This window comes from Mobula birostris, chromosome 8 (genome assembly GCF_030028105.1).
Source record: "Mobula birostris isolate sMobBir1 chromosome 8, sMobBir1.hap1, whole genome shotgun sequence".
Lineage (NCBI taxonomy): Eukaryota > Metazoa > Chordata > Chondrichthyes > Myliobatiformes > Myliobatidae > Mobula > Mobula birostris.
The window spans coordinates 7656207-7944564 of record NC_092377.1 but is presented as its reverse complement, the minus strand read 5'-3'; the positions used below and the strand labels follow the sequence as shown (position 1 = coordinate 7944564).

Below are 288358 nucleotides of genomic sequence, written 5' to 3'. Positions count from 1 at the left end.
GTTGCTAGTTAATTGGCACAGGTTTTCAGAGCCCTACCACGTACGGCATCGGGCCGGTCGCTTTGCAAGGTTTCTCCCTCTTGAAAGACGTTTTGATGTCAGCCAACAAGACTGAGGTCACAGGGTCACTGGACGCTTCAGGTACCCTCATTGCGGTAGTTTGGTTCTCCTTTTCAAAGTGTGCATGAAAGTAGTTGCCATTCACGATGTCAGGTTTCACTTCATATTTAGTGACCTGCAAAACCCGCCAGAGTTGACCTGCCTCTAGCCTCAAGTGGAGGTTACTAGGTTCTTGGTCAGTAAGGGTGCAGGAGAATGGAGTTGAGAGGGATAGTAAATCAGCCATGATTGAATGATGGAGCAGAGACAATGGGCTGAATGGGCTAATTCTGCTCCTATGTCTTAAGGGTTTATGATCTAATTCTTCCTTCAATTTACATCAATGGTATCTTCTGTGCCATTCTGCAAACTTACTCAGAGTTAGGCCCCTTTGTGATTTTGAATTGCTGGCTTTGTATATGGAATGATTGTTCTTTCATTAAGCACAGATCTGGCAAATGCCTCTAAATATTTTAACAGGGTCGGACAACAGTAAAAACGCCTCAGAGGGGAATGCATCACCTGTAATGATGCAAGACAGCACTAGCCACTCACTGCACTGTCAGGTTGCCGAGGGTGACGGATCAGTGGGAAGTGGAGGAACACTCACGGCAAGATTCCAATTAAAGTGATTTAACATTGCCTAGTAGACAGCTTTCATGCTTTCAGTTTTGTGGCTGTGGCATCTCCTGTTGTTTGACCAGCAGGATGAGAGATTAGTTATTACTGGTAGTTGTTTGGACTTTGCTGAGAAACACCAGCAAATTACTAGCTTCGAGCACCTTTTATTCTGTCTGCCTCTACAGGCACGATTTTGTTTTTAGTTCTACTTCCCACTCCCATTCCAAAACAGAGTCAGAAGGCACTGCAGCACATCTAGTCCATGTTGGTCCACGCCTCCCCTACTGTCACCATGAGGCCAGTCCTAGGTTGGAGGAGCAACACCTCAAGTTCCGTCTGGGTAGCCTCCATCCTGATAGCACGAACATCGAGTTCTCGAATTTCTGTTGATTTCTCCTTCCTGCCTCTCTTTTTCCACTCCCTATTCTAACACCCCTTTTACCCCTTCTCTTCTCCTTACCTGCGCATCACCTCCCTCTGGTGCCTCTGCTTCTTCCCCTTCTCCTAAGGCCCCCTCTCCTCTCCTATCAGATTCCTTCTTCTTCAGGCTTTTAACCTTTCCATTTATCACCTCCCAGCTTCTCACTTCATCCCCACTCTCCCCCACCCACCCACCTTCTCCTTCACTTCATCTCATTTCTCATCTTCTAGCTTGTACTCCTACCCCTGCCCCCTACTTCTTATTCAGCTTCTTCTCCTTTCCAATCCTGAAAGAAGTTCCCTTCAGCCCAAAACGTTGGCTGTTCATTCCTCTCCATAGATTCTGCCCGACCTCCTGAGTTTATTCAGCTCTGTGAGTATGTTGCAAGGGACTTACACCACTGTACTGCGTCCTCTCTGGTTTGAGAACATCCAAAGCTAAACTGGAAAACTGCAGGCCTATATCCAGGTGTAGCCCTCCTGGCCAGCCTCAGGGTCGCTCGGCTCTCTGTCGTCTAGGGAAACAGCCCTCGGTCCCGTAATTAGTTTGTGCGGATGCTGTGTGATGTACCCCACCCCACCCAAATAACAGACAATACACCAGATACGATTAAATGATTTACAGTTTATAGATATTACTGGAACTATATAATTAAGAGAGAATAAAATATAAAAAGAAAATAAAAGGCGCCACACTTATCAAAGTTCAATCTCTTCGTGCACAAACAGTTGGAGCTCAAGACCCTTCTTCTTCACCCTGGACCACCTCGACCAGCCGCCTGGGACCAACAACGGTGGTCGACCAGACGCTCCACACGAGTCCGTCTCCGTCTCCTCACCAAACGTCCTCCTCGGGGTCCGACCCCGTTAGCAGACATCACAGCACCTGGTCCATCCTCTGTCTCTCGCTCTCCCGCCTTCTCTCCCAAAACCCCACGCATACAATATCTTCAAATACACCAAAAACATAACAACTATCCCAATTGGTTTGTAACATATTCTTATCACACTCTAACCCAAAACAAGCTACTAGCGCAAAAACTTTTTCAGCGCTTAACATAACAAAGAAGCATTCCCAAGTATAACATAACAAAGAAGCCATTTTAATTAGCCTACACGGTAACGTAAGAGATGAAACCCCCTTACACAGGCAAAGGAAGGAGAGATCCTCCTGTCTGAGAAAGTATGCGCTCATTCAGTAGAAGGGGTGGTACTCATACAGTTAGCAAGAATTGGGTTTTCATCCAATCAAAGCCCAAAGTTCATCCAACCAAAGGAAGTCAATGTACATCCAATCAAATGGAACTTAATGCAGAAAAATGTGAGGTGTTGCAGTTTGGCAGGACAAACCAGTGTAGGACTTATACAATGAGCAGTAGGACACTGAGGATGTGGTAGAATAGGAGAAACTGGGTTCTGATGAAGGGTCTCAACCCCGAAATCCTGGCCATTTATTCCCTTCCGTGGATGCTGTCTGCCCTGTTGAGTTCCTCCAGCATTTTGTGTATGTGTTACTCTGGGAATACAGATCCATAATTCCTTGAAAGTAGTGTCACAGGTAGATAGGAGAGATTTTTGGCACATTAGCCTTCATAAATCCGAGTACAGAATGCAGGAGTTTGGATATTATGAGGGTGTTAATGAGGCCTAATTTGCAGCATTGTGTACAGTCACCTGCCTACAAGAATGATATTAATAAGGTTGAATTAAAGGAGGAAATTGAAAGACTTCGGAATATGAACAGGGTATACATTATCCCGATAGTAGTATCTATAACTGCTATCATCCCAAAGTCACTACACAATAGAATTAAACAATTAAGGCAACATAGCAATATCAATGTCAATCTTCAGAAAGCCACAATACTAAACACCACCTGAATAGTCCACAAGTTCCTGACAATTGAGAAATGAGTGTGCTTGGCTGTGCCCATACCGTAGGTTTTACTAGCTTGAGCTGAGAAAAAAATGTTTTTAACAATAATAAAAAACATAATAAATAACTACATAATATTCTGCCCTCCCTCGAGAGTTTACCCATTCTGCTAAGCTAGGCAGATAGATAAACAATAGTCCCTGTGTAGTTGTAGATTGAAAGTGGCTTTATTGTTCATTAAGACAGTATCTCTCGGCATCCTCACAAAAGGTAGATTCAAATATTGATTTAAATTTCTCCAATTTCTAGCAATGTGCTTCTAACTAAACGAAATGTACAAACGATATAAAATGGCCGACCTGACGACAAAAGCTAATCGCTTAACCACACGATAACAAGTGTAATGGCCTGGCTAAGAAGATGTTTTATTGAATTACAACCGTGATGCTGTTAGGTAGTTTGTTTTCTGCAGCTTTTCTGTAAAGTGCAGTGTGTCCTGTTCTTTAAGCTTCACAGACCAGTATTTTGGTTTCTGCTAAGATAGGGAGTCATCTGATCAACCTAGGAATGTCGTCTCAGCCAACTGGTCGATAACATTCTGTCCAGTGGGCTGCCACAGAACATTAAAGAGAAATTGGCGACATCCAGTTTCTAGGAGAACGTGGTTTTGGGAGAGGGCCTTTTGGCAGGTGTTAGAAGAAGTTGGAGATGTGAGGGGGAACACAAAGAGAGACACTCGCGGAACCCTGCCTGAAGGAGAGACCCCATTGCAAGTGCTTTGTGCAGACAAATAGTCCCAAGGAGGAAGTGCCAATCTCCTGAGTTTGCCATTTCATTCGTTATGGACTTTGAGGGAAGTTTGTACCGTGGCTGGTGTCTTTCACGTGGAACGTGGATCCAGCACTGTGAGTAATTAAAGCAGAGCACCCGACTACTCGGCGATGAGCCCCAACGCTCATGTGCACATTACAGATGGGTTTAACTGTAATAGGCTCTTTTTTCCTGTTAACTGTTAAAAGTTGAAATATCTGTAAATATACTTCACTTAAGTTTATGCCGATGTAAGGTTTGTTAGTTCCTGGTGAATGAAAACTTTGCATGGGGCAATATTTATACAGCATTCACCATAGTTTCTGTTCCCTTGACAGAACATTCCAACTCTCTTGTTTGGTTGTGGCCGAATCATATCGAACCTAGACGGGTGTTGCTTATTGAAGATGGCCGTCTCACCGTTACCCATGCAATGTTGAGTCATATGGCTGTCAGTCAGAGATAACTAACAAGCCTGGTTTAATACGAGCCATGGTTAGAGGGTTACATCAGTAATCAACAGCTGTGAACCGACAAGTAAGCAGTGAGATCTAGTAATTAGAAATAAAATAACAAACCAAATCAGGAGGGGCATAACACTCCCCGCCTGATAACTGTAAAAGATGTCACCAACTGAACTCATGGCTTTCATAAAAAACATTAAACATATTAGAGTCAATTCTCCTGATCAATTGAATAGCACAGCCAAATATTAAAAAATAATAAGACCGTCAACTGGATTCGAAATACAGGAGTAAAATTTTGTCCTTTAAGAGGGATCACTACCCACTATTTATAACAGCTGTTGAAAATCCATGCAAAAAAATAGCTGTAATATAATGGTTTGGACAGGTTTTCCACTGAGCTGAGGATTGTGTACCACAGGCATTATACAGTTGACAACATTTCAGAAAATCACGTTTACAATAAACTGACAGAAAGCAACTCAACATACTGGTCCCAAAAAAAGGCAAGTCACACCCCTAACATCAAAACCATTTTATCAAAAGTGTAGAGAACACACCTCCTCTACTTGCCTATCTTTTTGGTTTAGGTTACACAGGTAGCAAAATGTGGCTGGGAAAGACTTGTATAATACACAAGCTAAAATTATTTCCAAATTTCTGCAAAGGCAGTAAATAGGGGAAGAGATTATCCCAGCCCACACTTCGAAATAAACCAATTAGATCATAACAAATACACAACAGAGAATTCAAAACCAATCTAGAATCTGTACAAACTTAAAATATTGTCTTAATTTTTACAGATTTGTAACCAGAGTTCACATTTCAATCATTTTTTGACAGTTCATCTTTTTCTGAAGATACCATGTTGCAGACTGCCAGTGATGATGGTCTCAGTTTAACCCTACATCATCCAGGGAGCAGGAACCATAGCAGATAGGCCAACCACTACAGTTGCTCTTCTGTGCAAATGATTTAGCAATATGTATCAGCCTTGCACGTGACCACAATTTCCAACTTGAGAACCTCTCAAAGCGCTTAGGGTCTAACCAGTTGCTGAAGATGCGAGTAGCATGATAAGTGACCTATGGGTGGATCTCAGCATCAGATTCTGGGTTAATCAGATCGAGTTGTAGCACAGTGGCTTCTGTCTCTATTGACCTGAACAAGAAGGCTAGTTTCGTTAACCATGTGTTATGAGTTAGATTGCTGGCTGGCATTGATCTCATGGCATGATGAGCAGGTTTTTCCTTGGTAGGGACAAATTTCCACTGCGCTGGACCGGTTGATCTCCTTATACACTGCACACAAAGAATCACCGCCCCTGAATGATTACTGAATAGTGAATCCAAGTGGATGAAAGAGGCTGTTCGCTGTAGACAAAACCCCACGTCTGGTGTAATGACACCTGGAAAGTGGAAGTGCCTTTGGTAATGTGCCAACTTACACCTAGACTTGTCTGAACAGAAGGGAAGTCAACATCTAAGTGCAGGTCTTCCAACCCTTTCGCAAGACCGTCTGGAGGAATTGCACTCATGGCTTCCACCTTGTTAGAGGCAATCGTGCATGATCGCAAGTTGGAAAAAGGCTAGCGTGTCTTGGCTGTTTCAGAAGAGAAGAGAAGATTCCTTCTGTGGCCGATTCCTGAACATGCGTGCAAGTGAAGCAGGGCGGCTGCTTGGATGTTTGGAAGATGTCGTCAGGTGCTGTGGAAGGGGAGCAGTACCACCCAGTTATTTGAGCTGTCTTGGTGGAATCCGTTATCCGTCACCCTCAGGAGAGTAAGGTCATCCATTGAAGGACCTGGTTTGTAGTCATCGTTGTTTGGACAGAGACAGATTCTAACATGCTTGCTGTGCTGCACACCACACTTGTTTGTTGTGAGGTGAAGGCGGGAGGGACAGGCGGCTGGCAGGACTGGCCGAAGCTCTCCTTGACTCGGGTTCTGCAAAGCCAGGAGGTCATGAGACTGGAGCACCCATTTCCTAGAGCGCTAATTCTGAAGATGTTCACAGGTGAAGGCTTGTGGGCACTCCCTGGGCAGACATCTCCTACTATGACCCACTCCGGTGCTGACCTCTGTGCAAGGGGAGTACCTTGTGCACCTGTATGATGTCCCTTCCTAGCAGGAGCAGGATCTCAGCCTTTGGGTCGAGTGAAGGCATCTTGCTGGCTGGGGACTTGAAGTGAGAGTGGTGAGTTGCAGCTTCTGGAGTGGGGATTTCCTTCCTGTTGTCCGGAAATTTGTCACACTCAGTGAGCTTGGGGAGAGCTAAACAAGTCTTTTTGCCAACAGATTTGACAGCAAAGTCTCTTGCTCTTTGCACATGTCTTAAGTGTGTAAAGGAAGGCACCATTGGTCATGTTAAATATGTTGGAAAAAAGTTGATTTAGCTCACGAGTTGCTCTGATCATCCAAGACAATATAAATCCTCATCCTCTTCTCATGATGGCCTTTGGGGTAAACATTGATGAGGCAGATCTCTGAACATGACTTACTGGCAGAGTTTTCCCCACAGACCAAAGTACAGGAAGAGGCGGCAACTAGAGAGAAAGGGAATTCCTCTCCCGCCACACCATGTTGTATGGAGCTTCTTGTGTTGTTCTTCACAAACTAGGGAGGTGGGACAACATGAAGAGCTGCAATGTGTTTGTGGCTGTCACATTCGGAGCACTGGATGGCAGCGCGGCATTCCCTCTCCCAGTGGCTGGTTGTAGAACAGCAGCAGAAACATGTGGAATGCCCTTTAAGGAAGGCCCTTCAATCCTCTACAGGTTTCGCCCTGAAGCCTCTACACTTCCAGGGAGGGTGTGGTTTCCGATGTAGGGAACAGTGTTTGTTAGGATCTTCTGACATTTTAGAATCATCCTTTTGGACAGCATTGTCCATCTCAGTTTTGTGCACCATTACAGAACCTCTGAGTTAGGGGTGTTCATGATGTAACAGGGCTCATTTGTCATTTTGGTTTCGGCCCGGATGAGACTGGAAAAGAAGAAGAAGGGTGGGAAGCTGACTCCCTTTTCCAGTTTGTGTCTGGTTCCCTTTGACATCCCCTTCTCCCGCAGACTAAAGGGGAGCTTCTCCGAGATGGGACTAATGATGTTGGGGCTCCTTGCTAGAAATCTTGAGGAAGTATTCGAGTTTGTTGAAGTGAGCGGTCTCCATTGCCTTCACAGTCCTGTAGCACTCTTCCAGTCTTTGCCAGAGGAAAGTAAGAGCAGCACTGGGATGTTTGATGTGAACTGACCTTAACCTCCTTGCATGCTCAGCAGATCTGGGTCCGGGCCTCTTCTCCAGCAGGATCATTTCTTCAATCAGCTTAAATTTGAGGTCTCCAGTGACACTGGAGAAAGTGGACTTCCAAGCCCAGCAATTTTCTGGCTGATCACCAAATTTGGTGAGTCTAGCCATCGGCAGGTCACGATGGGCAAGGAATCTTGCAAGATCTGACACCTGGTGATTAGGTTGGGGTTGTGGTGCACCTTACTAGGAGGCTGAGTAGCCTCACAACCTGTGTTATGCCACCGTACATATGAGCTGTGGAGTCCACCACAATATGGCTATATGTCTCTTTTCATATCTCTGGACGAGTGAGTGGATGTGTTGAGGTATCTGCCCATTCAGTGTGAGTATGAGCATGTGAGGGAGGCGGTCTCTGTACTGAAGTCTGATCCATCCCGTTTCAGTAAAAGGTGTCGAGTTGTGGGGTGTTATCATAAGGAAGAAGCATCCCCTTTCAGTCTTGAATGGCTGGCCTGAGTCTTCAGTGTCTGCTGGTGGGTGGATATAAGCACAAGCAGACTGGCCTTGAACATGCTTTGTCATTCTCTCAGCTGAATGACGTTGAGTTTGATCTAACACGGTCATAATCTGCTAGCTGCTCCATGCCCACTTCAATGACTTTGGCCTCTTCTGAAGCCACCTCCGACTCCTTTTCATGCTGCAGAGCATCTAATGTGGCTTCCAGTGAGTCTTCCCTACCTTTACATCAATTTCTCTTTTTCCAAGGGACGGCCTGGCAAGCGCTGCTTCAGCCCTTGCATGGGCTCCCAGCGCCACAACCGCCATCCTTGCTGCGTATCCGCTCGACGGTCTTGATAGTCTAGATGGACATTGTGAACACACTGACTGGGTTTCAAGACTTCTCTTCTCCATTGCTGACATTTTAACTTCATGTCAAGGTGGGGGCTGCAGAATCAATATCAAATCCACCGCGGATGGATTCACCGTTAAGAGTGTCTTTTTACTATCCTGCCCTCGCTTGAGTGTTTCTCCATTTTCTTAAGCTCCAATCCTGGCATAGCTGTTGTTGAAGGCAGTCTTATTATTCACCAACGCATTACAGAACACAAGGAGCTAGCGTTAAAAGACAGTATTTCTCAGCATTCTAATAAAATACAGGTACAAATATTCTTTCAACTTCTAACAAGTGCTTCTAACCACTAAGTGAAATGTACAGACAATTATGTAAGGGTCAACCTCATGTCAAAGGCTAATCATTTAACAGCACAATAATGAGTGATCAACATCAGCTGTGAACTTTCAAGGAAACAGTGAGATCCAGTAATTAGAAATAAAATAACAAACCAGATCAGGAAGGACATAACACATAAAATAGCTTCAATACATAGATTGACTGTACGTCCATAAAGTTTTGCTTGGTCATAAGGTGACTGAGGGGAAATAATAAAGTAGTGGTGGAGTTAGTGGGTGGAGGTGTTGATCAGCCTTACTGCTCAGGGAAAGTAACAGTTTTTGAGTCTGGTAGTCCTAGCGTGGGTACTATGTAGCCTCCTACCTGATGGGAGAGGGGCAAACAGTCCATGAGCAGGGTGGGTGGGATCCTTCATGATGTTACCGGCCCTTTTCCAGCACCTTTCTGTATTGATGTCCTTGACGGCGGGTAGGCTGGTGCCAGTGATGCGTGGGCAGTTTCAACTTCCCATTGTTTAATGAATACCCATGAGTACCAATACCGCAGGGAGAACTCTGAACCCTGACGCCCCAAGCTGTAATAGCGTCACACTAACTGCTACTCTACCACTGCTGCATTCTTGGGATTTGAAGTTGTACAGTCACATAGCACAGAAAGAGGCCCTTCAGCCCAACATGTCCATTCAAGCAAGACGTGCATCTAAGCTGGTCCCATTTGCCTGTGTTCGGCCCGTATTCCTCTACCTTTCCTATCCACGTAGTCGTCCTAATGCTTTTCCAATGCTGTTTGTGTACCTGACTCAACCACTTGCTCTGGCAGCTCATTCCATATACGGGACACCCTCTGGGTGAAAATGGTGCCCATTAGGTTGCTATTAAATGTCTCCCCCCTCACCACTGCTACCAGGAAGTACAGGAGCCTAAGGTCCCACACCCCAGGTTCAGGAAGAATTGTTACCCTACAACCATCAGGCTCCTGAACCAGCAAGGATAGCTTCATTCACCTCAACACTGAACTGATTCACAACTTACAGACTCAATTCCAAGGACTACAAATTATGTATTTAAATTAAATGCAGAACAAATTAAATCACTATCAATAATACTATAGTACTATAAAATTGTTCCTAATAGTTATCGACAGAGGAATTCAGCTTAGGCAGTCATGTTCTTTTGATTGCCTGTAAATGAACAAAATCAGCGCAGACACTGAGTGCAGATTACAGACTGCAGTCATATAATGCGTTTGACGTTTCCATCCTTGACATTTTCATTTTCAATGTAACATTCAAGATGATGTTTAATATTCTGTGTGTTTTGCTCATTTTTTGCCATTTGCATGATTTGTTCTTTTTTTGTGCATTGGGGGTTTGACATTTTCATTGAACGGGTTCCAGGGTGTTTCTATGTTTCGTAGCTGTCTGTGGAAAGATGAATCTTATATATACTCCGTATATACTTTAACAATAAATGTATTTTGAATCTTTGATCGTCAATACCTTCATACTCATCGTAGTTCCTGACTTATTGAAATAGTGAAAGTTTCATTTTCACTCCCAGCTGTTTCTGGCATCTCCAAGCTTGAATGCTTGAAACTGCAGTGAGCAAGAAGGTTCTGAATCATCTTACTGCTTATATTTCACCAACTATCAGTGACAAAAATCACTGCTTTTTGAACACAAGTGCAGACAACTGATGTGATTTAAAAACTTTTTGCTCTAAGCAGGGTGTAGCGTCTGAAGGCCACACAATTGCTCACGCCTGATGCTGGTTATAAGCTGTTCAACAGCAGTCTTCTGTCCCAATTAAGAGGCAGAGTGTCCCAAATAAAAGAAGGAAATCCCAGCTAATTTCTCCATTAGTTTTTCTTTTTTCAGGGTTGGCCCAAATAAGTAGCTGCCCCAATGAACCTGGGTGTCTAGTGATTAAAGATCTGGAACACCTGAAGACCCGAGGTTACATACAGGTCCCACACGCGGTTAATCAAGCCAAGTGATGTCGGACCAGGTTAATAAAAGGCATGGGCCAGATTAAAGTGACTCCATGACCCTATCTTCCACAACCCCACATACCTCACGACACTAAACTCCACATCCCTATCACTCCTTGCCCCACATGTACATCTCCCAATGCTACCCTTAACCCTAATCCTAATATCCAAGGGCCCACACATGCCAACTATCCCTGGCCGCACCCCCATGAACCAACTGACTGTGTAAGGAGGAGGAAGATCCAATAAAGGCAAGAGTTGGACCTGGTTAATAAAGGTGTGGGCCAGATCAAAGTGGCAGGGTTGTGTGACACTGAATCTCGAGTGACAAGATCAAGAGGGATTATTTTCCCACTGCCTGCATAATCATATCCTAACCTCCACACCCGCACAAACCCTGGTGCATACCCCCACACTCCCAAAACCTTGGCCCACATCCCCACAAACCAGAACACTCATTTCACCCCCCTCACGTTAGTCCAACCACAAGCAATAACCCCACCATCCTCAGCCATCAGCTCCACAAACCCTTCACATATTCATAACCATAAACCTCAATAAGATAATACAAGAAGGAGAAAGATTGCAATGAAGGCAAGTAGTGTTGGACCAGAGTAGTGAAGGCACGGCCCTTCAAAATGACTGGGTCGAGTCACACTGAATCTCCAGAAATGAGATCTAGAAACAGAAGAGGTATAATTTTCCCACTACCCACATAATTACGTGTGACCAACCAACAGGAATTCTGCAGATGCTGGAAATTCAAGCAACACACATCAAAGTTGCTGGTGAACGCAGCAGGCCAGGCAGCATCTCTAGGAAGAGGTGCAGTCGACGTTTCAGGCTGAGACCCTTCGTCAGGACTAACTGAAGGAAGAGTGAGTAAGGGATTTGAAAGTTGGAGGGGGAGGGAGAGATCCAAAATGATAGGAGAAGACAGGAGGGGGGAGGGATAGAGCCAAGAGCTGGACAGGTGATTGGCAAAAGGGGATACGAGAGGATCATGGGACAGGAGGTCCGGGAAGAAAGACAAGGGGGGGGGGGACCCAGAGGATGGGCAAGAGGTATATTCAGAGGGACAGAGGGAGAAAAAGGAGAGTGAGAGAAAGAATGTGTGTATAAAAATAAGTAACAGATATGGGTGAGAGAAAGAATGTGTGTATAATCTGTTACTTATTTTTATACACACATTCTTTCTCTCACTCTCCTTTTTCTCTCTCTGTCCCTCTGAATATACCTCTTGCCCATCCTCTGGGTCCCCCCCCCCTTGTCTTTCTTCCCGGACCTCCTGTCCCATGATCCTCTCGTATCCCCTTTTGCCTATCACCTGTCCAGCTCTTGGCTCTATCCCTCCCCCTCCTGTCTTCTCCTATCATTTTGGATCTCCCCCTCCCCCTCCAACTTTCAAATCCCTTACTCACTCTTCTTTCAGTTAGTCCTGACGAAGGGTCTTGGCTGAAATGTCAACTGTACCTCTTCCTAGAGATGCTGCCTGGCCTAATTACGTGTGATTGTTGGATTAGACAGTAAAGTTGTTATTTTCTTTCCAGTTTAACAATTTATGCCTGTTTGTATTTTATATAACTGCCCATATACATGTAACTGTTAGTATGTTTCCTAGTGGTCACAGTATGTATACACAATTGTTCAATGTGTCCCTAGTGCATACAGTTCTTTGCAAGTTCTGAACATTTCTCCAGTATCAGGTTATTTGCATAGGGACGATCTGATTGGTTATCTCTTAGAGTAATAGAGTCATAGAAAAGTGCAGCATAGAAACAGGTTCTTTGGCCCATCTAGTCCATGCCACAACCACTTAAACTACCTAGTCCCTTTGATCTACAACAGCCCTCCATATCCCCACTAACCACATCCACTGCCTTGCCTTCATCCACTTTCCTGGTAACCGCCTTGCAAACACTATAAGATTGGTCAGACATGACCTACCATGCACAAAGCCATGCTGACTATTCTTAATCTATCCTGCCACCTTTAGTCTTTAGCTGGCATGGAGGGCTATGAACGACATGAAGGAAATCTGGAAGTTGAACATGACCAGAGGGCTTAAAAAGAGGATTTTCATAGCAGTCATAGAGTCCATTCTCACGTACGGATGCGAGATGTGGGCACTCGCCAAGACTATGCAAAAGTCTCTAGATGGTTGCTGTACACGAATGCTCTGGATGGCTCTTGATGTGAGTTGGCAACAGCACATGACAAACAAGCTCTATAACGACCTACCGATGCTCACCACTAAATTCGAGGCGAGAAGACTGCAACTAGCGGGGCACTGTCTACGCCACCCCAAGCTACCTGCCAGCCTAGTCATTATATGGGAGCCCAAGCACGGGAGGATGAACCCTGGGCGCCCTCCCAAGACTATGGTCAACACGCTCCTAGAAGACAGCGGCGCGGATAATGTAGATGAACTGAACACACTGATGAGGGAGAGGGAGAAGTGAAGAGTCCGTCATCGTGCCCGACGCCAACCCCCTAGGCCTGAGTCGACGTAGTAGTAGTTTAGTCTTTATTCTCTTTATGTATTTCCCTCCCCTACTAAAAAAAACTTAATAAAATGATCACAAAGCAACAAGTTTTGTGCCTCTTTCTTGACTTCTAAAAGCACTTTGGATCAAAACATCAGAATCCAACACGACCCAGATCTCATGACATTATTAAATTCAAAAGACCACCACGCACATTTACTTAGCTCCTGAAAACAGCAGGACCAGTTTCCTTTCTCTCTCCCTCTCTCTCTATCTCCACTTTTAGTCATTGTTCTTTCTTGTCACTTTAAGTGTTTTTTGCTGTCACTCTTCGCAACGCTGTGGACGTGAGGATTTTTTTGTGGGAAATGCACAGGATCAGCTGGTTGATCAACAACCACCTCGCACTCAATGTCAGTAAGAGCAAGGAACTGATTGTGGACTTCAGGAAGAGGAATTTAGAGGAACGTACACCAATCCTTATCAAGGGGTCAGTGGTTGAAAGGTTGAGGAGTTTCAAGTCCCTGCCTGTCAACATCTCAGAAGATCTGTCCTGGCCCCAACACATTGATGCGATCATGCATAAGGCATTGCAATGGCTATATTTCAGTGGAAGTTTGAGCTTTGGTATGTACAGATGTATAGTGGAGAGTGTTCTCTCTGTTTGCACCACGCTCTGGTATGGAGGCTCCATTGCACAAGCTTGCAAGAGGCAGCAGAGAGTTGTATTCTCAGCCAGCTCCATCATGGGTACCAGCTTCCCCACCTTCGAAGGCTTCTCCAAAAGGCAGTGCCTCAAGAAGGTGACATTCCGTAGTAAGTACCCTCCTCATCTGGGACACACCCTCTTTATCCTATCACTATCAGGGAGCGGTACAGGAGCCTGAAGACCCACATTCAGCTTTTTAAAAAAAGCTTCTTCCTCTCCAGCATCAAATGGTCGTTGAGCCCATGATCACTACCTCATTACTTGTATTTTGCATTATTTATTGATTTTTGTAAATTATGGTCATTTTTATGTTTTGAACTGTCCTGTTGCTGCAAAACAACAAATTTCGCAACATACGTCGGTGAGAATAAATATGATTTTGTTCCTTTCCAACTTACGGGCAGAATTGACTTAAGGACATGGGTAAAAATGGAACTCGTTCATTATCTGCCCTTGGAAGAAATATCACTGTTTCACTCTATCAAGGGAATAGACCCTCTGTATACGACATAAAGGCTGCTTGAGCTGAAGTCTCTTCTGTCCGTCTACTCCAGTATTCAAGCAGCAAATGCTGGAAGTACCCCACCTTCACCCCGTGACTGTGTGGGATAACCCCAGGGCTCCAGTTTCTGCCTATGTCCCAAGGGTGTGCAGGTTGGTTTGTAGGTTTCTCTGGTGCAGGTGGGTGGTGGGACAATGAGACCATAAGGCCATAAGACATAGGAGGAGAATTAGGCTATTTGGCCCATCGAGTCTGTTCCACCATTCCATCAAGGCTGATTTATTATCCCTCTCAGCCCCATTCTCCTGCCTTCTGTGTAACCTATGATACCCTGACTAATCAGGAACCTATCAATCTCCGCTTTAAATATACCCAGTGACTTGGTCTCCACAGCCATCTGAATTCCACAGATTCATCACCTGAAGAAATTCCTCCTTCTCTCTGTTCTAAAGGGATGTCCCTCTATTCTGAGGCTGTGCCCTCTAGTCCTACACTCCCCCACCATAGGAAACATCCTCTCCACATCCACTCTATCTAGGCCTTTCAAAGGGTTTGAGGGGCAGCTGAGAGGAAAGATTGGGGTTAGTGTACCCATAGGGTGACCACATTTATGGTCTTATGGCCTGCTGGACATTATTTCAGCTGATAGCGCTGCTGTCTCAGGGCCCCAACAACCTGGGTTCTATTTATATGGAGAACTGTCTCAAGAAAGAAGCTCCATTATGATCCCCCACCATCCAGGCCATCGGGCAGCGGGTACAGAAGCCTCAGGTCCCACACTGCCAAGGTCATGGACAATTATTACACTTCACCACCAAGCTCCTGGAGCAGAGTGGATAACTTCAAAATTCAAAGTAAATTCATCAAAGTACATATATGTCATCATATACAGCCCTGGGGTTCATTTTCTTGCAGGCATTCACAGTAAATGAAAGAAACACAATAGAATCAATGAAAAACCACACCCAACAGGGCGGACAATCAATGTGCAAAAAACAACTGTGCAAATACAAAAAGGAAGAGAAAAATAAGGAACAATCATAATAATAGATAAATAAACAGTAAATATTGAGAACATGAGAATCAGAATCAGGTTTACTGTCACTGGTATACAGTACTGTGTGCATAAAAGCAACTTGGGTGCCTAGGTCTCGATGGGCCAAATGGCCTGATTTTGCACAGTACTGTATTTGTCAATGTGGAGCAGAGAGCAAGTTTGTAAACCTGGCGGGAGCAAAGGTTGTTGGGAATGGCGAGGGTGGAGCACCGTGGGAGGGGTGTGGGACAGGTGGCAGAGAAGGAGCGCCAGGGTGGGTGGGGTGGGTGGTGGTGGTGTGGATGTGGACACACTCATCCCGGAGACACCAGGCAAGGTCATTTGATTCCAAACAATTGGTTTATGGACCATTACAGAATGTCTCTCTGGTGCTTCCCACTCTCCCCCCTCTCCCTTCCCCTTTCCCCAACCTCTACCTGCCTCCTTCCCACTCTCAGTCCACATAGACCTATAGAATTAGATTTATTGTCACTCACATATGTCATGATTTTTTTTGCAATAATTTTTTATAGGCATCCGTTAGTCTCATGAGACCATGGATTTGCGCCTTGGAAGGTTTCCAGGGCACAGGCCTGGGCAAGGTTGTATGGAAGACCAGCAGTTGCCCATGCTGCAAGTCTCCCCTCTCCACGCCACCGATGTTGTCCAAGGGAAGGGCATTAGGACCCATACAGCTTGGCACCGGTGTCGTCGCAGAGCAATGTGTGGTTAAGTGCTTTGCTCAAGGACACAACACGCTACCTCAGCTAAGGCTCGAACTAGCAACGTTCAGATCACTAGACCAACACCTTAACCACTTGGCCACGCGCCAACACAATATAGTGCGATATATAAAATTACTACAGTACTGAGCAAAAGCCTTAGGCACCCTAGCTGTATATTTACGCCTAAGACTTTTGCACAGTACTGTATGTCTTGAATCTTGTTACTTTGTGGCAGCAGTACATTGCAATACAGAATGGGCAGCGCTTTACAGTACCAGCGACCCCGGTTCAATTCCCATCACTGTCTGTAAGTTTCTACGTTCTCCCCGTGAACCACGTATATTTCCTCTGGGTGTTCCGGTTTCTTCCCACGGTCCAAAGACATACCAGTTAGTTGTAAGTTGTCCCGTGATCAGGCCAGGGTTAACTCAGAGGTTGCTGGGTGGTGTGGCCCAAAGAGCCAGAAGGGCCGATTCCATGCTGTATCTGAATGAATGAATGAATAGATAGATAGATAACTAAATAAATAAAACTATCATCCCAGTGTTCCAGCCCTCCCTCTTTCAGCAAAAAGTGAGCATAGCACTTTGTCATGAAGATAATGGTTACCTGCGTCAGTTTTCCCCAGTTAACCAAACAAATGTCTCAGATCTGTGACATGCACAAGGCTCTCAGGGAAGATCAAGAGTCTGGTCAGCATGCTATAAACTGACAGCCAGCTGAACGGTGACATTCAGCTGTTGTGAAGCCTGGCACTGAATCAGATAACATTACAGCAGAATGGCTCTCACTCGACGAACCTAAAATAGGAACATTCATTCATTCGACCGATAGGACACAAGGACTGAGGCAGGAGCTGATAAGCCGTGAAAAGGGTTACCAGTGTGAGAAATGAAGAAGTCAATCAACACTGGCGCACCTCAAGGATGTTTAATTTGAATTTTCTTTGCGGCTTTGCAGATGACGACAAGGCGTCATACAGGGCTGAGATGCATCATATGGCTGAGTGGCGTCACAACAACAACCTTGCACTCAGTGTCAGTAGATCCGCAGAACTGATTGCGGACTTCAGGAAGGGCAAGTCTGGGGGACTCACACCAGTCCTCATCGAAGGGTCGGCAGTGGAAAGGGTGAGCAGGTCATCAGCATCTCAGAGGATCTATCCTGTGCCCAACGTATCGATGCAACCGCAAAGAAGGCATGCCAGCAGCTATTGAGACCACACCTGGAGTATTGTGGGCAGTTTTGGTCCCCTAATCTGAGAAAAGACATTCTTGCCATAGAGGGAGTGCAAAGAAGGTTCGCCAGATTGATTCCTGGGATGGCAGGACTTTCATATGATGAAAGACTGGACTGACTAGGCTTATACTCTCTGAAATTTAGAAGATTGAGGGGGGATCTTATTGAAACGTATAAAATCCTAAAGGGATTGGACAGGCTTGATGCAGGAAGATTGTTCCCGATGTTGGGGAAGTCCAGAACGAGGGGTCACAGTTTGAGGATAAAGGGGAAGCCTTTTAGGACCAAGATTAGGAAAAACTTCTTCACACAGAGAGTGGTGAATCTGTGGAATTCTCTGCCACAGGAAACAGTTGAGGCCAGTTCATTGGCTATATTTAAGAGGGAGTTAGATATGGTCCTTGTGGCTAAAGGGATCAGGGGGTATGGAGGGAAGGCTGGTACAGGGTTCTGAGTTGGATGATCAGCCATGATCATACTGAATGGCGGTGCAGGCTCGAAGGGCCGAATGGCCTACTCCTGCACCTATTTTCTATGTTTCTATGTTTCTATACTTCATTACAAGTTTGAGGAGATTTGGTCTGTCACCAAAAGACCCCAGCAAATTTCTACCGATGTACCGTGGAGAGCATTCCAACCGAACGCACCACTGTGTGGTATAGAGGGGCCAATGCGCTGGATTGGAAAAATCTGCAGGAAGTTGTAAACTCAGCCAGCTACATCGTCGGCACAACCCTCCACACCTTAAAAAGTCAGTGCATCCAGAAGGTGGCACCTAACACTGAGGAACCTCGCCACCCAGGACTCACCCTCTACTCACTGCGGCCATCAAACAGGAGCTATAGGAGTCTGAGGACCCACACTCCATGTTTTAGAAGCAGCTGCTTCCCACGTGTGTTGGGCACGTGGCAAAGCGGTTAAGGCGTTAAGGTGATCTGAAGGCCGCTAGTTCGAGCCTCAGCTGTGGCAGCGTGTTTGTGTCCTTGAGCAAAGGTACTTGACCATTGCTCTAGTGTCTGTGCGAGGAGTGGCGCCCCACACAGGCTTCCAATCTGCACCTCGTAAGGCACGAAAATGCCCGACGCAGGCCTCTCATGGTCTGAGTCGACGCTCCCTCCCCTCCCTCCCCTTCTTCCCTCTGCCATTAAATTTCTGAATGGTCCATGAACCCATTAACATTATTTCGCTATTACTCTTGTGCATCAGATATTTATTTTATTTCTTACTCACTCCAACTTATAGAAATTTCTTACATCTTGCACTGTACAGTTGTCACAAAACAACAAATTTCCTGTCACATGTCAATGATAGTAACTTGATTCCCATTTTTTCCTGTTGAGTACTGGGGTCAGCTCATTATAAGAAAGTTGTGGAGACATTGGAGAGGGAGCAGAGGAGATTTACCAGCATGCAGTCTGAACTAAAAGAAAACATCTTATGGTGAAAGGTTGAGCAAGCTGGGGCTTTTCTCTTTAGAGCGAGACCTGACTTGATTATAAGATCATGACAAGCATAAAGGGATCTCGGGGTACATGTCCACAGATCCCTGAAAGTTGCCTCACAGGTGGATAGGGTAGTTAAGAAAGCTTATGGGGTGTTAGCTTTCATAAGTCGAGGGATAGAGTTTAAGAGTCGCGATGTAATGATGCAGTTCTGTAAAACTCTGGTTAGGCCACACTTGGAGTACTGTGTCCAGCTCTGGTCGCCTCACTATAGGAAGGATGTGGAAGCATTGGAAAGGGTACAAAGGAGGTTTACCAGGATGCTGCCTGGTTTAGAAAGTCTGCATTATGATCAGAGATTAAGGGAGCTAGGGCTTTACTCTTTGGAGAGAAGGAGGATGAGAGGAGAGATGATAGAGGTGTACAAGATAATAAGAGGAATAGATAGAGTGGATAGCCAGCGCTTCTTCCCCAGGGCACCACTGCTCAATACAAGAGGACATGGCTTTAAGGTAAGGGGTGGGAAGTTCAAGGGGGATATTAGAGGAAGGTTTTTTACTCAGAGAGTCGTTGGTGCGTGGAATGTACTGCCTGAGTCAGTGGTGGAGGAAGGTACACTAGTGAAGTTTAAGGGACTACTAGACAGGTATATGGAGGAATTTAAGGTGGGGGCTTATATTGGAGGCAGGGTTTGAGGGTCGGCATAACATTGTGGGCCGAAGGGCCTGTACGGTGCTGTACTGTTCTATGTTGTATGTTTAGAACATTTGTCTTAGACGGGCACAGGGATGTAAGAAAAATAAGACCATAAGACATGGGAGCAGAGTTAGTCTATTCAGCCCATCAACCTTGGCTGAAATGGGGGGCCATGTAGGAGGGAAAAATTATATGGGAGTATGTTGAAAGTTTGGCACTATAGGCAGGGCCGAAGAGCCTGAACTATTCTAGTTCTTCTCTGGCCATTCAAGAGCTCTTCATCATTTACCAAGGCAAAGGCTGATCCTCAAATACTTTTCCCAAGTCCTTCCCTACACCTCGTCATATCCTTTAATATTGATTTCTGTGTTAGATGAACTCAGAGGCTAAGGCTCCACAGCTCCCTAGGGTCGAGAGTTCCGAAAGTTAATGCAGAGAGGACTGAGGCACAAGCGATACTGAAAATCTTCAGCAACATACACAGAATGCTGGAGGAACCATCAACATTTCATGCTGAAACCCTTTATCAGTCTTGATGCTGCCTTACCTGCTGAGCTCCTCCAGCATTTGGTATGCGTTGCCGAAGAGGACTGACTAGGGCAGAACGATAGATGTTACCTACATGGGCTTTGTCAGGACAAGGTCCTGCATGATAAGTTAGTCCAGAAGCTCACATGAGACGGTGAGCTGGCCAATTGGATACAATTGCCTTTGCGGAAGGAGGCAAAGATTGGTAATGGAGGGTTGCTTTTCACACTGGATGCCTGTGACAAGTAGTGTGCTGCAAGGATCACTGCTGGGTCCACTGCTTTCACCTATATTAAGGATTTGGATGAGAACATAGTTGGCATGGTTAATAAATTCATGGATGTCAGATTCAGATTTATTTATCACATACAGGGAAATGCATCTTTTGCGTTAACAACCAGCCCAACGTAAGGACCTGCTGGGGGCAACCTGCATGTGTCTCCACACATTCTAGCGCCATCGTAGCTATTATAGATCAGAGCGAATGAAGAGCCTCCATCTACACCATTCCAACTAACCATTTGCCTGTCCCACTTAATCCTCACCCCTGCCCACTTCTCTCCCTGTCTGTGCCAAGATTGCTTTGATCTTCAGTACAAGATATAATGTAAAGAGTGGCACAGTTAACACCATTGCTTTACAGAGCCAGTAATCAGTGATCAGGGTTCAATTCCCACCGCTGTCTGTAAGGAGGTAGTACGTTCTCCCCACGACTCTGTAGGTTTCCTCATTACCTCTTCTTCAATTCCACCCCTCTGGCCTCTCACTTCTTCTCCTCATCTACCTATCTCCTACCCCTGGTGCCCCCCCCCGCCTTCCCTTTCTACATTGGTCGACTCTCCTCTCCTATCAGTTACCTTCTTCTCCAGCCCTTCCCAATTTTCACCAACCACCTCCCAGCTTCTGACTTCATCTCTCCCTCACCCCACCCACCTGGCTTCACCTATCTCCTTCTGGCTCGTTCTCCTTCCCTTCCACCCGCCTTCTTATTCTGGCACCTTCCCCCTTCCATTCCGGTCCTGACGACGGGTCTCGGCCCAAAACATCAACTGTTTATTCATTTCCAAAGGAGCTACCTGGCCTGCTGAGTTACTCCAGCATCTTGCATGCGTTTTCCTCTGGTGAGGCGAGGGTTCGTGAGTTGTGGGCACGCTATGCAGGCACTGGAAGAGTTGCACAATCCTCGCTGATTGGATTTGATCCAAACGACGCATTTCACTCTATGTTTCAATGTGTTGATGTACATGTAACAAATAAAGCTAAGCCTCATCTTTACAACAAAGAAGAAATCTTGCATCCCTCAGTTTAACAATCACACCAAGTCTGGGAGGTCTAATATTTTAGTTAAGCACAGTTCATCGACTAATCCAGTTTGTGACTTTTTTTTAATTATTTTTCCTTTCATAAACTTTAATGTGCTGGTAAATCTCTCGCATCACCTGGGTTTATTATACACTGTTGCCACATGGGCTGTTTTAATTGCAACTCTGGTGAAGGATGAGACATAAGACCATAAATAATAAAAGACCAGAGACATTGGAGCAGAATTAGGCCATTCAGCCCATCCAGCCAGCTCTGCTTTTCCATCATGGCTCAACTCGATTCTCCTGCCTTCTCCCCATAACCTTTGACACCCTGACGAATCAAGAAACTATCAACCTCCACTTTAAATATACCCAATGACTTGGCCTCCACAGCCATCTGTGGCAATGAATTCCACAGATTCACCACCCTCTGGCTAAAGAAATTCCTCCTCATCTCTGTTTTAAATGGATGTCTCCCCATTCTGAGGCTGTGCCTTCTGGCCCTAGACTCCCCCACTGTTGGAAACATCCTCTCCTCGTTCCGAGCCTTTGTCTGACACGTATTTTGTCTGAGCCTTTCAATATTCAATAAGTTTCAATGAGATCTCCCCTTATTCTTCTAAACTCCAATGAATACAGGCCCTCAAATGTCCACATGCATTAACATAGTCACGGGGTGTAACATGTTGGTGTTCAGGGGTTCCCAACATGTTTCATGGCACGGACTCCCACCATTAACCAAGAGGTACTTAGACCGCTGGTTGGGAACTCCTGATTGAGGTGGAATTATTGATGGTGAGCCTTACAGTCGACAATGAAATTTAAAGACTCTGGGAATCGTGGAAGAAATATGATCAGTAATTTGCAGTTGGCATGAAAATTGGCAGAGCGAACAGTGAGAAGAGTCCTAGAGAATATTGGTCAAGTTCAAGTTCAAGCCCTGTCCTCCCTCCCAGCCACACACGTACACAACCCCAGGGTGCTCCCCGGATCCTATGCTCTTCTGTACTCTATGTCCTGTCCTGGTCATTCCTGGAACTCCCTCAGTATGCCCACTGCAGTTCACAAAGGCAGCTCACCAGCACCTTCTCAAGAGTGACTAGTCAAGGGCAATTGAATGTTGGCATGTCCTGTGTGGGCCACATCATTTGAATGAGTATAAATATGCAGACACAAACTATCTCGCCTCTCTTGGTAGGACGAGATCATAACTGCATCCAGAGACCCCTCAATGTTGCTGCACTAGTTCATAGGACTGTTAGAGCTTATGGTATGATGGTCTTCATTAGTCGGGGGATTGAGTTCAGGAGCCACAAGTTAATGACAAAAATCTATAAAACTGGTCAGAACACACTTAGAGTATCGTGTTTGGTTCTGGCCACCTCATTATAGGAAGGATGTGGAAGCTTTAGAGAGGGCGCAGAGCAGATTTGAGAGTCTAGACAGCATGTCCTATGAAGATAGGCTGAGCAAGTTAGAGCTTTTCTCTTTGGAGCGAAAGAGGGTGAGAGGTGACTTGATAGAGGCGTACAAGACAAGAGGCATAGATGGAGTGGGCAGCAGGAGACATTTTCCAGGGTGAAAATGGCTAATAAGAGCCGGTATAGTTTCAAAGTGATTGGAGGAAAGAAAAGAGGGGATGTCAGAGGTACTTAAGTTTTTTACACAGAGAGCGGTGGGTGCGTGGAGAACACTGCCAGACGTGGTGGTACAGGCAGATATATTTGGGATATTTAAGAGACACTTAGGATGACAGAAAAGTGGAGGGTCACGTGGGAGGGAAGGGTTAGATTGATCTTGGACTAGGTTAAAAGGCCAGCACAACATCACGTGTTGAAATGTGCTGTAATGTTCTGTGTTCTATGATATGTGACTATCACTAAGCCTTTGTTATTTATATAAACTTGGGCAAGAGATCCCAGGGGCCACACTTTGAACAGAATCTCATCAATGCTGACATTTATTCTTTCCTTGAAGTCGTGCTGAAACATACAGTGAACTCAGTCTCTCTTGCTGACACAGAACAGGAGCGTCTTAATTCCCAGTTACAATTCAATTAACGACAATTGTCCAGCTTGTGTTCCGAAATAATTCAGCCAAACCGAATTCCACGTAATCTTCATTAATGTCTCCAAACATCTGTCACTCCTTTTAATGTATTGTGTACCGGCATGTGGAGCAACCCATCAGCAATCATGGTCATAGAGTGCTGTGGTACAGAGAAAGGCCCTTTGGCCCACCTCGTCTGTGCCAAACTGTTATTCTACCCAGTCCCGTCAACCCACACCCGAACCATAGACCTCCATCCCCTCCCATCCATATACTTAACCAAACCTCTCTTGTCATCGGACTCCCATCCACCGCTTGTGCTGGCAGCTCATTCCACACTCGCACCAACCTCGCAGTGAAGCGGTTTACCGTCATGTACCCCTTAAACCTTTCACTTTTCACCCTTAACCCATGACCTCTAGTTCAAGTCTCACCCACTCTCAATGGGAAAAAAGCCTGTTTGCATTTACCATATCTATACAGTATTTTCTATTCCCTTTTTATGCCTTGTGGCACATGGGGATTAGCATTTGACTGTTTTTCACAACAGGGGACCCCAACCTTTTTTGCACCGCGGACTGGTTTAATATTGACAATATTCTTGAGGACCGGCCAACAGGGGGGTTGGTGGGGTGTTAATCACGACTGGAATATAGGTGATAAGTCAACTATAAGTCACTTATAAGTGGCTAATACACTCAATTTCATTTCTAAAAGGGTTTATCTAACGAATTTAATATTAAACACAAAGCGCATGTTTTCCTTGTATGAATATAGTGATGTCATAAGGGGGTTCCTTATGTCCAGTCTATTCCGCAATTTAGTTTTCGCTGCATTCATTGTAGAAAACTCCGCTTCACAGAGATATGATGTTGGAAATGGAAGCAACGTTTTCAGTGCTTTCATGGCTCTCTCAGGATATTCAGCCTTGACTTTGATCCAGAATGCCGGCAGAGATGTTATATCAAACATACTTTTCAGCCCACCGTCATTTGCAAGCTCGAGGAGTTGACCTTCTTCCCGCGCTGACATGGATGATTCACCAGGGACATTCACAAATGGGTCACAGACCTATTCCTTTGCACGTCTTGGGTCATTTGCAGTTCGGAAGTAACGCTCGAGTTCTGTCGACAGCGAAGACAGGTGACCGCGCACCAGCTGTGAGCCTCAGTCTCTCCCAAAATCCCAGCTAATGTTAGGAGCATGTCAGATATGCCCCTGTCCACTTGCCATCCCCACAGTTCCAGTTTGGCTGTGAAAGCAGACACTTTATCTGCCAACTTGAAGACAGTTGTCATTCTCCCCTGAAGTGACAAATGGAGTTCATTGACAACAGGAATTCTGCAGATGCTGGAAATTCAAGCAACACACATCAAAGTTGCTGGTGAACGCAGCAGGCCAGGCAGCATCTGTAGGAAGAGGTGCAGTCGACGTTTCAGGCCGAGACCCTTCGTCAGGACTAGAATGGAGTTCATTGAGCAGGTTGAAAATGTCACACAGATAAGCGAGTTTTGCTATCCACTCCTCGTCACTGAAGTGTGCTGCCGGTGGTGACTTTCTTCCTGAAAGAAATCTCTGTAGCTGCTCTCTTAACTCAAAAACCCTGGCCAGGACTCTCCCCCTTGATAGCCACCTGACTTCAGTGTGCAAGAAAAGGCGTTTGTGCTCTGTATCCATTTCCTCGCAAAGCTGCTCAAACAGATGTGAGTTAAGGGCTTTTGCTTTGATGTGATTGTTAACTTCAACAACGTCACTCAATACGCTGTTAAGATCAGGTGACATTTTTCGGCTAGCCAGCATTTCCCTGTGTGTGACACAGTGTGTAGACTGGCATTCAGGAGCAACCTCTTTGACTCGGGTAGTGAAACCAGACTCGTTAAGCCGTTCCAACAGCTGTGCTTCGATGTCCTCCGCTCAGTCATCGATTCTCCTTGAAACTGCGGTAGCTGAAAGAGAAGCCTGTGCCATCTTGTTACCTGCAGCTTCTCCCAACAGTTCACGGCACATGTCCTTGGCAGCAGGCAGAATCAATTCTTCACCAACAGTGAAAGGCTTCTTAGCCTTAGCAATACGGCTAGCCACTAAGTACGACGCTCTCGGAGCAGCAGCATTTGTGGAGGTGGTGGCTCTCAGCACTTGCTTCTGTCCCACTTGCTCACATTTTTTCCGCTCAAAAAACTCAGTTGGGTTTGTCTTTAAATGCAGGGTGCTTGGACTCAAGGTGCCGAAGCAGTTTTGAGGGCTTCATTGCCTCATTAGACAGCTTGTCTCCACATATCACACACAGGGGGCTTGGAGGGTGCGAGTCACAGGTCGCAATAAAGCCATATTTTACGTACGACTCGTCGTATTTTCTTGTTGACGGAAGCTTTCTTTGTTTTTGCAGTCTCGGCCTCAGCTGTCTCTGCATTATCATCATCGTTAGGCCTTTTATGTCCCCACCACCTCTTCCAAAGAAACTCTCAAGCGACGTTTGTTTTTTACTCATCGAGTAGTTGTAGGTTAATGACCGACTGATGACCTCGTGTGCGTTCAAGTTCAACAGTGGGCGTGACAGGGAATGAGGAAAGGTGCAGTTGACTCATATCGTTTCCTCGCAGCCCGGTAGCACATGCTTTGCAGCCCAGTATCGGTCCGCGGCCCGGTGGTTGGGGACCACTGTTTTACAAGACCGAGTTGCTAGCTCAATGCTCAACCCAGCACAGATGGAAAGTGGGCAAGGAGCTGGCCAGATCTGAACCTGCGACCATTCACCACAAAGTCTGGTTTTGATGCCATTATGCCACCAGCCAGCTTACCCTATCTAAACCCCTCATAATTTTGTATACACCTATCAAATCTCCCCTCAGTCTGCGTTCCAGGGAATAAAGTCCGAACCTATTCGACCTTCTAAGGCTGACAAATGCTGGTCTCATCAGCGATGTCTGCGTCCCAAAAAGAGAATGAAGCCAAAATGAGGTGTGCAGAATGAGCAGTAGATACGGGCATGGTCCTAAATAACCTTAGGATCAGGGTCAGTCAGGTAATGCAGAGGCTGGTGCAGCCTCACTTGGAATACTGTGAGCAGTTTTCTGCCCCTTATGATGTGGAAAGGATGTGCTGACACTGGAGCGGGTTCAAAGGAGGTTCAAGAAAATGATTCCAGGATTGAAAGGCTTGTCATATGAAGAGCATTTGATGGATCTGGGCCTGTATTCACTAGAATTCAGAAGAATGAGGGGTGACCTCATTGAAACCTCTCAGAAGTTGAAAGGCCTCAACAGAGTGGATGTGAAGAGGATGTTTCCTATGGTAGGAGAGTCTATAGGACACAGTCTCAGAATGGAGGGACGTCCATTTAGAATGGAGATGAGGAGGAATTTCTTTAGCCAGAGTGTAATGAATCTGGTCAGGTCACTTGTCTGAGTGCTACTGGTACCATGTAACCCAGTACTACCTGTCGCATGGTCGGATGGTCGGTGACTAAACCGGCTCCCCCACCAGGCTTGCCCAGCTAGACACCCTGCAGGAAGATGAACAAGACCTGTCAAAGGGTGGATGAACCCTCCCGTAGGGTCAACGGCCATCTAGCAAACACATGCCGTGAAGCACAGAAAGGGCACCCCTTGCATCGAAGCTTGGTCTGGCCATTCACTGCAACAGAACTTCCCCTAGCCGTCTTGGACCCCACCATGCCGCTGGATCCAGGAGGGGATGTCGAGAGGGTGGGTCTGGACCTGTGCAACCCCCTACTCACCTAAAATCCACTCATGCACACGCTGTTCCTTTCTGAGGAGTGGGGAACCACCCCGCTAACTGACTGAAAGGAACCATTATCATCCTATGGGATGGATAGCCAGAGAGAGATGAATCTGTGGAATTCGATGCCACAGGCAGCTATGGAGGCCAAGTAATTGAGTATATTTAGGGCATGAAGGGATGTAGGAGAAGGCAGGACATTGGGGCTGAGAGGAAAATTAGATCATCCATGATGAAATGGTAGAGCAGACTTCATGGGCCAAATGACCTAATTCTGCTCCTATGTCTTATGGTCATATGCAAATATAAATAAATAACAATAAATAACGAGAACATGAGATAATGAGATAAAGAATCCTTAAAGTGAAATTATTGGTGTAGGAAAATCTCAATGGATGGGAAGAGAATGTGGCTATCCCCTTTTATTCGAGAGCTTGATGGTTGAGTGGTAGTAACTGTTCTTGAAGCTGGTGGTGCGAGTCCTGAGGCTCTTGTACCTTCTACCTAACGGCAGCAATGAGAAAAGTCTGGGTGTAGTAGTCTTTGATGACGGATGCTGCTTTCCTATGACAACACTTCATGTCGATATGCTCAGTGGTAGGGAGGGCTTCACCCATGATGCGCTGGACCAAATCTACTACTTTTTGTCAGGTTTTCCATTCAAAGGCATTGGTATTTCCGTACCAGGCTGTAACGCAGCCAATCAATACACTCTCCACTCTCTTGAAGCATCAGAACAGTGCAAAGACATAAAATTACTATTGGCATAGGGCATTACAGAAACAGACCTTTTGGCCCATCTAGTCCATACTGAACGATTATTCTGCCTCATCCCATTGACCCATATCTGGACCCTAGACCTCCACACCCCTCCCATCCCTGCACCTTATCCAAGTTCTCTGAAATGTTACAACTGAGTTTGCAACTCCCACATCTGCTGGCAGCTCGTTCCACACTTGCACCACCCTCTGCATGAAGCAGTTTCCTTTTGGGTCCCCCTTAAACATTTCACCTTTCACCCTAAATATGAAATAGATAAACAGTGCAGAAAAATGGGAATAGTTCAGGATCGGAATCAAAACCAGTTTAATGTCACTGGCCTGTTGTGAACTTTGTTGTTTTGCGGCAGCAGTAGATTGTAATACATAATAGTAAAGAAACTACCTCATCAGTAATATATATATACAGTGCAAAACGAGAGCCAAACAAGAACAAAAGTACTGAGGAAGTGTTCATGGGTTCATTGTCCATTCAGGAATCTGATGGTGGAGGAGAAGGAACTGTTCCTGAAACATTGAACGTACGTCTTCAGGCTCCTGTACCTCCTCCCTGATAGTGCCAATGAGAACTCAACACATAGAGTCACAGAGAAGTACAGCACAGAAACAAGCCATTTGGCCCCTCTAGTCCATGCCGCACCATTTAAGCTGCCTACTCTCGCCAACCTGCACTGGGTCTTTAGTGATGGGTGCTGTCTTCTTTTGAAGATGTCCTCAGTGGCTGTGATGGTTGTGCACCTGATGGAGCCAGCTGAGTCCTTAACCCTGTGCAGCCTCTCGCAGTACTGGGCATTGTAAGCTCCATACAGACTGTGGTGCACTGTACATGTAGCGAGGGTGCCAAAAACCTCTGCACAACAGTGTATCTAGTAATGGGGTTCACTCCTTGATGTGCTCGATACCTTTTATGCTCACTGTTCGGGAGTATTCTGGAGTGTACCTGAATATAGCAGATCTGCATTCGAGCAAAAACCAGTCTTCAGTTCTAAATGTAAATTGTAAATTGCAAACAGTAAATTGAAGATACAATACTGTAGAAGAGTCTTAGGCACCCTAGCTGTATATATGTGCCTAGGACTTCTGCACGGTAGTGTAGGTCATCACAAGAATGTGGCCTAAAGTGCCCGAAATGCATTGTACTGTTCTTCATTCTATGAGTCTTTGGTGACTTACCAAGTCTCTTCCGGCTCCCAATGACTTACAGCCACTGGTCTGTCTTCCTTATCAGTACTATGGTGGGTTGTGTCCAGGATGGTTAAATAGTGCGAAAAGAGAACAACCCAATGAAGCTGTGTTCATCGACCGCTCAGGGGAAAGGGCAGTGGATTCGGCCCAGCACATCACGGGTAAATCCCTCCCCAACCATTGAGCACATCTACATGAAAAACTGTCATAGGAGAGCAGCGTCCTCCATCAAAGACCCTCCCCACCCGGGCCACACTGTTTTCTCACTGTTGCCATCAGGTAGAGGATACAGGTGCCTCAGGACCTGAACCACCCCTCAGCCACCAGGCTCTTGAACAAAAGGGGATAACTACGCTCATTTAAGAACTCTTTTATCTTGTTATTTATTGCCATTTACTTATACCTGCTTTTGCACGGTTTGTTTACGGTTCTTAATGTTTCCTGTTACTGTTCTACAGATTTGCTCAGTATGCCCACAGAAGAAGCTCAGGGTTGTATACAATGACATGAATGTACTCGGATAATAAACTTTACTTTGAACTTCGAAGAAGCCATTCCTAAAACATTGAATGTGGAACTTCAGGCTCCTGTATCTCCTGGATGAGAAGAGAACGCGTCCTGGATGGTGAGGATCCTTAATGATGGCTGCTGCCTTACTGAGGCAAAGTCTCGTGAAGACGTCCTTGATGGTGGGGGGGGGAGCTTTCTGAATGTACCCTTGAGTATAGTAATAATCCTCAAAGACTGCTTTTTGTCACATGCACGTTCTGTCATTAAGACTAATTATAGTTCATCTCATTCTGATTTGTGGCAGGGGTTTTGCCATCCATTTACAGCAATGGTGCAGCTTCAAGTTCCTGGGTGTCAACATCTGAGGATCTTCCCCGGGCCCAACACATCGACGCAGTCACAATGAAGGTACATCGGTGGCTACATTTCATTAGGAGTTTGAGAACATTTGTTATGTCACCAAAGACATTTCTACAGATATAACATATAACCATATAACAATTACAGCATGGAAACAGGCCATCTCAGCCCTTCTAGTCCGTGCCGAACACTTACTCTCACCTAGTCCCACCGACCTGCCCCCAGCCCATAACCCTCCATTCCTTTCCTGTCCATATAGCTATCCAATTTACTTTAAATGACAACATCGAACCTGCCTCAACTACTTCTGCTGGAAGCTCGTTCCACACAGCTACCACTTTCTGAGCAAGCAAGTTCCCCCTCATGTTACCCCTAAACTTTTGCCCTTTAACTCTCAACATCTCCTCTTGTTTGAATCTCCCCCACTCTCAATGGAAAAAGCCTATCCACGTCAACTCTATCTATCCCCCTCATAATTTTAAATACCTCTATCAAGTCCCCGCTCAACCTTCTACGCTCCAAAGAATAAAGACCTAACTTGCTCAACCTTTCTCTGTAACTTAGAAGGTGAAACCCAGGCAACATTTTAGTAAATCTCCTCTGTACTCTCTCAATTTTATTGACATCTTTCCTATAATTCGGTGACCAGAAATGTACACAATACTCCAAATTTGGCCTCACCAATGCCTTATACAAATTCAACATTACATCCCAACTCCTATACTCAATGCTCTGATTAATAAAGGCCAGTATATGTATGTACCATGGAGAGAGATCTGACTGGTTGCATCACAGCCTGGTGTAGAGGCTCCAATGCAGAGGATCGCAAGAGGCTGCAGAGGGCTGTAGACACAGCCAGTTTAACTAAGGGCACCACCCGCCCACCATCAAGGAAATCTTTAAGAAGTAGTGCCTCAGGAACGTGACATCCATCATTAAGGACGCACATCATCTGGGACATGCCCCACAGGTCTAACCAGTATCAGGCAGGAGTCAGAGAAGCCCAAAAACACACAGTCAATTTTTCCCCTCTTCCAACGGAGTTCTGAACAGTACCTGAAGCCATGAACACCCTCAGAATCAGGTTTTATATCATGGGCATATGTTGTGTAACTTGTTCTGCGACAGCAGTACATTACAAAACATAATTTCAAAACTATAAATCTGAATATGTACATATTTTCAAAACTTAAATCAGTGCAAAAAAAGAGAAAAATATTGAGGTAGCATTCATAGTTCAAAGTCCATTCAGAAATCGGATAGCAGAGGGGAGGAAGCTGCTCCTGAATCATTGAGTGTGTGCTTTCAGCCTCCTGCACCTCTTCCCAATGGTAGCAGTGAGAACAGCGCATGTCCTGGCTAATGGGGTCCTTAATGTCCTTACACCACAATTGTAGGCCGTATCTCGGGTAATGATGAGTTTGAGTACAGAGAGGAAATTAAGAACCTGGTGGCATGGTGCGAAGACAATAACCTATCCCTCAATGTCAGCAAGACGAAGGAAGGAGTAGAAGACCGCACGACCCAATTTACATTGGTGGTGCACAAGTGGAAAAGGCCAAAAGCTTTAAGTTCCTCGGGGTCAATATCACAAATGACATGACTTGGTCCAACCAAGCAGAGTTCACTGACAAGAAGGCCCGCCAGCACCTTTACTTACTGAGAAAACTAAAGAAATTTGGCCTGTCCCCTAAAACCCTCACTAATTTTTATAGATGCACCGTAGAAAGCATTCTTCTAGGGTGCATCCCAACCTGGTATGGAAGTTGTCCTGTCCAAGACCGGAAGAAGCTGCAGAAGATCGTGAACACGGTGCAGCACATCACACAAACCAATCTTCCGTCCTTGGACTCACTTTACACCGCACGCTGTCGCAGCAGTGCTGCCAGGATAATCAAGGACATGACCCACCCAGCCAACACACTTTTTGTCCCTCTTCCCTCTGGGAGAAAGCTCAGGAGCTTGAAGACTCGTACGGCCAGATTTGGGAACAGATTCTTTCCAACTGTGATAAGACTGCTGAACGGATCCTGACCTGGATCTGGGCCGTACCCTCCAAATATCCGGACCAGCCTCTCGGTTTTTTTTTGCACTACCTTACTTTCCATTTCCTATTTTCTACTTATGATTTATAATTTAATTTTTTTATTATATTTACTATCGATTTGTACTCCAGGGAGCGCGAAGCGCAGAATCAAATATCGCTGTGATGATTGTACGCTCTAGTATCAATTGTTTGGCGACAATAAAGTAATAATAATAATAATAATGATAGCTACCACTTTTCTGTGGCATCGCCTTTCCAAGGTGTCCAGGATGCTGGAGAGGCCAAGCCCATGATGGAACTGACAGAGTTCACAACTTTCTGCAGCCGTTTCTGATCCTGTGCAGTGGCCCCTACTTCACTATTAGTCTTTTGTTCTATTTATTTATTTATTTGGAAACCTAAAATAATTCTTATTTCTTTTCACTGCACTGCTGTGGCAAAACAACAAACTTCGCCACATTGGTGAATGATGATAAATCTGATTTGAATTCTGCCATTGTAAACGCAGATAGGAACAGGGAGTTATCGTGGCTCAGAGCTGTCACCTGCTGGCTGGTAATAGACATTGCAGCTCAAGCTTAATATACACAAAGTGCTAGAGGAACTCGGCAAGGTTCTGGCTTCTGCACACTGCTATTCCAGAAGTCTGAGTCCCTCCAGTATTCTGTGTGTGTTTGTTGCTCAAGGTTTACAGCATCTGAAAAATCTCTTGTGTAAAACCCCTTTTTTACCGGGTGTCTCTAGAGATGCCCCTTGCTAACAGCTACCGGTCTCTGTGGTTAGAAAACCACCTTTCTCAAGCCCTGTACTTCTAGGGAGGATATGACTTGAGCCCTGCCAAACCCGTGAGGTTGGGATGTCTCGCTCCCATGCAATCGCCCGCTGGCAAGAAATAACAGACCGCACACTGCATAAAAATTATAAAGAAAGTATATTTACAAATGTCAGCTTTATTGAACAGTTAGTAGGAAAAAGAAAAGGAAAACAAATAAAAAGAGCCCATTACAGTTAACCCAGTCCAAATGTGCACATAAGTTGGAACTCATCTTGAAGTTGTCTTTAACTCAGGCACTGGACCCACAGTCTGCGTGAAAACACACACCACCTTCTGAATGTCGCTCGAAATCCATCTCGAACACATGGGCTCTCCCACGGGAGTATTGGTCCTTCCTCCTTGAAGCCACTCATCTGCACAAAGCACCTTGTGCATCAGGGACGGCATCCTTAGCCATCTTCCCTCCTATCTTCTCCCAGCCCCCGCCAAAAAAGACTTTGACCCACACCAGTGTTTGTCACAAAAACCACTCCGCCCAGGGTTCCCTAGAACCTTCTCCCAATTCCACCATCCTGACTGGCTGACACAATGTTCCTAAGCTCCTTATCTTTAGCTCAAACCAAGCAGGCTAAAAGCAGAACAGACTGCTCTTACAGGACTGCTAAAATGAAGTACCTATAGCATAGCAGTAAGAATCTTAACCAGGGCATTACATGCGCTAATAAGATGCCTGGCACACACCAGTCCTCATGGAGAGAATAGAAGTGGAGAGAGTGAGCAATCTCAAGTTCCTGGGCGCCAATATCTCTGAGGATCTAACCTGGTCCCCCCATATCAACACAGCTATATTTCATTCAAAGTTTGAGGAGATTTGGTATGTCACGTAGACCACTTCTACAGATGAATTGTGGAGAGCATTCTGACAGGCCGCATCACTGTCTAATTGGGGGTGGGTGGCTCCTGCACAGGATCGAAGTAAGCTGCAGAGATTTGGAAAATTAATCAACTCCATCAAGGGCACAGTACTCCCTTGTATCCAGGACATCTTCAAGGAGCAGAGCCTCAGAAAGATGGAATCCATCACAAAGAACCCCCATCACCCAGGTCATGCCTCCTTTTCATTGTTACCATCAGGAAGGAGATACAGAAACCCGAAGACACATTCTCAGTGACTCAGGAACAGTTTTTTCCCCTCTGCCATCCAATTTCTGAATGGACATTGAATCCATGAACACTACCTCATTACTTTTTTATTTCTATTTTTACACTACTATTTAATTTAGTTATATATATATACTTACTGTAATTCAATTTATTTTGCTCTGCTATTATGTATTGCATTGCACCACTACTACTACTACTACGTCGACTCAGGCCTAGGGGGCTGGCGTCGGGCACGATGACGGACTCTCCACTTCTCCCTCTCCCTCATCAGTGTGTTCAGTTCATCTACATTAGCCGCGCCGCTGTCTTCTAGGAGCGTGTTGACCATAGTCTTGGGACGGCACCCAGGGTTCATCCTCCTGTGCTTGGGCTCCCATATGATGACTAGGCTGGCAGGTAGCTCGGGGTGGCGTAGACAGTGCCCCGCTAAAATCTCGCCTCGATTTTAGTGGTGAGCTTCTGTAGGTCGTTATAGAGCTCAATGTCCGTCATGTGCTGTCGCCAACACACGTCAAGAGCCATCTGGAGCATTCGGGTATAGCAACCATCTAGAGACTTTCACATGGTCTTGGTGAGTGTCCACATCTCGCATCCGTATGTGAGAATGGACTCTATGACTGCTATGAAAATCCTCTTTTTAAGCCCGCTGGTCAAGTTCAACTTTCAGATTTCCTTCCACGCCAGTGCCTTCCGTATCTTTATGTCCTTCTCTGAACTCATCACTCTTGACCCAAGGTACTTGTAGTCAAAGACTTTCTTAATGGTATCATTCTCTACGGTCTTGAGAGTACCATCATCGCAGTTAAACGCCATGTACTCTGTCTTTTTAGCGTTTAGGTGAAGTCCAAATTTATTGCATTCTATTTCCACTTTTGTCAGTAGCCGCTGTGCTTCTTCCATCTGGTCAGAGAGCAGGACTATGTCATCTGCAAGATCGAGATCTGTGAGCGTAACTGGTCTGACCCTTTTGGTTCGCCCTGGTTTTATGGTAAAACCAAGCTTGTCGTGATCTTTGGTAGCTTGACGCAGAGCATAATCAAGGACGATTATAAAGATGTAGGGTGCCAGAGTGTCTCCTTGCAGCACTCCAGCTAGGAGCTCGAACACTGCTGTTTCTCCATCTGGTGATATAACTTTCGCCATGGTTTTGGTATAGCTGGACTCTATTGCTCTTAGTAGGTGGTCTGACACTTCGGAAGCTTTCAGGAGCTTCAGCATTTTACCTCGGTGAATGGAGTCAAAAATTTTGCGAAAATCAATGAAAGTAAGCACAGCTGGTAGGTTGTTCTTCTTGACTTCCTCAATGATCCTTCTGAGAGCAAGTATTCGCATTGCTGTTGTATGCTTCTGCTGAAAGCCATTCCGATGGAATCTTAGCTTGGGGTCAATGGCAGTGCGAATCCTGTTCAAGATCATCCAATTGTATAACTTTGCTAAGATGCAGGTCAAGCTGATACTGCGGTAGTTATCTGTCTTCATGAGGGATCCAGACTTGGAGACTGGGATAATGTTTGAGAGTGACCACTGTTCTGGTTTGCCGCCTTTCATCAATGCCGTATTACATATGTCCAGTAATATTGCACCACTACTGCAAAGTTAACAAATTTCACGACATGTGCCGGTGATATTAAGCTGGATTCTAACTTGGAACTGCAGCTGCAGAATTATGTTAATCTCAGAGTTAACAATGAAAAGTTAAATTCACGTAACTCATGCACTAACTTTTCAGATTTAAAGCAGCCTCTCCTTTTATTCTTTTTGATTGCAACATTGAATTGAATGCACCACAATGCCGTAGCGATGAGTGCAACACTGTTACAACTTTTGGGATCCTACTTTATATCACTGGCTAGTTTGCCCTCATATTTCATCTTTTCCCTTTGTATAGCTTTTTAGTTGCCTTTAGCTTCCCAACCATCCAACTTCCCACTCACTTTTGCTACCTTATACTATATACTCTTCCCTTCAGTTGCCTAGCCCTGCCATTTGAGAACTTCTTCCTCTGTGGGACTATCTTGTGAACTATTCCCTGAAACTTAAGCCACCTCTGATCTGCCATCACTCCTACTAGTATCCTCCTCCAATCCACCTGGGTTAGTTCCTCTCTCATGCCTCTGTAATTCCCTTTATTCCATTGTGATATTGATACATGTGACTTATGCTTCTCCCTCTGAAACTGCAGTATGGATTTAATCGTATTATGATCACTGTCTCCTAAGGGTTCCTTTACATTAAGCTCCCTAATAAGATCTCGCCTCATTCTCCGATGCTTCAAGGAATAAAGTCCCAACCAATTCAAACCTTTCCCTATAACTCAGATCAAATCCTGGCAACATCCTTGCAAATTTTCTCTGGACTCTTTCAATGTCAATGACGCCTTTCCAGTAGGTGACCAGACCAGCATTAGCTTTGTCACACGTCCTGGTCATCCACTGCGCCTAGTCCCATCTCTGGTCGTCTCAGATGGGAATTGGGAAGAGAGAGTGAGGCTGACGCTGCGCAACTCTCCCTCACTTAAATCCAAGTCACGCGCTAATCTCAACACCATCAATCGAGGTCTTCATCGACGTACGATGGACGAACAACAACAGCTTTGTCACATGTACATCGAAACATACAGTGAAATGTGTCCCTTGCATCAAATCAGACCTGCGAGGAATTGTAACACACATGAGATGCTGGAGGAACTCAGCAGGCCTGGCAGCATCGATGGAAAAGAGTAAACGGTCGACAGTTCAAGCTGAGACTCTTCAGCAGGATTGGAAAGGAAGGGGGAAGGTGCCTGGATAAAATGGTGGTGGGGGGGAGGAAAGAAACGAGCTGGAAGGTGATAAGTGAAGCCAGGTGGGAGGGAAAGATCAAGGGCTGGAGAAGAAAGTGGACCATTGGAGAAGGGAAAAGGAATTTTGTTCATCAGAAGGAGAAATCGATATTCATACTATCAGACTCAAGCGTACCCAGACGGAATAGTGTTGCTCTTCCACCGAGGGTGGCCTCACCTTCGAACAAGAAGGGATAGATTGGCGAGTTGTATTGAGATGTGTGAGGACTGTGCTGGTCAGCCCACTAGTGTTTATACATGCCTGTGTTTGGCCAATATCCTGCAGGACCTTTCCTATCTATATGTATCCAAGTGTCTTTTAATTGTGCCTTTCTCTGGCAGGGCCTTCCGTATACCTACCTCCCTATGAAGATTGCCCCTCAGGTCCCACTTAAATCTTTCCCCTCTCACATTAAGCCATAGGCTTCTTGCTTTTTGCATTCCTTTTCCTGGGTAAAACACTGCACATTCAGCCTATCTATGCCCTTCGTGATTTTAAACACCTCTCCAAGGGTCACCCTCAGTATCCAAAGCTCCAAGAATAAAGTTCCAATCTTAAACTCTCCCCATACAGTACGTGAGAAACACTCAGACACACACAGTGACCAAATCCCACTGGGGAATGGACACACGCGTATACACACACACTGAGATTAAATCTCACTGGGACTGGGACACACACACACATCTGCATTCTCTCAATCAAATTTTAACACCAACAATTTCAAAGTAAATATGCAAAAAGCAAGGTTTGGTCCGCAGGTTGAGATTCTAAATTGGAGAAAGGTCCGTTTTGATGATATCATAAATGATCTGTCAAGTGTGGAGTGGGACAGGCTGTTCTCTGACAAAGGTGTATGAGGAAAATGGGAGGCCTTCAAAAACAACGTTCTGAGAGTACAAAGCTTGTATGCATCTGTCAGAATAAAAGGTAACGATAACAAGTGTAGGGAACCTTGGTTTTCAAGAGATATTGAGGCCCTGGTTTAGAGAGAGAAAAGAAGAGGTGCATAACAGGTATAGGCAAGTAGGAACAAATGAGATGCTTACAGAGTACCGGAAATACAAGAGAACACTGAAGAAAGAAATGAGGAATGCTAAAAGACATGATGTCACTCCAGTAGACAAGATGAAGGAGTATCCGAAAGGATTCTAGGGATGTTAACAGCAAAAGGATTGCAAGGGTCAAAATTGGTCATCTGGAAGACCAGGATGGTAATCCAAGTGTGGAGCCAAAACAGATTGGGAGATCTTAAATGCATCCTTTGCATCTGTACTCACTCGGGAGATGGATAGAGTGTCTATAAAAGTGAGGCAAAGCAGCATCAACCCTGCACAGATTACAGAGGAGATGTTTGCTACCCTGAGGCAGATAAGTTTGCATAAATCCCCAGGGCCTGACAAGGTGGTCTCTCAGACTCCAGGGGAGGCAAGTGCAGAAATTGCAGACACCTTGCAGAGATATTTAAAATATCCTTAACAAAACAAATGGTACCAGAGGTTTAGAGGATAATAGATGTTTTTCCACTGTTTAAATAAGGCTCTCAACATAAACCAGGACATTATAGGCCAGTGAGTCTGACATCAGTTGTGGGAAAGTTATTGGAAGGTATGCTAAGAGACCGTATATTTAAGTATTTGGATAGACATGGACTGGTTGAGGACAGTCAGGATGACTTTGTGCTTGGCAGGCCAAGTCGAACCAATCTTCAAGGAAGTTACTAGGAAAGAGGATAAAAGCAAGGCAGTGGATGTTGTCGACGCAAGGCATTTGACAAAGTCCTTCATGGGAGGCTGGTCAAGGTTCAGTCACTCGACAGTCAGGATGAAGTAGTAAATTGGATTAAACATTTGCTTCGTGGGAGAAGTCAGAGTTGTCGTAGAGGGCTGCCTCTCTGGCTGGAAACCTGCGACTTATCATGTGCCACAAGGATTGGTGTTAGGTCCTTTGTTGTCTGTCATCTACAACAAGTTTATAACCGAGTTTGGACAGGTACATGGATGACAGGGGTATGGAGGGCGAAGGTCCCACCCAGAGCAGATCAATGATTTAATTACAGACTAGATGGGCCAAAGGGCCTGTTTCTGTGCTGTAATTCTCAATGACTATAACTTGATGCAACCTCATTGCGGCATTGCCATAATCTCCCACTATTTCCCACGTCTGCTCAGCTCAGGCAACCCGTGACTCAGGATAAAAGTGAGAAGGCACACTGCTAAAGTGGATTATGCATTTATTGAACAATATACAAAAACAAAACGACTAAGAAATAACTTACATTTAAGGACAATGAGAAAACAATAAAAGGACACTAAATATATATATCCTGGTGCCGCGTAAAATGAACACCTATTATAAATAAATGCACCATATCTCAATAGTAAAATATATTGCAGCTTCAACTATGGACACAAGAATGCCTAAGACCATTTCTTTCTGCATTCAGAACCTTTTTGTAATTCATATATTAATTTTTAAACATTGTGCACAGACTTCTTAAAACTTCACATTTCCCATAAAATTTGTTTAATTTTTTTTGCATTATCCTTCCGGATTCTACGAAACAAAAATATACATTTATATGCAAGTAATTATATTGAGATCCGTTGAGTGACCAACACGCTACCACGTCTCGCACACGGCGGTGGTCAGAGTCTCCGCAGGTTTTGCTTGCTCCGCCTGCTTCCCGCAGCTGCCTGTGCCCGCAAGCCGCTGTGGAAACTGTGCCGGATGCAGGACTTGGAGCCGTGGAAGGAACTCAGGCACAGGGAACAGTAGTCATAGGCACAGAAAACACTGGTGCACACTGCCCGCTCCTGGTAGTGCAGGAACCTGGCGGGAGACGAGCAGAGTGGGCACATCTTCAGCACCTCATCCTGCCTCAAGGTCTTCACCACCTGGAGTGGGAAAGGAGAGGGAGAACCAGTCAGTCAGCCGGGCAAAGTACGAGACAAAGATGGCGCCAAAATTAAGGAGACTTTAAAATTTGCTTTATTTAATCACACGTACATTGACAGGTACGGTGAAATGCATTCTCGGGCCAACACAGTCCGAGGACGTGCTGAGTGAGGGCAGCCTGAAAGTGTTGCCATCTTACCAGCACCAACATAGCATGCCCATAACTCTAACTTCACCTCTTCGAAATGTGGGAGGAAACCAGAGCACGCAGAGGATACCCACGCCTTGCAATAACCACTCAGCTACTGAGCCACCATACACAGTGGCTGTCCCAGCATCGAGGACACTTTCAAAAAGTGATACCTCAAAAATGCAACATTAAGGACTGGCATCACACACGACACGCACTTTTCTTCATTGCTACCATCAGGGAGGGGGTACAGGAGCCTGAAGTCACACATTCAACATTTTAGGAACGGCTTCTTCCCCACCACCATCAGATTTCTGAACAGACAATGAATCCTTGTACACTACCTCAGTATTTTTTGTTCCCTTTTTTGCACTACTTATCTAATTTCATTTTTAATATACATCTCTTGCAGTAATTCAGTTTCTTTAATTATATGTTGCAATATACTGCTCCCGCAGACATGTTTGCCTGCATATACCACCGATACTAAACCCGGTTCTGATTCTGAGACAGGACACCCGCCACAACAAACTTTTCACTCGATGACAGTAGCATTAAGAGCTCCTCGCCTGAAACGTTGACCATTTAATCCCCTCCGTAGATGCAGTCTGACCTGTTGAGTTCTTCCAGCATTTTGTGTGCGTTTCTCTGAGTTTCCAGGATCTGCAGAACCTCGTGTTTAACACTAAGAGCTGATTATTGACTTCAGGAAGGGGGAAGGAGGACAAATATGCACCAGACTAAATTGCTGGGGGGTGGGGGTGGGATGGTGGTGGAGAGGGCCAACGGGTTTAAATTCCTAACCCATAACCATCTCGGGTGACCTTTCCTGAGCACAGCACAGACACGAACACAAGGAAGGCAGGTCAGCACCTTTACTTTCTTAGGAGATTCAACTTGTCACTGAACACGAACAAACTTCTACAGAAATATTGGTTAAAGATTAACCTCGTCACACTTACATGGAAACAGTCAGTGAAATATGTTGTTTGTGTTAATGACTAGCAATGTGAAGACTATAAACTTGATGTCCAGTTAAGCAGATGGCACACAATTGTACCCCATGATTGAGCCTGATGATGTCTTCCCTGACCCCTTCAATAAACAAATGGATGAGCAATAATTTCCTTAACCTAAATGAAAAGAAAACCGAAATACATTTGGTTGGTCCCAAAACCAAAGGAGATAAACTTTTTCATAAGCTTGAGAACCTGGCTCCCCTCGTAAAATCAGTAGTAACTAGCCTAGCTGATAACCATGACTCAGATTTGAATTTTAAATCCCACATAAAGAAAGTGACGAGAGCAGCGTTTCTACACCCAAGGAATATTGCAAAGGTATGTCCGTTTCTGTCATGCAATGATGCTGAACAACTGATTCACACCTCTATGTTGAATGGACTAGATTACTGCAATGCACTTTCTACTGGCCTTCCAAAGCAATCTATTGACAAACTTCAGTTTATTCACAACGTCACTGAATGGCTTTAACTAAAACTTCTGTTCTGGCTACTCTGCATTCGTTTTCTGTATCTTTTAGAATTGATTATAAAGTTCTCTTTCTTGTTTAGGTCAGGAACCAGAATATATCACAGTGGCGTCTGTACACGTACCGTGTGCAAGGTCAGGATCAAGCAGTGAAGTCTGACAGCTCAACTGGCTTGGCCTGAGCCACATAAAAGCGGACTATCGTGACCTCATGCCTGGATACTAGCCTAGCAACGGCTTCATAAAATTCCAGGGTGGAGGCTAGCCCTTGTACGTATAAATCAAAGAAAATTTATTATTAAATATACAAGAGAAAAATCTGCAGATGCTGGAAATCCAGCACAACACGCACAAAATGCTGGAGGAACTCAGCAGGCCAGGCAGTACCTGTGGAAAAGAGTAGAGTCGACATTTTGGGCTGTGACCCCTCAGCAGGACTCCAGGAAACGTGTCAGTTGCATCGAGGAGGTGCTGGGGCTCAGCCCGCAAGCATTGCCATGCAAACAGAATACGCCCACAACTTTCTAACCCTAAAGCCTGATTTATACTGCTGCATCAGCATGACGCCGTAAGTACTGTGTTGCCACAAACCCTACGCAGAGCCGACGCGGATCCCTACACCAGAGCCTGACGCGCACCTCTCCCAAAATGTAACTATGCGTCGCGGCAACGCAGAACGCAACAGCTGTGATTGGTCCGTTTGGTAGCATCGCATTTCCTCCTACGCTGCAATAGCTTCCCATTGGGTGACTGAAGGGCAGGGAAGGAACTCTGGCTGCAATGTTTTCCATAAAGCTTTACAGACCTCCGAAATTATGGAGGACACTTTTCGCTTTTACGAAAAAAGACGCTCGCTTCTTGTTTACCCCGAGAAAGACCACCATGACCATGAAGCCTTGCACGGGCAGGTGTGTGCGCATGCGTGACGTGCCCGAATTGCAGAGCAATGCAGACGCACCAACGCACAAGTATAAATGCTGACAACGCGCATAAGTCACTTGCGTAGGTTACGGCGTGCAGTTAGCGCAGAAGTATAAATCAGGCTTTACCCATACGTCTGGGAGGAAACCAGAGCACCCGTGCGGTCATTCAAGGCGGCAATGTGGCGTGAAAGCAGGACAGGCTGGGATTCCGGAGGACAGAACAATCCTTACCTGCTGGTGCCGGATACTTTTCTGGGAGTCACCGCCAACCTTGGGCTGACGAGTGGGCCGCAACTTAGTCACAACCCTATCCCCGCTCTGGTGCTGGATGGACACGAGAGTGCCGCGTGACGCTACGTTCTCGCGTTTGGAGGCTTCCATCTAGGAGGAACAACACCAGATCTCAAGAAGGTGAAGCAACAGGACATTTGGCCTTTTCCTACCCATCACCCCTGCCAGAAAACTTTCCAAAGTTAACCCACGGTGACCAATCCGTCTACACCCTCAGCCCATCCCACATAGTTGCTTGTCACCCGTGGAACCCTGGCATGGGGTGAGGACTCCAAGTTCCTCTGTGTGAACATCTGTCCTGGTTCGAGCAAGCCGCTGTCCTGGACAAGAAAGCTTAGCAAGTTTCCACTTTCCCAGGAGGCTGAGCACACGTCTCTATTCACTTTTACCAATTGTTGCCGATGCCCCATCGAAAGCATTCTGTATGGGGGCTAGAAAGAGAGGATGTTTCCAAGAGTGGGGGAGTTTATCACCAGAGGGCACAGCCTCAGAACAGAGGGACATCCATTTAGAGTGGAGATGAGGGTGAATTTCTTTAGCCAGAGGGTGGTGAATCTGTGGAATGCTTTGTCGCAGGCAGCTGTGGAGGCCATGTTATCGGGTGTGATTAAAGTGGAGGTTGACGGGGTCTTGATTAATCAGGGCATCAAGGGTCACAGGGAGAAGGAAGGGGAACGGGTTTAAAAGGGGTAATAGATCAGCCATGGCGGGGTGGCAAAGCCGACTCGATGGGCTGAATGGTCTCATTCTGCCCCCATGTAGAATGGTCTCCCGGAGCTCGGTGTGCTAACTGCTCTGCATGTGACTGCAGGAAAACTCACAGATGCGGACACAGCTCAGCACTTCACAGAAGCCAGCCTCCCCTCCACGGACTCTGTCTATACTTCTCACTGCCCCAGTAAAACAGCCAGTGTCATCAAAGACCCCACACCCCAGACGTTCTCCCCTCTCCCGTCGGGCAGAAGATACAAAAGCCTGAAAGCACTCACCACCAGGCTCAGGGACAGCTCGTACCCCACTGTTTTGAACAGACATTTTGTATGATCCCGATCTGTCCGTCTACCTCGGTGTGCCCCTTGCACTGGAATTGGTTTACTATTGTCATCTGTACCAAGATACAGTGAAACACTTGTGCTGCATAACGCTCCTCAGATCCAATCATTACACTGTGTATTGAGGCAGAACAAGGTGAAACAATGCAGAATAAAACATAGAACAGTACAGCACAGAACTGTATTCTTTGCCAGACTTCCTCACTGCCCACAACTCCACAATGTTGTGCTGAACCAATTAGCAATCAAATGGCCAACTAAACTAATCCCTTCTGCCTACAGTGCCCAATTCTTCCATTTTCCTCACATTCATGTGCCAGTGTCAACACCTCTTTAAAGTCCCTAATGTTTCTGTCTCTACCACCACCCCAGGCAGCATATTCAAGGCACCCACCACTGTCTGTAAAAATATCTTGCATCTTTTTTTAAAATTACCCCCTCTCTCTTTATATGCATGCCCTCTAATCCAGACAGCATTCTTGTAAACCTCTTCTGCACCCCTCTCCAAAGCCTCAGCATCCTTCCTGTAGTGGGGGTGACCAGAAATGTATGCAGATGCGGCCTCAGTAGAGTTCTATAAAGCTGCAACAGAACTTCCTAACCTTTGAACTCAGTGCCTCAACTAATAAAAGGAGGCAATGTCGTATGCCTTCTGAACCACCCTATCAACCTGTGTAACCACTTTCAGGAAGTCATGAACTTGGACCCCAAGATCCCTCTGCTCATCAACACTTTAAAGATCTTGCCCCTAACAGTGTAGTCTTTTCACTTCACCTACCAAAGGGCAGCCCTTCACATTTAGCCGGCTTAAGCTCCATCTGCCATTTCTCTGCCCGTATCTGCAAATGCTCTATACCCCACTGTGTTTTTTGCCAGTCTTCTACACTATCCACAACTCCACCATTCTTTGTATCACATGCAAACTTACTAACCGCCCCATCTACATTTTCATCCAGATAATTTATGCGCATCACAAACAGCGGAGGACCCAACAGATTCATGCAGAACACCACTAATTACAGACTTCCAGCTCAACTAATTCCCTTCCCGACCACTACTTTCTGCCTTCTGTGGGCAATTCAGTTCTGAATCCAAACAGCAGTTCACCACAGATCCTACACATCTGAATCTTCTCAATGAGCCTCCCAAGTGGGACCTTGTTAAATGCCTTACTAAAATCCATGCGGACAACATCCACAGATCTACCTTCAATCACCCTCATCACCCTGTTGTAATAGTAGCAACAGAGTATTAAAGTTACAGAGAAAACGCGGTGCAGCCAGACAATAATGTACAGGATCATAACGAGGCAGATTGCGAGGTCGAGAGTCCATTTCATTATGCGAGGGAACCGTTCAAGAATCTTATACCAGTGGGGTAGAAGCCTTCCTTAAGCCTGGTGGTACGTGCTTTCGGGCTTTTATACCTTCTGTCCCACGGGAGAGGGGATAAGCAATGATGTCTAAGGTGGGTGGGGTCTTTGATTATGATGGCTGTTTTATGGAGATAGTGAGAAGTGTAGACAGAATCCCAGGGAGGCCAATTTCTGAGACGTGCTGAGCTGTGTCCACAACTCCCTGCAGTTTCTTGCTGTCACGTGCAGAGCAGTTGCATGGTGACAACTCGCAGGCTGCTCCCTGCACAATCCACAGACTCTATCGGTCACTGATGCAAACAACGCATTTCACTGCATGTCTGGATGCTGTCGTTTCCGCTGTCTTCTTCTGTTCTGCAGTTGCTACCGCTCGTGGTATTCTGCGGAACACCGTAGACTTGGTATGTCGCAAGTACATTTCACTGTGTGCTTCCATGTACGTCTGATAATAAATTGGAATCTGAAGTTGTGTCCCTCCTTGTGCATCTCCCAAGCACAAGCCACACTCCACCACTGTTGTAGCGTGTGACCTGGCTAATGTTCTGCTGACGTTGATTATGCAACATGTTGCAAAAGATATACCTCACTGTAAATAAATAAATCTGAATCACACGTGATAAATAAAGCTAATCTTTTAAAAAAAGCTTCCTCAAACCCCATTTTGATGTGCATTTCATAACTAATATTTGAGTAATCTTGATTAATATTGTTTATATATCAAGAAATATATACCATTGAAAATGGACCAATGGTATGGAAACACCAATATCCTTGAACGGAAAATCCTATAAAAATTAGTGGATATGGCCCAGTTCATATATATTATATAGGTTGCTTAAGCATCCTTGTTCCTATAAATCATTCATCATGGTTATATGTGGAAATACATGAAGTCCATACGTCATTACACTACCAGCTGGTACATGTGAGGTGCTACATTTTGGTAGGACTAATCAAAATAGGACATACATGGTAAATGGTAGGGTATTGAAGAATGCAGTAGAACAGAGTGATCTCGGAATAACAGTGCATAGTTCCCTGAAGGTGGAATCTCATGGGGATAGGGTGAAGAAAGCTTTTGGTATGCTGGCCTTTATTAATCAGAGCATTGAGTATAGGTGTTGGGATGTAATGTTGAAATTGCATAGGGCATTGGTAAGGCCAATTTTGGAGTATTGTGTACAGTTCTGGTCACCAAATTATAGGAAAGATGTCAATAAAATTGAGAGAGTACAGAGGAGGTTTACTAAAATGTTGCCTGGGTTTCATCTCCTAAGTTACAGAGAAAGGTTGAACAAATTAGGTCTTTATTCTTTGGAGCATAGGGGCAACTTGATAGAGATATTTAAAATTATGAGGGGGATAGATAGAGTTGACGTGCGTAGGCTTTTTCCGTTGAGAGTGGGGGAGATTCAAGCAAGAGGACATGAGTTGAGAGTTAAAGGGCAAAAGTTTAGGGGTAACATGAGGGGGAACTTCTTTACTCAGAAAGTGGTAGCTGTGTGGAATGAGCTTCCAGCAGAAGTGGTTGAGGCAGGTTTGATGTCGTCATTTCAAGTTAAATTGGATAGATATATGGACAGGAAGGAAATGGAGGGCTATGGGCTGAGTGCAGGTCGGTGGGACTAGGTGAGAGTAAGAGTTCGGCAAGGACGAGAAGGGCCAAGATGGCCTGTTTCCGTGCTGCAATTGTTATATGGTTATATGGTACGGGGGTGCATTGCTCAGAGGAAACAACGCTATCTGCATTTCAGACTCCCGAGTTATCTTTGAATTAGTTCAGTGTTTTGAAGTTACAAAGCATAACACATTTCACCCCTCATTCTTCTAAGCTCCGGCGATCATAGTCCCAACTACTCAAGCTCATCATTTTGGACCACTCCTCCATCCCCCCGGGCAAGAGTCGGAGAAGGTCTGGCAGGTAGACACACGGTGCCTCCTTCAGAGCGAGGGGCCAAGACAGGTACATACTTTTTGTAAACGAGAAGCCTTCTTGAGGGTCTGGTTTGCTCTTCTGTCGCTACAGATGATTCTCTTCCACATCTTGCACACCTTGAAGCAGCTGTTAGGAACAAGACAGTCTCAGTCACTCTGTACCCGCTGGCTCAGTACATGGACCCAGAGCCCAGGGACCGAAAAGGGAGCAAGAATTTTTTAAACAAAAATAAGGGTAGCAGTTATTGCGGCACTATTTTAGCTTGGGGTATCGGAATTCAATTCCTGCCAGTAAGGAGTTTGTATATTCCCCCTGTAAACAGTGTGGGTTTCCTCCAGGTGCTCCAGTTTCCTCCCACAGTCTGAAGAAGTACAGGTTAGTAGGTTAATTGGTCGTGGTAAGTTGTGCTGTGGTTGGGCTACGGCTGAATCGGTGGGTTGCTGGATGGTGCAGGTTGCTGCGCCAGAAGGGCCTGTTGCAAGCTGTATTTCCAAATAAATGGTTTTAAAAATTCCTGGACGGAAGCAAGGGGATTAAGTTAGGACGAAAAACAAGGAAGCACCACCCTCTGCCTTTGGATCTGTCAGTCTTTCATAAGGAGCTGTAACTTCTCAGGGACAGTTCTATGAGGTGTGTCGACACCGTACTTGGAGCATCGTGGCGTGCTTCTGGTCTCCCAGTTAAAGCAAGAATGACAGGGGCAACCTAGCATAGTGAATAGCATAACACCATCACAGCAACCCTGACCTGCGTTCAATGCCCACCGCTGTCTGAAGTGAGGTTATGCAGTTCTGAGAGCTCTTATCTGAGAAAGGATGTGCTGGCATTGGAGAGACCCGAGGAGGTTGACGAGAGTGATCCTGAGAATGAAAGGGTTAACGTATGGGGAGCGGTGGATGGCTCTGGGCCCATACCAACTGGGGATTAGAAGAATTACGGGGAATCTCATTGAAATCTATCGAATGTTGAAAGGCCTTGATAGAGTGGATGTGGAGAGGATGTTTGCTATGGTGGAGGAGTTTAAGACTGAGGACACAGTCTCAGAATTGAGGGACATCCATTTAGAACAGAGAGGAGGAGGAATTTCTTTAGCCAGAGGGTGGTGAATCTACAGAATTCATTGGCACATGTGGGGGTGGAGGCCAAGTCATTGGGTGTACTCAAAGCAGAGGTTGATACGTTGTCGATTAGCAAGGGTTTCAAAGGTTATGGGGGGGGGGGGGGAAAGAGGCAGGAGAATAGGGTTGAGAGGGATAATTCATCAGCCATGATGGAATGGCAGACCAGACAATGGGCCCAATGGCCTCATTCTGCTCCTGTCTCTCATGGTCATTAAGCCAGAGAGTTTGCAGGAAAGATTCACAAGGATGTTGCCAGGACTGGAAGGCATAAGTTAGGAGGAGAGACTGGACTAGCTGTCCCCTCCAGTCCCCTGCTCAGAGTTCGGAGGCTGAGAACTTAGAAACATAGAAAACTTACAGCACAACACAGGCCCTTCGGCCCACAAAGCTGTGCCGAACATGTCCTTACCTTAGAAGTTACCTAGGGTTACCCATAGCTCTCTACTTTTCTAAGCTCCATATACCTGTCCAGGAATCTCTTAAGAGACCCTATCGTATCTGCCTCCACCACCATCGCCAGCAGCCCATTCCACACACTCGCCACTCTCTGCATAAAAAACTCACCCCTGACATCTCCTCTGTACCTACTCCCAAGCACTTTAAAATCTCAGGCCAGCCATTTCAGCCCTGGGAAAAAGCCTCTGATTATCCACACGGTCAATGCCTCTCATCATCTTATACACCTCTATCAGGTCACCTCTCATCCTCCGTCGCTCCAAGGAGAAAAGGCCGAGTTCACTCAACCTATTCTCATAAGCCATGCTCCCCAATCCAGGCAACATCCTTGTAAATCTCCTCTGCACCCTTATGGTGGTGTATAAAATTATGAGTGCTATAAATAAAGTGGATGGTCACAGTCTTTTCCTCAGGGTGAGGGAGTCTAATTCATCCTGCAGAGAAGAAAATTAAAAGCAATACATTTGTACTGATATTGGGACATATATTGTCTCACAGATGTTGTCTACTGCAAATCCCCATTTGAGCAGTAAACATTCAAATATATAAAATAACAACTTTCTAGTGCTGTGATGATTAATAGCAGGGCTGTTACGCTGGAATGGAGGCAGAGAATTATGAGGATGTTGCCAGGATCCAAGGGACGGAGTTCTGGAGAGGGGTTGAGAAGTTTTGAACTTTACTCACGGAGCATAGAACAATGAAGGGTAATCTTTAGCATTATATAAAGTCACAAGGGGCATAGAGAGGGTAAATGAATTCTGTCTTTTCACTCAGGGTCAGAGAATCTGGAACAAGAGGGAGCACTGTAGTGTGGCAGTCGGCGTAATGCTATTGCAGTGGTAGTTCTAAGGTCAGGGTTCAATTCCCACCACTGCCAGTAAGGAGTTCGTATGTTCTCCCCGTGACCAATATAAGACCATAAATAAGATATACAAGTAGAATTAGACCATTTGACCCAGAGTCCACTCTACCATTCCATCATGGCCTCTCAGTTCCAGTCTCTTGCCTTCTCCCCATATCCTTTCATGCCCTGACCAAACAAGAATCTATCAATCTCTGCCTTAAATATACCTAATGACTTGGTCTCCACGGCTGCCTGTGGCAACAAATTCCAGATTTACCATAGACATAGACATACTTTATTGATCCTGAGGGAAACTGGGTTTTGTTACAGCTGCACCAACCAAGAATAGAGCATAAATATAGCAATACAAAACCGCAAAAAATCAAACAACAAAATGCAAACTATGCCAGATGGAAATAAGTCCAGGACCAGCCCATTGTCTCAGGGTGTCTGACCCTCCACGGGAGGAGCTGCAAAGTTTGATGGCCACAGGCAGGAACAACCTCCATGACGCCCAGTGTTGCATCTCGGTGGAATATGGCCGAAGTCCAACAGCAAAAAGTTCAATATCCGGTCTACAAACACGTTCCTGGATTGTAATATGACCAGGATTGCACCATCCGTTGTTAACCAGAACAGCAAGCCCCTCTCCTTTACGCTTACTGCTCTCTGGCTAAGTAATTTCCTCATTTCCATTCTAAAAGGATGCCCACTCCACATCCACTCTATCAATGCCTTTTGCCATTCGATAGGTTTCAATAATGTTTACTCCGGGTGCTCCAGTTTCCTCCCATATTCCAAAGAATAGTGTTTGGGATAGTTGGTTTTGGGCTATGTAGGTGCCGGAAGTGTGGCTACACTTGTGGCCGCTCAGCACATCCCTCGCTGATTTGAGTTGATGCAAACAGCTACCTGTATTTCATTGTATGTTTCAAAGCTCATTCACTCATTATGCGCTGTGTCCTATGACGTTGGCGATCATCGTCCCATGACCCTGATTGTTCTTAGAAAAAGCTTTTCTATAAAAGTGATTTGCCATTGCCTTCTTCTGGGCAGTGCCTTTACAAGACGGGTGACTCCAGCCATTACCAATACTCTTCAGATTGTCGGCCTGACATCAGTGGTCACATAACCAAGACCTGTGATGTGTACCGGCTGCTCAGACGACCATCCACCACCTGCTCCCATGACCCTGATCAAGGGGCTAAGCAGGTGCTACACTTGGCCCAGAGGGAGTGTTTTGCACCTGTCTTGGCAGGGATGTACGCCACCACCCAATGTTTCGATGTACATGTGACAAATAAAGCTAATCCTTAATGTCTTCTTAGGTTTAAGTTGTGAGGAAAGAGACTGAATAGGAACGTGAGGGGCAACCTTTTCCACATAGAGGGTGGTCTATATGAGGAATAGATGCCGGAGGAATGGTTGAGGCAGGTACAGTTAAGGCACTTAAGACGTACTTGCACAGGTATAGGGATAGGAAAGATATAGAGGGAAACGGGCCAAAGGTATGGAAACACCAAAGCCCTTGAACAGAAAATCCTACAGAAAGTAGTGGATACGGCCCAGTCCAGCACAGGTACAGACTTCCTCCACCATCTACATGAAACACTGTTGCAGGAAAGCAGCATCCACCATCAGACACCCCCACCACCCAGGGCACGCTGTCTTGTTGCTGCTGCCATCAGGAGGTTCAGGACTCTCACATCCGGGTTCAGGAATAGTCACTACTCAACCTTCAAGCTTTTGAACCAGAGGGTTAACTTCACTCACCCGAAAACAGAACTGCTCCCACAACCCAAGGACTCACATTCCAGGACTTTTTAATCTCATATTCTAGTTTTTATTTACTTATTTATTATTGTTTTTTGTTTGCTGTTTCTTTGTATTTACTATGAATGTCCGCAAGTAAATGAATCTCAGGTTTGTACATAGTTTGATAATAGAATTACTCTGAACTTTGAAATGCAGGCACATGGGACTGGGTCAGGTAGACTTCCACAGCACAGAAACAGACCCTAAAACTCAATCTATTCAAGCTGAACAAGTTGCCTTCCTTATCCAATCCCGCTTGCCTGGCCCTGTCCAAATGCCTTCTAAACTGTGCAATTTGATAGGGGAGTTAGGAAGACACATGGTGTAAGACCATAATTCATAGGAGCAGAATTAGGTTATTCGGCCCATCGAGCCTACTCTGCCATACCATCACAGCTGATTTATTATCCCTCTCAACCCCATTCTCCTGCCTTCTCTGCGTAACCTTTGAAGCCTTAAACAAGAACCTATCAACTCCCACTCTAGATGTGTTCGGCTTCATTAGTCAAGGGATTGAATTCAAGAGCCACAAGGTAATGCTGCAGCGCAAGAAAACCCTGGGTTAAAACACAGTTGGGCACCTCATTCCAGGAAGGATGTGGAAGCTTTAGAGAGGGTGTGTAGAGGAGATTTACCAAGATGCTGCCTGGATTAGGGAGACGTCTTCTAAGGATAGGCTGAGCAAGCCAAGGCTTTTCTCTTTGGATTGAAAGATGAGAGGTGACTTGATAGAGGTGTATAAGATTAAGAGGCAGAGCAGAAATAGCTAATACAAGGGGGCAATTTAGGAGTATTGGAGGAAAGTAAAGGAAGAATGCTAGATATCGGAAACCACAGATTAATGAACAAAGGGAACAAGCAGTCTAAATGGTAGTTGAGGTAGTAACACCACTTAAAAGGCATGTGGACAGGTAGACGGATAGGAGAAGTTTACATTAGGGATTCCCAAACATTTTTTTTTTTGTGCCATGGACCAATACCATTTAAGCAAGACTTATTTCATAATTTACTGGCATAATTTACATATTACTATTTAACTATTTATGGTTTTATTACTATTTATTATTTATGGTGCAACTCTAACGAAAACCAGTTTCCCCCGGGATCAATAAAGTATGACTATGACTATGACGAAGAGAGTACAGGACGAAGGACCAGTTTCCCAGCCATAAGGCCTTGTGACTCTCAGTCACAGTTGTCCTTGGATAAGAGCTTCTGCGCTTCCTCAGTCCCGACCAGGTGCGCTCCTCACTGCCCAACGTGTGGAGGTGAAGGAGGAAGGGTCGGGGGATTGTCAGGCGGCTAACTTACCAGAGTAGGTCAGCAGGGGACAGAAAACGCAGGATTCGTCTCAGGATGTCTGGGACGCCCCTCTCCCACAGCTCGGCCCAGATGTCCACGTGCTGTAGGCCCATCTTCCGGCCGATGAGGCGGTCAATAGGGAAGACCTGGCCGCGAGCAGGGGAGCAGCCGCCAGGATGAAGACCCTTGGCCTGCCTCACGTTTTGGCACGCTGCCCTCCCCACCTGCAGGGCGGGCAGCAGGTGCCACTGGCAAGGTGTCGGCACCTCCCCACTGGGCTCCTGAGCACCACTCCGGGGCGCGGCCTCCTCCTCGGCCCCCGGACTCCGGTCCTGGTGTCGCTCTGCTCCCAGACCACCCTTGGGTGTCAGGCTGCCGTCCTCCTCGCCGGCCAGAGAGGAGACGCTCAGCAGGGAGGAGTAGCCACTGTCCCCGGACAAGGAGTCTCTTCCCTGGGCTGGGCTCAGCGGTGTCTGGGCTACACACCCCGGAGAGCATGTCCCACTGCCACGCTGCAGACGGGCGGAGTGGCATGGGGGGCTGACGTCCTTTTGGCACGCAGCTACCGCGGTATCGCTTCTGTTCTGCAGACTGCTGTCTCCTCCGCTGCTGGGGCAAACCTGGTGGGCGATGAGCCACTTGCACTTCATGTCTGAGGATCTGGCCACCAGAGCGGACACAGTCTCCTCCAGCACTGAAAACAAAAGGAAACATCATCAGATTGGAAACCCAAGACATTCTGCAGATGCTGGAAACCCAGAGTAACAGATACACAATGCTGGCGGAACTCAGCAGGCCCTGACGAATGGTCTCGGCCCAACTGTTTATTCCTCTCCATATATTTGACTTGCTAACTTCCTCCAACATTTTGTGTGTGTTATTCGGATTGGAATTGGAATATTATTGTCACATGTACCGAGATACAGTGAAAAGCTTACCTCTTCTCAGCTGCCCATCACCTTCCTCGCTCATCAGATCCTCCTGTGATGGGCAGAAGAGCCCTTTACCTTTCCCACCCACCTGGCTTCACCTATCCCCCAACCGACCCCAAACTTTTTATTCTGGCATCTCCCCCTTCATGCCCAGCCCTGAAGCAGGCCTCAGCTTGAAACGTTGACTGTTTATTCACTTCCGTAGATGCTGCCGGACCAGATCACCCACCATTTTGTGTGTGGTACAGTGAAAGGCTTATCTTGCATAATATTTATACTGATCAAATCATTATAAAGTGCATTGAGGTAGAACATGGTAAAACAATAACAACGTAGAATAAAGTGTCACACATCAAAGTTGCTGGTGAACGCAGCAGGCCAGGCAGCATCTGTAGGAAGAGGTACAGTCGACGTTTCAGGCCGAGACCCTTCGTCAGGACTAACTGAAGGAAGAGTGAGTAAGAGATTTGAAAGTTGGAAGGGGAGGGAGAGATCCAAAATGATAGGAGAAGACAGGAGGGGGAGGGATGGAGCCAAGAGCTGGACAGGTGATTGGCAAAAAGGGATATGAGAGGATCATGGGACAGGAGGCCTAGGGAGAAAGAAAAGGGGGAGAGGGGAAAAGCCCAGAGGATGGGCAAGGGGTATAGTGAGAGGGACAGAGGGAGAAAAAGGAGAGAGAGAGAAAGAATGTGTGTATATAAATAAATAACGGATGGGGTACAACCTGATGGCATGAACATTGACTTCTCAAACTTCCGCTAATGCCCCACTTCCCCCTTGTACTCCATCCGTTATTTATTTTTATACACACATTCTTTCCCTCTCTCTCCTTTTTCTCCCTCTGTCCCTCTCACTATACCCCTTGCCCATCCTCTGGTTCCCTCCCCCGCCTTATCTTTCTCCCCGGACCTCCCGTCCCATGATCCTCTCGTATCCCCTTTGCCAATCACCTGTCCAGCTCTTGGCTCCATCCCTCCCCTTCCTGTCTTCTATCATTTTGGATCTCCCCCTCCCCCTCCCACTATCAAATCTCTTACTAGCTCTTCCTTCAGTTAGTCCTGACGAAGGGTCTCGGCCCGAAACGTCGACTGTACCTCTTCCTAGAGATGCTGCCTGGCCTGCTGCGTTCACCAACAACTTTTATGTGTGTTGCTTGAATTTCCAGCATCTGCAGATTTCCTCCTGTTTGCGTAGAATAAAGTGTAACAGCTACAGAGAAAGTGCAGTCAAGGTAGACAATAAGGTGCAAGCTAGTAACAAGATAGATTACGAAGGATAAACAGGATAGATTCTTTAGTGCCATGCTATTACAAAGGAAAAAGTGCGAGGCAAGCTCAAAGGTCTTCAGGTGAGTAAGTCACCTCCACCAGATGGACTACATCCCCGAGTCCTGAGAGAGGTTGCTGAAGAGATAACGGATGCATTGGTCATAATCTTTCACCAATCACTTGATTCTGTCATGGTCCCAGAGACTGGACGATGGCAAATGTCACCCCACTGTTTTAGGCCAGTTAGCCTAACCTCAGTAGCTGGGAAAGTCTTGAAGTCTATTACTTAAGGACGAGGTTTTGAGGTATTTGGAGATTAATGATAAAAAAAAATCAAAGTCAGCATGGTTTATGTCAAGAGAAATCTTGCCTGACAAATCTTCGAGGAAGTTACAAGCAGAGTGGACAAGGAGAGGCAGTGGATGTCATTTACTTGGATTTTCAGAAGGCAATTGATAAGGTGCCACATGTGAGGCTGCTTAACAAGATAAAATCCTATGGTATTACAGAAAGGATACTGGCATGGATAATGGAATGGCTGACAGGCAGGAGGCAGCGAGTGGGAATAAAAGGGGCTTTTTCTGCTTGGTTGCCAGTAATTAGTGGGGTTCCTCAAGGATCTGTATTGGGACCACTGCCTTTCACACTGTCAATGATTTAGATAATGGAATTAGTGGCTTTGTGCCAAAGTTTGTGGGTGATATGAAGATGGGTGGAGGGTAGGTAGTTCTGAGGAAGTAATGTGATTGCAGCAGGAGTTAGACTTGGAAGAACGGGCAAAAATGTGGCAGATGGAATACAGTGCTGGGAAATGTATGATAATGCTTCGGGTCTGGTGGGGGTATCCAGAACTAGAGGGCACAGCGTCAAAACTGAGGGGCAACCCTTTAGAACAGAAGTAAGGAGGATTTTTTTTTTTAGCCAAAGAGTAGTAAATCTGTGGAATGCTCTGCCACAGATTGCAGTGGAAGCCAAGTCCATGGGTATATTTAAGACAAGTGTTGTGTGTTTCCTGATTGGTCAGGCCATCAAAGGTTATGGCGGGAAGGTAGGTGTATGGGGTTGAGTGGGATCTAGGATCAGCCATGATGGAATGGTGGAGTAGATTCAATGGGCTGAATAGCCCAATTCTGTTCCTATCTGCTTTGGTCTTATTATGAGGCCAAGAGATTATTTTATTGTCGAAGGGATCTGTTCAAGAGTCTGAGAACATTGGGTTAGAAGCTGTCCTTGAGCCTGATGGTACATGCTTTCAGGCTTTTGCGTCTTCTGCCTGTTGGGAGAGGAATGTCCGGGGTGGATGGGGTCTCTGTTGATGCTGGCTGCTGTACTGAGGCAGTGAGAAGTGTAGACAGAGTCCATGGTTGGTTTCCGTGATGTCCTGAGCTGTGTCCACAACTCTGCGGTTTCGAGGTTGTGGGCGGAGCAGTTGCCATACCTTGCTGTTATGCATCCAGATAGGATGCTTTCTATGGTGCTTTGATTATAATTGGCAATAGGAGAAAGCAGAAAATGAAACATCAAAATGTGAAGCGTGGGTGGTGATGTAGGTACAAGCACAATGTTTTAAATACTTTCATCTAGGTCCACAGAAAGATGTTGAACAGGGTTCCCGACCTTTTTGATGCAATGGACCAGATTCGGACAAATGGAGACTAGCCTGGATGGGCATCTGGGAAGGCATGGACAAAATGGGCAGAAAGGCCTGTTTCTGTTCTGTGTGACTCACAGGCAAGGGTACAAAAGGTGCAGAACGCAAGGTCAGAGGGCAGCCTCCCTGGAGTCTCCAGGACTGACCCCAAACCAAAACTGGCCATCAAACTTTACAACTCTTCCCTTGGAGGGTCAGACACCCTGAGCCAATAGGCTGGTCCTGGACTTATTTCCTGGCATAATTTACATATTACTATTTAACTATTTATGGTTTTATTACTATTTAATTATTTATGGTGCAACTGTAACGAAAACCAATTTCCCCCAGGATCAATAAAGTATGACTATAATTCCGCAGAGGTTACTAAAATAAGTGGCGTCATTGACAGCAGCCATCAGAATTTGGGCGCCATGGTAGCGTAGTGATTAGCGCGACGCTATTATAGCTCAGGACGCTGGAATTCAAAATTCAGATCCATCACCCTCTGTAAGGAGTCTTCCCCAATGGAATGTGATGGTTTTCTCCGGGTTATCCAGTTTCCTTCCACCGTCCCAAGTCGTACCAGGTAGTTAATGGATCATTGTAAGTTGTCCCCTGATTGGGTGAGGGTCAAATCAGGGTCATCAGGGGTTGCTAGGCAGCACAGTTCAAAGGTCCAAAAGACAGCATTCCACACTACATCTCTAAAATTTAAAAAAAATTAGAGGCACCTTGATCAGCTGGGAAAGTGGGCCCAGGAATGGCAGTTGAATTCAGATTAGTGCGGGGTGTTGGAAGTTGGGAAAACGAGGGTAGGACATTCGCAGATTCCCATCCCAGAGGAGGAGGAGAAGATGGCGGCGCAACGGCAGTGCGCGCGGCCTCTCCGGTGAATGATATCTGTAATCTGTCAAGTAGGATGCCGTGCACAATTCTGATTTGATGGAGACAGACGTGACAGTACGGAGGAACACCTGGAAAACTTCTGAAATGCCCGCTTCGCTGCCACTGCTACTGTGTGGTAACCGGAATCGCTGGAGCTGAAGGCCCCGAATCCTCAGCTTTGCTTGTTTCAGCAGCCGGGGCAAGGTCGAAGGCGCTCGGGAGGCTGTATCGGAGAGGCTGGCCGGAGGCTCTAAGTTTTCAGACGGATGCACTCAGTGTCGGTTGTGGTCGGCTGCTTCCAAGGCATCGGCAAGTTGACGGTGTCTGGAGGTTTATGACAGGGAGTTTCTCCCTTTTGCCGCCTGCTATCGGGGACTCGGGAGTCGATCGACTCGGGGACTTTGAGACTATTTTTACCGTGCGCATGGTTTGTTCTTCATCAAATGATGGTATTGCTTTGCACTGCTGTAACTGTATGTTATAATTATGTGGTTCTACTAGTGTTAGTCTTTGGTTTGTCTTGTTTTCTGTGATATCACTCCGGAGAAACATTGTATCATTTCTTAATGCATGTATGCATTTCTAAGTGACAATAAAAGAGGACTGAGTGTTCTCATAATCTAGTCCAAGATAATCCTATCTGCCTAGGATTGTCCCATATACATAAAGTACTGTGCACATGTTAAAAAACTCCCAAAGAGCGAAGATGCTTTCTAAACTAATGAAATGAAAAGATACTAATTATCAAAGAAAAATTACTAGAAAGAGCAGTAAACAGTTAAAAAAAAACTAAAACTAATCAATATTTGGTGTGACCATCCTTTCCCTTTAAACCTGCATCAATTCTCTTAGGTACACTGTTGTGCAGTTTTCTAAGAAAATCAGCTGGTAGGTTGTTCCAAGAAAGTTGGAGAACTTGCTGCAGTTCTGCAGACTTTGACTGTCTCATTTGCTTCTGTCTCTCCAGGTAATCCCAAAGGGCCTCAGTGATTTGATATACTTCACTTTGGGGGGGGGGGGGGGAACCGAAGTGAAGAGGCAGAGGAGGGGGTGGTTGGCGCACAAGTAGAAGCAGCTTGTAGGAGTTTGTGAGGAAGGATAGGCAGATGATAGAGCAAAGGTGCACTCAGCCTAATGGTTTGAGATGTGTCTATTTTAATGCAAGGAGTAATATAAACAAGACGGATGAACTTGGAGCGTGGATCAATATCTGGAACTATGATGTTCTGGCCATTACGGAGACTTGGATATCTCGGTCAGGAATGGCTTGCTGAGTGTGCCGGGCTTTAGATGTTTCAAAAAGGACGGGGAGGGAGGCAAAACTGTGGGGGAGAGGCATTGCTAATCAGGGATAGTATCATGGCTGCAGAAAAGGAGGAAGTCATGGAGGGATTGTCGACTGAGTCATTGCAGTTGGAAGTCAGAAATGGGAATGGGGCAATAACACTAATGCGTGTTTTTTTATAGACACCCAATAGTAACAGGGACATTAAGGAGCAGATAGAAAGGCAGATTCTGGAACGGAGCAGTAATAGGGTTGTTGTGATGGGTGATTTTAACTCTCCTAATATTGACTAGCATCTCCTTAGGGGTTTAGACGGGGTGGAGTTTGTTAGGTGTGTTCAGGAAGGTTTTCTAACACAACATGTAGGTAAGCCAACTGGATGCAAGTCTAAGCTTGATCTGGTATTGGGAAATGAACCTGGTCAGGTGTCAGATCTCTCAGTGGGAGAGCAATTTGGAAATAGTGATCACAACTCTATCTCCTTTACTATAGCGCTGGAGAGGGATAGGAGCAGACAATTTGGGAAAACATCTAATTGGGGTAAGGGGAAATATACTATTAGGTAGGAACTTGGGGAACATAAATTGGGAGCAGGTGTTCTCAGGAAAATGCATGGCAGAAATGTGGCAAATGGTCAGGGAACATTTGCATGGTGTTCTGCATAGGTATGTTCCATTGAGACAGGGAAAGGATTGTAGGGTAACAGACCCGTGGTGTATAAAGGATACAGAATATCTAGTTAAGAAGAAAAGAGAAGTTTACAAAAGGTTCAAGAAACTAGGTACTATTAGAGCTCTAGAAAATTACAAGGGTGCCAGGAAGGAGCTCAAGAATGAAATTAGGAAAGCTGGAAGAGGCCATGAGAAGGCCTTGGTGAGCAGGATTAAGGAAAACCCCAAGGCATTCTACAAATATGTGAAGGGCAAGAGGATAAACCATGTGAGATTAGGACCAATCAGGAGCAATAATGGAAACATGTGCATGGAGTTGGAGGAGGTAGCAGAGGTACTTAACGAATGCTTTGCTTCAGTATTCACCAGGGAAGACGACCTTGACAATTGTAGAGATGACTTATAGTGGACTGAAACACTTGAGTATGTAGTCATTAAGAAAGAGGATGTTCTGGAGCTTTTGAAGAGCTTTAAGTTACATAAGTCACCGGGACCAGAGGAGATACACCTCAAACTCCTGTGGGAAGTGAGGGAGAGATTGTTGAGCCTCTTGCGATGAGCTTTGTGTCATCAATAGGGACAGGAGAAGTACTGAAAAGTTCAAGAAAGGGAGTAGAGATAACCCAGGAAAATATAGACCAGTGAGTCTTACTTCAGTAGTGGGCAAGTTGTTGGAAGATCCTGAGAGGCAGAATCTATCAGCATTTGGAGAGAGATAATCTGATTAGGGATAGCTTTGTCAAGTGCAAGTCAGGCCTTGAGATCCTGACTGAATTTTTTTTGAGGATGTAACAAAACACACAGATGAAGGTAGATCAGCTGATGTAGTGTATATGGATTTCAGTAAGGCATTTGACAAGGTTTCTTATGCGAGACTCATTCAGAAAGTAATGAGGCTTGGGATCCAAGGAGAGACTTTGCTTTGTGGATCCAGAATTCGCTTGCCAACAGAAGGCAAAGGGTAGTTGTAGATGGTTTGTATACTACATGGTGACCATTGGTGTTCCACAGAGGTCTGCTCCGGGACCCCTCTTTGCGATTTTTAAAAATGTCTTAGATGAGGAAGCAGAAAGGTGGGTTAGTAAGTTTGCAGATGACACAAAAGATGGGGTGTTGCAGATAGTCTGAGGGTTGTCATCGATTACAGCGCGACACTGATAGGATACAGAACTCCACTGAGAAGTGGCAGATGGAGTTCAACCCAGATAAGTGTGAGGCGGTTCATTTCGGTAGGCCAAATCTGATGGCAGAAGGTAGTATTAATGGTAAGACTCTTGGCAGTGTGGAGGATCAGCGAGATCTTGGGGTCCGTGTCCATAGGACACTCAAAGCTGCTGCGTGGGTTAACAGTGTTGTTAAGGTGTATGATGTGTTGGCATTCATCAACCATGGGATTGAGTTCAAGAGCCGTGAGGTAATGTTACAGCTATATAAGACCTTAATTAGACCCCACTTGGAGCTCTGTGTTCAGTTCTGGTCACCTCACTACAGGAAGGATGTGGATACTATAGAAAGAGTGCAGAGGAGATTTACAAGGATGTTGCCTGGATTGGAGAGCGTGCCTTATGAGAATAGGTTGAGTGAACTTGGCCCGAGCGACGGAGGATGAGAGGTGACCTGATAGAGGTGGGTAAGATGACGAGAAGCGTTGATTGTGTGGATAGTCAGAGGCTTTTTCCCCAGGGCTGAAATGTTTAAGGTTTTAAGGTGCTGGGAAGTAGGTACAAGGGGGATGTCAGGCCAAGTTTTTCCACATGGAGAATGGTGGGTGCATGGAATGCACTGCCAGTGACAGTGGTAGAGGCAGATACAATCGGGTCTTTTAAGAGACCCTTAGATAGGCACATGGAGCTTAGAAAAATAGAGGGCTATGCGGTAGGGAAATTCTAGGCAGTTTCTAGAGTAGGTTACATGATCGACACAACTTTGTGGGCCAAAGGGCCTGTACTGTGCTGCAGATTTCATGTTCTTTGTATACAATTAAATAAGTAGTGCCAAAAGAGAGCAGAAGAGAAGTGGTGAGGCATGTGTTCATGGATTCATTGTCCATTCGGCACTCTGATGGCGGATGGGAAGAAGCTGTTCCTGAAACATCCTTTACCACCTCCTTTTGATGGTAGCAATGGGTGATGATGCCGCCTTTTTCTGAGCCATCACTTTTTATTTTTCATTTAGCAATCCCTGACAACCCCAATTAACTCTAACCTAATCACAGGGCAATTTGCAATGACTAAGTAACCCGCCCGGCGTGTCCTTGGACTGTGGGAGGAAATCAGGGAAACCCCATACATCCCATGGGGAGGAGCACAGAGAAGCACTGGAATTGAACTCCAAGCTCCAGAACACCCTGAGCTATAAGTGTGTGATGCAAACTGCTATGCTCGCATCCCTTGAAGATGCACAGTCCTTTTCCGAGGGAATCGGAGAGCATAAGTTTAAGATGAGAGGGGAAGATTTCGAGTGGCAGAGCAGTACCATGTGGAAACGGGTCCTTTGGCCCATGCTGACATTAGCCCTGCTATACCCAACTGACTGTGTTTAGCCCGTGACTCTCCAAACCTCGTCCCTCCATTTGCCTCTTAAATGTTGCAATTGTACCTGCCTCAACCATTTGGTCCGGCAGCTCACCCTGGCCAAGTAGACAGGGTGGTTGTGACGGAGAATGCTTGTTAACGCGCTCTGTACGTGTGCATTTATTTGCGTGTGCCATTCTACTCTCGCTGTGCTTATGGAAGTGGGACAAACAGTTTCATTTTCTTGCAGGCATTTGCAATAAATATATACAATAAATTTATGAAAAAGACCCAAACAATGACAGACCCATCGTGCAAAACAAGACAAATTGGGTAATTAATAAAAAAGTAAATAACACTGAGAACCTGAGTTGTAGAGCCCTTGAAAACAGTTGGTAGGTTGTGGAGTCAGTTCAGAGTAAAGGTGAGTGAAGTTATACTTGTTGGTTCAGGAGCCTGTTGGTTGTAGGATAAGTAAGATCATAGTCTCCCTAGGGCAAGGGTTCCCAACCTTTTTTTTAATGCCACTAACTGAGGGGTCTGGGGACCCCTGCCCTATGGTTATGTGGTCCAAAACTATAGGGCACTGAATCAAGATAAGAGGGGGGAGATTCAAGAGAAATGAGACACCTTCTTTATGCAGAGCGTGGTTGATATGAAACCACCTGGCAGAGGAACTGGTGTGGCAGATACATCTTCTCAAGCAACTTGGACAGTTACGTGGATAAAAAAAAGTTTAGAGGTACAATATTATGCAAAAGTGGGGAACCTAGATTTTTCTTAATATATGGTTTCAGATTTCTATGCACACTATTCTTCTTTGACACTATTTATTTTTGTAACATACGATAATTTCTGGGCTGCAGCCACAAAACAACCAATTTCACAACCTATGCCAGTGTTAATAAGCCTGATTCTGACTTGGTACTTTCAAGATTGTCCTGTACACTAGCGTAGAGGAGAACAAAATAATTGTTACTCTGGAATCAATGCAGCACAAAACAAAACAATTTTAAAAAGAATGCAGTAATTTAAAAAACACAAGAAATATAAATACAGAAGATTCCTTAAAAACATAATGTTTGGATGTCCAGCAGGTCAAGCAAGATGTAGCATGGAGCTGGTGGGGGAAGATTTTGATCACAGTGGCACAGAAAGAGCCCTGTGGTTATTGGGGAGGGGGGGTGGCAGGGGCGGATTACGTAGAGAGTCTGGCACTGGAGGATGGGGGGGGTGTAATTCTTCAGGATGAGCCAGTATGCTGAGGAAGGACGGATTGCACAGGAATAAACCAGTGCTTGTGGCGGGGCGGGGGGCCACAGAAAGAGCCCCGTAATGCGGGGAGAGGGGATTGCACAGAAAGAGCCTGGTCCCGTGGAGAGAGGGGATTGCACAGAAAGAGCTCGGCCCTGGGGCAGAGGGGATTGAGTAGAAAAGGGCCTGCACTGTGGGGAGGGGAGACCACACGGAAACGGACCGGTACTGTGGAGAGTGGGGATTGTACGTGAACAGCCCGGCGATTGGGGAGAGGGGATTGTTCAAAAAGAGTTTGGCATCTGTGGGGCGGGGGGGGGGGGCGAATTGAACAGAAAAGGACCGGTGCTGTGGGGAGCTGGAACTGCACAGGAAGAGCCCAGGCCCAGAAAAGCGCCAACGCTTTCGCGCTTCCCGCCTGCACCCGGCCCCGGTCCTGGTCCGAGCCGTCCTAAACCCGGACCCCACACCGGGAGCAGGTCCGGAGGCAGTTTACCCCCTCTCACATCCCCATCCCTTCCCCTCCAGACTCCGGCTGCTACCCACCTCCGGCACCCGGGTCCCGATCCCGACTCCAGGGGCTAAGGGGCGTCAGCAGCCGCACTCACCCGCTTGCCTTGTGCCGGGGCTCTAGATATTGGTGGTCGGCCTCTCCTCTCCGGCGATCTGGGTCCCGGGTCCCTACCGGGGTTTCGGATCCCGGCTTATCACTTCCCGGGACCTCTCTGTCTCCGTGCCTTCAGCCCCGCTGTCTGTGATCAGTCCGGGTTCACTGACCCCTGGATTACTCCGTGCTCCTGTCCCCGGGATCTCCCTCACGTTCAGTACCCCCAACCCCTGGCTCTAAGGAACTAACCCCGGCCCTCCCGCCCTGCTGTGAAAGGCGCTGAAACTTGGCCGCGCTGTCCTGTTTGAATTTGGTCACCAAACTTAGGATTGGTCGCCGGACGGTCCAATCAGACTCCTCCTTTGCCCCGGCCTTCGCCAATCAGAATGAAGGTCTCTTAAAGGGGCGGCTTCCTGCTTCAAACTCCAAACTCGCGGCAAAGTACGAATGATGGAAAAACTCGCGGAGAACGCAGCGCCCACGCAAGGTCAATAACAATGGGGAGAGATGTTTAAAAGGGGCATACTGCAAATCTATTCCTTTCAGATTTATTTCAAAATTCCAGATAGTTTAATGTCATTTCCTATACACCAGTATAAGGAGAATGAAATCATTGTTACTCCGGATCTGATGCAACACAATAAATATTAAAGATAAGATAGTTTATGTACAGATTATCCATAAAGTGGCACTAGGCTATACATAAGGTGACTGACGGGAAATAATGAAGTAGTGGTGGAGTTAGTGGGTGGAGGTGTTCCCTTACTGCTCGGGGAAAGTAAATGTTTTTCGTTCTGGTGGTTCTCTCGATTACCATGTGCAGCTGCCGCAAAGTTAGCAAATTTCACGACATATGCCGGTGATATTAAACCTGATTCTAGTACCTCCCAAAGGGAGTGGGACAAACAGTCTATGAGCAGGGTGTGTGGGATCCTTCATGATGTTAACTGGCCCTTTCCCACATTTCTATATCTATGGAGAGGAATAAAACAGTGAACATTTTCAGTCAAGTTCAATTTCAATTATACGGGAATACAGCGTTCCTCTGAGACCCAACATGTGGTAAAATGCAAGGATGCGCTGGGGGCTGCCCGCGAGTGTTGCCATACATTCTGGCGCCAATATAGCACGTCGACAATGTTCAGCAGATCAACGAGAGAGAACAAAATCAAGCCCGTGGATACCACGGTAACGTGGCCGTTAGCTCAGTACTATTGCAGCTCGGGGTGTTCCCGAGTCTGCAGTTCCAGTGTCGTTCTGTACCTCTTCTCCGTGAATGTGTGGGTTTTTTTCCCGGGTTCTCCGGTTACCTCCCACAATCCAAAAGCATACAGGTAGGTTAATTGGTTATTGTAAATTGTTCCATAATTGGGGAAGGGGTGTGGTGTTGATGGGGCAGTGTGGCTATCGGGCTGGTAGGGTGGATCATTAAATAAAACATATTTCCCACCCATAAGATCACTCACTCACCTCCAAATCCAGGATAGGCCATTTCCAAACCCAGCAGAGGCTGCCTCCAGGCCTCCTGTCTTTAGAGATAGATTTTACGCTAATTTGATGCATCTCTCTGCCTCACCCCCCCACCCCTAAATGTGCTGCTCAGCCCGTTGAGTTCCTCCAGCAGCCTGCTTCCTTTGTTCCAGACCTCAGAATCTGCAGTCACTTCAGTAAGATTACATTTTTATTTTTTTATTTGTAGAGATTTGCAACAGAACTTTCCCACAAAGCCACACTGCCCCACAACCCCCAATTTAACCGTAGGCTAATCACAGGTCAATTTAACATTGACCCACTAATCTGTATGTCCATGGACTAGGGGAGAAAACCCACGTAAACACAGGGAGGAACATACAAACTTACTTACAGAGGATGCTAGAACTGAACTCTGAACCCCAACGCCCCAACCGACCTACAACAGCATTGCGCTAACCATAACGGTTGATTAGGGATGTGATGCCATTAGAAAGCTTGATTAAAATCAAGATTGTGAAGAAAAAGCATTTCAGGATGTATATTAAATGCACCTTTGAAACCTTAAAATCTGACTTTAGGCTTGGAATCATCTTCCACCCCCCCACCCCCCGCCTTTCCTTTCCAGTCCAGAAGAAGGGTCTTGGCCCAAAACATCGACTGCTTATTCGTTTAATACATTCTGCCTGGCCTGCTGAGTTCCTCTGGCACTCTGTGTGTGGTGCTCTGGATTAAACAATTCAGCCTACTTCATTCACTGAAAAAAATATATTCAGGCAATGTATTATAATCATTCCTTAATTAAGGATGTTTAAAGTTAATTGGTTAAAATTCTTTTTCACAGGGTGTGGAATGCGCTGCCAGGGTATTGGTAGATTCAGATATAATGGTGGTGCTATTGAGGCTGATAGACTCATGAATATGCAGGCAGATTTAGAGGGATATGGATAGCGAGGCAGAAGAGATATACAACAACACACATACAAAATGTTGGAGGAACTCAGCAGGTCAAGTCAACTCAGCATGTAGGGAAATGAATAATCAGTCATAAGAACATAAGGAATAGGAGCAGGAGTCGGCCATCTGGCCCGTCGAGCCTGCCCCACCATCCAATAAGATCATGGCTGATCTGACCATGGACTCATCTCCACCTACCTGCCTTTTCCTCATAACCCTTAGTTCCCTTACTATGCAAAAATCTAACCAAGTTTGTCTTAAATATATCTAGTGAAGAAGCCTCCACTGCTTCATTGGTCAGAGAATTCCACAGATTCACCACTCTCTGGGAAAAGCACTTCCTCCTCATCTCGGTCCTAAGTCTACTCCCCGAATCTTGAGGCTACGCCTCCTAGTTCTAATCTCACCTACTAGTGGAAACAACTTTCCTGCCTCCATCTTATCTATCCCTTTCATACTTTTATATGTTTCAATAACATCTCCTCTCATTCTTCTGAATTCCAGCGAGTACAGTCCCAGGCAACTCAATCTCTCCTCATAGTCTAACCCCCTCATCTCGGGAATCAACCTGGTGAACCTCCTCTGCACACCTCCAAAGCCAGTATATCCTTCCTCAAGAAAGGAGACCAGAACTGCACATAGTGCTCCAGGTTCAGCCTCACTCGTACCCTGTACAGTTGCAGCATAACCTCCCTGCTCTGAAATTCAATCCCTCTGGCAATGAAGGCCAACATTCCATTTGCCTTCTTGATAGCCTGCTGCACCTGCAAACCAACCTTTTGTGATTCATGCACAAGCACTCCCAAGTCCCTCTGCACAGCAGCATGCTGCAATTTTTCATCATTTAAATGATAATCTGCTCTTTCAGTTTTCCTTTCAAAAATGGTCAGCATCAAGAGCACACACAAACTGCTGGAGGAACTGCTGAAGAAGGGTTCAAAAATCTGAGGTGCAGAGGGACTTTGGAGTCCTCGTGCAGGATTCATTAAAGATTAGTTTGCAGGTTGAATTCATGGTGAGGAAGGCAAATGTGATGTTGGCATAGGCTGTCTCCTGTGGCGGACACAGCCTCAGAGTAGAAGGATGTTTTAGAACAGAAATAGGAGAAATTTCTTTAGCCAGAGATTGGTGAATCTGCAGAATTCTTTACAGACGGTTGTGGAGGCCAAGACTTTATACTTTATTGTCGCCAAACAATTGATACTAGAACGTACAATCATCACAGTGATATTTGATTCTGCGCTTCCTGCTCCCTGGAGTACAAATTGATAGTAACTATTAAAAATTTAAATTATAAATCATAAATAGAAAATAGGAAATGGAAAGTAAGGTAGTGCAAAAAAAACCAAGAGGCAGGTCCGGATATTTGGAGGGTACGGCCCAGATCCAGGTCAGGATCCGTTCAGCAGTCTTATCACAGTTGGAAAGAAGCTGTTCCCAAATCTGGCTGTACGAGTCTTCAAGCTCCTGAGCCTTCTCCCGGAGGGAAGAGGGACAAAAAGTGTGTTGGCTGGGTGGGTCGTGTCCTTGATTATCCTGGCAGCACTGCTCCGATAGCGTGCGGTGTAAAGTGAGTCCAAGGACGGAAGATTGGTTTGTGTGATGTGCTGCGCCGTGTTCACGATCTTCTGCAGCTTCTTTCGGTCTTGGGCAGGGCAACTTCCATACCAGGTTGTGATGCACCCCAGAAGAATGCTTTCTACGATGCATCTATAAAAATTAGTGAGAGTTTTGGGGGATAGGCCAAATTTCTTTAGCTTCCTCTGGAAGTAAAGGCGCTGGTGGACCTTCTTGGCAGTGGACTCTGCTTGGTTGGTCCAAGTCAGGTCATTTGTGATATTGACCCCGAGGAACTTAAAGCTTTTGACCTGTTCCACTTTCGCACCACCAATTTAAATTGGGTCGTGCAGTCGGCTACTCCTTCTGATGTCAACAACCAATTCTTTTGCCTTGCTGACGTTGAGGGATAGGTTATTGTCCTTTATGTATATTTAAGGCAGAGGCTGATAGATCCTTCTTTGGTCAGGACGAACGAATAAAGGGAGTAGGCATTGATGCTGCCTGGCCTGGTGAGTTCCTCCAGCTTTTTGTGTGTGTGTTGCTTGGATTTCCAGCATCTGCTTTTTCTTTTGTTTGTGTTCAGAATCAAGGGATTTAGATTTAGAAATAAGGCACAATAATAGGTAAACTCTTCCACTTCCCACCTCTGAGCTTCTCACTTCAACTCCCTCCCCCAGCTACCCATCTTCCCCCTCATCTGGTTTCAGGATATCCCAGTGGCCACGCATTTTAATTCCACATCCCATTCCCATTCTGGTATATCTGTCCATGGCCTCCTCTACTGTAAAGATGAAGCCACACTCAGGTTGGAGGAACAACACCTTATATTCCGTCTGGGTAGCCTCCAACCTGATGGCATGAACATTGACTTCTCTAACTTCCGCTAATGCCTCACCTCCCCCTCGTACCCCATCCGTTATTTATTTTATATACACACATTCTTTCTCTCTCTCTCCTTTTTCTCCCTCTGTCCCTCTGACTATACCCCTCTACTTCTCCCTGGGCCTCCTGTCCCATGATCCTCTCATATCCCTTTTGACAATCACCTGTCCAGCTCTTGGCTCCATCCCTCCCCCTCCTGTCTTCTCCTATCATTTTGGATCTCCCCCTCCCCCGCCCACTTTCAAATCTCTTACTACCTCTTCTTTCAGTTAGTCCTGACGAAGGGTCTCGGCCTGAAACGTCGACTGTACCTCTTCCTAGAGATGCTGCTTGGTCTGCTGCGTTCACCAGCTACTTTGATGTGTGTTGCTGGTTTTACCTCTCAGCTTTTCAATTCATCTCCCTTCTCCTCCACCCACCCACCTTCCCCCTCACCAAGCCTCACCCACCACCTCTCAGCTTCTCACTTCACCTCACCACTCCCACTCAACTTTTCAATTAATCACCCCTCCCTGCCTTCACCTATCAGCTGCCAGCTTTTGCTCCTTCCCTTTCCCCCCACCCACCTTCTTATTCTGGCTTCTTCCCCCTTCATTTCCAGTCCTGGGAAGGGGTCTCGGCCCAAAACATTGACGGTTTATTCATTTCCATAGATGCTGCCTGACCTGCTGAGTTCCTCCAGCATTTTGCGTGAGTTACTCTGGACTTCAGCATCTCTGTGCGTCTTTGGAATATTGCAGGAAACAGGAATGCTCACACAGTCACTGGGAGAACGTAAAAACTCCTTACAGACTCCTTACAGCATGATTAAACCAGGTTACTGGCGCTGTAAGTGTTTTGCTGGCTGCCTAAGAGATTTTGTTAAAAGCTCAAAGTAAATTTATCATCAAAGTACATTACTGTACATGTCACCATAATACAACCCTAAGTTTCGTTTTCTTGCAGGTATACATGGGTTAAGGGTGAGGGGGGAAAAGTTTAAAGGGAACATTGGGGGGGCTTCTTCACACAGAGAGTGGTGGGAGTGTGGAATGAGCTGCCAGACGAGGTGGTAAATGCGGGTTCTTTTTTAACATTTAAGAATAAATTGGACAGATACATGGGTGGGAGGTGTATGGAGGGATATGGTCCGTGTGCAGGTCAGTGGGACTAGGCAGAAAATGGTTCAGCACAGCCAAGAAGGGCCAAAAGGCCTGTTTCTGTGCTGTAGTTTTTCTATGGTTTCTATGGTTACTCAATAAATTCAATTACCATGATAGAATCATTGAAAGAGCACACTCAACAGTGTGCAAAAGACATCAAAGTGTGCAGATACAAAAGAGCGAAAAAAGAAATAATAGTAAAAGAAATGAATAAGCGATAAATATTGAAAACATGAGGTGAAGAGTCCTTGAAAGTGAGTCTGCAAGTTGTGTAAACAGTTCAGTCAACACACAGAAAAAATGCTGGTGAACGCAGCAGGCCAGGCAACATCTATTGGAAGAGGTACAATCAACGTTTCGGGCTGAGACCCATTTTTTGCGTGTGTTGCTTGAAATTCCAGCATCTGCAGGTTTCCTCGTGTTTGCGTTTTTAAACAGTTCAGTGGTGGGTTGAGCGAATTTATCCCCGCTGGTTCAAGAGCCTGATGGTTGAGGGGTAGTAACTTTGTCAACCTGCTGGTGTGAGTCCTGAGGCTCCTGTAATTGCTCCTGATGGCAGCTTTGTTTTCTTTGTTTTGCATGTCACCTGTACAGATCATTTCATTCAGGTAGTACAATAGGTGTCAGGGTGGAGAGACATCTCCTTCCTTCCATGGTTCAGCCTTGGGCCAGCTGTAGCACCAGTTTAGCGCCTGATCAGGGTCACGCGAAGCCAAGGTCTCTTCATCGCACGTATTTTTACCATTTTGTTTAATTTTTTTGGTTTCTTATATTTACTGTGATTACCCTCAAGAAAATGAACCTCAGGGTTGTATGTGGTGACATCCATATAATTTGATAATAAATTTACATTGAACTTTGAAGTACATGGAGGGTGCTACAGCATAGAAACTGGCTGTTGAACCCATCTAGTTCATGCTAATTGTTATTCTGTTCATTCCCATCGTTCCTCACCCGGGACCATACCCCTGGTGTCCATGTACCCATCCAAACCTCTCTTAAATGTTGTAATCAAACCCCAATCCACCACTTCTGTTGACAGCTTGTTCCACACTTGCACCAACCTTTGAGAGAAGATGGTTCCCCTTCAGGTCACCCTTAAACATTTCACCTTTCACCCTTAGTAGGATCGGATGAGGAAAACCCTCAGACCATAAAAGCAGTATCTCATAGTCATAGTCATAGTCATACCTTATTGATCCCGGGGGAAATTAGTTTTCATTATAGTTGTACCATAAATAATAATTAGTAATAGAACCATAAATAGTTAAATAGTTATATGTAAGTTATGCCAGGAAATAAGTCCAGGACCAGCCTATTGGCTCAGGGTGTCTGACCCTCCAAGGGAGGAGTTGTAAAGTTTGATGGCCACGGGCAGGAATGACTTCCTATGACGCTCTGTGTTGCATCTCAGTGGAATGAGTCTCTGGCTGAATGTACTCCTGTGCCCGAATGGTAACGGTGTGGGATAGGTGGCAGGGAAGGAGTGACAGGGGTGGTGAGGGGTGGTGGTGCAGGTGCAGACACACACAGGTCCTGAGACACCAAGCAAGGTCATTTGACTCCAAACAGTTGGTTTATTGATCAGTACAGAATGTCTCTCTGGTACTTCCCTTTCCCTCCCCTCTCCCTTCCCCTTTTCCCAATCACGATTCCCTCTCCCTGCCCCCTTCCCACTCTCAGTCCACAACAGAGACCCATATTTCCTCCAGCATTTTGTGTGTGATGTATGGGGACAGCATAGGAAGGTGAGGCAGTAACTCCGGAATGTTCTGATGCAGGAATTCAACCTGCAGGGTTCACAGTTCCTTCCCCCTTCTCCTACCCCCCCAGATGCTGCCTGGCCTGCTGAGTTCCTCCAGCATTTTGTGTGTGATGTATGGGGATGGCATAGGAGGGTGAAGCAGTAACTCCGGAATGTTCTGATGCAGTTATTCAACCTGCAGGGTTCACAGTTCCTTCCCCCTTCTCCCCCTCCCAGATGCTGCCTGGCCTGCTGAGTTCCTCCAGCATTTTGTGTGTGTAGCTCTGGATTTCCAGCATCTGCAGAATCTCTGGGGCTTGCAATCCGAATGCTGCTTCCTTTACACTTTATTCAGCCTTGATATTATAGTTTACCTTATTCTAGCTCAGTGCAGTGTGTATTGAATAGTTCTCAAGTCAAGTCACTCCTATTTTGCCATTTCAACCATAACTGCTGGTACAGAACACAGTAAAAACGAGACAACGTTTTCCAGGACCATGGTGCTACATGAAACAATACAAAAACTACACTGAACTACGTAAGAAAAAAACACAAAAACTACACTGAACTACAGACCTACCCAGGACTGCATAAAGTGCACAAAACAGTGCAGGCATTACAATAAATAATAAACAAGACAATAGGCACAGTAGAGGGCAGCAGGTTGGTGTCAGTCCAGGTTCTGGGTATTGAGGAGTCTGATGACTTGGGGGAAGAAACTGTTACATAGTCTGGTCGTGAGAGCCCGAATACTTCGGTGCCTTTTGCCAGATGGCAGGAGAGAGAAGAGTTTGTATGAGGCGTGCGTGGGGTCCTTCATAATGCTCTTTGCTTTATGGGTGCAGCGTGTGGTGTAAATGTCTGTAATGGCGGGAAGAGAGACCCTGATGATCTTCTCAGCTGACCTCACTATCCACTGCAGGGTCTTGCGATCCGAGATGGTACAATTTCCCAACCAGGCCATGATGCAGCTGCTCAGGATGCTCTCAATACAACCTCTGGAGAATGTGGTGAGGATGGGGGGGTGGGAGATGGACTTTTCTCAGCCTTTGCAGAAAGTAGAGACGCTGCTGGGCTTTCTTTGCTGTGGAGCTGGTGTTGAGGGACCAGGTGAGATTCTCCGCCAGGCGAACGCCAAGAAATTTGGTGCTCTTAACGATCTCTACGGAGGAGTCGTCGATGTTCAGCGGAGAGTGGTCGTTACGTGTCCTCCTGAAGTTAATAACCATCTCTTTTGTTCTGTATACATTCAGAGACAGGTTGTTGGCTCTGCACCAGTCCATTAGTTCTATACTGCATTGCACTTACGTACCTTGACAGCACCTCCCAAACCTCTGCCACCAAGGATGAGTGCAGTAGGTGTATGGGAACACCATCATCTACAGGTTCCCCCGCAAGATGCACACTTCTCACCGCCTCAGTAAAATGCTAACATCATCAGAGACCCCATCCAACCCAGGCATTCTTGCTTCCCCTCCCTCCTATCGGGCAGAAGATACAAAAGCCCAAAAGCACATACCATCAGGCTGAAGGACAGTTTCTATCTCTCTGTTCTAAGACAATTGAACACTCCTCAGAACAATACGATGGACTCCGGTCAAGATGGCGAAGGGAACATGGGCGACATCTTTCAGATAGTCTGCAAAACTGTTTATTTCACTTCTTCTACGTCTTTTTTTAAAATCTTAAATGTGTTTCTGGAACTGTAAGAGCCTGGGATCTACTATCTGGAGATCAACTGAGTGATCTAGTGCTCTGCTGTCTCCGAGAAAGTTCCAGGAGACGTGCGCTGGCGGCCTCCAGGCAAAGCTTGGAGATAGGGCGCGAGCCCGCGATCGACTCCATTTTGCCGATTAAAACACCCATTAGTTGCCGGCTAAAGTGTCAAAGAAGATAGAAACGTTGAGGAGAATGCAGAAGGCGAGTGAGTGTTCAGCACCGCCTACCTGCCGCTCGGTCGCTGCTGGCGTCTCATCTCTCACTGCCGCAGAGGGAAGCCTATCTCTCTCACCACTCAGCCTCTGCCTTCAGGTAGTCTCTCTCTCCCTCGAGGCTGTCGGAAGATGTTACCAAAGGTCAACAACAGGAATTCTGCAGGTGCTGGAAATTCAAGCAACACACATCAAAGTTGCTGGTGAACGCAGCAGGCCAGGCAGCATCTGTAGGAAGAGGTGCAGTTGACGTTTCAGGCTGAGACCCTTCGTCAGGACTAACTGAAGGAAGAGTGAGTAAGGGATTTGAAAGTTGGAAGGGGAGGGGGAGATCCAAAATGATAGGAGAAGACAGGAGGGGGAGGGATGGAGCCAAGAGCTGGACAGGTGATTGGCAAAAGGAATATGAGAGGATCATGGGACAGGAGGCCCAGGGAGAAGGAAAAGGTGGAGGGTGGGGAAAAGCCCAGAGGATGGACAAGGGGTATAGTGAGAGGAACAGAGGGAGAAAAAGGAGAGTGAGAGAAAGAATGTGTGTATATAAAATAAATAACGGATGGGGTACGAGGGGGAGGTGGGGCATTAGCGGAAGTTAGAGAAGTCAATGTTCATGCCATCAGGTTGGCGGCTACCCAGACGGAATATAAGGTGTTGTTCCTCCAACCTGAGTGCGGCTTCATCTTTACAGTAGAGGAGGCCATGGACAAATATATCAGAATGGGAATGGGTTATGGAATTAAAATGTGTGGCCACTGGGAAATCCTGCTTTACCGTGGATAGGCATATCAGAATGGGAATGAGGCCTCCTGTCCCATGATCCTCTCGTATCCCTTTTGCCAATCACCTGTCCAGCTCTTGGCTCCATCCCTCCCCCCTCCTGTCTTCTCCTATCATTTTGGATCTCCCCCTCCCCCTCCCACTTTTAAATCTCTTACTAATTCTTCCTTCAGTTAGTCCTGACGAAGGGTCTCGGCCTGAAACGTCGACTGTACCTCTTCCTACAGATGCTGCTTGGCCTGCTGCGTTCACCAGCAACTTTGATGTGTGTTACCAAAGGTCTGTGATTTATGCATCGGACTGGACCCTTTTCAGTTTTATACCTTTAATATCCTGTGCTTTCGCCCGTTCTTTCTTGTTGCCGATTGGCGTGATTTGTTAGTATTTTTTTGTGCAGGAGGGCGTTTCGATATTTTTCTTTGAACAATCTCCATGGTTTTCCTTTGCTTCCTGGCCATCTGCATGCATACTTTGATAATAAATTTGAACAATCTACTTTGTTGTGGCTTTGCACGTTATTGCCTGCCTGCACTGTACTATCTCTGTAACCGTCACACAATATTCTGCATTCTATTACTGTTTTCCCTTGTCCTACCTCAGTGCACTGTGCAATGACCTGATCTGTACCGACAAGCTTTACACTGTTCTTCTCGGCAAAGGTAACCTATTCCAATTCCAAAGCAAGTATGCAAAGTGCAAAGTGCGTATCGTCAGGATGTGCATTGGCAATATCGGAACCCAAGTGCGGAGGAGAGACAAACTCCCATGTAGAGACAGCGAACAGAGATTATTGATAATAATTCGAAAAGGACATCAGTGGCTTGACCGAGCGACACCGCAAGAAGTAACATTCTGAAAACTAGGACCTTGTGATCAGCGCTAAACTGACGTCCACTTAAATAACACTATGACAGAGCAGGTCTGTCACAAGTAATACACGGAATCCCCTTGCCTATCAAACAGAATTTAACCAGCTTTAAACAAGAAGGGGAGGGGGATGGGGAGGGGAGAGGGAGAGAGATAAATATGTATATAAATGCAAGGAACTCTAAATGATTAATGACTCTCATTACCCAACAATGAACCAGTTCAGGTGTTCTATAAACCTCGGAGCCTCGCACAGGCCCGAAGAGCTTATCATCATAACTGCAACTATATATTCTGCATTCTGGTATTGTTTTCTCTTATACTAGCTCAGCGCACTGACGTGAGGAAATCACATCTATGAACATAGAACAGTACACAGAGAACAGGCCTTTCGGCCCACAATGTTGTGCTGACCTACTCCAAGATCAATCTAACCGTGCTCTCCCACGGAGCCCTCCATTTTTCTATCATCCATGTGCCTATCTAGGAGTCTTTTAAATGTCCCTAATGTGTCTGCCTCCACCTCCACTCCTGGCAGGGCATTCCAGACGCCCACCAATCTGTGTAACACACACACACTCTGACATATCTCCTAAACGTTGCTCCAACCATCAGTATTAGCCACTGCCACACTAGGAAAAAGATGCTGTCTACTCCATCAATGCCTCTTATCATATTGAACACTGTTTAATCAAGTATGGATCACATGCCAGACAAAGTTTTTCCACTCTACCCCAGTAGGTGTGATGTGAATAAAACAACTACCATCAGTGTTCCTCTTCCGCCCATCAGGTATATTTATCAGGAGCTCAGCATACGCAGGGCACTAAGCATCATCAATGATCTCTCCCATCTATCGAACAATCTCCTCGATCTTCTACTATCCGGCAGGAGGTACCATAGGATTAGGATAAAGACTGGCAGGATGTAGAAACATAGAAAATAGGTGCAGGAGTAGGCCATTCGGCCCTTTGAGCCTGCACCGCCATTTATTATGATCATGGCTGATCATCCAACTCAGAACCCCGCCCCAGCCTTCCCTCCATACCCCCTGATCCCCATAGCCACAAGGGCCATATCTAACTCCCTCTTAAATATAGCCAATGAACTGGCCTCAATTGTTTCCTGTGGCAGGGAATTCCACAGATTCACCACTCTCTGTGTGAAGAAGTTTTTCCTAATCTCGGTCCTAAAAGGCTTCCCCTCTATCCTCAAGCCGTGGCCCCTCGTTCTGGACTTCCCCAACATCGGGAACCATCTTCCTGCATCTAGCCTGTCCAATCCCTTTAGGATTTTATACGTTTCAATCAGATCCCCCCTCAATCTTCTAAATTCCAAAGAGTACAAGCCCAGTTCATCCAGTCTTTCTTCATATGAAAGTCCTGCCATCCCAGGAATCAATCTGGTGAACCTTCTTTGTACTCCCTCTATGGCAAGGATGTCTTTCCTCAGATTAGGGGACCAAAACAGCACACAATACTCCAGGTGTGGTCTCACCAAGGCCTTGTACAACTGCAGTAGAACCTCCCTGCTCCTGTACTCGAATCCTCTCGCTATAAATGCCAGCATACCATTCGCCTTTTTCACCACCTGCTGTACCTGCATGCTCACTTTCAATAACTGGTGTATAATGACACCCAGGTCTCGTTGCACCTCCCCTTTTCCTAATCGGCCACCATTCAGATAATAATCTGTTTTCCTATTTTTGCCACCAAGGTGGATAACTTCACATTTATCCACATTAAATTGCATCTGCCATGAATTTGCCCACTCACCCAACCTATCCAAGTCACTCTGCATCCTCTTAGCATCCTCCTCACAGCTAACACTGCCACCCAGCTTCGTGTCATCCGCAAACTTGGAGCTGCTGCATTTAATTCCCTCATCCAAGTCATTAATATATATTGTAAACAACTGGGGTCCCAGCACTGAGCCTTGCGGTACCCCACTAGTCACCGCCTGCCATTCTGAAAAGGTCCCGTTTATTCCCACTCTTTGCTTCCTGTCTGCTAACCAATTCTCTATCCACATCAATACCTTACCCCCAATACCATGTGCTTTAAGTTTGCACACTAATCTCCTGTGTGGGACCTTGTCAAAAGCCTTTTGAAAATCCAAATATACCACATCCACTGGTTCTCCCCTATCCACTCTACTAGTTACATCCTCAAAAAATTTTATGAGATTCGTCAGACATGATTTTCCTTTCACAAATCCACGCTGACTTTGTCCGATGATTTCACCGCTTTCCAAATGTGCTGTTATCACATCTTTGATAACTGACTCCAGCAGTTTCCCCACCATCGACGTTAGGCTAACCGTTCTATTATTCCCCGGTTTCTCTCTCTCTCCTTTTTTAAAAAGTGGGGTTACATTAGCCACCCTCCAATCCTCAGGAACTAGTCCAGAATCTAACGAGTTTTGAAAAATTATCACTAATGCATCCACTATTTCTTGGGCTACTTCCTTAAGCACTCTAGGATGCAGACCATCTGCCCTGGGGATTTATCTGCCTTCAATCCCTTCAATTTACCTAACAGCACTTCCCTACTAACATGTATTTCGCTCAGTTCCTCCATCTCACTGGACCCTCTGTCCCCTACTATTTCTGGAAGATTATTTATGTCCTCCTTAGTGAAGACAGAACCAAAGTAATTATTCAATTGGTCTGCCATGTCCTTGCTCCTCATAATCAATTCACCTGTTTCTGTCTGCAGGGGACCTACATTTGTCTTTACCAGTCTTTTCCTTTTTACATATCTATAAAAGCTTTTACAGTCCGTTTTTATGTTGCCTGCCAGTTTTCTTTCATAATCTTTTTTCCCCTTCCTAATTGAGCCCTTTGTCCTCCTCTGCTGAACTCTGAATTTCTCCCAGTCCTCAGGTGAGCCACTTTCTCTGGCTAATTTGTATGCTTCTTCTTTGGAATTGATACTATCCCTAATTTCTCTTGTCAGCCACGGGTGCACTACCTTCCTTGATTTATTCTTTTGCCAAACTGGGATGAACAATTGTTGTAGTTCATCCATGCGATCTTTAAATGCTTGCCATTATATATCCACTGTCAATCCTTTAGGTGTCATTTGCCAGTCTATCTTAGCTAATTCACGTCTCATACCTTCAAAGTTACCCCTCTTTAAGTTCAGAGCCTTTGTTTCTGAATTAACTATGTCACTCTCCATCTTAATGAAGAATTCCACCATATTATGATCACTCTTATCCAAGGGACCTCTCACGACAAGATTGCTAACTAACCCTTCCTCATTGCTCAAAACCCAGTCCAGAATAGCCTGCTCTCTAGTTGGTTCCTCGACATGTTGGTTCAAAAAACCATCCCGCATACATTCCAAGAAATCCTCTTCCTCAGCACCTTTACCAATTTGGTTCACCCAATCTACATGTAGATTGAAGTCACCCATTATAACTGCTGTTCCTTTATTGCACACATTTCTAATTTCCTGTTTAATACCATCTCCGACCTCACTACTACTGTTAGGTGGCCTGTACACAACTCCCACCAGCGTCTTCTGCCCCTTAGTGTTACGCAGCTCTAACCATATCGATTCCACGTCTTCCCGGCTTATGTCCTTCCTTTCTATTGCGTTAATCTCTTCTTTAACCACCAACGCCACCCCACCTCCCCTTCCTTCATGTCTATCCCTCCTGAATATTGAATATCCCTGAACGTTGAGCTCCCATCCTTGGTCACCCTGGAGCCATGTCTCTGTGATCCCAAATATATCATAATCATTAATGTGAAACATCTTTTTCTCCCAGGCCGTGAGACTACTGAACTCCCTGACACCACTCTGGGGTCTCATTACATATGAAGCAGCAGTATCATTATACTGTTTTCTTTAACTTGTGTCGTAAATGCAAATTATCATTTGTTAATTTATGTGTGGTAATATTCAGTGCTGGGACCGCAGCTGTTTACAATATATATTAATGATTTAGATGAGGGAATTAAAAGTAACATTAACAAATTTGCTGATGACACAAAGCTGGGTGGCAGTGTGAAATGTGAGGAGGATGTTATGAGAATGCAGGGTGACTTGGACAAGGCTGGGTGAGTGGGCAGATGCAGTTTAATGTGGATAAATGTGAAGTTATCCACTTTGGTGGTAAGAACGGGAAGGCAGATTATTATCTAAATGGAGTAAAGTTAGGAAAAGAAGATCTAGGTGTTCTTGTACATCAGTCACTGAAAACAAGCATGCAAGTACAGCAGGCAGTGAAGAAAGCTAATGGCATGCTGGCCTTCATAACAAGGGGAATTGAGTATAAGAGCAAAGAGGTCCTTCTGCAGCTGTACAGGGCTCTGGTGAGACCACACCTGGAGTACTGTGTGCAGTTTTGTCTCCAAATTTGAGGAAGGACATTCTTGCTATTGAGGGAGTGCAGTGTAGGTTCACAAGGTTAATTCCTGGGATGGCGGGACTGTCATATGTCGAAAGATTGGAGCGACTGGGCTTGTATACTCTGGAATTTAGAAGGCTGAGAGGGGATCTGATTGAAACATATAAGATTATTAAGGGATTGGACACACTGGAGGCAGGAAGCATGTTCCCGCTGATGGGTGAGTCCAGAACCAGAGGTCACAGTTTAAGAATAAGGGGTAGGCCATTTAGAACGGAGTTGAGGAAAAACTTTTTCACCCAGAGAGTGGTGGATATATGGAATGCTCTGCCCCAGAAGGCTGTGGAGGCCAAATCTCTGGATGCTTTCAAAACAGAGATGGATAGAGCTCTTAAAGATAGCGGAATCAAAGGTTATGGGGATAAGGCAGGAACTGGATACTGATTGTGGATGATCAGCCATGATCACAGTGAATGGCAGTGCTGTCTCGAAGGGCTGAATGGCCTACTCCTGCACCTATTGTCTATTGTCTTATTACTTTATGTGTTGCGTGTGTGAGTTATGCATCTTGGTCTCGGCCTGCGCTCTATGTTCAAAGTGCAGTGATGTAGACATAGGGACAAAGGGTCTAGAGGAGGTTCACAAGAATGAAAGGGTTAAAGTATGAGGAGCCTTTGATGGATCTGGGCTTGTACTCACTGGAGTTTAGAAGAATGAGGGTGGATCTCATTGAAACCTATCGAATATTGAAAGGCCTCTATAGAACGGACGTGGACAGGATGTTTTCTATAATGGGGGAGGTCTAGGACCAGGGGGCACAGCCTCAAAATAGAGGGATGTCCATTTAGAACAAAGATGAGGAGAAATTGCTTTAGCCAGAGGGTAGTGAATCTGTGGAATTCTTTGCCACACTTGCCTTGGAGGCCATGTATCTGAGTATTTAAAGTGAAGGTTGATAGGTTCTTGATTAGTAAGAGCATCAAAAGTTACGGGGAGAAGGCAGGAGAATGGGGTTGAGAGGGATAATAAATCAGCTGTGATGGAATGGTGCAGCAGACTCAACAGGCTGAATGGCCCAATTCTGCTCCTGTCTCTTCCGGTCTTATGGACATCTGGAGTCTAGACATCCACTCTCCGCACTCAAAGTCCAGTGATGTGGATCCATGATGGACATCCGTGGATGCTGGGCTGTCCCAGGTTGGTGGTTTGTGGGACTGGAAGTCTGTGCAAGCAGGAGACACTGATGAGTTGGCGTGCCCGTAGTTCAAATTTAGAGTTCGGGGTCTTGTCATTGGCTAGTCCTAGGCTTGATACAGAAGATCAAAGCCCGAAGGTTAATGGACGTCAAGGCCCAACGGCCAAAGGGGACCAGAGTTGGACGACTGTCCGTGCGTGAGGGAGGAACAGGGCTTGATTTACTGTTGTTGCTTTGTCACTTGTGTTTGGTGTTGTTCTGCTGAGCATTGTGGGTATGCTCCATTGGCACCGGAATGTGTGGAGACACTGGTGGGCTGCCCCCAACACATTGTTGTATATGTTGTTTGTGAAGCAAATGAATCTGATTCTGATGTTCAATAATAACAGCACCAACATGCTCCATGGGGACATTTTCTGAAGACTAACTCTGAGCCATGCAAAGAAATCTCCAAGATGTCCCCATAGCGAATAGCCAAACAGGAGAAGAGAGAGGGAGCAGAGATCAAAGAGGAAATTCCAGAGCTCGGGCCCCAGGCAAACAAAGGTTCTGTCACTAAGGGTGAAGCCATTAAACCTGGGGACAATCGACGGGGTTGAATCGGAGTGCGGAGATCTCAGTGGTAGATGGGCCACACCAGAAGTTTGGGCATGGTTCTGCTGGGAACCAGAACATAAGGACCAGGAGTGGGAAGAGGTGATGAACGGAGCTTACAAGTAGGAGTGGGATCGCAGGTGAAGACTTCAACAGTGCACTTTTGGCCAAACTCGAGGTTCATTGAGGGTAATTTGGCTTAGATGTGACAAGATCTATTGGAATAACTGAGGTGACAAGACTGGGGCAAGATCTACAGCCACCGAGGAGCAAGACAGGCAGAGGAGAATTAAAATGGACAGCGATAAAGCAGATTTGCGGATGACACCAAGATTGGGGGTGTGTGAGGAAAACTATCAGAGTTTGCAGCGGGATCTGGAGCAGCTCAAAAAATGAGGTGTAATATGGCAGATGGAATTTAATGTAGGCAAGTGTGAGGTGTTGTACTTTGGGAGGACCAAGCAGGCCAGGTTACACACTGAACAATAGAGTACTGAGGAGTGTGGTGGAAGAAAGGAACCTGGGAATACAGGTCCACAATTCATTCAAAGTGGCATCACAGGTAGATAGGGTCATAAAGTGAGCACTTGACACATTGGCCTTCATAAATTAAAGTATTGAGTGCAGGAGCCGAGATGTTATGTTGAAGTTGCATAAGACTTTGGTGAGGCTTAATATGGAGCGTTGTGCGCAGTTCTGGTCACTTATCTCCAGGAAAGAATTTACAAGGATGTTGCTGGGTCTTAAGCACCTGAGTCATAGGGAAAGGACGAATGGGTTCGGACTTCATTCCCCGGTGTGTAGAAGAACAAGGGGAGATATGATGGAGTTATATAAAATTATGAGGGGTACAGATATGGTAAATGCAAGCAAGCTTTTTCCACTGAGGCTGGGTGAGACTAGAACTAGAGGTCATAGGTTAAGGGTGAAAAGTGAAATACTTAAGGGGAAACTTCTTCAAAGACTGGTGTGAGTGTGGAATGAGCTGTCAGCGGAAGTGGTGGATGCAGGGTTGACTGCAACATTTCAGAAAAGTTTGGATAAGTACATGGATGGGAAGGCTATGGTCCATGTGCGGGTTGCTGGGACTAGGCAGAATAACAGTTCAGCACAGAGTTGATGGACTGACGGACCTGTTTCTGTGCTGTAGTGTTCTATGAAGCAAAAACTCTAAAATCAATCGGAGCATATCAAGTCCAATTTTATTGGAGTTTTGAAAGACCGTCACTGATCCCCTGATCTATTCTGCTGCCTCTGCATGTTCTCCAGGAACTCGAGGAGATGTTCAGTGTCAGCAAGGCCTCTCAGCTCCTCAATCATCTCGTCCAGGAGCTCTTCCCCCAGCATGAAGTCCTTTAGGCTGTAGAGCGATTTGCCGATCCGATGATCTGTCACCCTGTCCTGTGGAAAGTTGTAGGTTCGGATTTTTTCCGATCTCCCCCTGGTCCCAGTCTGGTGAAAGGAAAAGGTGCAGAGAGTTACAGAGTCAAACAGCATTACAGCACGGAAACAGGCCCTTCAGCCCATCGAGTCCATGGGTGGGTCAGCAGGGGTCACAGGCACAGACAGAGATGGGGATGAGGAAATGGTATGGTGGGTCAGGAACAGGAATGAGAGGGGCTACTAGGTGGTGGGTCAAGATCAGAAGGTAGGGTACTGGGACAAGCTGGACAGGTGGGTCAAGGTCAGAGGGTAAGGTCCCAGGACAAGAAAGAGGGTACCTGAGGGGTTGGTTGGAGGCAGGAGGCACAGACAAGAGATGATTCCAGAGGGGTGGGTTGGGGAGAGAAACATGGACAGGACGTGTGGGTCGGGGGAGGGGACACAGATGGAAGGGGAAGCTAGAGATTTAGGTCAGGGAGAGGACATGGACACAAGGTGCGGGTCAGGGGAGAGGATACAGACAGGAGGTGATGCTGGAGGGGCAGGTCAGGAAGAGGAGACATCAACAGGACGTGTGGGTCAGGGGAAGGGACACGGACAGGAGGGGAAGCTGGTGGGAGGGGGCAGAGAAAGGCGGTGGGGGGGGAGGGAGCACCGACAGGAGGGGTGAGTTGGGCAGGCATTGGCAAATGAAGAGGTCGGTGGGGGGGAACACCGACAGGAGGGGATAGCAGATGGAGAGGTCAGGGGAAGGGGTCACAGACTGGAGGGAGGTACCTGAATACTGCGAGCATGCTGCCGTCTGCTCGTCTCCTCCTCCAGCTTCCTGCCGTACAGCTTAGCCCGCAGCATCTGCATGGCCCGTTCGCGATTCCGCAGTTGTGACCGCTCCTGCTGGCACTCAGACACCACACCTGCCCAGCGACAGACGCACAAACTCAGGGGCCCATCGCCACTTCTCATGCAGGCAGTGAAGAAAGCTAATGGCATGCTGGCCTTCATAACAAGGGGAATTGAGTATAAGAGCAAAGAGGTTCTTCTGCAGCTGTACAGGGCCCTGGTGAGACCACACCTGGAGCACTGTGTGCAGTTTTGGTCTCCAAATTTGAGGAAGGACATTCTTGCTATTGAGGGAGTGCAGCCTAGGTTCACAAGGTTAATTCCCGGGATGGCGGGACTGTCATATGTCGAAAGATTGGAGCGACTGGGCTTGTATACTCTGGAATTTAGAAGGCTGAGAGGGGATCTTATTGAAACATATAAGATTATTAAGGGATTGGACACGCTGGAGGCAGGAAGCATGTTCCCGCTGATGGGTGAGTCCAGAACCAGAGGTAACAGTTTAAGAATAAGGGGTAGGCCATTTAGAATGGAGTTGAGGAAAAACTTTTTCACTCAGAGAGTGGTGGATATATGGAATGCTCTGCCCCAGAAGGCTGTGGAGGCCAAGTCTCTGGATGCTTTCAAGAAAGGGATGGATAGAGCTCTTAAAGATAGCGGAATCAAAGGTTATGGGGATAAGGCAGGAACTGGATACTGATTGTGGATGATCAGCCATGATCACAGTGAATGGTGGTGCTGGCTCGAAGGGCCGAATGGCCTACTCCTGTACCTATTGTCTATTGTATACCGGGAATGTACACCATAGGAGCTGAAGTAGACCATTTGGCCCATCGAGTCTGCTCCGCCATTTCAACACGGCTGATTTATTATCCCTGTCGACCCCTTCCTCCTGCCTTCTCCTGGTAACCTTTGCCCCTCACTAATTAAAAACCTATTAACCTCCTCTTTAAATATACCCAGTGACTTGGCCGCCACAACCCTCTGTGGCAATTAATTCCACAGATTCACCACTCTCTGGCTAAAGAAATTCCTCCTCATCTCCGTTCTAAAAGGGCACCCGTCTATTCTCAGCCTGTGCCCCCTGATTTTAGACTCCTGCACTGTAGGAAATATCCTCTCCATGTCCACTCTATCAAGGCCTTTCAATATTCAATAGGTTTCAATGAGATCACCCCTCATTGTTCTGAACTCCAGCGAGAACAGGCCCAGAACCATTCAAACAGAATGTACAGGTGATCACTGGTACATATACAGATGACAATAATGTTAGTGGTGTCACTGACAATGTTCTCAGGATTTACTGAGGGAATTTGCTCAGTTAGGTAAGTGGCTCTGGGCCTGTACTTACTGGAATTTAGAAGAATGAGGGTGGATCTCATTGAAACCTATTGGATATTGAAAGGGCAGGATAGAACAGATGTGAGAAGCATGTTTTCTATAGTTGGGAAGTCTAGAACCAGAGCACATGGTTTCAGAGTAGAGGGGCATCCATTTATAATGGAGATGAGAAGGAATTTCTTTAGCCAGAGAGTGATGAATCTGTGGAATTCATTGCCACAGATGGCTGTGGAGGCCACGTCATTGGATATATTTAAAGCGGAGGTTGATAGGTTCTGGATTAGTCAGGGTGTCAAAGGTTACAGAGAGAGGCAGGAGAATGGGGTTGACAGGGATAATAAATCAGCTATGATGGGATTATCTGAGCAGGCTTGATGCATTGAATTAATTAATTCTACTTTGATGTCTTCTGGTCTAATGGAATGGTAAATGGAGTTTGCTTCAGATAGGTGTGAGGTATCGTACTTTGGAAAGACAAGGACAGACTTTCACAATGAATAGTCAGGCTCTGAGTGTTGTAGAACAGAGGTCTTGAACTACACAGACACAGTTCCCCAAAAACGTAGCCACTGGGAGATAGGGTGATGAAGAAGGCTTTTGGCACGTTGGCCTTCATCATGGGAGATTAATGGTGCGGTCGTACTTTCCTCACTATAGACTCAACCTGCAAATTAACCTTTAGAGAGTAAACACAAAATACTCTGCAGATGCTGGGGTCACAGCAACACTCACAACACGCTGCAGGAACAGCAGGTCGGGCAGCATCCGTGGAAACGATGAGTCGACGTTTCCGGCCGGAACCCTTCGTCATGACTGAAGAGGGAAGGGGCGGAGGCCCTATAAAGAAGGTGGGGGGGAGGGTGGGAAGGAGAAGGCTGGTAGGTACCAGGTGAAAAACCAGTAAGGGGAAAGATAAAGGGGTGGGGGAGGGGAGGCAGGGAGGTGACATAGAAGACATAGCCTTAGAATAGAGGGGTGTCCTTTTAGAACATAGTTGGGGAGGAATTTCTCAAGCCAGAGAGCCGTGAATCTTTGGAATGCTTTGCCACAGGCAGCTGTGGAGGCCAAGACTTTATATATATCCAAGGCAGAAGTTAATAGATTCTTGACTGGTCAGGGCTTGAAGGGAATTGGGGAGAAGAAACGAGATTGGGAAAAGAGAGGAAAATTGGATCAGCCATGAAATGTTGGAGCAGACTCGAAGGGCCAAATGGCCTAATTCTGCTCCTATATCTAATGGTCTTATGGTAAGGTCTGTCCTTAGCAACATTCCAAAGACGTACTGGTTAGTGAGTTGTGGGTATGCCGACAATTGTGGGCTTGGCCATCCTCGGACTGCGTTGGTCGTTAACGCTAATGTACATGTGACAAATGAAGCTACCGACGTGTCAGTCCACGGCCTCCTCTTCTGCCACGATGAGGCCACTCTCAGGTCGGAGGAGCAATACCTCATATTCTGTTAAGGTAGCCTCCAACCTGATGGCATGAACATCGATTTCTCCTCTCCCCCCGCCCTTCTATTACCCACTCTGACCTCTCACTTCTTCTCCTCACCTGCCTATCACCTCTCCCTAGGTCCCCTCCTTCTTCCCTTTCTCCCATTGTCCACTCTCCTCTCCTATCAGATTCCTTCTTCTCCAGCCCTTTACCTTTCCCACTCACCTGGTTTCACCCATCACCTTCTAGCTTGTCCTCCTTCCCCTCCCACAACCTTTCCATTCCGGCTCCTTCTCCTTTCCTATCCTGTCCTGATGAGGAGTCCCGGCCTGAAACGTTGACTGTTTGTTCATTTCCATAGATGCTGCCTGACCTGCTGAGCTCCTCCAGCAAGTTGTGTATTGCTCTCAATTTCCAGCATCTGCAGAATCTCGTGGTTATAATATTTGTTTCTTTCTAAACACCCCAAATGTAGTCTCACCCGTGTCTTGCACAGTTGTAACATTACATCCCTGTACTCATCGCCCTGTCCATTAAAAGCAAGTGTTCCAAATGCCTTCTTTACCACCTGACCCTCAGAGAAAAGTCAAGGGTGTTGTCATATTATTTAAGGTGTGATTCTTCCCACTGGAGTGACTGTGGTTTCCTGGTCCCGGTGACCCTGTCCACGGGGATCAGAGCTGCCTGAATGCCAGGGAGCGCCCCTTACCGGTCGGGATGTGGAGGATTCGGACTGCGCTGTCCGTCGTGTTCACATGTTGACCTCCTGCCCCACTCGCTCGCTTCGTTTCGATCCGCAGGTCCTTTGGGTTGATCGTCAGCTCAATCTGAGGGGAGGAATTCCAAAGGTCGACAGAAAGTCATGGAAATGGCCCAGTCCATCACAGGAAAATCCCTCCCCGTTACTCAGCACATCCAGAAGGAGCGCTGCCACAAGAAAGCAGCGTCCACCATCCAGGCCATGCTCTCTTCTCACTACTACCTTGTGCTTCTGTTGTGGGAGTGTTCCGTCTGACTGCATCGTTGTGTGGTACGGAAGGTGCAAGGCATCGGACCGCAAGATCCTACAGAGGATAGCGGTAAAAACTGCCGAGAGGATCACCGGGGTCTCCCTCCCACTATTTGTGACTTTTACGGAGTATTGCAGATGAAGCATTGTTGAGGAACCCCACCACCCATCCCACAATCTCTTTGACCCACTACGGTCAGGAAGGAGGTACAGGAGCATCAGGACTGGGACTGCCAGACTGAGCTTCTTTCCTCAGGTTGCGAGACTAACGAACACCCTGTCACCACCCAGGTTTTGTCACTAGGACAGCGAGCTGTTTACTGTCTACCTGTGCTGCATGCCACATGCATTTTGAATTATATCTTACTGAGATAGTTGTGGTAATATTGTTTTATGTGCTGTGTGTGATACATGTTATGTGGGTGCGTGTGGTCTGGAGAAATGCTATTTCATCACGTTGTATATATGTACAGATGCTAATGAAGGTAAAGTTGAAATGTGCAATGGGGCAGTTTGACTCTGTACTTAACCAGAGCTGTGGGAATGTGTGAAGGGACAGTACGTGGGCAGCTCAGCGGTTGCTGACGCAAAGGAACTTGATGCTAATACAACTCAGCCAATCTGGATTGCTGGGAGTTTTCCGTCAGCTCACCAGAGAGAGGGTGGCCTTCATAAGGGAGGGTGTAAAGCAGAGCGGGTACCTCGGTGGGCTGGGGTAATACCACCACGGTCATGGTGCTGGTGTGAATCCTGCCTTGCTTCTCGGTTCTGGGGATCCTCTGAACTCGGTGAACCCCACCCTCATACTTCAGGCGTCCATAGCTCCCCTCTCCGCTCACACTGGCAACAGCATGTCGCAGACCTCCTGCGGGGAGAGAAGGAAAATACCTTTGCCGCCAGTTCAGACACAACGTAAACATTACATACAAAATATCTACAAGATCGGAAGAGTACAGAACGCTACTACAGCACCAGTGGCCCGGGTTCGATTCTCGTCCCTGCCTGTACGAGTTTGTATGTTCTCCCTGTGACCACATTCCCCTGGGTGCTCTGGTTTCTGAGCACATTCCAGTGATTACGGGTTAATTAGTGTAATTGGGGGGCATGGTTTCAGGGGCTGGAGGGGCCTGTATCTCTGAAGAAATAAATAAGTTCACAAGGATGTTGCCGGGACTTGAGGATCTGAGTTATAGGGAAAGATTGAATAGCTGAGGACTCTATTCCCTGGAACGTCAGAGAACGAGGGGAGATTTGATACAGCTATTCACAATGATGAGGGGTATAGATAGGGTAAATGCAAACTGGCTTTTTCCCATAGAGGTTGGGTGAGACAACAACTAGAGGTCATAGGTTTAGGGTGAAAGGTGAAATGTTTAAGGGGAATCAGAGGGGGATCTTCTTCACTCAGAGGGTGGTGACAGTGTGGAATGAGCTGCCAGCAGAAGTGGTGGACGTGGGTTCGACTTAAGTATGGATGTGTACATGGATGGAGGGCTATGGTCCAGGTGCGGGTCAATGGGACTAGCCAGAATAACAGGTTTCAATGACATCTCCCTTCATTCTTCTCCACTCCAGCGGGTACAGGCCCAGAGCCACCATATGTTAACCCTTGTGAACCTTCTCTGGACCATCCCCAATGGCAACAAATTCTTTCCTGGAGGAGGGAGGGGGAAAGAGGCATGAGAGGGAGGGGGAGGAGAGGAAGGAGAGGGATTCTGGGGTTTCAATGGATGAGGACCAGAAGAAGTGACAAGAGTCCAAAGCAGGACAAGCTGGCATGTCAGAGGGCACTGGGGCTGGAGGATGTTAAGGAGAGAAGAAGACAGAAAGATAGGTTGGGTTTAAAGTTCATCTCTCAGTGACAACCAAGGACACTACCTAGCTCACTGTGACGGTAGTCCAGCACGTCAAAGTCCCAGTGCTTGTAGGCTGCGTAGCCCTGGTACATTTCAAACATCTCCGCAGCAAACAGCATGGACTCCTGTCCGCCGACGCCCGCTGTCACCTCCAGAATCAGGTCGTTGTTACTCGCCTCTTCCGAGGGAATCAGGAGTGAAAGGATCTGCAAACGAGGAGAAGAGGGTTCAGCACCAAGACTTGGGCATGAGACCACCCAGTTCTGATACATCAGATGTTTCTTCTTTCTCCTCCTCCAGCAGCAGCTGAGTCAGGGGATAGTAGAAAAAGAACAAGGTGCAGCCAGGTGGGATTTCAATGCCAGTAGTATTATACTGTCACTCCCACTACCTATTAAATGCTCCTAATGGTGTGTGTTTCAAAAGGCCTCTGACAACCAAGTCCAGCTCCTGGCCTTTGCATGTGGCTTAGCTACCAAACCAGGCAGAACTGTCTCTACTGACAGGAGAAGGGGCAAATGTAGATTACTGGCATGTTAAAACCAGTCACTTCTGACAGATGGGACCTGTCAGCCTTGGTGGACATATCAGCTAGGAGAAGGAAACCTCTGACCTAAACCTCCCTTGCCTTGAGGCTATATTGACTCATGTGGAAGGCTTTGGGAATAAACCCCGAGGGGAAAAAAAAATCAAGAGCTGGAGCCTCAAATTGAGTTCAACGCTGGCTGGTAACTCCTGCGACGCTGCTGGTGACAAACTGCATTGGTCTCTGCCGTTCCTTTGGATTCGTCAGATGCGTAGGGGGGGAGCTTGCTACATGGGCAACAGCTTGCTCTCCATATTGTACTGCCCAGACTTGCGTAGCTAGACAGCTAGGACACAACATCCATGGTCAACCCTGATCAACGGAGGCCTCAGCATCATTATCTGATATATGCATTGTGTCTTGCACATTCATCCCTGAGGAACAATGGCTTCGTTTAGCTGTGTACATGTGTATGGTCGAATGACAATAAACTTCAACTTGACTCGTTATATTAATTCATAGTCAGATTCATTTATTTATCACATGTGCATCAAAACATTTAGTGAAATGCATTGTTTCCGCTAACAAACAACACAAGGTAAAGATTTTCTGGAGGAAGCCCTCAAGTGTTGCCACACCAACACAGCATGCCCACAATGCTCAGCACATCAGCAACAAAGCACCCTATAGCTTCCACATCTTGGTAATGGATCATCTACAAATATATTAAAAGATATTAGAAATGACAGCCCAACCAAATGTTTCTTCTTGTTCCCAGTTCCCTCAATTTTCCAGCACTTTGACAGAACGTCTGGTACGGAGGGGCCACTGCACAGGATCGGAAAAAGCTGCAGAAGGTTGTAAACTCAGCCAGCTCCACCATGGGCGTGAGACTCCCCGGCATCCAGGATACCTTCAAAAGGCTATGCCTTAAAAGGAGACATCTGCTATTAAGCATCCCTATCACCCAGGACATGCCCTCTTTTCATTGCTGCCAGCAGGAGGTGGTAAAGGAACGTGAAGACACAAATTCAAAGATTCAGGAACAATTTTTTCCCTTCCAGCATTACATTTCTGAATGGACAATGAACCCATGAATATCATCCCACTATTTTTGTGTGGTTTTTTTTTTGCACTCTTTTTGCTCTGCTTATTTAATTTTTATATGTGCCTCTTACTGTAATTTATAGATTTTTATGGATTACAACATACTGCAAAACAACAAATTTCATGTCATCTGCTTGTGATGATAAACCTGATTGTGATTCAGGTTCCGAATACGAGCAGGAGACAGGAGCCATTCCTACCTTGGTCCTCAGGCCCTGGATCGTTGCCTGGCAACCACTCTCTTCACTCTCTGCCAGCCTCTTTAGATCGGCATCGTCATCTGCAACACACAAACGGGGTGTCAACTCCCGCGCTCCGATTTCATCGGTACACGTAGCACCACGTAGCCGGCTCAGAGTGTGGCAAAGAACCTCCCTATCCTTGCTCAGTGGAGGGGACCTACCAGGCTGGGCTACAACTGACACTTAAGGAAAATAGTTAATATTGATTTATTTAGAGATAAAGCATGGAACAGGCCGTTCTGGCCCAATGAGCCACACCCCGCCACCGATTCAACCCTCGCCTAATCACAGGACAATTTACAATGACCAATTAACCTATGAACAGGTACACCTGTTTTCTGCGAAAGGAAACTGGAGCACCCTGAGGAAACCCAGAGGCCCATGAGAAGGGTGACAGACGTACAAACTTTTTACAAACATTGGAATGAACTCCAAACTCCGATGCCCTGAGCTGTAATAACATCATGTTAACTGCTCTACTACCATGGCGCCCTTGAAGAACGCAACCTACAGGGCCAAACAAAACTTCTGGTTTATAGAGCAGTTGTCCTTCCTTCCTATGTAACTGTCTGGATCTAAATCATAGGCCACCTGAACGCCCTGGAACACCACCACCAAAAATCCCTGTAACAGACTTCCAGGTTCAGCTGGAGGGACAGACACACTAACACCAGCGTACTGGAGGAGGCCAAGATGAACAACATCTCCACCATGATAAGGCACAATAGTGTAGCGGTTAGCGTAATGCAGTTCAGTTCTTGCCGCTGTTTGTCAGGAGTGTGTATATGCTCCCTGTGACCATGTGGATTTCCTCCAGGTGCTCTGGTTTCCTCCCATATTCCAAAGGTGTTCTGGGTAGTATGTTAATTGGTCATTGTAAATTGCCCTGATATTAGCACAGGATTAAATCGGTGGGTTGCTGGGCGGTGTAGCTCGGTGGGCTGAAAGGATCTGTTCCACACTGTATCTCTAAATAAATTAAATAATGTTACACCAACTCTGATTGACAGGCCATGTCATCCAGATGCCTAACTCGCGTCTCCTCAAACCGATCCTTTACTCCCAGTTGAAGGAAGGTCAGTAAGGCCCAGGTGGGAAAATGAAACAACTCATAGATACCATCAAAATCAAAGTTCAAAGTAAATTTATTATCAAAGTACATACGTATATTATCACCATATACAACTCTAAGATTCATTTGAATCTCAACCAAGAATCAGCCTGAAGAAATTCAACATGACATCTAAAAACTGGAAGACATTTCACTCAAAAGATACACCTGGAGGAAATTTGTTCATGAAGGTACATGTGCTACATGAGAACAACATCCACTAGTTAGAATCAGAACCTTTGCCTTTGACAAGGTGCCGCACATGAAGCTGCTTAGCAAGGTACGAGTCGATGGAATTACAGGGGAGTTACTGGTATGGGTGGAGCATTGGCTGGTCGGCAGAAAACAGAGTGTGGGAATAAAAGGATCCTATTCTGGCTGGCTGCCAGTTACCAGTGGAATTCCACAGGGGGTGGTGTTGGGACTGCTTCTTTTTACGGTGTATGTCAATGATTTGGTCTATGGTATTAATGGATTTCTGGCTAAATTTGCTGATGATACAAAGATAAGTGGAGGAGCGGGTAGTGTTGAGGAAACAGAGAGCTTGCAGAGAGACTTAGATAGTTCAGGGGAATGGACAAAGAAGTGGCAAATTAAATACAATGTTGGAAAGTGTATGGTCATGCACTTTGGTGGAAGAAATAAACGGGCAGATTATTTAGATGGGGAGAGAATTCAATATGCAGAGATGCAAAGGAACTTGGGAGTCCTTGTGCAGGATACCCTAAAAGTTAACCTTCAGGTTGAGTTGGTTGTGAAGAAGGTGAATGCAATGTTGGCATTCATTTCTAGAGGTATGGAATATAAGAGCAGGAATGTGATGTTGAGGCTCTATAAAGCACTCGTGAGACCACACTTGGAGTATTGTGTGCAGTTTTGGGCTCCTTATTTTAGAAAGGATATACTGACATTGGAGAGGGTTCAGAGAAGATTCACGAGAATGATTCCAGGAATGAAAGGGTTACCGTATGAGAAACGTCTGGCTGCTCCTGGGCTGTATTCCCTGGAGTTCAGGAGAATGAGGGGGGATCTCATAGAAACATTCTGAATGTTAAAAGGTTAGATATGGCAAAGTTATTTCCCATGGTAGGGGAGTCCAGGACAAGAGGGCAGTACTTCAGGATTGAAGGACGTCCGTTTAGAACTGAGATGCAGAGAAATTACTTTAGTCAGAGGGTGGTAAATCTGTGGAATTTGTTGCCACAAGCAGCTGCGGAGGTCGAGTCATTAGGTGTATTTAAGGCAGAGATAGATAGGTTCTTGATTAGCCAGGGCATTAAAGGATATGGGATGAAGGCAGGGGAGTGGGGATGACTGGAAGAATTGGATCAGCCCATGATTAAATGGCGGAGCAGACTTGATGGGCTGAACGGACTATAGAAACATAGAAAATAGGTGCAGGAGTAGGCCATTCGGCCCTTCGAGCCTGCACCGCCATTCAGTACGATCATGGTTGATCATCCCAACTCAAAACCCTGTACCAGCCTCCATACCCCCTGATCCCTTTAGCCACAAGGGCCATATCTAACTCCCTCTTAAATATAGCCAATGAACTGGCCTCAACTGTTTCCTGGGGCAGAGAATTCCACAGATTCACCACTCTCTGTGTGAAGAAGTTTTTCCTAATCTCAGTCCTAAAAGGCTTCGCCTTTATCCTCAAACTGTGACCCCTCGTTCTGGACTTCCCCAACATCGGGAACAACCTTCCTGCATCTAGCCTGTCCAATCCCTTTAGGATTTTATACGTTTCAATAAGATCCCCCCCTCAAACTTCTAAATTCCAACGAGTATAAGCCTAGTTCATCCAGTCTTTCATCGTATGAAAGTCCTGCCATCCCAGGAATCAATCTGGTGAACCTTCTTTGTACTCCCTCTATGGCAAGGATGTCTTTCCTCAGATTAGGGGACCAAAACTGCACACAATACTCCAGGTTGGGTCTCACCAAGGCCTTGTACAACTGCAGTAGTACCTCCATGCTCCTGTACTCGAATCCTCTTGCTATTAATGCCAGCATACCATTTGCCTTTTTCACCGCCTGCTGCACCTACATGCCCACTTTCAATGACTGGTGTATAATGACACCCAGGTCTCGTTGTACCTCCCCTTTTCCTAATCGGCCACCATTCAGATAATAATCTGTTTTCCTGTTTTTGCCACCAAAGTGGATAACTTCACATTTATCCACATTAAATTGCATCTGCCATGAATTTGCCCACTCACCTAACCTATCCAAGTCACCCTGCATCCTCTTAGCATCCTCCTCACAGCTAACACTGCCGCCCAGCTTCGTGTCATCTGCAAACTTGGAGATGCTGCATTTAATTCCCTCATCCAAGTCATTAATATATATTGTAAACAACTGGGGTCCCAGCACTGAGCCTTGCGGTACCCCACTAGTCACTGCCTGCCATTCTGAAAAGGTCCCGTTTATTCCCACTCTTTGCTTCCTGTCTGCCAACCAATTCTCTATCCACATCAATACCTTACCCCCAATACCGTGTGCTTTAAGTTTGCACACTAATCTCCTGTGTGGGACCTTGTCAAAAGCCTTTTGAAAATCCAAATATACCACATCCACTGGTTCTCCCCTATCCACTCTACTAGTTACACCCTCAAAAAATTCAGTGAGATTCGTCAGACATGACTTTCCTTTCACAAGTCCATGCAGACTTTGTCCGATGATTTCACCGCTTTCCAAATGTGCTGTTATCATATCTTTGATAACTGACTCTAGCATTTTCCCCACCACCGATGTTAGGCTAACCGGTCTATAATTCCCCGGTTTCTCTCTCCCTCCTTTTTTAAAAAGTGGGGTTACATTAGCCATCCTCCAATCCTCAGGAACTAGTCCAGAATCTAAAGAGTTTTGAAAAATTATCACTAATGCATCCACTATTTCTTGGGCTACTTCCTTAAGCACTCTGGCATGCAGACCATCTGGCCCTGGGGATTTATCTGCCTTTAGTCCCTGCAATTTACCTAACACCACTTCCTTACTAACATGTATTTCCCTCAGTTCCTCCATCTCACTGGACCCTCTGTCCCCTACTATTTCCGGAAGATTATTTATGTCCTCCTTCGTGAAGGCAGAACCAAAGTAGTTATTCAATTGGTCTGCCATGTCCTTGTTCCCCATAATCAACTCACCTGTTTCTGTCTGTAGGGGACCTACATTTGTCTTATGTCTGCTTCTATATCTTATGGTCTATCTTATCTCACTGTATGTTTCAATGATTAAACTGCTGGAGGAACTCAGCAGGTTGGGCAGCAACTATGGAAATGAATAAGCAGACCAGGTTTCAGGTTGAGGACTGGAAAGGAAGGGGGCAGAAGCCAGAATAAGAAGCTGGGTGGAGGGGAAGCAAGTCAAGCTGGCAGGTCATAGATGAGACCAGGTGAGGTGGGTGGGGATGAAGTGAGAAGCTGGAAGTTGAAGGAGGAAGGAGAGGAGAATGGAAGAAAGGAAAAGGAGGAGGGCAGCCAGAAAGGGGAATGGGGAAAGAGAGAAAGGGGAGAGGAGGGAACAAGTTACCAGAAGTTTGAGATATCAATATTCAGGCCATTAAGTTGGAGGCTACCCATACGGAATGTAAGGTGTTGCTCCTTCAAACTGAATGTGGCCTCATCGTGGCAGGGCAGTAGAGAAGGCCATGGAGAGGTGTTGGAAGAGGAATGTTTAGTGGAACTGAAAGGCGCGGGGGTGTCCTCACATAGTGCCACAGAGCTACTCAGCATGGGTACGGGCACTTAGGCTCCCTTGTCTCATGCAGTCACGGACAGAACGTACAGACAGCAGCAGGAATTGAAGCCTGGTCGCGATTGTTGACGGTGTAAAGTGCTACGCTTGCCGCTGTGCTACTGGGCTGTCTTTCTGTGCGTGATGCTCACCTTTCAGCAGGATCTCAATGTCTCGAAGCTCCTGTTCCTTGGCCCTCAGCTGCAGCAGTTCGTTCACCACCGGTGCTAGCTCACCCACTCGCCTCTGCAGCTCCCTGGCTGTACTGTCGCTCTCCTGCCCGGGGGACGCCCGGCAACCAGCGAGTCTCTCCAGCGACTCCGCGTACTCCCGCTCCAGCTCCCTCAGGTAGCCCTGCAGTGAGCTCTGGCCGAACACCTCCTCCGTGGTACGAGCACGGGACGGGCCTGCAGCGTCGAGAGGCTTGGAAGTGCTCAGCCGCATCTTCAGATGGAAAGCCTTCCTCACGCACCAGGGCTGAAGCTTGGCGAGGCACCGCCCAGCGCGAAGGTGGCCACGGGCAAAGTCCAGTAGCGTCCGCCCGGCACCGAGCATGTTTTCCCAAGTGGTCCTGCAGTTTGGCAATGGGATTCCACCAAGAGCAGAGTGTCCACAGATCCCTGACCTGCAGGTTAAATGAGCTTTTTATTTGCCACACATACACCGAACGGTCCCGTGAAAAGCATCAACAACCAACAAAGTCCGAGGAAGCATCGCCAACGTGGCATGCCCCGAATTTACTAACCCGTACGTCTTTGGAACGTGGGGGGGAACTGGAGCACCCAGAGGGAACCCATGTAGCCAAGAGTCAAATTTATTTATCACACGTACATCAAAACGCACAGAGAAATGTGTCGTTTGTGTTAACAACCAACACACCTGAAGGTGTGCTGAGAGCACCTCACAAGTGTCACCACACATTCTGGTGCCAACATAGCATGCCCACAAAGCTCGGCAGAACAACACAGAACACAACAAGCAACAAAACAACAACAGCAAAACAAACTCCTTCCTCCCTCAACCAACACACATCAAAGTTGCTGGTGAACGCAGCAGGCCAGGCAGCATCTCTAGGAAGAGGTACAGTCGACGTTTCGGGCCGAGACCCTTCGTCAGGACTAACTGAAAGAACTAATCTGTTACTAGCTCTTCTTTCAGTTAGTCCTGACGAAGGGTCTCAGCCCGAAACGTCGACTGTACCTCTTCCTAGAGATGCTGCCTGGCCTGCTGCGTTCACCAGCAACTTTGATGTGTGTTGCTTGAACTTCCAGCATCTGCAGAATTCCTCGTGTTTGAGTCCTTCTTCCCTCAAATTGTTTGCAGACAGCGGTGGGAATTGAGCCTGGGTTGCGGGCACTACAATCAGCTTTGCACTAACCACTACACTCTCATGCCACCCCCAAGACACACAACCTTTCAGTCATAAAAGTAGTGGATACTGCCCAGTCTGTCATGGGTAAAGCCGTCTCCACCATTGAACACATCTACACAGAGCTCTGACGCAGGAAAGCAGCATCCATCATCAGGGACCCCCACTATCTTCTCACTGCTGCCATCAGGAAGAAGGTACAAGAACCTCAGGACCCACACCACCAGGTTCAGGAACAGTTATTACCCCCCAACCATCAGGCTTTTGAATCAATGGGGACCCGAGTCTCCCCAACCACAAACTGTTCCAGCTGCTACCATCCGGGAAACGGAACTGCAGCATAAAAGCCAGGACCAACAGGCTCCGGGACAGCTTATTCCACCAGGCCATCAGACTGATTAATTCACGGTGATACAATTGTATTTCAATGTTATATTGACTGTTTTATTGTACGTACTACTTATTATAAATTACTATAAGTTGCACATTTAGACGGAGAAGTACAATAAAAATTTTTACTCGTATATGAAGGATGTAAGTAATTAAGTCAATTCAATTCAATTTCACTCACCTCAACACTGAACTATTCCCACAACCTATGGGCTCACTTTCAAGGACTCCTCAAACCATGTTCTCGATATTTATTGCTTACTTATTTATTATTATTAATTTTTTCTTTTTATATTTGCACAGATTGTTGTCTTTTGCACATTGGTTGTTTGTCCATCCTGTTGGGTGTGGTCTCTCATTGATTCTATTGCATTTCTCATATTTACTGTGAATGTCCGCAAGAAAATGAATCACAGGTTTGTGTATGGTTCAAAGTAAATTTATTATCAGAGTACATATATGTCACCAGAACCCACCATGAGTTTAGTGTTTTAGCGGGCATACTCCAAAAACTATAATAGAATCAACAAAGGACTACTCCCAACAGAGTGGACAAACATCCAAGGTACAAAGACAAAACAGAAATAAAATAATAAACAAATAAGCAATAGACATCGAGAACGTGAGATGAAGAGTCTCATGATAGGTTGTAGGAACAATTCAATGATGGGGCAAGTGAATTTGAGTGAAGTTACCATACCTGGTTCAAGAGCCAGATGGGTGAGGGGTAATTACTGTTCCTGAACCTGGTGGTGTGAGTCCCTAGGCTCCTGTATCTCATCTGCTCTTTTCCAAATGCCCTGCTAATGTTATCCCTATAATTCTACATCCAGCCAACATATATATATGTACTTTGACAATAAATTTACTTCGAACACTGGGCACCATGGTAACATAGCGGTTAGTGCGATGCTATTACAGCAAGGGGTGTCGGAGTTCAGAGTTCGATCCCGGCATCCTCCCCGTGAACGCATGGGCTTTCTCCGGGTGCTCCGGTTTCCTCCCACAGTCCATAGACGTGTTGGGTAGGTTAACTGGTCATTATAAATTGTCCCGTGATTAGGTTAGTGTTAATCAGGGTTGTTGGATGGGGGGGGTGGGGGGGGTTGCTGGGTAAAGCGTTTTGAAGGGCATATACTGTGCTGTGTCTCTAAATAAAATGAACAGTGAATTCGATGACTTTCTCTACGCTGAGGATGTCAGCTCCGTAAGCTCTCCCAGAACTTGTGACATGGGCTGTCTGCAGTACAGGACACTGATCCATAGTATTCCCTCTACCTTCGGCTTCCTCCCTCCTCATCACACGTCCCTCAGCACTCCACTTCCTCTGCCCTCCCGGCTGTGTGAATCTCCTTCCTCCTCCTCTCCCCTGAGTGACTCTCCCTCCTCCTCCCTCGCCTGCTTCCCCTACCCTCCACGTCCCTCCTGCGTTACACCCCCTCCCCTCCCTGTCCTTCCCGCGTGCTCCCCTACCCTCCACGTCCCTCCTGCGTGACATCCCCTCTCCTCCCCTCCACGTCCTTCCCACGTGACACCCCCTACCCTCCCCGTCCCTCCCACGTGACCCCCCTCCCCTCCAGGTCTCTAACGTGAGACACCCCCTACCCTCCACGTCCCTCCTGCGTGACACCCCCTCCCCTCCCTGTCCCTCCCGCGTGCTCCCCCTACCCTCCACGTCCCTCCTGCGTGACATCCCCTCCCCTCGTCTCTCCTGCGTGACACCCTTCCCCTCGTCCCTCCCGTGTGACACCCCTTCCCCTCCACGTCCCTCCTGCATGACACCCCCTACCCTCCCCCCCACGTCCCCCCCGCGTGACACCCCCTACCCGCCCCGTCCCTCCCACGTGACCCCCTCCCCGCCAGGTCCTTCCCACATGACACCCTCTCCCCTCCACGTCCCTCCAGCATGACTCCCCCTCCCACCTGACATTCCCTCCTTCTTCCCACCCTACTGCCTCCTTTTACTCCATCCTGTGCAACTCCCCCTTCTCCTCCTCCTTCCCCCTCCTCCTGCATGACTCTCCTTCATCTTACAACTCCTCTCTCTGGCCTGTCACGCTCGATTCAGTGCCATTCCCCCAGTGCTCCATTCCTGTCCCTCCTGGTGTGACGCTCCCTCTTCCCGTCTTTCCTACAAGTGGCGCTCCCTCCTCCCTTTCTCCCCAACGGTGCCACTCTCCCTCTCCCCACGGCGCGGCACTCCCTCCTCCCTCCTCCCTCCCTCTCTACCACGGTGCGGCGCTCCCTCCAGCCTCCCTCTCCCCACGGTGCGGCGCTCCCTCCTCCCTCTCTCCCCAGAGCTCGGCGGTCCCTCCAGCCTCCCTCCCCACGGTGCGGTGCTCCCTCCAGCCTCCCTCTCCCCAACGGTGCGGTCCTCTCTCCTCACTGATAAGGATATTCCGAAGATAAACTGCGCAGTCGCTGTTCGTGATCAGGGAGTGCGGTCTCGATCCGCCGCAGAACTTCGATACGTGCAGCAGTAGACCGGCGAGTAGAGCCCGAGGATTCGCAGGCCGCGCTAAGCCCCGCCCCCTCCCGGCTGGCCTTTCCATCGATGGGGCACTTTCCCAACCGCAATGTCTGATGGTTCCTTTCTGCGCCATCATCACATCCAAATATAGTGCTCAAATTGTTCAGGAGGTACCTCAAGTCATGATCCTAGTATGTTTCATTCCTATTTTTCCGTTTTATCACGTCAGGAAAAATGGAGATGGTGGAAAATAGGTAAAGTAGCCCATTTTTCCCTGCGTGTCTGCTCTAACACCCACGAAGGTCATGGCGAATTTTTAAAAAATATATATCCCTGGCAATTGCGTTGCAGTGTCCGCAAAAATAAAAACTTTAGAAACGCGACTCTGCACATCACGATAACCACCTTCCCCTTCATCTACACTTCTCGTTGCCTCAGGAAAGCAGCCAGCAAAATCAAGGTCCCCACCCTTTCCGGACATTTTCTCTGTTCCTCTCTCCTATCGGACAGAAGACAAAACGCCAGAAAGCACGCACCCTAGGCTCAAGGAGAGCTTCCATCCCACTGATATAAGAAAACTGAGTGGTTCTCTAGTATGATAAGATGGACTCTTGAGCTCACAATCTACCTTGTTATGATCCTGCACCTTATTGTCTGCCTGCACTGCACTTCGTCAGAATCAGGTTTAGTATCACTCGATTATGTCGTGGTTTGTTGTTTTAGGACAACTATAAGATAAATATAAATTACAATAAGAAATATATTCAAAATAAATTAAATGAGTAGTGCAAAAATGAGAGCAAAAATATTCAGGTGATGTTCATAGGTTCATTGTCCATTCAGAAATCTGATGGTGGAGGGGAAGAAGCTGTTCCTAAAGCATTGAGTGTGGGTCTTCAGACTCCTGTGCCTCTGCCTTGATGGTAGCAATGTCTAGGGTGATGGCGGGCTGTTACATTTTATCCAGCTTTCTATTGTTGTTTTACTTGTGCCACTCTATGCACTGTGCAATGATCTGATCTGTATGAATAGCACGCAAGACAAGCTTTTTCCTGTGTCTCAGTACATGTGACAATAATAAACCAGAAACAATAATAAACCAGATTCCAATTCCAATTCTACCTCTGTGCAATAAGTTGCATTATTCCTGTCACCTTGATCCCCCAATGGCTAATAATGATAAAGCCTGCTCTCTACCCTCTGTGTCAAGGTGTTTAGGACACCTCTGTCCTAAATAGGTTCCTTAAAGCTGTCATAGCCGGGGGTGGGGCGGTGTGGGATGAGCTCCCACTGCCTATTAAATGTTCCCAATGGCATGCATCTCAAATAGCCTCTGACAACCAAGTCCAACTCCTGGCCTTCACATGCAACTTAACTACTAAGTTCGGCAGAACTGTTTCCACTGACAGGACAAAGGGTAAAAGCGGGTTACTGGCACCTTAAAAGTCTCTTTGGGCAGATGGGGCTCATCAGTCTAGTTTGGCAGCTCATCTTGGAGAAGGGAGACTCTGATCTTAAATCTCTGTTGTCTTGTGGTTATACCCACTCATGGGGAAGTGTTTGGGACTACTCCCCGAGGAAAAATCTGGAGCTGGAGTCCCTAAGGCAATCCTACATTGAGTTCAACGCTGACTGGCAACTTCTGCGATGCCTCTGGTGCCAAACTGTATCAGTCTCTGCCATTCCTCTGGCAACAGCTTGTTCTCCATATGATACTGCCCTGGCTTGCTAATCACATAGGGTTTGCAATGTCCATGGTTGACTCAATCAATGGAGGGGCTCTTACATTCCTACCTGATGCAATGTGCCCGTGATGCTGCTGCAAGTAGGTTTTTCATTTCACTTGTTCATACATTTATTTGTGCAGACAACAATAAACTCAAATTCGACTTTAGTTGCCTGAAAGCCAGTATCAATTTGATGGACCAAATGGCTTCCTAGGTCGTAAGACAATGTGGGAAAGAAAAATACAAGGGCTAGAGGTTTTCCAATGAGCAATTTTATTTGCACAATGTTTATTTAACATGACACTAAAGACAGGCAAGATACAATCGTAGGCAACTTCTACCTGAAACATCAGGAAACAAGAAAAAATCCCCAGTGTTACTTTCCAGTTTTATAAATCAGCATTTCTATTTTTCCTTGCAATAAAACAAATCTGACAGACAACAAAGATGTTATTCAAACAGTTCTAAATATATCTTCAGTTTCTCGTGAATGTAAATTTCAAGCTTGGCACTTATATAAAAAAAATGGGAATTGTCTTATTTACAAACGAGGACCAGAGGGCACAGCCTCAGAATAGACTATTACATAATTTGCAGTTTTAAAAATTATGTATTGCAATGTACTTTTGCCGCAAAACAACATATTTCACGACGTGTCAATGATATTAAACGTGTACTCGTTGGAGTGTAGAAGAATGAGAGGAGGGGGATCTCTTATTGAAACCTATCGAACATTGAAAGGCCTCGAAAGAGTGGACATGGAGAGGATGTTTCCTCTCGTGGGGGAGTCTGGGCCTCAGGTCTCAGAATAGAGGGATGTCCCTTTATAACAGAGACGAGGAGGAATTTCTTTAGCCCAAGGGTGGCGAATCTGTGGAATTCTGAATGGACATTGAACCAATGAACAGTACCTCACTTTTTTTTTGCACTATGTATATATACTTCACTATATATATATTTACTTACTGTAATTTACAGTTTTTGTTATTATGTATTGCAATGTACTGCTGCTGCATAACAACAAATTTTACGACTTATGCCAGCGATATTAAACCTGATTCTGGTTCATTACCACAGACAACTGCGGAGGCCCAGTCATTGGGTATATTTAAAGTGGAGGTTGATAAGTTCTTGATTTGTCAGGGCATCAAAGGTTACGGGGAGAGGGAGAATGGGGTTGAGAGGGATGATAATTATCAACCATGATTGAATGGTGGATGCAGACTAGATGGGCTGAATGGCCTAACTGTGCTCTAATGCCTTACAGTCTTTGCTTCCCCATCAGAGATTTGTTCGTCAGGTTCCAAACGACATTGGAAAGAGATTCCTCTCACTATATGTCATCTAACCTATGCCCAAGTGAGGCAGACTGCAGACCGATGAGGCCACTCAGCCCGTCAGACCAGTGCCGTCTCTTTGCAAGAGATAATTCATAGATGTCCCAGCTGTCTTTGAATTGGGGAGCAAAAAATCATCCTCCTGATCATGGTCAGTGACCCATCTCCAGTTCCACGTTAACGGACCACGTTGGAAAATTTCCTTTCTCCAGACCAATTCCCATTCTTGACGTGCAAAGCTGATGTTTGATCAGACCACGCCCCGGCTCACCTAGAAATTGCCCCGGCACCTCTCTACCCTTTGGAGTTTCGTCACAGATAATCCCAGCTGAATTATATGCCAGCATTTGCAAACCAGATGTCTCCTGCCTATCCAGTGTGGGAAGGGGTGCAGGAACCAACCTCCTCTCATGGACTCTCTCTGCACTTCTCACTGTCTCAGTAAAGCAGCCAGCATAATTAAAGACCCCACCCATCCTGAACATTCTCTCTTCTCCCCCACTCCCTTCAGGCAGAAGATACAAAAGCCTAAAAGCGTGTAGCACCAGCTCGGGGGTGGCTGTGGGTGGCACAATTAACGCAACACTATTACAGCGCTAGCAATCATGGTTAAATTCCTGTTGCTGTCTGTACAGAGTTTCTACGTCCTCCTGACGACTGTGTGCGTTTCCTTCCACAAGCCAAAGACTTACGGGTTAGCAAGCTGTGGGCTAATTGAATCATTTTCACAGTGAGTATTACCAACATCCCATGCCTACACTTACAATAATTAGATAACATTGGAAGTGTAAACCGTTCAATACTAACTATAGATGTACGGGTTCGGGTCAGTAATTTGTGGGCATGCTATATTGACACTGGAAACATGGTGACATGTACGGGCTGTCCCCAGCCTAGCTCATCCTGAGACTGTGTTGGTCCTTGTTACCAACAATACATTTCACTCTGTGTTTTGATGTGCAAATAAAGACAATCTTTAATCTTCCTGTGCAATGGCTAGGACAGTTTGTTCTGAGTGTGGATGTGTCAACAAGACCGTCACGGTCTCCGGAATTTCCTCACTTCTCCAAAGAGATGACACGGGGGGAAGTTCCGAGAGCTAAGAGCTGCCAGTCCAAAGACCAGTTAGGGTTAGTAAGTTGTGGGCACGCTATGTTGGTGAAGCAGGGTGACACGTGCGGGCACATCCTTGGACTGTGCAGGTTGTTGATGCAAATGGTGCATTTCACTGTATGTTTTGATGCACATATGACAAGTAAAGGTAATCTTTAACATATTTAACTAAAGCAGTCATATAGATCCATTTGGCAGAGAAACAGGCCTTTCAGCCCATCTGGTCTATACCAACCTAGATGTCCCATTCAAGATACAGTAGTCTCAATTGCCTGCATTTTGCTCAGACCCCTCTACAGTGAAATGCATTGCTTGCCTTCAAACAACCAACACAGTCCGAGAATGTGCCGGGGGCAGCCTGCAAGTGTTGTCATGCTTCTGGTACCAACATATCATGCCCACAACCCACTAATCCTATCCTGTACCTCTTATCAAAAGTGGGAGGAAGCTGGTACCAACATAGCATGCCCACAACCCACTAATCCTAACCTGTACATCTTATGGAAAGTGGGAGGAAGCTGGAACACCCAGAGGAAACCCACATGGTCACTGAGAGAACGTAGAAACTCCTTACAGACAGTGGCAGGAATTGAACCTTGATCACTAGCGCTGTAATGTGTTATGATAACCACTATGCCACTCGGCCACCCCAATTCAACAGGCATGATAATGGATTTAATGCCCTTTTCTTCTTTAAGTCAGTGCACTTGGAAAGCGTTGTAAGTGGCCATACCACCATCTGGTTTGGAGGGGCCACTGCACAGGATTGGGAAAAAGCTGCAGAAAGTTGTGAACTCAGCCAGCCTTACCAGGGGCACTGGACTCCACAGCATCAAGCACACCTTCGAAAGGCGACACCTCAAAAAGGCGGTATCCATCACTGAAGACCCCCATCATCTAAGACATGCCTCCTTCACACTGCTAGCATCAGGGAGGAGGTACAGAAGCCTGAAGACACACACTCAACAATTCAGGAACAGCTTCTTCCCCTCCACCATCACCTTTCTGAATGGACAATGAACCTCTGTACACGACCTCAATATATTTTTTGCTTGCTTTTTGCACTAAGTATATAATTTAATTTTTAAAGATATATTTCTTATTGTAATTTATAGGTTTTCTTGTATAGTGCAACGCACTACTTCTGTAAAACAAATTTCACAACACATGCCAGTGATATTAAATCTGATTCTGCTATGACCCTTCTAAAAAACTAATATTTATATTGCAGAACCATTGAGTGAAACACTCTCACCATATGCCTGTGTAAATATCCAGTGCATGAAAGAGATTATCAATGAAATTCACTAGAGGGAGTGCGATATTTACAGCTTCTTCACCTCTGCCATCAGATTTCTGTCTGGACAATGAACCCATGTCCACTACCACACTATTGTTTGTTGCTCTCTTTTTACATTACTTAGTTAATTTGTTTGTTTTTAACAATATTTCTTGCTGTAATTTATGGTTTCTTTTTAAAATTATGTATTGCAATGTACTGCTGCCACAAAAACAACAAATTTCATGACACATACCGGAGATATTAAACCTGATTCTGATTCTGAATATTAACAGAGAAGACTGATATGTAAATCCTCCACGTATAAACTTCGTAAGTTACTTTAATAGTAAATAATATTTAACAGCTTCATTAACTTGACTCAAACTGTAGATCATCCCATAGGGAAACGAGAAATAGCCCTTTTAAAGTTTGTGTTTCTGAGTTCCCTTGGTCTCAGAAAATACAGGAAAGGTAACACATTACATTGTGAAAGTAAATTCTGTGACACAGGAAGCTGATTCTCTTGCAGCCATACATTCACAAGTTCAAGTACACTCAGTGGCCACTCTATTAGGTACACCTGCTCATTAATGGCAATACTAATCAGCCAATCACGCGGCAGCAACTCAATGCATAAAAGCACGCAGGCATGGTCAAGAGGTTCAGTTTTGTTCAGACCAAACATCAGAATGGGGAAGAACTGTGATCCAAGTGACTTTGACCATGGAATGATTGTTGGTGCCAGATGGGATGGTTTGAGTAGCTCAGAAACTGCTGATCTCCTGCTGATTTCCAGAGTTTACAGAGAATGGTCAAAAACCAAACAAACAAACAAAAAAAAATCCAGTGACTGGCAGTTCTGTGGGTGAAACCCCCTTGTTAATGAGAGAGGTCAGAGGAGAATGGCCAACCTCTGCAAGCGACAGTAACTCCAATAACCACAGGTTACAACAGCGGTGTGCAGAAGAGCATCTCTGAACACACAACACATCAAACCCTGAAGTGGACGGGCTACAGCAGCAGAAGATCACACTGGCTTCCACTCCTGTACCTTATATAACGGGGCCACTGAGTGGATATTGTTAAATTCAGTAACATACAAAGCTGATTATAAATGCTTTCACTGACAGTCTCACATTCACAAGTTCAATTAAATACAAACGGTATTGTAGTGGGTTACCATTCAAGTGTGTGATTATCATTCTGGTTGAATTTCTAAGCAAACTGGGGGGAGCTGGAGCAGCAGACTAAATCTTAGAGCGGGGGTGGACTGAGCAAGAAGACCGGCTCAAGGAACTGAACCCAATCTCACCTACACAGAAAAGAAGCCAAAAGAATTTGAGAGGGAACATCCCCACTTCCCATGACCGCAACAAACCGCAGGGAGCTGTGGACACTTCATCACGTGACCGAAACCAGCCTCCCCTCCCTGGACCCTGTCTACACTTCTCGCTACCACGGTAAAGCACCCGGCAAAATCCCAGACCCCACCCACCATGGACAATCGCTCTTCTCTCTCCCCCTTCCCCATCATGCAAGCGATGCAAAAGCCCACAAGCACATACACCAGGCTCAAGGAGAACTTCTGCTCTTTTGTTATAAGTCTACTATACGATAAAACAGACTAATAGACCTCCTGTACGGTAAGATGGACTCTTGGCTTCACAATCTACCTCACTGTGGCCTTGCATCCTATTGTCTACCTGCACTGCAGTTGTAACACTTTATTCTGCATTGTTACTGTTTTACCTTGTACAACCTCAAAGCACGGTGTAATGTTCCGATCTGTATAAACAGATTTTCACTGTATCTTGGTACATGTAACAATGATAAACCAATTCCAATAACACATTTATTAATCAATTTTGGCCCTCTGAATATAAGACAAAGGAGCCAAGTTCGGCAATTCAGCCCAGTGAGTCTGCCCCACAGATTTCTAAGTCATGGCTGATTTAATTGGAGTATTGACAGTAGTTTTGGGCTTCTTATCTAAAGAAATATACAATGGCCTTGGACGGGGTCCAGAAGAGGTTCACGAAAAAGATTCTGGGGATTAAAGAGTTTATGTATGAGTAGCGTTTGATTGGCACTGGGCCTCTATCACCGGAATTTAGAAGAAAGAGGGGAGGTCTCATTGAAACCTATCAAATGTTGAAATATCTCAACAGAATGGATGTGGAGAGGATGTTTCCTATAGTGGGGGAGTCTAGGACCAGAGAGCTCCATCAGAACAGAGATGAGGAGGGATTTCTTTAGCCAGAAGGTGGTGAATCTGTGGAATTCATTACCCTAGGTGTCTGTGGAGGCCAAGTTATTGGGTATATATAAAGCAGCGCTTGATAGGTTCTTGATTAGTTAGAGCGTCAAAGGTCATTGGGCAGAAAGCAAGAGAACGGGTTTGAGAGAGATACTTGCTCCCACCACCATCACACCTGGCAGCATGTTCCAGGCATCCACCAATCTCTAAGTTAAAAAGAAATCCCCCTACATATTGTATCCCTTAAACTTTCCCCCTCTCAACTTTAGTAGTTGGTTTCGAATGGCATGTGCCTCAAATAGCCACTGACAACCAAGACCAGCTCGTGGGCTTCACTTGTGACTTAGCTACTATGCCAGGCAAACCATTTCTGCTGATGGGAAGAGGCAAAAGCAGGTCACTGGTGCCTTAAAACCCGTTGCTTCTGGCAGATGGGGCTCATCAGCCGCAGTCGACAGCTCATCTAAGGAGAAGGAAAACTCTAATCTCAAACCTCCGCGGCCTTGTGGAGGGATGGGGAAGGGTTTGGGAGTAAACCCCAAGGGAGAGATCCAGAGCTGGAGTCCCTAAGGCAGCCCTACATCAAGTTGAATGCTGACTGGCAACTCTTGCAATGCAGTTGGTGCCAAACTGTATCGGAATCTGCTGTTCCTTCGGGTGGAGATGCGTGGAGAGGGGGTAGCATTCTACATTGGCAACAGCTTGCTCTCCATATCACACTGCCCTGGCTTTTATAGACAGCTAGGATACAACATCCATGGTCAACCCTGACCAAAGTAGGCCTCAGGCCTCTGACCTTTGACATTTCTACCCTGATAAAAACATATTGACATGATGAGGGACAACTTGTTAGCGGTTTCTAAGATTATGAAAGGTGTAGATCAAATGGTCAGCCAGCACCTTTTTCCCAATGGCCAACACCAGAAGACGTTGTTTAAGGAGGGTGGAGGGAAGTTTAGGGGAGGCATCGGAGGTAAGCTATTCACACATACCAGTGTGTGCATGGAAAACATGGCTGGGGTGGTGGCAGAAGTGGATATAATGAGGATATTTACTTAAATAGGCACATGGATGATAGAAAAATGGAGGGCGGTGTGGTAGAAAACAGTTAGATTGTCCTTGGAGTAGCTTAAAAGGTCAGCACCACATTGTGGGCCGAAGGGCCTGTTCTGTGCTGGAAAGTTCATGATTTGTGTTATTTTAAAAAGATAAAGATTCTTAAGGATATGGATGAAAGAAAAATGGAGGGTTATGAGGTGTGTAGATTGATCTTGGAACAAGTTTATGTAGGTCAACACTATATACTGTGCTGTACTGTTCTAGGTTCCGTTTTCTACCCGGCCAATGCCTTTCAAACGTCTATCCCAGGGGTTCTTAACTGCGGCTTCATAGATAGATTCCAGTGTGAACTTGGAAGGGGAAAAAATACATCTTTATTTTCACTAACCTCTAACTAAAATGTATCATTTTCCTCAATTATGAATATTGGCAGTATCTGTGACTTTGTCACCAATGGAAATCACAGATATTTTCATATCACATTACAGTTGTTACAAATATCTCAAAGTATTGTTTACGGCAATGCTCATCGCCACTTCAAAATTAAGGTAGTTATTTAATATATTCCTCCAAGCGAACCTCAACCTTGTCATAGGGTTTGGAGGCTTTGTGTGCCTCAATGACCTGGAGAGCGATATCGTCTGGAGTCAGGACTCCATGCTTTGGCAAAGGGTAGAGGCCAGACCAAGAGTGGTCCACCGGTCCTCCAGGTTCGGGGGTTCAGCTCAGGACTAACCCCGACTGGTCAAAAAAATTGTTATTGAAACAGCAATGAAGAATCCTTCTTTAGCTGTGTGCGATGGTATGGTCAAACAGAGAAGGACCTTCATTGCTGCCCTAAATGCCTGTGGCATAATGATCAGTAAAAACAAAATGCGTTAAAAAGTAGTACGCTTATTACTGTATCATAAACTTGTTTCATTAATATTTTGTTAACTGTATTTCAATATTATTGGTTGATTTTGTAATCCTGTGTATTTTATTTTTATATTTAAATACAATTTTCTGAGAAAGGGTGCATAGGCTTCACTGGGCTGACGGAAGGTCCATGGCATAAAAAAGGCTCAGAACCCCTGGTCTATCAGGTCTCTTCACGGATGCTGCCTGACTGGCTGAGTTCCTCCAAGGCGACCCATTGTACAGAGAGATTGGGCTCAGAAACCCAGCCAGTCAGGTCTCTCCTCAAACAACCAATCACTGCTCTAGGGTGGGTTCAATGTTCTAAGTAATTTATAGTCAAAGTACATATATGTCACCATGTACTCCCCTGAGATTCATTTCCTTGTGGGCAATCACAGTAAATACAGGAAACACAATGGAATCAATGAAAGACCGCACCCAAAACAACAAACAACCAATGTGCAAAAGACAATAAACGGTACAAATTCAAAAAGAAACAAGAGGGAAATAACAACAAAATAAAAATCAAGAACATGAGATGAAGAGTCTGTAGGTTGTGGGAACATTTCAATGGTTGAGCAAGTGAAGTCAGGTGAAGCTATGTCCTCTGGTTCAAGAGCCTGATGGTTGAAGGGTAATGAAACTGGTGGTGTGTGTCCTGAGACTCCTGTGAGAAGTGAGCATGTCCTGTATAGAGGGGCTCCCTGAAGATGGATGCTGCTTTCCTACAACAATGCTCCATGTAGATGTGCTCACTGGTGGTCGGAAGCCACGGCTGTTGGCTGTATTAAAGTACTGGCGCCTGCTGGGCACTGTACTGCTTTTTGTATTTGTTTTCCACCTGCTAACTGGACCCTAGCCTTCCCACCCAGCTATCCCGGTTTACAGGGTCAGGCTGGTAGGCACCGGTCAGATGTGCAGTGTAGATCATTCTGACCAGTTCCATCACTGCCAGGTATGTAGGCTCCAATCTGCAGGATTGCAAGAGGTTGCAGAGGAGGGGGTCCCAATCTTTTATATGCCACGGCGTGGACCCCCATCGTAACCCAGGGGTCCGTGGACCCCTGTTCTAGACTTAAGACATCACAAGCTCAGCCTGCCTGAGATCTCTCCTCAGTGTGACAGACCCAGCCGCCCAGCAGACAGCAAGTGCTCAGCAGTGGAAGGGATGAGCAGTTTCAAGTTCCTGGGTGTCAGCACCTCTGAAGATCTGTCACAGACGGACTGTCCTGGAATAGGAGGACTGTGTATGTGGGTGTAGTTAGGGGGAATGGGCTTGTTCTGCTGTTGTTGTTTTGTCACTAGATGTGTTTTGTTTCACTGTGGTTCTGTGTTATTCCGCTATGCTGACTCTGGAACGTGGGGTGACACTTGTCGGCTGCCTCCAGCACATCATTGGGTATGTTGGTTGTTATTACAAGCTACGCATTTTATTAGGATTTTCAATGTACACGCCTCTGCTTTCTGAGGAGGCTGAAGAGAGCTGGACCTTGCACATCCATATTCACGTCATTCTACAGAAATGCAGTAGAGAGCATCCTAACAAACTGCGTCACTGCACGGTACAGAAACCGCACTGTGGCGGAGAGGAAGGTTCTAAGATGGTCTGTCAAAACTGCCCAATGCATCACTGGCACCAGCCTACCTGCCATACAGAAAGCTGCTGGAGAAGGGACAGAAACCCACCCTGCTCACTGACTGTTTGTCCCACTCCCATCAGGGAGGAGGCCACGCCAGCACCACCAGACTCAAAAACAGTTACTTTCCCCAAGCAGTGAGGCTGATCAACACCTCCACCCAGTAATCCACCCTCCACACCCCAACAACCACTGCTTTATTATTTCCTGTCAGTCACCTGATACACAGACACTCCTGTACCTAAAATCACTTTGTGGACATACAATCAATCTATGTTTATAAGCTATCTTATGTATTTATATGTGTTGCTTTTTATTATTATTGTGTTCATCTTTCATGTATTTTTGTGCTGCATCGGATCTGGAGTAACAATTATTTCATTCTCCTTTACGCTTGTCTACAAGAAATGACGTTAAACAATCTCGAAAGTATTGAAATCAATAAATTTGAATCTTGAACATGCAAAGAGGAGGGGGTAAAGGACCCTGGTGGGCTTGCGAGTTTGGGAGGAAGGGGTAACTGCAAAGTTGGCAAACCTGGATTCACCAACTCGATGAGTTTCTTATGACATTGAACACACAGTAGCAGTCCTCTGGCCAACAATGTTGTGGTGACCTTTGAACCTACTCTAAGATCATGCTAACATTTCCCTTCTACATAAACCCTCCATTTTTCTTTCATCCAAAAGTTCAAAGTAAATTTAATATCAAAGTATGTATATGTCACCATAAATTTCCCTGAGATCCACCTTCTTGCAGGCATTGACAGCGGGTATAAAGAAATACAATAGGTCCAATGAAGAACGGCACAAAGATGGACAAACAACCGATGCACCTATCTAAGAGGTCCTAATGTATCTGCCTCTACCACCACACCCGGCACTACATTCTACACACCCACCACTCTGTGTAAAAAACTTGTCTCTGACATTCACCCTATACTTTCTTCTAACCACTTCAATATGATGACCCTGCATCCATCACTAAGGACCCTGCCACCCACCACCTTCCCTCTTCTCATTGCCACCATCAAGGAGGAGGTACAGGAGCCTGAAGCCACACACTCAAAGCTTCAGGAATAGCAGCCACCCCTCTACCATCGGATTTCTGAATGGATTATTAATCCACGTGCACTACTTCACATTTTTTTGGCTCTTTTTTTGCACTACTGGTTTAATTATTTATATATATTTCTTATTGTGATTTACAGTTTTTTTAATATGTATTGCAATGTACTGCTGCCGCAAAACAACATATTTCCCGACACACGTCAGTGATGATAGACCTGATTCTGGTTCCCATGGCTTCCATTCCCATTCCCCCGCTTGCCCAGTCCGTGTGCGCAGGACAAAACAGGGAGGGATTCCCACTCTGAGATTACTCACGTACCATGCAATTCCCTCCCCAGCCATCCGATCCCCACCGCTCCAGTCAGGGCACTGCCCAGACCCCACTTTGTTGAAATACATGTTTATAGTTGTATAAATATACTCATATGCTTTTAATAAAAAAGTGAAAATTACATACATATTTTAAACAACAAACAAGCAAAATATTTAGCCTAGAAATCTCCGCTGTCGATGGGTGTGATTTAACGCACTCTTTGACACACTCGGACCTGCCTGCAAGTGGACACATTAACCCACCTAAAACAAAGGGTTACATTGTGTTGATCCTTCAACAGCAGAGCAGACTCCATGATCCTGTCTTTCAGTCTTCAAGATTCGAGATGAAAGGTAATTCCCCCATCAATCACGCCTGGGTTATTCCCCACGCCAATCGCTAAATAATTTAACCACAAGCTCTTGATCCACTGGCACCATCCCCCATTCACTGTTTTTGGAATTAATCCTGCTTTTGTTGGGAGACTCTGCTGTAGTTCAGCACTCTGTACTGGCCTGGTGCCTATCAATAACTGGTACATCGTTATCAATATTCATTCTGTTTTAAAAAAAAGTTATCTGCTCCCCTTTGAGAAGTGGGAAGCCAGCTCATCAAAAGAAAAGCAATGGAGATTTCTAGGTTTTTAATTACTATATATATATTTTTTTTTGCACAGCTTTTCTGAAGAGATAGAATGGCCCTATATCTGACTTATTGACGATGACAACTTGGTTCCCCCTTGAGAAAGAAAGAAAATTCTACATTTTAAACCTATTTTTGTGCTTAGTAGAAGTCCATTAAAATCCTGCAGATGACTGACAGGAGAAAGAGACCTGTATTTCCTTGAAATCAGTACATTTCGAGATGCATCTCTCCAAAGAAATCCATTTTGGGGGGCTCATGAGAACAGGGGCAGGAATACAGAGGGCAAACCTGCTCCTGGTAACACAAAACCAGGCAAGAACTTTGCTAAGGGGGAGATCACACCGGCAACACACACACACTGTGTGATGTCTGCCCTCCCCAAGGAAATGGGTTGCTAACAGGAGCTTGGGTGGGTCACTGGGATAAGTGCGACCCCCAGCAATGGCCTGTGATATCAGTGATTCCCGGCCAGCAATGACCAGAACGCTAATCTGTTTCTACAGGGATTAGTAACCTTTATTTGAATAAAACAGACTTACTAAAAAAAAATTCTTAACCTTTTTTTTGTATAGCTGGTTGAGGCAGTGAGCAAAAGAATTATTACAACCAATAAATATATATATATATATATATATATGCATTTTGTTTTTAAAAGTAGCTCCATATTCAATGTATCTCTACACCCTGAGTAAAGCTAAACTGGGGGTCTCTAGGAACCCAGTGCCTGGGCAATTCACTGCTTCTCTTCATTCAATCATGCGTGTGTGTGTGTGTGTGTGTGTGTGTGTGTGTGTGTGCGCGCGCGCGTGTGTGTGTGCGTGTGTGTGTGCGTGTGTGTGTATATGAGAGTATGTGCATTTGTGGTTGTGTGCAAGAATATGCATGTTTGTGTTGTAAAACTTACAAGACAGAGTGTGTGGTGAGAAAGGGAGCTTGAGGGTACATTTAAATGAAAGCCTGTGAAAACACTGGTGAATATATAGACAGTGATGATTCTGTATTGTAACGTGTGTGTGTGCTCACTTCTATGCATGTGATGATGTGTACATGTTAGTATGCTTGTAACTGTGCAGACATAGAGGATTGGGTAGGGGTGTGAGTGTGTGTGATGGAGTAGGTGGTGACTGGATGGGTGGTGGTTGTAGGGGTGCGTGGAGATATGTGTGACGGTGGTGTAGGTAGTGATGTGTGTGATGAAATACGTCTGGGCAGTGATGTAGGTTTATGAGGTGTGGAGGGCAGTTCCCATGTGTAAACCTATATTTGCGCCCCGTCATTTCTTGTTCTCGGGGTGGGGTGGGGGGGGCACTGCCATTAGCTCTGGTCAGTAGGAGTGGCATCGTCAAGTGAGGCCTTTGGCTTGACCGTGAGGGATTTGTACAGATCGGAGTTGAGGAACCTGGGGAAGGAGTCTCTGTGCATCAAGCTGTAGATCTGGAGCTGAGCGTCCTCGAACATGAGAGGGCTTGGGTTCAACAGGTTCCTGTTGACGATCTCTCGCACTCGAGAGTCAAGGCTTACCTGCAAGATTAAAGAAGAACAAACTAATTGGTACTCCGACTTCAAAACAGCACAAAAAACCACAAGATTAAAAAAAAAACTCACAATCAATATAAATACGCACAATAGTTCATATACATATATTGATTGTATGTCCAGAAAGTGACGCTAGGCACAGGAGTGTCTGTACATGGGGTGACTGATAGAAACACCACAAAGAAAAAAAACATACGAGAAGAAGTATGCCATTTGGCCCATTGATTCTGCTCCACTGTTCAATCATGGCTGACTTAATTTCAAACCCATTCTCTCTGTAATCTTTGAACCCCCTTATTGACCAAGAACCCATCAATCTTTGCCTTAAATACACCCAATGACTTGGCCACCATAACTCTCTGTGTTAACGAATTCGACAGATTCACTGCCTTTGGCAAATCCGGAGGTCGAAGCCTGACGTGCGCCAGTCCAGAACCGCAGTTGGGAGGTCAATGGTCTGGAGGCGGCCTGTTCTGGGGTTGGAGGCTCGCATATCTGTGTGGGTGGCGGGTGGGGGGGGGGTTGGGAAAAGGTTGTGGCGGTGATAGGGTTAACCTCTCTGAGCCAAACCACTCGGCAGTTCTGTGTTCCACCACTGGGTGGCAGCAGATGCCCCCATGTGTCTGGATCACCCACTCTCTCACCAGTTTGGTTGCAACCTGAGACATTGTTCCCTGCTTACAAAATGCGACATTTAAGGCTGATTTATACTTGTGCGCACTAGCTTACGCTGTAGACTACGCAAGTGGGCTACGCTGTTGTGAGCATTTATACTTGTGTGTTGGTGTGTCTGCGTCGCGCTGCAATTCGTGGCCAAAACGCTAGTTGGCGGTGGGGTTTCTATGCCACCGTGTTGAGTTTCTTCGTGTTGAAACTCAACACGTAGAAACTCAAACTTTAAACAATGGCGACTGAAACTGAAGGAGGGTGAATTTTCTGTGCTTGTCTGGCCACTGAGAGACATGGACGAGGAAATGCATTTCAAATATTTTCAGATGTCGGCAGGTAGATTTGACGATTTGGTTCATCGTCTCCAACCATTAATATCGCATCAGTGTACGCACAGTATACTCAGAGACTGGCAATCACCATTCGAGTTTTAGCTTCAGGTGGAAGTCAACAGGCTGTAGCAGCTAGCTACAAACTGGTGTCAAGCACAGGATCCTCCATAATTTCGGAGGTCTGTAAAGCTTTATGGAAGCATTGCAGCCAGAGTTCCTTCCCTGCCCTTCAGTCACCCAATGGGAAGCTACTGCAGCGTAGGAGGTAATGCGATGCTACCAAGCGGACCAATCACAGTCGTTGCGGTCTGCAATGCCACGACGCGTAGTTACGTTTTGGGAGAGGTGCGCGTTAGGCTACGGCGGAGGGTTCAGCGTAAAGTACAGCGTAGGGTGCGCCGCTACACTGTACCTATGGTGTGCATTTGACGCACAAGTATAAATCAGCCTTTATAGAGGAAAACCACAAGTGGGAATCGGATTATCCTTACCCTGGGAATGGAGTTCAATCAGTCTCACTCTCTGCTTAATAGTGGCACAGTGGTTTCAAAAACCATAAGACGTAGGAGCAGAATTCGGCCACTCAGCCCATCAAATCTGCTCCACCATTCCACAATGGCTGATTTATGTTCTCTCTCTACCCCATCCTTCACGTAACCATGACACCCTTTCTAATCAAGGATCTATCAACTTCCACTTTAAATATACCCAGTGACAACCTGTACAGCTGTCCATACAATGAATTGCTTTCAGTCCTCTCAAACTGAATGCTAACACTGCACTTGCCTTCCTCACCACCAACTCAACCTGCAAGTTAACTTTTAGGGAATCCTGCATGAGGTCTCCCAAGTCTCTTTGCAGCTCCGATTTCTACATTTGCTCCCTGTTTAGAAAAAATATATATGATATGTTTCCTTAAGGTTATTATCGCTGGGAGAGGTGGTGGGGATAAGCTCACTCTACCTATTAAATGCTCCCAATGGCGTGTGTCTCAAATATATCTCAAATACAGTACTGTCCTGGCTGCATAAAATGTAGACAGATAGACCACAACAACTGCGGTCAACCTTGACAAGCGGAAGATCTCATATTATATATATATTTTTTTTTAATTAAATTAAGTAAGTAGATCAAAAAGAGAGCAAAAAATTAGTGAGGTAGTGTGCATGGGTTCATTGTCCATTCAGAAATCTGAGGGTGGAGGGGAAAAAGCTGTTCCCGAAGTGTTGAGTATTTTTCTAAAATAGACTCTTTCAATGAGACAGCACTGGTCTTGTGGAGTGAATGAGTTTACCTTTCACTCAGATAAGGCCAACATACCCACTCTAACAGATTGGAATTACAATTGTCACAGTGAGGCCACTCTCAGGCTGAAAGACAAACACCTCATATTCACTCTGAGTCGCCTCCACCTGATGATATAAACATCAATTTCTCCAATTTCTGGTCATTATTCCCCTCCCTTTTCCCTCCTCTTCTATTCCCAACACTGGCTCCCATTTTACCCCTCTTCTCCTCACTTGCCCATCACCTTCCCCTAGTGCCCCTCCTCCTTCCATCTTCTCAACTCATCGCTCCCTCCCCCACTCACCTGGTGTCACCTATCACCCTCTAGTTTGTCCTCCTTCCCCCTCTTCCCACCTTCTTATTCTGGCATCTTCCCCCTTTCCTTTCTGGTCCTGATGAAGGGTCCCGGCCTGAAACATCGACTGTTTATTCATTTCCATAGATGCTGCCTGAGCATATCGAGTGTGTGTTGCTCGGGATTTTCAGCATCTGCAGAATCTCCTGTGTCAGTGATCCTTATTAGCAGCTCTGACAAAACAGACAGGGGACAACTTGAATTCCTTTGAGCTCCTCTGAGTCATTAATTAGTGCCACTGACCATCAGCACAGTTAACTATGACTCTAACCGCTGTGAAAATTGGACACAGGCCAACTTTTTACACCTCTGAGCACAGAACATACTCATTAATTTAGCAATTACTAATAGTAATTAGGATCACTAACCAGCCAACAAGAAACGGCAGAGTGACGCAATGCAGCAACGAAGACCTGGGTTCAATTCCAACCTCGGGTGCTTTCTGCGCATTGGGTTCAACATTCAAAGTAATTTATTATCAAAGTACACCATATACAAACCTGACATTTATTTTCTTTTGGGCATTCACAGTAAGTGCAAAGAAACAAACAAAAAAAGGCAAAATAATAATAATAAAAAATAAAGGAGCAATAAATATCTAGAACATAAGATGGAGAATCCTTGACCGTGAGTTCATAGTTTGTGTGAACAAGCTATGTCTCCCGCACCATCACCCCCCTTATTAACTCTGGAGATCTCCCATCCACTGCCAGCAGCCTGCACCTCACACCTCCAATTTCTACCTCCTACCCAAGATCCACAAACCTGCCTATCCAGGTAGACCCATTGATTCCGCTTGTTCCTTCCCCACTGAACTGATATCTGCATACCTCGACTCTGTTTTATTCCCCCTGGTTCAGTCCCTTCCTATCTACATCCATGGCACTTCACATGCTCTGGATCTTTTCAATGACTTCAAGTTGCCTGGCCCCGATCATCTTATTTTCACTGTGGATATCCAGTCCTTACATACATTCATCTCACATCAGAAGGGCCTTAAAGCTCTGTGCTTCTTTCTGGACAACCAGTTCCCCTCCACCAGCACTCTCCTCCGCCTAGTGCAATTGGTCCTCACTCTAAATAATTTCTCCTTTGGCTCCTCCCACTTCCTTCAAATGAAAGGTGTAGCCATGGGCACCCATATGGGTCCCAGTCGTATGTGCCTTTTTGTCGGCTATGTGGAACAGTCTATGGTCCAAGCCTACACTGGTATCACTCCCCAAATCTTCCTGCAGCCATGCTGAGCTTGTTGACTTAATCAACTTTGCCTCCAACTTCCAATCTGCCCTCAAATTTACCTGATCCATTTCCGACACCCCCCTCCCCTTTCTCGATCTCTCTGTCTCTATCTCTGGAGACAGTTTATCTACTGATATAATTTATAAACCCATTGATTCCAACAGCTATCTAGACTATACCTCTTCCCACCCTGTTACCTGTAAAAATCTCAACCCCCTCTCTTAGTTTCTTTGTCTCCACCACATCTGCTCTCAGGATGAGGTTTTTTATTCCAGAACAAAGGAGATGTCCTCCTTCTTCAAAAAAAGGGGCTTCCCTTCCTCCAACACCAACACTGCCCTTGCCTGCATCTCTCCGATTTCACACGTCTGCCCTTACCACATCCTCTCGCCAGACCACCAGGAACAGGGTTCCTCTTGTTCTCACCTACTCCACTATGCTAGGGAGCAGGAGTGAGTTCCATTGCTAGTACAAAGGAAAAAAGTGCCAGGCAAACTGAAAGGTCTTAAGGTGGATAAGTCACCTGGACCAGGTGGACTACATCCCAGAGTCCTGAGATTACTGAAGAGATAACAGATGCATTGGTTGTGATCTTTCATGAATCATTTGATTCTGGCATGGTTCCGGAGGACTGGAAAATTCCAAATGTCACTCCACTCTTTAAGAAGGGAGGAAGGCAAAAAAAAGGAAATTATAGGCCAGTTAGCCTAACCTTGGTGGTTGGGAAAGTGTTAGAGTCTATTATTAAGGACAAGGTTTCGGGATATTTGGAGATTAATGATAAATTAGGTCAAAGTCAGCATGGTTTCTGTTAAGGCAATTCTTGCCTGACCAATCTGTTAGTAATCTTCGATGAAGTAACAAGCAGGGTGGACAAGGGAGAGGCGGTGGATGTCATTTACTTAGATTGACAAGGTGCCATACATGAGGCTGCTTAACAAGATAAAATCCTATGGTATTACAGGAAATATACTGGCATGGACAGAGGAATGGCTGACAGGCAGGAGGCAGCGAGTGCGAATAAAGGGAGCCTTTTCTGGTTGGCTGCCGGTGACTAGTGATGTTGCTCAGGGCTCAATATTGGGACTGTTACTGTTCATGTTGTTTGTCAGTGATTAAGATCGTGGAATTGATGGCTTTGTGGCAAAGTTTGCAGACGATATGAAGATAGGTGGAGGGATAGGTAGTACTGAGAAAGCAATGCGATTGCAGCAGGACTTAGACAAGTTGGAAGAATGGGCAAGAAAGAGACAGATGTTGGGAAATGTACGATAATGTATTTTGGTAAAAGGAACAACACCGCAGACTATTATCTAAATGGGGAGAAAATTCAAGCAAGGCTCCCAGAAGGTTAGTTTACAGGTTGAGTCTGTGGTAAAGGAGGAAAATGCACTGTTGCATTTATTTCAAGGGGAATAGAATATAAAATCAAGAAGATAAGCTGAGGCTTTATAAGACACTAGTCAGGCCACACTTGGGGTATTGTCAACAGTTTTGGGCCCCATATCTCAGAAAGGATGTATTGTTATTGGAGAGAGTTCAGAGGAGGTTCATGAGGATGATTCTGGGAATGAAAGGGTTAACATATGAGGAGCATCATCTTTGGCCCTGTACTCACTGGAATTTAGAAGAATGCAATCAGTCAACATACTCTCCACCACACATCTACAAAAGTTCGTTAAAGTTGACAGTTGCTGGTGCTGGAAAGTGATTGTACCAACCACAATGCCACTGTACCATCCCCTTGCCCATGGAGGATATAGCTCACAACCCTCTCATACCATCTTCTCACTGCTGCCATCAGGAGGGACACCAGGGGGAGGATGAGCCTCTGGTGCTTTGGGACAATGGGGGCAGATGAGCTTAGCCACACTCCTTTGCTTTTCTAGCGAAGAGCCAGTGATGAGCCGGGAAGGATGTGGAAGCTGTAGAGAGGGTGCAGAGGAGATTTACCAGGATGCTGACTGGACTGGAGAGCATCTCTTATGATGAAAGCTCGAGCAAGCGAGGGCTTTTCTCAAAGATGAGAGGTGACTTGATAGAAGTGTACAAGACGATAGGCATTGATAGAGTGGACAGCCACCACCTTTATCTGAGGGTGGAAATGGCTAGTATGAGGTGGCATGATTGGAGGAAAGCCTTGCGGAAATGACAGAGGTAGGATTTTTACACAGAGAGTGATGAGTGTGTGGAATATGAAGAGGAGGGAAAAGGATATGAAGAGCATTTGGCAGCTTTGGGCCTGTACGCAATGGAATTTAGAAGAACGTGGGGAAGATCTCATTGAAGCCTACCGAATGTTGAAAGGATTAGATAGGGTGGATGTGGAGAGGATGTTTCCTCTGGGGGGGGTGTCCAGAACTAGAGCCTCAAAATTGAGGGGCGACCTTTTAGTAAGGAGGATTATTTTTAGCCAAAGAGTGGTGAATTTGTGGAACGCTCTGCTACAGAATGCAGTTGAGGCCAAGTCCGTAGGTATATTTAAAGCAGAAGCTGATAGATTCCTGATTGGTTGGGACATCAAGGGATATGGTGAGAGGGCAGGTATATGGGGTTGAATGGGAGTTGGATCAGCCATGATGGAATGGTGGAGAAGACTCGATGGGCTGAATGGCCTAATTCTGCTCCTCTGTCTTATGGTCTTAACATGGCGACACTTGTGGAGTACCTCCAACACAATGGTTGGACCGTGTTGGTCGTTAATGCAAACGACACGTCTCACTGCATGTTTCAATATTTTGATGTGCACTTTGAAACATCAAAACATGGCTTCACCTGTGAGGGTGGGTGAGATTAGAAGTAGGTTATGGGTGAAAGGTGAAATATTTAATAAAAAATGAGGGGGAACTTCTTCACTCAGAGGTTGCTAAGAGTGCGGAACGAGCTGCCAGTTGAAGTGACGGATGCAGGATTGATTTCAATATTTAAGAGAAGTTTGAATAAGTACATGGACGGGTGGGGTCAATGGGACTAGGCAGAATAACATTTCAGCCTGGACTAGATGGGCTGAAGGGCCTGTTTCTGTGCCGTAGTGTTGCATCTCTGAAAGGAGCCGTAGAAACAGGTCCATCCTCTTTGTCCATCTATACTGTTCCCAGAGTGCACTCACCTCTTTCGGGGAGAGAATGGAGATGAAGTTCTCGTATATGAGCTGCGCCTTCTCCTCAACCACCTTGGAGTTTTTTTCCTTTTTGAACTCTTCACAGGCCAACCAGAAGAGCATGTTCTCCTCGCTGTACTCTGTCCGCAGAAACTGGCGGAAGATGTTGCGCCCTGCCTCCGATCCCATCACCTTGTCGAAGCCCTGTGTCCATGAAGTGATCTCCTCCAGCGAAGGCAGGGTTCCACTGCTGTGAGATAGAAGATTGCTTCAGGTTGTTAACACACCAGAGTACAAACAGGACATCGAACTCCTTAATGTCCTTGGGTAGTTATTTTTTCATTTATTTAGAGATACAGCACAGTAACAGGCATCTCCGGCCCAACGAACCTGCACTGTCTAATCACACCCAAGTGGCCAATTAACATACTAATCCATACTTCCTTGGACTGCGGGAGGAAACCAGAGCACCCAGAGGAAACTGACATGGTCACAGGGTAGATGTACAAACTCCTTACAAGCAGTGTCAGGAACTGAAGGTGAAAGTTCAAAGTAAAATTTATTATCGAAATACTTATCACCATGTACAACCCTGAGATTCATTTTCTTGCAGGCATAATCAATAAATCCAATAACCATGAGAGAATCAATGCCAGACTGCACCAACCTGGGCGTTCAATCAGTGTGTAAAACACAACAAACTGCAAATAGAAAAAGAAAGAAAGAATAATAATAAATAAATAAGCAATAAGTATCGAGAATATGATTTGAAGAATCCTTGAGAGTGAGTCCGTGGGTTGTGGGAACAGTTCAGTGATGGAGCCAGCGAAGCTGAGTCAAGTTATCCACACTGGCCTGATGGCTGAGGGGCAATAATTGTTCCTGAACCTGGTAGTGTGAGTCTTGAGGCTCCGGTACCTCCTTCCTGAAGGCAGCAGTGAGAAAAGAGCATGTCTTGGGTGGTGGGGTGGTCCTTGATGATGGACGTTGCTTTCCTGCAACAACACACCATGTGCTCAGCGGTGGGGAGGTCTGCAAAGTATCCTCTATGTCGGATTTTCCATTCAAGGGCGTAGGTGTTTCCATACCAGGCTGCCATGCAATCAGTCAACATACTCTCCACCACACATCTACAAAAGTTTGTCAAAGTTGATAGTTGTCGGTGCTGGAAAGTGATTGTGCCAACCACAATGCCACTGTACCATCCCCTTGCCCATGGAGGATATAGCTCACAACCCTCTCATACCATCTTCTCACTGCTGCCATCAGGAGGGACACCAGGGGGAGGATGAGCCTCTGGTGCTTTGGGACAATGGGGGCAGATGAGCTTAGCCACACTCCTTTGCTTTTCTAGCGAAGAGCCAGTGATGAGCCGGGAAGGATGTGGAAGCTGTAGAGAGGGTGCAGAGGAGATTTACCAGGATGCTGACTGGACTAGAGAGCACCTCTTATGATGAAAGCTCGAGCAAGCTAGGGCTTTTCTCTTTATGAGTGAAGGAAGATGAGAGGTGACTTGATAGAAGTGTACAAGATGATAGGCATTGATAGAGTGGACAGCCACCACCTTTATCTGAGGGTGGAAATGGCTAGTATGAGGTGGCATGATTGGAGGAAAGCCTTGCGGAAATGTCAGAGGTAAGATTTTTACACAGTGAGTGACGGGTGTGTAGAACACCCTGCCAGGGGTGGTGGTGGTACAGTAAGATACATTAGGGGCAATTAAGATACTCTTAGATAGGCACACGGATGAAAGAAAATGGAGGACTTTGTAGGAGAGAAGGGGTAAATGATCTTCAAGTAGGTTAAAAGTCTCGTCTATAATTGTGGGTCAGAAGGCCTGTACTGTGTTCCAGGTTGAGAGCTTTGACCAGTCCGGATATCGGAAGTCCGGAGAGGAGGGGACTTCACCCGAGGATAAAAGACAGGAGCGGTTCACAGCAGTGTAATAGAGCTCTGACCAGCGACCAATCATCGTTTGAGATTGATTAGTAAGAGTAAATGAAAGGAAGGCAGGGGGTAAGCATAGCGCCATCGTCCGAGCAGACATCGCCCGAGTAGTGATCTTAACGCTTCAGCTCGTCGAGGCTTCTGCAAAGAGAGGCTTCACTCAGAGAAAGTAAAGGAAATAAAATCTCTTTTTTTTCCATTCTCTTCTTTATATCTGCTCAGCTAGGACAGTAGAGATGCCAGGCAGGATAGTGCAATGCTCCTCTTGTAGGGCGTGGGAAGGCAGGGACATCTCCTGTGTCCCTGACCACGACAACTGTGAGAAGTGCATCCAGCTGCAGCTTCCAACAAACCATGTTAAGGAGTTGGAGCTGGAACTGGTTGGACTTCAGACCTTTTGTGAGGCTGAGGGGTGATACACGGGACATATAGAGAGGTAGTTACACCCAAGGTACAGGACACAGGAGACCAGGTGACAGTCAGGAAGGAGAAAGGGGTTAAAATAGGTTTATCACTTTGGGTACTGTCAGGGGTGATGGACTTGACCTAACAGAGGAAAGTTGCAGTGGACAGGGCTCTGGCATTGAGTCCGCCTCTGAGACTCAGAAGGGAGGTGGGGGGAAGAGGCACATTGTGGTGATAGGAGATTCGTTAGTTAGGGGCACAGACAGGAGGATCTGTGGGTGAGAATGAGATTCCTGGATGGTGTGTTGCCTCCCGGGTGCCAGGGTCCAGGACATCTCAGATTGAGTCCACAGCATTCTCAGGAGGGAGGGTGAACAGCCAGAGGTTGTGGTCCATGTAGGTACCAATGACATGGGTAGGACAAGTGATGGGCTTCTACATAGGGATTTCAGGGAGTTAGGTGCTAAGTTAAAGAGTAGGACCTCCAGGGTTGTGATCTCAGGATTGCTACCTGTGCCACGTGCTAGTGAGACCAGAACTAGGAAGATTATACAGTTTAATACATGGCTAAAGAGTTAGTGTAGAGGGAGGGCATAAGATTTTTGGATCATTGGGCTCTCTTCCAGGGAAGGTGGGACCTGTACAGAGGGGAGGGTTTGCACATGAACTGGAGGGGAACTAATATCCTAGTGGGAAGGTTTGTTAATGCTGCGCGGTGGAGTTTAAACAAGTGTAGCAGGGGATGGGAATCAGAGTGCTGGAACAGTTAGTGGACAGATGATGGAGGCAGATGTTGGTCAGACCTTAGCCAAAGTTAGGAATCAAAAGGTTGAGCATGGTGCAGCCAAATTAAAAAGGGTGAACACAGGACTGAAGGTGTTGTATCTGAGTGCGCACAGTATACTGAATAAGGTAGATGAACTTACACCACGGTCGTGGATTGTCAGGTATGATGTTGGAGGCATCACTGAGTCATGCTGAAAGAAGATTGTAGCTGGGACCTTAATGTCCAAGGATACTTAATGCTTGAAAGAATAGGCAGGAAGGTAGAAGGGGCAACGTTGCTCTGTTGGTAAAAAATGAAAATGGTGACATAGGGTTGGAAGGTGTTGAATCATTGTGGATAGAGCTAAGGAACTGCAAGGGTAAAAAGACTCTGATGGGATACAGACACCCACACAGTAGTAAGGATGTTGCCCATGAATTACAAGGGGAGATAGAAAATACATGCCAAAAGGGCAATGTTACAATAGTCATGGGAGACTTCAACGTGCAAGTAGATTGGGAAAATCAGGTTAGCACTGGATTACAGGAGGGGGAATGGCTTTTTAGAGCAGATCCTGGTTGAGCCCACTATAGGATCATCTATTCCGGATTGGGTGCTGTGGAATGAAACAGAAATGGTTAGAGAGCTTAAGGTAAAAGAGACCTTAAGGGAAAGTGATCATAATATGATCAAGTTCACTCGGAGATTTGAGGAAGAGAAGCTAAAGTCAGATGTATCAGTATTGCAGTGGAGTAAAGTGAATTACAGAGGCATGAGAGAGGAGATGGCCAGAATTGGAAAAGAACACTGGCAGGAATGATGGAAGAGCTGCAATGGCTGGAATTTCTGGAAGGAATTTGAAAGGCACAAGATATATACATACCGAAGAGGAAGAAATATTCTAAGGGAAAGATGACACAACCATGGCTAATATGAGAAGTCAAAACCAACATAAAAGTAAAAAGAGGGCATATAATAGAGCAAAGATTAGAGGATTAGGGAGCTTTTAAAAACCAACAGACGTTAACTAAAAAAGTCATTAAGAAGGTAAAGATGGAATACAAAAGTAAACTAGCTAATAATATTAAAGAAGATACCAAAAGTTTCTTCAGATACATAAAGTGTAAAAGAGAGATGAGAGTGTATATTGGACCGCTGGAAAATGATGCTGGAGAGGGAGTGATGGGGGACAATGAAATGGCAGATGAACTTAATAAGTATTTTGCGTCAGTCTTCACTGTGGAAGACGCTAGCAGTACGGTGGAAGTTCCAAGTGTCAGGGGGCATGAAGTGTGTGAAGTTAGCATAATTAGACCAAAGGGTCTTGGGAAACTGAAAGGTCTGAAGGTAGATAAGTCACCTGGACCAGATGGTGTACACCCCAGGGTTCTGAAGTGATCCTGGAGGCATTAGTAACGATTGTTCAAAAATCACTAGTTTCTGGAATGGTTCCAAAAGATTGGAAATTTGCAAATGTCACTCCACTCTTCAAGAATGGAGAGAGACAGAAGAAAGGAAATTATAGGCCAGTTAGTCTGACCTCAGTAATTGGGAAGATGTTGGAGATGACTATTAAGGATGTGGTCTCAGGGTACTTGGAGGTACGTGATAAAATAGTCCGTAATCAGCATAGTTTCCTCCAGGGAAAATATTGCCTGACAAATCTGTTGGAATTCTTTGAGGAAATAACAAGCAGGATAGACAAATGAGTATCGCTTGATGCTGTGTCCTTGGATTTTCAGAAGGTCTTTGACAAGATACCACACACGAGGCTGCTTAACAAGCTACAAGCCCATGGTATTACAGGAGAGATTCTAGCTTGCATAAAGCAGTGGCTAATTGGCAGGAGGCAAAGAGTAGGAATAAAGGGAGTCTTTTCAGGTTGGCTGCCGGTGACCAGTGGTGTTCAACAAGGGTCTGTACTGGGACCGATTCTTTTTACGTTATATTTCAATGATTTGGACGACGGAGTTGATGGCTTTGTTGCAAAGTTTGCAGACAATACAAAGAGGTGGAGGGGCAGGTAGCTTTGAGAAAGCAGAGAACCCCAGAAGGGCTTAGACAGATTAGGAGAATGGGAAAAGAAATGACAGATGGAAAACAGTGTTGGGAAGTATATGGTCATGCACTTTGGTGGAAGAACTGAAAGGGTTGACTATTTTCTAAATGGAGAGAAAATACAAAAAAACTGAGATACAAATGGACTTGGGAGTCCTTGTGCAGGATTCCCTGAAGGTTAATTTGCAGGTCGAGTCTGTGGTGAGGAAGGTAAACACAATGTTAGCATTCATTTCAAGAGAGCTAGAATATAAAAACAAGGATGTAATGTTGAAACTTTATAAAGCACTGGTGAGGCCTTTCAATTCCCAGCAGGTTTGGATGGCTGAAACTGGAGAGGGTTCAAAGGAGGTTTATGAAAATGTTTCCAGGATTGAATGGCTTGTCACGTAAACAGTGCCTCATGGCTCTGGGCCTGTATTCACTGGAGTTCAGAGGAGTGAGGGGTGGTCTCATTGAAACCTATTGAATCATGAAAGGCCCTGATAAGGTGGATGTGGCGAGGATGTTTCCCCTGGTGGGACAGTCTAAGACCAAAGGACACGGCCTCAGAATAGGGGGAATCGTTTCAGAATAGAGATGAGGAGGAATTTCTTTAGCCAGAGGGTGGTGAATCTGTGGAATTCCTTGCCACAGGCAGCTGTGAAGGCCGTCTACATGTATATTTAAGGCAGAGGTTGGTGGATTCTTGATTCGTCAGGACATGAAAGGGATATGGGGAGAAGGCAGGAAATAGAGGCTGTGAGGAAAATTGGATCAGCCATGATGAAATGGCACAGCAGACTCGATGGGCCAAATGGCCTGATTCTGCTCCTATATCTTATGTTCTACATTCGTCACACCTTCTTCCCAGTTGAAGATGCAACCGTTCGGGAATTAAAATGTTGGATCTTCCTGATGTTTGTAGCTTATTCCATATTAAAAATCACATTCCAAATTATATCCATTCATTGTACTGTATATAAACAGTTTTTTTTCTCATATCCCCAAAGTGTTGGAGGAACCCAGCAGGTCAGGCAACTGGAGAGGAATTAACAGTCAACATTTCAGGCTGAGACCTTTCATCAGATACCCTACATTCTGAATCCTGGTGAAGGGTCTTGGCCTGAAATGTCATCTGGTTATTTCCCTCCATAGATGCTGCCTGACCTGCTGAGTTCCTCCAGCACCTTGTGTGTGTGGCTCTGAATTTCCAGCATCAGCAGAATCTTTTTCTTCTTCACCGCCCTTCAACAACTTGGTACCGTAATTAGAATGTGCATAGAGTAGTGCACTTAATCCAATACACCTCTGCCCACCATCAGTAGTGTCTGCGGGAGGTGTTGCCTCATAAGTGAGGAGCTAAGGCTTCAACCCAAGTGGCTTTGGTGTGAAGTTCTTTTTCTATCTTTCTTATTGCAGAGTTAGAGCGATGGGGATGCCAGTCTGGATAGCGGAATGCTCCTCTTCGGGATGAGGGGAGGCAGGGAGGCAGTGTCCCTGACTGATTCTTAGTGGCTCTACGAATAATCTGGGAAATTATAGGCCGGTGACTCTGACGTCAGTAGTGGGTAAGTTATTGGAAGGTGTTCTGAGGGACTGAATATCCAAGTATTTGGACAGACATGATCTAATTAGGGAGTCATCCAGCTGCAGCTTGCTACTGTTTGTTGCAGTAAATGCCTTAACTTACCTGCTCATTGAAAGCCAGTTGCCCATGAGAAGTGGGGGCGGGTGGGGGGCTGACCTGTGTAAGGAGCATTGCAGCCCTTCCCACTAGCTGCCGTTTAGCTGCTGATATAACAGTGCCGGTGGGGTATGAATCTAGTGTGTGGTCATCATGCGGTCTCTTTTCACTCTCGGGTTGCTGCGGACCAGGTTGTCATGGAAACGGTAAACACCGGAGGTGTGCTGCAGTAAAGAGCACACTTTAAATAAGTATTTGCCACTGTGTGAATGTTTAGTGTCTGATGTCCTGCCGCCTTGGGCACTCCCTTCAGGTAAGTATTTGTGACTCAGTTTCGCTTGAAGAGTTTGCTGAATGTTTAGTGTCCATTTTAACTTGTAAATAAATAGTTTATCTACTTACTGTGAGTGAGAGCCTGCACACTTCTGTCCCCACTCACTGAACCCGGGAACCTGATTTGCCACAACACCATGTTCGGGAACTGGAGCTAGATCTGGATGACCTACAGATCACTTGGAAGACTGAAGGGTTAACAGACTGGAGCTACAGGGAGACAGTCACACTGAAGGTGTAGGAGGCAGGTAGCAGGGTGGTGTCTGAACAGGGAAAGGGAATAGACCGATAATGCACAGTTATGCACACACAATGCTGGAGGGACTCAGCAGGTCAGGCAGCCTCTATGGAGGGGAATAAACAGTCAACGTTTAGGACCAAGACCCTTCATTAGGATAGTGCAGAGCACCCTCCTGACCGTTTCCAACAATAACCAGTCGACCATTTTAGGTACTGTTGGGTGGAGGGGGAATGACTTATCACATATGATGGGGAGATCCTAGATGAATTCTTGCATCTGTATTTGCTCAGAAGTCGGACATAGAGACAATAGAACCGAGGCAAAATGTAATGATGTCATAGACTGTTTCTGTATTAGGGAAGAAAAGGTGGCTGTCTTGAGGCAAATTAAGAGGGACAAGTCCCCAGAGCCTGACAAGGGGTTCCCTTGGACCTGGAGAGAGGCTAGTGCAGGAATTTCAGGGGCCCAACAGAGACATTCGAAACATCTTTAGCAAACGATGAGGTGCCGGAGGATTGGAGGATAGTCAGTGTCGTTCCGTTGTTCAAGAAAGCCTCTAAGAATAACCTGGGAAATTATAGGCCGGTGACTCTGATGTCAGTAGTGCATAAGTTATTGGAAGGCATGTTGAGGGACCGGATATATAAGTATTTGGACAGACAGGTTCTAATTAGGTGTAGTCAACATGGCTTCGTAGGTGATAAGTCATGTCTAACCAATCTTATAGGAGTTTTTTGAGGAAGTACCCAGGAAAGTCCAATGAAGGAAAATGCAGTGGATGTTGTCTACATGGACTTTAGCAAGGCCTTTGACAAGATCCTGCATGGGAGACTGGTCCAGAAGGCTTGACATTCAGGATGAAGTAGCCAATTGGATACAACGTTGGCTCAAAAAGGTGGCATCCATCGTTAATGACCCCCATCAACAGCAAATGTCCTCTTCTTGTTACTAACACCATGGGCAGAGGTACAGGAGCTTGGAGACGCATATTCAATGTTTCAGGAACAGCTCCTTCTCCTCCACCATCAGATTTCTAACAGTCCATGAACATTACCTCACTATCTCGATGTCTTTTTGCCATTATTAATTTTTACATATTTCTTATTGTAGGTTGTGGGCACATGGCCAAGTGGTTAAGGCTTTGGACTAGCGACCTGAAGGTCATGAGTTCGAGCCCCAGCCAAGGCAATGTGTTGTGTCCTTGAGCAAGGCACTTAATCACACATCGCTCTGCGACGACACTGGTGCCAAGCTGTATGGGTCCTAATGCCCTTCCCTTGGACAACATTGGTGTCGTGAAGAGGGGAGACTTGCAGCATGGGCAACTGCTGGTCTTCCATACAACCTTGCCCAGGCCTGCGCCCTGGAGAGTGAAGACTTTCAGGCGCAGATCCATGGTCTCGCAAGACTAACGGATGCCTTTAATTTAATTTAATTTAATTTAAGTTATAAATACTTTCATGTCTTGCACTGTACTCCTGATACAAAACAGCAAGTTTCACAACATATGTCAGTGATAATAACCACGATACTGATGTTGATTCTGATTCGGGGTGTCGTCTGCACCTACCTTGCTGCTGCAAGGAAGTTTCTTACTGTACTTGTACCTCACCTTACTGATGCACATGACAATAAACTAGACTTAACCAATCCAAGAATCAGAGTCAGGTTTAATATCACCAGCATACGTTGTGAAATTTGCTGACTTGGCAGCAGCAGTACATTGCAATAGATAATAACAGAGAGAACTAAAACCGTGAGTTATGCTAAGTATATATAAAGTAGTTAAATTAAATAAGTAGTGCAAACATGGAAATTAAAAAAGTGAGGGAGTGTTCATGGGTTCAATGTCCATTCAGAAATCAGATGGCAGAGGGAAGAAGCTGTTCCTGAATCGTTGAGTGTGTGTCTTCTGGCTTCTGTACCTCCTTCCCCATGGTAACAAGGAGAACAAGGCATGATCTGGGTGTTAGGCGTCCTTAATGATGGACGCCCCCTTTGCCGCATCATTTCTTGAAGATACTACAGAGGCTCTTACTAATTTTACACCCTACCCCCATACCAGATGGTGATACAGCCTGTAAGAATGACCTCCACAGTACATCTATAGAAATTTTCTAGTATCTTTGGCGATTTTTGGTGACACACTGCCACTTTGATTGTGGTCTTCCGGATGGGGAAGCCAAGGGAACACACTTCAGGAAGGGGAAATCAAGGGGACACACACTAGTACTCATTGAGGGATCAGAAGTGGAAGGGATGAGCAGTTTCAAGTTCCTGGGTGTCAACATCTCTGAAGATCTGTCCTGGGCCCAACATAGTAATGCAATTACAAAAAAGGAATGACAGTGGCTATATTTCATTAGGAGCGTGAGGAGACTTCATATGTCGTCAAAGGCTCTCGCCAGTTTCTACAGAGGGCATTCTAACAGGTTGCATCACTGTCTGGTATGGAAGGCCACTACACAGGTTCGGAAAAAGCTGCAAAAAGTTGTAAACTCAGCCAGCTCCATCATGGGCACTAGCCTCCCCAGCATCGAGGACACCTTCAAAAGGTAATGCCATCATTAAGGACCCCTGTCACCCAGGTCACGCCCTCTTCGCAATACCACTATAAAGGAGGAGGTACAGGAAGGAGCTTGAAGGCACAAAGTTAGAAGTGCATTAGTTATCAGTCTGTATAAATTGTACAACCTTGAGATTTGTCCCCTAACAGGCAGCCACAAAACAAAGAAACGCAAAAGAACCCATTAAACAAACACCCAAGGTACGGAGAAAAAAAAGAACAAATCTTGCAAACAATAAACGCAAGCAAGAAGTGTTCTGAACTGAAGACGACAAAGAGAGACCCTGGTTTAGTGCAGAGCCCGGTAAACGTCACAGAGCAGCCTTCTGAACCGACCCACTTCTTTCCCTCAGCCATCAGATTTCTGAACGGGCAATGAACCCATGTACACTACCTCAGTATTTTTATTTTTGCTCTCTCTTTGCATAGTGCAAGTTAATTTAATTTAATTTTTTAAATATATATTACTTATTGTAATTTATAGCTTTTTTAAATGCGTTGCAATGTCCTGCTGCCACAAAAAAATAAATTTCATGACATATACCAAAGATATTAAACCTGATTCTAATTCTAATAGGGAGAATGTCCACCTCAAACTCACCTCGTTGTCAATGTGCCTCTTGCCAGCACAACCTCAGTACAAAATACTTCCTTCCGCCAGAGCTTACCCTCACCAACTCCTCGAACGAAGGAGGGGGATAAGAACAGTCCATGAACACTACCTTGCTAATCCGTTTCCGTTTCCTCTCACTCTATCTTCTTTAATTTACAGTAATTTTTAACACCTTGCACTGTACTTCTAACCCCGACCTTGGATGGCCCCAAGCCCAGTTGCAAAAGGAGGAGGATTGGGTTTGGGGATAGCAACCTCATCTGGTAAAAACCCAGAGCTACAGAAGCTCTGGAGACCTCGTCCCTGGGAGAGGCAGGATCTTCACCTAGAAAATCGTGTGGTGAAAACGGAAGCTACTGGGACAATTGACCTTTGGCAGAGGGCGCCAGTGCACATGCGTATGGATTAGACGTGTTTGGTCAGTGCTCCTCTCCGAGGCCTCGATAAAATTACTATTATACCGTGTTTTATTCAAGTGTACGTCTAAACTAAGTGTCTGGAAAAGTTTGACAATGCCGAAGGCAAATAAAGCCAAGACCGCCGACTGCCAAACTACCGAAGTTAGTGCTAACAACAGGTCGGTAAAGAACTTCTCTGCCTCTGAGATACCGCTGGATAAAACTCACGCCATGTGCAAGGAATTAGGGTCAGGAGATTTCTGAGTCAGCTCTGCACGGCATTAACGACCGCTTTGATGTTTTTGAGACCAAGTTTCAGGTGCTTGTGGCCTCCCAGGCTGACTTACAAGCCCGTGTGGCTAATCAAGAATTAAGCACCAGTGACCTTGAAACACGCATGCAAGAGCTTGAAGTTAAGTATTCGGAGCTAATGAGACAAAATAGCCAGCTTGAAGCTAAAGCGCATGTTCCCAGAGACATAATATTAAGATTGTAGGGATACAAGAGGGCGAGGACCTTTGGCCCAGGACAGAGGACTACGGCGAGCTGCTGTCTGTGAACTATGCCCCATTAGGAGGGAAGGGCTCAAGAAAAACAGCACCGTACTGCTGCCGCAATTAGGCCCTCCGCAGGTTGAGATCAACCATGGACGTTACGTCCTAGCTGTCTACCTGATACACGGCAGCACGATATGGAGAGCAAGCTGTTGCCTGTGCACCAGGCTCCCCATCTCTACGCAGCTGATGAACCCAAAGGAACGGCACAGACCGATACAGTTGGGCACCAGCAGCGTCGCAGGAGTTGCCAGTCAGCATTGAACTCAACGTCGGACTGTCTTAGGGACTCCAGCTCTGGATTTTTCCATCGGGGTTTACTCCCGAAGCCTTCCCCATGAGTGGGTAAAGCTGCAAGGCAGTGGAGGTTTGAGATCAGAGTTTCCCTTCTCCTAGATGAGCTGCCAACCATCTGCCTGAAGGGACTGGTTTTAAAGCGCCAGTAACCTACCTTTACCCCTTCTCCTGTCAGGCCTCAGGGACTCCAGGTCGATAGGTCAAATGGCCTTATTCTGCTCCTATGTCTTATAGTCCTATGGTCTTATATGAAAAGGCCCTTTGACACCGCACTCCCCCACCACACCAGCCTCCTGTGTTGGGCATGATGCCAAATTAATCTCAACTCTCCTGTCAGTACATGATCCCCATCCTCCCAAACCCTGCACGTTCATCTGCCCATCTTAAACCCTGCAGTGTTTTCTGTGTTATCTGCATGCACCACAATCTTCTGGGACTTGTTCGTGCTCTCCAACCAGATGTTTATCTCTCCTACCAAGCGCAAACCTCCAGTTGTTTACCGCGCACTCAATTGTGCCTTCCGTCCCTCTGCTCCATCGGCCCCGACTGTTTACATCAGGCCCAGGTGCTTTGTGACCTTGCCGGTCCTTTGCCCAGCCTCGCGCTGTCAATAAGCAAGAGACTACACCCCCAGCACCCGAGGACACTGGCCGCAGAGATCGGAGTGCATCTACTGGTGGCCTCCGGCCCCTCTGGCCGATGCCCTGACGATGTGTATACCTGTGCGGCAGACCCGATCCTCAACTACAGCCCTTCCCGCCCCGTCACCGGCAACGACGCCGCTCTCTGCTTGGGGCAGCTTGGTAGCATAGCGGTCAGCAAAATCGCTTCACAGCGGCAGCTCGGGTTTCGATTCCCGCCGCTGCCTGTAAGGAGCTTGTGCATTCTCCCTATGACGACATGAGTTTCCACCGGGTGCTCCAGTTCCCACTGGCATTCCAAGGATCTACAGGTTACCCCTAGTGAGTTGTGCATATGCCATGTTGGCACTGGAAGCATGGCAACGGGATGCATGATTCCAGGACTGAGAGGCTTGTCATATGAAGAGCATCTGATGGCGCTGTGTCTCCACTCACTGGAATGAGGGGATCGCATTGAAACATCTTGAATGTTGAAAGGCCTCGATAGAGAGGATGTTTCCTATGGCGGGGGACTCTAAAACCAGAGGACAGAGCCTCAGATTAGAGGGGCGTCCTTTTAGAATGGAGGTGAGAAGGAATTCCTTGATCGAGAGAGCGGTGAATCATTGCCGCAGTTGGCTGTGGAGGCCAAGTCATAGGATATAGGCAGAGTTTGACAGATTAGGTAGATGATAAGTCCACACGTGAAGGGAGACGGGGAGAGGTAGCAGACCAGGGCAGAGAGGGAAAATGGATCAGCCATGTTGAAATGACAGAGCAGACTCAATGGGCCAAATGGCCTAATTCTGCTCCTATACCTTATAGTCTTATGTTCTAGCACTTGCGGGCTGCCCAGGACAACCTTCGCTGACTTGATGTGATGAAAATCATGCATTTCACTGTACGTTTTGACATTTTAATGCACAGGTGAGAAATAAAGCTAATTTGTTATCTAATCTCTTTGTTGTTCCCTTTTCTCAAAAACATGAGAAGTTCTGCAGCTGCTGGAAATCCGGAGCAACACACACAAAATGCTGGAGGAAGCCATCAGGTCAGGCAGCATCTATGGAGCAGAAAGACAGTTGATGCTTTGGGACGAGATCCTTCAACAGTCCCGAAACATTGACTGTTTATTGCCCTCCGTAGACGCTGTCTGACTTTCTGCCTGTGTTGCCTCCTTTTCTCTTTGACCCTCCAGCAAACGCGATCGGAGGCTTCCCGAAAAGCTGAGGAAGCTAGCTCAGCCTCTCGCCCCTGCCTGCCTGGCCCACACCTTTGCAAACAGTTGTGCAGAACGTTGCTGCAGTTCACCAGCTGCCCTCACCCACGCAATCGCACATCCACATCCGCAGGTATGGCCGCGCAAACATACAAGCTAGGAACAAGGGAGGCTGCTCTGCCCCTCGAACCTGCTTTCCCCATAACCACAAGCATGAGAAGATCCGCAGATGCTGGAAATCCAGAACAACTCACACAGGAGGCTGGAGGAAGCCAGCAAGCAAGGCAGCGTCTATGGAAATGAATAAACAGTCGGTGTTTTGGGCCGAGGCCCTTCTTCAGGACTGAGAAGGAAGGAGGAAGATGCCAGAATAAAAAGCAGGGGGAGAGGTGACACTAGCTGGAAGGTGACAGGTGAAGCCAGGTGTGTGGGAAAAGTCAAGGGCTGGAGAGGAAGGAATCCGATAGGAGAGGAGGGGTGGACCACAGGAGAAAGGGAAGGAGGGCACCCAGCGGGAGGTGATAGACAGGTGAGAGAAAGTGAAAGGTCAGAGTAGAGAATGGCGGCGGGAAGGGGAGAGAATTTCTTTTCACTGGAAGGAGAAATCAATGTTCATGGCATCAGGTTGGAGGCTACCCAGACGGGATATAAGGTGTCGCTCCTCCACCCTGAGGGTGGCCTCATCGCAGCACATGAGGAGGTCACGGATCAACACGCCGGAATGGGAATGGGGATCGGAGTTAAAACGCGTGGCCACCGGCAAGTCTTGCTTGTGGCGGATGGTGCAGAGAATGCTTGACGAGGCAGTCCCCCAATTTACGGCGGGCCTCAGCAATGTAGAGGAGGACCCATCGGGAGCACGGGACGCAATAGACGGCCCCAGCTGACTCGCAGGTGGAGCGCTGCCTCACCTGGAAGGACTGTCTGGGGCCCTGAGTGGAGGTGAGGGAGGGGGTACGGGCAGGTGTAGCACTTGGGCTTCTTGCTGGGATATAGTCACAGTTCATCCAACTGATACCTCAATGGCTTTTATCAGTCAAGGCACAGAGTAAGTAAGGCACAGGCTGCAGGTGTATAAACCTTGAAGGTAGAATATTAAATTACGGTACAGGCCCTTCAACCCATTAACTTCCTCCAAGATCAATCTAACTCTTCCCTCCCACACGGCCCTCCATTTCTCCATCATCCATGAGCCTATTTAAAGGTCCCTTAAATGTCCCTAATGTATCTGCCTCTACCACCACCACTGGCACGTTCCAAGCACCCACCAATCTCTAAAAAAAACTACTTTTGACACCCCTCCTGTTGTGTAGTTAATATTTCAGCAATATTTGGATTATCTTGTATATATATTGTTTGATTAAGCATCCTTGTTCTTGTAAATAATTAATTATAGGTTATATGTATATATTATTTAATCGCATGCATCATCATGTGGTCGCGTGATACGTGCGTGCCTCATTTAAAGTTAGCCCGAAGTTAGACCCGCATTCCTGGACTCCCGTGTCTTCCTTTGAATTAGTTTACTGCTTTGAAGTTACAAGATATAACACTTCCTCTACTTTCCTTCAATCATCTTAAAATTCTGCCCTCTCATATTTAACTATTTCCACCCTGGGAAAAAGTCTCTGGCTGTCCACTCGATCTGTGCCTCTTATCATTTGATACACACCTACCCAGTCACTTCTCACCCTCCTTCGCTCCTTGGTTAGTTCTGCAACAGTTCTGGTCACTCGATTACAGGAGGGATGTGGGGGCCTTGGAGTGGTTACACAGGACAACCACCAGGAAGCTGCCTGGATTGGAGGGTGTGAGCCATAGCGAGAGGTTGGACAAATGTGAGACACAAGGGATTCTGCAGATGCTGGAAATCCAGAGCAACACATACAAAAAGTTGGAGGAACTCAGCAGGTCAGACAGCATCTATGGAGAGGAACAGTCACTTGAGGTTGAGACCTTCCATCAGGACTAGATAGGAAGGGGGCAGAAGGCCGAATGGGGAGTGAGTTCAGGTGAGATTTATTTATTTATTTATCCAGCCTTCAAGCCCCGCCACCCAGCAACCCCCGATTTTACCCCAGCCTAATCAGGGGACAACTTACAATGACTAATTAACCTACCAACTGGTACATCTTTGGACTGGGAGGAAACCACAGCACCCGGAGGAAACCCACACAGTTATGGGGAGAATATACAAACTCCTTGTAGTCAGCAGAGGAAATTGAACACGGGTCGCTGGTACTGTCAAACATTGTGCTAACCACTACCATGCTGCCGAGATGGAGAAGGTAGGAGAGTGGAGGAGTTTGTATGTGTGTTAGACATACAAATGTTTGTACTTAGGCTGCTTTCTCTGGAGCCTCTGCGGGAAGATCTGTACGAGGTTTACAAAGAAGGAGATGGACAGAATCCTGCTCGCAGGGTAGAAACATCAGGTACTAGGGGGAATGCATTTCAGGTGAGAGGGGGAAAGTTTAAAGCAAGTTTCCAAAGCAAGTTGTGTTTTCATGCAGAGAGTGGTGAGTGCCCAGAGCAAGCTGCCAGTGAATATCAGATGTGATAGCATTGTTGCAGATTCACTTAGAGAGACATAGGAAGGGGCAGGGATTGAGGGATAGGGACCATGTGCTGGCAGATGGGATTACTTAGACTGGCCTGTTCTACAGATACTTCAGGGACAGAATTCTGACTATTTGCATCACCGTCTCATTTGGGGGCATCAATCCACAGGATGTGGAAAAGCCGCAGAGGGTTGTAAACTCAGTCAGCTCCACCGTGGGCACTAGCCTCCCCAGCATCGAGGATACCTTCAAAAGGCGATGTCTCAAGAAAGCGATGGACATTCACCATCGAAGATATGCCCCCTTCTCATTACTACAGGAAGTAAAGGACCCTGAGGACATGTTTCAGGAACAGCTTCTCCTGCTCCACCATCAGATTTCTGAATGGACCCGTTAACACTACTTCAATATTTTGCTCTCTTTTTGCACAACTTATTTAGCTTTTTGATTTATATTTATATAATCTATAGTATATTTTATGTTTTGCACTGTACTGCTGCAGCAAAATATCAAATATCATGACATGTCAGTGATAAGCTCAGACTAGTTCAAGTTTAAGTTTATTGTCATTCATGCACATGTACGCAGCTAAACGAAACCATCTTTCCTCTGGGGCCAAGGTGCAAAACACAGTACATACACTCAGTGGCCACTTTATTAGGTACTCCTCGTCACTTGCTCGTTAATGCAAATATCTTATCAGCCAATCATAGGCAGCAACTCAATGCATAAAAGCATGCGGATATGCTGAAGAGGTTCAGACCAGATATTGGAATGGGGAAGAAATGTGATCTAAATTTGACACTGGAATGATTGTTGGTGCCAGACTGGGCGGTTTGAGTATCTCAGAAACTGCTGATCTCCTGGGATTTTCATACACAACAGTCTAGAGTTTACAGAGAATAGTGCAGAAAGATAAAATATCCAGTGAGTGAAAACACCTTGTTAATAAGAGAAGTCAGAGGAGAATGGCCAGACGTCCATGCAGACAGGAAGGCGGCAGTAGCTCAGATAATATTCATTACTACAGAGGTCAGCATAAGAGCATCTCTGAATGCACAACACATCACACCTTGAAGTGGACAGGCGGCTGTAGAAGACCACGAACATACATTCAGTAGCCATTTTTCTCAATACCTCTTGTACTTAATAAAGTGGCCACTAAATGTGTAGTCCCACACATAACATAGTTATAACAAACCAGTTCTGATTCAGTGCTGTGCTATGCTCTACTTACATAAGAACATGTTGGCTATGTCTGCCCATTTTAACTGGCCATTTAAATAAGCCCGTCTATCACTCCCTTTATGTTTCAATTATTTCCAAGAGAACTCGGTCTGATATACAGTCATGATCAAAGGTTTCTCTCCCTCGCATTTGCAACTAAATCAAAGATGCTTTTCATCTGAGTGCTCGTCAGCTGCGTGGAGGATAGCATGCACAGTCTCTGATCGCGGCACTGCCGCTGCCTGTTTGAATATGCATGGTTCACCAGGCCGGCACAGCAGCACAGTGGTTGGTGTAACGCTTACGGCAAACGGCCATGGGGTTCAATTCCCACCGCCGCCTGTAAGCAGTTTGTACATATTCCCCATGGCCAAAGTGGATTCCTCTGGATGGTCACATTCCAAAGACGTACAGGATAGGGTTATTATGCTGAGGGCATGCTATGTTGGTGCTGGAAGCATGGTGACACTTAGGGGCTGCCTCCAGCACATCCTTGATCTGTGTTGGTTGTATGTTTCAATGTTTACGTAATATATAAAGCTAACCTTTAAACCTTAGTTTTACCACCTTACAGACAGTGACGAGAGATGAACCCCAATCATGATCGCTGGTGCTGTGAAGTGTTACGTTAGCCTTGGCGAGATCCCCACACCGACTGGTTGATGGCTTCACGGATCAATCACATTCCCCTCCCTCCCCAATGAGAAAGGAGGAGGCTGTTCAGCCCATCAAACCCATCCTGTCCCTTGCAGCAACCGCATTATTTGCCCCCGCACACATTTCCTCTGCTTTTCTGCCCTACAGGACCTAATTGCCTTCGAGATTGAGGATTAGGCCATTTGACCTCTCAAACCTGTTCCATCATCCATCACAATCGGGACCACCAGCACCATTTCCGTGTACAGTTCTTATAACTGAGATCAGACTATGCTTATCTGCTCTGTGGGATAGAACGTGGAACATGGAATAGCACAGGAAAGGGACTGGCCACTTGGCCCATCATGCTGAATACTATGTTAAATTAAATGAATCCCATCTGCCTGCACACGATCCATTACCTGTATCTTCCCTTTCCCGATGTATTCATGCATCTAACAGCCTTTTAAATTCCTTCATCACATCTGCTCTCAACACTATCCCTGCCAGACAGTTTCAGACACATGCCACATTCAATGTGGAAAAAAACTTGCCCCACATATTTAATATAGAACAGTTCAAGAACAGGCCCTTCGGCCCACAATGTTGTGCTGAACCAATTAAATTAGTAATCAAATGGCCAAAGAAACTAATTCCTTCTGCCTACACAATGTCCATATCCTTCCATTTTCCTCACAATCATGTGCCTATCTAAATGTCTCTTAAAAATCCCTAATGTTTCTGTCTCTACCTGAGGCAGGCATCCACCACCATATGTGTACAAAACACTTGCAACACACAGCTCCATTGTAATTACCCCCCCATCACCTTCAATGCATGGCATCTGCTATTACACATTTCAATCCTGGGAAAATGATATGGTCTATCTACTCTATCCATGACCCTCATAATCTTACAAACCTCCAGTGGACCTCTACTCAGCTTCCACCTCTCCAGAGTAAACAACCCTTGTCTCCAACCTGTCATTTTAGAACACACAGATCTGTAGCTGCTACACTTAATTCAACCCTCTGTTATTGTTTTACCTTGTTCTACCTCAATGCTCCATGTAATGATCTGATCTGTATGAACAGTAAGACAAGCTTTTCACGGTATCTCGGTACATGTGACAATAATAAACAAATTTCAATTGCAATTTCAATACCCTCTAATCTAGGCAACATCCTTATAAATCTCCTCTACACCCTCTCCACATCCTCACCAACCTCCTCTGCACCCTCTCCACATCCTCACCAACCTCCTCTGCACCTTCTTCACATCCTCATCAACCTCCTCTACAGCCTCTTCACATCCTCATCAACCTCTTCTACACCCTCTCCACATCCTCATCAACCTCCTCTACACCCTCTCCACATCCTCACCAACCTCCTCTACACCCTCTCCACATCCTCATCAACCTCCTCTACACCCTCTCCACATCCTCATCAACCTCCTCTGCACCCTCTCCACATCCTCACCAACCTCCTCTGCACCCACTTCACATCCTCACCAACATCCTCTGCACCCTCTCCACATCCTCACCAACCTCTTCTACACCCTCTCCACATCCTCATCAACCTCCTCTACACCCTCTCCACATCCTCACCAACCTCCTCTGCACCTTCTTCACATCCTCATCAACCTCCTCTACAGCCTCTTCACATCCTCATCAACCTCTTCTACACCCTCTCCACATCCTCATCAACCTCCTCTACACCCTCTCCACATCCTCACCAACCTCCTCTACACCCTCTCCACATCCTCATCAACCTCCTCTGCTCCCTATCCACATCCTCATCAACCTCCTCTGCACCCTCTCCACATCCTCACCAACCTCCTCTGCACCCACTTCACATCCTCACCAACATCCTCTGCACCCTCTCCACATCCTCACCAACCTCTCCTACACCCTCTCCACATCCTCATCAACCTCCTCTACACCCTCTCCACATCCTCACCAACCTCTTCTACACCCTCTCCACATCCTCATCAACCTCCTCTACACCCTCTCCACATCCTCACCAACCTCCTCTACACCCTCTTCACATCCTCACCAACCTCCTCTGCACCCTCTCCACATTCTCATCAACCTCCTCTACACCCTCTCCACATCCTCATCAACCTCTACACCCTCTCCACATCCTCATCAACCTCCTCTACACCCTCTCCACATCCTCACCAACCTCTTCTACACCCTCTCCACATCCTCATCAACCTCCTCTACACCCTCTCCACATCCTCACCAACCTCCTCTACACCCTCTTCACATCCTCACCAACCTCCTCTGCACCCTCTCCACATTCTCATCAACCTCCTCTACACCCTCTCCACATCCTCATCAACCTCTACACCCTCTCCACATCCTCATCAACCTCCTCTGCACCTTCTTTACATCCTCATCAACCTCCTCTACACCCTCTCCACATCCTCATCAACCTCCTCTACACCCTCTACATATCCTCACCAACCTCCTCTGCACCCTCTCCACATCCTCATCAACCTCCTCTACACCCTCTCCACATCCTCATCAACCTCCTCTACACCCTCTTCACATCCTCACCAACCTCCTCTACACCCTCTCTACATCCTCACCAACCTCCTCTGCACCCTATCCACATCCTCACCAACCTCCTCTACACCCTCTTCACATCCTCACCAACATCCTCTGCACCCTATCCACATCCTCATCAACCTCCTCTGCTTCCTCTCCACATCCTCACCAACCTCCTCTACACCCTCTCCACATCCTCATCAACCTCCTCTACACCCTCTCCACATCCTCACCAACCTCCTCTACACCCTCTTCACATCCTCACCAACCTCCTCTGCACCCTCTCCACATCCTCATCAACCTTCTCTACACCCTCTACACATCCTCACCAACCTCCTCTGCACCCTCTCCACATCCTCATCAACCTCCTCTACACCCTCTCCACATCCTCATCAACCTCCTCTACACCCTCTTCACATCCTCACCAGCCTCCTCTGCACCCTCTTCACATCCTCACCAACCTCCTCTACACCCTCTCTACATCCTCACCAACCTCCTCTACACCCTCTTCACATCCTCATCAACCTCCTCTACAGCCTCTCCACATCCTCACCAACCTCCTCTGCACCCTATCCACATCCTCATCAACCTCCTCTGCTTCCTCTCCACATCCTCACCAACCTCCTCTACACCCTCTCCACATCCTCACCAACCTCCTCTACACCCTCTTCACATCCTCATCAACCTCCTCTACAGCTTCTCCACATCCTCACCAACCTCCTCTACACCCTCTTCACATCCTCATCAACCTCCTCTACACCCTCTACACATCCTCACCAACCTCCTCTGCACCCTCTCCACATCCTCATCAACCTCCTCTACACCCTCTCCACATCCTCATCAACCTCCTCTACACCCTCTTCACATCCTCACCAACCTCCTCTGCACCCTCTTCACATCCTCACCAACCTCCTCTACACCCTCTCTACATCCTCACCAACCTCCTCTACACCCTCTTCACATCCTCATCAACCTCCTCTACACCCTCTCCACATCCTCATCAACCTCCTCTACACCCTCTCCACATCCTCATCAACCTCCTCTACACCTTCTTCACATCCTCACCAACCTCCTCTACACCCTCTCTACATCCTCACCAACCTCCTCTACACCCTCTCCACATCCTCACCAACCTCCTCTGCACCCTCTCCACATCTTCACCAACCTCCTCTACACCCTCTCCACATCCTCACCAACCTCCTCTACACCCTCTCCACATCCTCACCAACCTCCTCTGCACCTTCTCCATATCCTCACTAACCTCCTCTACACCATCTCCACATCCTCACCAACCTCCTCTACACCCTCTCCACATCCTCACCAACCTCCTCTGCACCTTCTCCATATCCTCACTAACCTCCTCTACACCATCTCCACATCCTCACCAACCTCCTCTACACCCTCTCCTCATCCTCACCAACCTCCTCTGCACCCTCTCCATAATTTCAGCCCTCTCTGGCTAAAAAAAAATCCTTACCTCCGTTCTAAAAGGTTCCCCTGAATTTTGAAGCTGTGCCCTTCAGTTCTGGACAACCACATGACAGGAAACATCCTGTCCACATCCACCCTATATAGTCCTTTCAACATTCGGTAGGTTTCAATGAGATCCCCCCTGCATTCTTCTAAATTCCAGTGACTATGGACTCAAAGCTGCCAAACACCCCTCATATGTTAACGCCTTAATTCCTGGAATTATCCTTTCCTCATAAGATATGTTCTCCAAACCAGGCAGTATCCTGATAAATCTCCACTGCACCCTCCCTAAAGCTTCCACATCCTTCTTGTAATGAGGTGACCAGAATTGAACACAATACTAACAGTAAAGTTCTAACATCGACAATGTGAACCGTTAGTTAATACGAGTGCGTAGCTCAGAGAGGCGATGGTCTAGCAGTGAGAAGGAAAACATAATGGACAGTCCCATAAAAATCCACTTGCCGTCAGAAAGTTTATGGCTGACATTTACCTGTCCACTTCAACAGCTTCCTTGTTATTGTTTTTCTCAGACATCTCTGTCCAAGTTCCGGACAGTGATTAACTCCTGAGATCTTCCCCCGGTCTCTTCTCCTCCCCGGCACTCTCAGCTCTGGTAGAAATCCATCCCACCCTTTTATCTATCTACAGGGCTTGGCTGTGGAGAACTGCAATTGGCAGGGATGGGCTCATCTGTTGTTGGGCATCACGCTTGTTTTTTTTTCCGGTGGGGGTGTGACGATGAGATTAGAGGAGCAGTAAACAATGGCAGGAGGTGTCCCGAGGTGGAACCGATGCCATCTGCAGTAGAGGGTACGAGCTATAAGGAGAGGTTGGATCAAGCTTGGGTTGTTTGCCCTGGTGCGTAAACAGCCACAGAGTGCCGCATCACAACTGCTGCTTGTAGAGCCATTCCCCAGTGTAGTCAGGCACCAGCTGACACCGTGGAGGAAGGGCTCAGCCCAGGAAGCTGTCTTAACATTTTCCACCATCCCCACCCTGCCCTCCACACCACTGACATGTCCCAGTCAGAATGCGGTGGGTCGTTTTGGGCCCCTTATGTGATGTGCTGGCATTGGAAGGAGTCCAGAGAAGGTTCACAAGAATGATCCTGGGAATGAAAGAGTTAAGTTATAAGGAGCATTTGATGGTTCCAGCCTTGTATTCACTGGAGTGTAGAAGAATGAATGGAGGATATCACTGAAACCAATCCAATATTAAAAGGGCTAGATAGAGTGGACATGGAGAGGATGTTTCCTATAGTGGGGAGCTTAGGACCAGAGGGCACAGCCTCACAATACCAGGATGTCCCTTTAGAACAGAGATGTGGCGGAATTTCTTTAGCCAGAGGGTGGTGAAGCTGTGGAATTCATTTCCACAGATGGTTATAGAGGCCAATTCATTGGGTTGACAGGTTCTTAATTAGTCAGGATGTCAGAGGTTACGGGGAGGAGGCAGGAGAACAGGGTTGAAGGGGATGATAAATGAGCCGTGACGGAATGGTGGGGCAAACCCGGTGCAGCAATGGCCTAATTCTGCTCCTATGTCTATGGCTGTCACCAATGTTTACAGATGTACTATAGAAAGCATCCTATCTGGCTGCATCAGGCCTTTGTATAGCAACTGCTCTGCCCATGGCCTGAAGAAACTGCAGAGAGTTGTGGACACAGCCTAGTCTATCATGGAAACAAGACTCCCCTCCATGAACTCTCTCTAAGCTCCCCGCGCCCTCAGGAAAGTAGCCAGAATAACAAAAGACCTTCATGGGTCGTTACCTCTCAATTCTGACAGATAATGAACAGAATTCTGAACTTCTCATTCTAGGAAGGATGTGCAAGCTTTAGAGAGTGTGCGGAGGAGATTTACCAGGATACTGCCTGGCCTAGAGAACATATCTTATGAGGAAAGGTTGAGTGAACTGGAGCTTTTCTCTTTGGAGAGAAGCAGGATGACGTTGTATATTTAATACTTCTGTAATATTTGAGTAACATTGATCGTTGACTATAACCCAGCATTTAACACCGTCATTCCCATGAACCTGGGCCTCTGCACCTTCCTCTGCTATTGAATCCTTGACTTCCTAACCAGAAGACCACAATCTTTGCAGATTGCTAATGATACCTCTTCCTCACTGACAATCAACACCGGCGCACCTCAGGGATGTGTGCTCTACTCTCTATATCCATGACCATGTGGCTAGGTATAGCTCGAATGCTATCTACAAATTTGTTGATGATACAACCATTGTTGGTAGAATCTCAGGTGGAGATGAGAGGGTGTACAGGAGTGAGATATACCAACTAGTTGAGTGGTGTCGCAGCAACAACACTGCACTCAATGTCAGTAAGACCAAACAGCTGATTGTGGACTTTAGGAAGGGTAAGACGAAGGAACACATACCAGTCCTTATAGAGGGATCAGAAGTGGATAGAGTTCTTCAAGTTCTTGGGTGTCAAGATCTCTGAAGACCTAACCTGGTCCCAACATATCGATGCAGCTATAAAGAATGCAAGACAGTGGCTATATTTCATTAGGAGTTTGAGGAGATTTGGCTTGTCACCTAAAACACTCAAAAACTTCACAGATGTACTGTGGAGAGCATTCAGACAGGCTGCATCACTCTCTGGTTTGGAAGGGGGTGGGGGGTGAACTACTGCACAGGATTGAAAGAAGCTACAGAAAGCTGTAAACTTGGTCAGCTCCACCTTGGGTACTAGTCTCCTTAGTATCCAAAACACCTTCAAGGAGCGATATCTCAGAAAGGCGGTGTCCATTATTAAGGACCACCATCACCCACGCCATGCCCTCTTCTCATTGTTACCATCAGCAAGGAGGTACAGAAGCTGCCAGTTCTGGTCCACTCGTGCATGAGTAATCTCGTTCCATGGTTCTTAGGACTATCAGTTCTAATTCTAGCATCATTCCTGAATTTGCTACTAAAACCAAGACTCCTCTTGGATACCAATTCCACGCTCGCTATGACTGTAACGCCTTCTGACTCGGCCTCTGCGCCCGTGTTCAGTACTTGGGTTCGTTCCACCGCCATGTCCTTGCAACATGAAGGCACACTCTCAGCAATTCAGGAACAGCTTCTTCCCCTCTGCCATATGGTTCCTAACTGGACATTGAACCCATGAATACTGCCCCACTTTTTTATATTATTTCTGTTTTTGCCCTATTTTTAATTTAACTATTTAACTATTTAATATAATACATATACTTACTGTAATTGATTTATTTATTTTTTCTTTCTATATTATTATGTATTGCATTGTACTGCTGCCACTAAGTTAACAATTTTCGTGACATTTACCAGTGATATTAAATCTGATTTCCGAATGTTGTAAATATATTGTTTGATTAAGCGTTCTTTGCTTGTTTAAGTAATTCATTACCATAAGACACAGGAGCAGAATTAGACCATTTGGCCCATTGAGTCTGCTCCACCATTTCATCATGCTGATCCATTTTCTCTCTCTGGCCCTTTCTCCTATATCCCATCATGCCCTGACTATTCTAGAAGCTATCATCCTCTGCCTTAAATATACTCACAGCCGCCTGTGGCAACAAATAACGCCGATTCACCATTCACTGGCTTTATTCTTCTGAATACAGGCTCAGAGCCATCAAACTCTTCAGATGACAAACGGTTCACTCCTGGAATAATTTTCATGGACCTCCTTTGAACCTTCTCCAATGTCAGCACATCCTTTCCTAGAAAAGGGGCCCAAATTGCTCACGATACTCCAAGTGAGGCCTCACCAATGCTTTTTAAAGCTTCACCATTACACCTCTGCTTTTATGTTCTAGTCCTCTTGAAATGAATCGCATTTGTCTTCCTTACCACCAGCTCAACCTGCAAGTTAACCCTCAGGGAATCCTGCACAAGGACTCTCAAGTCCCTTTGCACCTCAGATTCTGTATTTTCCCTCAATTTAGAAATCTATCTACACCTTTATTCCTTCTACCAAAAGTATGTAAAAGTATGTGAATGGCATACGTCATCATGTTACCACATCATATGTGTGTGCTTCGCTGAAGTAAAGAATGAAGTAGACATGTTATTCCTGGCTCCATGTTTTTCTTTCAATTAATTTTACGTTTTGGAGTTACAAAGCTTAACAGGTGAGAGGTGCCTTGACAGAGGTGTACAAAATGATACAAGATCAAGTGGACAGCCAGGGCCTTTTCCCAAGGGGAAAAATTCTAACACAAGAGGCATAATTTTAAAGTGAATGGAAGAAAGTGTAAAGAGATAACAGAGGTAAAATCTTTATATAGAGAGTGGTGGGTGCATAGAATGACCTGCCAGAGGCAGATACATTAGGGACATTTATGAAATTCTGAGAAAGGCACATGGATGATAAAAAAAAATGGAGGGGTATGTAGATGGGAAGGATTATATTGATCTTAGAGCAGACTAAAGGGTCAGCACAACACCATGGGCCGAGGAGACTATACTGTACTGTAGTGTTCTATGTTCTATTATTATCTCTTCCTCCCTCTCCCTCAATGATTCCCTGACTCAGGAATCTCCCTGCCAATTAGGAATGAACCAACATTACCAATACATGGAGCCCAGCTGGCGAGCGAAATAAATATCTTTGCTCAAGGAAATCCAAATGTTTAGGGGCAATAAATTTGTAAAAACTGTTCCAGCTCGGAAAGTAAACACAGCTGGAAGATCTTCAATTGGTATTGTTTTGATGTTGTTGGATACGCTGATGTAGAGGGAAAAGTTTGTCTTGCATACTGTTCACGCAGATCTTGGTGGGGACAGATAAGGTCATTGCACATCGTCTTTTTCCCTGTGTTGGGATGTCAAAAAACAGAGAGCATGGGTTTAGGGTGCCTGAGGGGCAATATTTTCACCCACAGAGCGATCAATATGTGTTCACAGTAACGCACACAAAATGCTGGAGGAACCCAGCAGGCCAGGCAGAATCTGCAGAGAAGATTAAACAGTCAACATTTCAGGCCAAGACCCTTCATCAGGACTCAGCCCAAATCATCCACTGTTTACTCTTTTCCATAGATGCTGCCTGACTAGCCAAGTTCCCCCAGCAATTTGTGTGGATTGCTTTGATTTCCAACATCTGCAGATTTTCTCTTGTTTGTGATTCTAATATATGTTCAAAGTTTAAAGTATATTTAATATCAAAGTACACATACAACCATAAGATTTGTCTCCTTACAGGCAGCCTCAAAACAAAGAAACCCAATAGAACCCGTTTTAAAAAAGGCCATTGAGCACCCAACGTGCAGAGAGAAATAAAAACGCATTGTGCAAATAATGAAAGTAAGCAAGTAACATTCAGAACTGAAATTCACAGAAGTGAGTCACAGACAAGAAGCCAGGCAGCACTGCAGCCAGGCCAGGAGCCCGCTAGTTGCAGGCCACAGGCTCCGTTCAGCGCAGAGACAGGTAAACCACATGGAGCAGCGAGCTGAACACTGGCTCATTCCTCGCCTCTGGCCCCGACACCTGACCTTTTCAATGGAATGAACTGCCAGGGGAAGTGGTTGAGGCAGGTATACTAACAACAGTTAAAAGGCATTTGGACAGGGTACAGGGATAAGAAAGGTTTCATGGGTTAAGAGCCAAATGCAGGCAAATGGGACCAGCTTAGTTGGGAATCCTGGTTGGCAAGGACCTGTTTCTGTGCTGTATGACCGTGATTTGGTGATTTCACTCCTTTGAGGTAGCACAAGAGAAAACAATCACCGAATGCAAAATACAGTGTTATGGTTGTACAGAAAGTGCAGTGCAGGAAGATAACAAGGTGCATGCCATTACATCAATACAGTCCGTTGTATTGTACTAGGGAACATTCAATGGTCCAAGAACAAGAGTTCAAAATTCAAAATTCAAAGTAAATTTTATTCTCAAAGTACGTACATGCATACAACTTCGAGATTCATTTTCCTGTGGACATACTCAACAAATCTATAGATTAATAACTATAACAGAAGCAGTAAAAGACCACACCAACTCGGGCTTTCAACCAGAGTGCCGAAGACAACAAACTGCAAATACAAAAATAACAATAATAAAAAATAAACAAACAGTAACTATGGAGAGCATGAGAGGAAAAGTCCTTGAAAGTGAGTCCATTGGTTGTGGGAACATTTCCAAGATGGGGCAAGTGAAGTTGAGTGAAGTTATCCCCGTTGGTTCAAGAGCCTGATGGTTGAGGGGTAGTGACTGTACCCCCATAGTAACAGTGGGTTGAAACTGTCTTTGAGCCTGGGTAGATGCTTTCAGGATTTTGTATCTTCTGCTGGATGGGAGAGGGGAGAAGAGAGAATGTCTAGGATGGGTAGCTCTTTGATTATACTGGTCGTTTTACTGATGTAGTGGGAAGTGTAGATAGAGCCCACGATGTCCTTGATGAAATGTCAATCTCTTTCATGGAGATAACTCTCAGAGTGCTGAACCTGCACTGCACTTTCTCTGTAACCATAACACTTTATTCTGCAGCCTGGTATTGCTTTAACTTGTTCTACCTCAACAAATTCCCGCAGCTGTCTGTCAGGAATTTGTACATTCTCCCTGTAGCCACATGGATTTCCTCCACGTCTTCCAGTCTCCACCCATATTCTAAAGATGTACAGGTTTGTGTTAGTAACCCGTGGGCATGCTGCGTTGGCGCTGGAAGTGTGGTGACACTTGTGGGCTGCCCCAGCATAATCCTCACTGGTTTCATTTGACACAAATGACACATTTCACTGTATGTTTTGAAGAACATGTGACAAATAAGACTAATCTTTATATTTGAATAATCTGATCTGTTAAACAGTATGCTTATAATGTGACAATAATAAACCAATTCCAATTCCAGCTCCTGCTCTTTTCCTTGGGCTGATGTTGGAGGTTCTTCCAGTTGCCCCTCTGTGCCAATCCTCACCTCAGACCCTGATGCCCCCTCCCAAGAATTGGAATCAGTACCATTATACAATAAGATGAATTTCTAGCCTTGTTATGGCTTTGGATCTTATTGTCTACCTGCACTGCCCTTTCCCTGTAACTGTAACAGTTTATTCAGCATTCTGTTACTCTTGTACCTTGTTCTACCTCAATGCAGTGTGCAATGATTTGATCTGTATGAACAGTATACAGGTCAAGCTTTTCACTGTATCACGGTGCACGAGACAATACCAATACCAGAATGACCTTGCTTTGAAACGAGAAAGCTGGTTTGTAAGCACGGACAGCGTCGCTAACGATGAGCTGATCAGATTACTGTATGAAAATTTACGACCCTGAGGCAAAGAAGGTGCTGACAGTCCGATGGCACAGTAGCATAAAGGTTTCCCCTGGATGCTCCAGCTTTCTCCCACATTACAGATTAAGGTCATACAGATTAATAAATTGTGTTGGTGCCAGAAGTACAGCAACATTTGCGGGCTACCCCCAGCACATTCTCAGATCAATTTGGTCAACGCAGTGCATTGTATGCTTCTGTCTACACATGGCAAATTAAACTAATCGTTATCTCATCTGTTAAGACACGTGAGAGACTGCAGATGCCGGAGTCTGAACTCAGCAAGTCAGGCAGCGACCAGGGAGGGAAATGAACTGTTGACGTTTCAGGACAAGACGCTTCATCTGCATCTGAAAAGTCACCTGTCCATTTTCTGACACAGATACTGCCTGACTTGCTGAGCTCGTCCAGCATCTTGTGCGTCGGTCTGGACTACCACAGTCGATCAACGTGCTCAGTATGTGACTCCAGTCAAACACTAGCAGAGAACATCCCTCTCAGTCTCCAACATAATGCCCATGTCTCTCAATTCCTTGAAAGGAATGGAATGGGTGGTGGGGGGGGTGAAGAAGGGGATCAGTGTTGAGGGTAAGAGTGTGTCTGATGGGAGAGCAAAGGCAGAAGACAAAAGGAATGGGTGCCCGGGATAGGGAGGGAATGCGGTCAATGGTAAGGAAAGAAGATGACGGAGGGAAGTGGTTGGGGTATGGTGTGGGGTGAGGGGGTTAGTGGGATAAGTGGAAGGGTAATGAGGAGTGGGGTGAGGGGAAGTAGTGAAGGGAAGAAACTGATGTAGGGGATGAGGTGTGAATGTGAAATGAGGGTTTGAGCTGGTGATGGGGTGAGGGTGAGGATGAAGTTTGGGGTTGAGGGATGAGGGTGTGAAAAGGGGTGAGGGGTGAGGGGAGGAATGAGGGTGTGAGATGAGGGATGAGGGGTGAAAGGTGAAAGTAATGGTGAGGGTAGGTGTGAGGGTGAGGAAGGAAGGTGAGAATGATGGTGAGGGTAGGTTTGAGGATGAGGGATGAGAGTGAGGCAGGAAGATGAGAGATGAAAGTAAGAGTGATAGTGAGGGTAGGTGTGGGTGAGGGATGAGGATGATGGTGGGGGGAGTGAGGCTGAGGGTGAGGGGTGAGGATGACGGCAAGGGTGAGAAGTGTGGCTGAGGAGAACGAGAAAATGGAGAGAGTGACACATATAAACACTCGCTGGAAAAAGCCTCCAGAAATGAGCGTTGTTGATCTTCGGAGACCTTGCCTTCCCACGTTGTTGTCCTGCAGCGTGGGAAATCGTTACCAGCTGGAAGCGGCGGCGTTAATGAGTGAACTGAACACAGGTTTTGTCACCTTTGAAACCTTGAAACAACAACACGTCAGCCTCACCCCATGGGACGCTTGTTCCCCTCACCTGCTCATCCAGGTGAGTTCACACCTGTCTCCTGTAGACGTGCAGCCCCACTAGCGTGCTGTTCACTCTGACATGGAGCTTGACATTCATTCCCATCTCTCTCCTCCTTGCATCTCACTCTGCCACACGGCCTCCTGTAGTCTCTCCTCCGCTGACGTCCTCTATACTTCCCACTGCCTTGGAAATGTAGCCGGCAGAATCAAGGACCTCCCTCCCTGGACATTCCCTCTTCAATCTCCCTTTTGGGTAGAAGATACAAAAGCCTGAGAGGGCATATCACCAGGCTTCTACTCCTCTGTTGAATGGTTCCCTGGTATGACAAGACAGCAGCCTCAGGTCCCACACCACCAGATTTAAGAACACTTATTACCCCTCAGCCATCAGGCTCTTGAACCAACTTCACTCGCCCCAACACTGAACTGTTCCCACCAACCTCTGGACTCTATTTTAGAACACAGAACATAGAACAGTACAGCGTAGGAACAGGCCAATTGGCCCACAATGTTGTGTGGAACCAGCTATAAAATACACCAAAAACTCTAATCTCTCCTACCCATAAAATGTCCATGTCCCTCTCTCTTCCTTACATCCAAGTGCCCATCCAAACATCTCTCAAAAGCTCCCATGTATTTACCTCTACCATCACACCAGGCAGCAGATTCCAAGTATCCACCACTCTCACAGTAAAAATCTGACCCCTCACGTCCCCCTTGAACCTATCTGCCCCCGCCCCTTCAATGCATGCCCTCTGGAATGAGACATTTCTGCCCTGGGAAAACAGATATTCCCAGTGCACCCTTTATTCCCACTCTTTGCCTCCTGCCAATCAGCCACTTCTTTATCCATGCTAGAATCTTTCCTGTGATATGATGGGCTCGTAGCTTGTTAAGCAGCCCCATGTGTGGCACCTTGACAAAGGCCTTCTGAAAATTCAGGTACACAACATCAACCAATTCTTCTTTGTATGTCCTGCTTGTTATTTCTTCAAAGAATTTCAACAGATTTGTCAGGCAAAATTTTCCCTTGAGGAAACAATGTTGACTACGGTCTATTTTATTATGTGCCTCCAAGTACCCCAAAACCACATCCTTAATAATCAACTCCAACATATTCCCAACCACTGAGTCAGACTAACTGACCTATAGTTTCCATTCTTCTGCCTCTCTCCCTTCTTGAAAACTGGAGTGACATTTGCAATTTTTCAGTGTTCTGGAACCATGCTAGAATCTAGTGATTCTTGAAAGATCATTACTAATGCCTCCACAATCTTTTCAGTGAGGTGTACACTATCTGGTCCAGGTGATATATCTACTTTCAGACCTTCCAGTTTCCAAAGAACCTTCTGTCTAGTTTTGATAACTTTACACACTTCATGCCCCCCGACCCATCGAACTTCCCCCTTACTGCAGGTGTCTTGTAAAGTGAAGACTAACACAAAATATTTACACAGTTCATCCACTATTTCATTGTTCCCCCATTACTACCTCTCCAGCATCATTTTCCAGCAGTCCGATATCCATTCTCGCCGCTCTTTTACACTTTATGTATCTGAAGAAACTCACGGTATCCTCTTTAATATTATTGGCTAGCTTACTTTTGTATTCCATCTTTACCTTTTTAATGACTTTTCTCATTGTCTTCTGTTGGCTTTTAAAAGCTTCCCAGTTCTCTAACTTCCCACTAATTTTTGCTCTATTATATGCCCTCCTTTTGGTTTTTATGTTAGCTTTGACATCTCTTGTTAACCACGGCTGTGTCATCTTGTTTTTAGATATACTTCTTCCTCTTTGATACGTACATATCCTGTGCCTTCCAAATTGCTTCCAGAAATTCCAGCCATTGTTGCTCTGCTGACATACCTGCCAGTGTTCTTTTCCAATCAATTCTGCCCAGCTCCTCTCTCTTGCCTCCTTAACTCCCTTTATTGCACTGCAATACTCATACATCTGACTTTAGCTTCACCTTCTCAAATTTCCAGGTGAATTTGATCATATTAGGATAACCCTCTAATCACTTCATGTTCATTGCTCAACTCCCAACACAGAATAGCCGATCCTCTAGTTGGCTTAACCACGAGCTGCTCTAAAAAGCCATCTCGTAGGCATTCTAGAAATTCCCCCTCTTGTAATCCAGCACCAACATGATTTTCCCAACCTACCTGCACATTGAAGTCCCTCATGACTGTTGTGACATTGCCCTTTTGACATGCATTTCCTATCTCCCATTGTAATTTGTAGGCCACATCCTTACTACTATTTAGAGATCTATACACAACTCCCCCCATCAGGGTCTTTTTACCTTTTTAGTTCCTTAGCTCTACTATAATGATTGAACACCTTCCGACCCTTCTTTCATTTTCTACCAACAGAGCAACGCCGTCCTTCTGCCTATGTGCCTAACCTTTTGATACAATGTGTATCCTTGGATATTAAGCTCCTTGCTATAATCTTTCACCCATGATTCAGTGATGTCAACAGCATCATACTTGCCAATCTGCTACTGTGCTACAAGTTCATCTACCCTATTCCATATACTGCATTCATTCAGATACAATACCTTCAGTACTGTATTTACCCTTTTCAATTTTGTCACACTTGGGTCAACCTTTGGTTTCCTAACTTTGTCTGAGGTCTTACCAACATCTGCCTCTACAACCTCTCCACTAACTGTTCTGGCACTCTAGTTCCTAACCCCCTGTAGCGGTAGCTTAAACCTCACTGTGTAGCATTAACAAACCTTCCTGCTAGGATATTAGTCACTCTCCAGTTCAGGTGCAAACTGCCCCTTCTGTACAGGTCCTACCTTCCCTGGACTTCTCCGTGGATTGTCACCTTGTCGCGGTGGAATTTCCCTGTTAGCAACAGCAGGGAAGATCCTCACCCGCATCATGAACAACTGGCTCAAGCCTTTAGCCGAGAAGATTCTTCCGGAGACACAAGCCGGTTTTAGTCCGTCACGTGGAGCAATCAACATGATCTTCACAATGCGACAACTACAAGAAAAATTTCGTGAACAGCTTCAACCTTTGCACGTGGCATTCATCGACCTCACCAAAGCCTTTGACTCGGTATCAAGGGAACTCCTATGGGATGTCCTATCCACCTATGGATGCCCTGAAAAGTACATTCGAATCCTGAGACTCCTCCATGATGGCATACTTGTCACAGTCATGGTCAGCAGCAGTAACTGTGAGTCTTTTCAAGTTAGATCAAGAGTAAAACAGGGATGCGTGATTGCCCCAAATTTGTTCACTATCTTCAATGCGACAATCATCCACATTATCAAGGACGACCTACCCCCAGGAATCAAAATTGTCTACAGAACAGATGGCAGACTTTTCAATCTTGCCCGTCTCAAATCCAAAAGAAGACATCCATGAGTTCCCTCATCGAGTTCCAGTACGCAGATGACAACAGTGTTGCAGCTCTTTCAGAAAACCACCTACAACAGATTCTGACTGCCTTCAGCCGTGCATACACGAAACTTGGACTTACCATCAATTCCAAGAAGACTCAGATCATCTATCAACCGTCACCAATTGGGACAAATCGGATAGAACCAACAATTCGACTTGGCGAAACAACCGTGGAAAACATAGACCACTTTCCGTATCTTCCTCTCCTCCAATGTCAACCTTAATGACGAGATCCAACATCATCTTAAATGTGCTGGAACAGCTTTTGGACATCTCCGAACAAGAGTTTTTCATGATCGTGACATCCAAATAGACACCAAAATGTTAGTGTACAAAGTAGTGGTAATTCCAACGCTCCCGTATGCATCAGAAACCTAGACAACATACCGACGACATCTGAAGGCACTTGAAAAGTTTCATCAATGCTGTCTTCGAAACGTCTTAAATATCAGCTGGGAAGATAGAAGAACCAACGTCAGTGTGCTAAATGAAGCAAAAACAACAAGCATTGAAGTCTACGTCATCAAGAACCAACTAAGATGGAGCGGTCATGTTGTTTGGATGAAAGACGAACGTCTGCCGAAACAAATCTTCTACTCCCAGCTTAAAGAAGGCAAACTTAAAAGAGGCGGACAACAGAAGAGATTCAAAGACATCTTAAAAGCCAACATGAATAAATGTGACATCAACATCAACAATTGGGAAACCAATGCCAAGGACAGGAAACTCTGGCAAGCCATCATCCGAGAAGGAACAGCAACTTTCCAAGCCAACAGATGTGCAGAATTAGAAGAATAGAGAAGAAAATGGAAAGAGAGGCAGCAACAATCAAAGCCTGATCTGCCATCTGGAACTACCTGTCCTGAATGCAGAAGAACTTTCAAAGCCAAGATTGGACTCATAAGCCACTTGAGAGCCCATAAGTAGATCAACAGAATGAAGACCATCATCCTCAACCTCGAGGGATAGCCACGACGACAACGACCTCCCCTGTAAGAGGATCATCCAAAAATCTTGTCCCCTCCCTCCTACACCAACTCCTTAGCCACCTATTAAACTGTATAATCTTCCTATTTCTGGCCTCACTAGCTCGTGGCATAGGAAGCAATCCTGAAGTCACAGCCCTGGAGGTCCTGCCTTTAATTTAGCACCTAACTCCCTGAACTCCCTATGTAGAATCGAGTCACTCATCCTACCCATGTCATGGACACTATATGGACCACAACTTATTTATCACATGAATTGAATTGAATTGACTTTCTTACATCCTTCACATACATGAAGAGTAAAAATCTTTACGTTATGTCTCCATCTCAATGTGTAACGTGCAATCATTGTAATTTGTAATAATTTATAATAAATAGAACTGTCAATGTACCATAGAAATACACTCAGATCAGCATGAGTTCATCAATCCGATGGCCTGGTGGAAGACGCTGTCCCGGAGCCTGTTGGTCCTGGCTTTTATGCTGCGGTACTGTTTCCTGGATGGTAGCAGCTGGAATAGATTGTGGTTGGGGTGACTCGGGTCCCCAGTGATCCTTCAGACCCTTTTCTTCACACCTGTCTTTGTAAATGTCCTGAATCATGGAAAGTTCACAACTACAGATGTGCTGGGCTGTCCACACCACACTCTGCAGAGTCCTGCGATTGAGGGAAGTACAGTTCCCATACCAGGCAGTGATGCAGCCAGTCAGGATGCTCTCAATTGTGCCCCTGTAGAAAGTTCTTAGGATTTGGGGGCCCATTCCAAACTTCCTCAACCGTCTGAGGTAAAAGAGGCGCTGTTGTGCCTTTTTTACCACACAGCCGGTACGTACAGACCACGTGAGATCCTCGGTGATGTGGATACCAAGGAACTTAAAGCTGTTCACCCTCTCAACCCCAGATCCATTGATGTCAATAGGGGTTAGCCGTTCTCCATTCCTCCTGTAATCCACAACTGGCTCCTTTGTTTTCAAATGAACATGTACTTCAAATAAACTGAAATGAGTCATTTGCGTTAACAACCAGTACAACCTTGGGATGTGCTGGGGGCCACAAGTCTTACCACACATTCCGGCACCAACATGGTATGCCTGCAATGCTCATTGGAAAGCACAGAGCAACTCCGTTCCTCCCTACCACCCATCCCCCTACCCACATGGACAGCCCTCCAACTCCAGGACAAGTGTCCAGCCACCAGTCTCTGCTTCGGCCACTGGGCTACGAATTGACCCGTGGGCTTCTATTTTCAGTATCGGCACATGGATCTGCTAACGTTGGAAGCCCACACTCCGAGCTCGAACTCCAGACTCGTCTCCACACCAGCCCACTTGCCCCCTGCTTGCACAGACATCCGATCCCAGGTATCACTGACCTCCACGGATGTCCTTTGTCATCCGTACATGTCAAAGCTCAAGGAAAACTTATCAGAGAACATACGTGTCACCATATCCATCCCTGAGATTCTTTTTCCTGCTGGCAAGCTTAGCAAATCTATAGAACAGTAACTGTAAACAGGATCAAGTGTCCTCATAGTGAAACTATTGGTTGTGGGAACACTAGAAATAAAGTGAGTGTAGTTATCCTCTTTTTCCAAAAACCTGATGGTTGAGAGGTAGTAATTGTTCATGAACCTGGTGGTGTGAATCCTGAGACACTTTTACTTTCTACCTGATGTCAGCAGTGAGAAAGAGCATGGCTTGGGTGATAAGGATGTTTGACGACAGATGCCGCTTTCCTCCAGCAAAGATTCATGTAGATGTGCTCAGTGGTTGGGAGGGGTTTACCCTTGATGTGCTGGGCAAATCCAGTACCATTTACAGGATTTTCCGCTCAAAGGCATTGGTGTTCCCATATCAGGCAATAATCCAGCCAGTCAGCACACTTTCCACCACACATCTATAGAAGTTTGCCATGGTTTTTGATGCCGAATTTCTGCAGATTCCTGAGGAAGTACAGGCATAGTGGTGCTTTCTTTCCAATTATATTTATATGATGGATCCAGGACAGGTCGTCTGAGACAGTGACACCCAGGAATTTGAAGTTACTGACCCTCTCCACCTCTGATCCTCTGATGATTCCTTGCTCGTAGACCTCTGGTTTCCCCTTCCTGAAGCCTACTATCAATTCCTTGGTCTTACTGAAGTTGAGTGAGAGGCTATTGTTATTACACCACTCAGCCAAATTTTCAATCTCCCTCCTGTACGCTGATTCATCACTCCCTTTGATACAGCCCACAACAGTGGTGATGTCAGCAAATTTGTATATAGTGTTGGAGTTGTACTTAGGCACATGGTCATAGGTGTAAGGTAAGTAGAGCAGGAGGCTGCTGTGCTGATGGAGATTGTAGAAGAGATGTTTTTCCCAATCTGAAGTGATAGTGATCTGCAAGAGAAGAAATCCAGGATCCAATTGGACAAGGGGCTACAGGGGCCCAGGTCTTGGAGTTTACTGATTAGTTTTGAGAGGATGATGACATTAAATGCTGAGCCGTAATTGATAAGGAGCATCCTGATGTATGCATTTTTGTTGTCCAGATGTTCCAGGGTTGTGTGGAAAGCCAGTGACATAGCATCAGCTGTAGGCCTGTTGATTCGGTAGCCAAATTGGAGCCGATCCAAGCAGCAACCCAGACAGGAGCTGACGTGTTCCAACCCCAGCCTCTCAAAACACTTCATCACTGTGGATGTAAGTGACACTGGGTGGAAGTCATTGAGACCAGTTACCACACTCTTTTTTTTGGGCACCAGTATGATTGGAGCCTGCTTGAAGCAGGTGGGTACCACACACTGCCAGAGCAAGAGGTTGAAATATTGGTGAACACACCAGCCAGCTGGTCAGCACAGGAATTCAGTACTCAACCAGGCACTCCATCCGGACCGGATGCTTTCCTTGGACTCACTGTCCTGAAGGCAGCCTACACGTCATCTTCGGATACCAAAGGATCATTGGGAGACATGGGGCTGCACAATGGTTCCTCTCTGGTCTGGTGGTCAGAACAACCATAGAAGATATTGGGCTCATCTGGAAGCAACGCTTTGCTGTCCCCTGTGTCGCAAGCTTTAGATCTGTAGGTTATGGCATTCAATCCCTGCCTCAGCTGTCGAGCATCCCTTGTTGGTTTCAGTCTAGTCCAGAATCTCCACTTCACCACTGAGGTGGCTATCCGGAGTTCATACCTGCACCCTTTGTAGCATTCCAGATCTCCAGACTTGAATGCCTCTAACCTGGCTCTCAGCAAATTCCAGATTTCATGGCTCATCCAGGGCCTCTGATTGGGGTAAACCCCAAACAACTTCAAGGGGATACACTCATCTACAGCAGAAGGCAATGGCAAACCACTGCTGTAACTTGCCTCGTACGCAGTTCCCCACGACATCAGAGAGGCGTGGAGGGAAATCGTCCGCTAACCGGAGAAACTCCAGATGCGACGTACAAAAAAAACTCATCTAAAGCTGTTTTAATAAAGTCTATTACAACCCTGGTATCGTCACTCAGATTCTCAGACAAGTGCCTGAAACAGCCCAGCCCAATGACTCAAGGCAATCCTGTAACCATTCCTCTGCCTCCCTCGACCACCTCTTAAGTTGTCTTAGATGTAGCGTGTAAAGGAAGAGAAGTGGGTGCAAACAACAGGAATTCTGTAGATGCTGGAAATTCAAGCAACACACATCAAAGTTGCTGGTGAATGCAGCAGGCCAGACAGCATCTCTAGGAAAGGTACAGTCGACGTTTCAGGCCGAGACCAAGAAAAATGCTAAAAGACCTAAAGGTACACAAGTCACCCGGACCAGAGGAACTGCACCTTGGGGTTCTGGAAGAGGTAGCGTTAGAGATTATGGTGGCAATAGAACTGATCTTTCAAAAATCATTGGACTTTGGCATAGTGCCAGAGAACCAGAAAATTACAAATGTTCCTCCTCTCTTTAAGAAAGGAGGAAAGTAGCAGAAAGGAAATTATAGACCAGTTAGCCTGACCTCAGTGGTTGGGAAGATGTTAAGAGTCAATTGTTAAGGATGAGGTAATGGAGTACTTGGTGACACAGAACAAGATAGTACAAAGTCAGCATGGTTTCCTTCAGGGAAAATCCTGCCTGATGAACCTGTTGGAATTCTTTGAGGAGATTACAAGTAGGATAGGTAAAGGGGATGCAGTGAATGTTGTATATTTGGACGTACAGAAGGCCTTTGATAAGTTACCAGCCCATGGTATTACAGGAAAGTTACCAACATGGTTAGAGCATTGGCTGATTGGTAGGAGGCAGTGAGTGGGAATAAAAGGATCCTTTTCTGGTTGGCTACCAGTGATTAGTGGTGTTCTGCAGGGGTCGGTGTTGGGCCCACTTATTTTTATGCTGTATTAGATGATGGAATAGGTGGCTTTGTTGCCAAGTTGCAGAGGATACAATGATTGGTGGATGGGCAGGTGCTGTTGAGGAAACAGGTAGGATGCAGAAAGACTTAGACGAGGAGAAGGGGCAAAAAAGTGGCAAATGAAATACAATGTTGGAAAATGCATGGTCATGCACTTTGGTAGTAGAAATAAATGTGTGGACTGTTTTCTAAACGAGAAGAATATCCAAAAAACTGAGAAGCAAAGGGACTTGGGAGTCCTTGTGCAGAACACCCTGAAGGTTAACTTGCAGGTTGAGTCGGTGGTGAGGAAGGCAAATGCCATGTTAGCATTAATTTCAAGAGGTTTGGAATACAAGAGCAGGGATGTGATGCTGAGGCTTTATAAGGCACTGGTGAGGCCTCACCTTGAATATTGTGACTAGTTTTGGGCCCCTTATCTTGGAGAAGATGTGCTGGCATTGGAGAGGGTCCAGAGAAGGTTCACAAGGATGATGCCAGGAATGAAAGGTTTATCATACGTGGAATGTTTGATTGTTCTGGGTCTGTACTCGCTGGAATTCAGAAGGATGAGAGGGGATCTCATTAAAACCTTTTAAATGTTGAAAGGCCTAGACAGAATAAGATGTGGAAAGGATGATTCCCATGCTGGGAGAGTTTAGGACAAGGGGGCACAGCCTCAGGATAGAGGGGTGCCCTTTTAAAACAGAGATGTAGAGAAATTTCTTTAGCCAAAAGGTGGTGAATTTGTGGAATTTGTTGCGACGTGCAGCTGTGGAGGCCAGGTTGCTGGATGTATTTAAGGCAGCAGATTGATAGCACATGGCAACAAAGTTTACGGGAAGAAGGCTGGGAACTGGGGTTGAGGAGAAGGAAAAATAAGGATCAGCCATGATTGAATGGTGAAGCAGACTCGATGGACCAAATGGCCTAATTCTGCTTCTATGTCTTAATGTCTTATGGTCTTGATCTCTGGAGCCTTGCTCTTCAGGCTCTGTATGTAGGTCGTAGGAGTGCAGCCAAATGATCCGACTTGTCAAAATGCAGCCTCAGGAAGCAACGATAGGCATTCCTTATCGTAGTGTAGCAGTGGTCTAGTGTGTTGGGACCTCTGGTGCAACAGGTTTTGTGCTAGTGATAATTGAGCAGAGTTTTCTTCAAACAGGCCTGTAAAGTCACCGACTATAATTTGAAATGTGCTTGCTTATAATCAGCTGTTGGTGGTATATAGACTGCAGACAGAATCACAGATGAGAACTCCTGGGGCAAATAAAATGGTCTACATTTAATCATATGGTGTTATAAGTCGGGGAACATGAAGTCGACAGAACCCCAATGTTCGTACACCAACGAGAATTGACTAAAAAGCATACGCCACCACCTCCTTCCTCACCAGAGTTCACGGCCTGATGCATTCTGAAAATCGTAAAAGCTCCCAGTCGGATAACTTCATCGGGTGTATTTGCTATTAATTTTAAGTTTCACTGCGATAAACACTTGAGATCTGCCTCGTCTGCCTCTGATAAAGCAGCCATGTTGCTTGGCCCCCAAGCGCAAAGCAGAGGCACAGACTCCAGATATCCTATGTTCCACATCCACATCACTGGCCTTCGAGTGCAGGGCAGCAGCCTGGACTGCAGAAGCCCTTTGACAACCCTCCACATCGTTGGATGTCAAACGCAAAGCAGCAGCCTGGCCTGTAACTCCTCCAGATCCCTGTTCTTACCCCCCATTACTGTCTCAAAACCTTACCCTGTCCTCTAACTCTCTTCTCTGCCCTGAAAACCAGGCCGAGTAACTTGAAAAGCGGCTAAGTCAGAGCCACGATCTCGGCAGAGACTGCAGATTGGTGCCATCTTGATAAAAATCAGTTCACAGTTCAGGCTGCGACACTTTATCAGGGCTGGGAAGGAAGGGGACAGAAGCCAGAATGGTCAACTTCCTCCAGCATTCAGTGTGTGTTGCTCTGGATTCCCAGAATCTGCAGAATCTCCTTATTGATTATTTATTTATTTAGCAATGGAACACAGAGTAGGCATTTTGCATTTTGGAAGGACAAATCAAGATAGGACATACACAGTAAATGGTAGGGCACTGAGGAATGCAGAGGAACAAAGGGATCTGGGAGATTAGATACATAATTCCCTGAAAGTGGCGTCACAGGTAGACGGGGTAGTAAAGAAGACTTTTGGCATCCTGGCATTCATAAATCAAAGTATCGAGTATAGGAGTTGGGATGTTATGGGGAGGTTGTATAAAACATTGGTGAGACCAGATTTGGAGTAATGTGTACAGTTCTGGTCACCTAACTATAGGAAGGATAGCAGTAAGATTGAAAGAGTGCAGCGAAGATTTACTAGGAAGTTGCCGGGTCTTCAGGGAACAGGGAAAGATTGAACAGGTTAGGACTTTATCCCTTGGAGCATAGTAGAATGAGGGGAGATTTGATAGAGGTTTACAAAATTATAAGGAGTATAGACAGAATAAATGTGAATAGGCTCTTTCCACTTAGATTAGGAGAGATAAATACGAGAGGACATGGCTTTAGGGTGAAAGGGGAAAGGTTTAGGGGGAACATTAGGGGGAACTTCTTCACTCAGAGAGTGGTGGGAGTGTGGAACAAGCTGACATCTGACGTGGTAAATGCGGGCTCACTCTTAAATTTTGAGAATAAATTGGATAGATACATGGATGGGAGAGGTCTGGACTGGATGCAGGTCAATGGGACTAGCGGAATAATGTTTCAGCACAGACTAGAAGGGACGAATGGCCTGTGTTCTGTGCTGTAGTGTTCTATGGTTCTTTAGGCCCTTCTGGGCCTTCGAGCCATGCTGCCCCAGCAACCCCACGACCCTAATTAATCCTAACCTAACCACGGGACAATTTACAATGACCGATTCACCTAACTGGTACGAATTTGGGCTGTGGGAGGAAATCGGAGCACCTGGGCAGAAAGCCCATTCACTGGACGCACAGAGTCTTCTTACAGAACAGCGCCAAAACTAAACACCAAACTCTGGAACGCCCCAAGCTGTAATCCTGCCGCACTAACTGCCACGACATCATGGCACCCATGAGGAACGGTGCCAGAGGTTTGTATCTCTGATTATCATTTCTTTTGTACTAGTGTCTTGTTTTACACTCTCTATCCATCTCTGTGTTGTACAGTTTCTGCACAATTTGTGTTCTCTGCATTGTCTGTACCTATGTGCCTGTGATGCGGCTGGAAGCAAGATTTTCATTGTACCTTTACCTCACCGTACTTGTGCACAGGACAATAAACTCGACTTGACTATCATCATGGTTGACCTTTTAACACAATACTTCCTTTTACTGCTCCCACATCCTGACACTTACTTCAAATATCAACACCAATCAATATCTACTTTGAAAACACCTCCACAGATCACTTGGGGAGAGGATTGCAAAGATTCTCAGCTCCTTGAGGGAAAGTTTCTTCTCCTATCCCCCGTCAAACATTACTATGAAATACCCCACTTTTTCTTTGCATCACCAAAGGGGCTGACTTCATATCTTTCCCTGATATAGTCCATCTGAAGATTAAAGATTAAATAGTAGCTTTATTTGTCACAGGCACATCAAAACATACAGCGAGATGCGCCGTTTGCGTCAACGACCAACACAGTCCGAGGATGAGCTGGGGCCAGCCCACAAGTGTGACCATGCTTCCACCACCAACACAGCTTGCCATCGAATCTTGGTAATTCTCGATCCACAGGGTTCATGAATGAGTGAAAACCTTGTTTCTTCATGATCACTATTTATAGTTGATACAAAGGAACAGATACAGAACACGTGACTCTAAGCGAGGAGCTGACAGAATACCAAGAAGCAAAAATATAAAGAAAAGATTAAATTTGGTGCTTTTGCAAAAATCTATCACCTTTATAGTCCACACAAACTAACCCTAACCTGCAGGCGTTTGGAATGTGGGAGGAAACTGGAGCACATGGAGGAAACCCATGCGGACAAGGGGAGAATGTACAAACTCCTTCCAGACTGAGGCAAGAATTATGATTATTATGATTATGAGGACACGCAGTCCCCTTTTATTGTCATTTAGTAATGCATGAATTAAGAAATGACAAAATGTTTTTCCAGAATGATATCATGAAAACTCATGACAAACCGACTTAAAAACCTACAAAAACCACATAATTATAACATATAGTTACAACAGTGCAAAGCAATACCGTAATTTGATAAGGACAGACCATGGCACAGTAAAAGTCTCAAAGTCTCTCGAAAGTCCCATCATCTCATGCAGACGGTAAATTTCCAGCGCCGCCAACTTGCCGGTGCAGCATCCTGGAAGCATCCGACCACAGTCCAACTCCGAGTCCGTCCGAAAACTCCGAGCCTCCAACCACCTCCCGACACCGAGCACTGAGCACCATCTCTGCCGAACGCTTCGACCCCGGCCCCAGCAACAAGCGATATGCAAAGCTGAGGATTTGGGGCCTTCGTCTCTGGCGATTCATAATCGCACAGTAGCAACGGCAGCGAAGCAGGCATTTCAGAAGTTACTCCAGATGTTCCTCTGCGCTTCTCACGGCTGTCTCCATCAAATCCGGATTGTGCACGGCACCCCTAGTTACACATATCGATATCTTTCGGAACGGCCGTGTGCACTACATTGCGCCACCATCTTCTCCTCCCTCACCTGATCAGTGATCACTGGCACAGTAAAGCATTACACTAACCGCTGGGCTACTGTGTTGTCTTCACCCAATCACCAAATCTGTTTTCAAGCCCTTGAATTTCTTCAGCCTTCTCTCTACAACTCACCCTGCCAAGCACCTTGTGTCACAGTACCCTTGGCAGCAGTGGCGTGCTCACTGGGTTAGAGTATGGTTGTCTGCTGGTGGGTCTTCATGGGGCTGTGGAAGTCGAGCCTGTTATGAGATGCTCGCAACACCAGCTTCCGGGATTTAGACGTTCAACCTCTCCGGAGTACGGGTAGCTGACACGGTCTGTTTGAGGGTTCAGGTCAGTCCCGCTAATTGGTAATCATGCTTCAGTAGTTGGGTATTTAAGCAACACTTGAACTGTGGTTCAGGGCCCTTAATAGTGTAAGCCTTAATAGTGAGTTCGTCTGGCGTTTGTTTTGTGCTCAGTTCTTGATACAGTTTGAAACCGTGTCTTGATCCTTGCTTCCGATACTCCAGCATTTGGAATGGGCTGCTGGGGATGGCGGGTGGAATCAAATATGGCAGTGGTGTTTAACGAGGTAGCAGACAGACGGTCGGGTGCCACGGTAGCTTAGCAGTTAGTACAACGCTATTACACCTCAGGGCGTCAGAGCTCGGAGGTCAACTCCAATGTCCTCCTGTAACGAGTCTGTTTGTCCTTCCTGTGAATGCCTGGGGTTCCTCCGGGGGGCTTCAGTTTGCTCCCACAGTCCAAAGACGTACCAGTTAGTAGGTTAACTAGGCATTGTAAAATTTTCGCGTGTCTAGGCTAGGGTAAATCGGTGGGTTGCTAGGCAGCGTGGCTTGAAGGCCTCTGAGGGCCTGTTCTGCACTGTAGCTCAATAAATAAATAGCTAGATAAATAACAAGCAGGGAATGCAGGGATATGGGTCATATGCAGGCTAAAGAGATTTACTTTAACTTGTCATAAACGTGGTTGGTCAAAGGGCCTGTACTGCTCTGTGATCTTTACGGTGGTGCGTTGCCAAGCCTGGCCCTGGGTTTACGGGTCACTGTTCTAAAATGGAAGGTACCACTGACCTTTCCTCTGTGGATTCGATGGTCTCCACCGTGGTCTCCATCCTGGTCTCCTCCGTGGGTCGCCCCATCATCTCCTCCCTCTCACCTTTCCGCGCGGAGAGGCTGCAAGGGAAAATCAAGACCTAAAGCGTTGGTCAGACCATGTTTGGAGTACCGTGATCAGTTCTGGGCCCTTTATCTAAGAAGGGATGTGCTGACATTGGAGATGGTCCAGAGGAGGTTTATAAGAATGGTTCCAGGAATGAAAGATTTAACATATGAAGTGTGTTTGATGATCCTGGGCCTGTATTCACTAAAATTTAGGGCATCAAGCGTCATGGAAAGAAGACAGAAGAATGCATGACCCTATTACAGCTTGGGGTGGCTGGCTGATGGCGCAGTGGCATCAGTGCCGGACTTCGGAGCGAAGGCTCCTGAGTTCGAATCCAAGTCGGGCCACCCCCTGAGCTCACTCTCCGTCCGTGCCGGGTTGAGTGTCGAGCTAGCCACTCAGTCTCGTAAATAGAAACAAGGGTCGAGTCAGGAACGTTCATATCGGGACCCGGTTAATCCGAAAGGAGACCAATCCAATCCTGACACTATGCGCCAGACAAGAATGGCTGACTGTCTGGTGCGACACGCTAGGAAGGAGCTTGGGGTGTCGGAGTTCAGGGTTCAATTCTGGCCTCTAAGGAGTCTGTCTGTGGAATGCATGAGTTTTCTCTGGGTCCTCCGGTTTCCTCCCTCGGTCTAAATATGCACCCGCGTAGATTAATTGGTCATTGTAAACGTCCTTATTATTAGGTTAGGGTTAAATTGGGGTTGTTGGGGGTTACTAAAGCGACATAGCTCAAAGAGCCGGAAGGGCTTAATCCGTGGTGTATCTCCAAATAAATAAGTCAGCATGGTGGAGTAGACCTGAAGGGCCAAATTCTGCTCCTATGTCTTATGTTTAAACACACCAATTCATCAAGCAAGACATGGGAGGAGGCACACTCAGTTTGTGTCATCAGAGGCGTTCTACTTCACCAATCCTGCCTCCTTTCCTGCCTTTAACCGTACAGGGCAACAGGAAGGTAAAGGAAAGCCCAGGAGCATGAGACATAGAAACAGAATTAGGCCATTCAGCCCATCGAGTCTAATCTGCATACAATCTTGGCTGACTTGCCCCTCAACCTCTTTCTCCCAACTTCTCCCTGCAACCTTTGATGCCCTGACTAATCAAGAGCTTATCAACCTCTGCTTTTAACGTACCTAATGACTTGGCTTCCACAGCCTTCGGTGGCAATGAATTCCAGGTTCATCACTCTCTGTCTAAAGAAATTCCTCCTCATCTCACCTCTAAAGGGATATCCCCCTTTTCTGAGCCTGTGCCCTCTCGCCCCACTATAGGAAACATCCTCTTTACATCCACACGCACTCGAGACCTTTCAATGAGAAGGTGGTTACCATAGTAACAGTGCCAACACTGAGCATCCTGGGAGAGAGCAACACCACTGGTGATTTAAATGAGGACAGACTAAACATGGGCACAGGGACAAGAGGGCAGGGAGCATGAAAAGAGGACTGAAAACTGGGCAATGATTCACACTTGGCTGAGAAAATCTGCAGATGCTGGTCCTGATGAACACTAAACGACAACTGTATATGGTTTTCCATAGACGCCACCTGGTCTGCTGAGTTCCTCCAGCATTTTGTGTGTGTTGCCTACTGATACCTGGGATTGCCTGACCTTTTCACTTCCCACCCACCCGGACATTCTCCATTCTCCTCTCCGTTCCATCGGGTAAAAGATACAAAAAGCCTGAGGCTCATGGACAGCTTCTATCCTGCTTATAATAGGTCACTGAAATGTCCTCTAATGCAACAATATGACCTTATTCCTTATTGCCTACTGGCAATGCACTTTATCTGTAGCTGTTACACTTTATTCTGAATTTTGTTATTGTTTTCCCGTGTTCTACCTCAGTGCACTGCCGTCTGTATGAACAGTATTGAAGACAAGTTTTTCACTCTATCTCAGTACCTGAGACAATCTTTCTTGGCATCCGTTAGTCTTGCGAGACCATGGATCTGCGCCTGGAAAGTCTTCACTCTCCAGGGCGCAGGCCTGGGCAAGGTTGTATGGAAGACCAGCAGTTGCCCATGCTGCAAGTCTCCCCTCTCCACGACACCAATGTTGTCCAAGGGAAGGGCAAGGGCCGATACAGCTTGGCACCAGTGTCATCACAGAGCACTGTGTGGTTAAGTGCCTTGCTCAAGGACACAACACACTGCCATGGCTGGGGCTCGAACTCACGACCTTCAGGTCGCTAGTCCAATGCCTTAACCACTTGGCCATGTGCCCACACACCTGTGACAATATTAAACCATCTGCTTATTCGTTCATTATGAGCTGTGTCATTGACAGAGACAATCATGGTCTTTCCATGACTATGATTGATCTTGACAAATTTTTCTGCAGAAGTGCCATTGCCTTCTTCTGGGCAGTGCCTTCACAAGACTGGTAACCCCAGCCATTATAAAACTCGCTAAGAGATTGCCTGCCAGGCATCAGTGGTCGTAGAATCAGAACTTGTGATATGCACCAGCTGCTCATACAACCATCCACCATCTCCTCCCATGGCTTCACATGACCCTGATCGGGGGCTAAGCAGATGCGACACCTTGCCCGAGGGTGGGCTACAAGCTAGCAGGGGGAAGGAGAGCCTTACACTCCCTTTGGTAGAGACGTATCTGAACCATGCCACTCCTGTAAACCAATACCAATAATTAACTGATTCAAACTTACCAGTTCTGGTTAGATAATCATATAGAAGTACAGCACAGAAACAGGCCCTTCAGCCCATCTAGTCCATGCCAAAGCCACTTAAACTGCCTACTCCTAATAAGAAAGAACGTGAGAAATAAGAGCAGGAGTAGGTCATCTGGCCCGCCGAGCCTGCTCCGCCATTCAATAAGATCATGGCTGATCTGGCCATAGACTCATCTCCATCTACCCACCTCTTCCCCATAACCCTTAATTTCCCTCCTATGCAAAAATCTATCCAATCTTGTCTTAAGTATATTTAAGACAACGCAGGAGCTGAGTGGGCGAAGCGGTCCCGACCCTCCAAGCAGACCATTGCCTTTGTCAGAGCTGGGGAGCAGCCAATACCCACCAGAAGAACATCTGCCGGCATCCTGACCTCTGCAAGGGACTGGCAGCTGTTGGTGGACCTCCAACAGAGGCTGAAGAGTTCCACAGATTCACCTCTTTCTGGGAAAAGCAGTTCCTCCTCATCTCCGTCCTAAATCTACTCCCGCAAATCTTGAGGCCATGTTCCCTAGTTCCAGTCTCACCTACCAGTGGAAACAACTTTCCTGCCTCTACCTTGTCTATCCCTTTCATAATTTTATCTTTCTATAAGATCTCCTCTCATTCTTCTGAATTCCAGTGAGTACAGTCCCAGGCAGCTCAATCTCTCCTCATAGTCTAACCCCCTCATCTCTGGAATCAACCTGGTGAACCTCCTCCGCACTGTCTCCAAAGTCAGTAGTATATCCTTCCTCAAGTCAGGAGACCAGAACTACACGCAGTACTCCAGATGTGGCCTCACCAGTACCCTGTATTACCTCCCTGCTCTTAAATTCAATCCCTCTAGCAATGAAGGACAACATTCAATCTGCCTTCTTGGTAGCCTGCTGCACCTGCAAACCAACCTTTTGTGATTCATGCACAAGTCATTGTCATGGCTATCCCTCGAGGTCGAGGATGATGGTCTTCATTCTGAAGAAGTGACCCACAGAGCGAAGACGCCTGTGCGTGTATTTGTTTAACGTGTACTTGATGTTGCACTCCAAGAAGAACACAATACTTCACAAATCAACCAACTGATTCCAGTGGCATGGAAACCACGACGATTGGAGCTCATGGATTTGTTGCAGCCTTCATCCGCCTTCACAGCTGTTGAGTTCAAAGTAACTTTGTTCGCCTGTTCCAGCGTTGAGGTCTTGGCTGGATTGTTCTTTGTCAGGGACCTCACCCTCAACCTTACCGCCATGGGTGACCCTACCAGGCGCATAGCTCCAGACGGCATCGCTTTCAGGATCACAGGACCACACGAGCTTCTCCACCACGACAAGGTGACAATCCATGGAGAAGCATGCACAAGTAATCCCACGTCCCTCTGCACGGCAGCGTGCTGCAATGTTTTACCGTTTAAATAATAATCTGCACTTTCATTTTTCCTTCCAAAGTGAATGACCTCGCATTTAACAACATTGTACTCCATCTGCCAGAGCCTTGCCCACTCACTTAACCTATCTATATCACTCTGCAGACTCTCTGTATCCTCTGCACAAGCTGACCTGCACCTGGACCAGAACTCTCCAAATCCTTACTACCCATGTACCTATCCAAACTTCTCTCAGACTTCGAAATCAAGCTCAAATGGACAACTTGTGCTGGCAGCTCTTACCACACTGTCGTAATCCACTGAGTGAAGAAGTTTCTTCTCATGTTCTCCTTAAACTTTTCACCCTTAAGCCATGACCTCTGGTTGTAGTCACACCTAACCTCAGCGGAAAAAACCTGCTTGCATTTACCCGATCTATACTCCCATAATTTTGTATGCCTCTACCAAATTTCCTCTCAATCTTTTACATTCTAAAGTATACAGTCCTAACCTATTCAATCTTTCCTTATAGCACAGGCCCTCCAAACCCGGCAACATTTTCTCTGCACACTTTCAACCTTGTTTACAACTTTTCTGTAGGAAGGTGACCAAAGCCACATAATACCCCAAATTAGGCCTCACCAACGTTTTATACAACTTCAATGTAACATCCCATCTTCTGTACTCAACAAACAACAGGAATTCTGCAGATGCTGGAAATTCAAGCAACACACATCAAAGTTGCTGGTGAATGCAGCAGGCCAGGCAGCATCTGTAGGAAGAGGTGCAGTCGACGTTTCAGGCCGAGAACTTCGTCAGGACTAACTGAAGGAAGAGTGAGTGTTCTGTACTCAGTGCTTTGATTTATGAAGGTCAACCTGCCAAAAGCTTTCTTTATGACCTAATTTAACTGTGACACTTTTTCCAATGAATTATTCCTAGATCTCTTTGCTCTACTACACTCCTCAGTGTCCTACCATTCACTGTGTAAGACCTATCCTGTTTGGCCATATGGAAGAGCAAAACCTCACACTTGTCTGCATTAAATTCCATCTGCCATTATTCAGACTGATCCAGATCCAGACAGCCTTCCTCATTATCCACCACGCCCCCAATCTTGGTGCCATCTGCAAATTTGCTGATCCAGTTAACCACACTATCATCCAGATCATTGATCTAGATGACAAACAACAAAGGACCCAGCACTTATCCCTGTGACACACCACTAGTCACAGGCCTCCACTCAGAGAGGTAATTCATCTCCTATCACTCTCTGGTTTCTCTCTCAAAGCCAATTTACTAAGTCAAGCAACTGAATGTTCTTGACCATCCTCCCATGCAGGACCTTGTCAAATGCCTTGTTAAAGCCCCTGCAGACAACATCCACTGCCTTGCCCTCGTCCACATTACTGGTAACTATCTCAAAAAGCTTTATAAGGTTGGTTAGACATGACCTCCCATACACAAAGCCACGCTGACTATCCTTAGTCAGTCCCTCAGAATACCTTCCAATAACCTCCCCAAGACTGATGTCAGACTCACAGGGCTATAATTTCCTGGTTTATGTTTAGAGCCTTTTTGAAACAGTGGAACAACATTGGCTATCTTCCAATCCTCTGGTCCCTCTCCTGTCACTAAGGACGATTTAAATATCTCTGCTAGGGCCCCGGCAATTTCTGTACTTGCAACCCGCAGGGTCCATGGAAACACCTTCTCAGGCCCTGGAGATTTATCGACCCTGATTTGCCTCAGGGTAGCGAAGACTTCCTCCTCTGTAATCAGTACAGGCCCATGAAGTTGGTGCCACTTTGCCTCACTGCTATAGAGTCTGTACCCATCTCTCGAGTAAATAAAGATGAAAAGAATTCATTTAAGATCTCCCACATCTGCTTTGGCTCTGGAGGACCAATTTTGCCCCTAGCAATCTTTGTATTCTTAACGTACCTGGAATGTGGGAGGAAACATAGAAACATAGAAAACCTACAGCACAATACCGGCCCTTCGGCCCACAAAACTGTGCCGGACATGTCTTTACCTTAGAAATTATCAAGGGTTACCTATAGCCCTCTATATTTCTAAGCTCAATGTACCTATCCAGGAGTCTCTTAAAAGTCCCTATCTTATCCGCTTCTACCACCGTTGCTGGCAGTACATTCCACACACCCACCACTCTCTGTCTGAAAAACCTAGCTCTGACATCCCCCCATACCTCCTTCCAAGTACCTTAAAACTATGCCCCCTTGTGTTAGCCATTTCAGCCCTGGGAAACAGCCTCTAGCTATCCACATGATCAATGCCTCTCATCATCTTATACACCTCTATCAGGTCACCTCTCATCCTCCGTCACTCCAAAGAGAAAAGGCCAAGTTCACTCAACCTATTCTCATGAGGCATGCTCTCCAATCCAGGCAACATCCTTGTAAATCTCCTCTGCACTCTCTCTATAGTATCCACATCCTTCCTCTAGTGACGTGACCAGAACCGAGTACTCCAAGTGGGGACTAACTAAGGTCTTATACAGCCTTTAACATTCATTCACAGTTCTTGAACTCAATCCCATGGTTGATGAAGGCCAATACACCATATGTCTTCTTAACAACACTGTCAACCTGCGCAGCAGCTTTGAGTGTCCTGTGCACACAGATCCCAAGACCTTGCTGATCCTCCACACTGCCAAGAGTCTTACCATCAATATTATATTCTATCTTCATATTTGACCTACCAAAATGAACCACTTCACACTTATCTGGGTTGAACTCCATCTGCCACTTCTCAGCGCAGTTCTGAATCCTATCAATGTCCCTTTGTAACCTCTGACAGCCCTCCACACTATCCACAACACCCCTAACCTTTGTGTCATCAGCAAATTTACTAACCCATCCCTCCACTTCCTCATCCAGGTCATTTATAAAAATCACAAAAGGAGGGATCCCAGTATATAGCCCCATTAATGTGGTCATACATTTCGTATTTCTCAGTTCCACCCATCGCTAGTCGAGTTCTTCTGTCTGTCCTGGCAGAGTACTGCTGTGACATTTAACCTGACTATTAATGCCACCCCTCCTTCTTTAAACCCTCCAACTCTGCCACGTCTAAAACAACGGAACACTGGACTGTTGAGCTGCCAGTCCTACCCCTCCTGCAGACAAGTCTCACTAATGGCTACAGCATCATAATTCTAAATGTCCTGAGCTCATCTGCCTTTCCTACGATACTTCTTGCACTGAAATATAGGCAGCTCAGCACACTGGTCACACCATGCTCAACCTTTTGATTCGTGACTTTGTCCGAGGTCTGACCAACATCTCCCTCCACAATCTCTCCACTAACTCTCCTGGCACTCTGGGTTCCCGTCCTCCTGCGATTCTAGTTTGAACCCCACCCTGCAGCATTAACAAACCTTCCTGCTAGGGTATTAGTCCTCATCCCATCCATGTACCATTCCAAATTTCCTTTCCTCATAAGACATGCCCTCTAGCCCAGGGAGTGTCTTGGGTATATCTCCTCTGCACCTTATTGAAGCTTCCACGTCCTTTCTAAAATGAGATGACCAGAAATGAACACAATATTCCAAGTGTGGTCTAACCAGAGTTCCATAAAACTGCAACGTTACCCTGCGGCTTGTGAATTCAGTCCCCCGACTAATGAACACACCATTCGCCTGGCTAACCATCCTATCAATTTGTGCAGCTACGCTGAGGGACCTACGGACCCCAAGATCCCTCTGTTGCTCTATGGCATATCCTGCAAATCCACACAGCACTCACTCTGGTGGTGAAAATACCAGGGTTTCCCGACACATTCAGTGACATCCCGAGTGATTGACCCATTACCCTGAAGCCTTGTCCGTGTGGCAGGACGCTCAGGTTCCTTCTCCCCGTATCTCTCACTCTCTCTCTCTCCTCCCCTCACCCCTCCCAATCTGCTCTCCCTCCCCCTCTCTCCCTCTCTCCATCCTCTCTCTCTTCCTCCCTCTCACTCTCTCCCCTATCCCTTCCTCTGTCTCCCTCTCTCTCCCCTCCCCTCAACCCTGATCCTCTCCCTCTCCCTCTAGCCCTCCCTCACTGTCTCTCCCTCTCTCCCGCAGTCTCACCCTCTCCTTTCTTCTCCCTCTCTCCCTCCCTCACTCCTTCTCCTGATTTCAGTCCCTTCCCTCACCCCTCTCTGTGTGTATATCTCTCTCCCCCCCTTCTCCCTCTCCCCTTCCCTATCTCCATCTGTACCCCAATCCCTCTCCCCTCTCTCTCTCACTCCCCCCCCTCCTACTATCCCTCCCCTCCCCGTCTCACTCTCTCCCCCTCTCCCTCCCCTCTCTCACTCACTTTCTCCATCTCTCTCTCTCTCTCTCACCCTCTCCTCCCCTCCCCTCCCCCTCCTTCTTCTCTCTCTTCTCCCTCTCTCCCTCCCTCATTCTCTCTCCCTCTCTCAGTCCTTCTCCCTCTCCTGCCTCCCACTGCCTCTCTCCCTTTCTCTCTCCCTCCCACCCTCTCTTCCTCTCTCTCTCACTCTCTCTGTCCCATCCCATCACATCTTCCCCCTCCTTCTCTCTCTCCCCGACTCTTTCTCCCTCTTTCCAACCCCACTCTCACTCTTTCTCCCTCGCTCCCTCCCTCACTCTCTCACCCTCCCTCAGTCCCTCTCCCTCCCCCCCCCCTTTCTGGCTCACTGTAGCTGCCAACGCTCTCATCCATAATTAACAGCTTCCCTGACTGTATTGAAACAGTGGTGGTGTTGCATCCCTCCCATGTTCCCCTGACAATGTGCACGACTTAATGAGCCAGCACATGCTGTCGATTTTCAATCAACTCCTCAAAATCAGTGGGATAAACGTAGGCGTAGAACTCAAAACCCAGCAGCTCGGGAACAGTGTATTCGCTTCCCCCCCACCCCCGCCCCCCTTGCCAGAACTGAACACAGTGCTAAAATAAACCTAGTCCCTTCTGGTTACACCAGATAATCTCCCTTCGTCCCGGCATACTCATGTTGCCTGTCGAATGGCTTCTTAAACACCGTGATCCCATCTGCATCCACCACCATGCCTAGCAGCCTGCTGCAGGCACTCACCACTCTCTGAGTAATAGCCAAACACAAGGAATTCTGCAGATGCTGGAAATCCAAAGCAACACATGAAAAATGCTGGATGAACTCAGCAGGTCAGGCAGCACCTATGGAAGGGAATAAACAGATGATGTTTCGAGCCAAGACCCTTCATCCATGTAACAAACTTGCCTTACACCTCTCCTTTAAACTTTACCCTCTCACCTTAATGCATGTCCACGAGTATTTGACATTTATACCCAGGGAATATGTTCTGGCTGCTCTCTCTCTGCCTCTCATAATGTTATCAACATCTTCACTCAGAGGGTGGTGACAGTGTGGAACGAGCTGCCAGTACAAGTGGTAGATGTGGGTTCAATTTCAACACTTAAGAGAAATTTGGACGGGACGGGGACTAATACCCTAGCAGGCAGGTTTGTTAATGCGGCACAGTGGGGTTCAAACTAGAGTTGCAGGAGGACGGGAACCCAGAGTGCCAGGACAGTTAGCGGAGAGATTGTGGAGGCAGATGTTGGTCAAAGTCAGGAATCAAAAGGTTGAGCATGGTGCAACCAGTGTGCTGAGCTGCCTACATTTCAGTGCAAGAGGTGTCATAGGAAAGGCAGATGAGCTCAGAACTTTTAGAATTATGATGCTGTAGCCATTAGTGAGACTCCCTTGATCTGTAGGAACAGCACATAAGACAAGTTTTTCACTCTGTCTGGTACATATGACAACAATAAATCAATTTACCAATTTACAAATGGACAGGGTACAACATGGGTCCTAATCCTACTGGCTAATTCCAGTCCTGCTTTTCCTGGCTATTCTATAGAGAATGCAGAGGAGATCCCTCAGGGTGCTGCCTGGATTGGAGGACTTCAATTATGGGGAGAGCTTTTACAAGATTGGCTTGTTATCCCTGGGGTGAAGAAGGCTGAGGGGTGACCTGATAAAAGTATACATAATTATAAGGTATTCCATCTGGGTAACCCTCAACCTGTCAGCATTAATATAGTTTTCTCCTTCCAGTTTTTTTTCTCTTTTTTTCTTTTCCTCTCACCCTTCCCTCTTCTTCCATTTCCCATTACGGCCTCTTACTCCTATTCCTCACCTACCTATCACCTCCCCCTGGTGTCCTTCCTCCTTCTCATTTTCCTCTGGTCCACTCTCCTCTCCTATCAGATTCCTTCTTCTCCAGCCCTCGACCTTTCCAGCCCACCTGGATTCACCTATCACCTTCCAGCTATCCTCCTTTCTCCTTTCCCACCCACCCCCCACCTTTTTATTCTGGCATCTTCCCCCTTCCTTTCCAGTCCTGAAGACGGGTCTCTGCCTGCTGCCTGGCTTCCTGAGTTCCTCCAGCATTTTGTGTGTGTTACTCTGATTTCCAGCATCTGCAGAACATTGTGTTTATAATTATAAGAGGCACAGGTAGGCTAGAGAGTCAAAATATTCTGTGATGTATGACTCTGTGGCTCCACCCATTTTATTGGCCCAAATCACAGTAACTATTGCATGCTGAATTTCACTAGTTAGTGGATAGAAAGGTCCACAGAGTATAAGAGATTGTGGGTGAAATGGCAACCATCAGTAATCAGGCCTGCTCAAAATTGTAATCATCCTCAGTCCTAATCCCACAATTTGGGGCCACAGTCATGGGGTTACGCAGTCACGGACAAAGCAGTGGCTGATTGGCAGGAGGCAAAGTATGGGATTAAAGGGAGCCTTTTCTGGTTGGCTGCCAGTGACTAGTGGTATTCCACAGGGGTCAGAGTCAGGACCCAATTCTTTTCATGTTATATGTCAAACATTTGGATGATGGAATTGATGGCTTTGTTGCAAAGTTTGCAGACAAGACAGAGATAGATGGAGCTAGTTTTGAGGAAGTAGAGAGACTACAAAGGATTTAGACAGATTAGGAGAATGGACGGTAAAATGGCAGATGGAATACAGCGTTGGGAAGAGTATGGTCATGCACTGGTAGAAGAAATGAAAAGATAGACAATTTTTGAAATGGAGAGAAAGTGCAAAAACTGAGGTGCAAAGGGACTTGGAAGTTCCTGTTAATTTGCAGGTTGAGTCTGTAGTGAGGAAGGCAAATGTGATGTTAGCATTCATTTCAAGAGGACTAGAATGTCAAAGCAAGGATGTAATGTTGAAACTTTATAAAGCACTGGAGAGGCCTCACTTGGAGTGTTGTGAGCAGTTTTGGGCCCCTTATCTGAGAAAAGATGTGCTGAAACTGGAGAGGGTTCAAAGGAGGTTCACAGAAATGATTACAAGGTTGAATTCCTTGTCACTTAAAGAGTGTTTGATGGCTCGATGGGCCAAATGCCTAATTCTGCTCCTGTATCTTATGGTCTTATGGAATTTCTTTAGCCAGGGAGTGGGGAACTGAGGAATTCATTGCCACAAGCAGATGTGGAGGCCAAGTCTTTATGTATATTTAAGGCGAAATTTGAGAGGTTCTTAATTGGTCATGACATGAAGAGATACAGGGAGAAGGCAGGAGATTGGGGCTGAGAGAAAAGATGGATCAGCCATTATGAAATGGTGGAGCTGACTCGATGGGCCAAATACCCTAACTCTTATCCTATATCTCATGCTGTTATGGTTATCCAGCACGGAAACAGGCCATTCACTTATCACATCTATGTTGTCCAAGTGAACTTGTCTGCATATGGCCCCTATCCCTCTAAACCAGGGGTTCCCAAACTTTTTTATGCCATAGACCCCTATCATTAACCAGGGGGTCCTTGGGCCCAGGGTGGGAGCTCCTACTCCAAATATTTCCTCGGCACATATCTCTCCAAATGTCTTTAAAATGTTGTAATTGTCATAATACATCCATGAATTTCAGGGTTGTTCAGTGCATACATATTTTGATAATAAATGTTCCGTGAATCTTTTGAATCCTCGCTAAATAAAAAGTTAGGATTCTCAATTGAAGGGAATTCCAGCTGCGAGTTCTTGGGCAACCATTGAGTGATTGAGTAACACACACACACAGGTTTCCTGGTACTTGGTGACTAGTGATAAAATAAGTCAAAGTCAGCATGGTTTCTGCAAAGGGAAATCTTGCCTGACAAACATGTTAGACTTCTTCAAGGAAGCAACAAGTAGGGTGGACAAAGTAGATGTCATTTACTTCGATTTTCAGAAGGCATTTGATAAGGTGTCACACACGGGGCTGCTTAGCAAGATAAAATCCTATGGCGTCGCAGGAAAGATCCTGGCATGGATAGAGCAATGGCTATAGGCAGGAGGCAGAGAAACTTTTCTGCTTGGCTGCCAGTGACTAGTGGTGTTCCTCAGGGGAGTGTAGTGGGACCACTACTTTTCACATTGTTTGTCAATGATTTAGATAATGGAATTGATGGCTTTGCAGCAAAGTTTACAGATGATTTGTGATTACAAGTAGGATAGATAAGGGGATAACAGTGGATGTTATATATTTGGACTTTGAATAAAGAAGGCCTTTGCTAAGGTGCCAGACATGAGGCTGCTTACCAAGTTAACAGCGCATGGTATTACAGGAAAGTTACTAACATAGTTAGGCCATTGGCTTATTGGTAGGAGGCAGTGAGTGGGAATAAAAAGATCCTTTTCTGGTCGGCTGCCAGTGACTAGCGGTGTTCCACAGTGGTCAGTGTTGGGACCACTTCTTTTTATGCTGTATATAAATGACTTAGATGATGGAATAGATGGCTTTGTTGCCAATTTTGCAGATGATACAAAGATTGGTGGAGGGGCTGGTAGTGTTGAGGAAACAGGTAGGATGCAGAAAGACAGACAGATTAGGAGAATAGGCAAGAAAGTGGTGAATTAAATACAATGTTGGAAAATGCACTTTGGTAGTACAAATGCATGTGTGAACTGTTTTCTAAATGGGGAGAAAATCCAAAAATCTGAGATGTAAAGGGACTTGGGAGTCCTTGTGCAGAACATGCTGAAAGTTAACTTGCAGGTTGAGCTCATGGTGAAGAAGGCAAATGCCACGTTAGCGCTCATTTCAAGACGTCTAGAATACAAGAGCAAGGATGTGATGCTGAGGCTTTATAAGACACTGATGAGGTCTCATCTTGAGTATTGTGAACAGTTTTGGGCCCCTTATCTTAGAAAAGATGTGCTGGCATTGCAGAGGGTCCAGAGGAGGTTTATAAGGATGATTCCAGGAATGAAAGTGTTATACAAGGAATGTTTGATGGCTCTGGGTCTGTTCTCACTGGAATTCAAAAGGATGAGGGGGATCTCATTTAAACCTTTCGAATGTTGAAAGGCCTAGACAGAGTAGATGTGGAAAGGATGTTTCCCATGCTGAGAGAGTCTAGGACAAGAGGGCACAGCCTCAGGATAGAGGGGCGCTCTTTCAAACCAGAGATGCGAAGAAATTTCTTCCGCCAAAGGGTGGTGAATTTGTGGAATTTGTTGCCACAGGCAGCTGTGGAGGCCAGGTCATTGGGTGTACTTAAGGCAGAGATTGATAGGTTCTTGATTGGACATGGCGTCAAAGGTTACGGGGAGAAGGCCGGAAACTGGGGTTGAGGAGGAGATAAAAAAGGATCAGCCATGATTGAATGGTGGAGCTGACTTGATGGGCCAAATGGCTTAATTCTGCTCCTATGTCTTATGGTCTTATGATACAAAATAGGTGGAGAGGTAGCTAGTGCTGAGGAAGCAATGAAAGTGTGGCAGGACTTACACAAATTGGAAGAATGGGAAAAAAATGGCAGATGGAATACAGTGTTGGGAAATGTAAGATAATGCATTTTGGTAAAAGAAACAATAGTGAGGACTATTATCTAAATGGGGAGTAGCTTCAAACATCAGTGGTGCAGTGGGACTTAGGAGCCCTCATGCAAGACTCCCAGAAGGTTAATTCACAGGTTGAGTCTGTGGTAAAAAAGGCAAATGCAATGTTGGCATTTATTTCAAGAGGAATAGAATATAAAAGCAAGGAGATAATGCTGAGCCTTTATAAGACACTAGTCAGGCTGCACTTGGAGTACTGTCAACAGTTTTGGACCCATATCTCAGAAAGAATGTGTTGTCATTAGAGAGAGTCCAGAGGAGGTTCACGAGGATGATTCCGGAAATGAAGGGGTTAACATATGAGGAGCATTTGGCAGCTTTGGGCCTGTACTCACTAGAATTTAGAAGAATGCAGGGGGATTTCATTGAAACCCACTGAATGTTGAAAGGACTAGATAAGGTGGATTGTGGAGAGGATGTTTGCCATGGTGGGGCAATCCAGAACTAGAGGGCACAGTCTCAAAATTGAGGGGTGACCCTTTAGAACAGAGGTAAGGAGGAACTTTTTTTAGCCAGAGAGTAGTGAATCTGTGGAATGCTCTACCACAGACACCTGTGGAGGCCAAGACCGTGGGTATGTATTGATAGATTCCTGATTGGCCAGGGTCAAATGTTATGGCAAGAAGGTAGGTGTATGGGGTTGAGTGAGATCCAGGATCAGCCATGTTGGAATGGCGGAGCAGACTCGATGGGCTGAATGGCCTAATTCTGCTCCTATATCTGATGATCCCCAGCATACCCTGGGACTGTGGTGGTCATTGATGCAAAACACCACATTTCACCACCTGTTTTGATGTTTCGATGTACACGTGAGAAATAAAGCTGATCTTTCTTCCTTTCTTTGTTTTCTCTTGCGGCGGTCAGAGCAGAGGTGCTCAGCAAAGCTTTGTCGAGTACTTCCGCTCTCTCTCCGCAACAAACAGGACTTCCAAGCAGCCAACTATTTTTTTTTTTGGCATGTGCCTGCGTGCATGCGAGTCTGTGCGTATGCGTGTGCGTGCGTCCGTATCTGTGCGTGTGTCTGCGTGTGCGTGCATCCATGATGATGTCTTTTTCATGGCTTTTTTACAAGGCGCGGAGCGAGAGAGAGACTGTGTGGTGCGCCACTCCTCACACAGATATTTTCGCAGTAGTTTTCCCTTTATTTTACGAGGTCGAGTTGTGATCTCGACACTCAACCCGGCACGGATGGAAAGCGGACCCGACTGGTTTTGAACCCGGGAACCTCGGCTCCCAGGTCCGGCACCAATGTCATTGCACCACCAGCTGGCCCGCAGCAGCCAACTATTTTAATTCCACTTCCCATTCTCGTTCCGACATGTTAGTCCACGGCCTCCTCTACTGCCACAACAAGGCCACTCTCAGTTTGGAGGAGTAACTCTTCATATTCCATCTGCTGCCATCAGGAAGAAAATACAGGAGCCTCAGGACTTGCACCACTAGGTCCAAGGACAGTTACTACCCCTCAATCATCGGGCTCTTGAACAAAAGAGGATACCTACACTCATTGTATTTCTGGTGTTCCCATAACCGATGATCTCACTGCAAGGACTCTCCATCTTGTTATTTCATGCTCATTATTCATTACTATTTATTTATATCTGCATTTGCACAGTTTGTTGTTCATTGATCCCCTTTACAGTTACTGTTCTATAGATTTGCTAAGTATGCCAGCAGGAAGAAGAATCTCATGGTTGTATGTATTTTACTTTGTTCGTCGTAGTTGCGTAGCCTTCAACTTAATGGGACGAGCATCAATTTCTCTAAACTTCTGGTAATTTCTCCCTCCTCCCATTCTCTCCTCTTTTATTTCCCATTTTGGCTCCTCTATTACCTGTTTTCTTCTCCTCACCTGCCCATCACCTCCCTCTGATGTACCCCCTCATTCCCTTTCTCCAATGGTCCACTCTGCTCTCCTATCACCCCTCCTCACTCCCCCCATCTTCTTATTCTGGCTTCTGCCCCTTCCTTTCCAATCCCAATGAAGGGTCCTGGCCTAAAACGTCAACTGTTTATTCCCCTCCCTAGATGCTGCTCAGCTTGCTGAGTGTGTGTGCGTTATTCTGGACTGCAACACTGCAAACACCCTCCTAGTTTATTGCCTACTGTTAGACTTGCTGTTTGTTATATTTTTAGCTGAATCTTGCCTGGTGAGAGAACTGTTCAGCAAATGTTTTATTAATATAGACATTAGAGGGAGCCTAATCCTCCACAGTATTGAAAAAAATATGGAAGATATGAGGCTCAAACCAGGAGCAACTGCACTGGCAGATCACTTGGGCAGGAGCTGTAAAAATGGCCGTGAATATGGTCTCTCTAAAAAAGGGTTTTTTCTTGTTTCAGTGGGTCAGGTGCTGAGTCAAGCAAAGACCAAGAACTACCTCTTTGTGCTGACTACGGCCTATTCTATCATGTGCCTCCATGCACCCTGAGACCACATCCTTAATAATCGACTCCAACATTTTCCCAACCACTGAGGTCTGACTAACTGGCCAATAGTTTCCTTTCTTCTGCCTCTCTCCCTTCTTGGAAAGTGGAGTGACATTTGCCATTTTCCAGTCTTCTAGAACCATTCCAGACTCTAGTGATTCTTGAAAGAGCATTACTAATTTCTCCATGGTCTTTTCAGTCACCTCTTTCAGAACCCTGGGTTGTACACCATCTGGTCCAGGTGACTTATCTCCCTTCAGACTTCTCAGTTTCCCAAGAACTGTCTCTCTAGTAATGGTAACATCGCACACCTCATGACACCTGACACCTGGAACTTCCATCATTCTGCTAGTGTCTTCCACAGTGAAGACTAATGCAAAATACTCATTCAGTTCATCTGCCATTTCCTTGTCCCCATTACTACTTCCCCAGCATTGTCTTCCAGCAGCCCAATACCTACTCTTGCCTCTCTTTTACACTTTATATATCTGAAGAAACTTTTGGTATCCTCTTTAATACTATTGGCTAGCTTACTTACACATTCCATCTTTACCTTCCTAATGATCTTTTTAGTTGTCTTCTGTTGGTTTTTAAATGCTTCCCAATCCTCTAACTTCCCACTAATTTTTGCTCTATTATATGCCCTCTCTTTGGCTTTTATGTTGGCTTTGACTCCCCTTGTTAGCCATGGTTGTGTCATCTTTCCTTTGGAATACTTCTTCCTCTTTGGGAAGTATATATCCTGTGCATTCTGAATTGCTTCCAGAAATTCCAGCCATTGCTGCTCTGCTGTCATTTCTGCCAGAGTTCTTTTCCCATCTATTTAGCCAACTCCTCTCTCATGCCTCTGTAATTCCCTTTACTCCACAGTCATACTGATTCATCTGATTTTAGCTTCTCCCTCTCAAATTTCAGGGTGAACCTGATCATATTTATGATCACTTTCCCGTAAGGGTTCTTTTACCTTCAGCTCTCATCAATTTTGGTTCATTGCACAACATCCAATCCAGAATAGCTGATCCCCTAGTTTGCTCAACCACGAGCTGCTCTAAAAAGCCATTTTGTAGGCAGTCGAGAAACTCCTCCTCCTGTAATGCAGCACCAATTTGATTTTCCCAATCTACCTGCATATTGAAGACCCCATGATTATTGTAACATTTAGGCATGCATTTTCTAGCTCCCATTGTAACTTGTAGGCCACATCCTTACTATTCTTTTGGGGTCTGTATACAACTCACATCAGGGGCTTTTTACCCTTTCAGTTCCTGAGCTCCATCCACAATGATTCAACACCTTCTGACCCGATGTCACCTCTTTCTAATGAATTGATTTCATTTTTCAGTCAACGGAGCCGTCTCCTCTGCCTTCCTGCCTATCCTTGGACATTAGGCTCCCAGCTATAATTTTCAGCCATGATTCAGCGGTGCGTACAACATCATACTTGTAATCTGCAACTGTGCTGCAAATTCTCTTACTAGCTCTTCTTTCAGTTAGTCCTGATGAAGGGTCTCGGCCTGAAATGTTGACTGTACCTCTTCCTAGAGATGCTGCTGGCCCGCTGCGTTCACCAGCAACTTTGATGTGTGTTGCAAATTCTCTCCCTTATTCCGCATACTGCTCTCATTCAGATGTAACACCATCAGTCCTGTATTCACTCTTTTCTATTTTGTCTGCATTTTACATTACTACGCATCCTGTTGACTGTAATTTTGCCCCATCATCAGTCTCTCCTCACTACACATTGCCTCTGTTTGTAAACCAGCTACCTGATCTTCAGCACTATCATCCGCCTTTCCTACGATACTTCTAGCATTTAAACATAGGCAGTTCAGGACACTAGTCGCACCATGCTCAACCTTTTGATTCATAACTCTGTCTGAAGTCTGACCAACATCTGCCTCGACAACCTCTGCACTAACTGTTCTGGCACAATGGTTCCCATCCCCCTGCAGATCTAGTTTGAACCCCACCGTGTAGCATTAAAAAACCTTTCCTCTAGGAAATTATTCCCCATTCAGTTCAGATGTAAACCGTCCCTTCTGTACAGATCCCACCTTCCCTGGAAGCCAGCCCAATGATCCAAAAATCTTGTGCCCTCCCTCCTACACCAACTCTTTAGCCAGGTATTAAATTGTATAAGCTTCCTAATTCTGGCCTCACTAGCACATGGCACAGGTAGCAATCCTGAGATCACAACCCTTTAACACAGCACCTAACTCCCTGAACTCTCTATGCAGGACCTCGTCACCCGTCCTACCACAACTTCTGGCCCTTCACCCTCCCACTTAAGAATGCTGAAGACTCGATCCGAGATAACCCCGGCCCTGACACCCGAGAGGCAACATTCCATCTGGGAATCTCGTTTTCGCCCATAGAACCTCCTTTCTGTTCCCCTGGCTAACAAGTGCCCTGTCACCACAGCAAGCCTCTTCTCTCCCCTTCCCTTCTGACTCACAGAGCCAGACTCAGTGCCAGAGACCCAAGCACTGTAACTTTCCTCTGTTTGGTCATTCCCCCGCCTTGACAGTATCCAAAATAATATACCTTTTGTTGAGGGGTTGGACACAGGGGTACTCTGCACTGGCTCCTTAACCCCTTTCCCCTTCCTGACTGTCACCCACTCTCCCGTGTCCTGCAGCTTGGGTCTGTACATGTCCTACCTATCAGCCCCTCAGCCTCCCGAATGATCTGAAGTTCATCCAGTGCCAGCTCCAACTCGTCAACACGGCTTTTTCGAAGCTGCAGCTGGATGCACTTCTTGCCGCTGTAGTCGTCAGGAACACTGGAGGTCTCCCTGCCAGAGGAGCATTTCACTATCCTGCCCGTCATCCCTACTGTCCTGGCTGAGTCGATATCGAGAAGGAAAACACTTGAGCTTTTCTTTCTTTTGCTTTCTCTAAGTGAAGCCTCTCTTTAATGACCCCTTGAGGTCACCACTCTGACTATGTCCATTCAGAAGATGGCCACTGCGCTTGCCCCCACCTTCCTTTAGTTTGCTCTTACTAATCAATCCCAGCGACGATTGTTTGCTGGTCAAAGCTCTATTACACTGCTATGACCCACTCCTGCCTTTTATCCTCAGCCAGTAGGCCTCCTGTCCAAACTTCCAATGTCCGGATTGGTCGCTGATCAAAGCTCTAAGGTTGAAGGGTAATAACTATTCCTGAACCTGGTGGTGTGGTTATCTCAGGCGCTGGGTACCTCTTTCCTCATGGCAGCAGTGAGAAGAGAGCATGGCCACGATGATCTTCACCCACCCGGCAGATGCAAGGAGAGGGTAATAATTGCTGCTTCTACCCCAGTGAACCCAAACCTGTTTTCAGTGCTGCGTTTACGCCTGGGTCCTCCTCCGCTTCCTCCAGCCCGCCCTCCCACCACTCGAGTCAGCGCCAGCCCGTGCATACGCAGAGGGCGTGGGGTGTGGAGTGACCTACCAGGAGCAGCTACAGCAACAGCACCAGCAGAAGCAGCAGGCGTTGGGTCTGTGACTGGACGACGGCGGTGGCTCGCTGCAGCCTCCCCCGCTCCTCAGCTCCGGCCTCTTCCCCATCACTGCTGGCTCCGAGCCGACGCACTAAAGGGAGAGAGGACGGGGAGGGGGAGAGGTGAGTGAAACAGCCGATCCTTCACCTGGGTGACCTCTATGCTCGGGGTATTGTCGACCACAAGGCTGACACAACGTGGACGGGCATGCTGACACTTCACCTTTCACCTGGTGACTTAGGCTCACTTTGAGACCTGGTGTAATCCCCTAGCCTTTCACCTCATGTAAGTGGGGTACAGTGAAAATCTTGTCTTGCATACTGTTCAGGCAGATCAATTCAATTGAGTTAGAATAGTGTTTCCTAAAGTGAGTGATTTCACCCCACTGGGGGCGATAAAGATCAAGGAGGCAACACACAAAAAATGCTGGAGGAACTCAGCAGGCCAGGCACCATCTATGGAAAACAGTACAGTTGACGTTTCGGGCCAAAACCCTTCGGCAGGACTGGAGAAAAAAAGCTGAGGAATAGATTTAAAAGGTGAGGGGAGATCAGAGAAACACCAGAAACCTGGAGGGGGAGGGATGAAGCAAAGTTGATTGGTGAAAGAGACAGAAGGCCATGGAAGAAAGAAAAAGAGGAGGGGAGCACCAGAGGGAGGCGATGGGTGGGCAAGGAGATAACATGATAGAGGGACAATGGGATGGGAAATCGTGAAGCGGTGGGGGAGGCATTACCGGAAGCTTGAGAAATCGATGTCCATGCCGTCATGTTGGAGGCTACCCAAACGAGATATAAGGTGATTGATTGATAGGCATCTGAGTAGCCAGGGCATCAAAGGTTATGGTGAAAAGGCGGGGGAGTGGGACTAAATGGGAGAATGGATCAGGCTCATGATAAAATGGCAAAGCAGACTCGATGGGCCGAATGGCCAACTTCTGCTCCTTTGTCTTATGGTCTTATGGTTGTTCCTCCAACCTAAGTGTGGCCTTATCCCAACAGTGGAGGAGGCCATGGATGGACATATGGGAATGGGAATGGGAAGTGGAATTTAAATGGGTGGGCACAGAGAGATCCCGCTTGTTCTGGAGGATGGAGCATAGATGCTCAGTGAAGCGGTCTCCCAGTCTACATCAGGTTTCATCAACATACAAGAGGCCATGGCGGGAGCAGTGGTTTTTCAGACTTCCAGTAATGCCTCCCCCTCCCCCTCCCCTTGTCCCCCTCTCATGTTACCTCTTTGCCCTCCCATCACCTCCCTCTGCTGCTCCTCCCCCACCCCCTTTTTCTTTCTTCCATGGCCTTACGTCTCTTTCACCAATCAACTTCCCAGCTCTTTGCTTCATCTCTCCCTCTCCATGTTTCATCTATTGTCTGGCGTTTCTCTCTCCTCTTCCCCCACCTTTCAAATCTGCTCCTCAGTTTTTTTCCCTTCAGTCCTACTGAAGGGTCTCGGCCCGAAACGTTGACTGTACTTTTTTCCATTGATGCTGCCTGGCCTGCTGAGTTCCTCCAGCATCTTGTGTGTGTCTGTTGCTTGGACTTCCAGCATCTGCAGATTTTCTCTTGTTTGTGAAGATAAAGGAGACAGTGTGGGGGGAGGGCTGTGAGTGCCGGTGCTTGATAGCAAGGGGGCAGCCTTGGGATTACAGGCTTAATTTAAGATATATATTACTTTTTGCAAGCAATTGTGCCTTATAATCGTGTAATGATCAGGTAATCACCTCATCTCTTGCTAACCTCCTGGGCTTTGCTTGAAGCGCATTATAGTTGAAAAGTAATGAGACACCTCTGTATTTAGCATATCATTGGAAATATGGACCGAAGAAACTGTGCTTTTCCGTGCCTGGCCAGTGCATTATTGCTGTTTTAATACCATAGTACAGTGTAGGTCCTCATACTCTCATCATGCAGTGACACAATTCCTGTGAATTAGGGTACAGCATTCAATGGAATAGTTCAGAATGCTCCTGGCGACATTTCTCTAACTCACAACCCAACCGGGATTGCACTGCCCCACTTTATGTGCCTTCAGGCAGAGAGTCAAGTTTTACCTGAGGTATTATGACTTCATAACTCTCCCCTATAGTGATCGCAGTGCTTGACGTTGGACTTAAACAACAAGTGAAGTCACTTGTTGACTTCATTAACTTTGCCTCCAACTTTCACCCTGCCCTCAAGTTTACCTGGTCTATTTCTGACACCTCCCTCCCTTTTCTAGATCTTTCTGTCTCTGTCTCTGGAGACAGCTTATCTACTGATGTCTACTATAAGCCGACTGACTCTCACAGCTATCTGGACTATTCCTCTTCTCACCCTGTCTCTTGCAAAAATGCCATTCCCTTCTCGTAATTCCTCCGTCTCCGCCGCATCTGCTCTCAGGATGAGGCTTTTCATTCTAGGACGAGGGAGGTGTCCTTCTTTTTTAAAGAAAGGGGCTTCCCTTCCTCCACCATCAACTCTGCTCTCAAACGCATCTCCCCCATTTCACGCATATCTGCTCTCACTCCATCCTCCTGTCACCCCACTAGGAATAGGGTTCCCCTGGTCCTGACCTACCACCCCACCAGCCTCCGGGTCCAACATATTATTCTCCGTAACTTCCGCCACCTCCAACGGGATCCCACCACTAAGCACATCTTTCCCTCTCCCCCCCCCCCCGCTTTCCACAGGGATCGCTCCCTACGCGACTCCCTTGTCCATTCGTTCCCCCCATCCCTCCCCACTGATCTCTCTCCTGGCACTTATCCTTGTAAGCGGAACAAGTGCTACACATGCCCTTACACTTCCTCCCTTACCACCATTCAGGGCCCCAGACAGTCCTTCCAGGTGAGGCGACACTTCACCTGTGAGTCGACTGGGGTGATATACTGCGTCTGGTGCTCCCGATGTGGCCTTTTATGTATCGGCGAGACCCAACGCAGACTGGGAGATCATTTTGCTGAACACCTACGCTCTGTCCGCCAGAGAAAGCAGGACCTCCCAGTGGCCACACATTTTAATTCCACATCCCATTCCCATTCTGACATGTCTACCCACGGCCTCCTCTACTGTAAAGATGAAGCCACACTCAGGTTGGAGGAACAACATCTTATATTCCCTCTGGGTAGCCTCCAACCTGATGGCATGAACATCGACTTCTCTAACTTCTGTTAATATCCCACCTCCCCCTCGTACCCCATCCGTTATTTATTTATATACACACATTCTTTTTCTCTCTCTCCTTTTTCTCCCTCTGTCCCTCTGACTATACCCCTTGCCCATCCTCTGGGTTTTCTCCCCCCTCCCCCTTTTCCTTCTCCCTGGGCCTCCTGTCCCATGATCCTCTCATACCCCTTTTGCCAATCACCTGTCCAGCTCTTGGCTCCATCCCTCCCCCTCCTGTCTTCTCCTATCATTTTGAATCTCCCCCTCCCACTCCCACTTTCAAATCTCTTACTAACTCTACCTTCAGTTAGTCCTGACGAAGGGCCTCGGCCTGAAACGTCGACTGCACCTCTTCCTAGAGATGCTGCCTGGCCTGCTGCGTTCACCAGCAACTTTGAAGTGGTTGACCATGGTTTGTAAATCCCTGACAAAATGGCAGAAGCAGGCCAAGCAAAAAAGAAGTGTAGATAGCAGCCATTGTGTCTGTAGTGTGGAAAAGATTTTTTTTCAGATGAGGCAACGAAACTGTCCAGGCTCCTTGAATATTTGAAGAGAATACCCTCTGATAAAGCAAACAGCTTGGCCTACTTTCAGTCACTTCATGAAAACGTTCAGAAATGGAAAACACTTCAAAACAGGCTTGCCAGCACTTCAGAACAAAACACTGATGGTTTGCATGCTTCATATCACATTTCATTGCTCAATGCTAAAGCAGACTGCAACGAAACAGACTTACTGAGCCGGGGGATCTGAGACTCCCTCTGAGTGACATGCAGGCTGATGTTGAGAAGCTGACGTCACTGCACCAAGCCCATCCATCCCATTGAAAGGTGAAAAAGCAATGAAGTAGTGAATAGTTCGAATGCTAATGTGCCCTCAAAAATTGTTGATGAAAATTGCTTTTACTGCAATTAAATAAAGAAATAATTTTATTTGTCGCTTTAAATAGATCTGAATAATTTTTGCAATTACTTGTCACTGCTTTGAATTTGCAGTTCCTATTTTCTTCTTCTCTGTGCATTGTAAACGAAAATTCTTTATAGTTTTGATGTAATGACCAGAAAGGGAGAGGGTGGCACTGGGTATGGATCTGGGAGCCCAGGGGGCAGTTACACAAATATGTTTGAGAGTCACTGAGCTAATACCAGGTAAAACAATAACAGAATGCAGAATAAAGTGTAGTTACAGTTACAGGGAAAGTGAAGTGCAGACAGAGGATGAGGTGCAAAAGTCATAATGAGGTAGATTGTTGCGAGCAAAAGTCCATCTCATCATACTAGGGGAACATTCCGATTTTAGAAGCTGTCCTTGGGCCTGGTGGTGCACGCTTTCAGGCTTTTGTGTCTTCTGCCTGATGGGAGTGTGGACACCCCATCCCTGCACTCCCATCTTTCACAAATTCTTGGGTAAAATGATTAGCACCAGGGAAGCTAAACAGAGACACAAGATATTCTGTAGATGCTGGAAATCCAGAGTGACACACACACATACACACATAATGCCAGAGAAACTCAGCAGGTCAGACAGAATCTAGGGGAGAATAGAGGTCCCGATGAAGAGTCTCAGCCAGAAACATTGCCTGTTTATTTCCCTCCATAGGTGATGCCCGACCTTCTGAGTTCCTCCAGAATTTTGTGTGTGTGTGTGTGTGTTGCTCAACCATCTTGCATTTCTTAACCAGTAATATGCTATCAATTTGCACAAACTAGAATAAAGTAAAAAACTATCACTGTAGCACTGATAATTAATTCCAATCCACCCGCCCCCTCCCCCCCCACTGCACCCAAAGCATGCCGAATTAATCACCGCCTCCTTTCCTCATCTCTGCATGCAACTCTCGATTACCGGCCACTTACTCCATGGGCTTTCATCTTCCCACGTAAGGAACTTTGTAAAATACCTTGAAATCTAAATCAGCTCCATCATTACCCCCATATCCACTAGCTCAGCAACTGGGCAGAGGGGAAGCCATTCGACCCACCAAATCCGTGCAAGCACAGGGAGCTGGCATGGCATTGCTTGTTACATCCACCCAGGGTAGGAGACGGTGAGGGAGGAGAGCAGAAGCACGGCGGGCACACTGGAATCGATACTGGATTGGGGGCTGGCTCACCCACCAGTACTGCCCTCCAGCGTTCACTCCCTTCAACAAAAGCTATTTTGCCTTTGTCTGCGGCTGACAAACAACAACGGACCCAGCACCAATCCAGGTGGCACTAGTCACAGGCCACCAGTCAGAGAGGCAACCATCTACTACCAGTCTCTGGCTTCTTCCACAAAGCCAATGCCTAATCCAATTTAATACCCATCTTGAATTCAAAGCGACCGAACCCTCTTGACCAACTTCCTATGTGGGACCTTGTCAAGTGCCCTGGTAGGGTCCATGTAGACAACATCCACTGCCTTGCTTTCATCAGCTTTGCTGGTAACGTCCTCGAAAAACTCGCTAAGACTGTTTAGACATAACACCATGTACTAAACCATGCTGACTATTCTTAATCAGTCCATGTCTTTCCAAATACTGATCTATCCAGTCCCTTAGAATACCTTCCAATAACTTTCTCACACATGATGTCACTCACTGCTCTATAATTTCCTGATTTCTGTTCAGAGGCTTTCTTGAACGGCAGATCAACATTGGCGATCTTTGAGTCCTCCGGTACCTCATCTGTTGCTAAGGATGTTTTAAATATCTCTTCTATGGCCCCGATAACTTCTGCACTTCTCTCCTGTAAAGTCCAAGGGGACATCTTGTCACACTCAGAGGATTTATGCACCCTGATTTGCCTCAGGACAGCAAACACTTCCTCCTCTGTATTCTGTAAAGGGTCCATGAAGTTGATGCTGCTTTGCCTCACTTCTATAGACTCTGTGTCCATCTCCGGAGTAAATACGGTTCCAAAAAGAAATTATTTAAGATCTCTCTGATCTCTTTTGGCTCCACACATGGATTACCATTCTGATTTTCGAGAGGACCGATTTTGTCCCTTTTGTCCTTAACATATCTGTAGAATCCCTTAGGATTCTCCTTCACCTTGTCTGCTAGAACAACTTCATGCCTTCTATTAGCCCTCCTGATTTCCTTCTTAAGTGTTCTCTTGCTTTTCTTATACTCCATAAGTGCCTCATTTGCTCCTCCCTGACTATACCTGCTATGCAGCTCCTTGTTTTTCTTAACCAGGGCCTGGATATCTCTTGAAAACCAAGGTTTCCTAAACTGTTATCGTTACCTTTTATTCTGACAGACTCATAAGCTTATACTCCCAAGATTTTGTTTTGAAGGTCAGCCTCTTACCTAGTACATCTTTGCTAGAAAACTGCTTGTCCCAATCTACACTTGCCAGATCCTTTCCGATATCATCAAAATTAGCTGAACTCCAATTTAGAATGTCTACCCGCAGATGAGACCTATCTATTTGTGTATTCACTTTGAAATGAATGGGATTGTAATCTCTAGATGCAAAGTGTTTCCCTACACAAACTTCTGTCACCTGTCCTACCTCATTCCCTAATAGCAGATCCAGTATTGCACACTCTCTCAGTGGGACTTCCACGTACTGATGAAAGAAACTTTCCCGAACACAATTGACAAACTCTATCCAATCCAGTCCTTTAACAGTACGGGAGTCACAGTCAATATGTGGAAATTTAAAATCACTTGCTTAAACAACCTTATGTTTCTTGAAACCGTCTGTGATCTCTCTGCAAATTTGTTCCTCTAAATCCTTTGGACTGTTGGGTGGTCTGTAATATAGCCCCATTAACATGGTCATACCTTTTTAATTCCCCAGTTCCACCCATAACACCTCACTGGACAAGTTCTCCAGTCAGTTCTGTCAGAGCACTTCCATGACATTTTGCTTGTTTAGTAACATCACCCCTCCTTCTTTAATCGTCCCCGCTCTGTCGCATCTAAAACAATTGAACCCTAGTACACTGAGCCACCAGTCTTGCCCTCTGTAACCAAGTCTCACTAATGGCTACAATATTTTAATTCCAGGTATTGATCCACACCCTGAGGTCACCGCCTTTCTAACAATAATTCTTGAATTGAAATATGTGCAACTCAAGTTATTAGTCACACCATGCTCAACCTTTTGATTGCTGATTTTGTCCAAGGTCTGAACCACATCTGTCTCCACAACCTCTCCACTAACTGTTCTGGCACTCTGGTTACCATTCCCCGCAACTCTAGATTAAACCCCACCATGCAGCATTAACAAACCTTCCCGCTAGGATATTAGTCCCCCTCCAGTTCAGATGTAAACCCTCTCTTCTGTACAGGTCCCATATCTCTGGGAAGAGAGCCCAATGTTTCAAAAGTGCCCTCCCTCCTACACCAACGTCTTAGCTATGTGTTAAACTGTTCTTCCTAGTTCTGGCCTCACTAGTATGTGGCATGGGTAGCAATCCTGAGATCACAACCCTGGAGGTACCACAACTACTACTACGTCGACTCAGGCCTAGGGGACTGGCGTCAGGCACGATGACGGGCTCTCCACTTCTCCCTCTCCCTCATCAGTGTGTTCAGTTCATCTACGTTATCCGCGCCGCTGTCTTCCAGGAGCGTGTTGACCATAGTCTTGGGAGGGCGCCCAGGGTTCATCCTCCCGTGCTTGGGCTCCCATATGATGACTAGGCTGGCAGGTAGCTCAGGGTGACGTAGACAGTGCCCTGCTAGTTGCAGTCTTCTCGCCTCGATTTTAGTGGTGAGCATCGGTAGGTCGTCATAGAGCTCAACGTTTGTCATGCGCTGTTGCCAACTCACGTCAAGAGCCATCCGGAGCATTCGTGTATAGCAACCATCTAGAGACTTTCGCATCATCTTGGTGAGTGTCCACGTCTCGCACCCGTACGTGAGAATGGACTCTATGGCTGCTATGAAAATACCCTTTTTAAGCCCTCCGGTCAGGTTCGACTTCCAAATTTCCTTCATGTCGTTCATAGCCCTCCACGCCAGCGCCTTCCATATCTTTATGTCCTTGTCTGAACTCATCATTCTTGACCCAAGGTACTTGTAGTCACAGACTTTCTTAATGGTATCATTCTTTACTGTTTTGAGAGTACCTTCATTGCAGTTAAATGCCATATACTCTGTCGTCTTAGCGCTTAGATGAAGTCCAACTTTACTGTACTCATTTTCCACTTTTGTCAGTAGCTGCTGTGCTTCCTCCATCTGGTCAGACAGCAGGACTACATCATCTGCAAAATCCAGATCTGTGGGTGTAACTGGTCTGACCCTTTTGGCCCTGGAGGTCCTGCCCTTTAACGTAGCATCTAACTCCCTAAACTCACTTTGCAGAACCTTGTCACTAGTCCTACCCATGTACTTGGTACCTACATGACCAACAACCTCTGGCGATTCACTTTCCCACTTACGAATACTGAGGACTCGATTGGTGATATCCAAGTCCCTGTCACCCGGGAGACAACACACCATCCAGGAGTCTCGTTCTCATCCACAGTGCCTCCTTCCTAACAAATCCCCTATCACCACAGCCCCCCTCTTCACAGCCCCTTCCATTCTGAGTCCCAGAGCCAGACTCAGTGCAAGAGACCTGACTGCTGTGACTCCTGACTCTCACCCAGTTTCCAGTGTCCTGCACCTTGGGTGCTACTACCTCTCTGTATGTCCTCTATCACCCCTTCAGCCTCCCGAATGATCCAGAATTCATCCAGTTTCAGCTCCAACCCCTCAACGTGGATAGTTAGAAGCTGCAGCTGGATGCACTTCTTAAAGTTGTAGTCATCAGGGATACTGGAGATCTTCCTGCCTTCGCACATCCCACAAGAAGAGCATTTCACTATCTTGCCTGGCATCTCTGCTGTTCTAACTGAGCAAAGTTAAAGAAGGGAGAGCAATAAATTGCAGGAAGTCGGGGGGGGGTGGTGGTGGATACGCTACCTACAGTTCTTTTGCCTTCTCTCACTTAAGCCTCTCCTCGTTGAAGCCTCGAAGAGCTAAAGCCGCAAAATCCTTACTCTGACTCTGTCCACTCCAACAAAGAGCACTCCAGCAATGACCGGTCCGCAAGCCCCTGCCTTAGTTTAATTTGTTCTTGCCAATCAATCCTGAATGCCGATTGAGCACTGATCAAAGCTTCAAACTGCTGTGAGTTGCTGCCTTTTCTACTCAATCAGTGAAGGTGAGTGAACTACGCCTTCTCAGATTTCCGTTCTCCAGTTGGGTGCTGTTTATGATCACCCCAACTCATGTACTCAATAATAAACTTCTGCAGATGCTGGAAATCTGAGTATCTCTCTCTCTCTCTCTCTCTCTCACACACACACACACACACACACACACTAATAAACTTCTGCAGATGCTGGAAATCTGAGTATCTCTCTCTCTCTCTCTCTCACACACACACACACACACACACACACACACACACACACACACACACACACACAGAGTAATAAACTTCTGCAGATGCTGGAAATCCAAGGAACAAACACACGCAATAATAAACTTCTGCAGATGCTGGAAATCTGAGTAAGAAACACACACACACACACACACACACAGTAATAAACTTCTGCAGATGCCGGAAACCTGAATAACACACACACAGTAATAAACTTCTGCAGATGCCGGAAACCTGAATAACACACACACAGTAATAAATTTCTGCAGATGCTGGAAATCCAGGGCAACACACGTAACGTGGTGGAGGAGCTCAGCAGGTCAGGCTGCGTCTATGAAAATGAATGAACAGTGGGCATTTGTGGCCGAGACCTGATGACAGTTTCCTCCAGAATGTTGTGTGTGTTATTCTACACTCAGTGTCTGATTTATGAAGGCCAATGTGCCAAAAGCTCTCCTTACGACCCAATCTACCTGTGATGCCACCTTCAAGGAATTATGGACCTGCATTCCCATATCCATAGCAATAAAATGCAAGAATTCTCTAAATCCCCCACAATATCTTAGGCTGTCTCCCTGAGTGACAGGAAGACCCTTGTGCTGAAACCTCCACATCCAGATAAATCCTACAAGTTACCTTGGCTTCCAATGCCTGCAACCGTTTTCAGGAGAATACGGGCTCCACCCAGGTCATTCCATCAGACCAACACCGATACAGGTGTAGGGGTAGATGCTAGCAGGGGCAGAATAAATTCACTCCGTTCCCACAGCTATGGCTCTCACAACTCTCAGTCCACCACTCCCTGTGTCTACACGGATGGGGAGGGCTATCAAGCGACAGCTTAACCCCTGAAGGACTGTGGCAGCTTTAGAGCAGATTTTCTGCACACAGTCATTAAACCGATCACAGGAATCCCAGCCTGTGCAATTACATCAATCTGCCCAGTGGACTGTTTGCCTCATTAGCCTTCAGACATTATTTAATGACATGCTGTCATACCGGTGAACCAAGGGACACAGGAAAGCCTGCAGACACTTTTCGCAAGATCAAGATTGAAGGCTATTTATCACACGGACATCAAAACATACAGTGAAGTGTGCTGTTTGCGTCAACAACTGACACGGCCAAAGGATGCACTGGGGGCAGCCTGCAAGTGTCACCAAACATACTGGCGCCAACATGGCACACCCACAATGCCCGGCAGAACAACACAGAACACAACAACGCAACAGCAGCAGCAAAACAAGCCTCGTTCCTCCCTCCTGCCTGTACATAGAGAGTTCTCTTAACCCTACCCGTACATATAGAGTTCTCTAACCCCACCTATATATATATAGAGTTCTCTAACCCCACCTGTACATATAGTGTTCTCTAACCCACCCGTATATATATGGAAGTGCTACACCTGTCCCTACACTTCCTCTCTCACCACCATTCAAGGCCCAAACAGTCCTTTCAGGTGAGGCAACACTTCACTTGTGAGTCTGTTGGGGTCATATATTGTGCTCCCGGTGTGGCCTCCTCTACATCGGTGAAACCCGACGCAGATTGGGGGACCACTTCGTCGAGGACCTCTCTTCCGTCCGCCACAACAGACAGGATCTCCTGGTTGCCACCCACTTCAACTCTGCTTCACATTCCCATTTGGATATGTCCATACATGGCCTCCTCTACCGCCATGATGGAGGAGGAGAAGATGGCGACGCGACGGCAGCACGCGCACGGCCTCTCCGATGATGAATATCTGTTATCTGTCAACTAGGGGACCGTGCACAATCCTGATTTGATGGAGACGGATGTGAGAGTATGGAGGAACATCTGGAAAACTTCTGAAATGCCCACTTCGCTGCCACTGCTACTGTGTGGTAACCGGAATGTCCGGAGCAGAAGGCCCTGAGATCCTCGGCTTTGTTTGTTTCAGCAGCCAGGGCTAGGTCGAAGGCACTCGGCAGAGGATGGCACTCGGGAGGCTGTATCGGAGGGGCTGGTTGGAGGCTCGAAGTTTTCGGATGGACGGACTCAGTATCGGCTGGGGTCGGCTGCTTCCAAGGCATCAGCAAGTTGACGGTGTCTGGAGGTTTATGACAGGGAGTTTCTCCCTTTTGCCACCTGCTATCGGGGACTCGGGAGTCGATCGACTTGGGGACTTTTGAGACTTTTTTTTACTGTGCCCATGGTTTGTTCTTCATCAAATTATGGTATTGCTTTGCACTGCTGTAACTATATGTTATAATTATGTGGTTCTGTCAGTGTTAGTCTTTGGTTTGTCCTGTTTTCTGTGATATCACTCCGGAGAAACATTGTATAATTTCTTAATGCATGTATGCATTTCTAAATGACAATAAAAGAGGACTGAGTGTTCTCATAATCTAAAAACTCAGGTTGGAGGAGCAACACCTCATATACCGTCTGGGTAGACTCCAGCCCCTTGGTATGAACATAGAATTCTCCAACTTCCAGTAACCCCCTCCCCCTCCCTTGCCCCATCCCAGTTTCACTCTGCCCCCTCCTCCAGCTGCCTATCACCTCCCTCATGGTTCTGCCTCCTTCTACTACCCATTGTGTTTTCCCCTATTCCTTCTTCACCTTTCCTGCCTATCCCTCCCTGCTTCCCCTTCCCCACCCCTTTATCTTTCCCCTTACTGGTTTTTCACCTGGAACCTACCAGCCTTCTCCTTCCCACCCTCCCCCCACCTTCTTTATAGGGCCCCCAATCACCACCACTTTATAATTTCCTGTCAAGAGTCAACTCATGTGGTCATTCCTGAGCCTAGCATCACTTTATGGACATACAATCAATCTGTGTATGTATGTGTGTGTGTGTGTGTGTGTGTGTGTGTGTGTGTGTGTGTGTGTGTGTGTGTGTCTGTGTGTCTGTGTGTGTGTGTGTGTGTGTGTGTGTGTGTGTGTGTGTGTGTGTGTCTGTGTGTGTGTGTGTCTGTGTTTGTATGTGTGTGTGTGTGTGTGTGTCTGTGTCTGTGTTTGTGTGTGTGTGTGTGTGTGTCCTGGGGATCCCCGCCAGGTTCAAGAACAGTTACTACCCCTCAAACCATCAGGCTCTTGAATAAAAAAGCACTCAAGTCAAGTCACTTTTTATTGTCATTTCAGCCATAAACTGCTGGTACAGAACATAGTAAAAGCGAAACAACATTCCTCCAGGACCATGGTGCTACATGAAACAACACAAACTACACTAGACTAAGTGAGACAAAACAAGGCTACATAAGACAACACAAAAACTACACTAGACTACAGACCTACACAGGACTACATAAAGTGCACAAAACAATGCAGGGCAGTACAATGAATAATAAACAAGACAACAGGCACAGTGGAGGACAAATTACAATATAATAATAACTGATGTAGGTGTCAGTCTAGTCTCTGGGTATTAAGGAGCCTGATGGCTTGGGGGAAGAAACTGTTGCACAGTCTGGTCGTGAGAGCCTGAATGCTTCGGTGCCTTTTGCCAGATGGCAGGAGGGAGAAGAGTTTGTATGATGGGTGCGTGGGGTCCTTCACAATGCTGTTGGCTTTACGGGTGCAGCGTGTAGTGTAAATGTCTGAAATGGCGGGAAGAGAGACCCTGATGATCTTCTCAGCTGACCTCACTACCCGCTGCAGGGTCTTGTGATCCAAGACGGTGCAATTTCCTAACCAGGCAGTGATGCAGCTGCTCAGGATGCTCTCGATACATCCTCTGTAGAATGTGGTGAAGATGGAGAGGTGGGAGATGGACTTTTCTCAGCCTTCGCAGAAAGTAGAGACGCTGCTGTGCTTTTGTGGCTATGGAGCTGGTGTTGAGGGACCTCACTTGCCCCATCACTGAGATGTTCCCACAACCAATGGTCTCACTTTAAGGACTCTTTTATTTCATTATCTCATGTTCTCATTATTTATTGCTATTTATTTCTATTTGCATTTGCACAATTTGTTGTCTTCTGCACTCTGGTTGATCTTTCATTGATCCTGTTATAGTCACTAATCTATAGATTTGTTGAGGATTCCCACAAGAAAATGAATCTTGGGGATGTATATGGTGACATGCATGTACTCTGATAATAAAATTTACTCTGAACTTTGAACCAGATGGACAAAATTATGAGAACATTGATGGCTTGATTGGAGGAACCATTTTGCTGTAGCAGTGATGTCTAAGGCTACAAGACGCAGGCATAAGAGAGGGGAAAGTTGTTGGAGATGGGGATCTGGAATGGCCCTGAGGCTAGGAGGTTTCTTGGCGCTAATGCTTACAAGAAAAAAAATAGGCTAATTCTAAAGCTTCCATATCCTTCCAAAATGGAGGAGGAGGGAGAAGATGGCGGCGTAACGCAGCGCGCGCGGCCTCTCCGGTGAAATGATATCGTATTTGTTAAATGGGACCATGCACAATCCTGATTTGACGGAGACGGACATAAGAAGCACGGAGGAACATCCGGAGAAACTTCTGAAATGCCCGGTTCGCTGCCGCTGCTACTGTGTGATCGAGAATCTCCTGAGGGGAAGGCCTCAAATCCTCAGCTTTGCCTGCTGCTTGGCGGCCAGGGCCATGGTTGAAGCACTCGGTAGAGATAGTGCTCAGTGCTCGGTATCAGAGGGCTGGTTGGAGGCTCAAAGTTTTCGGACAGACTGAGAGTCGGTCTGTGGTTGGGTGCTTCCAGGGTGCTGCATCGGCAAGTTTGCGGTGCTGGAAGCTCATGGCAGGAAGAGAGTTTTCTTCCTTCTACTGTCTGCGTGAGATGTTGGGACTTTCGAGAGACCTTGAGACGTTTTTTACCGTGCCCATGGTCTGTTCTTCTATCAAATTACAGTATTGTTGCACTATTGTAACTATATGTTATAATTATGTGGCTTTTGACAGTTTTTCAGTCTTGGTCTGTCTTGTGTTTCTGTGATATCACACTGGAGGAACATTGTATCATTTCTTAATGCATGCATTACCAAATGACAATAAAAAAGGACTGTGTGTCCTCATAATCTAATCTAATCTAATCTAATGAGGCGACCAGAATTGAACACAATATCCCAGGAATGGCATAATCTGTCTGGGTGCACACAAACAAAAGCTTTTCACTGTTTCTCAGGGCACGCGACAGTAATAAACCAACTACTAATTGGTTCTCATCAGGCTTTCTTCGGAGAGGTTGCCTCAGGTAATAGCCCCTGGCTTTTTACCTCATTCCTCAACAGAATCAGAACCAGGTTTAATATCACTGGCACATGTCATGAGATTTGTTGTTATTTAAAATAATTAAATAAATAGTGCAAAAAGAGAAAAAAAAAGTATTGAGGTAGTGTTCATGGGTTCAATGTCCATTCAGAAATCCAGTGACGGGGGGAAGAAGCTGTCCTGAATCACTGAGTGTGGGGTTTCAGGTTTCTGTACCTCCTCACTGAAGGTAGCAATGAGAACAGGACACATCCTGGGTGATGGATGCTAACATTTTGAGGCATCGCTCCTTGACGATGTCCCTGGATGCTGCTGAGGCTAGTGCCCATGATGGAGCTGACTGAGATCACAACTTTCTGCAGCTTATTTCAATCCTATGCAGTTAACCTCCACCTCCACCTCCTCCCCACTCCCCGTATCAAAGGGCGATGCAGCCAGTTAGAATGCTCTCCATGGTACATCTGTAGAAATTTGTAAGTGCCTTTGGTGGCATACCAAATCTCCTCATGAAATATAGCCGCTGTCATGCCTTCTTTGTAACTGCATCAATATGTTGACCTCAGACCCAAAGGAACAGCAGCAATCATCAAAGAAACGTTGAAGTGGACCGCATTGAACAGAGGACTTCACTAGTTAGAAACAATTTGCTGAACTACAGAAAGACGCTCACAGTTGTACTCCTGGTGACTTATCACTCAAGAGGTACAGATATAGAGGGGAAGGTTGAAGAAGTTAGGACGTAAGAGAATGAGGAGAGATTTGTATCAAGTTACTGTGCACTCTGTTATAACTTCCCTCTCAATGAATACTTGTATTGAAGTGAACTGTCTGGATGGCACGTCAAATAAAGTTTTTCACAGTACCTCAGTACGTGACATAATTTATTTATGTTATTTAGAGATACAGCACAGAACAGGCTGGTGCAGCCCAAGCCGTTCAGAATCAGAATCAGGTTTAATTTCACCGACATATACCGTGAAATCTATTGTTACGTGGCAGCCAGTACATTGCGATACATAATAAAAACTGTCAATTACAGTTAGATATATATATTAGATAAGCAGTGTAAAAAGAAAGAAAAAAAGTAGTGAGGTAGTGTTCATGGTTCAAGGGTTCAATGTCCATCAGATGGCAGAGGGGAAGAAGCTGTTCCTGAGTCATTGAGTGTGTGCTTTCAGGTTTCTGTACCTCCTTCCTGATAGTGACAATGAGAAGAGGACAACCTACCTATCTAATCTCAGCATAATCATGGGACAATTTATAATGACCAATTAACTTATCAACCGGTATGTCTTTGGACTGTGGGAGGAAACTGGAGCACCTGGAGGAAACCCACATGGTCACAGGGAGAACGTACAAACTTCCTTACAGTTCAGTTCCAACGTCCCAAGCTGTAATTGTGCCACACAAACCACTGGGCTACCAGGATGCCCCCATGGTATAACAATAAAATAATAATCGTAGGTCATAAACAAAGGAATCCAGAAGGGTCATGTGTTAGTGTTTCTACCTGGGATCTTGATCCAGCAGAGACTGTGGAAGGAACAGGACAGGATTCTGCTGTGAAATCACGGAGTGACACCTTGCTCATGTCGAGAAGTTGTTACAATGCCAATGCGACAAGTTCATTTGAGAAGCTCAGGGAACTATTCCAAAGGGGTGTAATTATAAGGGACTGGAAGAAAGTCGATGGGGGGGGGGATGTTAGAGGTAGGTTTTTTACACAGAGAGTGGTGAGTGTGTGGAATGCACTACCAGGGTTGGTGGTAGAGGCAGACATATTAGGGGCATTTAGAGGCACCGTGGTAGTAGTTACAGTGACGCTGTTACTGCTCGGGGTGGGGGGCAGAGTTTGGAGATCGTGTCCTCTGCAAGGAGTTTGTACATCCTCCCCATGAACCGCGTAGATTTCCTCCCCATGCTCTGGTTTCCTCCCACTGTCCAAAGACGCACCGGTTAATTGGTCATTGTAAATTGTCCTGTGATTAGGCTAGGGTTAAACAGGTGGGTTGCTGGGTGTAGCGAAAGAGCCCAATCTACACTGTGTCTCTAAATAAATAAAAGTAAAAAATAAATTTAGTAAAGTCTTGGCCAGGCACATAGATGAAAGAAATGGCTGGCTATGTGGGAGGTTACGGTTAGTTAGAAGAGATTAAAAATTGGCACAACTTTCTAAGCCAAACAGCCTGTTCTGTGTTGTACTGCTCTATGTTCTATGAACTCCGAGAGTCCATGAATCAGTCAGTTCACTTTGTAGATATTGCAAATGACTCACTCTTCAAATGGGGGAAGCTGCAGAATGTTTGTACACACAGTGCAGAGCGACTAGAGTGCAACAAACTAAAATGACATGTTCTGGGACAACACAACACACACGAAATGCTGGAGGAACTCAGCAGGCCAGGCAGCATCTATGGAAATGAATACACAGTCAATGTTTCAGGCTGAGACCCTTCCTCAGCACTGGAAAGGAAGGGGGAAAGAAGCCAGAATAAGGTGATGGGGGGGGGGGAAGGAGAACAAGCTAGACGGTGATAGGTGAAGCCAGATGGGTGGGATAGGGTGATTGAAGTGAGAAGCTGGGAGGTGATGGGTGGAAATGGTAAAGGGCTGGCGAAGAAGGGATCTGAGAGGAGAGGCGAGTAAACCACGGGAGAAATAGGAGGAGAGACAGCAGGGGGAGGTGAGGAGAAGAGGCAAGAAGGGAACCAGAGTGCAGAAATGAAGAAGAGGGGCGAGGAGTGAAGAAGATTACCAGAAGTTGGAGAAATCGATATTCATGCCGTCGGGTTGGAGGCTATCTAGACAGAATATAACATGTTGGTTTCTTTTTCTCTCTCTCTCTCTCTCTCTCTCTCTCTCTCTCTCTCTCTCTCTCTCTCTCTCTCTGTTTCTTATCCTTCACAGAGGCAAATTAAACAATCTATTTTCTTGGAAGTAGATTGCAGGTTATCAGTCTGTGGGTATGTTGAACGGATTGATGTGAACAGATATCGGAAAAAGTCTCATGGCATTCAGAAGACAACTGGCGAAACCATCTGAGCGTTTGAAAGCCTTGGGCCCGTACTCATTGGAGTTTAGAAGGAGGACCCATTGAAGCCTACATTATGTCTTGTAACTTATGGTACTATTTTTATGCATTGCATGGTACTGCTATTGGAAAAGAACAAATTCCACCATGTAGGTCAGTGATAATGAACCCAATCCTGATTCTATGTACCTGTGAACTTGTTTTTCATTGTCCCCTGTACCTCATTGTATTTGTGTAAATGACCACAGACCCAACTTGATTTAAATGTTGTACACAGTTCAAAGTAAATTTATCACCAAAGTACATTCCGAGGCCAGTTTGTATAACCCCGTACCTAATAAAGTGGCCACTCAGTGTATGTTTGTGGCCTTCCGCTGTTGTAGCCCGACCACATCAAGGTTTGACATGCTGTGCTTTCAGAGGCACTCTTCTGCACATCCCTGTTGTAACACGTGGTCATCTGAGATTCAGCACAGAATAGATCCTTCTGGCCCAGCGAGCTGCACCACCCACCAATCTTAACACTAGCCTAACCACAGGACAATTTGCAATGACTGGAGTATTGTGTGCAGTTTTGGTCCCCTAATCTGAGGAAAGGCATCCTTGCCATAGAGGGAGTACAAAGAAGGTTCACCAGATTGATTCCTGGGATGGCAGGACTTTCATATGAAGAAAGACTGGATGAACTAGGCTTGTACTCGTTGGAATTTAGAAGATTGAGGGGGGATCTGATTGAAACGTATAAAATCCTAAAGGGATTGGTCAGTCTAGATGCAGGAAGATTGTTCCTGATGTTGGAGAAGTCCAGAACGAGGGGTCACAGTTTGAGGATAAAGGGGAAGCCTTTTAGGACTGAGATTAGGAAAAACTTCTTCACACAGAGAGTGGTGAATCTGTGGAATTCTCTGCCACAGGAAACAGTTGAGGCCGGTTCATTGGCTATATTTAAGAGGGAGTTAGATATGGCCCTTGTGGCTAAAGGGATCGGGGGTATGGAGGGAAGGCTGGTACAGGGTTCTGAGTTGGATGATCAGCCATGATCATACTGAATGGCGGTGCAGGCTCGAAGGGCCGAATGGCCTACTCCTGCACCTATTTTCTATGTTTCTATGAAACTACTAACTGGTACATCCTTGAAGTGGAATGAAACCAGAGCGCCCAGAGGAAACCCACATGGTCATGGTGAGAACATATACACCCCATACAGACAGCGCTGGAATTGAACTCCAAGCCCCAAAATGTCCTGAGCTGTATTAGTGTCCCACTGTGCTACGATGTCTTACTGTCACCTTCCTGACAGCTTGAACCAGTCTAGCCATTCTCCTCTGAACTCTTTCATTAGCAAGGTGTTTTCACCCACAGAACTGCTGCTCACTGGATGTTCCTTTTGCTTTCCACACCCTTCACTGTAAACTTGGGAGACTGTAGCGTGTGAAAATCCTAGGTCAGCAGTTTCTGAGATACTCAGACCATCCCATCTGGTACCAACAATCATTCTATGGCCAAACTCACTTAGATGACATTTCTTCCTTATTCCGGTGTTTGGTCTAAACCTCTTCACCATGTCTGTGTGCTTTTATTTAATTAGTTGCTGCCACATGATTGGCTAATTAGATATTTGTATTAATGAGCAGGTGTGCCAATGTACCTAATAAAGTGGCCACTAAGTTTATGTCACTATATACTATCCTGAGATTAATTTTCTTTCAGGCATTTAAAGTAGAAGAGGGAAATACAATAGAATCAAAGAAAAGCTACAGACAAACTACCAATGTCCAGAAGAATAGTTAACAGTGAAGAGTAGAGTGTTGTAGAACAACGTGCCCTCGGAGTACAAGCACTTGGCTCTCTGAAGATGGTTTCATAGACAGACGGGCTGGTGAAGAAGGCTTATGGCATTCTGGTCGTCATCAGCCAGGCCAACAAGTATAGAAGTCGTGATGTTATACAGCATTTCCATCACAATCAAGCAACAGCAAATCCGATGGATGGGTCATATCATCCTGATGTGTCACTCACATCTCCCTAACAAATCCTTTGCTCCCAGTTGAAGGAAGAGCTCTTGGTGGGCAAAGGGAACGTTTCAAAGACATTGTACTCATTAGATTCACACGGAGGAAATCCGCTCTAAAGGGAGCTGTGCTACATGAGAACGCCCTCCATTGTGAAATGAGAGACTAAACAACTACCAACCACAGACAACACTTAATCTTGTCCACACTGCACCAGAACATGTGGATCCCAGATCAGCCTCTGCAGCCCCTGACGACCCATTGATAGACAACCTTTTCAGGGAACATCATACCCAACCCCAGTGATTGCACTCCGACTACTGCAGTTGTACTAGACATTGATGAGGCCACATTTCGTTCAGGTTATAGTGACTTTTCCAAGGAAAGATGCTATTTGTCTGGAAAGAGTGAGAGGAGAGTGACACGAATGTTGCCAGAGCCCCAGGGACTGAGATATGGAGAGGGGTTGAGCAGGTTGGGACTCTTCTCAATGGAGGGTGGGATTGCTGATCTTATAGAGGTGCATACAATCACGAGGGGAGTAGAGAGGGTGAAGGCACTTAGTCCCTTTTCTCATGGTTGGTGAATCAAGAATGAGAAGGCATGGGTTTAAGGTGAGTGGGGAGAGATTTAATAGGAACCCAAGGGGAAACATTATAACCCAGAGGATGGTCCATATATGCAACAAGTTGCCAGAGGAAGTGGTTGAGGCAGGTACATTAAGAAGGTTTAAAAGGCACTTGCGCAAGTACATGGATTGGAAAAATTCAGAAGGGATATGGGTCAAATGTGGGCAAATGTGACAACATAGATGGGAATCTTGCCTGGCACAGACCAGTTGGTCTGTTTCCATCTTATTTCACTCCATAACTCTTTAACTGAACTGCTTTCTTCGGCACCTCAAGCAAAAATAGAAACTATCTAAAGAATTAATTTCTTATGCCAAAGGGCTGTGGATGAACAATGGTCAAAGTTGATGGGAAGGGTTAGTGGTAAGGAAGACAAATGTAATATTAGCACTCATTTTGAGAGCACTAGATTATAAAATTAAGGATGTCATGCTGAGGCTTTATAAGGCTTTGGTCAGACTGCACTTGGAATAATGTGAACAGTGTGGGCCCCGTATCTAAGGAAGGATGTGCTGACATTGGAGAGAGTCCAGAGGAGGTTCACAAGAATGATCCTGAAAATGAAAGGGGTAACAATGTGAGGAGTGTTTGATGTCCCTGGGGATCTCACTGAAACTTATCAAATATTGAAAGGCCTAGATAGAGTGGACATGGAGAGGATGTTTCCCATAGAGGGAGGGTTTAGGACCAGAGGGCACAGCCTCAGAATACCGGCTTATCCCTTTAATACAGAAATGAGGAGGAATTTCTTTAGCCAGAGGGTGGTGAATCTGTGGAATTCATTGCCACAGACGACTGTGGAGGCCAAATCATTGAGAGTACTTAAAGCGGAGGTTGATAGGTTCTTGATTAGTCAGGATATCAAAGGTATGAGTAGAAGGCAGGAGATGGGGCTGAGAGGAGTAATAAATCGGCTATGGTGAAATGGCAGAGTAGACTCAATGGCCCAAATGGCCTAATTCTGCTCTTATATCTTATGGTCTTTTGAGTCTATTGTCCGTTTCTGGTTTTCGGGGACATACCGTAGGGGTAGTGGGGATGTGGATCCTGAGAGACAGAATTGGTCTGTCTTGCTCAACAACAGGACTGATGCAGACTGCTCCTAGCCAGGTCCCTGATGCCTGATGGGAATCGACCCCTGTTCAGGTGGTTCCACCATCCCTGCCGGGCTCCAGGGAGCCAGTTTAGGACTGGTAATTTTAGGGGTGTCAAGTCAAAGGCCCTGGGTGGGAAAAAGACCATAAGACCATAACACATAGGAATAGCATTAGTCCATTTGGCACTACAGTAGTGTGTGGTTGGAAAAAGACTGTTCTGGCTCGGGGCATTGGAGTTTCGAGTTCAATCCTGGTGTCCTCTGTCAGGGGTTTGTATGTCTTCCCCAGGAACGCATGTGTTTTCTCTGGGTGCTCCAGTTTCCTCCCACAGGAAAGGCCTATTCTAAATCTTTCCCCTCTCACCTTAAACCCATGCCTTCTAATTTTAGAATCCCTTACTCTGGGGACAAAGAGTCATAGTCATAGTCATAGTCATACTTTATTGATCCCGGGAGAAATCGGTTTTCATTACAGTTGCATCATAAATAATATAGTAATAGAACCATAAATAGTTAAATAGTAATATGTAAATTATGCCAGTAAAATTACGAAATAAATCCAGGACCAGCCTATTGGCTCAGGGTGTCTGACCCTCCAAGGGGGGAGTTGTAAAGTTTGATGGCCACAGGCAGGAATTACTTCCTATGATGCTCTGTGCTGCATCTCGGTGGAATGAGTCTCTGGCTGAATGTACTCCTGTGCCCACCCAGTACATTATGTAGTGGATGGGAGACATTGACCAAGATGGCATGCAACTTAGACAGCATCCTCTTTTCAGACACCACCGTGAGAGAGTCCAGTTCCATCCCCACAACATCACTGGCCTTACGAATGAGTTTGTTGATTCTGTTGGTGTCTGCTACCCTCAGCCTGCTGCCCCAGCACACAACAGCAAACATGATAGCACTGGCCACCACAGACTCGTAGAACATCCTCAGCATCATCCGACAGATGTTGAAGGACCTCAGTCTCCTCAGGAAATAGAGACGGCTCTGACCCTTCTTGTAGACAGCCTCAGTGTTCTTTGACCAGTCCAGTTTATTGTCAATTCGTACAGGTATTTGTAATCCTCCACCATGTCCACACTGACCCCCTGGATGGAAACAGGGGTCACCGGTACCTTAGCTCTCCTCAGGTCTACCACCAGCTCCTTAGTCTTTTTCACATTAAGCTGCAGATAACTCTGCTCACACCATGTGACAGAGAGTAATTGCTAAATTTACTCCTTGTATCTCTAAATTTAAAACAGGTCTTGCGGGCTGCCCCCTGCACATCCTTAGGTTGTATTGCTTGTTAATGCAAGTGACATATTTCACTGACTGTTTCGATGTACAGGTGATAAACGTGAATCTGAGTCTGAGTCTGATACGCCATCTGACATTTAAGAGACATTTTGAGGGATTTCATTAATATGGAAAAGGTGCAAGAAAAAAATTCACAAGGATGTTAGCAGGACTGGAGATTTGACTTATATGGAGGGACTGGACAGGCTGGGAGTGTAGGAGGTTGAAGGGGGACCTTGTAAAGTGCAGATAAGGTGGATGGTCACTGTCCTTGTCCCCAGGGTAAGGGATTCTAAAATTAGAAGGCATGGGCTTAGGGTGAGAGGGGAAAGATTTAAAGGGGAAAGAGGGGAGATTTTTTTCTCTGAGGAGGGTGGGTATGTGGAATGAGTTACCGGAGGAAGTGGTGGAAGTGGGTACAATGACAAATTTAAAACCATTTGGGCAGTTTCAAGCACATCGATAGAAAGGGTTTAGAAGAATATGGGTTGTGTGGGCAATGGGACCTGTTGGGATAGACATCTTGGGTGGCATGGAACAGATGGGCAGAAGGGCCTTAATTGGTGCCGTTTTATGAAATGATTCTGCAATGGGTTGAAGAGCAGCAGTTGGGACTGACTTGTCTTCCCAGTGGATGATCTGTCCCTTCTTATTGTATCTCTTCGTCTCCCTATCTCCACATCTCTCCGGCTTCCCATCTTCACATCTTTTCATCTTTGTGTCTCCCCGACTCCCTATCGCTCCATCTCCACTTCTCCCCAACTCCCTGTCTCTCCATTGACCTATCTCCCCATGTCCCAATCTTCCCATAACCCATCTCCCCTTCTCCGTCACCCTCTCTTCCCATCTCCCCATTCACTTTCTCCGTCACCCTCTCTCCCATCTCCTAGCTCACCGTCTCCCCATTCCCTATCTCCCCGTTGCGCTCTCTCCCTTTCTCTCCACCTCCATATATTCCTATCACCATCTCCCCACCTCTACATTAATTTATCTTCCCATATCCCAATCTTCTTGTCTCCCCATCAGCCTATTTCCCCTCTCCCTTTCTCTGCATCACCCTCTTTCTCCATCTCTCCATCAACCCATCTCCTCAACTCCCTTTCTCACTGTCTCACAATCTCCCCCTCTTCCTTTCTCCCCAGTACCTTCTCTTCCCATCTCCCTCTGTCACCACCTCACCATCTCCCTTTCTCCCCGTCACCCTCTCTCACCATCTCCTTATTCCCTTTCTCCCTGTAATCCACTCTCCCCATCACCCTGTATCACCATCTCTCTAATCCCTTTCTCCCCATCACCCAGTCTCCATATCTCTCTATCCCGCACCATCTCCTTTTCCTTGCATGCCCCCCACCCCCCACCTAACTGGTTGAGGTGATTTTCCATTCTCCTTGCAAAGGATTTGAGCCCCACAGATGTTAATCGAACAAAGGAATGCAGATTAGATCAGAAGGAAATATTTAGCTGAGGAATATCACATTTATGTATGACGGAAAGAATTCTAAACAATCGTTCTTCCCACATCCCAGATGGTTGATGTGCAGAGCATTTTTTCTGAAGTCACTGACTGTGCCTGGGTTGGATAAACAGGCTTTTCCCAGATTAACAGCAAGTTCCATCGGAAGGAATTGGCCCAGTATCAGAATCCCCAGATTTCAATGTCCAGATCACTGCCACTTTGAGCATTGTGTCCGTGGGCAGTTATGGGCCACAGAAAGCCTGTGCTGACCTTGGAGAGGGTTCATGACAATGATCCTGAGAATGAAAGGGTTAACGTATGAGGAGTGGTTGATGTCTCAGGGTCTATATTCACAGCAGTTTAGAGGAATGAGAACCTATCACCTTCTATTTTAAATGTGACTTAGTCTCCACAGCTGTCTGTGGCAATGAATTCCACAGATTCACCACCCTCTGGCTAAAGAAATTCCTCCTCATCTTCATTCTAAATGGTCATCCCTCTATTTTGAGGCTATGCCCTCTAGTCCTAAACTCACCCGCCACAGGAAACATTCTTCCTATCTCTATCTGGGCCTTTCAGTATTTGATAAGTTTCAATAAGGTCCCTCCTCATTCTGCCAAACTCCAGCGAGTACAGGCCCAGAGCCATCAAACACAGCTCATAGGTTAACCCTTTCATTCTTGGAATCATTCTCATGAACCTCCTCTGGAATCTATCTCTGCCTCTCATACTTCATAAACATCTATCAGTTCTCTCCTGAAGAGACACAATGCAAGTTCATCTAACCTCTCCTTACATCTAATAACTTCTGTTCCAGGCAGCACCAAACCTATTCTGCACCCTCTCCAGAGCTTCCATATCATTTCTGTAATGGGTTGACTGCAACTGAACACAGTACTCTGAAGTTTGGTACAGACGGAGCGTACAATGGGCATGAGGAAACTTCACTCTCACACCTCCTTCAACTCTTTAATACACCCCCTTCCCCAGCTCAAAGGGTGAATGAAATAGGAAGAGCTTATCCAAACAAAATGAGACTACAGTCAAAGTTCAAGTACACATATGTCACCAAATACTATTCTGAGATTCACTTTCTTGTGGGCATTCCATAAGACCATAAAACATAGGAGCATAATTAGAGTGGATGTGAAGAGGATGTTTCCTACGGTGGGAGAGTCTAAGTCCAGAGGACACAGCTTCAGAATAGAGGGGCGTCCTTTTGGAACAGAGATGAGGAGGAATTTCTTTAGCCAGAGAGTGGCGAATCTGTGGAATTCTTTGCCACAGGCGGTTGTGGAGTCCAAGTCTTTATGGCAGAGTTTGATAGATTCTTGATTGGTCAGGGCATGAAGGGATACAGGAAGAAGGCAAGAGACTGGGTCTGAGAGGAAAACTGGATCAGCCATGATGAAATGGCAGTGCAGACTTGATTTTTCTGCTCCTATACCTTACGGTCTTATGGGTTAATTAGGCCATTTGGCCCTTTGATTCTGCTCTGTATTTCCTCATGGCTGGTCCGCTTTCCCTCTCAAACCCATTCTCCTGCCTTCTCCTTGTTTCCTTTGATGCCCTTACTAATTAAAAACCTTTGCTTTAAACATACTCAATGACCTGGCCTTCACAGTTGCCTGTGGCAATATATTTCACCACCCTCTGGCAAAAGAAATTTCTCCTCATCTCTGTTTTAAATGGACGTATCTCTATAATGAGGCTGCGGTCTCTGGTCCTCAACTCCCCCACTAGGACTTTCAACATTCGATAGATAATATTCACAGGAAAATAAAGAAATACAATAGAATTTATGAAAAATCTATACATCAACAAGGACTGTCACACAACTATTGTGCAAAATAAAATATCAATTATGTTGAGAACATGAGCTGTAAAGTTCTTGAAAAATGAGTCCATGGGGGGGGGGGGGTGGAATCAGTTCAGAGTGGTGGTGAATGAATTTATCCAGGCCGGTTCAGGAACCTCATGGTTGAGAGGCAATAACTGTTTCTGAACCCTGGTGGTGTGGGTCCTAAGGCTCCTGTACCTCCTGCCCGATGGTAGTATTGAGAAGACAGCATGGTCTGGATGGTTGGTGGGGGGGCTTTGATACTGGATTCTGCTTTCCTGCGACTGTGCTCAATGGTGGAGGGTGCTTTGCCTGTAATGGACTGGACAGTATTCACCATTTTCTGTGGACTTTTCTATTGATATGCTGGCATAGGACAGCGTCCAGGGGAGGTTCACGAGAATGATTCCAGGAATGAAAGGGTTAAGGTATGAGGAACGTATGATAGCTTTGGGTATGTACTTGCTGGAAACTAAAAGAATGAGGGAGGGATCTCATTGAAACCTATCGAATACTGAAAGGTCTAGACAGAGTGGATGCAGAGAGAATGTTTTCTGTAGTGGGGTGTCTAGGTCCAGAGGGCATAGCCTCAGAAAAGAGGGATGTCCATTTAGAACAGAGATGAGGAGGAATTTCTTTAGCCAGAGTGTGGTGAATCTGTGGAGACTAAGTAATTCGGTATATTTAAAGCAGAGGTTGATAGATTCTTGATTTTTTAGAGCGTCAAAGGTAGAAGAATGGAGTTGACAGCGAAAATAAATCAGCCATGATAGAATGGTGCAGCAGGTCGATGGGCTGAATGGCCTAATTCTGCTCTATATCTTATGGTTTTTTTCCTGTTATGGCATTGGAGGAGCAACAGGAACAGCAAGAAAGGCTAATGGAATGCTGATTTATATTGCAAGGAGTATTGAATAGAGTAACAGAGTTACATAGCACAGAAACAGGCCCTTTGGTGCAACTCATCCACCCCAAATCTAGTCCCGTTTGCCTGGGGTTGGCAAACGTCCTTCCAAATCTTTCCTATCCATCTACCTGTACAAATGTCTTTTAAATATGCAACGTAGAACAGTACAGGCCATTCTGCCCACCATGTTGTGCCGACCTTTTAACCTACTCTATGATCAGTCTAATGCTTCCTTCCTGCAAAGCCCTCCATTGCTCCATCATCCATGTGTCTATCTAAGAGGCTCTTAAATGCCCGTAATGTATCTTCCTCACCCACCACCTGTGGCAGGGTGTTCCACACACCCACCACTCTCTGTGTAAAGAACTTACCTCTGACACCCCCCGATGCTTCCCTCCAGTTACCCCCTCGTATTAGCCAGTTCTGCCCTGGGGGAAAAGTCTCATACTGGTAGATCTCCTCCACATTCACTTCAAAGCTTCCACATCCTTCCTATAATGAGGTGACCAGAACTGAACACAATACTCCAAGTGTGCTCTAACAAGGGTTTTATAGAACTGCAACATTACTCCACGGCTCTTGAACTCATCCCCCAAAAAATGAAGGCCAACACGTCATCCACTTTCTTAAGGACACTATCAACTTGTGCAGTAGTATGAGGGGTCAATAGACATAAACCCACCCAAGATTCCTCTGTTCCTCCACACTGACAAGTATCCTGACATTAGCCCTGTATCCTGCCTTCAAATTCAGTCTTCCAAAATGAATCACTTCACACTTTTCAGGTTCAAGTATCTTTCAAAGTTATGGGACGTTTTGATGCTGTTATACAGAACATTGGCGAGGCCCCACTTGAAGCTCTGATCTCTATATTGAAGGAGGGGTGTGTGTTGCAGACAGTGTCAACAATGTTTACTGAGTCAATTCCAAAAATGTAGGGGTTAACATATGAAGAAAGGGTGAACACATTAGCAAATTGGTATATTATTACAAAATTAAGGGTGGTGGGCAGAGTTAAGATGGGACCAAGGAGCTGCCTCTTCCAGCACATCTGCAAAAACAGCTCCCTTCAATGTCTCTTTTTCCCTCTTGTTAAGGTGGTTGGTGTTCAATCAAGGTCCTGATCTGCAAGTGGCACTCAATCTGTGTTTTTTTATACATGGCTGAGGAGTTCCCGTGCCTAGACCTCGCTGGCCGCCCGTTTTCCGACATTCTCCAGGCTCGGAAGACGGCGCCTCCCGGGTGCGGCCCTGTGGACAACCGATTCCGTGCCAGTGAAGCGACTGAGGCGTCGCAAGAGATGGAACTTTGTGATTTCACTGCGGTGGGCGTGTGGACAGAGGGCCCTGTAGTCGAACGGGCGCGCAATCTCTCTCTTTCGATGGGGGGAGAACTTGCTGCCGATTCTCGCAGTAAACGCAACGCACAGACTGTAATATTATAACAGCGACCGTCAGTCTCCCCTTTCGCCGTGCGAATGGGTGATATCTCTCTGTCCCTTGTGTGTGTGTGTGAGAGAGAGAGAGAGAGACAGAGAGAGAGATATCTCGATCTAGATCGAACTGTCGGGTAAACAATAGATTTTGTTGACTGCAGATCGTGGTCTCTCTTTGAGTGCCAGAAACTAAGGTGGTGGGGGGGGGGGGACTGGGGATGTGAATCAATTGCGCATTCTTTTGGGGTTCTTCTGCTTTTTTCATGGATGTCTGCGAAGACAAGTATTTCAGGCCGTATACCGTATAAAAAAATGAATTTATCCACTTGACCCGAAACAGGAGTGTGTGGGCCATGGCAGTCAATGCTCAAACTGGGCATGGCACCTGATGATGATGATAGAGTACGTAGAGTACATAGAATAGTACAGCGCATTACAGGCCCTTCGGCCCACAATGTTGTGCCGACCCTCAAACCCTGCCTCCCATATAACCCCCCACCTTAAATTCCTCCATATACCTGTCTAGTAGTCTCTTAAACTTCACAAGTGTATCTGCCTCCACCACTGACTCAGGCAGTGCATTCCACACACCAACCACTCTCTGAGTAAAAAACCTTCCTCTGATATCCCCCTTGAACTTCCCACCCCCTACCTTAAAGCCATGTCCTCTTGTATTGAGCAGTGGTGCCCTGGGGAAGAGGTGCTGGCTATCCACTCTATCTATTCCTCTTATTATCTTGTACACCTCTATCATGTCTCCTCTCATCCTCCTTCTCTCCAAAGAGTAAAGCCCTAAATCTCTTATCATAATGCATACTGTCTAAACCAGGCAGCATCCTGGTAAATCTCCTCTGTACCCTTTCCAATGCTTCCACATCCTTCCTATAGTGAGGTGACCAGAACTGGACACAGTACTCCAAGTGTGGCCTAACCAGAGTTTGATGATACTTTGCACATTCTCTGATTATAAATGAAGCCATTCGGACCACTTACTGTCATATGTATTGAGAGACAGTGAAAAACTTCGTTTCACACGCCATTCATGCAGATCATTTCCTCCCATCAATGTATAGAGGTAGTAGATGTATAGAGGTAGTAGGAGGGAAAACAATAAGAGAACGCAGAATAAAGTTATAAGCAAGTGAAGTGCAGTGCAGACAGGACTGTGAGATCAACAGTCCATCTAAATGGGCTGGGGCACTGCTCAATAACAGTGAGATAGAAGCTGTCCTCCAGCCTGCTGGTACCTGGTTTCGGGCTTTTGTGTCTTCTCCTGGACGGGAGACGGGAGAAGAGACAATGTCCAGGGTGGCTGGGGGCTTTGATAGTGCTGGCTGCTTTCCTGGGGGGAACAAGCAGGTTTAGCATTACCCACAGAGAGTGGCAAGCAAGCTGATGGAAAGATCTGAGTATCCATGGGGCATTGCTAAGGTGAAGTTGAGAAGATGTTTTCCCTGATCAGAGTTAGAAACCTTCAGGAATGGGTGTTATTGATTTAGATAGAGACCAAGAGGAATTTGAGATTCAGATTTATTGATTTATCATGTCTACATGGAAACGTGCAGTGAAATGCTTGAACCAGCACAACCTAACGATGTGCTGGGTGCAGCTCGCAGGTGTCACCACACCCTCCAGCACTGATGTAACATGTCTCACAGCGATCAGCAGAAGGACACAACAACAACACGATAAAACAAAGCAACAACAGCAAAACAAGCCCCTTTGACACCCTTTGAGGACGGCGTATCATTGCAACTTTCTATCCGAGAAGACAAAGTAATTGAATATATTCAATCAGGTCTAATTCTGCTCCTATGTCTTATGGTCCTATGTGACTATTGATCAGTTCCACAATACAATAAGATAGACTCTTGAGCCGACCGTTTACTACATTATAACCATGCACCTTATTGCCTGCCTGCACTGCACTTTCTAAATGTAACACTGTATTCTGCAATCTTACTGTTTTTCCCCAGAAGTACCTCAATCAAAATCAGAATGAGGTTTTATATGATTTGAAAATTGTTCTTTGGCAGCCACAATACAGTGCAAAAATGATCAATTCATCTGGTTGTTATATGCCGCATCGTATGACGTAGGTGACCATGGTCTTTCTGTGACCACAATTTTTATTGACAAATTTTTTTTTAACAGAAGTGATTTACCATTGCCTTCTTCTAGGTAGTGTCTTTACAAGATGGGTGACCACAGCCATTAACAATACTCTTCAGAGCTTGTCTGCCTGGCGTCACTGGTCGCATAACCAGGACTTGTGACATGCAGCAGCTGCTCATATCCATCCATTGCCTGCTCCCGTAAGACCATAAGGTATAGGAGCAGAATTCGGCCATTTGTCCCACTGAGTCTGCTCTCCCATTTCATCATGGCTGATCCACTTTCCCTCTCAGCCCCAATCTCCTGCCTTCTCCCCGTATCATAAAACCATAAGACATAGGAGCAGAATTAGGCCATCTGGCCCATCGAGTCTGCTACGCCAGTGGTCCCCAACCACCGGGCCGTGGACCGGTGCCGGGCCGCAAAGCATATGCTACCGGGGCGCGAGAAAGTGATATGATTTGGCGATATGAGTCAACTGCACTTTTCCTCATTCCCTGTCACGCCCACTGTTGAACTTGAACACACGCAAGGTCATCAGTGCCCCAAGACGTGTAAAGGAATGGGTCCATGACCCATTTGTGAATGTCCCTGGTGAATCATCCATGTCAGCATGGGAAAAAGATCAACTCCTCGAGCTTGCAAATGACGGTGGGCTGAAAAGTATTAACATCTCTGCCGGCATTCTGGATCAAAGTCAAGGCTGAATATCCTGAGGTAGCCACGAAAGCACTGAAAACATTGCTTTCATTTCCAACATTTTTCCGCAAAGCGGAGTTTTCTGCAATGAATGCAACGAAAACTAAATTGCGGAATAGACTGGACATAAGGAACCCCCTTCGAGTATCGCTGTCTCCCATCACCTCTCGATAGGACCGTTTTGTTGCAGGAAAACAAGCCCAGGGCTCCCACTGATTCAGCGATATTGGTGTGTTGCAATGATTTTATATGTTCATATGAGGGAAATATGTGCTGTGTTTAATATTAAATTCATTAGATAAACCCCATTAGAAACAAAATTGAGTGTATTAGCCACTTATAAGTGACTTATAGTTGACTTATCACCTATATTCTGGTGTGATTAACACCACCTCCCCCCCCAAGTCGGCTGGTCCGCAAGAATTCCGTCAATATTAAACCGGTCTGCGGTGCAAAAAAGATTGGGGACCTCTGTGCTACGTTATTCAATCATGGCTGATCCTTTCTTTCCCTATCTCCATAACCTTTGATGCCATGTCCAATCAAGAACCTATCAATCTCTGCCTCAAATATGCCCAATGACCTGGCCTCCACAGCTGCATGGGACAACAAATTCCACAAATTCACCACCCTTTGGCTAAAGAAATTTCTCCACATCTCTGTTTTGAAAAGGCGCCCCTCTATCCCGAGGGTATGCCCTCTTGTCCTAGAATCTCCCACCAAGGAAAACATCCTTCATGCCCTGAACAACCAAGAATCTACCAACCTCTGCCTTAAATATACATAAAGACTTGGCCTCCACAGCTGCCTGTGGCAATGAATTCCACAGATTCACCAGTCTCTGGCTAAAGAAATTCCTCCTCATCTCTGATCTAAAAGCACACTCTTCTATTCTGAGGCTGTGTCCTCTGGTCTTAGACTCCCCCACCCCTCGCTGGAACCATTCTCGCCCCATCCACTCTATCGAGGCCTTTCAACGTTCGACAGGTTTCAATGAGATCCCCCTCATCCTTGTAAGTTCCAGTGAGTAAAGGCCCAGAGCCATTAAACACACTTGATAAGCCTTTCAATCCCGGAACATTTTCTCAAACCTCCTTTGAGCCCTCTCCAATGTCAGCACATCCTTTCTTAGATAAGGGGCACAAAACTACTCACAATTCTCCAAGTGAGGCCTCACCGGTGCTTTATAAAGCCTCAACATTACATCCTTGCTTTTATATTCTAGTCTTCTTGCAAAGGATGGCAACATCGGCGGGAGGAGAGAGAGCAGCGTGCCGCGCGTGCGCAGCCCTCCGGTGAAAAATGATATCGTATCCGTTAAATAGGGGCTGTGGACAATTCTGATTTGATGGAGATGGATGTGAAAGCACAGAGGAACATCTGGAAAAATTTCTGAAACGCTCATTCGCTGCTGTCATTACTGCGCGGTCGGGAATCTTTCGGAGGGAAAGCCTCAAAATCCCCGGCTTTGCCTGTTGTTGGAAACCGAGATGGAGGTCGAATCATTCGATAGAGATGGCGCTCAGTACTCGGTGTTGGAGAGCTGATCAGAGCTCAAAGTTTTCGGATGACTCAGAGTCGAATTGTAGTCGGGCATGGCAGGGAGAGTTTTTCTTCCTTCTCCTGTCTGCGTGAGATGTGGGACATTTGAGAGACTTTGAACTTTTTACTGTGCTCATGGACTTCATCAAGTTATGGTATTGCTGCACTGTTGTAACTATATGTTATAATCATGTGGTTTTGTCAGTTTTTTTCAGTCTTGGTCTGTCCTGTGTTTTGTGATAACATACCAGCGGAAATATTGTATCATTTCTTAATGCATGCATTACTAAATGACAATAAAAGAGGACTGCGTGGCTTCATAATCTAACATTGCATTTGCCCTCCTCGCCACAGACTCAACCTGCAAATTAACTTGTAGGGCATCCTGCACGAGGACTCCCAAGTCCCTTTGCATGGCTTCACGTGACACTGATCGGGGGGGGGGGGGGCTAAGCAGGTGCTACATCTCGCTCAAGGGTGACTTGCAGGCTAGTGGAGGAAGATTGTTCCCGATGCTGGGGAAGTCCAGAACCAGGGGTCACAGTTTGAGGATAAAGGGGAAGCCTTTTAGGACCGAGATGAGGAAAAACTTCTTCACGCAGAGAGTGGTGAATCTATGGAATTCTCTGCCACAGGAAACAGTTGAGGCCAGTTCATTGACTATATTTAAGAGGGAGTTAGATATGGCCCTTGTGGCTAAAGGGATCCGGGGGTATGGAGGGAAAGCTGGTGCAGGGTTCTGAGTTGGATGATCAGCCATGATCATACTGAATGGTGGTGCAGGCTCGAAGGGCCGAATGGCCTACTCCTGAACCTATTTTCTATGTTTCTATGGAGGGAAGGAGCACTTTACACCTCCTTTGGTAAGGAGGTGACTCCATCCCACTACCCTTGTACTACTCCAATCAAAATCAGAAAGAGGATTACTATCACAGTTTGATATGATATGGAAATTGTTGTTTTAGGCAGCAGTACAGCACAAAGACACACATTTCAAAATAAATAAATCGTGCAAAAAAAAGGAATAGCGAGGTGGGGTTCATAGGTTTGTGGACCGTTTAGAAATGCTGCTGAATCATTGAGCGTGGGTCTTCAGGCTCCTGTCCCTCCTTCCAGAGGGTAGTAATGAGAAGACAGCATGTCTCAGATGGTGAGGGTCTTTTAGTGACCATGCTGCCTTAAGACACACTGCCTAATGGATAGTATGCAAAACAGGGTTTTGCACTTTACCTCCAAACATGTGACAATGACAAACTAATTAAATAGTGAATCAATTTAATTGATAAACTGTTTGTCCCTCCCAGCACTTATCCCTGCATGTGGTCTAAGTGCTATGCCTGCTCCCTCTCCTCCACTAAGGGGCCCAAAACAGTCCTTCCACCTGAGGCAACTCCTACCTATCATGTGTGGTGCTCTTGAAGTGGCTTCCTCTACATTGATAGAGACCCATCGTAAATTGGGGGACCTCCACAGCTGCCTGTGGCAATGAATTCCACCGATTCACCAGTCTCTGGCTAAAGGAATTCCTCCTCATCTCTGATGAGGAGCTGTGGAGGACCATCGAGCACTCTCTTCCACACGCCAAAAGTGGAATTCCCGGTGGCCAAACATTTAATTCCAATTCCTATTCCCATTCCAACCTGTCTGTCCATGGCCCCCTGTTGTGTATTCCGTCTGGGTAGTCACCAACCTGATGGAATGAACATGGATTTCTCCTTCTCGAAAAAAATCTTTTACCCTCCCTCTCCCCTCCATTTCTATTCCCCACTCTGGCCACTTACCGCTTCTCACTACTATCACATCTGCCTGGGTTCCCTCCTCCTTCCCTTCCTCCTATCCCCTCCTATCAGATTCCTTCTTCCACACCTGGCTTCACTTATCTAGCTAGCCTTCCCCTCCCCTCACCTTTTTATTCTGGCATCTTCCCCCTTCCTTTTCAGTCCTGAAGAAGGGTTTCAGCCCAAAATGTCAACTTTTTTTCCTTTCCCTAGATGCTGCCTGACATGCTGAGTTCATCCAGCATTTTGTGTGTGTGTTTCTTTGGATTTTCAGCATCTGGAAAATCTCTGGTGTTCGTAACAATTTAATTACTAGTTTTTAACTCAACAAGGGATTTAGGAAACCCATGAGGGCCATGAAAAGTCCTTGGAAAGTAGGATTAAAGAGGCATTCTATACATACACCAAGAACCTGAGCATAACTATGGAGAGGGTAGGACCACTCAAGGTTAAAGAGAGGAACATTTGCACACATGCAGAGGATGTGAGTGATGTCCTTAATGAGTATTTTATATCAGTATCGGGGAGAAGGCAATTTGGGGCTGAAAGGGAATTGGATCAGCTATGATAAAATGGTGGCGTGTACTTGATGGCCTAATTCTGCTCCTATATCTGATGGTCTGATGTCACACAAAACACCAGGCAACTGTGGCTCCAATCCTGGAATCATCCTGGAAATCACAGACTGATAAGTCTCATGTCAGTGGCAGGGAAGTTACTGCAGAGAATTCTTAGGGAGAGGATTTATGAGCATTTGGAAAACCATGGTCCAATTAGGGAAAGCCAGCATGGCTTTGTGTGTGGCAAGTCATATCTTACTAACTTGACTGAGGTTTTTAACAAAGTGATGAAGGTGATTGACAAAGGTTGAGCTGTGGATGTTGTTTACCTGAACTGTAGCAAAGGTGTTTGACAAGATCCCTCATGGGAGGGTCATCTAGAAGATTAAGATGCATGGGATTCATGGTGAAGTGGTTAATTGGATTGAAAACTGGCTTGTCCATTGAAGGCAAAGGGTAGTGGTCAAAAGGTCTTATTGTAGCTGGAGGTCAATGATTTGTGGTGTTCTGCAGGGAACTGTACGGGGACCTCTGCTATTTGAGATGTATATAAATGAGATAGATGAAAATGTAGACAAGTGGGTTAGTAAGTTAGCAGATGATATGAAGGTTGCTGATGTTGTGGATAGCATAGAAGATTAGCAAAGAATGGATCAGTCGCAGGTATGGGCAGAGAAATGGCAGATGGAATTTAACCCGGTCAAATGTAAAGAAACATTACAGAGGGATGAGCAGAGGGATCTTGGGGGTCTGGTTCATAGCTCTCTGGATTAGAGGGCATGTGCTGCAACAAGAAGCTGGACAAACTTAGGTTGTGTTCTCTGGAGTGGCAGAAGCTGAAGAGAGATCTGATAGAAGTTTTTAAGATAATGAGTTAAATAATGAGATAATGAGATAAATCTGTCTAACAGAGTTGACAGACAGTATCTTTATCCCAGGGCTGCAATTCCTAACCCCAAAATTTAAGGTGAGAGGGGGTTAGTTCAAAGGAGACGTGAGGGGCCAGCCTTTTACACAGAGAGGGTGGGTGCCTTGAATGTGCTGCCTGGGGTGGTGATAGGGGCAGAAACATTAGAGACTTTTAAGAGATGTTTAGACAGTCACATGAATGTGAGGAAAATGTAAGGGTTAGATATTGTGCAGGCAGAAAAGATCATTTACTCATTTAATTGGTTCAGTACAACATTGTGGGCCGAAGGGCATGTTCTTGTGCTGTACTATTCTCCATTCTATGTAAATATTTCCCTATATGATAAGATAGACTCTTGACCTCGTAATTTACCTCGTTATGATTTTGCACCTTATTGTTTACCTGCACTGCACAGCAGGCGTAAGGGGCTAACTGGCTAGCTCCTTTTTCTGCATCTTCTCTAAAGCTCCCACATTCTTCCTATAATGAGGCAACCAGAACTGAACACAATACTCCAAACTTGAGAAAATCTGCAGATGCTGGAAATTCAAGCAACACACACAAAATGCTGGTGGAACACAGCAGGCCAGAAACGTCGAAATGTTGACTGTACCTCTTCCTACAGATGCTGCCTGGCCCACAATACTCCAGATCTGGTCTTACCAGGGTTTATAGAGCTGCAACACTACCTTGTGGCTCTTGGATTCACCCTATGCACCTTTACCTTAAGGAGGAGGAGAAGATGGCAGCGCAACGGCGGCACGCGCGGCCTCTCCGGTGAATGAATGATATCTGTTATCTGTCAAGTAGGGTGCCGTGCACAATTCTGATTTGATGGAGACGGACGTGAGAGTATGGGGGAACATCTGGAAAACTTCTGAAATGCCCGCTTCGCTGCCACTGCTACTGTGTGGTAACCGGAATCTTCAGAGCAGAAGGCCCCGAAATCCTCGGCTTTGCGTGTTTCAGCGGCTGGGGCGAGGTCGAAGGCGCTCGGCAGAGGATGGCGCTCAGGAGGCTGTATCGGAGAGGCTGCTCGGAAGCTCGAAGTTTTCGGATGGATGGACTCAGTGTCGGCTGTGGTCGGCTGCTTCCAAGGCATCGGCAAGTTGACGGTGCCTGGAGGTTTATGACAGGGAGTTTCTCCCTTTTGCTGCCTGCTATCGGGGACTTGGGAGTCGATTGACTCGGGGACTTTGAGACTATTTTTACCGTGCCCATGGTTTGTTCTTCATCAAATTATGGTATTGCTTTGCACTGATGAAACTATATGTTATAATTATGTGGTTCTGTCAGTGTTAGTCTTTGGTTTGTCCTGTTTTCTGTGATATCACTCTGGAGGAACATTGTATCATTTCTTAATGCATGTATGCATTTCTAAATGACAATAAAAGAGGATTGAGTGTTCTCATAATCTAATCTAACCTCGCTATCAACTTTGAGGGATCTATTATATGAAATGGAGGCTGTTTCCTCAGGATAGGGATAGTGACACAGCAAGCACAACTTTGGGATCCTCGGGGATTGAGATAGGGAGAAGATTCTTCACGCACAGGGTTACAATGAGGTGGGAATTTCTTCCTCATGGGGCCCTGGATTTAGTTTGACATTGTGTCCAACACAGAATTTTCAAAAGGCCTTGCCTCAAAAAGGTGGCATTAAGAGCCTCCATCACCCGGGACACGCCTTCTTCTCACTGTTACCATCAGGGAGGAGGTACAGGAGCCCGAAAACACACAGTCAACACTTCAGGAACAGATTCTGCCCTTCTGTCGTCAGATTTCTGAATGGGCAATGAACCCACGTACTATCACTATTTTTTTGCTCTCTTTTTTTCACTACTTAATTAATTTAACTTTTATATATGCAGCACTGTTTAAAAGGCAAGTGTCTATAGCTAGGGTGCACAGTACTGTAGTAATTTTATGTATTACACTGTACTGATACCACAAAAAAAACAAATTTCATGACATATGTGAGTGATGATAAACCTGATTCTGATATGGGTCTCTATTGTGGACTGAGGGGGAGAGGGAAAGGGAGAAGGGAGAGGGTAGGGAGTGGGAAGCACCAGAGAGACATTCTGTAATGATCAATGATCAATTGTTTGGAATCAAATGACCTTGCCTGGTGTCTCAAGGTTGGGTGTGTCTGCACCCGCGCCAACCTTGCCCTTGGCACTCCTTCTCTGCCACCTGTCCCACACCCCTCCCACAGCACTCCACCCTTGCTATTCCCAACATCCGGGTTTACAAACTCGCTCTCTGTTCCGTGTTGACAAAAAATTCAATGAGGCTTGTAAGGCTCAACCTGCCTTTGACTGTACCTGGACTCCAACCCTCCATACCCTTCCCATCCGCATACCTATCTAAATCTTCCTTAAATGTCGAAATCGACCTGCATCCACCACTTGCACTAGCAGCTCATTGCACACATTCAGGACCTGAGTGAAGAAGTTACCCTCATGTTCCCCTTAAACATTTCACCTTTCACCCTTAACCCATGACCTCTAGTTCTAGCATCACCCGACCTCGGTGGAAAAAGCCTGCTTGTATTCACCCCAACTACTATATACCCCTCATAATTTTGTATACCTCTATCTAATCTCCTCTCAATCTTCTACGTTCTAAAGATTACTGTCCTAACCCTTGCAACCTTCCGTATAACTCAGAACATTAAGTCCTGGGAACACCCTTGTAAATTTTCTCTGCACTCCTTCAGTCTTATTTACATCTTTCCTGTAGGTAGGTGACCAAACCTTGACACAATACTCCAAATTGGGCATCACTAACGTCTTATCCAATTCCAACATAACATCCTATCTCCTGTACTCAATACATTGATTATGAAGACCAAGGCGCCAGAAACTTTCTTTGTGACCCTATCTACCCGTGACGCCATTTTCAATTAATTATGGGCCTGTATTACCAGATCCCTTTGTTCTAGTACACTCCACAGCACTCTCACCATGTAAGATCTACCTTGGTTGGTCTTACCGAAGTGCAACAGCTCACATTTGTCTGCATTAAATTCCATCTGCCATTTTTCAGCCCATTTTTCCAGCTGGTCCAGATCCCTCTGCAAGATGTTATAGCCTTCCTTACTGTCCACTACACCCACAATGTTGATGTAATTTGCAATTTTGCTGATCCAGTTAACCACATTATCATCCAGATCATTGATCTAGATGACAATCAACAGTGGACCCAGCAATGATCCCTGCACCACGCCACCAGTCACAGGCCTTCAGTCAGAGAGGCAACCATCTATTACCACATTCTGGCTTCTAGAAAGCCAATGTCTAATCTAGTTATCTCCCTCATCTTGAATGCCAAGTGCCTGAACCTTCTTGACTAATCTCCCATGTGGGACCTTGTCAAGTGCCTTGCTAAAGTCTAGTCCATTTAGACAACATCCACTGCCTTGACTTCATCAACTTTCCTGGTAACTTTTTCAAAAAAACTCTATTAAAATCGGTTCAACATGACCTACCACACACAAAGCCACATTGACTATCCCTAAGCAATCCCTGTGTCTCCGTAACTTCCGCCACCAACAAAGGGATCCCACCACTAAGCACATCTTTCCCTCCCCTCCTCTCTCTGCTTTCCACAGGGATCACTCCCTACACGACTCCCTTGTCCATTCATCTCTCCCATCCCTCCCACTGATCTCCCTCCTGGCACTTATCCTTGTAGGCGGAACAAGTGCTACACAAGCCCTTACACTTCCTCCCTTACCACCATTCAGGGCCCCAGACAGTCCTTCCAGGTGAGGCGACACTTCACCTGTGAGTCGGCTGGAGTGATATACTGCGTCCGGTGCTCCCGATGTGGCCTTCTATATATTGGCGGGACCCGACGCAGACTGGGAGATCGTTTCGTTGAACACCTACGCTCTGTCTGCCAGAGAAAGCAGGATCTTCCAGTGGCCACACATTTTAATTCCACATCACACTCCCATTCTGATATGTTTATCTACGGCCTCCTCTACTGTAAAGATGAAGCCACACTCAGGTTGGAGGAACAACACCTTATATTCCGTCTGGGTAGCCTCCAACCTGATGGCATGAACATTGACTTCTCTAACTTCCGCTAATGCCCCACCTCCCCCTCGTACCCCTTCTGTTATTTTTTTATATACACACATTCTTTCTCTCTCTCTCCTTTTTCTCCCTCTGTCCCTCTGACTATACCCCTTGCCCATCCTCTGGGTTCCCCCCCACCTTCTCCTTTTCCTTCTCCCTGGGCCTCCTGTCCCATGATCCTCTCATATCCCTTTTGCTAATCAACTGTCCAGCTCTTGGCTCCATTCCTCCCCCTCCTGTCTTCCCCTATCATTTTGGATCTCCCCCTCCCCCTCCCACTTTCAAATCTCTTACTAGCTCTTCCTTCAGTTAGTCCAGACGAAGGGTCTCGGCCTGAAACGTCGACAGTACCTCTTCCTAGAGATGCTGCCTGGCCTGCTGCGTTCACCAGCAACTTTTATGTGTGTTGCTTCAAATACTTAAATATCCAGTCTCTTAGAATACCTTCCAATAACATTCACACGACTGATATCAGGCTCACCTGCCTATACTTTTCTGGCTTATTCTTCGAGCCTTTCTTAAACAAGGAACAACATTAGCTGTCTTCGAATCTGTTGGCACCTCACCCATGGCTAAGAATGATTTAAATATCTCTGCAAAGGCCCCTGCAATTTCTGCACTTGCCCCTCACAGGGTTCAAGGGAACAACCTGTCAGGCCCTGGGGATGTGTCCACCCTGATTTCCCTCAGGACAGCAAACACCTCCTCCTCCTCTGTGACCTGTATATGGTCTATGACCTCGATGCTGTTTTGCCTCACTTCTATAGACTCCATGTGCATCTCCTGAGGAAATACAGATACAAAAAATACACTTAAGATCTCCCCCATCTTTCAGCTCCACACATGGATTGCCAATCTGAACTTCCAGACAACCAATTTTGTCCGTTGCTATCCTTTACTCTTAATATGTCTCTAGAAGCCATATAACCATATAACAATTACAGCACGGAAACAGGCCATCTCGGCCCTTCTAGACCGTGCCGAACGCTTACTCTCACCTAGTCCCACCGACCTGCTTTCAGCCCATAACCCTCCATTCCTTTCCTGTCCATATAGCTATCCAATTTAACTTTAAATGACAACATCAAACCTGCCTCAGCCACTTCTGCTGGAAGCTCATTCCACACAGCTACCACTCTCTGAGTAAAGAAGTTCACCCTCATGTTACCCCTAAACTTTTGCTCCCTAACTCTCAACTCATGTCCTCTTGTTTGAATCTCCCCTACTCTAAAGCCTATCCACATCAACTCTATCTATCCCCCTCATAATTTTAAATACCTCTATCAAGTCCCCCCTCAACCTTCTACGCTCCAAAGAATAAAGACCCAACTTGTTCAACCTTTCTCTGTAACTTAGGTGATGAAACCCAGGTAACATTCTAGTAAATCTCCTCTGTACTCTCTCTATTTTTTTGACATCTTTCCTATAATTCAGTGACCAACACTGTACACAATACTCCAAATTTGGCCTTACCAATGCCTTATACAATTTTAACATTACATCCCAACTCCTATACTCAATGCTCTGATTCATAAAGGCCAGCATACCAAAAGCTTTCTTCACCACCCTATCCACATGAGATTTCACCTGCAGGGAACTATGCACCATTATTCCTAGATCCCTCTGTTCTACAGCATTCTTCAATGCCCTACCATTTACCATGTATGTCCTATTTTGATTAGTCCTACCAAAATGTAGCACCTCACATTTATCAACATTAAACTCCATCTGCCATCTTTCAGCCCACTCTTCTAACTGGCCTAAATCTCTCTGCAAGCTTTGAAAACCTACTTCATTATCCACAATACCACCTATCTTAGTATCATCTGCATACTTACTAATCCAATTTACCACCCCATCATCCAGATCATTAATGTATAGGACAAACAACATTGGACCCAGTACAGATTCCTGAGGCACACCACTAGTCACCGGCCTCCAATCTGACAAACAGTTATCCATCACTACTCTCTGGCGTCTCCCATCCAGCCACTGCTGAATCCATTTTACTACTTCAATATTAATACGTAATGATTGAACCTTCCTAACTAACATTCCATGTGGAACCTTGTCAAAGACCTTACTGAAGTCCACATAGACAATATCCACTGCTTTACCCTCGACAACTTTCCTAGTAACCTCTTCAAAAAATTCAATAAGATTTGTCAAACATGACCTTCCATGCACAAATCCATGTTGACTGTTCCTAATCAAACCCTGTCTATACAGATGATTATATATACCATCTTTAAGAATACTTTCCATCTATTTACTCACGACTGACGTCAAACTCACAGGCTGATAATTGCTAGGTTTACTCTTAGAACCTTTTTTAAACAATGGAACAACATGAGCAATACGCCAATCCTCCAGCGCCATCCCCGTTTCTAATGACATTTGAAATATTTCTTTCAGAGCCCCTGCTATTTCTACACTAATTTTCCTCAAGGTCCTAGGGAATATCCTGTCAGGACCCAGAGACTTATCCACTTTTATATTCCTTAAAAGCGCCAGTACTTCCTCTTCTTTAATCATAGTTTCCATCACTTCTCTACCTGTTTCCCTTACCTTACACAATTCAATATCCTTCTCCTTAGTGAATACCCAAGAAAAGAAATTGTTCAAAATCTTCCCCATCTCTTTTGGTTCCACACATAGCTGTCCACTCTGATTCTCTAAAGGACCAATTTTATCCCTCACTATCCTTTTGCTATTAATATAACTATAGAAACCCTTTGGATTTACTTTCACTTTACTTGCCAAAGCAACCTTGTATCTTCCTTTAGCTTTTCTAACTTCTTTCTTAAGATTCTTTTTACATTCTTTATATTCCTCGAGCACCTCATTTACTCCATGCTGCCTATATTTATTGTAGATATCTCTCTTTTTCGGAACCAAGTTTCCAATATCCCTTGAAAACCATGGCTCTCTCAAACTTTTAACCTTTCCCTTCAACCGAACAGGAACATAAAGATTCTGTACCCTCAAAATTTCACCTTTAAATGACCTTCATTTCTCTATTACATCCTTCCCATAAAAAAGCCCTTAGGATTCTTCATTACCTGTCTGCTAGAGTGACCTCATGCTTTCTTTTAACCCTCCTGATTTCTTTCTTGGGTGTTCTCTTGCATTTCTTTTACTCCTCAAGTGCCTCATTTGTTCCAACCTGCCTATACCTACTATGCACCTCCTTTTTTTCTCTTAACCAGGGCCTCAATATCTCTCAAAAGCCAAGGTTCCCCAAACCTGTTACCCTTACCTTTTATTCTGACAAGAACAAGCAAACTCTGTACTCAAAAGTTTCGCTTTTGATGGCCTCCCACTTACCAAGTACATCTTTGCCAGAAAACAACCTATCCCAATCCAAACTTGCCAGATCTTTTCTGATACCATCAAAATTAGCCTTTCCCCAATTTAGAATCTTAACCCGAGGACCAGACCTATCCTTTTCCATAATCACCTTGAAACTAATGGTATTGTGGTCACTGGATGCAAAGTGTACCCCTACACAAACGTCTGTCACCTGTCTCATTCCCTAATAAGAGGTCTGGTATCACACTCTCTCGTTAGCATTTTTATGTACTGATTAAGGAAACTTTCCTGAACACTTTTGACAAACTCTTTCCTATCCAGCCATTTTACAGTACGGTAGGCCCAGTCAAAACGTGAAAAGTTAAAATCATCAGCTATAACCTTATGATTTCTGACTGAGCATTGCCATGACATTTTTCCTGACTAGTAATACTAGACCTCCTCCTTTAATCCCTCCAGCTATATCACCTCAAAACTAATGGAAGTCCAGAATACTGAGCTGCCATTTCTGTCTCTCCTGCAACCAAGCCTCACTAGTAGTTACAATTTCATAATTCCACGTGCTGATCCACATCTAAGCTCTTAATTCCTAAACTCATCCACCTTTCCAACAATAATGCTTGCATTGAAATATACTCAGCTCAGAACATTCGCCCTACCATGCTCGACCTTTAAATTCCCGACTTTGTATATAGGCTTAACGACATCTTTCTCCATAACCTCTCTGCTATCTGTGTTTGATTCCCATCCCCCTGAAACTCTAGTTTAACCCCCCCCCCCCCACCGTGCAGCACTAGCGAACCTTCCCACTCGGATATTAGTTCCTGTCCAATTCAGGGCAAACCATCCCTTCTGTACAGGTCCCACCTTCAATGAAAGAGAGCTCAATGATCCAAAAATCTGAAGCCCTCACTCCCATATCACCTCCGTAGCCATGTGATAAACTGTATAGTCTGGCTTCACTGGAACGTAGCACAGGTAGCAATGCTGAGATCACAACCCTGGAGGACCTGTTCCTTCACTTAGCACCTAATTCCCCAAACTCACCTTGCAGGGACTTCTCAACCCCACCTGCCCATGTCATTGGTACCAACATGGACCACAACCTCTGGCTGCTCATCCTGCCACTTGAGAATGCTGAGGACTCGATCCAAGATACCCCAGATCCTGGCACCTGGGAGGCAACGTACCATTCTGGAACTTCATTCTCATGTACAGAATCTCCTTTCTGTTCCCCTAACTACTGATTCCTTGACTAACTACATCTCGCCCCTTCTCCCCCTCTTCTCTTCCGAGCCACAGGGCCAGACCCAGTGCCAGAGACCTGACTGCTGTGACTTTACCCTGATATGCCATTCCCATCCCCCACCCCCTGCCAACCGTATCCAAAATGATATACCGGTGGTTGAGGGGGATGGCCACAGGGTAATCTTCACTGCCTATTGTCTTTTCCCCTACTGATGATCACCCAAGTTACCTGTTTCCTTCACCTTGGGTGTAACTACCTCCCTGTATGTTCTATCTATCACCTCCCCCCGCCCCCCCCCATCCTCCAGAATGATCCTGAGCTCATCCATTTCCAGCTCCGACTCCTTAACATGGTCTGTTAGAAGCTGCAGCTAGAAGCACCTTACAAGTGAAGTCGTCAGGGATATCGGAGGTGTCCCTGTCTTTCCACATCCCACAAGAGCAGCATTCCTCTATCCCGTCTGACATCCCCACTGCTCTAGATGTACAATAACAAATAAAGAAAGAATAAATAATGAAAAAAAATCTACCAATGGCTTAAGCCAAAGCCTCAACACCCCCCCACCCCCCACTCTAACACTGGCCCACTCCAAAACTGGCCACTCTGCTTAAACCTAACTTCTTTATTGGCCAAGGGGCTAATTATGCACAATCCAACATCTGGTCAGGCACACAAAATTTGCCAACTGCCTCCACTCGCTTCTTCTAAGCTCTCTTTCCCTCTGCATAATTCAATCTTTCTTACATTACTACTATTTTCTTTTTTTGGCTCTCTTTTTGTACAACTTATTTATTTTAATGACTATATATCATATTGTAACTTATAGTTCTTCATTGCAAAGTACTGCTGTGCAAACCAACAGATTTCACGACATACGCCAATGATATTAAACCTGATTTGGATTCAGATTCCTCTCGCTGCTGCCATCAGGAAGGAGCTACAGGAGCCTCAGGACTCATGCCACTAGATTCAGGAGCAGTCACTACCCCTCAACCATCAGGCTCTTGAACCACTCAACTTCAGTGGGCCCATCATTGAAATTTTCGCACATCCAATGGACTTAATTTCAATGACTTTTAATCTCATGTTCTCAATACTTATTTATTACCATTATTATTACTATTCTTTTGCACTTGCAGAGTCTTGTCTTCTTGCACTTCAGCTGAATGCCTTAGTTGGGCAGTCTTTCATTGATTCTGTTAATGTTGAAATAAATCTCAGGGTTGTATATGGATACACATATGTACTTTGATAATAAAATCTACTTTAAACTTTGGTTCACATTCTGATATCTAATGATACTCTTGTACGTGCCTCAATCACTTCTCCTGGTAGTTCATTCCACATACTTATCACCCCCTCTGCGGAAAAGTTGCACCTCAGGTTCCATTTATATCTCTCCCCCTCTCTCTAAATCGCTGCCCCCTAGTTTTGTACTCACTTGCCCTAGAGGAAAAGACTGTTACCTTATCCATACTACTTGTAACTTTAAACCGGTAAATTGGTTTATTATTGACACACGTACCAAGGTTCGGAGAAAAACATCACTCATACAGATCATTTCATCACATCAGTACATTGAGTTAGAACAAAGTAAAACAATAACAGGCTGCAGAATGAAGTATTAAAGATCAAGTGCAGTGTATTGCAGGCAGACAATAAGCTATGAAGCCATAACGAGGTAGATTGTGAAGTTAAGAGTCCATCTTTTCATACTAAACTCATCTTTTTCTCTTCCTAAAAAACCTTGCCCAGGAGGTACAGAACCTATTGGCATCCATTTCAGAACAGGGAGTTCCATATTTCAGGCCGGGAAGAGGAAGAGTTCCTTCCTGGAAATGGTTGTGAATTTTTGGAATTCTCCAACATGATACAGCTGTCTAAACCCATTTCAATTACTCTTCACTTCCAATTCCCATTCCGACCTGTCAGCACATGGTCTCCTCTCCATAATGAGGCCTCTCTCAGGGGGAACAACACTTTATATTCCAACTGGATAGCCTCCAATCAGATGACATGACATCCATTTCTCCAACCTCTGGTAATTTCTTCCCTCTTCCTCCTCCTCTCTTTTTCCACTCCAATTCTGGCTCTCCTTCTCTTCTCCTCGCCTGTCCCTCCTCCTTCCCTTTTTCCCCATGGTCCTCTCCGAGCAGATTCCTTCTTCTTCAGCCTTAGAGATACAGCATGTTAACAGGCTCTTTTGGCCCAATGAACCAATGCTGCCCAATTACACTCATGTGACCAATTATCCTACTAACCCATATGTCCTTGGAATGTGGGAGGAAAGTGGAGCGCCTGGAGGAAGCCCATACATTCGTAGGGAGAACGTACAAACTCCTTGCAGACAGTAGTAGAATTGAATCTGGGTTGCTTATCACTATGCTACCATGCAGCCCTTCTTCAATCTATCACCTCCCATCTTCTTACTTCATTCCCCCCACCCACCCACCCACCTTCCCCCATCACCTGTTCTCACCTGTCACCTGCCAGCTTGTACTCCTCCCCCCTCCCCCCACCTTCTTATTCTGGCTTCTTCCCCCTTCCTTTCCTGATGAAGAGTCTCATCTGAAATGTCAACTGTTCATTCCCTTCCATTGATGCTGCCCAGCCTGCTGAGTTCCTCCAGCATTCTGTGTGTGTTGCTCAAGATCTCCAGCATCTGCAGAATTACTTGTGTTTATAATTTGCTGTGTAAAACTATTTAATTTGACCAAACTTAGATTTCCAATCGTCCCATTAAGGAAGGATGCATAAGCTTTGGAAAGGGTGCAGGAGAGGTTTGGTGTCCAGGCTCCAAGGAGAGATCAGACAAAGTTGTGTTGTTTCCTCTGGTGTGTCAGAGACTGAGTGGAGATCTGATAGAGGTTTATACGGGGACGAGGGGCATGGATAGGGCTAACAGTCAGAACCTTTTCTCAAGGGTAGAAATGCCAAAAACTAGAGGAGATGCAGAGAGGGGAGGGTTTAAAAGGGATGGACAAGACATGTTTCCACACAGAGAGTGCACTGCAAGGGAGGTGGTGGAGGCAGATACGATAGTGGCTTTTATGTGCCTTGTTGCATGATGTAGGCGATCATGGTCCTTCCATGACCATGATTGTTCTTGGCAAATTTTTCTACAGATGGAGTTTGCCATTGCCTTCTCCTGGTCAGTGTGTTTACAAGACGGGTAACCCCAGTTATTACCAATACTGTTCAGAGACTGTCTGCCTGGCATCAGTGGTCACATAACCAGGACCTGTGATGTGCACCGGCTGCTCAGATGACCATCCACCACCTACTCCCATGGCTTCCTGTGACCCTGATCGGGGGTGGGGGGGAGGGTTAGCAGGTGTTACACCTTGCCCATGGGTGACCTGCAGGCCAGTGAAAGGAAGGAGCACCTTACACCTTCTATGGTGACATTTACTAACTACCGTCTTGGTGACAAATTTGCCTCTCAGTTTCTTTTAATCTCTCCCTTCTCACATTTAACCTACATCCTCCAGTTCTTAATTCCGTGACCCTGAAAATTCTGTGCGCATTTGACCTCTCTACACCCCTCATGATTTCAAACACCTTGATAGAATTACCTCTTGTTCTCCCATGCTCCAAGGAATAAAGTCTTAACCACTCCAACCTCTCTTTGCAACCCAAACTTCCAAGTACTGGCAACATTCTCGTAAAACTTTTCTGTACTCTTTCAGTGTATAAAACCAGGAGTGGTCAGAAAATGGAGCAAGTTGCTGAAGCAGGTACATTAGAACATTTAAAGCACACTTTGACAGGGACATGGATAGGAAGGTTTAGAGGGATGTGGGCAAAATACCAGCAAATGGGTCTAACTTAAGATAGAGCTGAGGTGAGGCAACACTCTACCTATGAATCTGTCGTAGTCATCTGTTGAATCCTGAGCTCCCAATGTGGCCTCCTCTACATTGGTAAGATCCGATGTCAGTCAGGGAACACTTTGTCAAGCACCTCCATTCCTTCTGCCAAAATCTGCTATAACTTGGATCCATGAATACTAGTTTGCCTAGTATTCCGAGAGCCAAGCTTATAAGAACTGGTGATGTCGCCTTTTACTCTTATGCACCAAAAATGCATCAGTGGAAAAGTGTGTATGGAATCGGAGGAGATGGCAGAAGTACTTAATGAATACTTTGCTTCAGTATTCACTACGGAAAAGGATCTTGGCTATTGTAGGGATGACTTGCAGCGGACAGAAAATTTGAGCATATAGATCTTAAGGAAGAGGATATGCTGGAGCTTTTGGAAAGCAGCAAGTTGGATAAGTCACTGGGACCGGACGGGATGTACCCCAGGCTACTGTGGGAAGAGAGGGATGAGATTGCTGAGCCTCTGGCGATGATCTTTGCATCATCAATGAGGATGGGAGAGGTTCCGGAGGATTGGAGGGTTGCGGGTGTTGTTCCCTTATTCAAGAAAGGGAGTAGGGATAGCCCAGGAAATTATAGACCAGTAAGTCTTACTTCAGTGTTTGGTAAGTTGATGGAGAAGATCCTGAGAGGCAGGATTTATGAGCATTTGGAGAGGCATAATATGATTAGGAATAGACAGCATGGCTTTGTCAAAGGCAGGTCGTGCCTTACGAGCCTGATTGAATTTTTTGGGGATGTGACTAAACACATTGATGAAGGTAGAGCAGTAGATGTAGTGTATATGGATTTCAGCAAGGCATTTGATAAGGTACCACCATGCAAGGCTTATTGAGAAAGTAAGGAGGCATGAGATCCAAGGGGACCTTGCTTTGTGGATCCAGAACTGGCTTGCCACAGAAGGCAAAGAGTGGTTGTAGACAGGTCATATTCTGCATGGAGGTTGGTGACCAGTGGTGTGCCTCAGGAATCTGTTCTGGAACCCCTATTCTATGTGGTTTTTATAAATGACCTGGATGAGGAAGTGGAGGGATGGGTTAGTAAATTTGCTGATGACACAAAGGTTGGGGGTGTTGTGGATAGTGTGGAGGGCTCTCACTGGTTACAGCAGGACATTGATAGGATGCAAAACTGGGTTGAGAAGTGGCAGATGGAGTTCAACCCAGATAAGTGTGAAGTGGTTCATTTTGGTAGGTCAAATATGATGGCAGAATATAGCATTAATGGCAAGACTCTTGGCAGCGTGGAGGATCAGAGGGATCTTGGGGTCCAAGTCCATAGGACACTCAAAGCTGCTACGCAGGTTGACTCTGTGGTTAAGAAGGGATATGGTGCATTGGCCTTCATCAATCGTGGCATTGAGTTTAAGAGCCAAGGGGTAATGTTGCAGCTATATAGGACCCTGGTCAGACCCCACTTGCAGTACTGTGCTCAGTTCTGGTCACCTCACTACAGGAAGGATGTGGAAACCATAGAAAGGGTGCAGAGGAGATATACAAGGATGTTGCCTGGATTGGGGAGCATGCCTTATGAGAATAGGTTGAGTGAACTTGGCCTAATCTCCCTGGAGTAACGTAGGATGAGAGGAGACCTGATAGAGGTGTACAAGACAATGAGAGGCATTAATCGTGTGGATAGTCAGAGGTTTTTTCCCAGGGCTGAAAGGGTTAACACGAAATGGCATAGTTTTAAACACAAAATAATCTGCAGATGCTGGGGTCAAAGCAACACTCACAACACGCTGGAGGAACTCAGCAGGTCGGGACACATTCGTGGAAAAAATCGGTCAACGTTTGGGTTCCGGCCCGAAACGTCGACCGATCTTTTCCATGGATGCTGCCCGACCTGCTGAGTTCCTCCAGCGTGTTGTGAGTGTGGCATAGTTTTAAGGTGCTTGGAAGTGGGTACAGAGGAGATGTCAGGGGTAAGTTTTTTTACGCAGAGAGTGGTGAGCGTGTGGAATGGGCTGCCAGCGGTGGTGGTGATGGAGGCGGAAACAATAGGGTCTTTTAAGAGACTCCTGGATGGATACGTAGAGCTTAGAAAAACAGAGGGCTATGGGTACGCCTAGGTAGTTCTAAGGTAAGGACATGTTCCGCACAGCTTTGTGGGCCAAAGGGCCTATATTGTGCTGTATGTTTTCTATGTTTCTAATATGGACTATTCTACTGACTGAGATACACCAGGCTACTGTGGAGCATTTCAAAAACACTTTTAAAAACCTGTTTGTTAAACTTGGCCTACTTGTAGGATTACTTAATGCCTGTTGATGTTGATTATATTCTGAATAATTTGGTATATCTGATTACATTTTATTCTATATAATGTTTGTCTTTACTTATGATGTTTAATTTCATCTCATATTTTTATGACTATATTGATTTGTCTTTACAATCTCTGCAAAGCACTTTGAGCCTGCATCTTAACGTATGAAAGGCGCTATATAAAAATTATTATTATTAAAAGCAGAATTTCCCGATGGCCAAACATTTCTCCACAGTGAGGCCACTCTTGGGGTGGAGAAGCAACAGCTCATATTCCGTTTAGGTAGCCTCCAACTTGACGGTGTGAACATTGATTTCTCCTTCCGGAAATTTTTTCCCTTCCCTTTCCCTCTACTTCTATTGTCCACTCTGGCCCTTTACCTCTACTCCTTACCTGCCTATCACCTCCCCCTGGTGGCCCTCCTCCTTCCCTTTCTCCCGTGGATCATTATCCTCTCGTATCAGATTCCTTCTTCTCCAGCCCTCGACCTTTCCCACCTACCTGGCTTCACCAATCACGTTCTGGCTAGTCCTCCTTCCTCTCCCACCACCTTTTTATTCTAGCATCTTCCTCCTTCCTTTCTAGTTCTGAAGAAGGGCCTTGGTCCAAAACATCAACTGTTCATTCATTTCCATAGATGCTGCCTGACCTGCTGAGTTCCTCCAGCATTTTGTTTGTGTTGCTTGGACAGGTACACGGATAGGAAAGGTTTAGAGAGATAGGGGGAAAATACCGGCAAATGGGTCTAGCTTAGAAAGGAGTCTTCATCTGCACACAACAATTGGGCCAAAGGGCTTGTTTCTGGGCTGGTCAGAACTGAAAACGATATTCCACCGTGGCTTCACTAAAGTTAGGTTTCATTTATTTATTTAGAGGTACAGTGGGGACTAGACCTTTCCGGCCCTTTGAGCCACAGCACCCAGCAAACCCTGGCATCCCAATTTAATCTTAATCTAATCATGGGACAGTTTACAATGACCAATTTGAACATTCATATAGAGCATAGAACATAGAACAGGCCCTTCGGCCCACAAAGTTGTGCTGACCTTTCAACCTACTCAAAGATCAATCTAACCCTTCCCTCTCACATAACCCTCTGATTTTCTTTCATCCATGTGCCTACCTAACAGTCTCTAAAGTGTCTCTAATATCTCTGCCTCCACCACCATCCCTTGCAGGACAATCTATGCACTCTCTGGGGTAAAAACATCTTTAACTTTCACTCCTCCACTTTATTTCCCTCCAACACCTTAAAGATATGCCCCCTTTTGTATTTACCATTTCTACCAGGAAAAGAAACACTCGCCATCCACTTAATCTATGTCTCTTGTACCCCTTGATCTTACTTACTTACTGCCCATTACATTTAGGGCAGCAACCAAGATCCTCTATCTCCGGTGGCATACCGAGCTTCCTTCATCGTGCCAGTAGCTTCCTCTCAGTTTTCACGACTGTCAGACATGCAAATCCCAGGTGGAGACTCAGGAATACTGTTGCACTCAGAGGGAGAAGGATTTTTCATTGCTGTTTCCGTAACACCTCTATCAAGTCACCTCATACTATCAAGTCCACTCCAAAAAGAGAAGCACTAGCTTGCCCAACCCATCTCCGTAAGACACTCTGCCTCACCCAGGCAGCATCCGGGTAATTCTCCTCTGCACCCTCTCTAAAGTTTCCACATCCTTCCTATAATGAGGTGACCGTGACCAGAACGGAACACATTTGTGGTAACTGAGGTCAGTGTGCAATTTCTTTGATGGGATTGAACTCAAGTTCCCCAGAATGTTACCACTCCTCTGTGTCACTGCCCCACTATCAGCAACACTGCATATCCAAAATTCAGCATTTTTATATTAAAACATAGAACATAGAATAGTACAGCACAGTACAAGCCCTTCGGCCCACAATGTTGTGCCAACCCTCAAAACCTGCCTCTTGTATAAGCCCCCACCTTAAATTCCTCCATATACCTGTCTAGTAGTCTCTTAAACTTCACTAGTGTATCCACAGGCAGTGCATTCCATGCACCAACCACTCTCTTGAGTAAAAAACCTTCCTCTAATATCCCCCTTGAACTTCCCACCCCTTACCTTAAAGCCATGCCCTGTGCCCTGGGGAAGAGGCACTGGCTGACAACTCTATCTATTCCTCTTAATATCTTGTACACCTCTATCATGTCTCCTCTCATCCTCCTTCTCTGCAAAGAGTAAAGCCCTAGCTCCCTTAATATCTGATCATAATGCATACTCTCTAAACCAGGCAGCATCCTGGTAAATCTCCTCTGTACCCTTTCCAATGCTTCCACATCCTTCCTATAGTGAGGTGACCAGAACTGGACACGTACTCCAAGTGTGGCCTAACCAGAGTTTTATAGAGCTGCACCATTACATCGTGACTCTTAAACTCTATCCAAGGTCCTTTCATATTAAAAAAAAGGCTTGCCACAATAGTAATTATTGCATCACTATTACAGCTCGGGGTTTCAGTTCAGCATTCAATGCTGGTGTCCTGTGCAAGGCGTTTCTTTGCATCCTCCCTGTGGAATGCACGGGTTTCCTCCGAGTGCTCAGGTTTCCCCCCACCGTCCGAAGGTGTATTGGGTACGTTAATTCGTCATTGTAAATTGTCCCATGATTAGGTCAGGGTTAAACAGGGGTTGTCGAGGTTGATGGAGTGACGCAGCATGAAGGGCTGGGAGGGCCTATTCCGCACAGTATTGCTAAATAAATGTTACCACAACTAATGATAAATGCACCATTAATTAGCGACTTCCTGTAAAAATCACTTCTCCTTATTTTAAACAAAGGCATTGAAAATGAATCTGTTCACACTTCATTAAGATGGCTAATGAAATGTTACATAGAGTACAGTGCTTGTTACCATTATCATTGGAATGATTTTGGTTCCTGGGTTTCATACTGTACACCCCACTGTGAGTGTGGGAGGGGACTGCCTCCTCTTATGCGGCTTATGGCAACAGGTATTTATTGCCCAGAAGGGCAACTTCTACCCCACTGTTATCATGTTACCTTCCCTCTCCACCCCATTCTCTCCACAAACTTTCACCTCCTGACTAATCACAAACCTATCAACCTCCGCTTTAAATATACTCAACGACTGGTAATTAATTGTACAACTTCACTACCTCTGGCTAAAGAAATTCCTCCTTATCTCCATTGATCAGAGATTAGGGGAGCTAGGGCTTTACTCTTTGGAGAGAAGGAGGATAGCAGGAGACATGGGGTGTACAAGATAATAAGAGGAATAGGTAGAGTGGATAGCCAGCACCTCTTCCCCAGGGCACCACTGCTCAATACAAGAGGACATGGCTTTAAGGTAAGGGGTGGGAAGTTCAAGGGGGATATTAGAGGAAGGTTTTTTACTCAGAGAGTGGTTGGTGCGTGGAATACACTGCCTGAGTCAGTGGTGGAGGCAGATACACTCGTGAAGTTTAAGAGACTACTAGGCATATGGAGGAATTTAAGATGGGAGGTTATATAGGAGGCAGGGTTTGAGGGTCGGCACAACATTGTGGGCTGAAAGGCCTGTAATGTGCTGTGCTATTCTATGTTCTATGTTATGTTCCATTCCAAAGGGACGTTGTTGTATTCTGAGGCTGTGCCCGCTGGTCCTAGACGCCCTCACCATAGAAAACATCCTCTCTACTTCCATGTTATCTCAGCCAGAGGTTCCCAACCTTTTTTATGCCATGGACCCCCTACCATTAACCGTGGACCACAGGTTGGGACCCCCTAATCTAGGACTTTCAATATTCATTGAGAGTCCCTTTCATTCTTCTAAACTCCAGCAAGTACAGGCCCACTTGTTAACCCTTTCGTTCCCAGGATCATTCTCGTGAAACTTCTCTGGACTCTCTTCATCCCTAGGAAGTAAGAAATCCCATTCAGTCTATCCAATGTTCCCATGGATGTTGCCAGGACTGAGAAGTAAGGAGAGTTTGGCCAGGCTAGGTTGTCATTCCTTGGAATGAAAGAGAAAGAGGGGCAACCTTATGGAAATGTTTAAAATTAAGCAAGCATAGATAAGGTGGACCGTAACAGTCTTTTACCCAGGGTATGGGTGTGGTGTAAATAAAACTAGAGGGCGCAGTCCTATGCTGAGAGCGGAAAAGTTTAAAATGGACCTGAGCGGCAACTTTTCCACACAGAGGGTGGGGAGTACATGGAACGGGGTACCAGAAGAGGTTCAAAGTAAATTTTTATTATCAAAGTACATACATGTCACCATATAAAACCATGATTCCCATTCCCATTTCCTGTGGGAATACTCAGCAAACCTATAGAATAGTAACTTTCACAGAATTAATGAAAGATCAACCAGAGTGCAGAAGACAACAGACTGCAAATGCAAATATAAATAAATAGCAAATAAATAACATGAGATAATGAGATAAAGAGTCCTTAAAGTGAGATCATTGATTGTCCATCATCTCAATAGGTGGGTAAGTGAGTGTAGTTTTCCCTTTTACTTAAGAAAATAAGAAATAGGAGCAGGAGTCGGCTATTTAACCCATCGAGCCTGCTCCACCATTCAATAAGAGCATGGCTGATTTGGTCATGGGCTCATCTCCACCTCCCTGCCTTTTCCCCCTAACCCTTAACTCCCCTACTATGTAAAATTCAAATGCTCTTTTGTTCAAGAGCCTGATGGTTGGGGGGGGGGTAACTGTTCTTGAACCTGATGGCACGAGTCCTGAGGCTCTTGTACCTGCTACGTGATAGCAGCAGCAAGAAGAGAGCATGGTCTGGGTGGTGAGGCTTTCTGATGATGGACGCTGCTTTCCTACGACAGTGTCTCACGTAGATGTGCTCAGTAGTAGGGATTGATCGAGGCCGGTACAAAGATGCCATTTAAGAAGCTCTTGGATAAGTACGTGGAGGTGAGCAGCTTCAAAGGATATGGGCTAAACAGATGGAATCGGGACTAGCTGGGTGAGCACTGTGGCTAGTATAGACCGGATGGGCCGAAGGGTTTATACCCCTGCTGCATTGCTCTAAAACTCTATGTGCCACTGAACATAAGATACAGGAGCGAGGATATTCAAGGCTTCAGTACATAAACACTATGGTGGGTTAGCACAATACTACTGCAGCTCGGGGTGTTCTGGAATTCTGGTAATTGTAAATTGTCTTGTAATTAGGCTCGGGATAAATCAGTGGGCTACCAGGCAGTGCAGCTCATGGACGGGAAGAGCCTGTTCTCTGCTGCATCTCTGAATAAAAATTAAATACAATTAAAATAAATTAATACAAGGGGTGATTGATAAGTTCGTGGCCTATGGTAGAAGGAGTCAATTTTAGAAAAATTTTGTAAAATTGTACATTTATTTTTCCAACATTTACACACCTAGTCCAGCAGTCGTGGAGCATACGGATCCCTTCTTTGTAGAAGTCGGTGTCTTGGACCTCCAGAAAGTGGTCCACAGCAGGGGTGATTGATAAGTTCGTGACCTAAGGTAGAAAGAGATGAGTTATTAACTTCAAACTTTCTGCATTTTCATTCAGAGAGTTGAACTGTACGTGCATGTAACGAGAGCTGTATAACTCATTTACTTCTACCTAAGGCCACGAACTTATTAATCACCCCTGCAGTGGACCACCTGGAGGTCCAAGACGCTCTCGTTACATGCACGTGCAGTTCATCTCTCCGAGTGATAATGCAGAAAGTTTGAAGTTAATAACTCATCTCCTGCCACCTTAGGCCACAAACTTAACAATCACCCCTGCTGTGGACCTCTTCTACAAAGAAGGTCTACAAAGTATGCGCCCCGACCGCTGGACTAAGTGTGAGGGGACTAGGTTTTCTAAAATTGACTCCTTCTACCTTAGGCCACGAACTTATCAATCACCCCTCGTACATGCGTACATAGTGTAGATTTAGTGGGATCTGGGCCAGAGTCAGGCAAACAGGACCTACGGTGGTACTATGGCCAGCATGGATGACTTGGGCTGAATGGCCTGTTTCCCTATCACCCTAAGAGGCTGCAGAGGATTGTAGATTCAGCCGTTTCCATCACGGGCACAACATTCCCCACCACCGAGGACATCTTCAACAGCTGGAGCCTCAAGAAGGTGGCACCTATCACCATCCACGAAATGGCGAAGCAGACATGATGGGCAAGATGGCCTAATTCTGCTCCTATGTCTTATGGGCATGCCCTCAACTCGTTACTGCCGTCAGGAAGGAGGTACAGGAGCCTCAATGATTCAGGAAAAGCACCTTCCCCTCTGCCACCCAATTTCTGAATGATCCACAAACACATGAGCATTACCTCACGACTTGTCTGTACACTATTTTTATGCCTTAAGATATACTGCTGCTGCAAAACAACAAGTTTCATGATGTATCCTCAGTGGCCACTTTATTAGGTACACCTGCACACCTGTGTGTTAATGCAGATATCAAATCAGCTAACCATGTCGCAGCAACTCATAAAAGCATGCAGACACGGTCAAGAGGCTCAGTTGTTGCTCAGACAAACATCAGAATGGGGAAGAAATGTGATCTAAGTGATTTTGACCGTGAAACGTTTGTTGGTGCCGGACGGGGTGGTTTGAGTATCTCAGAAACGGCTGATCTCCTGGAGGTTTCACACACACTCAGTCTCCAGAGCAGGGCTTCGCAACGTTTTTGTTTAATGGACCATTAACTGAGGGGGTCCATGGACGCCTGGTTTGGGAGTCTAGAGTTTACAGATAATGGTGCGCAAAAACAAGAAGCATCCAGCGATGTGGGCAGTGCTGTGGGCGAAAACACCTTGCCAGTGAGAGAGGTCAGAGGAGAACGGCTGGACTGGTTCAAGCTGACAGAAACCCAAATAAGCTCGCGTTAAACAGTGCTGTGCAGAAGAGAATCTAGGAAGGAATGCAGAACACACCAAACATTGAAATGGACGGGCTACATCAGCAGCAGACCACAGACATACGTTCAGTGGTCACGTTATTAGGTACAGAGCTATCTAGTTAAGAGGCCACTGAGTGTGTTTCAGTGATAATACCCCTGATCCTGCTAACGGATTCCTTCCTCTCCTGAAGACCCCATGAGACACCTCCACTGTGTTCAAAGCGACCACAACACAGATAATTGTTCCAGTTCCCCTTAAGAGGCAAGGTATTGCAAATATTATTCTCCAGTCAAAGATCCGTCCTGCTTCAAGCATTAACATCCTCTGGTTACTTGCACTCCCATCTCTCACACACACCCTATCAACCAGGGAGGGCTTATTGTTTTTTTTTAATTGTTAATTAAGCGTTCCCACCCCACCCCACTTTTCCATCACAGGGCTTCACAAATAACTCTGCCACCTCCCGGGAGGGGGGTTGTCACTGCCTCAAATGACAAAAGGAACCTCTCTCTCACCCCCGGTGGATTAAGGCAGTCATAAACACACCGACAGGCACCAGGGAGACACGGCACGCCTCTCCCCAGTGATCATACTGGAATTCCAAGTCGCCAGAGCTGGCAGCGGAGGGGGGTGACATCTCCTGCCCAGCCACTGCCTCACACCTTTCGGTTGTAACTTCGCACCCCTCTTTCCTCCAGACAGGTCTCCCCCCACTCTCCTCCTTCCCTGAAGCATGCACCGACCCGGTCCCGGTGCAGTGAGGGGGTGTGGGGTCAGACCGGATACCGTTTCCCCCCACCATCACCGTCCCTCCCCCAACACCGACGCCCCGAAACTGCGGAGAATGAGAGACCCCCCCACCCCCCCACCCCCCCAGCAAAAAAAGGAAGCGAGCTGCGATCCCGCAAGCTGTCAGCCGCGGGTAGAGGGGGGAGGGGTGAAGGTAGGGAGGGAGGGGCAGAGGGTGAGGAGGGAGGGAGGGAGGGAGGGGAGGACCCGCACCCACCTGAGCTCCCTCCGCCCGCCGCTGCCGCTGCCGCTGCCGCTGCTGCTCGGCCGCCGCGGCTCCGGCGCCCGCTCTCCCTCGCCCACATCGGCACCGCTTCGGGCGGCCGCTCCGGCGCGGCGCCGAGGCGGGGGCGCGCATTGCTCGGGCGTGTGGCCGACGGGTGGGGGACGCGCGGGGGAGGGGGAGGATGAGACGGGGCAGGTTGACGGGACGGACGAGAGGGTGAGAGCGAAGGCTGAGGAGTGGAAGAGGTTGAGGAGGAGTGGAGGGGAGGGAGGCGAGGAGGGGTAGATAAGAAAGAGGAATGGAAATGGAGGCAAGGGGAAGGAAGGAAGTGGTAAATGAGTGATGGCGAGATGTAGGAGAAAGTGTAAAGGAGGGATAGAGTGAATGGGGGAATGGAGTAGAAGGGTAACTGAGGCATAATGGAGGAAAGAGGGATGCGTTTGAAAGGGCTGGAGTGAATGGAAAGAGGCGAGTGGTGAGGGGAAGGGAGAAGAATGGTGGAGAGGAGTTGGAGAGGTAGGATGGGAACGGGTCAAGGATTAGATTTCAGAGGTGGGTGGATGGGGGCTAGGAGGAGGAAAGGAGAGACATAGAGGCAAAACACGGCAAAGGGGAATGGATTTATTGATTACCAATAGAGGAAGGAAGGTAAAAGGGGCAGGGTGAGGAGACGGAGGGAAGTGGGGGGATGAGTTGACGACTGGAAAGGGAGACATTTAGAAGGTCATAGAGTCACACAGTCCATTGGCCCAATGATTCCATACCAACCAAGATGCCCATGTAAGCCAGTCCCATCTGTCTGCATTAGGCCCGTATCCCTCTAAACCTTTCCTATCCATGGACCTTTTCGAGTGCCTCTTAAATGTTATTTATTCATTTATTTATTTGTTTATTTAGAGATAAAGCACAGAACAGGCTGCCCAGAAGCCCTCCTATTTAAACCCTAGCCTAATCACAGGACAATTTACAATGATCAATTAACCTACTAACCAGTACATCTTTAGACTGTGGGAGGAAACATTCCACAGGGAGGACGTACAAACTCCGTACAGATGGTGCTGGAATTGAACTGTGAACAGTAGTGCCACGTTAACCACAACACCACCGCGGTGCTCTGTTAATCGATCTGTCTCAACCACTTCCTTTGGCAGCGTGTTCCAGAAATGGACCACCCTCTGGGGGAAAAAGTTGTCCCTCAGGCCTCCCCCCTCACCTTAAACCGGTTCCTCGAGTTTTTGATTCTCCAACTCAGAGTGCATTCACCCTACCATGCCTCTCATAAATTTTAACCATTTCTGTATGGTCACCTGTCGCTCTCATACAGCCTCAAGAATAAAGTCCTAGCTCACCCAACCTTTCCCTGTAACTCAGGTCCTCCAGTGCTGGCAAGCCCTGCCTTTTTTATAATGGTGACCAAAACTGCACACAACACTCAAACCACAGCCGTACCAACGTCCACTACAACTGCAACATAACATCCTGACTTCAATACCCAATTCCCTCACTGATGAAGGCTAGTGTGCCAAAAGCTTTCTTCACCACCCTGGCTACCTGCAACGCTACTTCCAGAAAATTACGGATTTGAACCCTGTGGTTCCTCTGATAGAGTCACAGAGCTCTGAAAAAGACCCTTCAGCCCATCTAGTCCATGCCAAACAGTTTCTTTTGCTGAGCAGCTGGACCATATCCCCCCCCCCACCCCATCCATGTATCCATGTACCTATCCAAATTTCTCTTAAATATTGCAATTGAATCTCTATCCATCACTTGTGGTGGTAGCTCCTGCTACACGCTCACCATCCTCTGAGTGAAGAAGTTCCCCTCCTAAAATATTTCACCTTTCACCCTTAACTCATGACTCTAGTTCTAGTCTCACCCAACTTAAGTGGAAAAACTCTGCTTGCATTTACCCCTCGTAATTTTGTGCAACTTTATCAAATCTCCCGGGCATTCCAGGGAATTCAGTCCTAACCTATTCAATGTTTGCATTTACCCCTCGTAATTTTGTACAACTGTTATCAAATCTCCCCGGCATTCCAGGGAATTGAGTCCGAACCTATTCAATGCTTCCCTGTAAACCAGGTCCTCAAGCTCCGACAACATCTTTGTACTCTTCCAGTCTTATTGCAAATCAAAGCATTCCCTGAGCCCTACTTTTTACTGTGAAAGTTCTACCCTCATTGCCTATCCCCAGCCCACTTACCCCTCTGATCTAGATACCCCTGTAAATTTTTGATAACTTTCCTCACTGACTACGATACCACCTATTTCGGAGTGTGGGTAGGATTAGCAGGAGTCTCCCCGTGTTCGCTTCGTAGACCAATGTCAAGAGGGGTAACTTTGAAGGTATGAGACTTGAATTAGCTAAGATAGACTGGCAAATGACACTTAAAGGATTGACGGTGGATATGCAATGGCAAGCATTTAAAGGTTGCATGGATGAACTACAATTGTTCATCCCAGTTTGGCAAAAGAATAAATCAAGGAAGGTAGTGCACCCGTGGCTGACAAGAGAAATTAGGGATAGTATCAATTCCAAAGAAGAAGCATACAAATTAGCCAGAGAAAGTGGCTCACCTGAGGACTGGGAGAAATTCAGAGTTCAGCAGAGGAGGACAAAGGGCTTAATTAGGAAGGGGAAAAAAGATTATGAGAGAAAACTGGCAGGGAACATAAAAACTGACTGTAAAAGCTTTTATAGATATGTAAAAAGGAAAAGACAGGTAAAGACAAATGTAGATCCCCTACAGACAGAAACAGGTGAATTGGTTATGGGGAGCAAGGACATGGCAGACCAATTGAATAATTACTTTGGTTCTGTCTTCACTAAGGAGGACATAAATAATCTTCCAGAAATAGTAGGGGACAGAGGGTCCAGTGAGATGGAGGAACTGAGCGAAATACATGTTAGTAGGGAAGTGGTGTTAGGTAAATTGAAGGGATTGAAGGCAGATAAATCCCCAGGGCCAGATGGTCTGCATCCCAGGGTGCTTAAGGAAGTAGCCCAAGAAATAGTGGATGCACTTGTGATAATTTTTCAAAACTCGTTAGATTCTGGACTAGTTCCTGAGGATTGGAGGGTGGCTAATGTAACCTCACTTTTTAAAAAAGGAGGGAGAGAGAAACCGGGGACTTATAGACCAGTTAGCCTAACGTCGGTGGTGGGGAAACTGCTAGAGTCAGTTATCAAAAATGTGATAACAGCACATTTGGAAAGCGGTGGAATCATCGGACAAAGTCAGCATGGATTTGTGAAAGGAAAATCATGTCTGACGAATCTCATAGAATTTTTTGAGGATGTAACTGGTAGAGTGGATAGGGGAGAACCAGTGGATGTGGTATATTTGGATTTTCAAAAGGCTTTTGACAAGGTCCCACACAGGAGATTAGTGTGCAAACTTAAAGCACACGGTATTGGGGGTAAGGTATTGATGTGGATGGAGAATTGGTTAGCAGACAGGAAGCAAAGAGTGGGAATAAACGGGACCTTTTCAGAGTGGCAGGCAGGCGGTGACTAGTGGGGTACCGCAAGACCCCAGTTGTTTACAATATATATTAATGACTTGGATGAGGGAATTAAATGCAGCATCTCCAAGTTTGCGGATGACATGAAGCTGGGTGGCAGTGTTAGCTGTGAGGAGGATGCTAAGAGGATGCAGAGTGACTTGGATAGGTTGGGTGAGTGGGCAAATTCATGGCAGATGCAATTTAATGTGGATAAATGTGAAGTTATCCACTTTGGTGGCAAAAATAGGAAAACAGATTATTATCTGAATGGTGGCCGATTAGGAAAAGGGAAGGTGCAACGAGACCTGGGTGTCATTATACACCAGTCATTGAAAGTGAGCATGCAGGTACAGCAGGCGGTGAAAAAGGCGAATGGTATGCTGGCATTTATAGTGAGAGGATTCGAGTACAGGAGCAGGGAGGTACTACTGCAGTTGTACAAGGCCTTGGTGAGACCACACCTGGAGTATTGTGTGCAGTTTTGGTCCCCTAATCTGAGGAAAGACATCCTTGCCATAGAGGGAGTACAAAGAAGGTTCACCAGATTGATTCCTGGGATGGCAGGACTTTCATATGAAGAAAGACTGGATGAACTGGGCTTGTACTCATTGGAATTTAGAAGATTGAGGGGGGATCTGATTGAAACGTATAAAATCCTAAAGGGATTGGACAGGCTAGATGCAGGAAGATTGTTCCCGATGTTGGGGAAGTCCAGAACAAGGGGTTACAGTTTGAGGATAAAGGGGAAGCCTTTTAGGACCGAGATTAGGAAAAACTTCTTCACACAGAGAGTGGTGAATCTGTGGAATTCTCTGCCACAGGAAACAGTTGAGGCCAGTTCATTGGCTATATTTAAGAGGGAGTTAGATATGGCCCTTGTGGCTACGGAAATCAGGGGGTATGGAGGGAAGGCTGGGGCGGGGTTCTGAGTTGGATGATCAGCCATGATCATAATAAATGGCGGTGCAGGCTCGAAGGGCCGAATGGCCTACTCCTGCACCTATTTTCTATGTTTCCATGTTTCTGCCTCTCATCATTTAAAATGTACTCTTTGCTCTTTTAAGATTCAAGATTGTTCATCGTCATTTCTAGTACACAAGTGTAAAGGACAAAATAATTGTTACTCTGGATCTGATGCAGCACAAAAAAAACACGATAAGATAAACAACACAATTTAAAAACACATTAACACGAAGGGTCTCGGCCCGAAACGTCGACTGTTTACTCTTTTCCATAGATGCTGCCTGACCTGCTGAGTTCCTCCAGCATTTTGTGTGTGTTGCTTGGATTTCCAGCATCTGCAGGAAACTTGTTTAACATAAATACATAAGATAGATTATATACATTGATTGTATAGCCATAGAGTGATGATAGGCACAGGAGTGTCCCTACATAATGTGACTGACAGGAAGTGATAAACTTGTGGTGGTCGGGGGTGCGGAGGGGTGGGTTAGTAGGTGGAGGTGTTGATCAGACTTACTGCCTGGGGAAAGGAATTGTTTTGAGTTTGCTGGTCCTGGGGTGGATGCTACGTAGCCTCCTCCCTGGGGGAAGTGAGACAATCAGTCTGCGAGCAGGGTGAGTGGGATCCTTCATGATGTTACTGGCCCTTTTCCAACACCTTGCTGTATATTTGTCCTTGAAGGTGGGTAGGGTGGAGTCAGTGATGCATTGTTCACCTCAACTGTCCATGGTCCTCGGAAGTAAAAACTGTCTGAAACACTCAGCAGGGCAGTCAGCATCTGTAGAGAGAGAGAGAGAGAAACAGGGTCAACATTTTAAGTCAAAGACCATTCACCCATTGAAGTCTCCCAACATTGTCTTTGTAGCCTACACTGCCACCTAGCAGTCAATATCATGAAAACTTGATATACATTCAGTGGCCACTTTATTAGGTACACCTGTACACCTGCTCACTAATGCAAATATCTCATCAGCCAATCACGTGCCAACAACATTCAAACATAGTCGAGGGGTTCAGTTGTTGTTCAGATCAAAGATCAGAATGGGGAAGAAATGTGATCTACGTGACTTTGACCATGGAATGCTTGTTCGTGCCAGATGGGGTAATTGAGTATCTCAGAAACTGCTGATCTCCTGAAATTTTGCCGCACAATGGTCTCTGGAGTTTACAGAGAATGGTGTGAAAAACAAAAAATATCCAGTGAAGGACACTTCTCTGGGCAAAAATGCCTTGATAATGAGAGAGGTCAGAGGAGAGTAGCCGGAATGATTCAAGCTGACAGGAAGCTGACGATAACTCAAATAACCATGCATCACAACAGTGGTGTGCAGAAGAGCATTTCTGAACACACAACATGTCAAACATTGAACACAGCAGCATACTTTCTCTGGATCAATATTAAGGGACCCACATTAACAGCAACTAATCCTTTCTCTTTTCCATATCTGCAGAAGCATGCACAATCTGTTACATGCCCGCCGACCCTCATATACTCTTTGCTCTTTCCTTACCCGCACCTCGGTCATCCTTCACCGAATTCTGCAATTTTGGTGTTCAATTCAAAGTCGGGGTCATTCTCATCTGCACGATTACGTGTCTGCACAGCTGCAAAGAAAAACGTACTTGCAGCAGCATCACAGGCTCAGAGCGTCAGATAAGCAGCGTTCATGAGGAAAAAGAACAAAAATTAAGCATAAATAATACATAATCTTTACAAGAAAAGGCACGAGTATGATGAAAATAAAACAAAGTACGTTGTAGTGCAGGGTGGTTGTAGTGTTGCTTTTCTGAGGTCAAGATCAGGAATCAGAATATCACTGGCATGTGCTATGAAATATGTTGTTTTGCAGCAGCAGTGCATTGCAATACATAATAGAAACTGTAAGCTACAATAAGAAATGTACATAAAATATTAAATAAATAGTGCAAAAAGAGAGCAAAGAAAGAAACAAGTATTAAGGTAGTGTTCATTGTCATTTCAGAAATCTGATGACAGAGCAGTGTTCCTGAAATGTTGAGTGTGTATCTTCATGCTTTAGCGAGAAGAGGGCACATCCTGGGTGATGGGGTTCCTTTACGATCGTGGCACTGGAAGATGTCCTCGATGCTGAGGAGGCCAGTGCCCATGATGGAGCTGGCTAAGATTACAACACTCTGCAGCTTCCTCTAATCTTGTGCGATGGCCCTTCCATACCAGGGTGTGAAGCAACCATTAGAATGCTCTGCACAGTACATCTGTAGAAATTAGAAAGAGTCTTTGGTGACGTACCAAGTCTCCTCATTTTGTTACGAAGTGTAGCCGCTGTCATGCCTTATTTGTAATTGCATCAATGTTGGTCCCAGGATAGATCTTCAGAGATGCTGACAGCTGGTCACGTAGGGTGGTTCAGGAACCGAGTGGTTGAAGGGAAGTAGCTGTTGTTGGTGGAGTGTGACTTCAGGCTTCTATACTTCCTGACCATAAGGTGTGAGAAGGTGTTGTGGCCCAGGTGGTGAGGATCTTTGGTTATGAACATTGCCTTCCTAAGGCAGTGCTTTCTGTAGATTGTGGGCAGGGATGTGCCCATGATGTACTGGACAGAGTACGCTACTCTCTGCAAAGCTCTCCAGTCCTGAAGTGTGCACTCGTTAACAACTGGAATTCCAGATCGAAGCCCAAAGGTCAATTTGAAGTCCTGAAGTTGAGGCCGATGTGCAGAACCAAAGTCTTCTGGGGAAGTCAAAGGCCCAATATCTGTGTAACTATGAGTCTGCTGGAGGCTGAAGATAGCCTGCCCTGGGATTAGAGGATTGTGTATGTGTGAGGGTGAGGTGGGGGAAGGAGTAACTGGGATTGTGTTTTTTTGCTTGTTGTATCCTGTGTTGTTCAGCCGAGCATTGTGGATATGTGATGTCAATACTGGAATGTGTAATGGCACTTGTGGGCTGTCGCCAGCACGTGCTTAGGTTGGGTTGGCTGTTTACAAAAATGACACCTTTCACTGTATTATTCCATGAATGTGATAAATATGAATCTTGAATCTACATTAACAACATGTAAAAGATACTTGGGTAGGCAAGATTTCGAGGGACATGTGCCCAGTGCAGGTAAGAGGAACTGTCTTGAATGTGGCATCTTGGTCAGCATCAACCTGTTGGGCCGAATGGCCTGTTTCTATGTTGAGTGATTCTGTGAATGTGACCCATCCGTTCTCACCAGGGTGGTGGGGTGGAGATACATCCCTACCAAAGGAGGTGTAAGGTGCTCCTTCCCTCCACTAGCCTGCAGGTCACCGTCGGGCAAGGTGTGGCACCTGCTTAACTCTCCCTCCCACCAAACAGGGTCACATGAAGCCAGGGGAGCAGCTGGTGGATGGTCGTCTGAGCAGCTGCTGTGTATCAGAAGTTCCGGTTATGCGACTGCAGACAACCTCTGAAGAGAATTGATAGTGGCTGGGGTCACCCATCTTGTAAAGACACTGCCCAGAAGGCGGCAATGGAAAACCACTTCAGTAGAAAAATTTTCCAAGGGCAATGATGGTCGGGACTGTCATCGTTCACATCATATGACATGGCATGTAATGATGATGATGAAGGTGTAAGTTTAGGGTTTGATTCTCGTTGCTGTTTGTAAGGAGCTTGTACGCTCTCCCCATGAACACACATGTTTCTTCGAGGAGACCTAGTTTCCTCCTACTTTCAAAGACATACTGGACCGGTCAGGGTGATTAGGTTGTGGGCATCCTATTTCGGTGCCAGAAACATGGCGATACTTGGGGACTGCCCCCCCAGCACAGTCCTCGCTGATAACATTTGATGCAAATGACATATTTCACCATATGTATGGATGTACATATGACAAACGAACTTAATCGTTAAAAGAATACTGTGTACTGTTTAACCTCCCATAGGAGAAGAACTATGCCATTCAGCCCATTGATTCTGCTCCACCATTCAAACATGGCTGATTTATTATCCCTCTCAACTCCAATCTCCTGTCCTCTCCCCATAACGTCTGATGCCCCTACTAATCAGAATATCTATCTATATTTGTTTTAAATATACTCAATGACTAGGCCTCCACAACCATCTGTGGTAATGAATCCCACAGATTTACCACCCTCTAGCTAAAGAAATTCCTCCTTATCTCCGCTCTAAATGGACATCCCTCTATTTTGAGGCTGTGCCCTCGGGTCCTAGACTCCCCCACAATAGGAAACATCCTCTCCACATCCACTCTATCTTGGCCTTTCAGTATTCGATAGGCTTCAATGAGATCCTTCCCTCATTCTTCTAAACTCCAGCAAGTACAGACCCAGACCCATCAAACGTTCCTCATGCGTTAACCCTTTCATTCACAGGATTGTTGTTGTGAACCTCCTTGGGACTTCTCCAATTGCAGCATGTCCTTCTTAGGGAAGGGGTCGAAAACTGCTCACAATACTTGGCAGTGGAGGTCAAGTCGTTGGGTATATTTAAAGTGGAGGTTGATAGGTTCTTGACCAATAAAGACCTCAAATGTTACAGGGTGAAGGCAGGAGAATGGGGTTGAGAGGGATAATAAATCAACCATGATAGAATGGTAGAGCAGACTTGGTGATCCGAATGGCCTAATTCTACTCCTATGTCTTACTGTCTATGGCCTCACCTGCACCTGTTTCTGTGCTGTAGTGCTCTATTACTCTGTGACTTTATGAAAGTTTCACATTTGCCAGTCCCTTGGCATTGCTGGATATCCAGAGGGAGTTATGTCAGGGTATTTTTTAAAATCAGAAATTCAGCAGGTTTCTTTTCCTGCCAGTGCATCATCCGATCTGGACTTGTTGACTTGTTTCAGCAGAGGCAGCATGACCTCCTCACCAAGGATCAATGTTCACCTGATGTTTGATTCAAGATTTACTGTAAGGTCGTTCAACGTCACTCCCAATACGCATGAGTCAAGAAGGCAAAATAATTGTTACTCTGGAAACGAGGCAGCACAGTAAGATTCTAGCCACAACCAAGGATATATATGCAGAAATATGCTGGAGAAGGGCCAGTAATCTTGTGAAGGATCCAACTCATCCAACTCATGGACTGTTTGTCCCACTCCCATCAGGGAGGAGGCTACGTGGCAATCAAACCAGGACCACCAGACTCAAAAATAGTTACTTTCCCCAAGAAGTAAGGCTGATCCACACTTCCACCCACTAATCCACACCTGCACAACCCAACCGCAACTACTTTATCACTTCTTGTCAGTCACTTTATGTGCAGATACTAATGTGCCTACTGTCACTCTGTGCATACAACATAGCACACACACACACACACACACACACACATACACACACACATATATATAACTATTTTATGTATTTACTGTATATTGTGTTGTTATATTACAATATGTGTTGGGCAGCTTTGATTACCCATTGCAGAGCCTTCCTGTCCAACACAGTGCAGTTTCCATACCAAGCAGTGAGGCAGCTCGCTAGGATGCTCTCTACTGTGCGTCTGTAGAAGCACATGAGCATAGATGTGCAAAGTCCAGCTCTCTTCAGTCTCCCCAGAAAGCAGAGATGTTGGTGAGCATTCCTGTTTGTATAGAATGTGTCCTGGGACCATGAGAGATTGTGTGTGATGTACAGTCCCAGGAGTCTGAAACCGCTCACAGTTTCCTCTGCCCACATGGAGACAGGTGTCTGGAGATCCCCAGTCTCACTGCCCCCACCTTGTGTTAACCCAGTTCACACTGCGTGCCCTGTTCTGGTCTGTCTCTCTCTCTCTCTCTCTCTCTCTCTCTCTCTCTCTCTCTCTCTCTCTCTCTCTCTCTCTCTCTCTCTCTCTCTCTCTCTCTCTCTCTCTCTCTCTCTATCTCTCTCTCTCTCTCTCTCACTTTTCACCCTCCCCCACCTTCTTCCCCCTTTCTTTGCAGTCCCGTTTGTTTTTATTTCGAGATACAGCAAGGTAACAGGCCACTCCAGCCCAACAGGCCCACAACACCCAGTTACACCCATGTGACCAATTAACCTCCTAACCTGTACATCTCTAGAATGTGGGAGGAAACCAGAGCACCCGGAGGAAACCCACCCAGTTACAGGGAGAACACAGAAACTCCTTACGGGCAGTGATGGGAATTGAACACAAGTAGCTAGTGCTGTAACAGCATTATGCCGATCGCTATGCTACTGTGCTGTCCTGTTGAAGGATTTCGGTCCAAAATGGTGACTGTTTATTCATTTCCATAGATGCTGCCTGACCTGCTGAGATCACCCAGCATTTTGCGTGTGCTGTCTGGATTTCCAGCATCTGCAGACTTTCTCCTGTCTCTAATTCGGATGATTGGTGCCTGCAGTACTCTATTTGGACACTTGGGGACGCCAAATCACCATCTCCTACCTTGGTTGACACTGTTCCATCTGCCCAAACGGTTTTCCCAGTGGCCGGAGATTTTAATTACGATTCCCATTCCTGTTCAGACATGTCGATGCTTGGCCTCCTCTTGTGCCAAGATGAGGCCACTCTCAGGGTGGATGAGCAACACCTTACAATATATTGTGTCTGGGTAGCCTCCAACCTGACGGCATGAATATCAGTTCCTCCTTCTGGTAAAAAAAAAATTTCTTCCCCCTCCCTTCTTCTTCTATTCCTCACTCTGGCCTCTTACCTCTTCTCACCTTCCTATCACCTCGTGCTATAGCCCCTCCTTCTTCCCTTTCTCCTACTGTCCACTCTCCTCTCCTATCAGATTCCTTCTTCTCCAGCTCTTTACCTTTCCCACCCACCTGGCTTCACCTGTCACCTTCCAGCTCGTCTTCATTCCCCTCCTCCACCTTTCTTATTCTGGCCTCGTCCCCCTTCCTTTCCAGTCCCGAAGAAGGGTCTCAGCCCGAAATGTCGAACGTTTATTCATTTCCATAGATGCTGCCTGAGCTGCCGAGTTCCTCCACCATTTTGTGTGTGTCGCTCTGGTTGCCACTATCCCTGTCCTGGGTTTTCAGGTGACCGTTTCAGATTCGGACCCCAGGGCAGAACAATTGGCCCCACAGACCATCCACTGCACTTTCCAGTCTAACCTGTCAGTCGCCAGGAGATGAAGATTCCAGACTGTATAGAACTCAGATTCATTTATTTATCACGTGTGCATGGAAACATACAGTGAACTGCCAGGACTCTGGCGCTAGAGTCTAGAACCAGAGGACACAGCCTCAGAGTAGGGGGACATCCATTTTGACCGGAGATGAGGAGGAATTTCTTTAGCCAGAGGGTGGTAAATCTGTGGAATTCGTTGCCACGGATGGCTGTGGAAACCAAGTCACTGGGTATATTTGAAGCAGAGGTTGTTAGGTTTTCGATTCGTCAGGCTGCAGGGAGAAGGCAGGAGACTGCGGTTGAGAGGGATAATAAATCAGCCATGAGGGAACAGCAGAGCAGAGTCGATGGGCTGAATGGCCTGATTCTGCTCCTATGTCTTATGGACGTATGGTCCAACTGTATCGTTTGCGTTAACAATGAACACAAAGTAAGGGTGTGCTGGGGGCGGGTGCTGGTTCAAGCACCAGCAGAGTTCAGAGCAACAACAGGCAAACACACCCCCACACCCACCCCCCCACCATAAACTCAGGGAATTCTGCAGACGCTGCAAAATTGCTGGTGGAACTCATGAAGCGTCTCAGCCTGAAACGTCGAGTGTCTATTCCCTTCCATAGATGCAGCCCGACCTGCTGAGTTCCTCCGGCAAACTTTTTTTTCTGCGTAAGACACGCCATGGTAGGGTGAGTGGTTCGCTCGATGCTGTTACAGCTCGGGGTGCCAAAGATTGGAGTTCAATTCTGGCACCGTCTGTAAGGAGTTTGTACGTCCTCCCTATGAGTGCCTGGGTGCTCTGGTTTTCTCTCACAACCCAAAGAGCTATCAGTTAGTGGGTTAATTAGTCATTGTAAATTGTCCTGTGAGGATCCAACCAGTAAAAATACCTTCATCTCCCACACCACACTCCCCCCCCCGCCCCCCAACTTTCCACAGGGATCACTCCCTCCGTGATTCCCTTGACCATTTGTGCCTCCCCACTGAATCCCTCCCAGCACTTATCCTTGCAAGCAGCCGAAGTCCCCTCCACCCTCACCTCCATTCAGGGCCCCAAGCAGTTCTTCCAGTTGAGGCAGCACTTCACCTGATAATCTGCTGCGGTCGTCTATTGTGTCCACTGCTCCCACTGTGGCTTCCTCTACACTGGTGAGACCCACTGCAAATTGGGGGACCACTTTGTCAAACACCTCCTCAAACATCTGTCACAAGCAGAACCTCCCAGTGGCCAAATATTTTAATTCCCATTCCCATTCCTCTTCCAATGTGTTGATCCATGGCTTCCTCTTGTGCCAAGATGAGGGTGGGGGAGAAACACCTTACAGTATGTTCCGTCTGGGCAGCCTCCAACCTGATGGCATGAATATCGATTTCTCCTTCCAGTGAAAAATAATCCTCCTCCTCCCCCTTCATCTATTTCTCACTCTGACATTTTACCTCTTTTCATCTTCTTATCACTTCCCCTGGGTCCGTTCCTCGTTCCCTTTCTCCTATGGTCTACTCTCCTTTCCTATCCGATTCCTTCATCTCCAGCCGTTTACCTTTCCCACTGACCTGGCTTCACCTATCACCTTCCAGTCCTTGCTTAGGCAGGAGCTCAGTCTAGTCATGACCAGCCTCTCAAAGCATTTCATCACTATCGATGTGAGAGCTACTGGGTGATAGTCATTCACACAACTAACATTACTCTTCTGAGACACTGGTACAATTGTTACCTTTTAACCACAGCCTTAATATCTCTGGCCTGCTGCCTTCACCTTTTCTTTAACTGACAGGCATATACAAGCTTTGTACTTCCAAAATTTCATTTTTGAAGGACCCCCACTTACCAAGTAACCCTTTGCAAGGAACCAGTCTGTCCCAATCCACAGCTGACAGATTCTTGCTGAGACCATCAAAACTGGGTGTTTATGGTCAGAAACACTTTGGACTCTTCTTCCATCTCCATCTGTGGGTATGCTTCAGCTCAGTCCGCTTTGTTGAAGTATCTTCCTCCAGAAAGGTTTGCAAAGATATCCTCTATTCTGGGCAGAGGGTATTGATCTACTTTCAGTATTGGGTTGATAGTGGTCCTGACAGCCCCATTCTTCTTGGCCACAGGGACCACTGGCATTGCCCATGGGCTCTGTTCAACCTTGAATATCTTCAGTGTCTATTCGATCATGCTCATTGGATACTTTATCATGGATGGTATAAGGAATTTGACAGGCTTTGTAAAACTTGGGTTCTGGAATTTTCATTTAACACTTTTATCCTTGATATGTTTGAGTTTTCCAGTGCCACCCTTGAACACTGCTGTGGCATCATTCAGTACCTTTCCTAATTCACTTTCAGTGGACACCACTGCAGGGGGTGTGACATTCAAATAGTTAATGGACCTCCAGTCAAGTTGTGGTTGTCTCAGCCAATCATGACCCCACAATGTTACTAGTTGAGGGCCGCAGGGGTCGGTGCTGGGTCCATTGTTGTTTGTCATCTATATCAATGATCTGGATCATAATGTGGTTAACTGGATCAGCAGGTCTGGGGTGACACCAAGACTGGGGATGTTGTGGACAGCGAGGAAGACTGTCATGGCTTGCAGAGTGATTGGGACCAGATGGAAAAACGGACTGAAAAATGGCAGATGGAATTTAATGCAGACAAGTGTGAGGTTTTGCACTTTGGAAGGACCAGCCAGGGTAGGTTTTACACAGTGAACAGTAGGGCACTGGGGAGTGTGGTAGAACAAAGGGGTCTGGGAATACAGGTCCATGATTCACTGAAAGTGGTGTCACAGGTAGATAGGGTCGTAAAGAAAGCTTTGGGCACATTGGCCTTCATAAATCAAAGTATTGAGTACAGGAGATGGGATGCTATGTTGAAGTTGTATAAGACATTGGTGAGGCCTAATTTGGAGTATTGTGCGCAGTTTTGGTCACCTGCCTACAGGGAAGATGAAAATAAGGTTGAAAGAGTGCAGAGAAAATTTACAAGGATGTTGCCAGGTCTGGAGGACCTGAGCTATAAGATTGAATAGGTTAGGACTTTATCCTTAGAACGTAGAAAATTGAGAGGAGATTTGATTGAAGTATTCAACATTATGAGGGGTATAAATAGGGTTAATGCAAGCAGCTCCTACCACTGACGTTGGGTGGGACTACAACCAAAGGTCATGGGTTAATCATGAAAAGTAAAAGGTTTAAGGGGATCATGAGGGGGTAACTTCTTCATTCAGTGTAGAATGAGCTGCCAGCACAAGGGGTGCGTGCGAGCTCAATTTCACCGTTTTAGTGAAGTTCGGATAGGTACATGGGTGGTAGAGGTATGGAGGGCTATGGACTCGATGCAGGTCGATAGGCGTAGGCAGCTTAACTGGTTTTGGCATGGACTAGATGGGCCAAAGGGCCTGTTTCTGTATTGTACTTCTCTATGACTCTGTGCCTCTAATGCTGTCTCTGCTTTTCATTAGCTTCATATAAGCCCAATGTGGCTTGTTGGTTGTTGTATTTCACTGTTATGAATGTCATTCCCACAGGAAATATATTTTCTCCAGTATGAGTTCTTAATTATATCTCTGCAGGTTTCAGTTCAGTATATTTGAAATGCCACTAAAACTAATTTTTGTGAAATGACTGAAACAGCTGAGCCATTCTCCAATTCCATTTCAATTAATTTGCTGTTCATTTCTGGTATAAACCATTTTGCTTGTCTACTATTAGTTATCACACTTTAAATCTCAAGGCTACACAGACCTGTGACAGTCATCATGATTAGCTTGTTTGTCCACAGCGTGCAGGTAAGTGCTCTTTTAGAAACTGCAAATTAACATTTTATTTCTTTCTCTTCCCTGTGCTGTCCATCTATTTTTGTCTGCCCGACATGCTCTTTGTAAGTGTCCTCCTTTGTTGCATTTTCTGCCAGTTTTGCCTTTAAATGTGCATTGGCTGGTGTATGTAAGCCCCTGCCACCACGGTAACACAATTTGTTTGACAAGGCAGGCAGGTTTCTATAGACGTTGCAATCTTGTTCACATTCATTTTCATTTCTGACTGCAACTCAATTACGTCTCTCTCTAAGGTTTCTATTGATACTGAAATTTCAACTGCTGTTTTAAATGCGAATTGTGCTTCAGTTAGGAGCAATTTTTGAATGTTTTCTTATAAGATTCCACAAACTAAACCATCTCGCAAAACATCTTAACCCCATCGCAGAACTGACAATGCTCAGACCATCTCTTCAATTCAGTCACATATACTGAAATATACTCTCCTCTCTTTTGATTCTTGTTATGAAACCTGAAGCATTCTGCAATCAACAATGGTTTTAGTTCTAAATACGCCTGCATTACCTTCATAATATCAGCAAAGCTCATTCTGGCTGGTTTGGTTGGAGCAGTTATTCTAAGCAAACCAGCTTCCACCCATTCACCTTGCAGAACTGGCACTCATTTCTTATTGGCTATTCCATTTGCTTTAAAATATTGCTCAATTCTCTCAGTATACATATTCAAGTTATCTCTTGTGCTGTTGAATGTATCTATCTTTTCAATGTAGCTCAGCCATTTGTGCTTTCTCTTATTTATGATTATCATCCAATACTCATTGGTTATGAACCCTTGAATTCATCCATTTTTTGCTCTTTTTTTTTAAATTGAGCATCTCTCTCCTCTTGCAAAGAAAAAAAGTTGCATTTTTTAAACTGCAATGCCTCACTGCACTTTTTTATTAACTTCAACATCTCACTGCACTTCAACAGGTAGTTAGACACCTCGCATTCTCATAACCATTGTTATGTTTTGTAGCTCCAAAACATAAAACTAATCAAAAGGGAGCCCGAGAGATGAATGTAAACTTTTTTACTTTCACAAGGTGTGCACTTACGATGTGGTGGTGTGATGGTGTATGCCATTCACATACTTTTACATATAAGCCCAAGTGCATTAAGTAAGTAGCAATGAATGCCTAATCAAACAATATATTTACAATATTACTCAAATATTACTGAAATATTAAATACACAGCAATGAGCACCTGGAATGAACTGTCAGAGGAAGCAGTCGAGGTGGGTGCAAATGCAACAGTTAGTAGGAATTTTGGACGGTTACATGGAGGGGAGAGGATAGGAGGATTGGGGGTCTAACATGGACAACTGAACCAGAAGGGAAATTGCTGTGGTCAGCATAGACCAGTGGGCCAAAAGGTCTGTTTCTGTGCTGTCTTTCTCTCCGAATCAGAATCAGGTTTATTATCACTGATGTATGTCATGAAATTTATTCTTTTGTGGAACAGTGCAATGCATAAACATACAATAAATTACAATATGAAATAAATGCTTTTATTAGTGCAAAAGGGGGGAAAATTAGTGATGTTGTGTTTGTGGGTTCATTGCCCATTCAGAAATCTGATGACAGAGGTGGGGAAGCTGTTCCTGAAACGTTGAGTGTGTGCCTTCAGCCTCCTGTACCTCCTCGCTGATGGCAGCAATGAGAAGAGGGCATGTCCTGCGTGGTGGGGGTTATTAATGACGGATGCAGCATGTTTGAGGCATTGCCTTTTGAAGTCCTCAGTGCCGGGGAAGGTAGCACCCATGATGGAGCTGGCTGAATTTACAACTTTCTGCAGCATTTTCCGTTCCAGTGCACTGGCACTTCCCAGAGCAGACCATGGTGCAACCAGTCAGGATGCTCTCCACGGTGCGTCTGCAGCAATTTGCAAGTGTCTTTGGTGAAGTACCAAGTCCTCTCAAGCTACTAATGAAATATAGCCACTGTGGTACCTCCTTCATAATTATATCAGTGCATGTTAGACCCAGGAGGGAGCTTCAGAGATGTCGACACCCAGGAATCGTGTCTCTTAGTATTTTCTGTGAATGCCCACAAGAAAATGATCTCAGGTGACATATAGGTATATGGTGACATATATGTAGTTCGATAATAAATTTACTTTGAACTTTTTACTTGTCTCTCGATGGCAATAATAAACCAATTACCATTAATTTCTTAAAGATGTCTGCATTGGTAAACATAGATTCTTGTCACCTGATATCCATATAACCATATAACAATTATGGAAACAGGCCATCTCGGCCCTTCTAGTCCATGCCGAACGCATACTCTCACCTTGTTCCACCGACCTGCACTCACCCCATAACCCTCCATTCCTTTCCTGTCCATATAGCTATCCAATTTAACTTTAAATGACAACATCGAACCTGCCTCAACCACTTCTGCTGGAAGCTCATTCCACACAGCTACCACTCTCTGAGTAAAGAAGTTCCCCCTCATGTTACCCCTAAACTTTTGCCCTTTAACTCTCAACTCATGTCCTCTTGTTTGAATCTCCCCACTCTCAATGGAAAAAACCTATCCACGTCAACTCTATCTATCCCCCTGATAACTTTAAATGCCTCTGTCAAGTCCCCCCTCAACCTTCTATGCTCCAAAGAATAAAGATCCAACTTATTCAACCTTTCTCTGTAACTTAGGTGATGAAACCCAGGTAACATTCTCGTAAATCTTCTCTGCACTCTCTCTATTTTGTTGACATCTTTCCTATAATTTGGTGACCAGAACTGTCCTGGGCCAGAAACATGGTGATAACAGGATCACAGCATACATTTTTCTGTCATCCATGTACCTCTCTCAGACATTTCTAATATATCTGACTCAACCACCAGCCCTGGAAGAGCGATCCACAAATCCACCACTCTCTGAGTAAGAGAGTTTACCTCGACATCCCTCCCCCCACCCCTATACTTTCTTCCCAAACCTGGAAATCATGTCCCTTGTATTAACCATTTCCACCCTGGAAGAAGTTTCTGACTGTCCACTCTGTCTATGCCTCATCACCTGGTACACCTCTATCAAGTCACTTCTCGACTGGACTTGAGAGAAAAGACCTGGCTCGCTCGACCTATCCTCACAAAACATGCTCTCTAATTGAGGCAGCATCCTGGTACATCTCCTCTGCACCCTCTCTAAAGGTTCCATTTCTCTTCTATAAAGAGCCGACCAGAACTGAAAAGGTTTTTTCCCCCAACTCCTGACCTTCAGCAGCACAGACCCCCATCCCGATGCATTGGTGTCTGATTTCTAAATTCTCTTGGCTTTTCACTGAACAGGCCAGAACAAGGGGTTCCCAGCCTGGCATGCATAGACCCCTCCGATAAAAAGTTGGGAACCCCTGCCCTTGAGAAGCTTCTACTAATGCACTGTTGAAAATGTTTAAAGTTTAAAATAAAATTTTATTATCAAAGTACATATATGTCACTATATACAACCCTGAGATTCATTTTCTTGTGGACATACTCAATGAATCTATAGAATAACAGCCATAACAGAATCAGTGAAAGACCGCACCTACATGGGCCTTCCACCAGTTTACAGAAGACAACAAACTGTGCAATTACAAAAAGAAAGAAATAATAATAAATAGATAAACAATAAATATCAGGAGCATGAGATGAAGAGTCATTGAAAGTGTGTCCATAGGTTGTGGGAACATTTCAATGATGAGCCAAGTGAAGTTGACTGAAGTTATCCCCTCTAGTGCACGAGCCTGACAGGTTGCATCACGGTCCAGTATAGCAGTCTGAATGTGCAGGGGCCCAAGAGGCTCCAGCCAGTGGCGGACTCAGCCCTATACATCACAGGCACATCCCTCCCGAGCCCACCCCTCCCATCAAAAATACACAGGAGGTACTGCCTCAAGAAGGCAATGTCCATCATCAGAGATCTCCAACATCTGATGACGATATCTTCTCACAACTACCATCAGGCAGAAGTTACAGAAGCTTGAAGTCCCACACCACCAGGTTCAGGAATAGTTACTTCCCTTCAACCATCTGGTTGTTGAACTAACCGGCAAAACCTGACCCTTTCTTGTTTTAACTGCTGTTGGAGCAGTGCTGCCAGGATAATCAAGGACACGACCCACCCAGCCAACACACTTTTTGTCCCTCCTCCCTCCGGGAGAAGGCTCAGGAGCTTGAAGACTCGTACGGCCACATTTGGGAACAGCTTCTTTCCAACTGTGATAAGACTGCTGAACGGATCCTGACCCGGATCTTGGCCATACCCTCCAAATATCCTCGTGTTATTTGTCAAGTAGGCTGCCGTGCACAATCCTGATTTGATGGAGATGGACGTGAGAGCACAGAGGAACATCTGGTGAAACTTCTGAAATGCCTGCTTCGCTGCTGCTGCTACTGTGTGGTCCAGAATCTTGGGAGGAGAAGGCCCCGAGTCCTCAGCTTTGTTTGTTGCTCGGTGGCCAGGGCAGGGTCAAAGCACTCGGCAGAGGATGGTGCTCAGAGAGGCTGTGTCGGAGGGGCTGGTCGGAGGCTCGAAGTTTTCGGACGGACTCAGAGTCCGCTGCGGTCGGGTGCTTCCAATGGTGCTGCATCGGCAAGTTTGTGGCACTTGGAGGATCATGGCAGAGAGAGTTCCTCCCTTCTGCCACCTGCATGAGATGATGAGTCTATCGGGACTTTGAGACTTTTTTTTTACCGTGCCCATGGTCTGCTCTTTATCAAACCCTGGTATTGCTTTGCACTGTTGTAACTATATGTTATAATTATGTGGTTTTGTCAGTTTTTGTCTTGGTTTGTCCTGTGTTTTCTTGTGATATCATTCTGGAGGAACATTGTGTCATTTTTTAATGCATGCATTTCTAAATGACAATAAACGAGGACTGAGTGTCCTCATAATCTAATCTAATCTAAAAAAATATATCCGGACCTGCCTCTTGGTTTTCTGCACTACCTTATGTTCCCTTTTCTATTTTCTATTTATGATTTATAATTTAAATTTTTACTACTTACTATCGATTTGTACTCCAGGGAGCGCGAAGTGCAGAATCAAATATCGCTGTGATGATTGTACGCTCTAGTATCAATTGTTTGGTGACAATAAAGTAAGGTAAATGTATTCGTTCTTGTATAGCTTATGTTTAATTTACAATTTTCTTGTGATTATTGTGCCTCCTTGTGCCTGTGGTGCAATCTCTATTTTATTTAGAGATACAGGCCATTCTGGCCCAACGAGCCACACCGCCCAGCAACCCACCAATTGAATCCGAGCCTAATCACAGGACAATTTACAATGACCAATTAACCTACAAACCGGTACATCTTTGGACTGTGGGAGGAAACCAGAGCACCTGGAGGAAACCCACACATTCCACGGGGAGGATGAACATACTCTTCACAGATAATGTTGGAAATGAACTCCAGACTCTGGAGCCCTGACCTATAAAGTGTCGTGTAGTACCATGGCACCCAATTTTATTTTTATTTGTTATTTTATTTTCACATTTGCACTTGTACCACCCTGGGGAAGGTTTCACTGCTCATGTAATGGTCTTTAGAAGCACTACTAATGTAATGGTCTTTCTGTAGCAGCAGCGTTTGGGTGTTAGAGATAACGGGGACTTTGGAATGTGAACGGTCCAAAGAGGGGTATGCTTTTCCTGGCTGTGTGCCTGACACCGAGGTGATCTGGGTCTTTTGTTTGGCAGAAGATGGAGAGAGAAGATGCCAGAACGGAGAGGTTGTAGACACCAGAAAGGAGAGGACATAGAGTGGGGCCAGGAGTCGACGAAGCCCGGGGAAACCGATGGAGGGCCAGCGGAAGGGAAACCGTGAACTCCAGCTTGTGCACGTTAGACTGTTTTATTAAAATGGGCCTCTTCTTTTTATTTTACTTTACTAACCTTTGGCCAAGTTAAGAATTATAAAGCTCAATCTTTTAATCGCATATGGTGTACTGTCCGTTATTTCGTGGTACTGATTTGTAACAGGGTAACACATCCTGCAGCATCTACACAAACAGGAGGTTCTGCACCTCAATCTCGGACGTCTGGTGGGGCCGGAGACTGTCTTCCCGAGACTTACACAGCCGGCAGACCTGAGGACTACACACTTTATCACATTTGAGGAAGAAGTAGAGAGGCTACAGATGGACTTAGACAGATTAAGAAAATGGGCAAAGAAGTGGCAGATGGAATACAGTGTCAGGAAGTGTATGGTCATGCACTTTGGCAGTAGAAATGAAAGTGTTGACTGTTTTCTAAATGGAGAGAAAATGCAAAAAGTGGAGGTGTAAAGGGACTTGGGAGTCCTTGTGCAGGATCCCCTAAGGGTTAATTTGCAGGCTGAGTCTATGGTGAGGAAGGCAAATGCAAATGTTAGCATTCATTTCAGGAGGACTAGAGTATAAAAGCAAAGATGTAATGTTAAGATTTTATAAAGCACTGTTGAGGCCTCACTTGGAGTATTGTGAGCATGTTTGTGCCTTTATCTTAGAAAGGATGTGCTGAAACTGGAGAAGATTCAAAGGAGGTTCACAAAAATGATTCCAACATTATATGGCTTGTCCTATGAAGATGGATCTGGGCCTGTATTCTCTAAAATTCAGAAGATAGAGAGGTGACCTCATTGAAACCTATTGAATGGTGAAAGGCCTTAATAGAGTGGATGTAGACAGGATGTTTCCTATGGTGGGAGAGTTTAAGACCAGAGGACACAGCCTCAGAATAGAGAGGCATCCTTTTAAAAGAGAGATGAGGAGGAATTTCTTTAGCCAGAGAGTGGTAAATCTGTGGAATTCATTGCCACAGGCAGCTGCGGAGCCAAGTCTTTATGTATATTGAAAGCAGAGGTTGACTGATTCTTGATTCATCAGGGAATGAAGCAATATGGGGAGAAGGCAGGAGATTGGGGCTGAGATGAAGAATGGATCAGCCAGGATGAAATGGTGGAGCTAGTTTGATGGGCCAATACCTGCTCCTATAACTTATTCTATCTTATGGTAAACACTTTGAACTACATTGCCTGTACAACAAGTGCTCTATAAATAAGGCATTACCATTATTATTATTGTATTTTCTTCTTATTATTATATTATTCTATCTGGACAGCTATTATGGATGTCCTATCTATAATAATGGATCAATTGTAATATAATTTGTAGGATTCTGACTCTAAACCTGAGCTTGTATTTATAGAAAAGTATGATTTCTTTAAGTTTGTATTTTAAAGGATGGTTTTGGTGAATGATGTTTGCCACTTGATTGTGCCTGTGTAAGAATTAAAATGAGTTAAACTGCTGCAGGATCCTGTAATGTATTGGATCATTTCTGGTTTCTCTGGGCATTTTCTGCATTTATCGTCTTGAACTTGTTGATCTTTTGATATTTTTTTGTGTTAACCTCCTGTGTCACCATATTTGGATCTGGCCCAAGTGCAGAGTGAGAGACACTGAAGCAGATCGATGGTTCACAGACTTTAATGTGAACAGTGTTAAAGGGAAAAGAAAACAATAAACGCGAGGCCAAACAGAGCCGTTAACTAAAGCTCTCAAATGGAAAATGAAGCTACACTGCAGCTGAAAAGAACAACTAAGAATAAAACGAATACCGCTAATCTTCAGAGTCATTTGGCTCGACAGTCCAATTTCTCAGGCAAAGCAGAATGCAAGCAGGCAGCGAAGCGTTGCTGTGTCCAAGTCTCAACAACAACTACGACAGAATGAATGGAGTTAAATACTATCAAAATTAAATAATAGTTAGCTGATACGTGCATATTCATGAGCGCAATTGCCGTATCTGCTGCACTGCCAAATCCGTGGCTGCGACACTCCTGGTCCTGTATAGCCACAAGGAACCCTTCTGTTCCTGAGAAGAGGTTTCCAACTGTGAACCAGTTGTTCGACACTTCCTTGTCAACATCTAGCCTGCTCTGATTGCTCAGATGTCTTCCATGGAGAATCATGCTCTTCCATTGGTTAACTTTTTCTTCAATAGTGATAATGTCTTCATTTTTCTGTATTGCGCTTTCATTTAAGTTTTGTGGTGAACTTATCAGAATTGCATATGCTTGCATGGAGTGCCGAACCGAGTTTTTGTTTGGCCAGAAATGATTGGAAAAGAACACTGGCAGGGATGATGGCAGAGCAGCAATGGCTGGAATTTCTGGAAACAATTCAGAAGGCACAGGATATATACATGCCGAAGGGGAAGATGTACTCCAAAGACAGGATGACACAACCGTGGCTAACAAGAGAATTCAAAGCTACCATAAAAGCTAAAGAGAGGGCAGACAGTAGAGCAAAAATTAGTGGGAAGTTAGAGGATTACGAAGCTTTTAAAAAGCAGAAGGCAACTAAAAAGTCATTAAGAAGGTAAAGGTGGAATACAAAAGTAAGCTAGCCAATAATATTAAAGAGGATACCAAACATTTCTTCAGATACGTAAAGTGTAAAAGAGTGGCGAGAGTGGATATCGGACTGCTAGAAAACGATGCTGGAGGGGTAGTATTGGGGGACAATGAAATGGCGGATGGACTGAGTAAGTATTTTGCATTAGTCTTCACCGTGGAAGACACTAGCAGTATGGTGGAAGTTCTGGGTGTCAGAGGTCATGAAGTGTGTGGACTTACCATTACTAGAGAGCAGGTTCTTGGGAAACTGAAAGATCTGAAGGTAGGTAAGTCACCTGGACCAGATGGTGTACACCCTAGGGCTCTAAAAGAGGTGGCTGAAGAGATTGTGGAGGCATTAGTAATGATTTTTCAAGAATCACTAGATTCTGGAATGGTTCCGGAAGACTGGAAAATTGGAAATATCACTCCACTCTTCAACAAGGGAGTGAGGCAGAAGAAAGGAAACTATAGGCCAGTTAGTCTGACCTCAGTGGTTGGGAAAATGTTGAAGTCAATTGTTAAGGATGAAGTTTCTGGGTACTTGGAGGCACGTGATAAAATAGGCCGTAGTCAGCATGGTTTCCTCAAGGGAAAATCTTGCCTGAACAATCTGTTGGAATTTTTTGAAGAAATAACAAGCAGTATAGGCAAAGGAGAATTGGTTGAAGTTGTGTTTTTGGATTTTCAGAAGGCCCTTAACAAGGTGCCACACATGAGGCTGCTTAGCAAGCTATGAGCCCATCGTATTAGAGGGAAGATTCTGGCATGGATAAAGCAGTGACTGACTGGCAGGAGGCAACGAGTAGGAATAAAGGGAGCCTTTTCTGGTTGGCTGCGGGTGACTAGTGATGTTCCACAGGGGTCTGTGTTGGGACTGTTTCTATGTTAATGATTAGACAATGGAATTGATGGCTTTGTTGTAAAGTTTGCAGATGATATGAAGATAGAGGGAGGGGCAGGTAGTTTTGAGGAAGTAGAGAGACTACAGAAGAACTTGGACAGATTAGGAGAATGGGCAAAGAAATGGCAGATGGAATACAGTGTTGGGAAGTGTATGGTCATGCTCTTTGGTTGAAGAAATGGAAGTGTTGACTCTTTTCTAAATGGAGAGAAAATAAAAAAAACTGAGGTGCAAGGGGACTTGGGAGTCCTTGTGAAGGATTCCCTAAAGGTTAATTTGCAAGTTGAATCTGTGGTGAGCAAGGCAAATGCAATGTTTGCATTCATGTCATGAGGACTAGAATATAAAAGCAAGGATGTAATGTTGAAACATTATAAAGTACGGGTGAGGCCTCACTTGGACTATTGTGAGCAGTTTCGGGTGCCTTATCTTAGAAAGGATGTGCTGAAACTGGAGAGGGTTTAAAGGAGGTTCACAAAAATGATTCCAGCTTTGAACAGCCTGTCATATGAAGAATGTTTGATGGCTCTGCTCTGGATTCACCGGAATTCAGAACAATGGGGGGGGGGGGGGTGACCTCACTGAAACCTATCGAATGGTGAAAGGCCATGATAGAGTGGATGCGAGAGTCTGAGGCCAGAGGGCGCGGCCTTAGAATAGAGATGCATCCATTTAGAATGGAGATGAGGAGGAATTTCTTTAGCCAGAGAGGCCAGAGAGTGGTGAGTCTGTGGAATTCATTGCCACGGGCATCTGTGGAGGCCAAGTCTGTATATATATTTAAGGCAGAGGTTGAAAGATTCTCGACTGGTCAGAGCATGAAAGGATACAGTGAGAAGGCAAGAGACAGGGGCTGAGAGGAAAACTGGAACAGCCACCATGAAACGGCGGAGCAGACTCGATGGGCTGATTGCTCCTAAGTCCTCTGGTCTTATGGTCTTCTGATGAAAGTATATCCTGAAAAATTTTATCTGACAGTTGCATAGATTTTTAATGTCTGTTATTCGTCTTCCTCCTTCTGTCCTAGGTAGTGGTAATCGAAGCTTGTTTGAGTATACATAATGTTTTCTGAAATTTCATTTCCGTTCTTATTTTTCTTTGTATGTGTTCCAGATCAGTTTATTATCATTATGTTCCAAACCACACTTTATTGTATCATATGTCCTGGTTATCCTCAGACATCTTGGTTTAAAAATACAAAGCAAATTGAAAAACTGAGTAAATTTGTTTTTGTTTTGTCTGGTTGGAATCACCATTTTAATTTACCGTTGAAAGTTCTGAGTTACCGACTGAGTTTACCTCCCAGGTAATTTCAGGAAGTTATCAAGGAACAAGGACTAACATTGTTCACTATAAATATTTACTGTACAGGCATTAGGAATTTGCTGTAGTGTGTTGACCAGGATGCGACATGCAAGAGAAACCAATATTCGACAATGAACCTGAATCACAAGACAATTTACAACGGCCAATTAATCTACTCACTGTTACGTCTTTGGACTGTGGGAGGAAATGGGAGAATCAGGAGGAAACCCACACGCTCACATCAAGGAACATACGAACCTGCTTACAGAGGAGGCCGGAATTGAACTCTGAATTCTGTGATCCCGAGCTGTAACAGCACCGTGCCCTGCAAGTAGCTGCAAATAATTTTGTCATTGCACCTCATAAAGACAATAAAGCTGATCTTGACTTCACTTGGTCATCTCCTGGTTACTTTAACATTACCACCCCATAGTGGGTGAGGACCTTAGTTAAATATCAGTTTAGACTATTAGAATTTAAGAACACACACCAATCCTCATCAAGCAGTCTGCAGTGGAAAGGGTGAACAGTTTCAAGTTTCATACATGCACACTTCTCATTACTGCCATCAGGGAGGAGGTACGGGAGCCTGAAGACACACACTCAACATTTTAGGGCCAGCTTTTTCCTCACTGCCATCAAGTTTGTGAATGGACGATGAATCCATGAATACTATTTTTGTTCCCTTTTTCGCTAGTTATTTATTCTTTATCATTATCATATGTGCCACTGCGTACGACATGGGCAATCATGGTCTTATCCATGACCATGGTCGTTCTTGGCAAAAATTTCTACAGAAGTGGTTTGCCATTGCCTTCTTCTGGGCAGTGTCTTTACAAGACGGGTGACCCCAGCCATTCTCAATACTCTTCAGGGATTGGCTGCCTGGCTTCAGGACTTGTGATATACACCAGCTGCTTGTACGACCATCCACCAGCTGCTCTCATGGCTTCCCGTGACCCTGAAAAATTTGGGGGGAGGGGAGGCTAAGCAGGTGCTACACCTCGCCCAAGGGTGATCTGCAGGCTAGCGGAGGCAAGGAGCACCTTACACCTCCTTTGGTAGAGACGTATCTCCGCCCCACTATCCCTTTTATTTATTATATACTGTACATACAAAATGTATAGATATATAGTAGATATTGATATAGTTATCTCCGATTCTGATTGCCTGCCAAGCCCCTATGGGATGGACTCTGAAAGGAACATGTAGGAAAAGTGCTGATGGGAATAACAAATGTTATACAAGCGGACAAGACAGCATGCCTGCTGAATCTGTTTCCATGGCAACCATTGTCAGGAGAGAAACATCCTTTAATGTTTGGCCTAGGCTGGGAGTCAGCCAGTGTGGTGTTAATAAAGCTGGCGAAGAACACACAACACAAACGAGGGGGCCATTTGGTCCATCCTGCTGGTGGAGGCTCTTCGTAAGGGCTCTTCAATTCATCCTGTCTCCTCGTTCACTCCCATGGCACTTCTCTGAAAATTTGTCAGATCTGTTTCTAGCTCCCTTCACATTACTGTGGCCGTCCTTTCATGACCAGAAACACAAGGAGATTCTGCAGATAATGGAAATTCAGAGCAAAACACAAAATACTGGAGGAACTAAGCAGGTCAGACAGCAACAATGGAGTTTTTAAATAGAGGCATTAGGTTCGAATAGGAGAGAGGACTGCTGAAGTTGAGATGGTTGAAGCCTCATCAGCAGTTAGAACATGGAACATAGAACAATACATCACAGAACAGGCCTAATGTTGTGCCAACTTTTTAACCTACTCTAAGATTAAGGTTATTTCCTCGGCAGTTTGAACGGGGCACGACTGTGCAAGCGCGTGGAGGTCGGTCAGTGAGAACAGCGGGAAGAGTTGAAGAGGAAGACAGATTTACAAAGCGGGTGTCTGAGGAGCGGGAGACAGAGCAGGAAGGCTTTGGCTCAACGGGACTTTGGCGATAAGGGGTTAAGGCCAGGTAGGTTATCTTTTTAAAATAAAGTATGTGTGTGAGGCCGGTTTTCTGTGCTCGGTGTCAGATGTGGGAAGTCCTGGAGACTCCCAGCCTCCCAGAAGACCACATCTGCACCAGGTGCGTCAAGCTGCAGCTCCTTAGAGACTGTGTTAGGGAACTGGAGCTGAAGCTCGATGACTTTCATCTGGTCAGGGAGAGTGAGGAGGTGATAGAGAGGAGCTATAGGCGGGTAGTCACACCGGGGCCACAGAAGACTGAGAAATGGGTAACAGTCAGGAGAGGGAAGGGCAAGAAGCAGGTAATAGAGAGTACCCCAGTGGCTGCTCCCCTTAACAATAAGTATTCCTGCTTGAGTACTGTTGGGGGGAACCGCCTACCTGGGGGAAGCAACAGTGGCTGTGCCTCTGGCACAGAGTCTGGCCCTGTGGCTCAGATGGGTAGGGAAAGGAAGACGATGGCAGCAGTGATAGGGGACTCTATAGTTAGGGGGTCAGATAGGCGATTCTGTGGGTGCAGGAAAGAAACACGGATGGTAGTTTGCCTCCCAGGTGCCAGGGTCCGGAATGTTTCTGATCACGTCCACGATATCTTGAAGTGGGAAGGAGAACAGCCAGAGGTTGTGGTACATATTGGTACCAACGACATAGGTAGGAAAAGGGAGGAGGTCCTGAAAAAAGACTACAGAGAGTTAGGAGAGAAGTTGAGAAGCAAGACCTCAAAGGTAGTAATCTCAGGATTATTGCCTGTGCTCACAAATAGAGAAAGTTTGGCGACAGTGCGAAAGGGAGGATAGGCAGGTGATAGAGAAGAGACGTGCTCAGTCCGATGGTTTGAGATGTGTCTATTTTAATGCGAGAAGTATTATGAATAAAGCAGATGAGATTAGAGTGTGGATCAGCACTTGGAGCTATGATGTTGTGGCCATTACAGAGACTTGGATGGTGCAGGGGCAGGAATGGCTACTTCAAGTGCCAGGCTTTAGATGTTTCAGAAAGGATAGGGAGGGAGGCAAAAGAGGTGGGGGCATGGTACTGCTGATCAGAGATGGTGTCACTGCTGCAGAAAAAGAGGAAGTCATGGAGGGGTGGTCTACGGAGTCTCTGTGGGTGGAAGTTAGGAATAGGAATGGGTCAATAACTCTGCTGGGTGTTTTTTATAGACCACCCAATAGCAACAGGGGGACCGGACGCAGTCTATCACCCCAGCCGACTCACAGGTGCAGTGTCGCCTCACCTGGAAGGACTGTCTGGGGCCCTGAATGGTAGTGAGGGAGGAAGTGTAAGGGCATGTGTAGCACTTGTTCCGTTTACAAGGATAAGTGCAGGGAGGGAGATCAGTGGGGAGGGATGGGGGAGACAAATGGACAAGGGAGTCATGTAGGGAGCGATCCCTGCGGAAAGCGGGTGGGGGAGGGAAAGATGTGCTTAGTGGTGGGATCCCGCTGGAAGTGGCGGAAGCGCTTAGTGGTGGGATACCAAGTTTCACCATGCCCTCAAGTTTACCTGGTCCATTTCTGACACCTCCCTCCCCTTTCTAGATCTTTCTGTCCCTATTTCTGGAGACAGCTTATCTACTGACGTCTACTATAAGCCTACGGACTCTCACAGCTATCTGGACTATTCCTCTTCTCACCCTGTCTCTTGCGAAAATGCCATCCCCTTCTCGCAATTCCTCCGTCTCCGCCGCATCTGCTCTCAGGATGAGGCTTTTCATTCCAGGACGAAGGAGATGTCTTCCTTTTTTAAAGAAAGGGGCTTCCCTTCCTCCACTATCAACTCTGCTCTCAAACGCATCTCCCCCATTTCACACACACCTGCTCTCACTCCATCCTCCCGCCACCCCACTAAGAATAAGGTTCCCCTTGTCCTCACCTACCACCCCACCACCTCCGGGTCCAACATATAATCCTCCGTAACTTCCACCACCTCCAACGGGATCCCACCACTAAGCACATCTTTCCCTCCCCCCCCCCCGCCGCTTTCCGCAGGGATCGCTCCCTACGCAACTCCCTTGTCCATTTGTCCCCCCCATCCCTCCCCACTGATCTCCCTCCTGGCACTTATCCTTGTAAACGGAACAAGTGCTACACATGCCCTTACACTTCCTCCCTCAATACCATTCAGGGCTCCAGACAGTCCTTCCAGGTGAGGCGACACTTCACCTGTGAATCGGTTGGGGTGATATACTGCATCCGGTGCTCCCGATGCGGCCTTCTATATATTGGTGAGACCCGACGCAGACTGAGAGACCATTTCGCTGAACACCTACGCTCTGTCCTCCAGAGAAAGCGGGATCTCCCAGTGGCCACACATTTTAATTCCACATCCCATTCCCATTCTGATATGTCTATCCACGGCCTCCTCTACCGTAAAGATGAAGCCACACTCAGGTTGGAGGAACAACACCTTATATTCTATCTGGCTAGCCTCCAACCTGATGGCATGAACATTGACTCCTCTAACTTCTGTTAATGCCCCACCTCCCCCTCGTACCCGATCCGTTATTTATATATATATATATATACTCTTTCTCTCTCTCTCCTCTTTCTCCCTCTGTCCCTCTCACTATACTCCTTGCCCATCCTCTGGGCTTCCCCCCTCCTCCTTTCTTTCTCTCTGGGCCTCCTGTCCCATGATCCTCTCATATCCCTTTTGCCAATCAACTGTCCAGCTCTTGACTCCATCCCTCCCCCTCCTGTCTCCTCCTATCATTTCGGATCTCCCCCTCCCCCTCCCCCTTTCAAATCTCTTACTATCTCTTCTTTCAGTTAGTCCTGACGAAGGGTCTTGGCCTGAAACGTCGACTGTACCTCTTCCTAGAGGTGCTGCCTGGCCTGCTGCGTTCCCCAGCAACTTTTATGTGTGTTGCTTGGCGACTTTAAGGATGACTTGCAGTGGACTGAAAAGCTTGAGCATGTAGATATTAAAGAAAAGGATGTGCTGGAGCTTTTGGAAAGAATCAAGTTGGATAAGTCATCAGAACCAGACGGGATGTACCCCTGGCTACTGTGGGAAGCGAGGGAGGAGATTGCTGAGCCTCTGGTGATGATCTTTGCATCATCAATGAGGATGGGAGAGGTTCCGGAAGATTGGAGGGTTGCGGATGTTGTTCCCCTATTCAAGAAAGGGAGTAGGGATAGCCTAGGAAGTTATAGGCCAGTGAGTCTTACGTCAGTGGTTGGTAAGTTGATGGAGAAGATCCTGAGAGGCAGGATTTATGAACATTTGGAGAGGCATAATATAATTAGGAATAGTCAGCATGGCTTTGTCAAAGGCAGGTCGTGCCTTACGAGCCTGATTGAATTTTTTGAGGATTTAACTAAACACGTTGATGAAGGTAGAGCAGTAGATGTAGTGTATATGGATTTCAGCAAGGCATTTGATAAGTTACCCCATGCAAGGCTCATTGAGAAAGTAAGGAGGCATGGGATCCAAGGGGAAATTGCTTTGTGGATCCAGAACTGGCTTGCCCACAAAAGGCAAAGAGTGGTTGTAGACGGGTCATATTCTGCATGGAGGTCGGTGACCAGTGGTGTGCCTCAGGGATCTGTTCTGGGGCCCCTACTCTTTGTGATTTTTATAAATGACCTGGATGAGGAAGTGGAGGGATGGGTTAGTAAATTTGCTGATAACACAAAGGTTGGGGGTGTTCTAGATAGTGTGGATGGCTGTCAGAGGTTACAACGGGACATTGATAGGATGCAAAACTGAGCTGACAAATGGCAGATGGAGTTCAACCCAGATAAGTGTGAGGTGGTTCATTTTGGTAAGTCAAATATGATGGCAGAATTTAGAATTAAGACTCTTGGCAGTGTGGAGGATCAGAGGGATCTTGGGGTCTGAGCCCATAGGACACTCAAAGCTGCTATGCAGGTTGACTATGTGGTTAAGAAGGCATACGGTACATTGGCCTTCATCAATCGTGGGATTGAGTTTAGGAGCTGAGAGGGAATGTTGCAGCTATATAAGATCCTGGTCAGATCCCACTTGGAGTACTGTGCTCAATTCTGGTCGTCTCACTATAGGAAGGATATGGAAACCATAGAAAGGGTGCAGAGGAGATTTACAAGGATGTTGCCTGGATTGGGGAGCATGCCTTATGAAAATAGGTTGAGTGAACTCAGCCTTTTCTCCTTGGAACAATGGAGGATGAGAGATGACTTGATAGAGATGTACAAGATAATGAGAGGCATTGATCGTTTGGATAGTCAGAGGCTTCTTCCCAGGGCTGAAATGGCTAGCACAAGAGGGCATAGTTTTAAGGTGCTTGGAAGTAGGTACAGAGGAGATGTCGGGGTAGGTGTTTTACGCAGAGAGTGGTGGGTGCGTGGAATGGGCTGCCGGCGGTGGTGGTGGAGGCGGAAAATGATAGGGTCTTTAAGAGACTCCTAAATGGCTACATGGAGCTTCGAAGAATAGAGGGCTATAGGTAAAGCCTAGGTAGTTCTAAGGTAGGGGCATGTTCGGCACAGCATGTGGGCCAAAGGGCCTGTATTGTGCTATATGTTTTCTATGTTTCTACGTTAAGATACAGTTAGATAGATTTTTACATAGTAAGGGAATTAAGGGTTATGGGGAAAAGGCAGGTAGATGGAGCTGAGTTACAGACAGATCAGCCATGATCTTATTGAATGGCGGGGCAGGATCAATCAGCCGTATGGCCTACTCCTGCTCCTATTTCTTATGTTTCTATGTAAGTATTCTTGTTCATTTAAATAATTCATTATGGGATAATAAAATATGTTAATTGCATAAGTCATCACACTACCATGTGTTATGTCCGCACCTTGTTGAAAGTAAACTCAAAGTTAGACCTGCATTCCCAGACTCCCATGTCTTCCTTTGAATTAGTTTAACGATTTGAAGTTACCCAAAAAAAAACAGGTATTGTTGGATTTAGAATTGGAATATGGTTTCGAAAACATAGAAACATAGAAAACCTACAGCATAATACAGGCCCTTCGGCCCACAAAGTTGTGCCGAACATGTCCCTACCTTGGACATTACTAGGCTTACCTATAGCCCTCTATTTTTCTAAGCTCATGTACCTGTCCAAAAGTCTCTTAGAAGACCCTATTGTATTCACCTCCACCACCGTTGCCGGCAGCCCATTCCACGCACTCACCACTCTCTGTGTAAAAAACTTAACCTCTGACATCTACTCTGTACCTACTCCCCAGCACCTTAAACCTGTGCCCTCTTTATTATTGTTACTTGTGCCAAGAAAAATTTGCCTTGAATGCTGTTCATACAGATCAAATAAATACAGTGCATTGAGGTACACAGCAGCCAGAACGTAGTTCCTCAGCAAATTATGCTGTGCTGACATTTTAACCAGGCGTGGAGAGGACGTATCCAGGAATGGGGGAGTCTAGGACCAGAGGCTACAGACTCTAAATAGAGAGATGTCCATTTACTGTAGAACAGTGATGAGGAATTTCATTAGCCAGAGGGTGTTGAGTCTGTGGAATTCATTTTCTGTGGACGGCTGTGGAATCCAAGTCAGTCGGTGAATACAATAGGGTCTTTTAAGAAGCTCCTGGATAGGTACATGGAGCTTAGAAAAATAGAGGGCTATGGGTAACGTGAGGTAATTTCTAAAGTAAGTACATGTTCTGCACAGCATTGTGAGCTGTAGGGCCTGTATTGTGCTGTAGGTTTTCTATGTTTTTATGTTTCTATTTAAAACGGAGTTGATATGCTCTTGATTAGTAAGCGTGTCAGAAGTCACAGGAAGAAGGAAGGAGCATGGTGTTGAGAGTGATAATAAATGCAATATGATGGAGTGGTGGAGCAGGATTGATGGCCTAAGTAGCTAATTCAGCTCCTATGTCTTATGGTCTTATATAAAACTATAAGATATAGAAGCAGAATCAGGTCATTTGACCCATCTATCTGCTTCACCATTTCCTCATGGCTGATCAAATTTTCCAACCTGCCACAATTTTTGCTCTATTTTGCGCCCTCTTTTTAGCTTTTATGTTGGCTTTGACTTCTCTTGATAGTGATGGTTGTGTAATCTTGCCTTTAGAATACTTCTTCCTCTTTGGGATGTATACTGTATATACTGTGTGTTCCAAATTGCTTCCAGAAATTCTTGCTATGGCTGCTCCGCCATCATCCCTGCCAATGTTCTTTTCCAATCAATAATGACCAACAACTCTCTCATGCCTGTGTGATTCCGTTTACTCCACTGTAATATTGATACATCTGACTTTAGCTTCTCCTTCTCAAATTTCAGGGTGAACTTGATCATAATATGATCACTTTCCCCTAAGATCTTTTTTACCTTAAGCTCTCAAATCAATTCTGGTTCATTACACAATACCCAATCCAGAATAGCTGTTCCCTTAGTGGGCTCAACCACAAGCAACTCTAAAAAAGCCATCCCCTAGGTACTCTAGAAACTCCCCCTCCTGGAATCCAGCACCAACCTGATTTGTCCAATGTAACTGCGTATTGAAATCCCCCATGATTAATGTGACATTGTTTTTTTTTGGCACGTATTTTCTATCTCCCGTTTTAATTTGTTGATTACATGTCTATGACTGTTTGGGTGTTTACATACAATTCCCATCTGGGTCGTTTTACGTGGCATGGGTAGCAATCCTGAGATCACAACCCAGGAGGTCCTGCTCTTCAACTTAGCAACTAACTCCATGAACTCCCTATGCAAAACCTCATCACTTGACTTACCCATGTAATTAGTACCTACATGGACCACAACTTGGCTGTTCACACTCCCACTAAAGAATGCTGAGGGCTTGATCCAAAATATCCCAGACTCTGGCATCCAGGAGGCAACACACCATTCAGGAATCCCATTCTGTTCCACAGAACCTCCTAATGAATCTGCTATCACCACAGCTGCCTCTTCTTCTCCCTTTCCCTTTTGAATCATAGTGACTGAGTACCAGATACCTGACCACTGTTACTTTCCTCTGTCAGGTCATTTCCCTCCCACTGACTGTATCCAAGGTGGTATGCCTGTTGTTGAGGGGGATGGCCACAGAGGTACTCTGCACTGTCTCCTTAACCCCTGTCCCCTTCCTAGCTGTTACCCAGTTTCCTGTGTTCTGCACTTTGGTTGTAACTACCCCTCTATATGTCCTATCTATCACCTCCTCAGCCTCCTGAATGATCCGAAGTTCATCCTTAACACGGTTTGTTAAAAGCTGCAGATGGATGCACACCTCACAGCTTTAGTTGCCAGGGACACTGGAGGTCTCCCTGTCTTCCCACATCCCACAAGAAGAGCATTCAACTATCCTGCCAGGCATCCCTACTGTCTTAGATGAACAGATATAAAGAAGGGAAGGGGAAAAAACTTATCCTATTGCTCTTCTTTTCTTTGCCCTCTTTGACTGAAGCCTCTCTTCGCAGAAGCCTGGAAGAGATGAAGCCTCAAGATCTCCATTCTGACTCTGTCCACCCGGATTCTGGTTACCATGACAATGACCGCTGTGTTTGTCCCCACCTTCCTGTAATTTGCTCTTGCTAATCAACCCCACACACCAGTTAGTTGTTGGTGAAAGGTCTTTTTCGCTGTAGCGACCTGCTGCTGCCTTTTGTACTCGGGCAGTGGACCTGATTGAAGTCCCATCTTCTCCAAACTTCCAATGTCTGGTTTGGCCACTGGTCAAAGCTCCATTTATATATATCTTCCAGGAGCAATCTCCCACAGAGCCCCCTATTCTTCGATCAACCACATGCCCAAGAGTTTCTGAAATCTGCCTCTACTCTACTCCTGCCAGGGCGTTCCATGAACCCACCACTCTCTGTGTGAGAAACCTTCCTCTACATCCCCCCCCCCCCACTATGCTCTGACTGTCCACTCAATCCATGCCTCTAATCATCTCTGTCAAGTGCAGAATGCAGAATAAAGTATAACAGCTACAGAGAGAAAAGAAATCACACATGCTGTGGGGGTGAAATGCATTAACTAACCTGATGCTAGTTGAGAGGCAAATATTTCAAAGGATTCAATGCCACAATAGAAACATAGAAACATAGAAAATAAGTGCAGGAGTAGACCATTCGGCCCTTCATGCCTGCACCGCCATTCAGTATGATCATGACTGATCATCCAACTCAGAACCCTGTACCTGCCTTCTCTCCATACCCCCGATCCCTTTAGTCACAAGGGCCATATCTAACTCTCTCTTAAATATAGCCAATGAACTGGCCTCAACTGTTTCCTGTGGCAGAGAATTCCACAGATTCATCACTCTCTGTGTGAAGAAGTTTTTCCTAATCTTGGTCCTAAAAGGCTTCCCCTTTATCCTCAAACTGTGACTCCTCGTTCTGGACTTCCCCAACATCGGGAACAATCTTCCTGCATCAAGCCTGTCCAATCATTGGTTTTATGTGTTACGTACCCCGTAACTGGGTTGCCAAACCAGCAGAAATGGATCACTCAGTTGGAGTCTGTATTACTAGAACTAAGAAAGTTTTATTAAAGAAAACAAGCAACACAGTAATCGAAAGGATAATAAATGCAACAGTTCAGCAATGATAAACACACATGTACACAGAATTAAGATAACAGGATCAATCAAGCTCTATCGTTGTCTAGGGGTAAATGACCAATTTCAAAGTGACACAAAGTCCAGTTCAATTTAGTTCAGTTCGCAGTAATCGTTGCCATGGCGATGGACAATGTGGGGGGGGAAGGAGAGAGAGAACAAGAACGAATGATCATTCAAAACGGCTTCCACACACAGACCTGCGATATTGCTCATAAGCAGCTTTCAGGCGAGTCCTTTGTGATGTCACCTGAGGTCACCGACTGTGACCCCTCCTCCAGATGCGGTCGATCCTCTGCAGTGAACCTGGCACCCAAGCAAGGGTGGACACACACCGGGTTCCCGCTGATCGTACCTTTCCACCCTGTGCGTCTATGGCTTGGTTCCGCAACCAGCCTTCCAAAACGACTCCCACCGACTCATGAGAGGCGCACCGCTTCCAGGGTCTCGTTACCTCGAGTGTCGTGTGTGTGTTCTGCCTTAGCGAACCTGTCCCTTTTTATCCCCCTGCTGGGGTATCGCCTGTCCATCACTTCAAAAGTTCAGGGTTCAAAGGGGGAGCCACTCTAGACAGCTCTCTCTCCTGTCCCTTCATTACACATCTCCAAAAGCTGTTCCATTGTCTTCCTCATCTCTCTCTCTCCCGAAGACAGGTGGCAGACTAACTGCTGATCACACAGGACAGCTAACATCTATGTGTATTCTTGTCACATATGTATTAAATATTTCAGTACTATTTGAGTAAATACCTTTATATATAAATTGTTTGATTAAGTAGAAGAGCAGATAATTATTTAAATGGTGAAAGATTGCAGCATGCTGTTGTGCAGAGGGACTTGGAAGTGCTTGTGCATGAATCGCAAAAAGTTGGCTTGCAAGTACAACAGGTTATTAAGAAGGCAAACTAAATGTTGGCCTTCATTGCTGGAGGGATTGAATTCAAGAGCAGGGAGATCATGTTGCAACTATACAGGGTACTGGTGAGTCTGCACCTGGAGTTCTGTGTGCAGTTCTGGTCTCCATACTTGATGAAGGATATACTGGCTTTGGGGGCAGTGCAGAGGAGGTTCACTAGGTTGATTCCAGAGATGAAGGGGTTAACCTATGAGGCGAGATTGAGTTGCCTGGCACTATACCCTCTAGAATTCAGAAGAATGAGAGGGGATCTTATAGAAACATAGAAAATTTTGAAAGATTTGATAAGATAGAAGTAGGAAAGTTGTTTCCATTAGTAGGTGAGACCAGAACTAAGGGACATTTCCTCGAGGTTCAGGGGAGAAGTTAGGATGGAGATGAGGACAAACTGTTTCTCCCAGAGAGTGGTGAATCTGTATAATTCTCTGCCCAGGGAAACAGTTGAGGCTTCTTCACTAAATATATTTAAGATACAGTTAGATAGATTTTTATATAGTAGGGGAATTAAGGGTTATGGGGAAAAGGCAGGTAGATGGAGCTGAGTTACAGACAGATCAGCCATGATCTTATTGAATATCGGGGCAGTTCGATGGGCCGGATGGCCGATTCCTGCTCCTATTTCTTATGCTTTGTTTTTATTAATCTAAACCTTCCCTCCTACACAGCCCTCCATTTTTCTGTCATCTGTATGCCTATCTAAGAGTTTCTTGAATGCCCCTAATGCGTCTGCCCCTGTCACCACTCTGGCAGTGTGTTCCACACACCCACCATTCTCTGTGTAAAGGACCTACCTCTGACAACCCCTCTGCTTTCCTCCAATTACCTTAAAATTCTGCTCCCTTCTGAGAGATGAAACAATCCAGGGCAGGTTGAAGAGCAGAGAGGGATGTTCAAGAACAGGAGAAGGGTTGAAGGGGGTCATGGGTGCAGGGTAGAGAATCCTTGCCAGAGATCGATTGATGCTGTCCAACTAGCTGAGTTCCTTCAGCTTTTTGTACGTTACAGTTTGTTGTGTGGTACTGATCTCAGTCCTAACATTCCCTTACAATTCTGTTGGTCTCAAGTCCCAAGTCTATTACTCACCGAAGAGCTGTTAGAGCCTTTAATGGGGGGTGGGAGGGAATTCAGCCATTTGGTCCATCTAGTCTGCTCCATCATTTCATCATGACTGATCTAATTTTCCTCCCAGCCCCAGTCTCCTGCCTTCACCCCATATCCTTTCATGCCCTAACCAATCAAGAATCTATCAACCTCTGCCTTAAATATACATAAAGACTCCACATATTCACCACACTCAGGCTAAAGAAATTCCTTCTCATCTCCATTCTAAAAGGATGCCCCTCTATTCTGAGGCTGTGTCAGCTGTGTTCAGCTTCTGAACACCACTAGGTTCAGGAAAAATTAACACCACTTCAACCAGCAGTTTTCCAGTTGATAAATCTGGGAGTTATTTAAATACAATTTTGCTCTGTTAATGTTTGGGTGTGGGATCCCTGGGATGGACGAGTTTCTGTCCTGGTTTGAAAAAGACAGGGATTTGGTTTATGTTGAAAATCCTTCAGAGTTTCTCCGAAGCTCCAGCTACATATGGGATGACTATGTTTTTCTGTCTGCTTTGCTCCTTACCTCTGTCAGTTGGGCTGGTGTCCCTACTGGTTTTTCTTGCTGTCTTGATGAAGCAATGAGAATTGCCCAGATCTGTATATCGGTGAGACAAAAAAAAACCCACCACCACAAACGGATGGCCCAAAATAGGAGGGCTAACAGCTCAGGTCAAGACTCGGCTGTATATCCACATCTAAAGGACAAGGGACACTCCTTTGATGGTAGCAATGTGCACATTTTGTGCAGGTGGTTTAAGAGAGGGGAAAAGAAGCCATCTTTGTCAACCTGGAAAACCCATCCCTGAACGGAGGGGTTGGGATATGACACCACCTAATAGCTGCTTACAATGTAGTCCTAACAATAGACGATAGGTGCAGAAGTAGACCATTCGGCCCTTCGAGCCTGCACCATCCTTCTGAGATCATGGCTGATCATCTACTATCAATACCCGGTTCCTGCCTTGTCCCCATAACCCTTGATTCCCCTATCCATAAGATACCTATCTAGCTCCTTCTTGAAAGCATCCAGAGAATTGGCCTCCACTGCCTTCTGAGGCAGCGCGTTCCACACCTCCACAACTCTCTGGGAGAAGAATTTCCTCCTCAACTCTGTCCTAAATGACCTACCCCCTATTCTTAAACCATGCCCTCTGGTACTGGACTCTCCCAGCATCTGGAACATATTTCCTGCCTCTATCTTGTCCAATCCTTTAATAATCTTATATGTCTCAATCAGATCCCCCCTCAATCTCCTTAATTCCAGCGTGTACAAGCCCAGTCTCTCTAACCTCTCTGCGTAAGACAGTCCGGACATCCCAGGAATTAACCTAGTGAACCTACGCTGCACCTCCTCCACAGCCAGGATGTCCTTCCTTAACCCTGGAGACCAAAACTGCACACAATACTCCAGGTGTTGTCTCACCAGGGCCCTGTACAAATGCAAAAGGATTTCCTTGCTTTTGTGCTCAATTCCCTTTGTAATAAAGGCCAACATTCCATTAGCCTTCTTCACTGCCTGCTGCACTTGCTCATTCACCTTCAGAGACTGATGAACAAGTACTCCTAGATTTCTTTGTATTTCTCCCTTACCTAACTCCACACCGTTCAAATAATAATCTTGCCTTCCTGTTCTTGCTCTCAAAGTGAATAACCTCACACTTATTCACATTAAACGCCATCTGCCAAGTTTCTGCCCACACACCCAGCCTATCCAAGTCACCTTGAATTCTCCTAACATCCTCATCACATGTCACACTGCCACCCAGCTTAGTATCATCAGCAAACTTGCTGATGTTATTCACAATGTCTTCCTCTAAATCATTGACGTAAATTGTAAACAGCTGTGGTCCCAATACCGAGCCCTGTGGCACCCCACTAGTCACCACCTGCCATTCCGAGAAACACCCATTCACTGCTACCCTTTGCTTTCTATCTGCCAACCAGTTTTCTATCCATGTCATTATCCTCCCCCCAATGCCATGAGCTCTGATTTTACCCACCAATCTCCTATGTGGTACCTTATCGAATGCCTTCTGAAAGTCAAGGTACACCACATCTACTGGATCTCCTGCGTCTATCTTCCTGGTTACATCCTCGAAAAACTCCAATAGATTAGTCAAGCATGATTTGCCCTTGGTAAATCCTGCTGGCTCGGCCCAATCCTATCACTGCTATCAAGATATGCCGCTATTTCATCTTTAATAATGGACTCTAGCATCTTCCCCACTACTGATGTTAGGATAACAGGGTGATAGTTCTCTGTTTTCTCCCTCCCTCCTTTCTTAAAAAGTGGGATAATATTAGCCATTTGCCAATCCTCAGGAACTGATCCTGAATCTAAGGAACATTGGAAAATGACCAACAATGCATCCGCAATTTCCAGAACCACCTCCTTTAGTACCCTAGGATGCAGACCATCTGGACTTAGGGATTTGTTAGCCTTCAGTCCCATCAGTCTACTCATCATCGTTTCCTTCCTAATGTCAATCTGTTTCAGTTCCTCTGTTACCCTACGTCCTTGGCCCATCCATACATCTGGGAGATTGCTTGTTCTTCCCTAGTGAAGACAGATCCAAAGTACTTATTAAATTCGTCTGCCATTTCTCTGTTTCTCATAACAATTTCTCCCAATTCATTCTTCAAGGGCCTAACATTGTTGTTAACTATCTTCCTTCTCTTCACGTACCTAAAAAAATTTTTGCTATCCCCCTTTATATTCCTAGCTAGCTTGCGTTCATACCTCATTTTTTCTCCCCGTATAGCCTTTTTAGTTAAGTTCTGTTGCTCCGTAAAAATTTCCCAATCATCCGTCTTCCCACTCACCCCAGCGTCTTCACAACAGTTCACACCTCCATTCATGCAAAGATAAAACTAATGACCCTCTCATTACTTCTACTACTCTTAACGACCCTCATGTGATTGCTATACCTTTAAACAACTCACAGAGGTTACAAGCTGGAAAACTACCAACCACAAATCAGAATTGAACAATCCTCTCGGATGAGTGGTGAGACTAGAGGGATTGAATTTAAGAGCAGGGAGATTATTCTGCAACTGTACAGGGTACTGGTGAGGCCACATCTGGAGTATTGTGTGCAGTTCTGGTCTCCTTACTTGAAAAAGGATATACTGACTTTGGAGGCAGTGCAGAGGAAGTTCACCAGGTTGATTCCAGATATGATGGGGTTAGACAATGAGGAGAGATTGAGTCACCTGGGACTATACTCGTTGGAATCAGAAGAATGATAAGAGATCTTATAGAAACATATAAAATTACGAAAGTTGGCTCCATTGGTAGGTGAGACTTGAACCAGGGGACGTACGAGTTATACAGCTCTCGTTACATGCATGTGCAGTTCAACTCTTTGAGTGATTATGCAGAAAGTTTGAAGTTAATAACTCGTCTCCTTCTACCTTAGGCTACGAACTTATCAATCACTCCTGCTGTGGACCACTTTCTGGAGGTGCAAGATGCCGACTTCTACAAAGATAGAATCCGTATGCTCCACGACTGCTGGACTAAGAGTGTAAGTGTAGGAGGGGACTATGTTGAAAAATAAATGTGCTAGGTTTTCTAAAATTGACTCCTTCTATCTTAGGCCACAAACTTATCAATCACCCCTCGTAGCCTCAAGATTCGCGGGAAGTAGATTTAGGATGGAGATGAGGAGGAACTGCTTTTCTCAGAGAGTGGTGAGTTTGTAGAATTCTCTGCACAACCTGTCTAATATATTTAAGACAAGGTTGGATAGATTTTTGCACAGTAGGGGAATTAAGGTTATGGGGAAAAATCATGTTGGTGGAGATGAGTCCATGGCTAGGTCAGCCATGATCTTATTGAATGGCAGCGCAGACTCGACGGGCCTGATGGCCTACTCCTGCTCCTATTTCTTATGTTCTTATGATGCAGCTTCTAGGCAACACAGAAAGTCCAGTTGCCTTGATTTACTACTGCTTGATATCTTGTGTTTTAAATTTCACCTGCCATTTTTCAGCCCATTTCTCCAGCTTGTCCAACAGACCAGACAAATAGGAGCCCAGACTCGTCCTTTGTGCCATAAACAATGCTTATTCTTTCTGTTATGTTCACAGTCATCAAATCGAGTAATGGAACCACTACCCACGGTGTCTGTGTCAGTGATTAAGCACTCAGCTCTCCTAATCTTAGCTGCCATTCTGCTGTATCTTGATAATTCACTTGCTCATCCAAATGCTGCTTAAGTGGGAAAGTCTCTTGTTTGTGGGGGTTTTCACTGAGCCTGGAGTTTGGGTCGCAAAAGTTTCATCACCAGTCGATGTGACATCATGAGGACACAACTGAGTGTTATTTCTGCCGAGTACCCACATTTATATTGGTCTGACTCATTGTTCTGATTGGT

The 288358-nt window shown here is 45.9% G+C and overlaps 3 protein-coding genes across 5 annotated transcripts; all 3 read right to left on the bottom strand.

Moving 5' to 3' along the window:
• Positions 1-39074: 39074 nt before the first annotated feature.
• Positions 39075-63784, bottom strand: fbxo5 (F-box protein 5). 2 transcript variants are annotated; one of them, XM_072266997.1, is made up of 5 exons: positions 63494-63784; positions 52513-53197; positions 46998-47088; positions 42540-42689; positions 39075-39707 (listed from the first exon to the last, which is right to left on the bottom strand). In XM_072266997.1, exons 2-5 carry the CDS (start codon positions 53151-53153, stop codon positions 39459-39461), a joined length of 1131 nt encoding a protein of 376 aa, XP_072123098.1. In that variant the 5' UTR covers positions 53154-53197; positions 63494-63784; the 3' UTR covers positions 39075-39458. The 2 variants fall into 2 exon arrangements, with proteins under 2 accessions (XP_072123098.1, XP_072123097.1); XM_072266996.1 differs by having other exon boundaries at positions 63556-63784.
• An 18439-nt stretch (positions 63785-82223) lies between these two features.
• On the bottom strand, positions 82224-99907 carry LOC140201134 (peptide chain release factor 1-like, mitochondrial). 2 transcript variants are annotated; one of them, XM_072264769.1, is made up of 8 exons: positions 99767-99844; positions 95774-96246; positions 90732-90811; positions 88921-89104; positions 87744-87907; positions 86743-86860; positions 83193-83329; positions 82224-82484 (listed from the first exon to the last, which is right to left on the bottom strand). In XM_072264769.1, the coding sequence occupies exons 2-8, from the start codon at positions 96174-96176 to the stop codon at positions 82257-82259; spliced, it is 1314 nt and encodes a 437-aa protein (XP_072120870.1). In that variant the 5' UTR covers positions 96177-96246; positions 99767-99844; the 3' UTR covers positions 82224-82256. The 2 variants fall into 2 exon arrangements, with proteins under 2 accessions (XP_072120870.1, XP_072120871.1); XM_072264770.1 differs by lacking the exon at positions 95774-96246 and having other exon boundaries at positions 99767-99907.
• Positions 99908-112704: 12797 nt separating this feature from the next.
• On the bottom strand, positions 112705-245701 carry LOC140201983 (regulator of G-protein signaling 17-like). The gene is made up of 5 exons (XM_072266850.1): positions 245561-245701; positions 186869-187008; positions 167017-167118; positions 121718-121958; positions 112705-114711 (listed from the first exon to the last, which is right to left on the bottom strand). The coding sequence occupies exons 1-5, from the start codon at positions 245699-245701 to the stop codon at positions 114505-114507; spliced, it is 831 nt and encodes a 276-aa protein (XP_072122951.1). The 3' UTR covers positions 112705-114504.
• Positions 245702-288358: the final 42657 nt, after the last annotated feature.

Coding starts and splice junctions, on each gene's coding strand:
- fbxo5 (XM_072266997.1), bottom strand. CDS start 53,153: ATGAAGTGCAAGTGGCTCATCGCCCACCAGGTTTGCCCCAGCAGCGGA. Junction 42,690..46,997: donor AGGCTTCTCGTTTACAAAAA/GTATGTACCTGT, acceptor TGTTCCTCCTAG/ATGGAAGCCTCCAAACGCGA. Junction 39,708..42,539: donor AAAGTATCCGGCACCAGCAG/GTAAGGATTGTT, acceptor TTCCCACTCCAG/GTGGTGAAGACCTTGAGGCA.
- LOC140201134 (XM_072264769.1), bottom strand. CDS start 96,176: ATGCTCGGTGCCGGGCGGACGCTACTGGACTTTGCCCGTGGCCACCTT. Junction 90,812..95,773: donor CATTGAGATCCTGCTGAAAG/GTGAGCATCACG, acceptor TGTGTGTTGCAG/ATGACGATGCCGATCTAAAG. Junction 83,330..86,742: donor AATCCTCCACATCCCGACCG/GTAAGGGGCGCT, acceptor GTCGCTGGGCAG/GTGTGGTGTCTGAGTGCCAG.
- LOC140201983 (XM_072266850.1), bottom strand. CDS start 245,701: ATGCGCGCCCCCGCCTCGGCGCCGCGCCGGAGCGGCCGCCCGAAGCGG. Junction 121,959..167,016: donor ATCGAATCCACAGAGGAAAG/GTCAGTGGTACC, acceptor TCTATCTCACAG/CAGTGGAACCCTGCCTTCGC. Junction 114,712..121,717: donor CCATTCTCTCCCCGAAAGAG/GTGAGTGCACTC, acceptor TTAATCTTGCAG/GTAAGCCTTGACTCTCGAGT.